The following is a 244,356-nucleotide window of genomic DNA, read 5'->3' as shown; positions in this document are numbered from 1 at the left end:
ATTGCTGAGTTTATCTTTGATTTTGATTTGAGGTGCCTGAGGTTAAGACCTCCATCAGTTCCTAACCTTTATTTCATCACTTTCCCAGAATGCACCAGTCAACCTAGAACAGCGGTTCTCAACCTTTTAGGCCTTTTTACAATCCCCCATTCTGCAGCAACACCCCCCCCCCCCCCGGCACATACATACAGCAACAGAAGAATAGACAATATCAATCCATTTTTTCGATGGTCTTAGGCAACCCCTGGCAAATCGTCAATCAACCCTCCCATGGGGGTCGCGACCCACAGGTTGAGAACCCCTGACCTAGAAGAATTGAAGCTTTTATCTAAATTTACTGAATTACTCAAATCAAAGGTTTCAAACTCAAGAGTTACAATATAATCTAGAAATAAGTCAATTACTATGTTGTCATTAGGTAGTCATATTTAGAGTTGAAAAAAAAAAATCAAGCAGTAGAAATGATTTTTTTTATTTGCAAAGTAGTGATAAAGAATTACTAGAAAAAAGGATAGTGGGGATTAAGGACTAATCTATAAATGTGAACATTCTAGAAAGCTCCAGCATTGCAACAGTGCTGGCCTCAGGCAATGGCAAGCTCAAGTATTATTATTTTTTTTTTTTTTTTTTTTTTAGAAAAGTAATAGTAAAACTTTTCCTCATTGCTATTGCTGGAGTACAATAGGTTTTTAATCAATTGCATATTTTTTCACAGTTTAATTATTTTTCATCTCATTAGGGGCCTCCAATTATTTAAGGCTGGCCCTGCCTGCAACTACTAACTTCACACACACACACACCAGTATTATACAACTTTACACTAACATACACTTATATTACTTCACATAAAAACAAGCTAAGTATATATAGTATATAGCTCCTCCTTTGTGATAGAAGATGAGCATATTTCTCATATCCTACGAACTCGAAGATGACTGTAAAGTTCAATCCTCACTTTAAAAAGCCGCCGCATACGTGGCATGGGTAGGTTTGGTAAGTTGCAGATAGGCCTGCTTCTTCTCGGCTTTTTGTTGGTTTGGCGCTCTTTCATGCTGACCACTCTTCTTGCTTCAAATCTCAAGACTCACAGCTTCTTGCCATGAGGAGCGATCGAGAGCTAGTGCTACCCAGCCGTGAATGTCAAAGTATATAGCGTCACACAAACATAAAGTATAAAAAAACAAAACAACTAGGTTACAAAAAAAAACAACTCAGCTTTTATTGTTTGATAACCAGATTTTTTTAATCGGTATTCTCATTAAAATATACTGTAGATGAATATGTTGATGTTAATAAATTAAAGAATGGTCAGAAGTAAATGCATAGTATCTAACAAAAGAAATAAATACAGATCATAAAAATAGTAATACTGCACCAGTTATTTTAAAAATAGTTGGGTTTTTTTGGGGCATGAAGGAACTACTAACAATTCTGACCAATTGGTCAGAAATCTCCTTCAGTTATAAAATGTCAGTATCACAAGCCATCATGCAGAAAAAAAATTTAAAGTATTTATAACGCCTTATTTATGATCATGTACAATGTTGTACTAAAATAACCATTAATTTACATCTTATTGTAAAGGTTAGATTTTGATGAAATGCAGGAATAAATATAACTATTATTTAGATTGGAATAGAGTCAACAGTAAATTACCTAAAAAACTATCACAGTCATATAAATTTCCCAAACTCTGACAGTTTCTGGGCATAAACATCAGGCTGTTTCTTTGGGTCAGCATTGCTTCCTTTCCCATTGGCTGTGATTAGGTCATCCTCAGTGGACATGCCAGAAAGCACAAGCATAGAACGGACTCCACAGTTCTTAGCAAACACAATATCTGTACTTATGCTATGGAAGAGAAGTTGTTTTTTAATGTCGTTTTTTTTTTTGGTAGAAGTTAAGGAGGAAACTCTGATAGTTCTGCATTAAAAGTTATAATATGAAACATTTTATCATTTTATTATATTTAATAAATTAAGCATTAAATTCTTTAGTTTTTAAACATGCCTACATCATTCCCCTCTATAGCTAACCAATCACATCACTTTGGCATCGTCAGAATAGGCCACGAAGGTTATGATCGCTTATTATCTACAGTGACAGCTAGGCCTATGCCTTAGAATTAGGCGATGATGGTCAATGGTGTAGTTTCACACACTTTTTTTTTAAATCAATAGACGACAACTGTCTAGATCTAGACTCTAAACTTAATCTCAAACCCCCTCCCCCAAAGTAAATAGGCTGAACTTAGACAATCTTGTCAGATATACACATGTAGGCCAAGCTTAGTCTAGTATGCAATCAACACTTCTGATGCCATATAGAGACCCAGTGAAATCTGACTGTTTTGGATGTGCAGAAGAATTACGTCAGAAAAACATCAATTACTAAGTTATTATTGAAAATAAAATAAAAAAAATAATATTCATTATCTGTAACTTAAAACGCTTATTGTATCAAAAATGATCAAAACCATCAGAGTTTCTCTCTGAGACTTAAGAATTACTAGAGTATAGAAAAACGTTACAATATCAAAGTCAATCAAGGACATTGACCTACCTGTCCCCAGTCATTAAACATCTCGAGGGGTCAATGTTCCGAACTTTCTTCAGCAGATCAAACATGTTCGTTTCAGGTTTGCCCATTAATATCGGCCGTCTGTTGGCGGCTAATGCAACTGGTAGGACCATACAACCAGTCCCTGAGTCGAGAGAAGGGGAAATAATTACAGTCTTCTCAAACATGATTCTCAATGTTAATAAAAAATGTTTTGTGTGTCGTCCTGTCTGAAGAGGGGACAAAGCCTCTCCAGTTACATGTATTAGTTTACAAATTAAAATCTCTATGAGTAGGACTAGATAAACAAACACCAAGAGAGAAGGGGAAATAATTACAGCCTTCTCAAACATGATTCTCAATGTTAATAAAAAATGTTTTGTGTGTCGTCCTGTCTGAAGAGGGGACAAAGCCTCTCCAGTTACAGGTATTAGTTTACAAATTAAAATCTCTATGAGTAGGCCTAGATAAACAAACACCAAGAGAAAAGGGGAAACAATTACAGCCTTCTCAAACATGGTCTGAAAAAAGCCTTAAGTAAAGATACTTTATTTTACTGTGGCTGTACGACCACGCAATTAGACTTTAGACACTACCAACTTACCTGGTATGACTATATCTTTGTCTTTGGCAGGGAGTGACCTGTCTTCATTGGTGCCAATAAATATACAGTCTGGATTTCTCAAGTAACTGGCTGCTTTCATTATTTTCATGTAACTAATGTGTGGGTCAAACCCAACTACCACACATTTCACCTAGAAATGTAAAGTACAGTTTCGCTGTCATCATATGAAAATAAGTTTTCCACTTAAAAAGTAAAGAAAAGTTCCCCTTTGAGACCTTACGATGATGTAAAGGTCACCTGCTTTTGTGGCCCATGATTATCATAAGTGTCATGTGGCCAGCACAACAAACAACTGCCTTTACGTTTTTTCCCAACTAATGTCAGTTGCCCATTAGAGCTGGGTCATCTATTTTTGTGGCCCACGATTAACAAAGGTGTCATGTGGCCAGCACAAAAACCGACCGCCTTTACTTTTTTCCCAACTATTGTCAGGTACCCATTAGAGCTTTAGAGCTGGGTTATGTGTTTTTGTGGCCCACGATTAACAAAGGTGTCATGTGGTCAGTACAAAGACCGACCGCCTTTACTTTTTTCCCCACTACTGTCAGGTAGCCATTAGAGTTAGGTGGAAAGAGAAGCACCCTAAGGGTCACGAAATTAAAAATTCCACTCTTCCCCACAATTCAAACCCGGCACCACTCAGTTCAGAAGCCAAGCAAGCACTTGACCACTCAGCCACCACACCACTGTTAAGTTTTCCACTTCTAGATGTTCAAATATGGTTATAAATACATTTCAGCCTAAAGGTAAAGGATAAACAAATTGAAAATGAATGATCCAGATGTTTCTCTGCTCTTTCAAAAAAAATGATTTTAAAAAACTTTTAGTTTGCAAGCAATCAGTCAGTTTAAACAGTGACACCATGCTTTCTTCTATTAAAATTGAACACAACTTCTAGAATATTATTCATTACTGCAACATCATTTTTTTGTAAAGTTTGTTTTTTTAAGAGTGTTTATGATGAACAATTGTGTAGTCTTGGGTAATTTATTAGACATTTCTAGAACTCTTGAAGTGTCACAAACTTAAAGTTTGTCAGATTCAAATATTTACCATTAAATATATTTGAAGATAAAATGAAAAGAAATGTTACCTCTGAATCTAAAACAGTATTTTTAAACCACTCCTCATAGCTAGCTCCATTCAAGAGATCTGGCTATGTGGTAAACAAAATAACAAGAGAAAAACAAGAAATAAAACAAAGCGAACAATTAATGTATCTAAATAGAAACAAATCAAAGTAGATTCAAATATAAAAAGTAAGGCCAACAACAAATAAAAGAATCAAAAATGTTTGGCCAAATGTAAATAATAACAAATTAACTTATAAAATGGAGTGTTAGGATTAAAATTGCAATGTATTATGAAAACAAACTGTGATTTCTTTTTTGAAATTTGCTTCAGTTTCATCCTAAAAATATATTTTGTCTTATGACAGGATTCAGTTTACAAATATTAAATTGGTAACATCCATTTACGATTAAAATCATTAATCCATTCCAATTCAAAATAACTTCCCCCACAAATCTCAACTGATACCTCAGGATCCAACCTCATAGCAAACCATTCTTTGAGATTTCCTTCCAAAGGGTCAGGCTTGAAGATAGAATACAAGTTTAGTAGAATTATCAACAAAATGATTGTACAGTAACAAATTGTTTACTTGTCTCCTTACTGTGCATGTAGTATGGACCCCATTCACTGATGCCTGCATAGCATGGAATTTAATAGCAAAGAGGAATTCAAACTGGACTTCAGTATGTGTTGACACTGATATATATGTTTGTGAAAGCCAGTATGTAGAAATGGTGGAGAGCTTTATGTGGATCATGTAAGCACGTGACCCTGGTTGTGACTGGATCCAGAAAACTCTGACAGGGTCATTTTCAAATAAAGCTGCAGGGGCGTCATCCCGTTGCTAGTTGCTGCTAGTGTAACAGAATGGATGACCACTGCATCCCTAAATGACTCCTGTACGGCCAATTAAGGGGACGAAAGCGCTCAAAAGGTGGACAAAGAAAACGCTCTAGGGACACAGTCAAAGCTTCAGCATTGACCCAGCCACATGGGAGACAGAAGCACACGATAGATCACCATGGCGTCACGCTGTGAAAATTGGCGCACAAATTGCTGAGGAAAAGAGAACAACGCTGGCAGAAGAAAAGCATCAGAGAAAAAAAGCAAGGCAAAGGACACTAACTCCAGCTGGAATAACCTGCCCAGTGTGCAGCTAAACATTTCGGGACCACACAGGTCTCACCAGCCACATGAAGAGGCACAAAACCCCAGTGCAAAGCCCGCAGCACCCTGGATGACAGAAGTGGTCAACATCTAATCATGATGGAAGAACTATATATATAACTCATGTGTGTTCTTAACCTCAGGACTCCCTCCATTTTCCCACCACTCTTAATACATTCTGACTTCGACAGTTTGTTACAGCTCACAATACCCTTACATATTCGAGCATTACTTGAAACTTGCAATAGTATATTGTTTTTTTGTAGTAAGGGTAGATAACTCAAGGTAGTAAGGGTAGATAACTCAAGTTCAAGAAATCCATAGAGAAGTTATGTCATGTTTCATGACTACTTCACGCATACTGCTCCAGATTCCATTTATGGTAAAAGAGCATCTGAGAGCGGTTTTACAAAGAATTCCAAAATTGGGAAGAAAGATTTTGTTAACAGACCAGAAGAGTTTTAGTGTGTTTTGAAGTATCATTATGTTTACAGTAGCCTTCAGACCTGCGTTATGGTAGATGTAATAGACCAAAACTAAAAGGTCTAGGAACAGAAATTTCATTTTTAGATTTTACTCTAATGACTACTTGAAACCGAGTCTGAAACCCTCTACGAACTGAAGACAACAAAAAGTTTACCAAATTACAAATTGTTTCCAAAAATGTTTATTGTCTGTGACAACATGTCATAACTAGATTGACATAGAAATGCATAGGATGTAATTATGTGTCTTTAATATATCATCATAATCATCATCATCACTCAAGTTTCTTATGGAACATAGGGCCTCGACAAAAAGATGCCACTCTCCACGGTCTCTTGCTAGTTTTTTTATGGTTTCCCAGCTCTTGCCGGTCTTCTCTGCTTCTTCAAGTACACTGCGTCACCATGTTCTTTTTGGTCTTCCTCTGCGTCTCATTCCCTGGGGGTTCCACTCTAAGGCCTGCCTAGCTCTGTTGCTGGTATCTTTTCTAAGGGTGTGACCAATCCATCTCCACTTCCTCTCTAAGTTCTGCACTTCTATATTTTTCTGTCCACTCATCTCCCACAGTTTAGTGTTTTCTACTTTGTCATACCAGTGTATTTTTAGGATATTTCTCAGTCATCTGTTGATGAAGGTCAGTATTTTTTTTGTTGTGGCTTCAGTTGTTCTCCATGTTTCAGAACCATACAGTAGGACAGCCTTGACATTAGAGTTAAACATTCTTAGATTCCTAGTCTTAATATATATAAGATAAGATAAAAAGAATTTTTTGTTTAATGACCAAATATTTCAGTGGTCCAGTGAATGGTGTTCCACCACATAATTACACAGAAAACAATAACAACAGAAGAACTTACCCCAGGACCAAAATATTGAATGCCTGCATCCTTCAATTCAGTGCCCATGGACTCATCCTTTCCCACGAGATAAACTTTGTTTTTGAAGCCAATGTTTTTCAAGTACTGAGCTGCAGCATAAGCAGTGCACACAATATCATCCTATTCACAAAGACATTTCTTTAAAACTTAATGAATAATAATATAATATTAAAGAATACACATTTTAAAAAATCAATTTGTTTTACATATTTCTGACATTCTTTCAGATTCAAAGATTATTTCATCCTATCCCAAATGTTTCTCAGGATGGTGGCAAGCAGGGTTTAAACCAGGGTTCATAACACATGACCAGGCAGCTTTCCACAGCTACCACACATCTCACCATTCTTGTCATATTTGTAGGAATGATGCTCTGGGTTCCCAGTCATTTCATCCCCTGGTCATTTCTATAATCCAGTGTTTCCTAAAGTGGGGTATGCGTACCCCAGGGGTACGGGAATACTAATGTGGGGGTATGCGTTTCACCTCATAAACTTAATAAATACCCATTTATAATGTTCTGTTAATAAATTAAAATAATTTAAAATTAGTTTTAATTCGAATTCTTTAATATTATTTTATTTCATATTTATACAAACTCATATCACAAAGATCTGGTAATGAATAGGGACACTTTGTAAGGTCAAAAAGATTACATTTTATTATACTATTCCTTGCAAAATCTAGAAATGTAATAATTGATCCCACCTATTGAATACTTAATTGCAAAAGATTTATAGTTTTTGATGTACCAAATGGCATTAGAGAATTACTTTAAATTCTGTTATGTGAAGACTTTTGTTACACGTAGAAATATGTTTTATTTGTGAGGTTTAAAAAGGTTTAAGATCATCATATGTTTAAACTCTCTGGTATCTGAAATACATCTTGTCTTTTCCAACTTCATATTTATGAGAAGTTGCTTTTTCAACATTTGTTAACATTAAGTCGAAAAGAAAAGAAAAGGAACAGACTATAAGACATGAAACAGCATCTCAGATTAAAATTAACAACCAGGGAACCAAATTATATGATCTGTCATCTCAGCACATAGATGTAATTACATAGAAAAAGGGGGGGGGGGGAGCAGTACGCATTGTTACAAAAATTATAAAAGGGGTACACATAGGTCAAAAGTTTAGGAAACACAGTTCTGACCCGACAAATTAATAATTGCAAAAAGTACGAAAGCATAGTGTGCTATACAAAATTTTAACTTAAATGTTAAAACAGGGATTCACACAAAGCTTAGATAGGCTATTATAAGTGATATGAATCAGCTTCAGAGGATGGCTGAAGTAAGCGTTTATTGGAATAATAAAACATTAACTCAAGATTAAAAAAAAAGGCATTGACAAATATAAAGATAAAGATGGCAGTCAGAAGATAAGTTATCAACAGCATGATCATAAGTGTTCTAATCGCTTTTTATCTCTCAAAAGATTTTCCCTACTTCCACCACACCTTGGCCTTTGATCATTACATCATGCGGCAAGGGTAGTATAATATTGACATCCCTACATCAAATAGAAGCAAATATAAGTAAGCACACATCCAGATTTACTATAGATCTACTTATTTACATTCAATTTCTCAACAAGAATGAAGAGGTGGGGGGGGGGGGGGGGCCCACTATAAAAACATGTGAATATTATCAAATAGTGGTTAACATATTTATACATTAGATGGTCAAAGCCTTAACAGCACAATTACATAATGACTAAGAAAAATATTTAATTGGGGGTGAAATGACTGGGGATGAAGTGACCAAAGATGAAATTAGTCACTGATGCTCAAAATTGGAGCCAGTGAAATCTGCCCATGTGGAGTATCACCAGAGAATGCCGACCACGTCCTCCAAAACTGCGCTTTACCAAGAGGCCCTTATAAGACATTGGCCCCAAATCACCCCAATAGAAAGAAAACTATATGGAGAGCTCCTTGATTTGGAAACCACTGCGCAGTTCATCTCATGTATTGGTCAAGTCATCTGAACACTCCAACATAACAATGAGAACAAAGAAGAAGAAGAAAGAACTGATGTTCTGTGATGCTAGTCAACATTACATTCACAGAGAAGGTATATATTAAAGGTTTTACTACAGCTCATTGCGATTACATTATAATAGTGGGGGAGGAATATTGTAAGACCCTTGTAAAGAGTTTGTATGCAGTCTGGGCTGTCATTGTGATGGTCCCAGGACTCAACCCTACCATCCCCTACAGGAGGCTCAGGTTAGAAGATTGTTGTAACTCCAGTAATAGACTGGTAGGGTTAATGTGTATGTGTGACCTACTGACACACGTGACTCAGACGAATCACACAGGACAACAGCTGTTGAACAAGGGACAGTATTGCTAGTGCACGCAAATATGACCTGTGTTATGGTTATGTGTTCAAAAGCCTTGACGGACGAGAAAGTGTGTAAGAAAAGACAGTTGTGTCCAGGACAGAAGGGCAGTAAGGACGGTGTGGGGTACAAAGTGAGTCCTTGAAAATGTAGCGGTACAAGTACAGAAGTGGACAGAGAGACTAGTAGGCAGTTCTGTTAAGTACAAGGAAGCATTTGAAGTTAGTGTGGCCAAGTGTGTTATATTGCTTGTTGATGTATTTATCATTAAACTGCTTCCTTGTTATTTGAAACTCTTGCTGTCAAGTTCTTGTGTTGTGTTAAGCAGTGTTAACAGAAGACCTGATTGAGAAGACCATAACAATATAATAATCTTTAACCATCTAAACCTGAAGGTCACAAAAACTAGAGAACTTATAATAGATTTCAGAAAGAACAAACAAATGATACACAAACTGCAGATAAGCGCTATATGGATACAGCAAGTGAAGTCATATAAATATCTAGGCATCATTTTTGATAACATGAAAAGGATCAAGATGTCTGTCTGTCTCAATGAACTCTTTACATTGTAAGGTTCTATTTATGTGAATGTTTCTGTTGTGTTGTTTTTATTTGATTAAAAAGTCCTTGCAGTCACAACAAATTTCCATAAGCAATAAAGCAGTCTTAATCTTAGATTCTAAATTCTCATGGGGTCGCGCTGTGAAAACTGGTGTACAAATTTCGGCGAACAAAAAAACAGCACTGGCAGAAGAAAAGGGTCAGAGAAAAAAGCAAGGTCAATAACACTAGCTCTAGCTGGAATAACCTGCCCAGTGTGCAGCCAAACATTCCAGGCTCACATAGATCTCACCAGCCACGAGAAGAAGACATCTAATTTTTTAAATTTAAGGTAATAAGAAGTATTCAATAAACCCATTGGTTCAAAGATAATAATAAAATAATTATCTGATCTTATATATAAAAAAAAGAGACTGAATATAATGACACGCTTTAATATAATAGTAATATGGCTGTCAGAAATAATAATATAATAGTAATATGAATGTCAGAAATACTAATATAATAGTAATATGTATGATTTGAGAAATATCAACATAATTAACGATCTATTGTCCTTCGAAAAAGCTGAGAATTCACTCTATCTCTTACCAATTCAGCAGGAAAACCACATTCTTTACACTTCTCTAGATAGTCCTGACGAGACTTGGAGCTGTTGTTAGTTACATAGTAAACCTTTTTACCCTAAAAAAAATTAAAATCAGGATATAAATAAGGGATTTATAAAAAGTAAAGTTCCCCTTTCAGACCTTGCAGTTGGTCTACAGGGCAGATGATGTAAGGGTCATCTGTTTCTTTAGTCTATGGTTAACAAGGGTGACATATGGCCAGCACAACGACCCACTGCCTTTACTTTTCCCCAACTAATGTCATATACCCATTAGAACTGGGTGGAGGGGCCCAAAGATCCCAACATTAAAATCCCAGTCTTCACCAGGAATCGAACCCAGGACCCGTGGTCCAAAAGCCCAGCGATTTACCACTCGGCCACTGCACCTCCATAAGGGATACATAATAATGTAAATAAAAAAATTAAAAAATTACTATCCAAGGAATTTAGGACAAAATGAATTTAAAATGCTGGAAATAAAGTAAAGTGTTGACCTTTATTTTTAATCGAAAACTGGCTTCTAGTTTTTTAAATATACATCTGAAGTAATCTGTCCTGACACTAAGACAACAGAAATGGCAATTACAACAAGGTGTGTTAAAAAAAAATATCATTGTAAATATCATCAAGGCTACATACCAAACTTTTCAACTTTTTAATTGTTTCTACACTTCCTTCTATGACTCCATTGCCATCCCACAATACACCTATAAAACAGATGTGTAAAAAACAGAATGAAAAGCTTATATTCTGTTTCTTGCCAGATTCATCAAAAATCTTTATGGTGTTAATTACTTAATCAAAGACATTCTACTAATAAGATAAAAGTGATATAAAATTTTAATTCTACTGTGCAATAAAAAAAAAAAAAAAAAAAAAAACTCAGGCTTAAATAATTTTTTTTTGTTACAGAAAAACTATTGAGGAATTAAAAATAATAATTTGAATGTTTATTTCTATGGAACAAAGTGTTATAAGTTGAACAAATAGCCTTTAAGATATGAATCAGATACTGCATCCACTATATATATCTCTAAGTAGGCAACATTTAAGTTTGTGAAGTGGTGAAGCACAGTGAGAATGATTTCATGAATGTATACAGGCAAAATCAGCAGAAGTAATATCACAAATACAAAAACAAGAGCGAATTATTTATAGACTTATTCTACTTTTTTTTTTAATTAACCATTGATATACTTTTCAATTCCTACTATTAGCTTGGAGGCACAGTGACTGAGAAGGGGGTTTCAGGTTCAAATCCTGGTGAAGACGGGGATTTATAATTTCAGGATCTTTGAGTGCCTCTGACATTAGTTGGGGAAAAGAAAAGGCAGTTGGTCATTGTGCTGGCCAAAATGAAACCCTCATTAACTGTAGGCCACAGAAATAGATGGCCTTTGCATCATCTGCCCTATAGATTACAAGGTCTGAAAGGGGAACTCTGGTTTAACTTACAAGCTCTTCATGGGTAGGTGAGAGGTGGATGGAAGAAATAAGTTGGACAAAAGTCTGAACATTTCTGAAACTGGCACTAAAGGTTAAGAGAGCATCAATCTAATAAACCAAATGTTGTGCATTCTATCCATATACTGGCTTAAATTTCCTTTTCAATGACGATCCTATCCAAATGAATTCCATCCAATTGTAATTGAACATGACATGAAACAATAGTTTCTAATACAAGTTGTTCATAAAATGATGCAATAGTTTCTAATACAAGTTGTTCATAAAATGATGCAATAGTTTCTAATACAAGTTGTTCATAAAATGATGCAATAGTTTCTAATACAAGTTGTTCATAAAAGGATGCAATAGTTTCTAATTGAAGTTGTTCATAAAATGATGCAATAGTTTCTAATACAAGTTGTTCATGAAATGATTCAATAGTTTCTAATACAAATTTGTTCATGAAATGATTCAATAGTGGTAGAAATAATGAAAGAATTTAAAAGGAAATCTCAAGAGACAAATCAAACAAGGATACTAACACTTTACTATACTGTGATTACTATTTGGATAATTGTGAAGTCCATTGACTTGTAAATAAAATTAATCAAATAAATAGATCTAGATCTAGTGACACTCTAGTTTAATCATATTTAAAGAATCTAGATAGTAGATAGATCTAGATGATTTAGATCTAGATCTCTAATTTAATAATTATCTGTTAAATTAAAGTAAGTCTTTATAACTAATTATTAGCTAATAGAGATATAACTAATATAGATCTAAGTATTCTAAGTGGTTATAGAATCTAGTATCTAAATCTAGACTAGTTCTAGATAATTTATTCTTTCAATCTTGAATCTTTAACTTCAAACAATTCAATGAGGCTACCTACTTTATAAATAAAGTAAATTATAAAGTATAAAAATTAAAATGTATTCGATCTAGAATCTAGATCTATAACTATATATAATTAATATAGTTAATATAGATATATCTAGTCTTAAACTTATAAGAATATGTCATAGATCTAATTCTAGATCTACTCTAGATCTAATACCGGTAAATTGGCTACGGCGCCTACGGGTAAGACCGTACGCATACGACTAGATCGCTAATAAATCATGCCGGTGATCTATCGGCATCGGGTTAGAAAATGTAACTTACCATCACAATCAAAAAGAAAATAATCAACAGTTTCTAAAATTTCCTTGACTCTTGCTTCAGTAACAAGTTGTGATACTGACATTTTATATGATTAAGTGTTACTACTTTATAAGCCTACGTTCAGTTATGTTATGCTATCTGTTTTATATCCTAGACAAATTCCTAGATCTGGATCTAAGAGGTTATGGGAGTGCTACAAAACGGAAAATAAACAATTCTTCTTGACATCGGAAGTAATTTATGAAGATGATTAAAATCTAGATTTCGCACTTTAACTTTGGTATCCAATTTATTATTACTATTAATTATAATTACATCTTATCTTCTTATCTATAATGATAAAGCTATTTAAATTCGGTTTCAACAAATTCAGCATTATCAGATAAAATAAACCTATTTTAATGATACAACTTTTGACATTAAAACTGAAAAAATGAAACTACAACAGCTACAATTAAACTTCGTCGGTTCCATGGTGTAATGGTTAGCACTCTGGACTTTGAATCCAGCGATCCGAGTTCAAATCTCGGTGGAACCTATTCGACTTTTTTGTATAAAGGTCTTTTCGACATGGGAATCAGCTTCAGACATTGGGAAATGGCAGAGTCGGCTTTAGGTGGTGGAGAGTGGGACACCCGCCCCGCAATAAAGAATCTTTTGTCACCTTCAGCAGTACTGGATTCGCCTATGTTCCTATTGCTAAGGGCCATCCAAATTTGTCCGAATGATCATTTGTCACATACATCTAATATATTACCAATATTTTGTAACGTAAATATCGGTAATTTAAACATGATTTCATTATTCCCCAAGAACTTCCACTTCGTCACTAACTACATTCAACCTTTTTTTTAATTCAGTATATTTTTTACACAACGCAAAGGACAAAAAAAAAAACACTAAAGACTTCTGAGGGCGCAGTCGTAATAATTGAATGTTCCACAATATCTGCTTCACTGGAGCCAAAAGTTTTGATTTATATTGTAGGCCCTAAAGCGAATAATGTGATGTCCAACTGTCTTTTTTCCAGAAAAAAAAAATGGTTACATTAACATTGATATGCTCAAACAGAGGACTAATTTTTTTTTTTTTTTTTTTTTTTTTTTTTTTTTTCTTCAGCCACAGTTTGAGAGACTTTTTTTTAAAAACTCTTACATTTAGTATTTACAGTATGATTACTTGGTGATTAGATTGTTGAATTATTTCGGATAATTGTTTTATAATCATTATTGAAGCAGTTGCATTACATATTCAGGTATGGGCAATTTATACAAGTATGTAGGGCTAGCTACCCTCCCCTGTAGACAGTACAACATATGCGGCCGCAGTGTGCCCCGCACTTTTTAAGGCCCCGCGCTAATTCTATGTGTACATATTAAACCATTACAACTGAATCTCCTGAAATTGCAAAGTATTAAAAAAAGGCCTGGAAGAAATCTCATATTAAAATGTCATGAAAACTCACACTTTTCGTTTTGGGGTGTCATTCAATGCGGAAAACGCCAAATATACACGCGATTAAAAAAAAACGGCCTTGTCATCTTTCATGCTACGAACTCGGTTAATTAGGCTAAGCTGAAGTGATTAATGATGCTTTGTTACAGCAAAAGAATTGACTAAAAACATGGAAGTTGTTGCAATCTTTCCAGCCGAACATCAAAGAAAAAGTCAGTACGACAAATCTGTGGAAAACATTACACCTGGAAATGCTGAAGATGACTACAGGATAAATTGCTTCAACACCAATTGTGGACACTGCAATTCAGTCCTTGCATCCGAGATTTGAACAGCTGAAATCAAATCTTTACCTTGATGACATACGAAAGTTTAAAGCGAGCTTAGAGCAAGCATTGACGTCATCAGCCGACCAGTCAGCAGCTATGTGTGGTCGAGAAGATATAGTGGCTTGTTTGCCTGGTACTGCGTTGAAATATATAGGTCTGTACCTAAGGGGCAACAGCTGCTCCGGCCTTACATCTGATTACAGTGTATTGCCTCCCTTTCGCCCTAGTTGCACGCTTCATGCTGGCGAATTTCAAAAAAATAAATTTCCTCAACTAGAGTTGTCGGGCTTACTGTTTTACTTCCTGTACGAGTGTATAATGATTGGATAAACCCAGATTTGATTCCAGAGTCATCCTTAGCTGTGTGAATTTAGGATATTTAATTATGGATATTAGGACTTTTTGTTTATAATGAGACTTTGACAAAGAAAATTAAAAGACGAAAATGGTTGTCTAGTTTTTATTTTACCGATATAAAAAATGTGTGCAGTAGATAAAATGAAAGAAATTTAAATCCAAATTTCTTACCTTCTTATAAATTACAGAGGTTACTTCAAAAGAGAAAATAATTTCGTCCTATGCGTATTCGTGTAAAAATATAAAACTTTAATTTAAAAAAAAACAAAGCTTTTATGTTAGGACAAATTTGTACAAATGCTCCTTCTTCTCTAGTGTTATTAGAGGATGGAATGGGTTTCCTGGGTCAGCTAAGGAAACCAATGATTAGTCAGAATTTGTCATAGGTTAACATGCATGACTAGATTGACACAGGGACGCGCGTAGGATGGAATCATCTTTTTTTTTTTTTGAAGTAGCGTCTCTATTTTATAAGATAAGATGTGTCGATCTAATGATCCAATAAATTAGAAACTTAAATTCTGTTCAGTCGTTGTTGTTTTTTTTTTTTTTTTTTTTTTTTTTTTTTTTTTTTTTTTGTTGTTGTTGTTTTGTACTTACTGATGCAGGCAACCCATTCATTGCTCTAGTGCTAGTGGCAATAGGAAAGAAGGAGCATTTTTTTGAACTCTATACAAATGCCAGCATCTTGAATAAGAAATGTATCTTTATCTGTGTGTCTTTCTGAGTATTTTATATTTGTAAATTATGGTTCAGTGTTGAATGAATTATTAACGCTATTTTACTTTTTTTGCCTTCTATCCTGATGTGTTTTAAAGTTTAGTGATTTCACTCCAGTCAAATATGAATGGGTCCCAGACAGAGGATGCATAATCTATAATTGGCCTAACCAAGATTAAATACCATTTTAGTTATATGTTCTTGTTTCATTTGTAAATATGTCTTTCAATAAACACAAATTCTTTATTTGATTTTTACAAAGCTTATATCAACTCTGTCTGTCTGTCTGTCTGGGTGGAATCGTGTACACGTTTAGTCTCCCACGTCCCATTCTCGGATTAAGTTGATATTTCGCACACTTATTCATTGTTTATGAAAAGGGGAGATAAAGCATGCAATACTGAGAGATTATTCGCTCCTTTTTATCTATCAGATAACTTCAGTGGAATCCCTCATTCTGTGAAGATATATGTTTTAGCACAACTTGCCTACACACTCTGCTTCAAACATTAACTCATTCTCTCCTAACTGACGATACCAGCGTTGATTCCACCAGAAGGTGGTAAATAATTACGGAGAGGAAGAGTTAAAAATAGCCTTTTCGGCCCCAATCAATTAATCTGTTTTGGGGGATTCTATACAAACGAATATTCACATTTGACTAGAGTAACACCTTTAGAAAAATCACTAAATTTAGAAAGCCTTCAGGATAGAAGACTTAAAAGTAAAGTAGCAATTATACATAAAACACTGAACCATAATCTTCAAATACAAAAACAAAATTTAATAAAATACTCAGAAAGACACAAAGATAAAAGCACATTCCTCATCCCATATGCTAGGACTAATTTGTACAAATGCTCCTTCTTCCCTAGTGCTATTAGAGCATGGAATGGGTTGCCTGAGCTAGCCAGGAAAACCAGTGACTTGGCAGAATTTAAGTCATTGGTTAATATGCATAACTGAATGCATGACGCGTAGGACGTAATAATCTTCTTTTTTGAAGTATCGTCTGTATTATATAAGATAAGATATACATCTCCCTCACATGATTTTCAATTCTGCATTTCGAATGTGATCGCCAGTGATACAAGTCTAGTCTAGTCTAATAAGCCATTCCCGTCCAGCATTTCGGGCTATTAAAAACATAAACTTCGGGTCCATTTAAAAAAACAATTTCGTTCAATACAAGTTAGGCGTGTGCTATGTTCTAATCATCTTATCTCTTACTGTGTTCAAGCACAAATAAAACGCTGACATGGTCAAGAAGGATCATACATTGGGCTACATTGGGCTACATGATAAGAGATTTAACTATTGAAATTAAGAAGTTTTGTTTCTGTATTCATTCAGAGATATCCAATACATTCATCTAAGAATATTCACATTTGACTAGAGTAACACCTTTAGTTTTAAATTAGCTTTTAGTTTTAAAATTTAGCTCTAAATTTAGAAAGCCTTCAGGAGAGAAGACTCAAAAGTAAAGTAGCAACTATACATGTAACATAAAAGTATTATATGTACATTTGCACACTAGCGCGTCAGTGCAACACCGCTGGTGTTTACGTAATAAATGAGTTCCTAATATGTCTTCCCCATAGACATATATATTTATTTATGTCTATGGTCTTCCCTCTTAAACACTAGTTTGTTATTTGTGCAACACAAATATTCTACATGGTGTCAGAAGTACATAAAACACTGAATTATAATCTTCAAATACAAAAACAAAATTTAATAAAATACTCTGAAAGACACAAAGATAAAGGCACTTTCCTCGTCCCATATGCTAGGACAAATTTGTACAAATACTCCTTCTTCCCTAGTGCTATTAGAGCATGGAATGGGTTGCCAGAGCTAGCCAGGAAAACCAGTGACTTGGCATAATTTAAGTCATTGGTTAATATGCATGACTAAATGCATGACGCGTAGGACGTAATCATCTTCTTTTTTGAAGTAACGTCTGTATTATATAAGATAAGATAAGAGTCTTTAACATTTGCCTAGGAAGTCGTTACTTCTGAATTGCGATTTTGTTTTCAAAGTCATGTTTGGAAATAGAAGTATCCCTTTTAGATCATGTGATCTATGCAGGCAGAGATGATGTGAAGCCCATCTGTTTCTATAGCCTATAGTTAACGAGGGTTCCATGTGGCCAGCACAACGACCAACCGCGTTTACTTTCCTCAACTTAAGTCAAGTACCCATTAGAGTTGGGTGGACTCAAGGGCTACCTAAAAATCCAGGAGTTTAAAACCGAGATTCGTCCTCGGTTCCAAAACCAAAAAATTATAATTCCAGCGATATAAAAAAATATTTTTAAAAAGTATTTTGTCAACGTATGGAGCGAAATGTACATTTGGTGGAAGCGTTATCAACGATGCCACTCATAGAGCACTCAGGTCTCAGAGCCATACAAAAGTGTTGTGAGAACCACTGCTTTCTAGATTGTTTGTGGGTAAGCCTGCTCCGCCATGCTCTCAATGGAAGCCGACTAAAAGCGCTGCTGGCCTTTGCTTCGCCTGAGGGTTAAGATAGTCTATTTTTACGCCGTGACATCTTATCTTATCTTATGTAATACAGAATTACTTTCAAAAAAAAAATTATTACGTCCTACGCGTCATGCATCTAGTCTTGCATGTTAACCAATGACTTAAATTCTGCCAAGTCACTGGTTTTCCTGGCTAGCTCAGGCAACCCATTCCATGCTCTAATAGCACTAGGGAAGAAGGAGCATTTGTACAAATTTGTCCTAGCATATGGAACATGAACTACGATTAGCGATGAAGTCTCCACATGTTTGACTTTTATCTTTTAAATATCTTTTTAAATAGACGCTCTTACGTCACATGGCAAGACAAGAGAAACTACAACGAACGTTGGCCTTGCCCGCTTTCATGGCCCAAAGTACGTTTAACCAGGCTTCGACAATGATCCGAGAGTGGGTACAGGAGAAGTGGTCGAAATCCTTGAATGGATCCGAAAAGGCATGAAGTGTCTGGCAGCACTTGTGTCACCCGAACGGTGTCGATCCAAAGTGGAGGCTTAAATGATAGGAACAAACACAATATAGGTCAGTGCTGAATGGGAAACTGCCTCACAGGGGCTTACTTTGCCCGGTTCCTACATCTTTTGATGCCCGTTGCCAACACTGTGGAGAGTCAGTGGAGACGGTAACGCTCTCTTGCAAGACGGTAAGGTATCTGCAGAGTCACTAGACCTGCGTGGGAGCTAAGAGGCAAGCTTCAGGTGGGAGCTAAACATGTATGTGAGTCACTAGACCTGCATGGGAGCTAAGAGGCAAGCTTCTGGTGGGAGCTAAGCATGTATGGGAGTCACTGGACATGCATGGGAGCTAAGAGGCAAGCTTCTGGTGGGAGCTAAACATGTATGGGAGTCACTAGACCTGCATGGGAGCTAAGAGGCAAGCTTCTGGTAGGAGCTAAACATGTTATGTATGGGAGTCACTAAACCTGTGTGAGAGCTAAGAGGCACGCTTCTGGTTGGAGCTAAGCATGTATGGGAGTCACTAGACCTGTATGGGAGCTAAGAGGCAAGCTTCCGGTGGGAGCTAAACATGTATGGGAGTCACTAGACCTGCATGGGAGTTAAGAGGCAAGCTTCTAGTAGGAGCTAAGCATGTTATGTATGGGAGTCACTAAACCTGTGTAGGCAAGCTTCTAGTAGGAGCTAAGCATGTTATGTATGGGAGTCACTAAACCTGTGTAGGCAAGCTTCTAGTAGGAGCTAAGCATGTTATGTATGGGAGTCACTAAACCTGTGTGGGAGCTAAGAGGCAAGCTTCTAGTAGGAGCTAAGCATTTATGGGAGTCACTAAACCTGTGTGGGAGCTATGAGGCACGAATCTTCTTCGTAATTGTCATAAGACTTGAGTCTAAGACTCTTGGACCTCTAGACCTATGAAAACTTGCTTCCATCTGCCTGTCTGGACAAACTTCTGCCTGGGAAAGATCCAAGCAGGTGTAAATTATTACATCACTGTTACCGATGGCTCATATCCCACGACGCTGGGATTAGAAGCGAGGCCAATAGTCGAGCACACCGAGTTTTTGCATAATATATAGAACAATAAAAACAACACAAGACACAGATATTTTACAAAGAGAATTAGATGAATTACAGAAATGGGAATCAAACTGGAGCATGTCTTTCCACCCAGAAAAATGTCAGTTGTTAAGAGTAACAAAAAAAACTAAAACAAATTAATTCCACTTATCTTATTCATGGCAAACCAGTAACACAGACTAAAAACGCAAAATACCTAGGTGTTATAATAAATGAAAAACTGTCATGGAATCCACATATTGATGAAACTACAAAAAAAATCAAACAAAGCATTAGGATTTATTAAAAGAAATTTCTATAAATCAAATAAGAACATAAAACTAAAATGTTATTTAACCTTGGTTAGGCCAATAATAGAATATGCATCCTCTGTTTGGGACCCCTCAACTCAAGAAAACATTAAGAAACTAGAACAGACACAAAATAGAGCAGTGCGATTCATAACAAACGAATATTCACATTTGACTAGAGTAACACCTTTAGTAAAATCACTAAATTTAGAAAGCCTTCAGGACAGAAGGCTCAAAAGTAAAGTAGCAATCATACATAAAACACTGAACCATAATCTTCAAATACAAAAACAAAATTTAATAAAATACTCTGAAAGACACAAAGATAAAGGCACATTCCTCGTCCCATATGCTAGGACAAATTTGTACAAATACTCCTTCTTCCCTAGTGCTATTAGAGCATGGAATGGGTTGCCTGAGCTAGCCAGGAAAACCAGTGACTTGGCAGAATTTAAGTCATTGGTTAATATGCATGACTAAATGCATGACGCGTAGGACGTAATCATCTTCTTTTTTGAAGTAACGTCTGTATTATATAAGATAAGATAACTCCACCATATTCCTTCTCTCTACCACATCAGCTGTGCAGGTGTCCGCCATAAAAACGATTCTTTGAGGAACGGTGTGTGGATAGTGACAAATTTGTCGGGGCTTTCTTACGTATATGCAGAGTCACTAGACCACGATGAGGCACTACGACCGAAAGGTGGGGGGTTCTCAACCCTCACCAGTAGCCATACAGGGGGAATAGTCCTTCCTGTCTCCAATCGGAGTTTATCTCTGATTCGATGATTATCACGAGATTTCTGAAACCGCTGAACGGATTTGCATGAGATCTTGTTTTATATAATTTTGTTGATTTTTTTTTTTCACTTCGGTGCTTACTTGCCTCACAAAGAAAAGTTTTTTTTTGGTTTTTTTTTTTTTTTTGGTTTTTCTTTTTTGGATAGATTTGCAATCTAAGCGCGGATATTGTATTTAATTTTTGGTATTTCCACAACATGGACGCAAAATTGTTTAAACCTATTAATAAAGCAAAATAACAAGCGTTTAACGGCATATTTATAAAATATACTTCCGACCTGTTTAAAGCAATAAATAACTGTTTGGTGCGTAACTCGCCATTGTATACACTTATAGGCTAACAATTTTTTAAAAATCTTTTTTTTTCTCGAGAACACGGAATATTTGTTTTATGCTGTTCAACTATTTCTCTCCGTAATTATTTACCACATTCAGGTGGAATCAACGTTGGTATCGTCAGTTAGAAGAGAAAGAGTTAATCAGTGCTTCACGTGCACACCCGAAGACACGCGCACTGCATGCCTATATTTATTAACATACATACATAGCCATAACTTACAAATTCAAAAACACAACCTAATAAAATATTCAGACACACAAATATAAAGGCACATTTCTCATTGCATATGCTAGGTCTCTGCTAGGATAACACATAAAAGCCATTAAAGCAAAATATACAACGGATTTTGTTGAATCAGACAGAAAAACCAATTATTTAGAAGAGTTTAAGTCTCTAACTAATATGCATTGTAGATCTACACCGATATCCATAGAAGCAGTAGCATATAAATAACAATGTTACAAAATACAAAAGACAGTTTGTGTGGAAACACAAACTCAAAATCGGCCCCCGAAGTGGTCCACCCAGGCAGGCATCAATATTTTCAGAAAGAACATCCGAATGAAATTATATCAAAGACAAATGAGAGATAAGAATGGAGAAAGAAAGTTAACAGATCTTGTGTAGTGCCCCAACGGGGCCCGCAGATCAAAGGATAGGTGAAAGTGAATGTAAAGTTAGATGTGAACCTGGCCTAACTAGTTCCCCTTTCAGACCTTGTGGTCTATAGCGCAGATGATGTAAAGTTCATCTGTTTTGTGGCCTACGGTTAACGAGGGTGTCATGTAGCCAGCACAACGACCAACCGTCGTTACTCTTCCCCAACTAATGTCAGGTACTCACTAGAGCTGAGTGTACTCGGAGGCGCCCAAAGATTCCGAAGTTGAAAATCCCAGTCTTCACCAGGATTCGAACCCGGGACCCCCGGTTCGGAAGCCAAGCGCTTTACCGCTCAGCCACCGCGCCTCTCCTGGCCTAACTGGTGTCTTATAATTGATCTAATTGTTTTGAAAAGGCTCAATCTCTTATTCGAATCCTCAAAAAAAAAAAAAAAAAAAAAAATTCCGCAATAAAAAAAGTTCACAAAAATAAAGTTTACAAGATTACTATTCTTTTTAAATTAGGTCTAACTTGTAATGCATAGCCTACTAATTAGCTTTTTCTCTTAAAAAACTGCTTGCATAACTGATTTTAAAAATTAGATTTTTCGCTTTCAGAAAAAAAAAGTAGCCGTTGCATCAGAACTTTGAATGGTCTAAAATATTGAATATGATGTCCGATTTTCAATATCTTTTTCTAGTTTACGAGATCTAAACGGGACGGACGGACAGACATTTCGCACAAAACTAATAGCGTCTTTTCCCCTTTCGGGGGCCGCTAATAAAGATATCCACATCATACTGTGTAGAAAAAAAAAAAGTGAAGGGATTTAGGAATATAGGTGTATAAATCAATACGATCTAGGTTAGAAAAGACTAAATGTAATTATTAGTTAAAAGAAATTAGAATTCGAGAAATAGGCCAACTTCAACTCTTAATCTTTCGAATCGTAAATTTACATAATAACTAGACTTATAACTAGACCCAGACCTAGATCTAGATTCAAGACCCATGGATCTGGATTTGTGGACTAACCTTTCTTGCTGATTGGTGACCTTGTTGAGGTCAAAAGTAATTTTAACCAAGTTCAAAGGCCACGGCTGTAACCCAAGGCACGTCTGCATTTTTGGATACAAAACCGTCTGTGTGACTACTGACTGTTCTGTTGGAATTTATAATTTAATATGGCAAAAAAATATATTGAGACAGAACGCATACGATTAAGCAGTGGAAGACAAATTCCAGTTCTCGGTTTAGGAACTTGCGCTCCTCTGCAGGTGGGTTTATCTAGATCTAGACTTTTAAGAGTTACATTACATTTTACAAAAACTGAGAAAAACTATGCCATTTTGACTTGCCCTACTTTTCCTCACCGCATTACGGTGTCAGCATAATATAACAGCTGATCGAGCACGTCCAGTGAATGTGTAACAAGCGTGACACATCAGACACATGTAAAGGGCTTTACATAACCTAGCAGTAGCAGTTGTATTAAACTGTTACAATAGATCTAGATTTGATTAACAGAGTGTTACAGAGCTCTACTACCCAGTGCCCAAGATTTATCTAGACTAGTAGACTGTAGAGTCTAGAATTAGTAGAATCTAATTATATAATAGTAAATAGGTTAAAATAATAGGCCTATAATCGTAGCATAGAAAATAACTATACATCTAGATCTATAATAATATAGATCTACTAGATCTAGAGTCTAGAGTAGAGCAGATTTTTGTAGATCTACTTTAGTCACTTTAAGTTTAGTAATTGTCTAGTCACCACTAGTCTAGATATCTAGGTCTAGACTTGAGTTAAGATCTATTCAAATATTGATCTATCTATTCTATATTTTGTAAATCTTATAATTTAACGAGTCTAGATTGACTCTATAGAGTCTAGATCTATAATTATAAAGTATAATCATAATAATGATAATCTAAAATACTTTGCTTGTAAATTATCATAATTGTAACACACATGCATCTTAGACTCTACTTTAGGGTCTTTAGATCTATATTTTTTTATAGACTAGTAATTGTAGTAAGTTAAGTAACTTAGATCAAGATCTATATAGATCTAGATTTTTTCTTTAGACAAGTTATAGATATAGATTTATAGATCATATACTGAGAATATACTCAAACTCATATAAAAATAGTCAATATAGTAGACTATAGATGTCTAGGTCTAAATTCTAGATTAGAGTCTCAGATTAGTAGAAATAAGAAAGATAAGAATCTAAAATCTAAATCTAAATAGTAGAAATTTACCTTACTAGTATAGACTATACTATAGTCATATAGACAGATGAATAAAGAAACTAGATATCTAGAACTTCAGCAGTTCATGGAAAGCTACCTGATCTGGAAACTATTGAAAATATTAATATTGAGAACTATAAAGAAGAAGAAGAAGAAAAAAAGCCTACTATTTTTGTCTTAAATTTCTAGCTTCTCAGGTGGTAATTTTTCATCAAAAGTTAAAATGTTTATTAGTGTACATGATATACAAAAAATGTCTGGTTCAAATTGGGTATCAAACCCGTCACCTGCTTGAACAAACGATGTTACCCATTAGGCCAGCGGGCAATGCAAACTTGTGCTATTATTAATTGGTACTTTCATTATATGGACAACTCCTTTAATTCTCATGTTAGGCTTTTAAGAGAGAGAGAAATGGTGACCAAGAAAGCTATGGACAGCGAGAAAACATGTGCCTCAGCTCTTGAAGAAAAGCATGCCACACAGAAAACAGCCAGCTCCTCTACCACCAAATTGAAAGCCACCTTGACCTGCAATAAATGTGGCCATATGAAAAAGTGTTAGAGATGAAGCATAGTCATTCTACGATTGAAGGAGGCCAATTAAATCTAGAGTTAGAAGACAATGTGAAAAATTTTCATGAACATTAATTTATTAAAATCTTGAATCAATTATGCCTTACTTTTGGAAACTAGAAAGTGATAGTCCTTTGAAGAATGTGATAGTCTTTTCAAAACTGATGTTGGGTCTAGTTCTCAAGCCAAATTTACATTTATTTATTATTTACTTTGAAAAAATATAATAATCAAACTAGAGTTTTCCCCATGTGGCCAATGAGCTAGTAATTCTTTTCTCAACATTATACATCAAATGTTAGTTTTCTAGAAAAATCGCTAGAGCCATTTTTAAGATCAGCATTCAGGTTTTGCCCACCCACGTTTCATGAAGTTCTGACTTGAATAGATGTATTGTAAAAATAGTTAAGTACAAACTCTCAATCTCTGATAGGAAAACACTTTCCTAGTCTAACAATTCTCGACTAACTTTCTCAAACTCTAGTCTCTGACTCTCTCTCAGAGCCCAGTCATTAACTTTCACTTCCAATCATATACCCCTACACGCATTCATGTGGACCTGTTGACCAAGATCTCAACTGCTTGTGATAACCATGGTCAACTTTTCTACACCCAAAGTAGAGGAAAATTCCAAATTTAGCCTTACCATGAATATTAACAAATATGGTTTGTAATAGGCACACACACAAACATGTCCTGCGGTTTATAAATTAGGTTTCTGTGTCAAAAAAAACAAACAATTCCGATTGAGAAATTCTGAAAGTATTATAGAAATTTAAGGAGCACAGTGGCTGAGTGGTTAAGCACTTGACTTCCGAACCTGGGGTCCTGGGTTTGAATCTCGGTCAAGACTAAGATTTGAAATTTCAGGATTTTTAAGGTGACCTTGAGTCCAACCAACTCTATTGGGTACCTGACTTTAGTTGAGAAAAGTAAAGACGGTTGGTCATTGTGCTGGCCACGACACCCTGCTCATTAACTGTTGGCCATAAAAACATGATCTTAACATCTTCTGCCCCTAGATAACAAGGTCTGTAATGGAAACTTTACTTTTTTTTTTACTTTACTTATAGAAATGTCTGTTTCAACCTTTTTCATTGATTTCTTTGGTCTTGGCATCCATGTAATTGTTTTTCTTGTCGCAGAGTGAAGAGGAGATTATTGAAGCTGTGAAATCTGCATTACGCTCTGGATATCGTCATATTGACTGTGCTGCCATTTACAGAAATGAAAGAGCTGTTGGTCATGCACTTAAAGAAGCTTTTGTCATGGGAATAGTGAAAAGAGAAGATCTCTTTATCACCAGCAAAGTAAGTGAGTGGGCTTTAGGGAGCTTGAGCCATTTGTTTTCAATGTTTTCTTGGTTATAATGAGCCATTTGCTTTATTTTCAATGTTTTTTTGGTTATAATGTTCTGGACATTTCCTAGAACTTGGGTCCAGTTCCTTTCATACATTGAAAGTCTTAGAATTTTTCATGATGTGTCTGGAGTAATATGAAAACATGTCAACATCATGAACCATGACAGAGCCTGACCTGTATTAAAATTAACTGCAGGAACATAGAAACTCCAAAAGTAGCATCCATTTAAAAACACTAGAAGAAGAAAAAGGTTCTCTGACATGCTGTGATTATGTTTTGATCCATGACAAAGACAGGAGACATTGAGAGTGTTATGATGCACTGCTCATTTCAGTTCAACAAGCAAACTAAAATAGTTTGGAAATTTCCTTATACAAGTAAAGCGGCAGAGAAATGTCTTTTGTTTTGAGTTTATTAAAAGAAGCGCAAAAGTTGCATTGCAAAGCTATGTAAATGAAGACAAGATCAATTTGATGAGTCAGTTGCTAAAAGGATTATTCTTATTTCTTCAACTAATTTCATTATATTGTATTAAATCATGCATTGTTATTGCTTAGTTACTTGGGTCTCATTGTATAATTTGATTATGAACTTGCTTTGTATTTAACTGGGAATAGATCTAAAACACTGTGACATTCTTACTGAGGCACCACATGATCTTTTCATAACTAAATCTAACCTGCCAGAGATACAGCCTGACTCTTGCTAATTCTTTATTGCAAATTGGACTTAGCAGCCATGTTTATGTATGCAATAAATCTTGCTTCTATTTTCCCTCACAGAAATTGCTTATGTTGTGAATTCATTTTAAAGAGTTAGTTTATAAATTATTATTCAAAATTCATTTTGTTTACTAATGTTAGTTTTAGTCAACAACACTTTTTCATGCCATCATCTAACTCACTTACCTATTAATTAGTTCCTTATCTTTTTTGCTGTAAATGATTTTTAGGGGGGAAAAAATTCTCTCCATATTTTCTGTTTAATATAAATCTACTTTCAGCTATGGAATACTTGTCACAAACCTGAACTAGTTCTTCCAAGTCTCAAAAAGACATTAGATGACCTAGGACTAGAGTATTTAGACCTTTATCTCATGCACTGGCCAATGGCTTATAAAGTTTGTATACTTGTTTTCATTAAGTTTTAACAATGGTTCCTGTGCTTTTAATTAGCTTGATCTTAAGTGTACTGAATACACAAAAAAAGTGTAATGGAGAAAGATTGTTGATACACATGAAATACTTTTATCTTTCCTCAGGAAGGTGGAGAAATGAATCCACTAGATGAAAATGGTAAAGCCATAAGCTCTGATGTTGATTACATAGATACCTGGCAAGTAAGTGATCAGCATACTACAGACTGTTATCTGGAATATGTCAAAGTTCTATTTAGTTGATCCTTCCAATTACAACTCTAAACAGATTTGATAGAATTTTATTTATCTACTAAAATAATTTGTTAAAAATCAGATGTAAGATTGTTAATTTTTTAATATGTTGTTGTTTTTTTTGCTTTTGTATATTGCACCTTTCATACTTATAACAGGCTCTGTGTGCTTTGGTCCAATCTTTTTTTTTGTGTATGTGCATGGGTAGTTATATAATCTCTCATATAATCTGGGATAAAGTTTTCCTACTGCCTTTAGGTGCTCAGCAAACACTATTCAGCTAGAATCAGGTTTTGAACTCGAGTCCCCTTGATAGGTAGCCTAGCAGTTTATGTCACTCAGCCACACATCCAACATTTAACTTGTTTTTTAAATTTAAATTTCTTGCATGCATATATAGTTAGTTATATATGTATACATGTATGATTAGTTATATATGTATACATGCATGATTAGTTATATATGTATAGTTAGTTATACACGCACATTTTTGGTTGGGAGTAACGCTCCAAAAGCTATTCATGATATTGTAATATTCTTTGTATTTTGTGCATGTTCTTTTTTGAGAGCCAATGAGTTGTTTTTAATAAGTTTACTTAAAAAACTGTTCACTTTCTAGTTGATACACATTTTATGTAAACCCAGTTTCACTGTTTTTAAGACTATTTGAAATAGATGGAGACACATTTGTTTCATTGCACTGCTAGAAATGCTTATTGGTCTAACTGCTGACACCAAATGTTTGCTCATTATTTCTCAAAATAATTTGAGTGCATCATATATATGCAGTGAGGTAAATGTGTTCATTGCATTATAGCCCAAAGCATAATGTTTATTCTACATTTGAGCCCATTTTAACGTAAACAGGTACTATGTATGTTAGTATAGAAGATCAAATCTCTTGTGTTTTTACTCTAACCTGTTGACCATGAACTTACCAACTTGTTAAAAATAATTTTTTTTAAGATAATAAAGGAATCATATTTTTTGTTCATTTCAGGCCATGGAAGATTGTCGAGACATGGGGAAAACACGAGACATAGGTTTGAGTAGTTTTAATAGCCAACAAATTCAAAGATTATTAGATTCAGCTAGAATACCACCAGTAGCCATACAGGTAGAGTTGTCTAAAGCTTATCAATTCACATCTCTAGGTTTTTTTTTTCTAGAATTTCATAAAATGCCTCCTTATGTAGTGGAGCACTCTCCCGATATAGTTTCTACAACCTGTGAAATAATATGTCCAGAGTGGACTAAAAATAAACACCTGCAAACTAGGGGCCCACAAAGACTTTTGGATGTTCACAAGACTAGCAATCCAATCATCTAAAAAAAAAGTTTTTTTACAAAAACTTCGGGCTCAGCAATTCCAATGGACAGATCAAAATGGAAAATGCCTTGCAATTGAAAAAATAAGATGTCTCAATGATGTATAAACAGATCTACCACAAGTTCAGGCATAGAGCTAGAGTTACTTGGTCAGAACCTATTTTGCCAGATTAATGGAAAACTTTGTTTCGTGCTGTCGACAATGCCACCTTGAGGAGGAAAACTTTGACTACTTTGCTCTGCACTACACAACAATAGGGAACATGTGAGTGAAATGATTGGTCAGCATGGAGAGTTTGGCTTTGTACGGAGACAGGGGAAACTCTGAGAAGGATGGCCAACTACTTTGATTGTGTTGCTTGAGAAGTAATGTTCTCAATTCAGCACCCTTGTGAAATGAGACATATACAGCTTGAAGCCACCAGAGAGATCTAAGTAGATAATTGTGTTAAATCAGGCCAGTGCCTATATATAGCAAGCTCTGAATAATTGACCTTCTAAAAAGAATTCTGTTTCAAATATTGACTTTGGCAACAAATTTAGAAGTGTTTAACATTGCTGAAAACATTTCAAATTGAATTAGTAATTATAAAAAGTAACTAGATTACAACTGGTTATATCATGGCCAATGTTCTTAGAAAGGCATATTGTAAAATACTACTCAAAGTCCAGTATTATTGAAATATCTGCATAAGTCCATAAACAGGTCTTAAACTTGCATTTCCTAATCTCATAGATATTATGTCAGATACTAATTATAGACTACAAACACAAAAATGATCTAGAAATTCTTTTTAATGGCATTATGCTCCTGGTTAACAGACCTTCATCTTCCTTCCACTGACTGTTGTTACATTTCATTTTGAAGGAAATGGTTTAAAACTACAACAAACAATCTAAACTGAATTCAACATTAAGAGTTTTTGTTTCAACTTTTTTTTTTGTTTATTTTACTAAATAATAATGATAACCATGAACTGTTCAATTAATAATTTAATTTCAATGTTTGAATTGCAGCTTGAAGTCAATTGCTACAATACCAATAAGAAGCTGGTGGAATTTGCCAAGTCTAAGGGTTTAGTTGTCGTAGCATTTTCCCCCTTAGGAACACCCAGTAAAGGGTAAGCTGTACTTTTCTATTTGCTCAACTCAGTGTGTATGCTATAGTGCTATAGGCAATAGTTTGAAGCTAAGTCACAGTATGGGTTAAAATAGGATTGGAACATAGTAAAATACCTTACTAGACTTAAATGTGTAGGCTGCAAGTGAATCAGAGCTTGTTACAAGAATAAAATAGACTTAAATGTGTACGCTGCAAGTGAATCAAAGCTTATTACTAGAATAATATAGACTTAAATGTGTACACCGCAAGTGAATCAAAGCTTATTCCAAGAATAAAATAGACTTAAATGTGTACGCTGCAAGTGAATCAAAGCTTATTCCAAGAATAATATAGACTTAAATGTGTACGCTGCAAGTGAATCAAAGCTTATTACAAGAATAAAAAAGACTTAAATGTGTACACTGCAAGTGAATCAGAGCTTATTACTAGAATAATATAGACTTAAATGTGTACGCTGCAAGTGAATCAAAGCTTATTACAAGAATAAAATAGACTTAAATGTGTACGCTGCAAGTGAATCAAAGCTTATTCCAAGAATAATATAGAGGTTATGTAACTAGCTAATTCTGTTACTTGAACATTGGAAGTCTTGCTTGAACTATCCACTAAGTGAAGTCAACATTGCTCATTACTTTGTGTTATTATCATTTCCTTGTCAAATGTAGATCTCAATGAATCTATTCTAAATGATTTCAACAGTGCAGAGTTCCAGCTTTTACAAGAACCTGTGATACAAGAGATAGCTGATAGCCACAAAAAGACACCAGCTCAGGTAGGTCAAAGGTTATAGCCCATTGTTGTGACACCACAGAAGAGATACTTAGTTTGAACTATTAAGTATGCAATAACATTCAAACCTTTTCAACCACGTCTACTCTTGACACTTAAACTCTTCACAGGTTTTTAAAATATGTTCAGCTGGGCTATACTAGTGCTAGTGGGAAGCGTGGTCGAGAGGCCAAGTGCGCTTGAACTAGGCTTGGCTTGGCTACCTAGAAAGGGGCCCGAGGTTCGACGCCCGACTCGGGCAGAGTTGTGTTTACTGAGCGCCTAAAGGCAGCACGGAAAACCAACTCCTAGATACCCCCCTCCCCCCCCCACTGGTCCACAAATGAGATTGGACCAAAAGCGCTCTGAGCATGCTATAAGCATGAAAGTAGCGCTATATAAAAGCTATAATAATAATAATATTCAAGAAATTTATTAAGTCTATTTTGTGATATTGAAATTTGAATAAATAAAATTCTCTTGTTCAGTTTTGATCAGCATCCTACAGCTTTAATCTCAAGTAAATCTTCAACTTGACATTTATCTGGAATTTTGTGATTTGGTGGTTTTTTTTTTTATTGGCATAAAATATCCTCCAGTATTAATTTTTCTACAGGTTGCTATAAGATATTTGATCCAACAAGGTTTGGCTACAGTACCCAAGAGTGTAACCGCCAGACGCATAGCAGAAAATACAGAGGTGAGTGTCTTGATGTCCAAATAATTCATTTGATTATTACAGTGGCAATATCTGGTCTTTTTTTTTCTGGAGTGGGTGAGCTGGCTAATATATTTCTAACAATGTTGATATTCTGTTGTCCAGGTGTTTGACTTTAAACTAACAGATGAGGAAATCTCTAAACTTGAAACACTGAATAGAAACTACAAAGTGTATAGTGAGAAAATGTGAGTACTTTAACTGTATTTCAATTGAGGAGAGCAGAATAGCTTGAATGAGTTTGTGATCATTATATATCCGTAAATGTGCTAACAATAGTATTCTCATCCATTATTGGTAAACTTGATTTACTTGATTTAATCCTGTGCACTCCCAGGGGAGCATAGGGCCGCAACCACACCTCTCCACCTAACTTCGTTCTGAGCAGCTTTCTTCATCTGCTCCCATGTTATTCCAGTACCCTCAGCTTCACTGATGACCGACCTCTTCCAGGTTTGCTTGGGTCTGCCCACTTTCCTCTTTCCTTGTGGGTTACAATCAAGTGCCTGCCTTGCAACATTGGTTGCTGGTTTTCGCAGGATTGGTAAACTTAGTAGAGACATTTCATTCTTGGAAAACCTAATGCAGAAGATTGTACATCTAATTACATTTCCAAATATCATTCTTGGAATGCCTAATGCAGAAGATTGGAAATCTTAATACATTTCCTGAATAATCCTGCACGCAAGGCTTTGAACTCCTCTAAATGGTAGAATGACTTCACAATTTTTACTTGAAACTTGTCAGTGTTACTTGATGGATGAATATCTACAATGCAATCTATTAAAAATAGATGTTACATTTAATTCTGAATATTTCCTAGCATATTGAATGCTGCCTCTAAAAACATCAACTAGTTCCATGGAATCTATGAGCTTCTGCAATGATAATTAAAAACAGTTTAGGTTACAAACACAAAGTATGAAATGGAATATCAAAGCTTGTCCTTTCAATGTTGGACTGGAAGAGCTTTAAAGGATGGATTAAATTAACAACTTGACAAACTCAAGATTCAGCTGTTTGGAAATGATCTCCAAAGCAGGCAATACTTTGGCTAAGTTATGAACCAGCTGCAACTTGACATAAGAGAGCTTCACTTTTAAGACAGTAATAAGCCTTAAATGTACCATACTACTTATTTAGCTTTTGATGGGATTCTTTGAACTTTTTGCTACGACTATCACTGGAAGGGAAATTCATATAACGGTTACTAGCTTGGCGTTGTGTAAGAAAAACATTGTCTCCGTTTAGTTGGGCTTCCAAAGTGAGTTTCATCTCTTGGGACTTTCTAAATAGTTTAAACTGCAACCTAAAGATATGTTTGTTTGTGTTTCAGAGCTGTCAACCACAAATATTACCCTTTTAATGCAGACTTCTGATAGATTGCCCACCACAAGTTGTTTTAGATGCCTGTTACCTGCCACAGTTGCCATTGTGATTCTACAAGCTTTTTTTTTTAACATGCACATGTTTTTAGTGTGAGGATGTTTGAATCAGTGTGTTCTATATAGGTTAGGGTTGCTTTGAAAGTATTTCAATTAGCTCTTTCAATATGATTTTATGTTTTGAATAGCTTTGATTGACATTGTGAACTGTTAACTATGAATGGTATGCCAAAGATTATCATTTTTGATTTATTGTAAATACTTTTTGATTCTGTACATATTCTTGCAAGTATTACTTATCAAATCATTTTTTTAAATGTATTTTCCTTGTATTTTATTAATGATACATTTTGATTTGGGTTTCTCTGTCACATGTAAGGAATGTTTTTTTTTTATTGTTTAAACCATTCTTAATATGTTGATAAAATAGGTCTAGACCACTCTCAAATGTTGATCTTTTCAGATAGAAACTCCATTCATTTCTTACAATTTTTTTTTTTTTGTTTAAACTCCAAAAGGTGATGCCATAAATGATTTGTTCACTGTTGATATTGAAATTGAGGGCTACAACAGCTGTGCCTTACCTGGTTTTGTTCATCATCTGTTTTAGAATGTTGGTTGTTTTTAGGTTTATAGAGAGTCCAACCTTTTTTTTTATTTTGATGGGGGATAGGTAGCTTAGAACTAGTTGCCAAGCCAAAGGTCTGTGGTTAAACTCCCAATATGAATATTGTAATGGAACTATAGGTTGTTCTGTCAGACATTGATGTTTGTCCTCTCACAAATAATGTAGGTCACTTGTAGGAACCAGTTTCTGCTCAATAAGCACCTCTCTTAAAGGTGACTGTTTTATTTTTCAACTTAAGCAGAATTTCTTTGTATAATAGCACATCATAGCACATGTCTTGTGCTTGTATTGTTGTTGCTACTTAATATGCTTTGATTTCATTGTGAAAAAAACAAATAACTGAAAGTCTTGGGTGAATGTTAACATAAGACATTTAGACATTGAATTGAAAGTCTAAGGTGAATGATTAGGTCATTTACTTTAAACAGACATTGAAATTAAAATTTAAAAAATTTCTTACTAGTGACATAGACTGTTACTATGTAAGTTTATTGTGAAATGTATCTTATATTATTTCCAATGTTAATGAGATTGATAAAAAGACTTGTTATAAAATGGTTCTTTAAACAGAGTGAAACATTTGCTTTTAAATGTTAGAATGATTTTAAAATTGAAAAAAAAATAAAAAAATTGTAGGACTTTTTTTTTTCATTATGTTCAAATTTCTACACATAGAATTCACTAATCATCCTTTTTTTTTAAATGTTAATATTTTTGTAAAGCCCTAACCAGAGTTGAATGTCCATCATTAAACTGTATTTTGAGTGAACTAGAGCTGGTCTGGTGTTAAAGACCTTTCTAATAAATTGTCTGTCAAAGTGAAGCTAAACAACTAGTTAAAGAAAGATTTTAAAAAAATGGGTTTGTCTAATTTGAAAACTCCACAACTTAAGTGATTTGTGCACACATTTGAAGCTAAATCCGTCAGTTTCAGTTTAAGACCAATACATTGACTGTTTTTAGGAACTAATGGGCCAATCGTTTAACACTTGGCGGCCTAGTCAAGGCCACAAAAAAAAATTTGATTGATACATTTGTTAGTTGTAAATTAGTTGAAGGTTGTAAAGCATCAAGTAAACTTGACCACTTTACACCTTGACTGGATACAATGCAAGTATTAGTTCAGCTCAAAATAAAAACCTAAATGCTTCATTTGGTCCTGACTTCTAGAAAACTACTAAAACTCAAATGGTACCCAGAAAATATAAAAATATCATTCTGAGTCGAACATATTTTCTAAAGAAATCTTTAATTTTTAAAATATATTTGGAATCCAGTATTGGATTGAATTTGGTTAGTTCTGTCACATTGAGAGTTCGAGTCTCAAGATTTTAAAAAAATGTTGTTTTTTTTTTCACATAAGGTGGAAGTCTACTGGTAACTTTCTTTTTTACTGAATTGATGTCAACACAAATTGTTAGTTTGTACTGGTGAAAGCTGAAACTAAAGCTCATTTATATGAGAGTAAACAAGGGTTGCAATGTGTCTTATACAACAAATGCTACATTTGTGTGATGTTTACATATAATTTTTAAATCAGAACTTTAGTTCATAATGGACAGTTTTATTCTAATTTTTTACCAATACTCTTGTAAAGAAACATTTTTTTTAATCATTGTCATCACTCTGTGTTATTTAGCGATCAGATCATGCCATCAGCATTAATTTATATGTATGTCTCCATAGTTTGAGAACCATCATCCTTTTCTATCCACTGTTGACATTGTCTTGTTCTTCACAGTTGTTTTGGTCTATATTGGTCAGTGACAGATAATGGCTAACAATATAGGGAGGAGAAGATTCACTCTATATTGGTCAGTGACGGATAATGGCTTACATTGTAATATAAATACCTATATGCACATCATGTCTAAATGTACTGTATCCTCTGGCTCTTGAGATCATGCTTCAATACATATATGCACTTTGCCAGTGGGTCACAATGTCCACTCCTTCATCTTACCCCCAAAAGGAAGGAAGCTTCATCAATTGTGACTGACTGGTTTATAGCAGCTTCAACATATACATTCTATTTGGACTATTAGACTTGTTGTAATGTGATTGCTTTTTATAATTAACCCAGAGCTATTGACTTGTTAATGCAAACAATAAGTGTTTATTTTATTATATATATATAACTATATCAGTATATAAACTGCCCAGCGTCATTTGCATTGAATCTTCTGAGACAAAAATAAACAGATGTGTTCCAGATGAAACCAAACTTCCATTTCTTTTGCTGGTTAGAGAAAACCAATGATTCATAAACAACAGCTAATGTACTAGAGAAAATGTGTTTGTCTTTGCCTGTTTCTCTGTTAAAGCCTTCTATCTTATAGGATTGCCTTGTACCCTAGAACTAAAACTTTTTTTGATTGGGATAGCTGAAGTATTGTTTTTAATTAATGATTTTTTCCCCCAATGTTATATTTAGCTTTACTGTTGGCCAGATTTCTTGGATAAAGTCTTACAGTTGTAAATATACGTTTGATTTCTACATGCATTTATTTCTTCTGATTAAAAATGTCATCTCTTAGAATCTGTTTGTGTCATGTGTCCAACAAAGTTTTAAGTTTGTTCCAATGTGGCAACTTGTTTAAAAGCATTCTCCCCAGGGGCATGTTTATCAGCATTCTTCTCGGAGGCATGTTTGGCCAAGTTTCAGCTTTTGGAACATTTGAAACATTAAATATTGGTTTGAAATGGATGAAAGAATATACCGCTCCTTAAACTTTCATTCAAAAACTTATTTGAATACAGGCCAACGCCATCAAATCCAACACCATTACAAATGTATGGGCATTCTCTGGCCAAAGGAATACCATCTACTAGTCTGTGATCAATGTTTTGATCTGAGAAGCTCTTCACATAACAGCCTAAAGGGAACTAACAAGAATGAAAGTAACAAAACCTGCGGCTACTCGTAGCTATAACAGTTCTATGTTTGTATGTTCGCGGGTATGCTATTCTGCCTCAAAGTGGCGCCCGTGTGGAAACGGTTACTTGAGGGGGTAACTAGGCTAAATGAATAGCAAAACAAAACTCCCATGGGGGTGACCAGGGGTAGGCGAGAGTTTACCCATTGCACGGAGCAGAGTTGAAAGAGCCCTCACGACCCTGTCGATAATACATGCGCCGTTCCTCAAGGGACCGTTTACACTAATGGCGAGTCCTTCACGGTTAGCTTGGTACAACATAGGGAAATGGCGGAGGTTCCCGGTGCACTCGGCCTTCGGCCATGTCTAGCCCGGGGGCCAGATGTATCGGAAATAGCAATGCTTTACATAGGCATTGACTTGAGTCTCTTCCAGACAGAACTGTGGTTCACATAGTTTTTTTGTTTTTTTTTACTGTTTGACGCTCGAACAGTTTTTTTTTCAAACTTAGAGCTCGAAGATCCTTCGCCTCAGCTCTTAGACGATCAAACGGTTTGTATGTTCGGATACAATTCTTCATATGTCTTAGATTGCATAAACCAATCGAAATTCAACGAGTTCAACTGAAACCCAACCAGTTCTGGTCATCATAAGTTCTAAAGAGCTCTTGGTGAAACTACTTGCCACTAATACAAATCAGGAGGCGAGGTGGCTGAGCGGTAAAGCGTTTGGCTTCTGTACCGAGGTCCCGGGTTCGAATCCTGGTGAAGGCTGGGATTTTTAATTCCGGGATCCTTGGGCGCCTCTGAGCCCACCCAGCTCTAATGGGTACCTGACATTAGTTGGGGAAAAGTTAAGGCGGTTGGTCGTTGTGTTGGCCACATGACACCCTTGTAAACCTGAAACAGATGAACTTTTCATCATCTGCCCTATACATTGCAAGGTCTGAAAGGGGAACTTTACTAATACAAATCAAGTCTGTGCAACAGGGATTACTAAATTTCTTGAGGTAAATGAAACGCAGGGTGAAGGTTAAATTAGCTATCACATGACATCGACCATCACAACCTTCACATCCACTGACACACTGTCTACGTAGGCCTACTATGCTCCCTACTATGCTCATTTGAATAGCATGCTCAGCAGCTCAAATTCTTATGGACAAAAAAAAAAAAAGGAGAGCTGGAATAAAATATTTCCGCCTGAGTAGAATCTGTCAAGTGATTAGCTGGTTGAAACATAAAGATAACTCTGTCTTGATTGAAATCTTGTCAACGTGAGAAGATCACTTAGTTAAGTGTCTCTCCTCTTTTTTTTTTTTTTTATTAATCTTACATCTTTTCCTCTCTTCTTTTTTCTCCATTAATCTCTCATCTTTAATCTCTCATCTTTTTCTCTCACCTCTTTTCTCTACCATATTTCTCTCTCTCTTCTTTTCTTCATTAATCTCTGATCTTTTTTCTCTATCTGCTCTTTTCTAATTAATCTCTCATCTTTTTTTTCTCTCTCTCTTCTTTTCTCCAATAATCTCTCATCTCTCTCTCTCTCCTCTTTTCTCCATTAATCTCTCTTCTTTTTCTCTCTCATTTTCCATTAATTTCTCCCTTTTTTTCTCTCTTTTCTATGCCCTCCATTAATCTCTTTATCTTTTCTTCTCTGCCTCTTTCTCTCCCTCCTCTTTTCTCCGTTAATGTCTTATCTTTTCTCCTCTCATTCTCTTTCTTCATTACGATGAGATTAGTTTGCTTACCGTCAAAGATCAAAATTGGACGAGAGTTGCAAGTACCTCTATAACACATGTACATTCTATAATGTGTCGGCTTCATCAAGTGCCAACTTCACAAGTCTTGAACGTCTGCTAATCAAGTCTCTTGGCGAAAGCAACGCAGACGCTGATAAGGTTAAGAGTAGGCCTACTTCTTTCCCAGAACATTTAATGCCAATAATTGATTTTTAGGGGGTGGGGGGAGACAGAGAGGAATGGAGAAAGACGGTCGACGAATCTTGCATGGTGCCCTAACGGTCCAACAGACTAAGGGATAGGTAAGGGGGGGGGTAATACAATGTTGTTGTTTTTTTAGCGGCCCCCGTAAGGGGAAAAAGCCGCTATTAGGTTTGTGCAAAATGTCCGTCTGTCCGTCTGTCCGTCTGTCCGTCTGTCACACTCAGATCTCGAAAACTAGAAGAGATATGAAAAATATTATTTCATCATTAAATCCGGCTTGAAAAGTTTAGGTGCAACGGCTACTTTTGGTTTTCTAAAAGCAAACCGTTTAATTTATAAAATTAATTATGCAAGCGATTTTTTCATAAAAATACACCAATTCTAAAACAATTACGTAAATGTAAGGGAGGCAATGTTACAATATGCTAACAAAGATGGACAATTTTTGTGTATTTTCAGTATCACTAAGTCAAATATATTTTTAAAATGTACAGAAAATGTTTACAACAAATACAAATAATAGTTAAAGACGTTTTTTCTGGTCAACTAGCTGCTAAAATTAAAAGAAAACATTTCTGTTTGTTTATAAAGGCTAATAATGCACTTTGTATGTAAATATCACGCACATTTTTTTAAATGGACTTTTTATGCAGCGATTTTCGTGCAGTAGCGTAACGTCGCAACATGATCAGGTGCTAAACCAATTCCTTAAACTTTTTTTAAAAATCAGATTTTATTTATTTTTTGTTTAGTGCCCCCATCCGAATAAAAGAAGCTTATTTTTGTGCGTTTTGTCTGTTGGTCGGTCTGTCCGTCACGATTAGATTTAAAAAACTAGAACTCTAAAAGCTATTGAAAATCTGATTTACCCTTTAATGTTCCTCCCATAACATCTCAATAGTTTTAAGTATCTAAAATTGATTGTTCCGGATTTTTTTGTGCAAAACTAATCAACGCCAACAAATGTTTGTTTGCTCTTCTAACTTATATTACATTCAATTTCCATGCTTAAACGTTGCAAAAACACATTATCAATAATATGTTGTTCCGTTTTTTATGTAAATAGCATATTAATGCTAAATCATAATCTCTATACTGACTTATATTTCATTAAGTGTAAAAATGTTCCGGATATTGTTTTATAAAACATGAATTATGCCTAATGATTGTTTGAAATCGCATACTGAAAATTACTTTTTAGACATTTAATTTTCTTGTAAAACATAACATAGAATTTTTGTAATCGATAAAGAAAGTTCCGGATTTTGTTTCTTACAAATCGTCGTCAGAAATTTCCGAATTTATTTAAAAATCTACTAACGCGAAATAATTGTTTGAACTCCCTCTTCTAATTAATAAACAAATAATCTTCTCATTTACGAAATAATGTTTTTACGGATTTTTATGAAAAATATTTTAACTCACTACTCTCTTACAGTACATTTAACTTTCTACCTAAAACATTAAAAAATCTAATTATCGTTAATATTATGTTCCGATTTTTAAGGAAAACAGAATCCAAACACCAAAGTAAGGTATGAAAATCTCTCCACGTGGCTGTAGTACATCTAATTTTTATACGAGACCATCCAAAAAATTTAATTAACGGTATTACATTTATCTGAAATTCTCTTTTTCTTTTACTATTTATACAAACATCCGGAACAATCTATTATATAAACTTTTCAATTGTGTTCATACCTAAAAATTATTGCGATGTTTTGAAACGTAAAATAAAGGTTAATCAATTTTTAATAACTTTTAGTTGTTTTTTTTATATCAAGATAACGGACAGACCGACTGACAGACAAAACGCAAAAACAATGTGGCTTTGATCCTTTTTAAATAATATCTATTAGAACTCAGTGCACCAATGTCTATGAACCGTCGTTAAATATCTCGTGTAAATAAAGACATTTTTTTTTATGGTACCGGTACTAGCCTATTGTGAGGTAATGGAATTTTTTTTCTTTGACGTCATATGAATGGACTCTTTAAATGTAATGTTAAAAGAACGCACTCGGTGCACCAATGTCTATTAACCCTCGAAAAAATTGCTTGTATTAATGAAAACATATTTTAGTCTAACTAAGCCGTGTGACGTAGTGTTTTTTTTTTCCTTTGACGTCACATGGAATGAATTCTTTAAATGAAATGCTAAAAGAACGCACTCGGTGCACCAATGTCTATGAACACTCGAGAAATGGCTCGTGTTGATAAAGGTGATTTTTAGTCTAGCTAGGCCTTGTGACGTAGTGTTTTTTTTTCCTTTGACGTCATATGGAATGAATTCTTTAAATGAAATACTAAAAGAACGCACTCGGTGCACCAATGTCTATGAACACTCGATAAAAGGCTCTTATAGATGAAGGCGATTTTTAGTCTAGCTAGGCCGTGTGACGTAGTGTTTTTTTTTTTCCCTCTGACGTTATATGGAATTAATTCTTCAAATGAAATGAAAAAAGAACTCGGTATAGTAATGTTTATTAAGCCTCGTTATGTGACTCGCGTTTAAAAAAGGAATGATATCTTGATTTAGATCTAATCTAGATTTTTTAAACTAGATCTAGATTTTTATTACAGTATATCTAGATCTGGATTTATATTCTAATTAAAATTATTTTAGAGTCTAGATCTAGAATTTCTAGATCTAGTTTAGACTAAAATAGACTAGATTAAGATGTAGAATTTCAATTTCTAAACTTAAAGTGTAAAAAAAAAGTGTAGATTTTCATTTCCAAACGTTTTGATCAATATTGTAATGTTTTAATATACTAAAACTAATCTACTATTTTTTTTATTAAATTTAAATTTACGGCAAATGAATCTTTGAAACATTATTACTTTTGACCATCTGATGGCTGCCTGGTCGTGCCGTTTGCGCGCTGGACTGTCGTTCAGATTTATGGACGGCCCAGGGTTCAAACCCTGCCCGCTCCCATCCCCCGTCGTCCTGCGGGAGGTTTGGACTAGGAAGTAATTATCTTCAACTCTGAAGGAACATCCGAAACGTGTAAAACATTTTACATCAAAATTAAATCACCTCTTGAATATTATTTGCGAATATGCAGATCCGACAGGGATCCGACTTCGACGGGGGCCGCCTCTGAGTTTGTGTAACACAAACTCTCTTTGTAATCTTGTTCTTTTTAACTCGTTCTTCTAAATAAATTATAAACTTTTAGTCCGAAAAAAAAAATGATGAAAAGTCTCGACTTCCTTCGGCGCTTCGATCTCATTATCTAAATTTTTAAGACGAACGTCATAAATTTTACTCGCGTTTATATATTTCATCTCATCGCCATTAGAAACGAGGACTTCATTTCGTCGCCTGGTATCAGTCGCTTTGGTCTCAGCTCAGTATTTGTGCCGACACCAAGTTTTGCTTGTGTGATTTCAACAAAGTACCTCAGGTACCTGATATAAAATTGTTACATTCGTGCGAGATTCGTGATTCAATAGTTTCTTTCAGACTTGGACAAAAATTGATCGAAACCTGCAGGTTTTAAAATTTTTTATGAGTACCTGGTAATAGAAACTTGGAAAGAGACTTGGAAACTTCACTTTTGCCGCGTCACTTTAAAATATGATTCCGCCATTGTTGGGCTGTGTAACTCTTATGGCACGATTAGGAATTCGTAATATAAATATTTGTTTCGTAGAAAGGGAAAATGACGTGACTAGTACAAACAAGACTAGGATTTTAGAAAGAATAGCGAAATGTCAACAGAATAGGCCTACTACCTGTGAAGGCTTTAGAGAGAGGCAGGTTTTATGGACGTAGAGATTTAGCTTGACGACATTCGACAGTTCCCTTCGTTATTATCAAACGTCTTATTCGACATTCACTACCAGCGTCGACTAACTTATTTCGCCTGTGTGATTTGATTTCGTTATTTGAGTGTTACCTCCGTTTGACTGGTGACCGGTCATTTCATCCCCGGTCACTTCATCCCCGATCACTTCATCCCCGGTCATTTCATCCCCTGGTCACTTCATCCCCCGGTTACTTCATCCCCGGTTCTTTCATCCCCAATTAAATATTTTATATATAAATATGATTATGTAGAATGCTTTTTGACATTTTATGACTTTTTACTAATGCGTTTACAGAGTTTCCTCTTCCACTTTGTTTTCTTAATGAGAAATCTTATATTATATTGTAAATCTGGGTGTGTACTTAGCTATAGGCTTCTATTGGATGTGGGGGTTGTAATATCATAATATTATCCGGATCGAAGGCCAAGGTTTGGTGGAAGTAGTAAAAAATCATTTGAGAGATAGAAGTGCGATTACAATAATTATGACCGTGCCGCTGATAACTTATCATCAAAGGCCAAGGTTTGGTGGATGTAGTAAAAAATCATTTGAGAGATAGAAGTGCGATTACAATAATTATGACCGTGCCGCTGATAACTTAAGGCCAAGGTGTGGTGCAAGTAAAGGAAATCTTTTGAGAGATAGAAGTGCTATTACAATAATTATGATCATGCCGCTAATAACTTATCATCAAAGGCCAAGGTGTGGTGCAAGTAGTGGAAATCTTTTGAGAGATAGAAGTGCGATTACAATAATTATGACCGTGCCGCTGATAACTTATCATCAAAGGCCAAGGTGTGGTGAAAGTACGACCATGTTTCACTTTATTTTTCAATCGCTCTTTCTTGAAAATGGGCGCGTCATTTTTAGCCTTGAAATAAGGTTGTTGGTTTTTTCTAATAAAGGCTGAGTTCACCCATCCTCTTGATAGCATGTCGCCTGTATAAGTTTTGCTTTAATTCCTTTAAACATTAACGTGTTACAATTTTGTCATTTAAATAAAAAATGAATACATTAAATATTGCTAATTTCATGATTTTTAAAATTACAATTTGTTAGATAAAAATGATCAGATGATGAAAATATCAGGGGATGAAATAACCGGGGATGAAGTGACCAGGGGATGAAATGACCGGGGATGAAGTGACCAGGGGATGAAATGACCGGGGATGAAGTGACCGGGGATGAAATGACCGGGAACCGTTTGACTTATCTGTAGTGTATAAGACACAGCGCGGAAGAGCCTAACAGTAACAAATCTTCAGAACCCCAGCTCGTAACTAATTTCTTTACTCCTCCCTCCTCCCCCTAAAATCCGAATGTTCCCATCCAGAAAGAGGAGAGCTGACGCAATCGTGCAATTGTTTTGTTTTTGTCGTAAACCTGTGAGTCTCGGTTGTTGACGCATGGTGATGTAATGAGACAAAAAAAGGGATAAAAAGTGTTTAGTAAATGCTTTCACCAGTGCTAAGCTCTCTCGTGCCTGTTCACTTTTACATATTGTGTGCGTTTGATAAGAAAGTTTAGAATCCAAGATTGTATGTTTTTGCTAACGTTCAATTCAGAAAGTTTTTGTATCATGTGATGTGGTTGGATGGTGTTGAATGCGGATGAAAAATCTACGAATAATACTCTGGCGTAGTGTCTCTGGGTATCAAGATGTTGGTAGAGACAATTCAGCATGAACAGTATTGCATCTTCTGTACTTCTTGACGGTTTGTAAGCAAACTGGTGCGGGTCGAGGCGTGTTTCGACTTCTTTCAGTAGATGTTTTAAAATCATTTTCTCCAGGCACTTCATTGGAATTGATGTCAGTGCGACAGGACGTAGGTCGTTGTTGGAAGCAATGATCTTCTTTTTTGGGTACTGGAATTATTTCAGAATTCTTCCAAATGGAAGGTATTTTGTGCGTTTGCCAGGACTTGTTGAAGATAGCACAAAAGATATAAGCCAGTTGTTCCGCACATAGCTTTACAAGTTTGCCACTTAATTTGTCGGGTCCCGAGGCTTTGGCGGTGTTTACTTGTTTAAATATTTTAGTCACTTCTTGTTTAGGCCTATTTATTAAATTTGGCCTTTACTTATTACTATCGGAGAATGTTTATAATTTTATTTCTTTTTTTTTTGCATGAGAGTGCTGAAGAAGATTTTGGCTGCTTATTCTAAAAAGAAGATAATTACGTCCTACGCAATTCATTTGTCAATCTAGTCATGCATGCAAATTAATGACAGGCAACCTATTCTATTTTCAAATGGCACTAGGGAAGAAGGCGCACTTGTACGAATTGTTCTAGCGTAGGGCCTATGGAATAAAAAATTTGAAACGATATATATCAGATTGTTTCTATTTAATGATTTGATTGCCAGGGGAACAAAAAAGTGTTTTGTGTCTGTTTGTCTTTGCTAACTTGTCTTGTATCTATTTTGGGATGGTAAAATCACAAAATCCTGACCCAAAGGGTGATTTTTTATTTCTAGAATCGTTTTAGCTTTTCTAATGATGCTATTTTTAAGATCAACCATTGGAATAATAAGACGTAGGTTTACAGAATGTATTTAGGCAAATGTAGAGAGAAACACACATTTATTTCATCGTCAAGCTTTCATCAAATTGTTCATTTAGTTATTCATCAAATTGTTCATCAAATTGTTCATTTAGTTGTTCATTTAGTTGTTCATCAAATTGTTGATTTGTTTTTAAGAGAGGAGTATAAGTTTAAAAAAAAAAAGAGTCAGGAAGGGAGTGTTCAATGTCAAAGTTGTACTAGTTTGAACACGACCTTATTCTTCAGCGATCAGAACAGTTTTCAATGTCCATCACACAGAAGTTATTCTACGCCTGTTTTTTTTTTCTTCAAAGTATACAATTTAGCCAGCGCTACTTCATTCATTAAACATTCATTAAAGAAAATAAGGACTTCGTTTTTTTTTTTAGGGGGGGGGGGGCAGCGCAGTAAAGGGGGAGGGGGGTATTAGTTATCAGAGAGGAAACTCTCCTGTGTAGGTGGTAATCATTGAACCTAATCCCTGACATATATAAGTGGTCACTTCCAGGATAGAGTACTTCACTTGACTCTATAAACACTAGCGGAAAAGTATGGACTACTGGCGGAATATTTAGAGAAGTGAGTGAGGTGGGAATGGTGGTGATGTAAGTTTAACGAAGGTCTACTAAGCATAAGTTTCTGCTGTGTTAAGTATATTTGGTTAACACCTTTATCCATAACGTTATTAGTTTGACTTTCTTTTGTTATGTCTCCTTTAATTTCTTGTTAAAATGCAAGCTACAAAGGTAACGGGGGCTCTAAATGAAAAAATAGGATGATAACGTTTGTAGCAAATCTGAAGGAGTTTTTAAAAAGTTTGACAATATTTTATTCACTAGATCTAGAAACGAATGAAAAAAAAACTGGTCTAGCTTTAGAAGTAATGATAATCATTTAATTTATAAAGCGCTGTTAACAAACATAATGTAGGCTCAATGTGCTATAATATCATATCAGACATAAACAAAAGATTTAAAATGATAAACTAATCTAAGAATGTTTTTTAATGTTCTATTTGAATGAAAATATCAGAAGTACCATCTCAGAAAACTAACAACGCGATACATTGCTTATAGTCAATCACTAGGAGTTAATTAAAGTAAGAAACAGTTATCAACGATCTTAATTATTTCTACTGTTGTTTTAAATTCCATAGTTTTTAAGAACACGGTGACTTAGTTTCCTTCTCTAGCTACAAGACCAGTGTCGAAAATATCTCTTTACGTAACTTGCAGAAACTTGAATATAGTTCAGTACAGCCCAAAACTCAAGAGATGACGAATTGAGAGATTAACAAATGTAAAAATTCAAGATAAGATAATTTTATAGGTCCTAATAAATGGAAATTCAGTTGGACTACAATTGACCACCTCAGCGTTACTACTGTAACAATAACAATATAGATGCAAACACGAACAACAGTCACACACACACAACCAGCAAATACACCAATGTACATTATATGAGAGTCACCAGAAACAAGCAGCAAGAATTGGACCTAAAAACAATATTTTACGGTCTGTTGCAGTAACAATTATGAAGCAAACCGTAGGAGTATAATATTTGGAGAGAAACTCTTGTACGAAGTAAAGAGCATGCATGACTAGATGCACGACGCGTAGGACGTTATCATCTTCGTTTTTGAAGTGACGTCTGTATTTTATAAGATAAGAAAGGTCTTGGTCATAATCAATTATGGTGAAAACTAAAAGGTAGTGCCGCGGACGTCATACTGCTTATAATAAATAGACTGATATTATTTTCATAAATGGTGTCTCGTTAGCTTTGAACAGATCTAACCACATCTTATAGTCACAATGCTATTTGTGTGTGTGTGTGTTTAACTTTAAACCAATCATCCAAATAATGTCAGGGCGTCCGGCGATTACAGAGATGGAGATATAGAGCTCGTGTGGCAAGCGCTCTGGGATGTCATCTCGATGGTCAAGGGTTCAAACCCTGCCTCCGTCATTCCCCACCGTCGTGCGGGAGGTTTGGGCTCGGATGTAAATATCTTCAATTCTGACGGAAAATCTAAATCATGGAAAACTATCAAATATCACGTGACTGACTGAAGACTCTGTCAGGGTTGTGTTTTAAGCATTAGCTCGTTTGCCCGGGCCCCTGACATTCAACATGCACCTTCGTGCTTACAATAAATAATTAACTAGATGTTAACAATATAATGTTTAATTAGATTAATTTACAATTGAAAAGCTGATAAAGTAATATATCATTGAATTTAACATTAAAATACAGATGTTATGTTATTCAAATAGTCATTCTGCACCTTGCTGTCCCATAATACCAACAAAACACATTAGTAAGTATTTGGCCTCAACACAACAACCGTACAACACTGGCCCACTGCTGACTCTAGACTAGTGCAGAGTTAACCTACAAGCCAATCATTAACTCCCTGTAGAGAAGTAAGAACGACAACTTTAAAGATCTAATCATAGACATATATGGATCTAATCTAATACACTATGGCAGCGAAACAACTGCGAAATGCCTTAGATACTCACCCTAAACAGGGGCACACAGACAAACCTCAAAGAAACGTTACATCAGCATAGTAGCAGAAAAACACCATCAGCTTAAAAGCAATGCAACAAAGAAGGTGCGTTCAAAAATTGTGCACCTAACAAGAATTGGTGCTTGAATAATATAACCTAAGCACCGACAGACGCCTAGATCATTCGAAGCATTGTTTTTATTTTTGAATGCGTGTGTGTGTTGTAAAATGAGTGCGTGATCTCACGTGAAAGGTGATTTCATCTGAAATGCGACAAAAATGGAACTGATACAGGATTAAACAAAGGCGTATTATATAAATGTCTCTCCGTCTCAAAGCCTAGTCTCTGATCAAAGCTCCGCCCTTGAAATTGTGTGCTTCTGTCGCTTGTGGACATTGCAGTGGAATCTAAAAGTGACCACTGTGACGTAGTGCTGTGCCACTTAGAATGGCTTCTTTCGTGCATGCTCTCCTATCCCCCTCCACCCCAACCCCCCCTGCCCCTTTTTCCTACGACTGCACTATCCCCTTTGAATCGCCAGACGGCCTAATTACTCTAATTAACTTTCTATTAGATATTAGTTGTGAAACAAGTACACACACACACACACTGGTATTCCAGCATATTAAAGTAAACCAAACGATGGCCAGACTTTCACACGAGGACTGCCATCTTCCCCATTATGACGTTTGCTCCAAGTCAGCTCGTTAGCGACAGACTACAAATCAGTACACTGTATCAAAACTTTTCCCCCCTAAAATATCGGGTAAGTTTGATACTATTTTATATACTTGTGGATTTTTTGTTTTGTTTTGTTTAACAAGTTTAAAAGAAAAAATAAAGTTTAAAAGTAACTTTATAGTTAAGTGAATATTTGTGCTTTGAATTTCACCAATAACAGTGCAGCCTATTGGATATGTAATGTCTAGTATAAATATTTACATCTGCAGTTTATTCTCATAGTCATTACAATTACCAGGATGGCTGCCTGGTCGTGTGGTTAGCGCGCTGGACTGTCGTTCGGATTTATCGACGGTCGAGGATTCAAACCCTGCCCGCTGCGATCCCCCGTCGTCCTGCGGGAGGTTTGGACTAGGAAGTAAACTATCTTCAACTCTGAAGGAACATCCGAAACATGTAAAGCATTTTACTAAACAAAACAAAACAACTAATGATGAATAGAATTTCGGGGGAAGGGGGAGCATATCAGAAGTATATAGTCATAACACAAGTGGATCTTTCCCTCTTACCGAAAAGAACTTACATGAAAACATGTCATGAATAAACTTCACATGTTTATTATATGTAGCATGTCGTATGTATTCATAATGTGTTTCACCACAAAAACATTCAAACTCCATTTATGAAATCGTGTAGTTGTAATGACCATTATAGATGATACACACAATAGTCAAATGAATAGATCTGGTGATCTGACAGTTATTTTATAGAGTCACATTGATATTGATAAGTTTGTGTAATTTAGGCCTATAACAAAGAGAGTTGAAGAAACATTAATTTAGCTAAAATTGTGTTAACCCTAGTGGGAAAAAAAAATTCAAATCAGAAATGTGTTATTAATGTAGGCCTACTTCTCAAGTGTTTTTTTTTAAAAGTGAGGCATAAACAAGTCTTATATTCAAAGTACTTTAAGTTTTTGAGATGCAGTATTGGAGATGTAGCGATTAATTTTAGTTCTCTTGTTTTAATGTTTACTGTGTCGATTACTATTGTTGCGAACTTATGACAAATAGATATTAGAGTCAACGAAGGGGATCTTATCTGATAATAGTTTACAGAAGGAAAAAAAGAAGATAATTGCAGCCTAGACGTGTCCATCTGTTAATCTAGTTGGCCATGATAACAAGAGACTTTAACTCTACAAATTCAATGCTTTTCCTGGCTGTTTCAGGCGCTAAAGGCCCTACGAAAGAAGGACCACTTGTACGAAATTTTCCTAGCATATGGGATAAGAAATGTGCCTTAATCTGTGTGTCTCATCAGTATTTTATTAGGTTGTATTTTCAAAGTTATGGTTGAACGTTTTATGCACTAATGCTACTTTACATCTTAGTCTGCTGAAGTGCCTATAGGTTCAGTGATTGTTAGGTTTTTACTCTAGTTCAGTGTGTTAAAATATCACGGCTCTATACCCTGTTGTCTGTTCTAGTTTTTTTTCCATTTGTGTTTTCTTGAGTTGAGGGGTCCTTAACAGAGGATATATTCTAACCAAGAATAAATAGCATTCAAATTGTATTCCTGAACAGAGGATATATTCTAACCAAGGATAAATAGCATTCAAATTGTATTCCTTAACAGAGGATATATTCTAACCAAGGATAAATATCATTTAAATTATATTCCTTAACAGAGGATATATTCTAACCAAGGATAAATAGCTTTTAAATTGTATTCCTTAACAGAGGATATATTCTAACCAAGGATAAATAGCATTTAAATTATATTCCTTAACAGAGGATATATTCTAACCAAGGATAAATAGCTTTTAAATTGTATTCCTTAACAGAGGATATATTCTAACCAAGGATAAATAGCATTTAAATTATATTCCTTAACAGAGGATATATTCTAACCAAGGATAAATAGCTTTTAAATTGTATTCCTTAACAGAGGATATATTCTAACCAAGGATAAATAGCATTTAAATTGTATTCCTTAACAGAGGATATATTCTAACCAAGGATAAATAGCTTTTAAATTGTATTCCTTAACAGAGGATATATTCTAACCAAGGATAAATAGCATTTAAATTATATTCCTTAACAGAGGATATATTCTAACCAAGGATAAATAGCTTTTAAATTGTATTCCTTAACAGAGGATATATTCTAATCAAGGATAAATAGCATTTAAATTATATTCCTTAACAGAGGATATATTCTAACCAAGGATAAATAGCTTTTAAATTGTATTCCTTAACAGAGGATATATTCTAACCAAGGATAAATAGCATTTAAATTGTATTCCTTAACAGAGGATATATTCTAACCAAGGATAAATAGCTTTTAAATTGTATTCCTTAACAGAGGATATATTCTAACCAAGGATAAATAGCATTTAAATTGTATTCCTTAACAGAGGATATATTCTAACCAAGGATAAATAGCACTTAAATTATATTCCTTAACAGAGGATATATTCTAACCAAGGATAAATAGCACTTAAATTATATTCCTTAACAGAGGATATATTCTAACCCAGGATAAATAGCTTTTAAATTGTATTCCTTAACAGGATATATTCTAATATTCTATATTCTAATAGCTTTTAAATTGTATGTTTTTGTTTGATTTGTAAAAAATTTTTTTAGTAAACCCTAATGCTGTGTTGGATTTCTTAATAACGTCGTCAATATGCGGATTCCATGATAAATTTTCATTTATTATAACACATTATTCAATATTTGTAATACCAATGCCGAGTTGATTTATTTATGCAGCAGTCGTATGTTCTTGGGTTCAGCTAATCTGTGGTACGCTCAAAAATAAACGATTAGGAATATTTGTTTTGTTTGTCAAAAGTTTTTAATGTTTCGGATGTTCATTCAGAGTTGAAGATAATCTACATCCTAGCCCGAACCTCCCGCAGGACGACGTGGGGTGGCAGCGGACAGGGTATGAACCCGGAATCATCGAGACAGTCCAGCACGACCAGGATTTTTTTAGAAATAATCTTATCTTATCTTGCAGATATTCCTTCAAAGAATATAAGACTGGTAACGTCGAATTTGAAAGATTTCAATAGATCTTTTTCAGTGCAATTAAAAAAAAAAAAAGAAAAAAGATATTTTCAACATGCCTTTAAATATGGATTGTGATTCTTCAATCTAATAATAATATCAGTTATTTCTAGATTTGATTTTTTACAAGAGCTTGTTGTTGAAACCTAGTTTTTACCCCATGCTCAAATTATGTCTGCAGTATTTGCATCTTTATATATTTGTAATAAGCTTTTTTCCCTTCAGTTTTGAAACTTAGAAAAAGATGCGTCAAAAATAGATAGATCTTACTTCAGTCTTTAGAATAACTACGTGCCTGTTTGAACGAAATCATGACAATCTTTTGGCACTGGCAGCATCATACAACACATTAGTTTAATTTCGTTAAAGATAACACTGTCTTTATCATTATTTTTCAATGGATTTGTCTATTTTTAACAGACTATTTCATTTTGAATTTTTAGGTCTTGGCGATGAACTAAAGAAATAAAAACAAACATTTCACATTTACGCTTTCCTTGTCAACAATGTCCAAAGTGGCCGAAGAGAGAAGCCGAGAAAGAAAATCAAAAGCTAAATTAGATCGTCTGCTAGATATAAAAAAGGCCATAATGGAATCATTGCACATTTTGTCACGACATGACCGATCGTCCGATCAATCGAAGAAATCCAGCACCCGGCAACCCAATGTTACTTCTGCTTACAGACTTTGTCGAGCTTCGGAGTGGTGTCCCCTGAATCGTGTAGACGTCATTCGTCAACCAGACAACGGTTCTCACGTTGTCCCTGTTCTCATGGACCCCAACTCCCAACTTCAAAATTCTTGCCAGACATGGCCACAAGACATGTATTTTGGAAAAGCTATCTCCGATTTTCAACCATCACTAACACATTCTCGTGTAGAGCTAAATTCGACTCATAAAGACTCCACTTATTCACAGGAAGCAGATTGCAAACAGCGGTCAAAGATTACAACAAAGTCTTCAAAGCAGAACAATGTTAAACAAAGTCAATACAATACAGCAGACGATCTAGCCAAAATGAAGCATCCATCTTGCAATACTGATGTTAAATTGCAAACTGCGAAAGGAAATGTTTCCAAAGCGTCACCCAATACTATCCAAAGACATCAAGAGGTTCAAACAGAACCGGAAGAAGCCTACCCTCGAGATGTTGATGACATCAACTCAGACATTATAGACTATCTCAACCAGATCAACGACAAGACATCCACACTTTACCAATCCGACCCCCCTCGCCGTTCGACGTGCTTCTCCCCACGCTACGACACTTACGACGAGGGGTTCTGCTACCGTTACCACAGCCCCCAATACCTGCCCCCAGAACGATTCTACAGGTCTCAAGAGTACAGTACACTTCCCACCGCTGTAGACTTTCGGTATGATGGCGGCCATCACTTTTTAAGCTACACTACCCCAACACGTCAGCGTGGTTATTGCTCGCCGTATGCCTATGATAAAGATCATCTAGTACCACAGTCAGATATTAGACCTCCCTCGGAAGACAGCGGGTCTGTCTTTAGTTCAGAAACAGACTCGGACTTCATCTTCTATCCCTGCACCTCGTTAGTGGATTCTTTCAAATGCATGGCTTTGGTTGATTCCAGAAACACAAGCTTCTTGTCCCCTCCAGGAGATCTGCCTGAGAACATTAACAGCGCATTCAGTTGGAGGTCAGAATTGTTTGGAAGCAGCTTGGACGACATAACCCAGCAGTTCTTCTATGACGAGGATGCCCTGAGCGACGACGTGTTTGTAGATGATTTCAGAGCGTACCCCACATTTCAGACAGAGCCCTCGGGTGATGGCCAAGCTCACCAACACGAAGAGCACATCTCACACAGTTTTGAGAATCCTTTGTACGAATCTCCAAAAAGTCTACAGGCCACAATATGGACCCGTACAGATGTGTCCGGCGAACCCAGTGAATATGACTACACTTACCGCTATGCTGATATCGATGAAGTTCTGCAGAACTTTGACCACACGGGGAACCAAAGAGCTGACGAGACAGGCAAACTCAGTAGTATGAACCTTATTTCCGACACGCATCACTCAGCCTCAAGTGACTCCAGCGGTTCCCAATCAGTAGAAGATCACTGTCTCAATGTGGACCACGAACTTGCAAACGTATTCGACAGCCTGAGACGCAATAGCACCCAATCCAAAGCTAGGAAGATGTGGAGACAGCGCAGGGCTAGAGCCAAGAAAAATCTGAAATGTAGCAAAGAGGAGTCGGTCACTTCTCCGCCATCTTTGATCTTCAAGTTTATTGCACCGCCGACTCCAGGGATCGATGACGTCAAGCCATTAAGAGGGATACTTAAACGTAAAGACAGCGTCGATCGCGATAACGCCGAGGTCAAGTCGACTTCTGATGACAAACTTGTACACTTATCAAAGACCAACTTGGACGATCAGAAAAACGACAGCAGATATGACCCAGACACACTCTTAAATAAACAAAATCTAGACCAAAACTTTAATGTCAATCACTTTGAACATTTGGTCCAAACCAAACAAGCTGACGCGGTCGTTAATGGCATTGATGTGTCAGCCAAGGACAACAATAGTGAGAAGAAGACTTTTCATTATGTTCCGTTCCAATCTGACAACGGCGCAGTGGATCTAGTCCGTATCCGGAACAATAGTCTTGATGTCTATAGATGGAGTCAATCTCTTCACAAACGGAACAGAAGACAGGCCAAAAAGGCGCGAAAGTTGACTGCAGCTACACTTTGAACACATTTTATATTCCGTTTTGTTTCTCTGACCGAAAAGTAACAAGGGTGTTGTGTGAACTGCACAATGACATCGATATTTCAAACTACACAAGGACTGGTACAAAAGGATTCCCATTTTTTCATCTTACCAAAAACACATCTATGTTAAGGACACCTTCCCCTCTTTACGACTTAGAGCTCCTTGATACAGAGAACACAGAAGGTCTACTTTTACAAGCACGATATTTGTGTTAATAGACTGTTTTAGAGAATGAAATGACGACTTAAAGACACTGATATATAGGCCTACGTACCGGTATAATTTGATAAAGAAAGTAAGAGCTGACTTGAAATAATTATTTAAAATATGGAAACCAATTTAATAATACACATGTATGGGGTTAAAAAAAAAAAAAAAGTGAGAAATAGCAGCAAGAGATAAACCGGAAATGATCATAATAATTTGATTGACTAATTGACACAAACTTCTTTGTCCCTTGAATAAAATTCAACTATCTGATATAAACTTTTCACATGTAAATTAAGAATGAATCTGGTGTGAAAATATATTTTTGGTTTTCTATAGTTTTTTGCTTGGTGTAATGCACAAATTACAGATTAGTATTATTATCATCATATTTACCAATTTGAAAATATAATCTTTAAGTCATTTTTAAAATGAATATTCAAGTGTTCTGAATATGTTCTTCAGCCTTTGTTGGTGTGTACATTAAATGATTTGCAATAACATGAGCAAGTTGGGTGTTTGTTTTATTTGTTTCATATGATCCTTCAAAATGGGAGATTATTATATACTTCCTAGCCTAAACCTCTAGCAGGACGGAGGAGGGCAGCCCAGGACCACTGAGAGGACAGTCCAGGATGCATACCGCATGACCAGGCAAAGTTGTTGATTCCACAATCTATCAGCGAGCATATCTTGATAAATTTAATGTTGACCATTCCACTGCTTACTAGATTAGTAGTTTGGAACTGAAAGCCGAACAAGATCTAATGCCGTCTCATCATTCCCATGAAGTAGTCCTTTTCTTCAATTAACTTCACTTATCATTACATGTTCATAGCCCTAGAACAAAATTAAATGTAAACCAAATGAACCTGCTTGGGCCAGGACAACTTGTCAGGTTATTCAACTCTGCTTGATAAAGAAATCTCAACAAATACCAATAATCAGAAATAATAATTTTTTTTTTATTACCCACATTTTAATGTTTTCTCTAAAACATGTTACTGTTTATGTACAGTTCAAGTTCATTTTGAGTACAAATAAAGATATTTAAAAAAAAAAATGAGGGCCTCTAGCTGTTTACCATCTTACTGAAACAAAACAGACTGCTTTATAGTTGTCATTGGATGTGAAGATGCTGAATTAATGCCTGATAAGTAATCCATCATTACAGGAGATTTGAACTCGGTAAAATAATGGAACAAAAAAAACTTTGTTCTGTTTGTCTTCTTACATTTATTTCCCGCAGGCAGAACAAGGCACTAATACATCATCTCTCCAAGACTGGAACACGTCATAACAATACATCTTTTTCTCCAAGACTGAAACACGTGACAAAGTCATAACAATACATCATCTCTCCAAGACTGAAACACGTGACAAAGTCATAACAATAAATCATCTCTCCAAGACTAGAACACAACAATTTCAGTCATACGCAAACATCTTAGACAATAGACTAGCCCACATCAAGACTGTGTTGGTAGCATTTGTAGTTTCAAGAGAGGCATTAGTCACTTTTGTTTACTGGCTGGAATTCTGTCTTCTATATACCACCAGTTCAGGTCTGAGCAGTTAGTATATATTAGTAATTTATATCATACTAGAGTAGAGTATGTTATCATTGACTAAAGACACACTTTAATTTAAATGAAAAAAAAAATGTAAGCATGAAGCATGTCAAGTCCATCAAAGAAAGAAAATATTACAATTATTAGACATGGTGTTTTTTTTTTTTTTTTTCCTGTAGTAAGTTAAAAGGGTCAAGGACTGTTGCTTAGAGATGAGATGTACAGTGACAAGAATGAAGAAATAGATATATAACTAGCCTGTGACAAAACAGACACACACATGTCAGCAATACACATAACTAGCCTATGACAAAACAGACACACACGTCAGCAATACATATAACTAGCCTATGACAAAACAGACACACACATGGCAGCAATACATATAACTAGCCTGTGACAAAACAGACACACACATGTCAGCAATACACATAACTAGCCTATGACAAAACAGACACACACGTCAGCAATACATATAACTAGCCTATGACAAAACAGACACACACATGTCAGCAATACATATAACTAGCCTGTGACAAAACAGACACACACATGTCAGCAATACATATAACTAGCCTGAGAAAACTGACACACACATGTCAGCAATACATATAACTAGCCTGTGACAAAACAGACACACACATGTCAGCAATACATATAACTAGCCTGAGAAAACTGACACACACATGTCAGCAATACACATAACTAGCCTGTGACAAAACAGACACACACATGGCAGCAATACATATAACTAGCCTGTGACAAAACAGACACACACATGTATAAATATCTAGATATATATTTATGCACATAACTAAATATAATGACAAGACAAAACAAAGATGGGGAGTTGTATAACCACACAAAGGCAGATGTGACACTTTTAACACACACCACAAACTAGAGAAACATCTTTTATTTTGAAGAAATACTTTGTGTTTTCTATTGGCCAACTGAGCCCAACTTGAACAATGTCTACCTTCATTCAACTTCACAATACAAAACCTTTTCTAAACATTTCTAATGGCTCCCAATCAAATTGTACAAGTGCGGACGAAAAATCTAGCATTGTTCATTGTTTTCAGACATTCACCCCAGCCCTTTTTAAAAAAAATAAAACCCAGTAATGAAAAAAAAAAACAAAAAAACCTCAACAAAAACATGTCAATGATATTACCATACTTGAATAGAGAGTCAATTCAAGCAAAGAATAATAAAAGATACAATGCACTATGTCTACTGATCACATGACTATGTTATAAATAGTTAAAGTAACAAATTCATCCAACTAAACCCCATCTGCTGCCTACCTAAAAGGTAACTACGGAAACTAACTTTAACAAGTATTTCCTGATAAAAAAAAAAAAATCTTTGAAGTAACTTGTTGACAGTAACATGTTACTGCTGATTGTCAATTAGAGAAAGCAAAGTGGTGACAACACATCAAATATGTAAACTGCCTCTATGTTTTTAGAATACTTAATAGAAATTAGGACATTGTTGTTGTTTTTTTGGTTGTATATTAATAAATATTCAAATGCTCATAAATAGTAATTTACCCTAAACAAAAACACTAATATCACAAAATAGTAAATTCACTCTACTGTATCATGTTATAAACAAAATATGGATGCAAAATAGTGGCATGACAACAAGGAGCTATACTGATCCACATTCATGTGTAAACTAAACAACCAATCAGCCATTTCAACACTGACGTTCACACTCTTGATTGTAACCAAGGAAACTGACCAACATTCAAATATTGTTTTATATTTAGCGGCAACTATTCCACACACATATCACTGCTGATTGCAACTGGAGTTTTTAAAAAAATATTTCTACTTGATTTCCTAACTGACTAAAGCCACGAAGTAGAATAGTTCATTCTGTCATGTAGACTAACTTATAAAGTTATTGCCCTTTAATGAGCAAACATTGCTTATTGCCCTTTAATATAAAAAAAACTTATAAAGGGAAATCATCCAATATAAAAGATAGAGGCTTTGAATGTCACAAGACTAGTTTCCACTCCCCCCAGTATTATGACATAAGCCTATCGCTCTCATGGCAAAGTATTAGGCTTATGATATTAGTTCTTTCTGAACTATAAAGGAGCACGCTCCCGGTGCCAACGAAGCTTAAAACAATATTCTTTGAAATGGTTTGTATTTGTATTTTATTTTTGGTTTCATTACAAGTCATATAGTAAATGCAATGGTTTTTTTTTTAATATTTATGTTATTTCCATTATTAGGAGTGTCTGAATAAATAAAAAATAGTATATATATATAGTATATATATATTTAGACATGATACTTTTAAAACAAAATAAAACAGATCATGTAATATAGTATTTTACATCACACAAATCTTTATGCCAATATAAAATTAATTGACACTATTTTGGGGCTATTAACATATACAAGAGCCATTAGTTTAGTTTAACACTTCTCAACAAAAATGCTCAACCCTGGCGCTCTCTCGTTTTATTATACATATTAACTAAGTCCAACTATAATACTGAAACATCAGACTTGTCATGCATGCCATGTATACAATATAAAGATATAGCCTGCATTACAGCATTTAAAAACAATTTTTAAAATGTCCTCTGAAGGAATAACTCTGGTGTAAAAAAGGATAGAACCATAAAACACACACTCAGTGCCTCTTTCAAGCTACTTTAGCCATTACAATGGCTGTCCTACTTGGAATATAAACCTGAAATGTAGGAAAGAGAAAATTCAGTGTAAACCTTTCTTTTAAAGAGCAACAGAGCTGAGATATGATTGTATGGTAGGAAAGGGGCTTGCAATATCTGCCTGAAGAACAAATGCATCAATGTGAACAGTTGAAAAAAAATTCTTATCAAGTTCGCCAAAGTAATAGCTAAAAAGAAAAGCATAAACATCATTTAGCAAGGATTCTCAAGGCTTGTAATGTTTACATAAAATGATTTAAGAGGTTTCTGTGTCTGACCAGCTCAAATTGGTAACTAAATAATTTGAGATCTATTAGATCCACTGTCATTATCCCAGCCACTCAATGGTATAATGTGGGCGTAGTTCTTCACTTCTACTGTAAATAGAGATCTTTCTTAAGGAGATTAATTTCAGTTCTAACAATTAAAAAATGAATAACCTCTTTTCTGTTGGAAGCTAGATCATGCTAAACTACAATCAAGAGGACATTAAGACCTATCTCTTTAAAACTTCTTTAGATTAGTTTGTCATTTTAGCTATCATGTTTATGTTTGTAATGTTATCAGCGCCTTAAGCCTACATTTTGTTTGTTAACAGCCCTCTATGAATTAAATTATTATTTTGACTTGTCAGGAATTATTCTTAACTAACTGATTTGTGATTTGAGGCACATCGGCAAAATTTAGGCCATGTCGTGCCTGCTTAACTAACTAAGACCTTTACTTGACCAAAGACAAATAGTTGTGTTAAATGACTGTCTAGGAATGCTGGATATTAATGTATGGATTACTCCATATTTCATCATTTCTTCAGTGTCTTTTCCCCTGAAAACTTGAATCTAGGGTCTTTTCAGAAACATCCTCCAAGAAGAAGAATGACTTAACTGTTCAAACTTTTTGCTTCATTACTTTGACATATAGCTAATTTCTTTCCCCCCAAAGTACCTTGAGCCTACATTATGTTTAACAGGATTATATAAATTTAATTAGGACGTAATCATCTTCTTTTTTGAAGTAACGTCTGTATTATATAAGAAGATAATTATTATTAAACTAATTTTTTTTAAACAGAAAGGAGTTTTTTGTGGCCAGGCATTTAATTTTCTAAAGCTAAAATGAATATGGTAAAAAAAACAAAAAAACTTTATCAATATATACTTACAAATATATGATTGGCCCTGTTGCACCATGGTTCTGGGAAAGTGTGGTACTTGACATTATGGTCTAGTCTTTTGTGGCCACAGAATTCTTCAGCATCAGAGTCTAAAACTATCTCGTAGCTTAAACCATATTAAGGAAAGCTTTTGCAATGTAACCACACATTATGTACTAGACTATTAGATTTGCTGGCATTCAACAGTCACTGGAACTCATGTAAAATCACTAAAAGTTCTTTAGACAGAATATGATGCACACAATTTGACTGTTATGTTGTCAAACCAAAAATGTCCCCAATACAGTTTGTACAATAATTTATTTGGATCACTTTGGACCCTAATGGCATGATGGTGCTAGCTTGTGAAATGTCAAATACTTTATGTCAACTCTAAGGATCTATATTAATTTATTGTGTCTTTGAGTATCTGAGTTCTAACATGTCTGAAATAATGTTCAATGTTTCAATGATATCTCTTAGGTATTTTTTAAACAATTATTCTGTAGACTTAAATTGACTGGACTCATAACTTGCATGGTAGCTCTGATCATGCACAAAATTGAAGATATACATGCGAGGTAGAGGTGCTGTGTCATATAGCTGAGGTGCTAAATTTGGTTTAACCAGTGTGCTCTGATCATGCAAATAATTGAAGATATACTTGTGTGTTTGAGGTACTGTGTCATATAGCTGAGATGCTTCATTGCCCTAACCAGAGTGCTCTGATCATGCACAAAATTGAGACTTCCCCACTCCTCCCTTTCAAAAGCCTGACACAGTGTATGTCACATTCGTAAAACAAATAATAATTATTTTTAATGTAATAGATATTAACTATTTTTTTTTAAATTCTCACACTTCTTCAGCCTCCCATTTAACCACAGACTGTTACATCTCACCATGACGCCTCCTGATCAAAGTTAATGGATAAAGCACAGTAAAATCTTCCTATGCTTGTAAGGACATTGAAACAGTCAACATTTTATTTGTAAATATTCAAAGGATACGTTCCAGGGACCTGCACTCCAACTTTGTAATCAGTGTAGCTCTTGTGTGGGTGGAAGTTGAAAATGAAGACTAGGGTATCAGCTCTTTCAAAGACAATCACCTTGTCATCTTGATGTTTAAGACTCACATAGTTCTACACAAAATATTACGCAAACTAGATTAGATATACTTTACAAAAACATGTAACATTCAGAAACAAGATAATTATTCCAAAGACTGTTGACTATAGGAAGCTACCACAATAACATTCAATAAAAAATAAAGTAGAGTAAAAATGTTTGTAAAATGTTTTACATGTTTCGGATGTTCCTTCAGAGTTGAAGATAATTACTTCCTAGTTCAAACCTCCCGCAGGACGACGGGGGATGGGAGCGGGCAGGGTTTGAACCCGGGACCATCGATAAATCTGAACGACAGTCCAGCGTGCAAACCGCACGACCAGGCAGCCATCCATGAGTAACCCATTCAGACCTTGTGATCAATAAGGATGATGTAAAAATGTCTTTGTGTTGGCTGACCGTTAACAAGGGTGACATGGCACAATAACAAACCGCCTTAACTTTTTCCCCAACTAATGTCAGGCACCCATTAGAGTTGGATGGACTCAGGGGGGCCCTAAAAATCCTAAAGTTTAAAATCACAGTCTTCACTGAGATTTGAACCCTCGACCATTTGTTCAGGGGCCAAGCACTTAACTACTCAGCTACCATGTCCCCCGAAATTACATTTAATACAGCCAGTTAACTTTTAACTTAAATACTGTATTTTTAGAAAAACAAAAAAAAGCATACCAAAGAAGAAAGTTGGAATAACACATTCTGTTGCGTGTGGGAAAAGAAAGAGATCACAGCCAGGTCTCTATAGCCTACTGGTAGGGGAAATGTCGCCTACTACTGGTAGGGTTAATGTCGGGGCAGAAATTAATGTGACAAGTGACAAACTTACTTGGGGATGAGACAACCATTTGTACTTAGTCTCCAGGTGAATCATTGCCCTGTCAAAGTTGTTCAGGTACTGATACTTCAGAACTTTATCATCTGCTAGATTGAACTGACGCCGGCAATAGTGGAAACTTTCATTGTTGCCTATTCTGGGAAAGTCCAACCACTCTGGATGTCCAAATTCATTCCCTTGAAACCAGAAGTAAAACTGTATAATGTTTCTATGTAGACAAAGTTGCATGGCTATGCGCTAATCTAATTCTAAAAACTAAACTAGGAACTTAACATCTTGTCACATTAAGACTAAATGTTCTAGCTTTTCAAACATCTTATGTATCATTAGAACCAAGACTGAATGATATATATAATAAATAAGACTTATTGATGCTTATATGAAATTTGCTTTTATTACAAGGACTCTTTATAATTTAAAAAGAGCTTAGTGGACTTCTCAACAACTTGATGTTTTTATGAAGGAGCAGCTGTCTTCTAACATTTTTCTGACTTTGCTGAGAGATCTTTGTTGAAAACTTTCAGTCATATATGGTAGAATTGTGTTTTTTTATACTCTTTAAACCAGATATATGATAGGATTGTGTTTTTTTATACTCTTTAAACCAGATATATGATAGGATTGTGTTTTTTTATACTCTTTAAACCAGATATATGATAGGATTGTGTTTTTTTATACTCTTTAAACCAGATATATGATAGGATTGTGTTTTTTTATACTCTTTAAACCAGATATATGATAGGATTGTGTTTTTTTATACTCTTTAAACTAGATATATGATAGGATTGTGTTTTTTTATACTCTGTAAACCAGATATATGGTAGGATTGTGTTTTTTTAATACTCTTTAAACCAGATATATGGTAGGATTGTGTTTTTTTAATACTCTTTAAACCAGATATATGATAGGATTGTGTTTTTTTAATACTCTTTAAACCAGATATATGGTAGGATTGTGTATTTTTATACTCTTTAAACCAGATTTATGGTAGGATTGTGTTTTTTTATACTCTTTAAACCAGTCTCCAAGCTGCTCAACAGTTTGGATAACATATTGCTTTGCCAAAAAATTGCTGCATGTGTTATTAGATTTTGCATCATTGTAAAGTACAAATTAGCCAAGATATTCTTTTCTAATTTATGGCTGTTCAGTTTGTATCAGAAAAAACTAATTAATTCTACAAATTCATTTTAACAAGCCTCCTTAAAAAAAGACTTCAAATTTGTAAACTATTACATATTGAATGAATGCAAACAACATAAAGATGTATTCAGTTGCTCTTTCTATGTACATATAAACAAGTCAATAGCAAAGAAAAAGAATATAGGTCACATCTGTGTTTCAAAGTAACATAAAAGCTTGAAAGCTTGTTATCTTCCTGAGACATAGGCCTTATATTTACACTTACATATGTGAGTTTCAAACTTACCAATAAAGTTGAGATAAGCTTCCCCACCCAGTCCAATAGTAATAAGTCGAATCATTTTGTGCAGAGCGATGCCCCTGTCGATGATGATATTTGGTCCACTGTAAACAGACATGTGGGTGTACATTTCCTTGTCCATCAACCAGAAAGCTATAGTCTTATCTCCTACCAGAGCCTGGTCGTGACTTTCGGCATAAGCAATGCATTTCTCTGCATAGCGCCGGTTGGTCAAAGTGTGAATAATGTTGTCCAGGTTCCAGTCTTCATCTGATGTATGCTTCAGCACCTGGTCACAAGAAGACAAAAAAAAAAAAAACAACAACACTGAAACATACACAAAATTTGTGCAGGCTAATAGCCAAGGTTGTTCCACTAAACATTGCATAAATTGGCATCAAACTTTTGTCTAGTTATAAGTAAAAGTAAACAAAGTTAAGTTCCCCTTTCAGACCTTGTGATGTCAAGGTCATTTGTTTCTGTGGCCTACAGTTAACAAGGATGTCATGTGGCAAGCACAACGACCTACCGCCTTAACACTTTACTTTTCCCCTACGAATGTCAGTAACCCATTGGAGCTGGGTGGACTCAGAGGCGCTGAAAGATCCTGAAATAAAAAATCCCAGTCTTCAAACCCGGGACCCCGGTACGGAAGCCAAGCGCTGTACCACTCAGCCACAGCACCTCATATGTATAGTACAGACAATCAAATCAAGAGTATGATCAAGTGTATCAGTAGCTACTTCATTATTAATTTGTAAACTATATATAAAAGTATCAAAATTAATTACATGCTTGAAATGCCAGTTGTAATTTATAGCACACTAGCATTATTCAGAGCATGTCGTGACCATTATGTTTATATTCTACTCTACTCTAAAATAGTCATTTCTAAAACAACAAATACACAAATTTATAATTGGTTATTAAAAATATAATTCATAAAAAATGTGTGTAGAATATATTTTTGAAACTTAATATAATTATGCATTAGATCATTACAAGTAATCCTATCTAACAAAACCTTAAGACCAGTGGCATTACAATTTGTGATCCTAGTAAATGATATTTTTTTTTATGACTTCAAACCATAATTTTAATTTCCATTTATCCTAACAAACTACTTGTGTAGCTTTTAAAGGTGACTGAAATTGCTTTTAAAAAAATGTTTCATCTCAACCTGTCACTTGGCTTGAACATCAGTGTTGTAAACCTGTTAACACCCCCATCCCCTCCACCCCATTACTAATTTTTTTCCTATTGGCTATGTGCTGACCAGTGCTGATAGTGTTTTGTTTTTGAGTGAATAATAATAATAATAATAATATGGCTTGTCTTGGAGACAAAAGATTGGTGAGGAATGCATTATTTCCCATGGCTGTGCAGCCCCAGCTGAGACCTACATAATTTGCCACATCCAGGTCAAGCATAACTATCGTCCGCAGGTGGTCGATTTAGATTTTCTTTTCGCCGTCTGCGTCTGTCCTCGGCAGTGAATTTACTTTTGGTCTCAAATGTGTTTCCCACGACCTTTGTGAGTGACCTCCAGCTGTGTTGTTCTGAGGTTGTGAATAACTCATGCGGATACACATACAGTGTGAGGAGAGAGATTTCATTTTCCATTTTGTAGAGAGAAGTATATTTGAGATATTTTATTTAAAAGCTTATTACCAACTCACTCTGTCTGTCTGGTAAAATGTTTGTACACCCCTAACAAATTGCAGGACATTCATATTTAAATTTTTTTTCGTCCAAATATAATTTTATACAAAAAAAAAAAAAGTCTTACTTTAATCCAAACATCAGGTATAGCCATGGCTAGTCTGTAATCAAAGCCAGCTCCTCCTTCTTCTAGAGGCCTACACAACAATGGCATGCCTGATACTTCCTGGAATTAATCACATCTTTAGGAATTAGAGGCTTATATATATTCTCAATAAATAAAAATAAATAAAACTATACAACTTTTTTTTAATAACAGATTTACATTGGAAACAAAGGATTAAATTCGTTAAGAAAAGTGGTTGGGGAGAAAAAGAAAATCTATTTTAAAAACGTTTACATGATTTTTTTTTTTTAATGTTTAAATAGTTTTGATAATATGAATATTTCAAACACTAAATGATAACATTTTTTCCCATTTTTTTAAATACTTTTTAACAAAACTTAAAGGCTAAACAGCCACTGTAAGTCCAAACCCAAACTGCTTACCTCAGCAACTGTAATCATAAACTCTGGGTACAGTGAGTGAAGAAAATGGTTAGAGAGCATCAGATAAACCAGGGACTCTGTGTCAGTGTTCAGACCAAAATACTCATCATAATGACCACTGAACCCATGTCCTGTGGAGTACAAATAGCAACCAGAAATTTACTTGCGTTTTTATTCAACACTTTACTCTGAATGCTTTGATTTCCCCTCTAAAGTATTACCCATGTCAAAAGAAAACAAAACCAAGCCTAGACAACTCTTCACACTTACCCATGCCATGGGAATGATACAGCATTGAAGTGACACCATCAAATCTAAACCCATCAAATCTGTATTCTTCAATCCACCATCGTAGGTTAGACAAGAGGAATCGAAGTACTTCCCATCTAGGAGAGAAATAGTTGAGAAATTGTTGGATCATGTATCATTCAGATTAAGCTTAACTTGAATTTCAGAGAGTCTTCAACCAACAGAAAAGATTTTAAAAAATAAAAAATAAAAAAAAGTTGAGAAATCTTTGGATCAAGTATCATTCAGATTAAGCTTAATTGGAATTTCAGAGAGTCTTCAACCAACAGAAAAGATTTAAAAAAATAAAAAATGATAGAAATAGTTGAGAAATCTTTGGATCACGTATCATTCAGATTAAGCTTAATTTAAATTTCTGAGAGTCTTCAACCAACAGAAAAGATTTTTTAAAAATAATATCGTCTATCAATTTATGTGAAAAAAATTCTCCAAGGAAAAATACTTCCATGTTTATTTCTTCTATACATTATGTAAAACAATAAAAAGTTTGTTTATTTTCTTACAGTTTCATTCTGTTGATGCACTATTGATGCCTAAGTTAAGCAAGCAATGTGTCTTTGCTGTGAGTGATTTGAACAAGACAAACTGAAGTGGAAATGAGATAGGATCTAAAACCATGAAACATATAATAGCAGCGCTACAGTACAACTGTTATGGGGAAGAGGTTGGAGAAAATGAGGCTTATGTAAGTAGGCTTCTACCAGCACATAAAACTACGGTCCTCCAACTAGTCAACACCTAGACACAACATATATTGCTAGTTAACATCTAATATGACCTATTCAGGGCCCCAAAAAGTACCTTTCAAATCAGGAGAGCTAACTGAATCAGAACCCTGTGATCACAAACTATACTATACTCAATTCTTATTAAGAGTGTGGTGAATGATTGCAAACAAAAACTTTCAGACTGCTAGTTGTGAGTACATTTTACATTCTAACATTTCTGCTGAAGATTTCCTTGAGTTTAAGTTTCTATTCTGAGATTACAAATTTAGAAATTTAATATTAGCATGATTCAACTAAACTGCAGCTTGCTAACCATAAACATGACCTACATACTCAGTATAATTGAAAAGTCTTGAGTCCCATAGGTCATGGAAACCTCTAGGTCCATCATGAAAATAACAGGAATTGGTTCCATCAAACTGGTTCAAACCGTCCACTGTGTTCTTCGAGGCGTGACTGTGGACGATATCAAGAAGAACAACAATGCCATGGTCATGGGCAGTGTCCACCAGTTCTTTCAGCTCCTCAGGTGAGCCATAGCGGCTGGAGGCAGCAAAGAAACTGGTTACTTGATAGCCAAAGCTTGCATAGTAAGCATGTTCCATTATGGCCATCAACTGTATGGCATTGTAACCTGAGGGGAAAAAAATTTCATAAGTTTTGTTTCAACTAAAAAGTGTTTGTCAAGGAAGGGAGGCTAGAAAAACTTTCAAATATACAGGAAAGTCAAAGATTTTCAAGTAAAATCAGATCAGAACAACATGTGCATGTATATTTTAGTTTGAGTCAAGGTTTAAGCAAATAATAATGAATTTAAAATTAGTTTTGACCTGATTATACATTTAAAGAGAAAAATCCATTAAATTTTTGGAATATTACTACTGGTCTCTTCAACAAACACCAAACACCAACTAATCTAGTTTTAGAGTTAGCCTGATAGTTTAGGTTTAAGCTTGTAACCTTGGCTGCCTGAAGTCTACAGCACAGCCCCCAAAAAGTTCTAAATCTGATTTGATTTTAATAATGAAGTAACAATTAGACTCTATGATAGTCAACTGAGTTAGAGATTGGATTGAATTATAATATTAGGAGAAAAGAGTGGCTTTGTCTAGGTTTTTAAAGTAAAGACAAGTCAATATTTAAGGCATTGTTGATTTCATCTTTTATTTTGTTAAAGTTCAATTCAAAAGCTTAGAGACATGCAGTTAGTTGGACAAGATCTGACCGGCATATAAATTTGTACAATTTGCTTTGGAGGGCATGCTGGATAAAGCACTATGAGCACTCAGCACTTAATATATTAGCCAAGAGCTCATTTTATATTTTATATACAAAATCTGTAGGTACTAAGACAAACCAGTCTCACAAACCTTACCTAAATCAACAATTCTGGGAATAACATTCTGTGTAAACTGTTTGTATGTGGCAACTTTTCCTTCCCATGATGCAATCCCTACATGACATTCATAGATCTTTAAGCCCTTTTGAGGACGTGGATGAACATTTCTGAATTTGTAAGTCTGAAAAAAAAAAGTGTCAAAGATATTTTAACATACTGAATAAAATAGCCAGATTTACTTTAAACAAAATAATAATAATAATAATACAGACTAACTCAGACAATAACTGAAAGTACAGCTGAATCTGGCTAACTGGATCACATCTAGACATGATCATTTTGGTCCAAATAATCCGCTGGTCTGATTAACTAGATTTGACTGTATAACAGGATTTGTTTTGGTACATGTGAATTTAGTCTGAATAAGCGACTGATCCGATTAACCGCTGGTCAAATTAATCAGAATCAACTGTATATTAATCTTTTTTTAGAATAAAAAGATTTGATTAAATCTAATGCAAGAACTTGAATCAAATCACAAAAATATACTTTTAGTAAAAATGTGTTTAGGGCAAGTGAAAACACTAAAACTCCTCATTTCAGTGGTCACTGACATACACAGACTGACAAATCTGGAAGCACTAATACAAGCCAATTAATAATGACAAATGTATAATAGAGTCACTTACTTCATGGTCTGGTGGGTCCCAATAGATCTGCTCAAATATAGGCACTGTGGCTGGTCGAGCAACCATTTTTGCCCAGGGACAGATTCTGTCTACAATCTCTCCATTGTGAAGCCTGATACCAAGCTAGAAAATGAAGACAGTGAAGACTTAGAAAAGACGTGTAACAGCAAAATATGTGCAGCAGTAAGAAATGTACAGGAATAATGATTGAGTGGTAATGTGCTTAGCTTCCAAACAGAGGAAGGTTTTTAGTTTGAACCCTAGTGAAGACTGGTATTTCCAGGATCCCGAGTCCGTCCATCTCTAATGTTTACACACTTGACATTAGTTAGGACAAGTAAAGCAGTTGGTCTTGTGCTTGCCACATGACAACCTCATTAACAGGTGGCCATAGAAAGAGTTAACTTTTACATCATCAGCCCTACAGATTGAAAGGTCAGAAAGGGGTGCACTTTAATTTAATAAATGTATTGAACGATTAAACCTGCTTATTATAATAGTTTGACCTGCAAATTAGTCTTATTTTATCTTATCAAATACATCCAGATGATGTGAAAGGTGACCTCTGGCTTACATCAATAAAAAAACAACTAATCAAGGTTGGAAACAGTTTTGGGAAGCAGACATTTTCAGCACAGTTCTGGATAAACCAACAGGTTGATTTAATGAATGTATTGATGTCCAAGAAATACATCTAAATGTTATTGTTCCAACTACAACGCTATTGTACCTTCAGTTTAGTTTGATGTTTAATGGGACAACTTCCATCTTCATTGGCAGGAATTGTTAAGTGCCACCGGCCAAAATCTCCTTTCTTGAAAGCAAACTTCTCCTCAAACTGCCAGTTATCTAAATGATTTCAAGTGGAATGGTAAGATAAAAAAAAATAATTGAGTATTTCCCTTATTACTTTTGAAGAGAATCGTCACTAAAACCAAGAACAAAATTAATTAGTTGAAATATTCCTTACTGAAATCTCCTCGCAAGTACATCCCAGCGGCACCCGGTGCCCACTCAACTGCATTAATTGAATTGTCGCGCTGGCGGTGGATTCCAAAAACCTGATAACCTCTGGTGAACTTTTCCACGCTACCTTCATTTTCTTCAATTTTATTTAGCAGTTCGTAAAAACACTTATACCTGATTTGTGAACAAATATCAAGAAACTTAGCAACAACACAATTATTTAATGGGCATGAGTGCGTTAATGTTATATAAAAAAGTGATCATAAAGTGAAATCATGAGCTTGAAATCTATGCTTTATCCCATGCCATAAATGAAGCATACTACTAGTAACTTGCTTTAACGATTAGGATGTTATCTCCTTCTTTGAAGGAACAACTTTCATTTTTGTTTATAAGACATAATTGTCTGCATTTTATTATTTAAGTACTTTCCACCAATAGATCAGTAAATACCATGAGTAGGTCAATCATTGTGATAAAAAGTAAAAGTAAAGAAAATTAGCAAATACATGTGTACATTTATTTACACGAATGCCAAGACATCCATTGAGTTTCAATTGGGCCATAAGTTTTAGCTATCAATTTACATTTCACTCTTCTGTCTTGCAATGTTTTAAGTTGGGTGATTTTAACAATGGTATTACTCTCAGTTTAGTGTTTGTGCTTTTGTTCTGGTTTCTATAACACTATTTTTTTTCCATGGACAGGTTGTTAGCCTATCGCACAACCCCTGTGTCCCGGGGTGGGGGATGCACCTTTTGTCTGGCCTCTTTCCTAACAGACCTGTCCGGCTTGGTAGTACCTGCCAGGAGTGATGAGCTCCCGCCGGTATAGCTCTGAGGGTCATTGAGGCACTCAAGCTGTCACACCACGGCAAGGTATGTGCATCAGGTGGCAGTAGAAAACACCAAACTGTGGGAGATGAGTGGACAGAAAAATATAGAAATGCAGATCTTAGAGAGGAAGTGGAGATGGATTGGTCACACCCTTAGAAAAGATACCAGCAACAGAGCTAGGCAGGCCTTAGAGTGGAACCCCCAGGGAACAAGACGCAGAGGAAGACCAAAAAGAACATGGCGACACAGTGTACTTGAAGAAGCAGAGAAGACCGGGAAGAGCTGGGATACCATCAAAAAGCTAGCAAGAGACCATGGAGAGTGGCGTGTTTTTGTTGAGGCCCTATGTTCCATGAGGAACTCAAAGGAGTGATGATGATGATGATTACTCTCAGTATTTCCGCGAGTTTCAAGTTCTACTGAAATAATTAACTAGTAGGCCAACAATTGAATTATTCTCTCTCAAAAAAAAATAAAAAATTAAAGTGTTCTGCTAAATACTCAGAATGTGCAAAGTGTTCCGTTAAGGAAAAAGAAAACGTTTGGGAAACACTTAAAAAGTATTCCTTTGTGATAAAACTTCACAGCTTTTTTTTTGGGACCTGTTCTACTCATGTTTTCTTGAGATGAAGGATCCCAAACAGAGGAGGTATTTTCTAGTATTGATGTGACAGATTATTATTTAGTACTTTAGTTTTATGTTCTTATTTTCAATCATAATAACACTTAAGTATTTTGTGTATTTATTTAGTCATAGTAACTAGTTTACTATGAATAAGATACAGATTTTTTAAATTAGTTTTTTTGTTACCATTAATCATTGGCATTTTTCTGAGTGAAAAATATGCAACAATGTGATTCAGATTTTCTGTTTTTAAAATTAATTTTATTTTCTTTGCAATAAATATTTCAGCATCTTGTGTTATTTTATTGTTCTATGTACTCTATGCAATTATCAACAAATAATCTTGGCTTTAGTTCCAGCACTAATGCAATCAAGAATGTGATTTATTAGATTATAGTTTTGTAAATAAGAAATAGGAACAGCAATTGATGTTTGTTACGTTTTGTTATATGATGACACTCTTTAAACAATGTACCAACACAAAACGACAATGTCATTGTTTATATTATTATTATAGCTTTTATATAGCGCTACTTTCATGCTTATAGCATGCTCAGAGCGCTTTTGGTCCAATCTCATTTGTGAAACAGTGGGTGGGAAGGGGTATCTAGGAGTTGGTTTTCCATGCTGCCTTTAGGCGCTCAGTAAACACAACTCTGCCCGAGTCGAGTGTCGAACCTCGAGCCCCCTTCTAGGTAGCCAAGTCAAGCTCAAGTGCACTTGGCCACTCGACCACGCTTCCCATGCTTAATCTTTATTAACACTGTAAATATTATTTAGTTTCTATTCCTTCATTTTAGATCTCTTCCCTTTTAACATGCCTTTGCACCATTCCACATTTACATTACGATGCGCACATAAAAATGTTGATTAGGGGCTAATTATGATTACCGTTTTCTCGCTACCTATTTTATTATGAAATCCTGGATTGATTGGTGTAACTTAATAGAAATGACAAAGCTTTTGAATAAGCTAATGCAGTGAACTTGGTCAAATGCCTTGAGATTTCAAATATTTCAAATGTTCATTATCTAAAAACCATCAATAAACCTATTAGATGAGTTTCACATGTTTTTAACATTCTGTAAATTATATTTATCTAGGTGATGTTGCTATGTTCTAACACTTTCCCTTCTAATCAGAGAAGACTCTGCTGTGACTAAACATGTCGAATCTGGAACAGTAAACTTTGACACATTTCATGTGTAAGAATGAATCTGTCCAAGGGCTATTGGAGATGGCAGCTTTTTGTTCCCCGCACTTCCTTCTGTCTAAGTCCTTCCAGTTACAGTCTGATCTTGGGGATTATCCTTCCTTCAATCATAAATTTTGATAGCCGTAGTCCTTAGGCCCTGCTTGAAGACATCTCTATAATGTTACTAGCATGTTCTTTGGGTCAGGTTATGAAAGGTCACAAGCTTTTTATTAAACCTTTGTATTTAATTTTCTGCATTTCATTCTATCCTCTGGATACATTGTGTTGACCAGCTCTGAGTATAAAGGCATAATACCTGTACTCATAACACAGGCATTGTAGACTAGCCCTTTTTTCCCCAAACTTTGTTTGAGAGTTTTGCTATGGCTGTAGAGAGCTTCTTAATTCTTTTTGTCACCTCCCAGTCTTAGATTGCTGGCAATAGTTAATCCTTGATAAGTAAATTCCTGCATTACCATAAAGCTTTGATTTCCAATACAAATTTAAAGTATATCTGTGATATCCTGTTTTGGTGAGACTGATTGTAAACCTCTTGACATGCAACTGCCAGAGCACTTACAAACCTTTTGCAGCCCTACTTGCAAATAGTTGAAATAGGGGGCAGGGGAAAGGGAATGGCAAATGCAGTGTTTTAATCAGGATAAATGCATTCCATTTTGTTTTGGCTTTTAATTTTAAAATTATTATTTTTTTTTTTACATGTTTCGGATGTTTCTACCAGGCAGCTTTTAAATTTAAGCAGAGCCAAGTTAAAAAGCTTTCTTAGCTTTCCATCTGATCTTTGTGGATGTATACTCCAATTTACAGCAATTTAAATTCACTAACAAGGACAACAGAAAAGAAAATGCAGAATACTGTCACTGTTGGGAGTCAAAATTCATCCTTGTTAGGCTTGTTTTATCCTGCTTTTAGAGTTAATTAAAGGCCTAGAAAGTAGAGTAATAAAATAAATAATATTGTACAGTGCCTTGCTTAATTTCTGAAAAGTTGACACTGACAAGTTTCAGTAGCCTTGACTCGAGTAGCTTAGTAATTTTAGTTGGACAGTATAATTAGTATAGATTATATAGTAGCTTCTTATATTAGGCACAGCTCATCAAATTCTCCTTTTAGAAACACGTCGCTTTTTTTGTTTATAATTAATTTGTTTTTATGTTTGGAGCTAAAAACGATGTTTCCGGACAGTGCATGTCCAATTTAAGATAAGTTCCTGTATTTTTGTTCCGCTTTTCCAAAGCAGATGGCAGTTTTTTAGATTCTCGGTAACCAAGTATGTAAAGCTATTGTTTAAACCTCCCCCGGCAATTCATACCCATATAAGGGATGAAGGCTATATTATGAGCCTGTTTGATCGTAGGCTGGTGGATCTATCAAAATAAGCTTCCAAACATCTTTAGAAAGACATTCCAATCACATTCATACTGTTAGCTGTTAAATAAAATTTAAAAAGGAGGTGTTTCAATGAATAATAATGAATTAAACACATTCTCCTATAGTGCACAAGGCAAAATCGTAATAAGAAATATTATTGGGAATTAATAAATCTATGATTTTTTTCAATAAATAAATGTGACCTAGATCGAGATATCTAGAATATATAATTTATGAATGAAAGAAAAAGTGCGGGCTGCTAATTTGAAGCCAGAGACCATGCCCACTGCAGGTGATCACACCAGGCGAGCGCTGGTGGTGAGGAGAGGTATACACTAAGCGTGTAGTGTCACAACCTATCATACAGGCAGTGGAAGGAAGGGGGAGAGAGTCATGAAAAGAATTATAAGCATCTATGGGAGGGAGGGGATGTAACAAAACGAACATCCAAATTATGAAAAGAAGAGGGTCCTTGGATGGGAATTAAAAGAAAGAGACAGAGAATACATGTAGCCTAGTTGAAAATATCATGTTTGTTAAATTATAATAATTAATTTATAGATCTATAATTATATAGATTTATTTCTGTTTCTACACATAGATTATATAGGTAGGCATATATATATATATATATATATATATATATAGAGAGAGAGAGAGAGAGAGAGGCAATATACTATAAATACATATTGCAGAAGTGAATCTACTTCTTTTAATACAATCTAAATAATTTTTAATTAACACAGATATAATTTATTAGCAATAACATAGTGGTGTTTCTTAACGGTGCTCGATGTGTGCTGAAGGAGAAAGCACAAAAACTGCGTTTATTATAGGAGCATGAAGTGACCTGATTTATTTTAAAATAAAATCTTGACTATGAGTGGTAATTCAAAGAAACACAGCTATTTTTATAGTCCTTTAGTTGCAGAATAAGAATCTGCTTTCAGTTTTTTTGTAAGTTAAACCGTCACCAAATAAAAAAATAAAATAAAAATTTGACCTAGTTCCCGAATACGGTGTGCCTAATATAAGAATCTACTATAGATCTAGTGTGTGGATCCATTTCTACATCTACTCTATTATCTATATAATTAAAGATCTAGACTAGATCTATATAAGTATATAGGCTAGATTCTAGATTTATCTATTCTAGATTAAATAAATAAGTTTTTCTATTCAATCGGCATAACAGAAAAAGTGTAAACAATCGTTACAATCGGAAGCTAAGTTTCGTAAATTTTATACTGCTCAAAGTCAAAGCTTTTTAAAACATACTAGACTACATAGATCTAGACAAATTCCAGATCGAAAGGCTTACCGTCTTCGTATCTCGTGCTCATATGTACGAAGATACCCGTCTAGTTGAAAAGTTTTATCCAAATTCGGTTCAGGAGGGGGAAGATTGCTTTCTCCTTGCGCCATGTTAGCAGAACTTGATGCGTTTATTTCGTGTCGGTACATTATCCTTGAACTCGAAAGACACCAAGGTCAGGTCAAGTCAAGGCCTAAATAGGAGTCTTAAAAACTAACATCGTCTGAACACCCCGCCGACACGTACGAACAATATGCTAGATCTAGATGTAGACTAGAATGTAGATCTAGAATCTAGATCTAGCGACTCGACCATTTTTTCCCCAAGTGGCCCAAGTATCAGTGGCATTGCTTTTACCCTTCTCAGTTATTAGATCTAGTTTTTTTTTTAGGTCTATAAATTCATATCGGTTTAGGATTTTTGTTCCATGTATTAAATTATTATCCAGCACATAGACTAGATCTAGATCTAGATCTGCCTCCCTCCGCATTTCTTCATTCCGACTAATTCACTTTATTCATCAGAAACTTCTAAGCGTTTAGGAATATGAATGATACCGGGGTCTATGTCACATACTTACAATACACATGAATCAATAAAAATTTAACCAATTATCTTATTAATTGTTTTGTTTGGTATCGAAAAGGCAAATAAATGCTACTAATTGAGTCACTCTCCCCTTATTTTTTCTCGCACTTACGATTCTCTTTATCAAATTGGAATTTTGCATGAATCACATAGAAAAAAAAAGGAGCTTATTCTAACAGTATTGATAAGCTTTTTTTTAAAAAATGATTTTAAAAATATTTTTCTTATTTTATATATACATCATCTTTGAGTATTAGTTCCTGGAAACTTCTTCCCTCAGAGCATGAGGCCTCCTAGGCTCAGTTCCATAGGATTCAGAAATATGAACAAATATTTTGCCCTGTGACACGCGAGGCCTCTAGAAAATAATAAGATCCACTTTGCTGACCTAAGCTAATTGTTCTAATAACTTAAAAAAAAAAAGAGTAAGTGTCCGCCTAATAAATTAGAAGACGTCCCAAGCAGCATTAATATTAACATAAGATCTAGTTAATATAGATAGCTACTGTCTGTGTTGAGACTCCGCCAAAATTTTTCTAAGGTTCATACCGGCCAAGGCATATAGTAATGATGAAAAAAGAAAAAAAACTTTTATTCCGTTTAATTGATCAGAGCTGTAAAATCCTTAAACTTTGTTCAGGTTGGGGAACATTCAATTAATAACGATGAATTATTACTGGATAATTAACAGGCCACTTTTCATTATCGCTAGCGCTCTGACTACTATTTTTTTTTAAATTTTCTTAATGATTTTTTTTTAAAACCTGTTTCCCATGCTAGGAGGTGAAAAATAGGGTGGGGTGGTGTGGTGGTGATACCGGTTATAAAGAAACCTATGCAACAGCGTTACATATTGAAAAGGATGGGAAGAGAGGGGGGGGGGGTTAACAAGTTCAAGGTGTTTTTTTTTTTCGTTTTTAAAACTGATTACCACTAGATAGCCACATAATTTTTACTGGCAATCCAGAGAATTCTTTCAGCTTTGCCTCCTGCATTCACGACCATTTAAAAGCAGGCCAAGGAGCTGAAAGGAATAGATACATTTTAGTTTTTCTACGGAATAGATACATTTTAGTTTTTCTACAGCTGACTTAGCGTAGCTTAATCAAATACATTCTTAATCTTCGGACTTGTGCCTTGCATATAAAGTACGTTTTGGTTGTACTTTGCTAATTGCAACACTATGGTGTATATGGTCACGGATTCACAAGCTTCAAGCATTCCAGCAAGGCTTGGTGTCCACTAACTAGTTCTTATCTTAATAACAACAATGTGTCTGCCATTTTGTTTGCAACTTCTTAATCTACTCAGTGACCAGTCTCAAGATTAAGGACTTCAACATCTGTTTTGTATCATGGTTTTCTAGGCGAAGGCATGCACAGCCACACCACCATTCATGGTTTCTTAGGTGTGGTAGTCGCTTTTATGGCTGTCTTGGACTGTATATATATATATATATATTTTAAGGTTATCCATTTTGAGAACTAACATTCCTTTATGGTATATGCAATTCACACATTACTTAGCATTAGCAGCTGCACACTATTTGAAAAAAAAACAACAACAAACAAATAGCTTTATAATGATACAAGTATATTGAATCATGGATATGCTGATATGATATGGGTGAGATTGGCATAGAAAAAAAAAATGTCTACAAAACAAGCCAATGCATTATTTACATAGATTCTATGTATATGTATAAAACAAGAGGTATAGTACAACACCAAGAGTCTATGTACAATGTGAAACAAATACTGATCATTGTAATCACTTGAAGATTTGAATGGTTTAGGAGCATCTAAAATGAGGATGAATCACACCAAAAACTTGTGTAGAGCCCTGCTCTACAAAATGCATAGCACTGTTCACACTGGGGATGAATTTGTTCATGGAAATGAAATAATTTAAGTTAGAATGCAAGTAACTCTAGACCAAGTCAAAATACAAGAACATTGGTTACAAATAAATACAAGTTCTTTCACCTACAGCGGTGCCTCAATGGATGTTTTATTTGTCCTATTAGAAATCTAAGTTGATTTTTGAAACCAAATTTGGGTTATCTGCCACAAGTCAATCTCTAAATGTGATTCAAATGAGGTTAATAGCTCTCTAGCTTATGAATGAATTGAATTGTCAATAGTTTGAGAGTTTTGAGAAAACAGCAGACTTTAAATAACTTCTCATGTTGGAACAGTAAGTGATACACTGACAAATTCTGTCAAAACCATTCTGCATGACTGACAAATGGCTTATACATGATCTAGTCATTATTATTTCTAAGATACCGTACATCTAAATTGTATAAAGGGAACAGAAATGTCAGGAAAGGAAACAAAATGAATTTCGAAAAGAAAATGAAACTTGCACTTTCTTCATCTGAAATGGAATTATATTGAGGTTCCATTGTATACTGGTTGACTTACTAATACAACAAGGTAGACGTTATCACAAAATATGCTTTCTTGATGAGGAAAAAAAATTAAAACAACCAAAAAACTACTTAATAACTATTTCAAAAACATTCCTGGTAGAACTAGAGTCTTTGATTTCACTTTCTAAAATGAACAAACACTAATTATTGAAGAGCTAGGGGTACAGTCACATTTGTCAAGACAGTTGTTAAGTCAAATATTCACTCTGCTATTTCAATTGTTTCATTTGAGCTTGAACTGAGCAGGGTGCAGAATTATGAATAGATGTCATGGATCAATCACTGTAAGTGAACACCCAGGTCTTGATCTACATGGCGATTATGTTCAGTCTTCAAGCTCTCAGCAAAGTTTAAATTAAGCACAGTGTCAACTGATAACTAGCACAATGCATACAGAGACCACATGTCATTCAAGCACTAGATTTAAACTATGAGATTTACAAATGCAATAATTACTCTTTGGGAAAATAAAAATATACAAATTATGCTCATTATTAATACTGTTGAGACACTATCTACTCAAGAGGACACTTTGTTTCTACTGACATTTCAATGTTTCTAGAATCAAGCAATGCAATAACCAATGAATAATGTGTGTGTGTATGTCCTGAGTTGTTTTCATGTACATGAATGTACAAATGAATAAATTAAATTAGCACCATACCACATCCATTATGGCATGTTCTGACAATCTGAGCCACTAGAGCAGACACATTCAAACAGTTTGGCCAGACAGGCTGAAAACCCATGCAAAAAGTTTTTTTTGTTTTCTCCACTATTTTGTTTTCAGTTGTTAAGTGTTGTTAAGCCATTTACAGATTCAACAAAAATCTGTCAAAATAAAAATGTTTAAAAAAAACAACAACAAAGAAACAATAACTGAAGAACAGATCTGTTTCCATATGACTAAGTTCTTACAAGTTTGTACTAGATCTGATTGTAAAGGGGAGGGGGGGGGGGCAACACATCAGGGCTATCACAATACATTTGATTACAACCATAGCCACAGCTATGTTAAAGCCATTTAGAATCAAAGGTGGAATCCTTTGATATGTAGTCAATTAAATCTTTATTACAAATATGGCCAGACTATAAATAGACAAACTAAACTCCAATATAATTGTACACAATTTACCCTAATTAGAATATTTGTTTTGCACTACTAGCTTAACAGCCATCATGAGACAATCAAAGATATTTATACCAACATGATCATTTTTAAAGCATGACAGGCTTTTTTTTTGATCAATGGTTAGGGAACTTTGCTGCCTCTTAAAGAGATACTTTGACAAACACACACAGACACAATTATCGTTACATTCTCTCTCAGTATCTGAATTAACATAGCAGTGATCAAAAACCTATTGGCTTTATTTAAAAAAATAAAACTACAATAAATATAAGCTAACTTCCATTGTAATACTTAAAAGTTCTAGTGAAGAAGCTCTGCTCTATTATAATAATCTTGAAAGGCTTTGCTACAGACAAAATGTTATGAAACCAGATATATTTTCAGTCTAGTAGTAAAACATGATTTAAGTAGTTTGCTAGTGGCAAGCCACCTCAACTGAAAGACATTCCATTGTTACATTACAAATGCATGCAATTCAACTGACTATTGCACTACATAGAGAGTGGTCAGAAAAAGAGTAAATGTGAAGGCCTTGATGGAGATGTTTGAGTACAATAGAACATGTCTCATTTCTTCTTTCCAAAGAATGACATCTAGGTTCTGAACACACATGTTGTTTATGGTGCTAACATTGAGCTTATTTTGCTTCTTTTGTGAGCTGAACTTAACTCTTTCTCTCCTAACTAATGATACCAACGTTGATTCCACCAGAATGTGGTAAATAATTACAGAGAGAAAGAGTTAACCATACATTGAAATACCCCTAGATAGTACACTATGAGCAAGTTTCTTAACAAAACTATGCCTAAGTAACATTCAGAAAGGAAACAATTCTTTCAGAATAGGTAGATTATTAAGTTAGGATGGAAGGAACTAATGCACATCAATATTTCATTGAAGTGTCATGGCCAGGAAACCTTCAAACCTGCATGTCCTTTGTAGTTAACCAAGCATTAAAAAAAAATCAACACACATAACTTACTACTATCAATGCGAACTAAACATATAAAAAGATTAAAAAAAACAAGAACATAACTGATATCTACTGGACCAATAGTAGAAGTTTAAATATTTCTATCAAATTATTTCATTTCTTTTGCTCACAAATTATTCTCTCAAAGGCTAAGCTTTTGTAATCCTACATTTGAGACTGTATCTCATTAAGTAACTGTGCCTGAATATTCAACTAAAGTTTTAGTTAAAAATAAGCTCTGTTAGGCAACTATCTTTCACCTTCCTAATTGTCCTAGAAGCTTGATCCTACTTTTGGCCTCACAGAATCCAAATTAACTCTAGATGTACTTCTAGATGCTAAGACTTTTTAAACAAGAGAACGAAGAAGAAGTTAATCTCTTAGCGTTCCTAAGATAACTCTAAAATGACTATTGCAAGATTATAAATATTTTCCAGAGGCCTGAATACAACAGATGCACCAAATACAACATTCTGACATCCGACTTAAAAATAGAAAAAGTAGCAGCTGACTCACATCTGATATGATTAATGCACACAAGTTCTGTTGGCTTTGTATAGTACACAATTACTTAAAAGATTTGATTAAAGATTTACTTAAACAATTGATTAAGATTATTGTGTAGAAATGAATAATAATACTTGATAGAGCTATGACACAGTCTTTCAATAAATAGGAGTGATGTACACAATGAGTACATGTTACACATAAAAGCTTTCATCACAATCTACACATGGGAAAAACAAAAACTACACAACATTTTAATATACAAATATTACATTTCCTTTCATTTAGAATTGCGAGTTCTAATCATTCATTATGCTTTGAACAGCTGCATCCAAGTCTGCATCACGGCTCTGAGTGGCAGCTGGTGATGCTGAGTGAAACAAGCTGTGACGAGCCGACGAAGATGTTCGACGAGCAGAGGATGACCAGCTAGACTGGGAATCATCATTGTCCTCCTGGTTAAGCACGCTATTGATAGCTGATCTAACAGAGTCATTAATCATGCTGTTTTGAGGATCTTTATTGTCAATCTCAAAGGAAGAAATTCTTTGCGAGCTATTAGCATTATCATCCTCATCGTCTGAAGAGTTGAACATGGCAGATGTCTGCAACAAGCTTTTATTAGGCGTGGTAAAAATCGGCTCTCCCTTGTGGGTGGTAGAGCAGCTGCTATTTAACATACCCTCCTTTTGTCGAAGAGGGGAAACTTGTAATGCTGATTGTCGGAATGTACCAGGAGTGTCATTTGCACTATATGAGAACTGGTTAGAGTGAGGTCTCTTCTCACTGTAGATATTGCCACTGCCTACACTACAGTTGGAATTAGGATATGTCAAATTAGATTTTAAACCACTCAGCGATGAGCTGTGGGAATTTTTTTTCAAGTTTGAATTTGTTTCCCCAAAAGTTTCAAAGATATTTGACTTAGGTTGACTTGACCCACTATGTTTGTGTGGGCCACCACTTTCAAAAGGTTCCATGAATGCATCATCACTATTTATCTCTTCAACGCTATCCCCAAAAGAAACACGATGCCTGCCCTTGGAATGCGTTCTTTCCTCCTGAGAACCTTGATCTTCCTCTTCCTCCTCTTGAATATCTGCATCATCTTCACTAGGTTCATCTGTGTTTTTATCTTCATCTTCTTCATCATCCTCATCTTGACTGGATTCAACTTCTTCATATGAGAAGTGTCTTTCTACTTTGGAACTGTTAGAATTAGATGAGCTACCTTCACTACTACCAGCTTCATAGGAAGTTTGCCTAGAAACAGAGGATGTCCTTCTTCTAACTATCACTGGTTGGTTATTTGTCACCGCAGAATGTGAGTCATACTCATATTCACTATCACTTTTTTCTAAATTAACAACCGGTTTTAAATCCTCAGGCAATGTTTCTTGATTTACAAAAGAATTCTTGACTATAAATTTATCCTTATCTGTTGTCCGCCTTTTAAAGACAAATTTTAATGTCCCACTACTTTTTTCAGTTAGCTTTCTTTTGTGCCCAGATGGTGACTCATAGGGAGACTCTGATTTCTCAGATTTGATATCTAACTCTGGACGGTCTAGTTTCACATCAAACTTTTTCAAATCTCTTTTATCAACATTAAATTTCAAATCCACACTGGGCACAGGGTCCAACTCTGATAATTTGTCAGAGTCAGGTGGTTCAGTTTTGAAAGACTGTGAACAGAGACCAGGCTGCAGAGGTTCAAAACTCTCTGAAAAGTTGAAAAAAAAAAAAAAATTGATATTACACTATCATTGTGTTATTACAAAAAAACAAAACCATACAAGCACCCTTATATACCCCGCATGTGCAAAGCGTGACTCGCTGTAAACCACAGGTACATAAAATACTATCATCGGTACTATTTGTTTTCCTGAGGTTTAGAATGAGATATTCATATAACTTTCCAATGAACATTTCACAACCACACATCTAACTAGAGGAGGTATAAAGACCCATAGTTTCAGTTATATGCAGACCTGCCTACCAAAAAAAGTCCAAATGCGTAACACTTACTGTCAAAATGCGTATATATATAATATGACAAAATAGTGGATTGCATAAGTGTTACGCATTCTGGTGCTAAAATACGCATTTTGACAGTAAGTGTTACGCATTTGGACTTTTTTTGGTAGGCAGGTCTGCATATAACTGAAAAAATATATATATATAATATTAGATGTCATGATTAGATCTACAATCTAAATCTAGATCATTAGAGATGATATCTAGACTAGATCTGGAACTATGTCTATATAATGAATATAATCTACTCTAGATCTAGGCTCAAGAGTGTTACCGATGCCGTGGATCCGCTACAAACGTAGACAGTAGGTCTATTCCATACTAAGACTAAGAATCTAGCCTAAATCTAGACTAGATGGTAGTTATCGATCTAGATCTAGCCAATCTAAATTCTAAATCATACTAAAACTAATTTCTACTATTAAACTTACAAAAAAAAAAAAAAAAAGTCACGTTGGTGTATCAGCTAACTGACGGTACCAACCTGGTACCAACCCGCCACTCCCTCACTCTCGCGTTCTTCATTTCTAGACATCTAATTGCTATTTAGAACCAATCAACGTATAGATCTGGGCACATTGTGTTCACCCCACCTTTTCTGTTTCCCCCCTCTCCCCACAGGTGGGCTTAGCGTGACCTCCATGACCGCTTGTAAGCTAGTCTAGAGAGGAGAAAAAAAAAAAAGGATACGAAATGCGTAATGCGACGGGTTAAAAGCGTATTTGCGTACTGCGGTTATTTTTGGGAGATTTTGCGTAACGGTAGGCAGGTCTGTACATGCTATGTTTGAGTAAAATTTTGTAAACCCGCACAACTACCATTCGCTTGTTAAAACTTGTATAACCCCCAGGTTATATGCACAAAAATATGTTTAACACACCAGTAATATAATTTTTTTTATATTCACATGGAAGTCAAGTCATTTTAAGCTTTTCCCCCTTTAAGGCTATTTAGCAATTTTCATTGCCTAGATTGGAGCTGTTCTTTATTGATATGGATGAACAATAAATGAAAATTATCCTTAGATCAACATTATATGGCAAGAACATTGTATCAATGTGTAAAAGCAAGTCTAGTTACCAGGAGAGTTTTTAGCCTGTTCCTTTTCACTATTGATAACATCTTGCAGCTGTTCATTAAAACACAACAAGTTTTGAATGTATTCTGGACTCTTTTCTGGACACTGAAAAGTATGAATTTCAAAGCTGTAGTTTAAGCCAAATGTTGTCAGTGTTACTACTTTGAGCACATACAAATCAAATCATCTACTCACCATATCATGAAACAATTTCATTTTGTGAAATCTTTTCATGTAGCGCCTTTTTTTCTTGATCAGATAGTCACACACATTGAAGTATTTAGTATCCCCTTCATTTGAATACAAACAAATAACAATTGTTTATAAATAATGCAAGAGTGTATTGGTGACAATTAAAATTAATAACTATACACAAAATAACATTAAGATAAATGTATACTGTAAAGCAAATATATTGCATTGAATGATAAAATACCTTATGAGCAGGTCAACATGATTGGAGCATATTATTACTAGTATAAGGATACTTGCCACTAAACCACATTATTAGTGACTAATCTTTCTTAAAGTGAGTAAACAAAGCTAGGGTCAGTTTGAGTTTTGTATACACCAAATACAAGTATAGTCTTTCAGTCACTATTGTCAAGTGAATTACAAAACAAGTGGGGGATTGAAGCCTAAAACAACATTAAAAGATGGGTATACTGCTGTTGTTATGGAGAGACTATGGGTTCACACCTCTGGAGCTGACTATCAAACCTTAAGACATTGTGCTCATAGTAGTATTGTAGTCCTTAAGACATTGTGCTCATAGTAGTACTATCATGCTTTCAAATGTGTACACAAAATTTTAGATGTCTGTCAGAACAAATTTTGTTGCTTACTGTCTATTACTGTCTCCTCAACATCAATCCACAAACACACTAATGTAAAGGCAAATTCAAAGGAGTAAAATAGAACCTAGTAATAAAATAGAATATTTACTATTTCAATTCAATACTTACATTTTCTCATCTGTTTAGAGCCTTCCTCAGGTTTATGATCTTGAAGAGTGTGGTAGCGTACCAACCTTCTCATAGCATCAGAAAGACTTTTAAAAGGAGAATTGACATCAGGGCCCAGGGCTAATGTCCTGTCACGCAACAACTGCTGTTCAGCTCTGAAAACAAAATACAAAGTTTTTTTTTGTATGTACTTGAGCTACTTATCACCATACTTTCCGTTCAAACTTAGCAGTATTTCATTTCACATGATATCAGCTTATCTGCCGAAGTGCCCAAAAGTTTCTTTTTCATTAACCTTAACATTTATTAATTTTTCACACACCTACATCATTGTTTTCTCTTATTCCAACATCAAACATTTTTAGTGTGCAGTTTTATCAATTAAAATTAATTACATATCAATCTCGTGATTAGAAAAACAAAGTGAAATCAAAGTTCAATGCTACATTTTCATAAAAAAAACAACAACCCCACAACCAATAATGAAATTTTTAGAAAAATTTTAATAAAACACTTAAAAGTACTTTTAATTTATATATTAAAAAAATATGCTGTAAGTGTTTTTTTTTAAACAAGTCAATTACAAACCAATAAGAATCTCTCAACTATATACAAACAGAACAGTGAAGACTTACAAACATCGCCCCATCGAAGGATATACATATGTCTGCTGTAGAGAGGTTTGCATCTGTGGAGCCGGCTGAGGAGGTGCTTGTGGCACTGGAATAGGGTGTCGTACTTGTTGTGTCTGTTCTTGGAAACTCAACTGATTGTCTTCTGGCTTATCCATAAGTTCCTGTAAACAACAATTTTAATTTTTTTTTTAAATGTTCAACAATAAAAAAAAATTTAAAAAATTAAAATAAATGTTTGTTTAGAACATAATAATTCAGACCTGTACTGTAGCTGGTAATGATGTTAATGATGTTACTCCAGTAGCACACGTAGACAGAGTATTGTCTACAGTATTAGAATGATTAGAATACTGTCTCATGTTCTCCTGAAGAGGAGTTTGACCTGAAACAGACTGGGACTGCTGAAGAGATTGTGATGCTGACATTTGTGTCTGCATTTGCTGCCTTTGTTGATGGCCTTGATTTAGTTGAAATTGCTGAGGGCCTTGATTTTGTTGAAATCCTTGAGAAGCTTGATTTTGTTGAAACTGTTGTGGAGCTTGATTTTGTTGAAACTGTTGTGGAGCTTGATTTTGTTGAAACTGTTGTGGAACTTGATTTTGCTGGAACTGTTGTGGAACTTGATTCTGTTGGAACTGTTGAGGAACTTGATTCTGTTGAAACTGTTGAGGAACTTGATTCTGTATAAACTGTTGCTGATTTTGACTCTGGGGAAGCTGTTGCTGAATTTGGTTCTGTTGCAGTTGTTGGGGAATTTGATTTTGCTGTTGAAGTTTTTGTTGTTGCTGGTATTTCTGTTGCTGTTCCAATTGTTTTTGCTGAACTTGCTGAGAGCGACGGATGATATTTTGCTGATGTGTCAAGAAGTCATTCTGTTCTTTAAGGCTCATGTTGGACAAATGATCTTCCAATCTCTTCTTCTGGATTGGTGTTAAGCTCAACATCAATGTGGAGTTAGCTATCTGAAAGTAATAATAGTGTACTATTAAAATTAATGATAATAAAACAAGTCGCTACTGTAAATTTATTGTTTAAACAACAGCAATGGCATTACCTATGTGTACACGTCAAAGCTCAATTGTATCAATTTAGAATAACTAACTACACTATACTTCCCTAAATGTTCAAAACTATTTTTAAAATGGGTTCATGTTCAAAGCTTAATATTTTGTTCATTTTAATGTATGAAATTTCTCTCAGTTGAAAAATGAGGATTAATAAAAAAAAATTATTTCAAATTAAAACAGCTTTTATTTTTTAAACTATCAGATGCACACATTTCAAAAACAAACATCTTTGAAGGCAGGCTGCCTAGAAGGAAAATATTGCACGAAAGTTCTTACTTCTCTTTATCAAACATGATTGGGCTTAGGGGAGTTCAGTAACAAAATAGAACAAGAATTTGCATTACTAGCTCATAGGAGGCCCCAGGAGAACAGTCAAACTCACACATAAAGTTGCAAAAAATGCTTGTTGAAACTTTGATTACAATACAGTAGTAAAAGATTTGTTGAAAAAATTGTGTATGTTTAGGAAGAAACTGCTCAAATAGTTCCATTTTGGGATACCAATAGGAACTATTGCACCTATTTTAACTCTTTCACTCCTAACTGATGATACCAACATTGATTTGACCCCATTAACTCTTTCAGTGCGGCGTTACTCTCAGCAAGTAACTTTGCTAGCACTGGTGAGTGTGGCGTTACTCTTAGTGAGTATCTTGGTATATAATATTTATTTCACTATCTTTTTTACGTTAACTTTTTATTTCTCTCTTTTTTTTTTAACTTCCTGGATGTGGGAGTGATTGTTCTTTGTTTTGATAGTAATTTCGATGCAGTACCAACACTATTTAAAAAAAAAAAAAGACAACATTATGTTAATGGTTCCTCTTTTTTACTTTATTTCCCGGGACTCGAAAAATGTAAATAATGCAATTTCTTAGTGCATTTGTTCATCTTTTATGAAATTGAATGTGATTAAATGTGTTAAGTATTGTGATTTTTTAAATATTTTCTTTTTCCGTATTCAGTTTAAAATTCATGAAAAACATTTTTGTTTGAATAATTTATCTGATTTACTATACTTTTGTAGCCCATTTATTTTCCTTGAAAATAAAAACAAATATGTTAGATTATTGAATAAAATATAAAAGTTGTAGTTGTTTTAGTAACTCAAAGCCCCTTGAAAATTTGTGTTCGTTCTGGCAAAACCCCATTTTTTTTCTATCAAAAAAATTTGAACTGAAAGAGTTAAATTACATTAATTTTTGGTTTTATAAACTTTAATTTGTGTTATATAAAAAGAGCAGGCATTCTCTTATAATTATATACCTAATATAACATTTCCTGATCACAAAAAAAAAATTTATTAAAGTTTAATCATAACAGGGTAGTGAAATACAAAATGAATAATTCCATTGGAACTTTAAATTGGCTAGTGAATGCACAATTTTGACGACATTAATTCAAAGCGAGACTGTAGCTTATATATAAATGAAAAAAAAGAGTTGAGGCTAGACTATAAAAGGAGTAACATCGTCAACGTGACTGAGACTAGACCATTCCCATTCTGAATTAAACATGCATATTTGATCTATGGCTGTTGACTTGTTCTATCTTATGTGTTAATGTCTTTTTCTGTAAGTCTGTTAATAAGAACTCAGCTGTGGAAATACAGAAATGCTCAAGCAATCTTCTGAATCAACAAACCATACAGACCAAGATTAGACATATTACAATATACAGTTGAGTATCTGAGTGTTTCTCCAGTACTGGTTACAACTAGGTATTGGTTCACTAAAAAGTCCGTATTTCATAAGATTGTTATTCAAATGTGACAATTTGCATTACATTGCATTAAGAAATGGTTAATCTATAAATTTTGATATTTTGAGCTCATAAGGTGCTAGGGAAATATTGAAATTGTAAAAAATGTGTGAAATTACTACCCAAAATGGCAGCTTTTGATGTAACACGGAACACCATGGTATGATTGAATTAATATCGTACTAAAACCAAGGGGCATAAAACTTCCATCTTTGTTGGAATATGTTAACAAGATCCTCATATTTCAATGTCATTATTTAGTTTTTCTCAAGGTTATTAAAATATTGATTAAACACGGTCACAAAAAGGCGTTTGAGGCGCATCGCGATGTGTCCCACTTTATACGGAATTACAATCCTCTATGAATTGTAAACAAGAAATAAATAATATGCTCAACATTGCATTTCTGTTACAACAAGCATTAAAGATTTCTTTTAAAGTATTTTTTTTGTTAAAAGCTTTCTAAACATGCATAACGAGCTTAAAATAGGTCGAGGTGTCCCAGATGAAGCGCCTGTGCTGCGTGTGTTAAGAATGGGATTATTTTTCCCACAACACTACTTTTTATGAATGAGAGTTCTTTTGAGCATCACAGGTATTGTGTAGAACAAAAGAAGTGCCGTTTCCGCTGGAAATACTGGCGTAGTAATTAACAGGAGTACGTAAACAATAGCGTGTCCCACAATAAACCATTGATGCGCCTCAAGCGTCGACACGATCAATCGCCGGCAATCTTGCACAAAAACCTCATTTAATCTGTTTTTTGTGAATCAACAACCCATCAGGTACGTAGATATTTCATTATTCTACTGAAATTTAAGCTTATTACAAATAAGTTTGATTGCAATATCCAAATCGAAGTGCTTTTTTTATTACGAGGTTACTAAATTTAACCATTCAATCATGACGTCACGTGAAGCGTCTTGAACACAATTTAGTCTTAAATCGTAAAGTTAATCAATTTTAAAGCCTGTTACTAAACAAAAAGTTTATATTTCTAAAACAATTATGTTGATGTAATAGTAGACGTGTGTAGCGATTTAAAATAATTAATTTGTTTTTATTTTGAGAAGTAAATTGGATTAGGCGTTGAGGCGCTCCTTGGGACCCCGTGCTGGTGTTTTCCATGCATAAATTATGGCGTCACATGTAGCGTCTAATGCGAGTTCAGGATTTGTTACGTTTTCTGTATTCATGGAAGTTTTAATTAAGATTAAATGATTTTAATATATGTAATAAACTATTTTCATAATTAATCATTTTAAATGAACATTTATTGACATCTTTTATTTTATATTTTTTGTAATTTTACTTTACATCGTTTGGGGCGTTTCAGTGGACACTACTCCGTTTGTTTACAAATGGTGTCCTAGTTTGCGTCTGTTAAGTCCAAATAGATTTTAGTGATAGTTTGTTAAAGATTTTACAGTGTCAGATAATATTAGCTACATCTAAAAGAAATAAAGCGGTACTGTTTAAGAAATATTAAATAATTAAAATTTACTTATTACTGTAAATAAGATTTAGAACTATTAGATCTTTCGTTTGAGGCGCATCTCGGACACTTGTCTTTAAAACTTTAAAGAGCTTAACTCTAGATCTAGAAATCTAGACTGATTAGACCTCTAGACCTAAATCTAGATTTACTCTAGATCTAGATCTAATTATGTAATTCATTATCTAGATTTACTCTAGATCTAGATCTAATTATGTAATTCATTATATTATAGCTAGATTTACTCTTGAGTCTTGATCTAGACCTAGAGTAGAGTAGAATAGTCTAGTCAGTCTAGATCTAATTCACTATCTAGATTTAGATCTAAACTAGATTATTAGATTAGAAATCATTAGATCTTTTATGAATCTAGACTAGTGACTCTAGACTAGATCATTTATGACTAGATTTAGAATCTATTTTTAGATTTAATAATATATTTTTCTTTAAATTGACCAGTATCTAGAAAAATATCTAGAGACTAGATCTATATTATAGACCTATTCTATATTAAAATGTAGATAGTATCTAAAACAAAGTTTGGTTTAACCTGCACTTAATTTCCATTGTATTGTTTATACAGTATATTCAATTATATTATATTCAGTTCTTTCAGTCTACCACTGAATGATTATAACTTAAGTTAATATAATTAACAGTACTAGTCCTATACTATTGATTGAGTCTATCCCTATCAAGCAATTATGGGCATTACTAGACTAGATTTAAATAATGCACCAATATATAATATATTATATGTTTATGAAATTTATTAGTAGGCCTATATTATATATAATAGATCTATTTATTTAGATACTTATACATTTTTTATAAATTACAGATTTCAGTAATGGAGTATCTGTTAGAGTTTCAAGGCGTCTACAAGCCAAGAAAGACTCTAAATTTACAAGCATCAAAGCCTGAGTCTCTAACACGTGTTGCTGTTTTAGAGCAGAGAGAAAAGGAAAGGTTGAGAAAAGCTGCATACAGGGCCTAGTTAAGCCCACATGAAAAAGCTTGGATAAACAGAAAACGCAAAGAAAGAAAACAGCAAGCTAATAGTCCACTTAATGTCATCTCAGCAGAGGTTGGTGAATCACTAGGTACTGGATTCCAGACTCCAGTGGCAAAAAGAATGGCTGTTTCAAGGGCTTTGATGAAATTGCCTAGGTCACCCAAGAAATATGCTGCAGTTTTTGATGGTCTCACACAAATATGCTCCCCAAGAAAAAGTAAAAGCTGTCCATGACATACGCTTTCTGCGCCTACCTGAGAGAAGAAAGCTCATCCTTCTAAACAACATTAAAGAAAGTATCAAAACCTAACTACACTCCACCAGCAAAAAAAAAAGTCAGATGTCTAGTGCTCATAGACAAGTACTCTGCAGTATCCTTAGTAAGTACAACAAACTCAGAGGTTGTGCTACTCATTTCTAACATTTGGTCAAGAAGTTTTATGTCCAAGTGCAAATCAGAACAAATTGCAAGAAAAAAAATGACGTGATTGCATTGCACAAAATGCCTTGGAAACAATATTCATTTTTTACAGTAGAGGGAACTGATCCCTCTCAATCATCTGTTAGTGCTCAAACAGGAAAACGTTTCATGCAAAAGCTACTTTACATAAGATGCAGTCTTGCTTATGTGAGTTGTGTTTGAAGATTTTTCTTTATATAGAGGGCATTAATAAATTTCTGATCAAAAAAGGACACAGAGAGCTGACATTAATAAATCCAGCTTCATCACTTGACTTAACTCTATGCCCAAGAACTAATGCCAATTGTTTTCATAAGCTGCAGTGCATTGAAAAATCATGTAGCAACTGTGGTGTGGATTTAATTAACAAGTATTGAGCCTTTAAAAAATTGCACAGATGAATTAGCAGAGTGGAGTATAGTATGTGGTCAAAGATGACGGATGAGTATGTTCAGAGTGATGGTACACTGCAAAAGGTATCAAAGTGGCGACCAGTAAATAAAGAAGGATCTTTTAATGACCTAGTGAGAGGTATTACACCTAACACTATTGCTTACAGAAATAGAAGCTGTTTCTGCTATCCATACAGAAATTCATATGGCAGTCAGTGCCTGCATGATGAAATATGTGGCTCTTGGAAGGTGTTCAAACTTCAGAAACAAAATGGTAAGTACTTGTATTTATTTATTTTTAAATAGCACTTTACAATTATCTGAGAAAAAAACATTATTCATTTTAAAATTACGTAATTGATTTCTAAATGAAATTGTTTCTTTTTCTTCAGTAGTGCAATCTCAGTCAAATCTTGAAGACTCTTTGGATGTCAGTCCCATATGCTCAAATTCAAAGGTAAAGAGCTTTTACATATAAACATTTTAAACATTTTCATTGAATCTTATGTTACCTGTATTGTATAAGTTGTTTTTTAATAATATACCTTGCTAAATAATTTTAGACTCATTTTAGAAATTAAGTATTTCAGCCCCATGTTGTTGTTTTTTCAGGCCCAAACAATTTTCTTCACTCATCAAAAGTACATTGTAAATAGCTGTGTGATTGTCAAGTATGGGGAAATATTCTATCCAGGTATAATTTTTTGCACTGTGTACCTTTTAATTTCAATAAACAAGTTCAAAGTATGTTTTAGATTGAAGTATTAACTTTTCAACATTGCTGGTAATTTTTTCTAACAGGAGTTGTGATAGAAGTCCTGGATGATCAGCGCAGAAATAATTTTTTTAAAAGGCACAGAAATTAAAGAAATATAGGACATACAGTTAGTGTATGCAGACAGGATTGTTACTGAAGTGATGTTGATACCAAGGCAATAGTTTGAGAGTGGAATGTTTTGATTTCTGAATTTGTCAAATAAAATTTGTGTACAGTTTTATGTGTTTTCTTTTCTTTCTTTTTTTTTTCAAACCTTTTTCTGTGTGTTAAAACTAACAAAAGATATAAAATATATATTTGTCAATAATTAAAAATAATAATGATCATTCACTTGTGCACAGATAAGACAAAAATATAAACTTATAAACATTATTTTAAAAAATGGTGTCCCATGAAGCACCCGCGACATTTTGTGAAATTAAAGCAGCATTTTTACAAATGGGTACTATATGACTAGAATAGTGAACTTAATAACAAGTCTAATGGATCACTTTAGTGCAAAAATAAAATAATTTCAATATTCTCACAGAATATCTTTTAAAAAAACTTTAACTTGTAGTGTCACAGGTGCTACGGTGTCCCAAATTTTGAATTGAGCTCAAATCCACTTTTTCTATGCAAAAGCATAAATTTCAGTATCTAAAGACTAATATCAATAAAGACAGTTATATTATGCTAAAATACAATGAATTTATCAATTGGTCGTTGTTAAATTATCAAGTGGTGTCCCGGTGATGCACCTGTGACGCAAAAGGGGGTACCCCTTGAATAGACACTGCTGTCAAAATCTACATCTTGCAATTCATTTTCTATTGATAAATTCTTAAAGTGAACTGGTTGAAGAAGTGAATACAGTTGAAATGAAACCAAAAACTTCAACTTTAATTTTTAGCATAATGTGACACTTTTTGGCACCAGTACTGGAGAAACACTCATCTATAAATATGGTGAGGGTAGTGAAATGAAGCTACTCTTCAATCAGGTAACACACACACACAAATAAAATTGAGGTTTCCTACGTTCAAAAGTTCACCAAAGTGGTAGAAGTTCTGTTCATATTTGCATTTGCTGGAATTGTATATTTCTAAGAAAGATTTGTGTAATTAGATAAGACCTTACCTTTATAGGAGTCATCACTTTGACACTGCTTGGATCTTTCTCTTTCAGAGCCTTTAAAACAATATAAAAAAGGAGATCATTGAACAATATATTAAGCTTAATTAGTTTAATACTTCTACTGCTAAAATGCTTTCCTGCTAAACCACATTAGAGAATGATCACAAAGTAAAATTTATTGTATAGCAGAAAAAGAAACTTATATCCAATTTGATTGAAGTTTGATATGGTGTGAAAACAAACCAATTATTATTATTAATAGGAGGTGAAAATGAGTTGATTACATTTTTGTTTAATGTTTGCTTTCCATGTTTCAAATGTTCCTACAGAATTATTGTTGTATCATAGCCCAACCCTCCTGCAGTACAACAGAACTATGGGAATCAGAGCCCAAACCACACAAGAAGGCAGTCGTCCTTAAATCTATCTAATGAGAATGGCTATTTTTAATATGGTCATTAGATAAATACATATATTCAAGTATATAGATAAGTACATTTAAATAAATATATATATTGATATGAATTCTATTTCTTAATACATAATAATATGTAAACTAAAGATACAGAATGTTAAAAATGGAGAAACTTGAGTTATTCGCTATGATGAGTATGATTGTTAAGAACCTTAAATGCCACCCATATTTATCTAATCCCTATTATACAATTTAAAGGGGACTTTGTTGTTAGTCTGGTTAGAACTGTGAGTAAAGAGAGAGTGGAGGAGACTCCAAATGGGTCATGTAACAATGGAGTAGCAAATGAGGTCCAATTAAAACTACTAATGGCAAAGATTCTTTCGGATAAGCTGGTCCCTTTTGGAGCTGTGTTTTAGGGTCAAAAGATCCAAGGCTTGTGTCTTGGTTGTCATTCATTTATAAAGTAATTTCACTTCTTACTAGATGAACAAGGTCTTGACCCAGTGATGAAATGATCAAGAGGGAAGCAGAATGTGCGAACTGAATAAATAATAAGCTGGGATCAACAGGCATTGCAGTTAAGATTTTCTTTCCTGAATGTGCAGTTTATACTAAATGAGGGACTAGCAGTCATCTTGTCAGTTGATAGTTAAACAATTCAGAAACAAATGATTTACACCATATTGTCAGCACAAAGTAAACTATGTCCATTTTCTCACAAAGTAAATTGTTTTAATGTTTAAAACAAAATCCTTTTTTTTTAAACTGACAATTTATAAGGAGCAGCTAAAAATCAACACTAATTGTGGATTACTAGCTCACATTTCATAGTTATAATATAATAATATATTTAGCTTATTTTTATATCTAGGTAAAAACACACAAAAATTGTGGATTACTAACTCACTTTTCAAAATATATTTAAAATACTTTTACATCTGGGAATCTCAATTTCTATGTCCAAATTAAAATATATGCTCTTCAGGGCACCAATCAGTGGCTTTTTATTAAAATTAACAACTTAGCCTGTATGGAGTTAACAAAACTGAATTCTAGATTAAAAGTAGCATGTAACTTACTGAAGCTGGTTTGCTGCATGTAGAAATGGATGAAAATGTTGGACTAGACAGTGCCTGTGTGAACACAGCTGTGGTAAAAACAGTAGAAGTTTCACAGGACACTGATGAAGGATGAACACTGGACGTTTGCTGTGAGTTGAAAGATGAGGTCATGATAGTTGCCTGGTGAGACTGTGTTGTCGATGTGGAGTTGGCAGTTAGTGATGAGACTGAAGAGGTGATGACTGGCAATGATGCAGTCATAACATTTGAGGTAGTCACAGCTACATGATTGTATGAAGAAACTTGTTGGCTAAAAGTTGGAGACTCCGAAATAGAAACCTGTATCTCTGATACAGGTTCCTGCTTCACATTTGCAATACTAAATTCCTGCTTCACAGTTTGTACTAATGGCTCTTGTTTTAAAAATGTACCTGCCAAGGTTGTGATCTTTTGATTTTTAACCTGTGCCTGGTTCAATCCCAAAGGTGAAATATTGGCGTTGGAGTAAGTCTGTGTAGAGGGCCTGCTATATACATGTGGTGATGATGAGACTGGTAAAATGGGACTACTTGAAGTAGCAATGTTTCCTACACTGCCACTGGTGAACACTTTATCATCCTCTTCTTTTGCCAAGGGAACAGGAATATTTTGATTTTGTTTGAACTGCCTACTCAAGTCTGTACTCTGATTGGATTGACGATTGACTATGTGAGGTCTCTGGCTAATAGAAGAAATACTATTAGACACATCTGCACTAGATACCTGGCCTTTAACTTGTTGCTGAAGAATAAGTTGCTGACCATTAGCTGATACAACATAAACCTGACCGTTGCTAATAATTTGTTGGTCAGAGCTAAGAGTAACTTTTTGCCCATGTGAAGTTTGAAATGGTGCTTTTGTGTTCTGAAATGAAATGGTACTGTTAGGAACTGAAACCACTGGCTGAGTAGTCTTTGATTTAGATTTAGTACTTTTTGATTTGGTTAGGGTAGACTGTGGTTTGGTTTTGACAGGTGGTGTAGGGATTTCGGGCTGCACCGAAGTAGTTGAAGAATTGTCAAGGAGTTTGAAATAATCCTCATCCTCAAAAGATTGTAAGTCAATATCAGACAACTGGAGAGCTTGTTCTAGAATATTGTTCATCTTACTGCCTTGGCCTCCATAATCTGACAGATCAGGCGTAGGAGTTGGGGTCGGTGTGGACGGAGTAGGCGTGGCTACTGGAGTTGAAGAGGCAGAGTTAGCATTGGGTGTGGGCGCCCTGGCAGCTTTGCCACCCTGAATGCTGGAGTTCAGCCTCTGTGCTGTGGAGGTTACAAGAGATGGAGAGGCATTGTTTGGCTGGAGCATGATCTGCTGTTGACCATTAGACTGAATAACCAAATGTTGAGTTGTGGGTTGAAACTGGGCTGACCGGTTCACATTTGTGTTTAGATTGGCTAATGTGACACCCCCTTGAGAATTGGGTTGCACTTGCAGCTGAGACATTGTCAGGCCCCCTATCTGACCAATGTTTAACATTTGTCCATTCACAAAAATATTCTGTCCAGGTACAAGACCAGCAATTTGACTACCACCACTCTGGTTATTGATAAAATTCATTATTGTACTTTGGCTGAGCTGAAACAAAATATAAATTATAGACATTATATATATGGAGGAATCCTAATATTCATCAAAAACAATAGACGACAAAATAATAATAAATTATAGCTTTCATATAGCGCTACTTTCTAGCTTATAGCATGCTCAGAGCGCTATGGTCCAATCTCATTTGTGGACCAGTGGGGGGAGGGTGAATCTGGGAGAAGGTTTTTCCGTGCTGCCTTAAGGCGCTCAGTTAACACAAGTCTGCCCGAGTCGGGTGTTGAACCTCGAGCCCCCTTCATAGGTAGCCAACAAGCGTACATAGCCTCTCAACCACGCTTCCCAAAATGTATTGATGTACTAAATTACAATTTAAGGCTAACTATTTTTCAAATATACATACTACAGCATAGAGATGACAAAATGGAAATGTGTATTCCCAGACCTGGAAATGTGTACTTTGAGGGGCTAATGTGTATTTTCCTAAATATTAAGAACTATACCCAGGAAAGACTAAAATCACTCAAGCGTGAAATGCAGCAATCCCGAAAATTGACACAAGGTTAAGTTACGTATGACATTCTGTGTATTTTTCAAAATATTTAGACATTTAGTCTTTGTCATAGAATTTTCTAGAATATGTGAGAATGTTGTCCTTCTTGTCACTGGCAATGATTTTAAGATCAGAACGCCTCTAGAGTTTTATTGCTGATTCCATAATTGCACCAACAGAAAATTCATTCAAAAGAATGGGATTTTATTCTAGAAGTGAATTTAGATTTATACCCCATGCAATGATTTGCTTGGCTCTATTGGTGACATCTATTTTTGTCAATGGGTATTTTTTTTTTACAAGGTAAGCAGACACTGGAAATATTTTATCACATTTTGAAAGAATTCAGATTTTCTTCTTTTAGACCATTCTTTGATGAGTCAGCAATGAAAACTTTGGAAGAGAAGATGATGATGCGATGAAAAACCTTCATGCCCATTAGGGTGCAACATACGCAAGATGTGCACTTGTAGGCATCTCTGACAGTATACATCAATTACATGAATTTATGCTGGCGCTGCATCAGATCATAAAATGTCAAGACTATAAAGAGTGAACTAATAATTTCAAGCAATGCACTTAAGCAAAAGTAAGTAATCAAACATTCATTACCTGCTGCCCCATTCCACATTGATTCATTGAAGGTTGAGCAATTAACTGGACCTGATTGCCCTGATTTCCTCCTGTATTGACCACCTGTAACCCTGTTCCAGAAGTGATAAGTGTAGGGTGGGACTGAAGTAACTGGCCACTTTGACCACTTTGATACTGAACCCAAGTCAATGAAAAAAAAAAGATAATCTTATTACACAGAAATGTAGTTTAAACTTAAGCTTATTAAAATAAAAAGAACATTTTTTTTTACAATTTAAATGAAACAATAATATGCTCTATAACAACAGACTATCAATTCTTGTCACAAGGAACTCACAATAACAGGAGAGATCCCAGGATTAAGCACAACATTTTTGGTCAGCCCAGTCGGTTGTGCACTAGCTTGTCTAGGCATATTATGCAGCAGTATCTGGCGAGTACCGGTGGTCCCTGGAGCCATGCTTGCTCTGATAACATTCCCTGCTCCAGGGTTGATCAAATGGGTGCCCACAGGAAGCTGAGACAGACTGATGGACTGTGGAGAAAAATACTGCAAGCACTGTTTAATGAGTACACAAGAAAGCAAACAAACATAAAACATAAGCATTAACACTTTGATACCACAAGAGATTGACCTTTTATGTCCCTTACTCATAGATGCAAGCATTGGAGCCCCAGCCCCAATGGAAAGCAGAGAGTGCTTAAAAGGGGAAAATAAAAGGGGGAGGACCAGTGCAAGAAAGATGAAAAAAAAAAAAAAAAAGTGGCTTAAATGTAGGCCAAAGTTTTCAATTTGTTATTAAACTACATTGAATTGGGTAGTCACCATGTAACTATGTCTAGATAACTCTTTTTATATATCTCTAGATTGTAAATTGTAAAGTAAATTAATTAATTTTGTTTGTAGTTCAAATTTTATTTTTAATTCAACCATATTTTTACATACGTTGTACTGGCAGAATTCTATGTTTACATTTTTGACTAAGTAATTGAAAGGTGACAATGCCAATAATTATTCGTATTATATTTTTACAACTAAATCAAGCCAGATTTTGGTTTAACTGTTAAATGTTAGTGAACTCAATAATTGGGACTGGTGCCAGCTGTCAAATGAATTCCCACACTGATATAACTGGCATTCTTGCATCATTCTTACCATATCTGGTTATTTCCTAACTACTTAGTTTCAAAATGTTAATGCCCTGATTAAGTCCTATATAAAAAAAACATGCATTAAAAATATGATTGATTCTTGCCAGAAATTCTGACAGTATATGTTGTTTTTGATTTACATGGTAAACAGGTGACTTAAGTCCTAAATAAGTTTTATTTCTCACAAACTATAGCATTCTTATGTTTCCAAGTTTAAAACTTAATAGAGGTAAATGTTGTAACCTTTTAATATTATGCCAAACCTTCGCAGAAGCATTTGTGTTCATAACGTTAAATAGCAGCCTTATAATAAGACAAGACTTACCTGAGGCATGTGCTGCAATTGAGAATTAGTGATAAGAACTCTTTTGCCTTCTGCAGTCTAAAATAAGAAAAAATAACAGCAACTCATTTTTTAAATAATAAACTAAAGTGATTAAAAACTGTGTACTTAAGATATGCTAAAAAAATGAAAAAAAACTTCAAAAACAATATATGTATTATATATATATATTAAAAGACATAAATGAACCACCTGTATTATAGCCTGCTGTCCACTACTATCAGAGCCAATCAAATGGGGACCAAAGTTGACATTGACCACTTTAGGATTTTCAATATGGACTGAGCCTTGTCCTGAAAACAGACCAGCTGTACCTTGACCTCCATAAATAGTTTGACCAGTCAAAGTTTGAGTAGGTTGGAGTAGAGTCATTGGGACACTATTTAACTGTTGGACCTGAACATCATAAAGGAAAACTTTCTAAACATAAATTCTGAATCAATTTTAGTTTAAAATTAAGATAATAACCTTATAGCATCAAAGGAAATAAAAAAGCATGCTGAATGCATTAAACTTTTAAGTACATAAGTAGCACTCATCAAAAACTGAAGATGGATTTTGAAAAAAAAAAAAAAAAAAAAAAAAAAGGTTTGTTCATTTTTTAAAATTCTTAGCAAAAAAGGTAAATGCAAATGAATGGTGTATTTATATGCTATTAAAAGTGTACAATATTTTATTTTATTATACTAACTTGGGTCATCGGAAAAGAGGGTGCAATCTGTACTAGTTTTGCGTTGTTTTGTGCCTGACCAATGGATGCTGTGACTTGTGCTGCAGCAGGCAACACATTCTGAAGTCTACTTGCAGTGCTAACATGTGCTGTACCAGAGGGAGTCAGATAAGTAACTGTGCCACTGTTAACATGCTGTACCGTGTTGTTGCCCAATGAGCCTTGTAAGTGAGTCGGAATACTGAAATATGTTTATAATAGCTATGTATGAACATACAAATTCAAATATTTTCTAGATTAACGGTTACTTGGTTACTTAAGCATTTTCAACTCTTGATACCATTACTTAATTTTTATTTACCAAGATATTCATATATCAATTTCAGACAAGTCTACCATGTAAAGCAATATATATAAAATAATGCAATACATTCAGAAATGTATAATGTAAGATTTGACTAGTGTTAATACTCTGTCATTGGCTTGTAGCCCCAAACTAATATTTCAACTAAACTGATGTAGGCATATTAAATTCTTAATGTAGAACTAGAAATAAACACAAGCTCCTCTCAAGTCACTTACTAGCCTGCCCTTTCTTCAACTTTAACACCAGTATTTATCAGCTTAAACTATCAAAGACCACCTTGTAGTTACATAAGAAACTCTTCAGCCTACACAACCAAAACATCTGCCCAATTTTTCTCAAGGTTACACCAGGAGTATGTGCACACACTCCATAAAAACTAAAATCCAGCTGTGTAAGCTGAGCATATTAAAGGCAGACCGAAAACATTCCATAAAATACCCTCTACTCCAAAAGGCCTAAGAAAAAAATGAATGGCACACTTTGCGCCACCATTTTACATGTTAAGCTATAAAAACTATTGTTCAACATTATTTTGAATATAGTGCTAAAAAAAAGTGTTCACATAATAATAAGAAAAAAAAAAAAAAAAAAAAAAGAAGTTTCAAGCATATTTCAGAAGTAAGGAAAATATATGCCAGATATAAGATACAATGAAATGCCCCAGAAAGAAAACAAAAAGCCACTTACTGAACTTGCACTTGACCACCAATAACATTAGGTTGCTGTTGAACCATATGTGCTGTTCCGTGGATAGCTGTGCCAATATTTGTTCCCTCTGAAACAATAACTCCAGCGTCGGATGAGTTGGGATCATCTGAATGTATACCATCCAAAAACATATCACCCCATGACTAGAAAAATATAAAAAAAAAAAAAGTTAATGAGAAGTCAGAGAAATTTGGAAAAAAAAAATCACAAATATTAGATATTTTACTTACTATGTCTGTAGATTCAGCCCCCCTGTAAATAAAAAAAAAGTCAAACTTAAGTATTATTTGAAACTTAAAATACAAGCTCTAATTTACATAAAACAACATTAAAATTTTTTTTTTTTTCTATTGAATTAAAAACTTACTTGTTGAATTCTCCTGAAGCAAATGGAAAACCTGTTCCATCCCCACCATCCATGATATTCAAGTAATAAATCTGAAATAATTTCAAAAACAAATCTCAATTCAAAGTTTATAATTAGAAAATGAGAAATGATTTGGGTTGTTTTAAAACTTTCTTCTCAGACTTAGCTAAGTCTTCATCAATTGCAAGACTGTTTACAAATACAATCAAAAGAATGAGCTCAGCCTTCTCTAGGCTAACGTTTCAGATGGCACCACTTCATAAAATTAAAATGACATATCATATGATTCTTAAAATATAAGCTTGTAATTAAGGCTAAAGAAAGGGCTAAGTAACATTAGAATAAGCCTGATTCATATGTGGGTAGCGTGATGGAGAGGCTAAGTACGCTTGAACTGGCTACATATGAAGGGGGCTCGAGGTTCAACACCAGACTCGAGCTGAGTTTGTTTACTGAGCGCCTAAAGGCAGCACGGAAAACCTCCCAGATACCCCCCAAACCCAATGGTCCGCAAATGAGATTGGACCATAACCCTAACCCAAAGCCAGTGGATTTATGCAATTATAACACATATTCTGATGACGTGCACAAGGAATTTTTTTTTTTTTAAAACCATGAAAGTAGCGCTATATAAAAGCTGCAATTATTATTATTATATGTGTAAGGTACTCAGTTATAGGGATCTGTCGAGCTGTCGTCCTCCCTACATTGCTCTATGCCTCAGAAACGTGGACAGTGTATAGAAAACAAGCAAAGAAACTGAACCACTTCCACATGACATGTCTAAAAAAAATACTGAATGTCAAATGGCAAGATAAAATACCAGATACTGAAGTCCTTCGAAGAGCGGGTCTGCAAAGCATCCACACAATCCTGATGTAGTCCCAGCTGCGGTGGGCAGGACACGTCTGCAGAATGGAAGACCACCATATCCCTAAACGACTCTTGTATGGCCAACTAGGCGAAGTTTGAAGGCGGTCAAAGAAAACACTTCAGGGACACCCTCAAAGCTTCTCTGAAAGCATTCAGCATAGACACAGCCACCTGAGAGACAGAGGCACATGACAGAGCATCATGGTGCCGCGCTGTGAAAACTGGCACACAGGTTGCTAATGAAAAGAGAACAACGCTGGCAGAAGAAAAACGCCAGAGAAGAAAAGCAAGGCCAATGACACTAGCTCCTGCTGGAATAACCTGCCCAGTGTGCAGCCGAATATTTCGGGCTCACAAAGGTCTCACCAGCCACATGAGGAGGTGCAAAACCCCAGCGTAAAGGCCTCAGCCACCTGGATGATCAAGTGGTCATCATCGAACAACGATGGACGAACTATAAACTCAGCTATACTGAAAAAGTTATTTTGTATTATGTTACCGAAAATGTCTTTTTTTTTTTTCGCCATGAGAATTTATGAGGTATGTAATCACAATCATAAAAAAAAAAGTGTATAGAAATCAACATAACTGTAAACATGTACAACTAAAATACTCACTAAAAACAGCTAACAGGCATTCAATAGTTTAAACTTTGTTGACCATCTTTTGGTCGTTTCTTCCTCATTGCAGTACATCCTAAGGAATAACATTTATTATAAATAAAACATTTTTGGGCAAGTATTTAAAACATGCTCTTGACATGGGGGTGGGGTTTTCCCCCATGAGAACATTTCATAGGTGATCAACAAACAATTGAAGCGATTAACTTGTACACATGAATAAATTCCTAAATAAATGCAGAAAAAAAAAGTATTATTTATTTAAGAACTTTTTGGTACCACAGAAAAATAATTCTTTAACTATAAACTTTGAACTTAGGAAGTTTGCTTTCCATTTGCAAATATAAGCTGTGCGACCTAAAATACATTCAAAATTGAGCAAATGAATTGCTTAAACATTGTGGTTTGTACAATCACCAAAACAAAAGTTTACTGACAGTAACATGTTCGTAATGTTTAATTATTATAGTTATAGTCAGACCTGCCTACTGTTACGCAAAATCTCCCAAAAATGACCGTCAGTACGCAAATACGCATTTAACCCGTCGCGTTACGCATTTCGTATCCTTTTTTTCCCCTCTCTTGACTAGCTTACGAGCGGTCACGGAGGTCATGCTAAGGCTAAGCCGTCCTGTTGGCGGGGGGGGGGGGGGGGGGGAACGGACAGAAAAGGTGGGGGAACACATTGTGTCCAGATCTATACGTTGATTGGTTCTTAAAAGCAATTAGATTTAGTCTAGAAATGAAGAACGTGAGTGTGAGGGAGTGGCGGGTTGCTACCAGGTTGGTACCGTCAGTTAGCTGATATACCAACGTGACTTTTTTTTTTTTTTGTAAGTTCATTAGTAGAAATTAATTATGTTGAATCCCTGATTCCCGTATTCATTTGTATAGAAAAAATATCGAAGTGCTATCGATTCAAAACACATTGAGTGACATTGTAGATATCTAGTCTAGATCTGGATTCTAGATCTAGAATCTAGATAACTTGTTATTAATGTTATACATAAATAGATCTAGCAATTTTATCTAGTCTAGATGTAGAATGTAGACCCTGGCTAGAGTCTAGCTAGTCATTACGTTATGTCATGATTCTCTAACATTACTCTACAATCTAGATCCAATTTAGTTGTAGTATGATTTAGATTGACTAGATCTAGATCGATAACATCTACTACCATCTAGTCTAGATCTAGACTAGATTCTTAGTCTTAGTATAGAATAGATCAAGGATGAAGAGTAGACCTAGATCTACGTTTGTAGCGGATCCACGGCATCAGTAACACTCTTAAGCCCAGATCTAGAGTCTAGAGTAGATTACATTCTATATATATATATATATGACAAAATAATGGATCGCGTTACGCATTCTGGTGCCAAAATACGCATTTTGACCATCAGCGTTACGCAATTGGACTTTTTTTGGTAGGCAGGTCTGGTTATAGTGTAGCATTTGCAATATTACCAAAGCTGCAATAGTAGACTAACAAAAATATTTTTTTATGTCATAAGTAATATTTTACAAAATGAAGTAAATTAAACTATAATCTATCTGAGCATTTCTAAAATTGTTAGGTATTGACATGCTGTACTGACCAGAGCTGTGTGTGTGTGTGTGGGGGGGGGGGGGGTATGCACCAACAAGCATTTAATTCATTTTTAAAGGGACAAAACTTTTCAATTTTCATTAATTTTCACCCACGTTACATTTGAATTTTAACCAACTGAAGATGACATTATTAACAATATTTCAAAAATTAAAATAAGTGACATTGCTTCCTCTTTTAAGTAGGACATTTCACAATTCGTGTGTACACTGTTTCTGTGAGAGGTGTCTCCAATAAAATCAACTAAATCTTTTTTAGAAGATTTCAATATATCTCCACTAACATGATTCTACCAGAATTTCTTATATAAATACACTTTTTTCTGTATCATTTATACACAATTTTTATAACTAGTGTTGGACTGGAAACATGGACAGAGAATCTGGTCCATCAACATGAAGTCATTTAAACATGTCTTGAACTCCTATTAACTGATCTATTAGTCTAGATATTCTATGATCAATCTAGATCTTTTACTACTAGATCTAGCTCAAAGATTAGCATGATTAGAAAAGAATATAGTTTATAAATAAGCAACTAGACAAGCATAGATCTAGAATACATACATATATATATATATATAATCTCTATCTCGACTCTAGACACAGAGATCTACAACGAGACGGGTGTGGAATGGGAGTATCTCTTCAAATTAGGACGCATGAAGTGTTTTGAGTTTAGGCACATCGGTTTTCTTCTATGAGATGAACCATAAGCATAGTCGTCCTGCGACTTGAGGAGACCAACCAATCTACATCTACTCTACCTCTAGATTAAATACTATACAAGTAATTGTTATTAATAGTGGTATAGCTTTAACTACTAAACTAGATCTAGATGATATATTAAATATATATATATATATATATATATATATATATATATATATATATATATATATATATATATATATATATATATATATATATAATATTTAAATTAATTTAAATCTCATTGCAAACTGAGTTTTAACCTCCAACATTTTAGACCAAGACTAAACTAGAGTCTAGAATTTTAAAATAATATCAAAATCTAGATTCTAGACTATAAATACAAAACTAGATATCTACATATTTGACAATCTAGACCTAGGAGTACCAATTATCATTAATGATGATTAATGAATAGACATTTGATTGATTGTGACTCATTGTCTAAATTATTATATTAGAGTTTAGATTATAATAGATCAAGACTAGATTCTAGTACTAGATCTACTAGCCATACTCATACTATGAGTATAGTCAGTATAGTCTATAGAGATCTAGATAATTTAGAATCGAGATCTTGTGTATGTATATAATATATGTAGGTCTATATGGCATAATTTGGCATTAACTATAGAGTATAGTAAGTATGGCTGTGCCTGTGCATATAGACTAGACTTTACTTTAGATGTAGTAGTATTTTACTATTTAAATTTACTAGAGAAGAGAATTTACTATTTATCTAGTTAATTTAGACTGACATCTGGAGTCTAGGCCTAGACTAATTACTAATTAGATCTACTACTCTATAGTATTGCTAATATCTAGACCTGGTATTCCAATTAACAATTCTAATTACCAGATCAAGTGCAATGAGGTTGTTTGATCCCAAAATATAATTATTCCCAATCCTGGCAATGGTGACTAAAATTTAGTTAACTTAAGCCCTCGCCTCTCTCTCGCCTTTCAGCCTTTCTTTTATTTTTCCATGAATTGACGAGCCCCGTAATGTAATCTTATGCGCAGTAGCGTCGGGCGTTTTTTTAAGCTGTATATTCTGAATTAGCCTTAACATTATACAATTATGAAGACAATAAGGGAATAAAAATAGTATAGACAGGGCTAACATTGTTTTGACTACGAGCCTTCTTGAGGCTAGAAAATTTATCAGTGAAATAATTTTTACAAAACACTCACCGTCATGTAACGTTCCAAGGTACTGTGGGGTTTTCATAATGCATATCACGGCCAATGTCAAAAATATGACCTTTGACCTACTTAGCATTTTCTCAAAATAAAAAGGAACTGCCGATCGAATTCGGAAACCTTTTTGCAGAAAGATTGTTATTATTATTACTTACAATATAACAACTACCTTATTTTAATGAGTTAATTATTTATTAAGTTTGAATGAGCTCGAGAAATGGTGTTGAGTACCCCAAAAGCTATGACGTCACGACGCGTGACGGCGTAGCGGTTGCCAATGACGGGCTGTTTCTAAAAATAACTCAAGTTGTCGCGGGTAGGCCTATAGTCCCTCCCTCCCTCTAGATCTCAATCTACATTGATTGCATCTAGATAGATGTGGTTGGTCACTATCCCTTTTTGGTTAAGAGAAATAAATAAATATTAAGTTAGTCAAAATAAGTCAGACATTTTGTTATTTCACAACAGATATAGTCGTCTAATTCGAGGCCAAAGCCAGTGGATTTATGCAATTATAACACATATTCTGATGACGTAGTGCACACGGAAGTTTTTTTTTTTTTTTTTTTTTTAAACCATTAGTTAGTATATCTTCTGCTGATCAGTTGTTAAAAGTTGTTTTGATCCCACACTGAAAGATGTATACCCACAGGCCACAACGCAATCATCAGGACTTTTAAAAGATTTCCAACAGAAATAATCTTTTTTTGAAGTAACGTCTGTATTAGACTCTATATAAGATAAGATAATAATATATTTGGGAAAATGTAATAAACAAGTCAAGTAATGCACACTGGAGCGAATCACACTCGACAGTCAACAGTCTCAGTGAGTCTGAGTACTGAGTATTACAGCGGCTAGGCAACTGGTTCACAAAACATATGTGATTTGTGATGTTTTAACTGTCCAATAGACTAGAAGATTTGTATTTAACTTCAAACACTCATCTATCCTGGAGTCTATTGGACTCTTAGGGCACCAAGAAGTCTGGAGACATGGTTTGAAACCACCAACTCATGAAAACATAAAAATGATTAAGAAGTTCCCGGTTGGAAGACTCAAAATAAAGCAGTGAGATTCAATCATTCATAACTAACGAATATCCACATTTGACTAGAGTAACACCCTTAGTAAAATCACTAATTTTAGAAAGTCTTCAGGAGAGAAGACTCAAAAGTAAAGTAGCAAATATATAGAGTAGTTTATGCTATTCGGACACCTATAGGCCCAAACTTGAAAGTTTGGCTTTGACAGCGCATTATTTTACAATGGTTCGACATAGAAAAGAAAATGAAGTATCAAAATCTTCTTTACTTTAAGGAGAATAAGGATGACTACTTATATTTGTACCCCTAACATATATTTGTTATTATATTTAAGGTCAAAGAGGCTGTGTGTTTTCATTTAATTCGGACAAATTTGACCCACATTATATGATTCCGGACACCATTATTTATTTCGGACAGTCTCTATATTTAGGCTTCAATAAACTCAGATTTTAATTCTTTACTAACATTAACTAAATTTTAAGATCCCCAGGCATAAACCAACACATTAAATCATTAAGATGATAGCACTAGGGAAGAAGAAGCATTTGTACAAATTTGTCCAGTTTCTTAATGTTTTCTTGAGTTCAGGGGTCCCAAACAGAGGATGCATATTCTATTATGGCCTAACCAAGGTTAAATAACATTTTAGTTAGACAACATAGAAGACATAGTAGTACAAGAAAATGGAATCCAAAAACTATTAGCCAACACCAAACCAAATAAAGCGTCTGGACCTGATGGTATTCCAGCTAGATTACTCAAAGAACCAAGCAATTAGCTAGCCCCAGTGTTCAAAATACTCTTTCAGGCATTGCTTAACCAGGGCAGAGTACCAAAGGACTGGAAAGAAGCTAATGTCACCCCCCTATCTAAAAAAGGAGAAAAATCTGACCCAGGAATCTACAGACCAGCATCACATGTAAAATCCTAGAACACATAATATGTAGCAACATCATAAACCACTTAGACAAACATAATGTCCTCACCCCATACCAACATGGCTTTAGGAAATATAGATCATGTGAAACACAACTAATAGGACTAATTGATGACTTTTCAAAAGGTTTAGATAATAGTGAACAAATAGATGCTATTTTACTAGATTTTTCTAAGGCTTTTGACAAAGTTCACCACCATAGTTTGCTTAAAAAATTAAAAGGTTTCGGCATTAATGGTCCATTGCATCAGTGGATTAAAGATTTTCTGATAGGGAGAGAACAAACTGTAATAATAAATGGCTCTAAATCAACACCCATAACAGTAAACTCAGGTGTACCTCAAGGAACTGTCTTAGGTCCACTACTTTTCTTAATTTACATAAATGATTTACCAAATTGCAGTACCTCAGGAACAAAAGTCAGATTATTTGCAGACAATTGCATAATATATAGAACAATAAAAACAACACACGACACAGATATTTTACAAAGAGAATTAGATGAATTACAGAAATGGGAATCAAATTGGAGCATGTCTTTCCACCCAGAAAAATGTCAGTTGTTAAGAGTAACAAAAAAACTAAAACAAATTAATTCCACTTATCTTATTCATGGCAAACCAGTAACACAGACTAAAAATGCAAAATACCTAGGTGTTATAATAAAAGAAAAACTGTCATGGAATCCACATATTGATGAAACTATAAAAAAATCAAACAAAGCATTAGGGTTTATTAAAAGAAATTTCTATAAATCAAATAAGAACATAAAAGTAAAATGTTATTTAACCTTGGTTAGGCCAATAATAGAATATGCATCCTCCGTTTGGGAACCCTCAACTCAACATTAAGAAACTGGAACAGACACAAAATAGAGCAGTGAGATTCACAACAAACATTCACACTTAACTAGAGTAACACCTTTAGTAAAATCACTAAATTTAGAAAGCCTTCAGGACAGAAGACTCAAAAGTAAAGTAGCAATTATACATAAAACACTGAACCATAATCTTCAAATACAAAAACAAAATTTAATAAAATACTCTGAAAGACACAAAGATAAAGGCACATTTCTTGTCCCATATGCTAGGACAAATTTGTACAAATACTCCTTCTTCCTTAGTGCTATAAGAGCATGGAATGGGTTGCCTGAGCTAGCCAGGCAGAATTTAGGTCATTGGTTAATATGCATGACTAAATGCATGATGCGTAGGACATAATCATCTTCTTTTTTGAAGTAACGTCTGTATTATATAAGATAAAGATAAGTTCCTGATGCTTCCTTTTTCCAGTTAAAAAATACAACTGAAAATAACTATTTAATAATTAATAAACATTAATTGTTGACATATTTTTTACATCATCTAACTTATGTGTATAGCATAGTGTTTTATACAACTTTTACATAATCATTTACATGTCTAAAAATGAAAAAGTTATTGTGAGAAGTATTTTTAGGATTCCATCTAATTTAAAGCTTTAAAAAAAAAACAACTAAACTTATGTTGCTAATGTTAAATGTTTTTGGTGGTCAAAGTTGTTTGGACTTGTTTGTATATAACTTATTGCTTCATTATGTGGTTCTTGGTTAAAAATGATTGGCTCAATATAATAATTAACTGTTTTCAGACTCTGAGGGGGGTCAAAGTTCTACATTAGTTATTCAATACATTTCATATCAATCTCGTGAACACTGGCCTACATAGATAACAAAACATTTATTAAGGTTAATGTCAGTACTTTATTTTCATTAAAATAATTTGATCTAGAAACCAACAAACATCAACAAAAAGACCTACCATTACAGTTACATACAGTTATAAATATACTCTATACATTATTTTTTCAACATTTCTTTTTTTTTTTTTTTTTTCTTAACAGGGATAGCTCATAATGGCATCAGAAGAAATTATTCAGCTTATGGGATGTGTGATCAGATGGACATGCCCTGGTGTGAAAGATGAACAATCCGGCAGTGGTGTTGTGTTGATCCCACAGGAAGGGCTCATTCTTGGTCAAGGCTCTTTACTGGCTAGCTTGTGTTTCTCAAATAAAGCTCTGGCTTCCAGAATTTATAAAGGAGAATTTATTGGTAAAGAGTTTTTGGACAGCGTTAAATTTGAAATCATGCTTGACAGCAGGTGGAACAAAGCCTCATCTAACAAAAGACGCGCAAAGGAGAAAGTGTTTGAGCCTGAGCCTTTTCTATCATCAGATAGTGTGTCTAGCTCATTTCCTAGAATATATTCTTGCCAGTGTTTAGCAGCTTATAGGAATGCTGCATTTCACTCTGTTATGTGTAAGGTGATGCCAGCAGAGTCTTGGACTTTTGAGTCTGATATTGCAGGAGAAACAGAAGGAGCCACTGTTGAAAATAAAAAAGTAGCTAAAGAGAATATAGAAGAAAATAAAATTACATACCATTTACTGAGCTACTTTTTAATATTTAAAATGGAGCCTATCACATTGGTGGATACACATTTACTAACTTGCTTTAAAGATCTGGAAGAAAAAAAAGTTAATCAGCCATTGTGTTCTATAGGAGATGCTGCAGAGATAGTCGCCACACCATTTGGTAGCCAGAATCCTTCTGTGTTTTTTAATAGTTACAGTCGAGGCATCATCAGTAATGTCCAAGGTTGTTGGATTGTCACTGATGCTCGATGCATCCCAGGTTCTGAAGGTGGGCCTCTGTTCATAATGAAACAAGATGGATCAAGGTTGGTATATTTGTCTCGTGGCAGCTTAGGTCTGTAAATTAAGGGCTCTCATTAAATAAAAGTTGTAAAAGTTTAAGCATAGTGGTTAACTATGTCATAGCCTAACCTTTTGGAAGGCTTGGCTACTCAGCCTCTAAACTCATGGGTTTGAGTTCCAATGGAATGGGCCAAGCTGAGTCCATCCAGATGCAATGGTAATTTCATTTTACATCTGTTTAGGAATGAAGATAAACTGAGTTGTTGTACTAGTTATCAAATCTTTTTAAACTGTTGAGTAGAGAAATGTGAAGTCTACTAGGCATGCTCAGGGAGTTTAATGATTGTTTGTAAAAAAAAAAAGATTCAAAGAATGAATGGAACATATTTTGATATTTTGTTTTCATATTTTTTGGGAATGTAATTATATAGTGTTAAAATATGTGAGAATAATACAATTCTAATATTTAGTTGAGATATTAGAAAGAAAATATTTCTAGCATTTTGGTGAAATATTTAACAGGACTATAAATCAAATTTTGTAAATATTTAAAACAGGAATATAATTCTTTATATTTTTGTAAAAATATTTAACAGTAATATAATTTTTAATATCTATAGATATAACAGGAGTATATTTCTAATATTTTAGATATTTAACAGGAATATAATTCTAATATTTTTTTTAGATATTTAACAGGTATGGTGGTAGCATCTTTATGTTGGAAGAACAAAGAGTGGGTTGGTTTTTCATTAGCTTGTAGCTTAAAGAGCATCCTCTCGCACTTAGTAATGCAGACATCCAAAATGAACACGAAGTTGCAGAAGTTAGTTAATGTCAAGGCCTTAGATGAGAAAATTAGTTCAAGTACACTCCTGAAATACTCAGGTAAATTGATAGTCTTTAAAATGATTGTATCTGAAATGATGGCCTTGAAATTATTGTGTCATTTTATAACATTTGTCTAAATAATATTTTTTGCTTATGTAAAGTGTTAGAAAATAAATTATAATTTTTGTTTTTCAATGAATGAAAAAATTGGTCAAGTCAATTGAAGTCAAGCGTTGTCCAAAATTAGGAAGATAAAATAATAGGAGAGGGTTAGAGCACACTAGGTAGGCAACAATAGAACACTAGGCTAAGGGGCTTCTAATGTACCTTTTTTTTTATTCTGTCTCAATAGGTAATGCAAACACCAATATCAATATAAAACATAAATCCAAATGATCAAATAAATAGTGAAAAATCACAGATATAAACAAATTATTAATTCAATACATTGATACGGTAGCTCGACTGTCAGTATCAACTAATCTGATCTGCGACAATGAACCTCAATATCTCCCTTTGTCTTTCCTTTATAGTTTTTTTTTTAAAGACTTTTGCAGAAAAAAATGTAATGCTTTCATCTGAATATTCTTTTCTGCCTTATTTCTGTCTTATTTACATAACAACTGGTCATGATCCTGACTTGAAGCTTCGCAGGACTTCTAAAACATAATTTTTGTCTTGCCTGACAGACTTTGTTTACTAGAATGAAAGTGCAGTAGAGCATGACTCTAACTTGAATCTGAATTGGGAGTAACCTGTAATGTAATCAATTAATTATTACTTTTTTTTTTAGTTACTTCATAGAGCAATAAATAAAATGGATTTTATCCTACTGATACAATCTACTAATATATTTGCTAGCAACATAATGTATTTTATTCTCTTTTATCAATTAAAACAATTCATTTTTACAAGCTTAAAGTAGTATGTTTATAGTGTGGGATAGATGACTTAATCTAAGTGTTCCATATTGCAAACAATGGGCCTAACTCGTGTATATAATGTGTGATAGATAACTTTTAAGTGTACTATATTGCAAGAAATAGGCCTAACACTTTCATCACTGACCCACTACTGGTGGATTCTAGTAAAAATGTGACATAATGTGTGTTTGTTGAGGTTACATAACCAAGTAGTAGTTACTTTGTAACATGAAAAACTATGTCTTCAATAACACATGGAGGTAAATGACCTTATTTTAAATATGTTTTGGAAACATTCATCATTTTTCCTTTGCGTTCCTTGTGGAACCTAGGGCCTCAGTAAAAACACACCTCTCTCCACGGTCTCGTGCTAGTTTTTTAATGGCTTCCCAGCTCTTTCCCGTTCTCTCAGCTTCTATCTAGTATACTGTGTCGCCACGTTCTTTATAGTCTTCCCTTGAGGGTTCCACTCTAAGGCCTGAAAACATTGCTAATTAATAATTGTGATTTTAATTAAAAAAAAAAGTTCCTTATTGAAATAAAGTTCTTGCAATTATTTTGCTTGCGTGCTATTATCCTATCTTCCTGAACTATCTTAGTAAATCTCTATCTTGTAGATAGTCTACTGCCTGTTGCAGCCTGTACAGTTTTAGTCAGAGTTGGCGCTACATGGGGATCTGGTGTCGTTGTGAACAAAGCTCTTGGAATCATTCTGACCTGCTCCCATGTGATCAAAGACTCACAACATCACATAGGTAGTACAGCTTATACTTTGCTATTCATAGAAACACTGGCAGCACATCGATTCAATATGAGGCATACGTTTGCCCTTGTGCCAGATAGTTTAGCGCCTTATGTGAGATACTGGAGTGGCAATGTTGAAATGAAGTTAATAGAATAATATTAATGTAAGAAAAGATCTAAAAATAAAAAACTACAACATCAGCTTCCAGTTGAGAGAAATTAAATATTCTTCTTAAATCTGTCAGTTTGTTATCAATTAATTTTGAATATTTTTTTTTCTTTTATTATTCAAAAATTGATAGACATTATGTATAATATTTTTCTTTATATAAAAATGAAGCACCAATAGTAATTGTAGAAAAAGTGTAGAAATAAATTTTAAGAACAAAAAAAAAAGTTTAGCAATCATTGGTAGATATAAAATAATGATTAATGCAAACCATTGTTTGTATATTTGCACTGAACTATGTAACTGAACACAGTGACTACTACATTTAAATTGGATATTAACTGACTCACATAATTTAAATAAAAAATATTTTACTTTTGTCTTTTAATATTCAATTCAATTCAATATTTTATTTGATTTTTAAATTTCAGTTTCTGTAAAAACTATTCAAGACTCAACAGAATATAAAGCCCAAGTTCTTTATAGTCATAAAGACCATCCTCACGGGCCTTTTGATATTGCAGTTCTTTTGTGCCCTGAGGCAACATCAAGCATTGTTGATGTTGGAGTTCCACCTATACGACCGCCAAAATTAGGTCAGTCTGACATAATTACTATCACCAATAGAAACAAAGATTTACTGCTGCAGGTGTAAACGACTGTATAGAAAATACGAAAACCATGCATATATGTAACCCTGCCGGACCAAGCTAAACAAAGGACATTTGGGCCACGAGGCCTTCATCAGCTACAAAACAAAAAAAAGACAAACAATTAACACAAAATAGGCTCAAGTTAACTTATCTGTCCGATGTTGTTCTCTATCGAGGCAGAAAAAAAATGAGCTACGCTGGTGTAAAAACACAGGAAATCAGAAGGGGGAGGAGATGTCAGGCAAAGGTGAATGGGAAAAGGGGGTAGTGTTAGTGCCCATCGAATATTAAATAAAAGTGTGCTGGTTGTTGATGTTGTTGAAATTGTTCTTTTTTATGAACTGTAGTTTGATGACTTCAGTGATATGAAAAGATTCTGTCTTGTGTATCTTTTATCAGGGGAGAGAGTAGTTGTGTCTGGACATGCTTTGTTTAGTTCTGACCTTCAGCTACTGCCTTCAGTGACTTCAGGAGTCATATCCAAACTTATAGATATCCATGGGCACTTATGCATGGTTCAGGTGAATAAGTAAATTTTATAGTTGTAGAAAATATATATATATAGGATAAATAGATTTGCAGAGTATTAACCTTTATGTTCAGTGGATGACAGTTTTTTTAAAATTTAGTTTCACTTACTCTTGAACTTCAACCTACAACCTAATTGTTTGATTCTTCTGTTCTCTAGACTACATGTGCTGTGCATGCTGGGACCAGTGGTGGCCCTTTGTTAAGTCAAAATGGAGCTCTCCTAGGCATTGTGGTATGTAACACTGTGTAAGTTGGACTCTTTTGATTTAGAACTTGGGGATAATTTGCTTTCCATTAGCTTTTAGTTATAACCTAGTGAACCATTTTCTATGCCTGGAGTGGTGAACATAACACAATTATGGATGGTTTTCTTGGTCCAGCAGTATGTGCGCTGGACTGTCGTTCAGAATTCTTGATGGTCCTGGCTCATACCCTGCCTGCTGCCATCTTGTCGTCCTGCGGGAGGTTTGGCATATGAAGTAGATTATCTTCAACTCTGATGGAACATCTGAAACATGTAAAACGTTTTTTTTACAAACATTTGGTTGTTTAAGTCAAACTATAAAAAGGTCTAAATACACCAGGGAACAAAAATCTCTTCCCCCTTCCTTTTTTTTTAGACTTTTAAGTCACACACATGAAGGCATTTTTTTTTTTGTTTTTTTTGCTGAATAATAATAATAATAATAATAAAGTTATTTTGAAAGTGTGTCTTTAACCACTGCATGATGCTCTGTCTACAGTTACAAATATACTCTAGGCATATATTTTAATTCATTCGTGCTAGTTGGATATTGTTCAACCCTACTGCAGTGCTAAGCTTTACCAATCTCTCTGGCTAAGAGCAGTTTGAAAGTTTATTTATTTGACTAGTGTCAGTGAATTACATTGCTCATGACTGTCTGTAAAATTTAGGAGTGTTAATACAATAAACAATAAAAACTGGAATAAGAGGAAAATAAGAACATGTAAAACAGGTTTATCCAAATCAAGATAGATACAGATAGGTATAAAAAAAAATAATATCTAGTTGAGTACAATATATTCTCTCCTATTAGTTTTAATTGGTAAGTCTATTGTTACAGCTTTCTATTCTATTTCTATTTCAATAGCTCTGTAGAAACTATCATAGATTCTCTCCAAGTCTAGGTGTTCCTGGGTTCAGCTGTAATTACAACAAACACTGAACAACTTGAAACACAGAAACTTTATTATACTTTGTGGCACATATCACACGCTAGTCTCTTCTTGTCTAAAAATGAACACACTTCCTGTCATTTGCGCATATGTTCTAATTGACATATATCTGTAAAAATAGATTATACATATATACAGATTATACATATTTACAGACATTCATCTGTGACATCTATGTTTTTTTTGTAATACACTTTCATCTTACCTCTTTGTTGTTTCAGTGACAAGGGAAGTAATTCTAGTTATCCTCATCTCAACATGAGCATACCTGCTTACAGCTTGTTGCCTGCCCTTAATAGCTACATTGGAACACAAGGTGAGTATTTAACACAGGCATGTTCCACTGTCATCTTACTGACCTCCTAGATCATACAGCTCAACACTTTGTCATAAGAGGCTGTTTTTTTTTTTGTGTTAATACAAACTGTATCTACAGTCACTGTTTATAAGTCACAATCTTTTTTTTTTCCTCTAGATCCTTCAGTGTTCTCATCTTTTCTGATCAAAGATAAAGTGGTGAGAAAACTTTGGGCTTTGGAGAATACCACATTAGGTGAGACTTGTATCAGATAGTACATTTGTATTTGTTACCTGGCTTATTGTTTTAACTCTTTTTCTCCTAATTGACGATAACACTGGTGATTTGACTTCGTTAAATTTAATTAATATTTCATTTTATAAACTTTACTTTGTATATATTAAAAAAAGCATGCATTTCCCTTTAATTCTTTACCAAATTAAACATTTTCTGATAACAAACGAAAGCCTTATTGAAGTTTAATCATAACAGGGTAGTGAAATACAAATGAGCAAAATTAATAGTTCCGTCAGAACGTGGAAAATAATTACGGAGAAAAAAGAGTTAAATCAATAACAACAGACTATTGGGGGATGTGTTGAAACAATTGTTGTTGCAGCTACACAAGTACAAACTCTGTTATTCAAAATCTGCAATGGATTAAAAATATTCATGTGCAAATCCTCTAAATTTTTTATCAGAATTTCAACCGCCTAGTGTACAAACTTTGAAATCAACCTTCTTAGAAGTTTGTTTTTATTGGTGAGACCAAATTGCTCTCCCTTAATTCAGTGATGATTTCTTGATTTGTAGTCATTGCATTAAATGAGATTTCTCCTACAACTTAATTGATGATTAGTTTTAAAGAAGCCATGAATAGGTTGCTATCCAAATAAGAACTGAACTCTTCTAATTATGTGATGGCAAAGAGACTTTGGATGTGAGGATAGATGAATCAGCCATTTAAATAAATGTAAAATATTTTAGGACCAATTAAACTGCATGGTTGTTAAGTGGTAAATTTCTTGACTTTCGAATCGAGGGAGTCTCGGGCTTGAATCTTTTGAATTTTGGGACAGGGATAGTAAAGGCAGTTGGTAGTTGTGCTACCCACAACACCCTTGTTAACTGTCTGATATAGAAACATTGCATTAAATGAATGATATTTCTCTTACAACTTAATTGATGTTTAGTTTTAAAGTAGCCATGAATAGGTTGCACTCCAAACAAGAACTGAACTGTTTTCATTATGGGATTACAAAGGGACTTTTGATGTGAGGATAGATGAATCAGATGAATTAAACTGCATGGTTGTTAAGTGGTAAATTTCTTGACTTTCGAATCGAGGGAGTCTTGGGCTTGAATCTTTTGATTTTTGGGACAGGGATAGTAAAGGCAGTTGGTAGTTGTTCTAGCCACAACACCCTTGTTAACTGTCTGCCATAGAAACAGATGACCTATAATCATCTGCCCTGTAGATCACAAGGTCTGAAAGTTGCACTTTACTTATTAACTCTTTCTCTCCATAATTATTCACCACATTCTGGTGGAATCAATGCTGGTATCGTCAGTTAGGAGAGAAAGAGTTAAACTAATAATAATCTATATTATGATAATAATTAGAAGAGGTAGTAATTAAAATTTATTATTATTTTATCTTCTTAATACAATGTAATAAGGGCATTCTTTGCTCTTTAGTTGTTGTTTTTATATAAATGTGCTTAATTTTTTTAAATTTTCTTTTCAGAAAATTTCAGCCAATGTAGTAAAAGCAAATTGTGAAACCTACAAAATGTGACAGAAAAAAGAATAGAGCTAATTCTATCTCTGTTAAATGGTGTGAACTTTTAACAGGAACGGACCAGGTTTGGTTTTCATCAATGAAGTCCACTTGATAATAAAGTTGGAAAGTGAAAGGCCTCTACATTGATCACTTACTGCAATGAAGGCTACGGCACTGGACAAATAAAATGTCTTCTTCAGTTGCTCACATTGATCAGACTATAACCTTAGTTGACTTGATAAAACATATCTCTTTAATCTCTTCAGAATTATGTTAATGTCTCTTTGACATGAATGATCAGAATTGAGTTAACAAAACTCTTTGACTTGAATGATACTTCAGAACTGAAGCTGACAAATCTCTTCAACATGAATGATACTTCAGAACTGAAGCTGACAAATTGCTGACATGAATGATACTTCAGAACTGAAGCTGACAAATCTCTTCAACATGAATGATACTTCAGAACTGAAGCTGACAAATTGCTGACATGAATGATACTTCATAACTGAAGACATGAATGATACTTTAGAACTGAAGCTGATTAATCTCTTCAACATGAATGATTTTTCAGAACTGAAGCTAACAAATCTTCTCAACATGAATGATACAGGTACTTCAGAACTGAAGCTGACAAACTGACAAATCTCTTCAACATGAATGATACTTCAGAATTGAAGCTGACAAATCTCCTCAACATGAATGATACCAGTACTTCAGAACTGAAGCTGACAAATCTCCTCAACATGAATGATACCAGTACTTCAGAACTGAAGCTGACAAATCTCCTCAACATGAATGATACCAGTACTTCAGAACTGAAGCTGACAAATCTCCTCAACATGAATGATACTTCAGAACTGAAGCTGACAAATCTCCTCAACATGAATGATACTTCAGAACTGAAGCTGACAAATCTCCTCAACATGAATGATACCAGTACTTCAGAACTGAAGCTGACAAATCTCTTCAACATGAATGATACTTCATAGCTGAAGGAGGGTGTAATGTAACTGTGACAAGGCAAGTGATTGTAAGGGATTTTACATAACACACACAGCTAGTGTGTACAAATCATACTGTGTCACATCTCTCTTCTTTAAAAAGAAAAATTAAATTTATCAGTGCGAACAATGAAACATTTCAATCAAGTCAAATACATTTAGTCAATCATAAATCCAGTCATGTCAGCTGTGGCTTTATGTCTAACATAGTTGGTGATCATGTGATTATTTGGACTTTGTTGTCTGGTAGTTCCTAGGAGTCTAGAAAGTTGTAAGTGTTGTCATATCTATTGGCTTTCTCAGTAAACATTCTGATGTGTTTATTCTGCAGACCTGATTTCCATTCGTTATAATATCTTGGCTAAGAATGTTTGGAAACTACAATCCTTGGTTTTCACTTACTATCAAGTTGCATTCTGATTGCTGCTCTGTTTAGTGAATGATGATTCTTAAATCCTTTCCTCTTGTAATACTGGCCCTCTGAATCAAAGTGTTTCTTCACAACCATAGGTTTAGTTTTGTCCTCACTTCACTGTAATTGATTTCTGCATAGACTTTCCAATGAGTAGTTGTGCTGGTGTGACCTAATAGTGGGTCTTAAGATCTGTTACTTTATGGTCTCTAATTATATTTCCAATGCCACAAATCCTAGCCCCTAGGTATATGATTTAATTATGAAGACAAATGATGGACATCACCGAGTCCCATGTAAACAAAACTACAAAGGATTTTAATTACAAAAAAAAAAAAAAGAAAATTAAAAAAAAAAAAGAATCCATCTACATACACCAATATGAAAGATTAAATGATCATAAAGTAAACCCACAAGGTGATCCAAATCAATTTTACTCAAAACCACTTATAAAAATACCAGGACTAAATACTTAACTCATCACCAACTTATAAGACTAACATTAACAACTAAATCTACTTAGCTTTGTATAGAAACCTATATCTCCAGTACTTTGGTACACTCCAGAGTTTATTCTGAGCCCATCCCCCCACCCCGAAAACAAGAAAAAAAAAGTCAACTTAGTTCACACTATAAAGTAACATCTAATGATCTGCTCAAAACTCAAGAGAAAGTGGCACTGGACCATGCTAAGCGGCGGTTCTCAACCTATTTAGCTCGATGACCCTCATTTTTTAATTTTTTTTACAATTCTCCACATTGCGGCACCCCCAACTGTAAATTATTTTCGCTCATAAGCTAAAGTAGCTGTTAATGATTTAATTTAATAATCATAATGTTGACCTTCTTCAGTCATAACGACAATGGTTCATCTCCTAGAACACTTTTTCAAGTGACAGTGAAGCTCTATTTTAGAGAGACATCCGTCCAGGTTAAAGGTGGCTTTCTCTTTGGTGGTCATCATCATCATCAAACTCCATTTGAGTGAGGGCTTGAGAGGCTTAAATCCTCTCTTGTAAAAGCTCTGGACAGAAACCCTGATGTCTTGTGTAGTGTATAAATGTTGCCATACTGGTCGAGAATTTTTGGTTTCCCAGACCTGTCGAGACGGAGATCAGCAAGTCTGGGGCAGTCAAACAGAATATGAGGCACGGTTTCCTCTTCTTCTCCGCAACGGGGGCACCGTGAATCAAAATTTGGTCATAGCCGCGAGAAATATGAGCCAACAGGACAATGGCCTGTCCTGCACTGTGCTATAATAGCTTGCTCAGGCCTGGACAGCCTCTACCACGGGGAAGTGCGGTCAGGGCGCCTCATGCGCTCCCAAACTCCACAGGCTTTTTGGGACTTGTCGCAGCACTCAAACCACTTTTCCATTTCTGTTTTTTGAATTATAGCCAGGGCTTGATGAAAGCTTACAGCCTGTTCAGTGGGTCTAATTTGCCCTCCCTGGTAGGCCAAAGAGTCTGCAATTGTGTTGCCAGTCACACCTATGTGACTCGGTACCCACTGCATTATAACAGGGGTGCCATAATGTTCTTTAATGTTATGTGAAGCCATGATGACAGTGTTGATATTGGGGGGCCATGGTCTGGGGCTTTGCAAAGCCTGTAGTCAGTGACCACAACAATCTGTGTTGCCCTCAAATGTCCCTCGCTGAGTTGAGAGTCAATGACTTTTAAGGCTTCACAGACTGCCATGGTCTCCGCCTCAAAACTGCAAACACTACCACATGGTCCAAAGATTTTGACTGAGTAAGAGCCAGGAAAGTCGATGTAGGCTCCATAGCCTGCTCTTCCAGAATCTATTGATGCCGACCCATCAGTGTATGCAAAAATAGCACTGGGCTTGAAGGTATTAACTCTTTCTCTCCTAACTGACGATACCAACGTTGATTCCACCAGAATATGGTAAATAATTATGGAGAGAAAGAGTTAATGGTCTCCAGAGCTAGGATTTGAAGGTCGTTAGATGAACGACTTTGCTTAGTGGCATTAGGGTCTACTAGTTTCAAGTGTATGTCTGGGGTCGTTGGGCGACACCAAGAGGGAAGGGGATGATAGCGTTGAATGTTTTGTCGGTTGCTGGAGAGGCCAGCTTCATCAGATAGTCTAGTGGCATGATGCATAAAAGACTGCATCTGGATACGTCTTCTGCATCTCCAACCATCCACTAGTTTTCTAGCTGGGAGGTATTCATCCAGCCTTATATACCGCTCATAGCAGGTCAGTACTGACCTTTCCCTCCTAAGGTTTAGTGGACCTATATTAGCCATTATTTCAGCCGCATTTACTGGACTACATAGTAGGACATTCTAGTTTCCTATTCGACTTCACCATAGTAGTCCACTGAAAATGTTTTCTTCAAATCTTGTGTTCACATTTTGGATTTTACTTTTTAAAGGCAGAACCACATGCATCTTAAATCTTAATCACGTGATCTGTACACACACAACTTGATGTGTGGATGAGTGGCAAAGTCCACTTGGCTGCCTATCATTGGGGCTTGAGTTCTAATCCGGACTCGAGAAGAGTTATGTTTTCTGAGTGCCTTAAGGCAGCACTGAAACCTTCTCCCAGATACTCCTCCTCCCACTGCTCCAAGAGATTCAACCATAGTGCACAATAATTGTGTATCCTCCCAATGGTCCAAGAAAGAGATTCGACCATAGCGCACAATAAATGTGTATCTCCTTCTTCGTGAATATTGAGTCTTATAAACCTCCCGGCCTTGTTGGCATAGCCACATTCCCAGCCAACCTATCTTTTGTTTGTTATCTGCAACAGCTAATTGTTCTTGTAACAAAAGCTCACCTGCTGTTGGAATCTTGGTTGATCAAAGTAAAAAGAAGCCATTGCTAGATCTGGAAATCTTGTACTTGTATTCTAACACATGTCATAGGACAGTCTATTACAAGTGACAACAAATCAAGTTTTTGTCAGGGAAGGCATATTTGGAAATCTACATAGTATGGAATATGTATGTTGTTTCACTGTTAATAATATACACAATACTAGTGTTACACTGGGTGTTAAGCATTGTTAGCATGTAGATGTCTTACGATTGATCACTAGCAGTGTGTTGCCTGATTGTTTTTTTTTCTACAAAATTTAACCATTCAAGACTTCTTCCTCACCTAGTATTAGTTCATGGCATCATGTAGAACCGCAAACAGATAAAAGTAATTGCTATTTTAAAAGGAGAGCAAATGTATGAGACTATCTCATTGGATGGATTGTCCAGCACTATGCTAACAAAATAAATGTTAGGATTCATTTTCTCCCCCCACAATGACTAAATTTACAAAAGTCAATAAACTGCATTTTTTCTGAATCAATTTAATATATCACTACCTTTTCAATTGATGCAAATGTATTCTACTTTCTTATGATCATTTTTGGAATCAACCAGTCCTGCAATTGTGATGAACTGTTCAGTACTTTCCAGATAAGGTTTCTCCTTGAAAGGGTTCTGCTGGCGCCATGTCTTGACTGGGACTCTTGGTAAAGACTGCAGCTTTAATTAAAGGACATGATCAACATTCTCTTTTGCCTCTTTTCAGGGAGATGTTTCACTGGTTCTAAACTCTTCTTTCCTCCTATTTATTCCATCAGTAAGTTAACTGCTTCTTGGTATTTATTTGTATTTACTGAGTTCTATTTATGTGCTTTCATTAGAGCCCTAGAGGCTTATCTGGTTTATAGTTTCTTTTTTCACAAGTTATGAACATAAGCAAAAAAATGTAGATCAGATCTATAGCTTTAGCATGCTATTGTAGTATCTGTAAGAATTGTTATACCAAGTCAACCATTCAGTCAAAGAAGTAGTAAAGCATCAAGGAAGGTGTGAACTTTTAGAGTAGCTGTGACAAGGATAAAGGATGACTTTGACATGGAGCCTAATGGTGAAAGTAATTAGGGCAAGTGATGGTCTGAGGATAGTCTAAGATCAACAATCACAAAGGATGCTAACAAATATACCAACAATTTATAAAGCAGATTCCAATGATAAAAAAAAATAATTTTAAAAAGCTGAACACTTGTTTTTTAAATGTTCAATTGTGTTTACTTTTATCTTCATACACAACTTGTCAGACCCTGCCCATGCTAAGTAATGTTAAAATCCTTATTTATTTTTTGGTGACCAGTATTTTATATCAACCAGAGACTACACATTATAACAGTGAAAAAAACAAAGTTTGTTTTACATTAGACCAAGAGTAATGTAATGCTTCTGACCATGACTTCAATGATGATGATCCTATGGAACAAAATAAAAAAAATCACTTACCTGTTCAAAAGTGATTTGACTGCATTATCAAGTTTTTATATTCTTATTAGCCAGATTTTGTCATAGATTATTGTTAAATTTGATTTTTAGATTGTATTAATGTTGAATGATTAATTTGTTTTCCTAATGTAATGAATACAAACAAATAAACTCAACAGAAAAAAAACTGAAAATAATTTTTAATAAGATGTTCTTTTTTTTTTTTCCATGTGTGGCTACTTTTAAAATATTTGCACTAAGAAATTAAGAATAAATTAAGTGTCATTTCAAACATTGAGACAGATAAACAATGCAAAATGAAAATATCCCTGTAAAAGGAAGATACAATTCATCATACAAATATGCTAAAAGGAATTTAAAAAATATTTTTTGTAATGGGGAGAACAAAGACTGTAATGTATCAAATTCAAAACACATTTAATCCTGACTCAAACAAAGTGCAGTCTAGTCTTAGTTCCATGATCAGGGTTATAGGTTTTGTTATAGAATACTTTAGTTGAATTGTTAGTCTTGTTTTGAAGTTCAGTGGAGCGTCAGGTTTGATGGTCCTAAGATTCTCTAGCCTCGTTCTTACAACTCATTCAAGTAATGAATGTCAACCAAGTTAACAACTCATTTCAAAGTATCAGTTAGACCTACACAATTTCCACATTTTTTAACATTTTGAGAAATGAGGGGACCATTTGACAGGTTGGAAAAAAACAATTTTCCTGACCTCCTTGAGAGTATTTAACTGTTTTCAGTCACTTGTATCAAGTTTAACTTTGAAATATTGGCATCCAACATAGAGTCAATAGTTAAGTTCCAATCTAGCACAGCCATTTAACAATTCAAGCATCCAACATATTTAATGACTATATATATAAAACATTCACTGAGCTATATACAGAGAGAGAGGCAATCCAGATATTCACATAATTCTTTGAATTGAGCTAATGACCTGTGTATACTTAGTAAGAACTATGCTTACAATGATTATATTATTCTTATTAAGTGCAGTTCATTTAAACTATCTTTAAGTTCTAGAGAAGTAATACTTAAACTAATTTTGTTACAGAACAATTAAATCCATTCAATTAAATCTATATATAAAGACAAAATTGTCCTGGGTTTTGTAAGTGAAAGCTGATAAAAATCTCCCCCAATTCTTACAGTCCATAAGGGGTGTCGTGTGAGTTACACAACCAATATATGTCAAACACTTTTTACAGTTTCCTGGGAAGACTCATGGCTGTTGAGATCATTTTCTCCTTAGAAGTCCAATGAAAAACCTATGATCTCTGCCTCTCCACATATAGAGCTCAGTGACTACAATAAAAACAAGTTTGAAAAAAAATTTACAATGTTTAAATTTTACAAAAATGTCATCACAAATATTAAGATCAGAAGTAAAATACAATGTTTAAAATGTTGAACTCAGTTGATTTCAGGGGGAAACAAATGTTTTGATTTACCAGCAGCATTAGTTTGATGTCAACAGCTGCCATGTACAAATGCAGACACAATAGTGTTTTCATTGACTACATTTCAAGTGGCACTTCCTGCAACACACCAGTGCATGTAGAAACAAAGTATTTAAATATTGTAAAATAATTAAGATATTCTTGTTCATTCTACATTGAAAGGTAAATGTTGATTATAGTTTGATATGGTACACTATACAGTCATGGATAGTTTGATATGGAACACTATACAGTTATTCAACTGGAGATGTCAGTCTGTACTGTAAAGGTGAAAGACCAATAGAACAAGAGTGTTTCCCTTAGGGGATAGAATATTGTAGTTGTAAGACCAACAGCAGATGTGTCTCTGGGGTGATTTACTAACAACAGATGTGTCAATGAAGGGATAGACCAACAACATATGTGTCACTACCATATGGTTATATACTATGGACTGATGTGTCAATGATTGGAGGCGTGGTGGCTGAGTGGTAAAGCGCTTAGTTTCCAAACAGAGGTCCAGGGTTCGAATCCTGGTGAAGACCGTGATTTTTTTTGCAGTATCTTAAGGCGCCTCTGAGCCCATCCAACTCTAATGGGTACCTGACATTAGTTGGAGAAAAGTAAAGGCAGTTGGTCATTGTGCTGGCCCCTTTACACCCTCGTTAATCATAGGCCACAGAAACAAATGACCTTTAAATTATCTGCCCTTTAGATCACAAGGTCTTAAAGAGGAACTTAACTGATGTGTCAATGAAGAGATAGACCAACAACAGATGTGTCACTACCATATGGTTATACTATGGACTGATGTGCCACTTAGCTGATTTACTAACAACAAATGTGTCAATGAAGGGACAGATGTGTCACAAACAGCAGCCATTGAACTTCCAGATCCACTGTAAAAGTGTCATTGGGATGATTAACTGTAGATGTGCTTGACATAGATGTGATACACCATCAGAAAACATGTATAACTGAAATGTAACAGACCAATATGTGTGGGTATGTCATTGATATGATAGTCAAAGTGTATGTCCTAGAGGTTATACACTGTAGATGTGTGTGTTATTGGGACGATGTGGGGTAAAAAAAAAAAAGGTCAATAGTAAATGTAAATCTATCAATATAATGTCTATTTAACTCGGATGTGATAGTTTAACAACATTGTTAATACTTCTTATAACAGAGATGTCAGATTAAAAATCACTAGATTAAAAATCACAATAATTAGTTCATACAAATTTACCATGAGAATGGGAGGAGAATCATAACACTAACAAGACCAAAAAAGGGGAGGGGGGGGATTGCAAAAAAATATATTTAAAGACAAAGATTCTATTACAACACACCTACAGGGATTAAATATTTTGTCTGAGCTGGTAGCTGTACAAACTGGCGATAACCAGTTGAAACAAAGTGTGTTTATATCATTAGATAGAACTGAATCTATCCTTAATACTTATGTGGTCAATTAGTACAACAGAATGGCTACAATTGTTTACCAGTATTTCTTTATTGCAAAAGTAATTTCAAACATAACATCCAGCATACTGCAATAGTAAAATAAAATAGGAATCACTACAGCAATAGTAAAAAGATAAAATATATATATACTGCGTTTGCAAGAAAAATAATCAATTAATCAATAAAATACAGAGCAATGTTAGGTGATTGAACAAGAATGTGGTTGGGAACATTTTTTGTTTTCTAAAGAATGTGGTTGGGAACATTTTTTGTTTTCTAAAGAATGTGGTTGGGAAAATTTTTTGCTTTCTAAAGAATGTGGTTGGGAACATTTTTTGCTTTCTAAAGAATGTGGTTAGGAACATTTTTTTGCTTTCTAAAGAATATGGTTAGGAACATTTTTTGCTTTCTAAAGAATGTGGTTGGGAACATTTTTTGTTTTCTAAAGAATGTGGTTGGGAAAATTTTTTGTTTTCTAAAGAATGTGGTTGGGAACATTTTTTGCTTTCTAAAGAATGTGGTTAGGAACATTTTTTTTGCTTTCTAAAGAATATGGTTAGGAACATTTTTTGCTTTCTAAAGAATGTGGTTGGGAACATTTTTTGATTTCTAAAGAATGTGGTTGGGAACATTTTTTGTTTTCTAAAGAATGTGGTTGGGAACATTTTTTAAATTAATTTTCTAAAGAGACTTGCAGTAAAACCAGTGAGAGGTGTATTTAAAAACAATAGTACAACACTAAAAATATCACTACAAATATATAGAAAAAATTTGTCACAGACTTGTTCATCAATAAAATATATAAATACTTGAATATATTTCATGTTTATGTAATAAAAAAAAAGAGTCGTTTGAATACTAAATAAAACTGAGCTCACGATGTGAACTCCTTCTGTATACATTATAAATCACAATATTGAGAGTCATTTTACCACAGCATTATATGAATACTTTTTCTTTGTCAAGGCTTACAACACAAGAGTTTAGCAGATCATCATGGAGAGTTGGTATCGGTAGAGGTCTAACAACATGAGAATTTAGCAGATTCCTCATCACAATGTAATAAGTTTAAACAATGTAGAGCTTTAATAACATGAGAGTCTAGCAGAGGCTCTAAATTTAAACAATGTAGAGCTTTGATAACATGAGAGTCTACAGAGGTTCTAAATTTATCTAATGCAGAGGTTTGATAACATGAGAGTCTTACATAATTTATCTAATGCAGAGGTTTGATAACATGAGTCTTACATAAGTCCAAATTTATCTAATGCAGAGGTATGATAACATGAGTCTTACATTAGTCCAAATTTATCTAATGGAGAGGTTTGATAACAAAAGTCTAGCAGAAGCTTCATAAAATATTGCTAAATTTTAAACAATGGAGAGTCTAGCAGAAGTCCAAATTCATCCAATGGACTTGACAAAATGATTAATTCACTAGAAAGAATGGCTTAAGGAGTAGTTCATTTTGAATGATATAAAAACTAGCTTGAAATGATATTTAAGTACTAGGTGAGGAAATGACTTTTAGAAATGAATTTAATTTTATTTCTTTTTCTAGAAGGTGTTTTTTTTTTGTAGAGCCAAAAAGAAGATATACACATCAAAACAAAATGTAACGACATATCGTAAACTGCGAACTGTATAAGTTTGATTTAGGCTTGCATGATTGTAATGATGGCCATTGCTAGCGTATGATATGATGCCATGAGTTTAATCAAGAAACTCTTCAAAGACCTTCATTTTGATAACTAGCCAGTTTGGAATCACGTTACACTGTAAAGAATTTTAGTAGTTTGTCTCCTTGAAGACATGACCATGGGATCAAACTTTTAAAGGCTGAAAAATAGTTGTTGTTTTTTTTATATAATACAGCTGATATTTATCTCTCTATATAAAAGTAAAAATGATTTTTAAATAGTGATATATCACATTCAATGTATGAGTAGTTCATGAATATTTTACATGGCACAATTTGACTTCAAAATGTAAAATTATCGCACGGACACAATAGCTCAACAGTTCAATAATGTCAACAAATGGCACATCTGTTAATTACATAAATTAGATAGTCATTAAAAAAAAACATAATTACACAATCTTAACCCAAAAAATGTGAAATAATTAGAACTAAATGCATACAAAAGTTTTTAAATCTAAAAAAAAAAAAAATTAACACAGAACAAAAGGTTTTGGCAGCAGCAAAAGTTTATCTCGAATCATCAGATGTTGAGTCATCGTCAATTTCATCATGATAATCATCGTCATCATCATCAGAACTACTTGATATACTGGCATTGTATGAAAGGATGCGTGCATCGTAAGCTGGTTTTGGAGACGGCCGATGCTGGTAGGTTAATTTAGCCGGGGGTTTTGATGAGCGCACTCGGTCAATAACAGAACGAAAACCTCCAACTTTTTTGGCATGGGCTTTTTCAGGTATGGCTTGGTTAACAGAATGGGATCTAGGCTTGGTTGGATGGGATCCTGGAGGGGGCTTCCTGTCAATATTTAAAGTTGCTTCCAGCTGCTTTTTTCTCACCGGGGCACGGAGGGGTGTTGTGTCGCACTGGCTACTGTCTGGTTTCCTCGACAGTACAGGAGTTGGTGGCTGACCGTTTTCTTTTCTCCGAGAAAGAAGAGTGGAAAAGTTTCTACTTTGACCTGAATTATTGTTAGCGGAATTATTTCTATTTTTCCCTGTAGGAGGCTTAGCTCCTACAACTGGGGGCTTTTTGGCAGAGGTGGCTCCACCCTTGTCCAGCGAGTTCTCACTTCTGATTTGCTGAATGGGCCCATTCTTGGCTTTCTGTGAAATGTCAGCAAGCTTTTCTGAACTGGATGATGAATCAGAGTCTGAATCTAAGGAGTTTGAGGACTCACTGGAGTCTGAGTCTGAATACAAATCAGCTCTTGCATTTTGACGCCACATGGCGGCTAGTACTGAGTTTGTTTGTGTGGAGCCTGCTGCCTTGCTTACAGCGAGAGGGGTCTCGACAGGAGGAGGAGGAGCAGCCTGAAAAACAAAAACAAAAATAAGCATTTATTTTACAGCACTATCACTGAATTCAAACAAATAAAAGATGACCCTTTCAGACTTAACGATCCGTGGGGCAGATGCTGTAAAGATATGTTTTTGAGGATGAAAGTTAACGAGGGTGTCATGTGACAAGAACAGCAATCTGCTTTTACTTTTCCCAACTAATGGCAGGTACCCATTAAAGTTAGGTGGACTTAGGGACACCCTAAAAATCTTGATATCTCAGTCTGTGGATGATTTAAACCTAAGATCCCCTTAGTTTGGAAGTGACCATGACCCTTCTATCAATGAATAATTTGAGCCTCTCAAGCTCTCACTGAAAGGGGGTTTGATGATGATGATCAATGAATGATGTCTTTTAAAGTTTACAAAGAAAAAAACTGTTAAAAAATGTGAACCGAATTGGTTGCTTTGCAAATTGTTTTGCATGTCCATCATAAGACTTACACTAAAGAAAACGCATCAAGTTACATTAGGGCTAATGAAAGAAATTATTTCTCAGTTAAAAGAAAGTAAGAGATGTCTAGCAACTTACTAATCTAAATGTTCCCTCTGACTGGGTGATCAAGTCCACCATATCTTCTTTCATACCAGCCATAGTGACGAAACTTTGTAGACTTTCCAACAAATCACCTGCAGCACAAAGATATGCAGAGTTGTCATAGCAACACACACTACTTTAATACATTAGCAGTTATGTTGATGTCATAGACTCCTATGGTGGGTGATAAATGCTGGATAGTGTGTGACTCTCGTAGATGGTAATGAGATATGTTGGTGTACTTGAAGTTGGTAGTTTATGTTTAGGTACACTTGGTTTTCAATGTTTGCATATCAGTATATATTGTAGAATTACAAAATGGAGAGATGAAAGTTTACCTAACCTGTTTCTACCTCTCCCCCATTCAAACTATTTTCTAAAAATGAACATAAAAATATTATATGAAATTCAATGACCTACTGGGAGGGGAGATGCTTTGAATCAGAAAAAAATGTTTTAGAACATCAATGACCTGCTACTGTTAAAGTGTGACTTATCTAACTTTGTGAAGATTGGCTGTTAAAATGTGACTTATCTAGCTTTGAGATAATTGGCTGTTATAATGTGACTTACCTAGCTTTGAGATAATTGGCTGTTAAAATGTGACTTACCTAGCTTTGAGATAATTGGCTGTTAAAATGTGAGTTATCTAACTTTGAGACTATTGGCTGTTAAAATGTTACTTATCTAACTTTGTGAAGATTGGCTGGTGTTGGGTAAATGTTTTCAAATACTAAGTGATATTTTTTTTCTTTATCTTCAAATATTGTTTTGAATGTATATTTGTCTTACTTTGTAGTGATGATCAGGCTCTGACACCAATGTAACAATGCTGCCCTACTACATCACTATTAATAAAGTCATCTAAATTAAAATGTGAATCTACCTTCAGCTACGAAATCTTTGGCTCTCTTGCCATGCTTAAACGGTCCAACAGCATTCCTGTTAAATAAGACTCTGGGTACTGTCCACCTCACTGTGTCAATGATACCAGCAAAAGGCTGAACCTGGGAATGCAAACAATATAAGAGTTAAGAGTTTAAAAGGATTTTAGGCTCTTTTTTTTGGAGCAAAGTTCTTGTAGATGTCATTGATACTCAGTTGTGTCAAGGGAATGGACAAGAATACAATTACAGTTTAAATGAAAGTTATCTCCTCTAAATACTAGAAAATAACAATTTAAGAGTAAATAATGCAATGATCTCAATTTTAAAAATGAAATAAGCAAAAATAATAATAATTATAGCTTTTATATAGCGCTACTTTCATGCTTACTGCATGCTCAGATTTGTTGACCAGTTGGGGGAGGGAATATCTGGGAGGTTTTCCGTGCTGCCTTTGGGCGCTCAGTAAACACAACTCTGCTCGAATTGGGTGTCAATCCTCGAGCCCCCTTCATAGGTAGCCAAGCCAAGTTCAAGGGTACTTAGCCTCTCGACCACGCTTCCCAAAAAAAAAAATGATTGAGAAATCATTACATTCAATTTTGAGCCAATTAATTTCATTTCCATTTGAGCCAATTAATTTCATTTCTATATAGCCAATTAATTTCATTACCATTGAGCCAAATAATGTCATTTCTACTGAGCCAATTAATTTCATTTCCATTGAGCCAATTAGTTTCATTTCCATGAGATGTATGTGATGTAAAAACTTAAAAGGTTCTGAGTATTTGCATGTCTCAGCTTTGGACAAATATAAATATGCAGCTTAATAAAGAATTATGATGTGCATGAATTCAAAATAAGACTTTTGTGTTTTTGTATAGAGTGGAAGGGAAAAGCGGGGGGGGGGGGGGGGGGGGGGCAGATTGGGCATATTTTATCTTTATGGTTACAACTGATGGGACAAAGAATTTGGAGAGGGCAAAAAGAAGTGGTTATGTGCTAGAGCCTAAATCTAGAACTGATGAAGAAATGTCATGGTCAGTGTGTGTGTGTGAGTTGGGGGTGGGGGTGGAGCTTTTGTAGAAGAACTCTTCTTTCTAGAATATTCCATGGAAAGAGAGTAACTGAAACCCAAGAGCCAAAGAATGGACAGAGTTTGTATGTTGACCAAATGTGTATGAGGAAGGGCTCTGTATTTTTTGTATAAAGTTGGTGAAGGCAAAACAATGGTGCTTTTTCTTTATGAGCTAAAAAAAAAAGACAAGGCAAAAAAGTTTGAGTGTAAGCAATAAATTAGGATGGATCTCAAGTCCACATCTACAACTGACAAAACAAAGAAATACCCATTATGCGTTAGAAGGCTTTTGGTGGAAGGGAGGTTTCCTCTCGGTCTGCTCAATTAGATAAAGCAAAGAAAAGAATAGAATAACTGAAGAATGAATGTGTGTGGTCCTAATTGTTTGAAAGGGGTTTTCTTTCAGTCAGTCTGTTCCATTAGAGTAGACAAAGTGATTATACATGAAGGCTTAGGCTGGGGAATAAATTATAGAAAGTGGTGTCCCCTTCTAAACTGTTTTAAGGGAGGAGCAAACCAAAGAAGGGCTACTAGAATTCAAAGGACAAAAAGTGTGTGATGATGGTGGTCTGTTTTAGTATACAATGTAGGTCATTCCTTTGGAAGATGAAAAAAAAAATGAGCCCATATACAAATAAATTAATTAACTTTATGGAAATCTTTTTCCTGCAAACTTTTGCTCAAATTCCAATGCAAACTTAAGAGTGTAAAGAATCGACCAACAACAATGGTGTTTTTTTTTTGTTTTTTTACCTCTAAAGATGTGCCAAGAATGAGCACCATGTCTGTCTGTAACATGTCCTTCAAGTAAAAGTAGAATCTTTTCGGTAGCTCTTCACCAAAGAAAACAATATCTGGTTTGATGATTCCCTAAAGGAAACAGAATACTTATGCTTAGAAATAGCCAAAGTCTGACAGATTGTAATTAAGATAGTTAAGTTTCCACATTACTCCAGGACAAGAGTAATTTCAGAAACTACACAACCAAAATTAAACTAAATTACCGAAAGCCAAAAAAAGTCAATTCTGAAAAATAAATCACTCACGTAACAACCTCTCTTTTTGCACTTCGGAAGTTTGTCATCAAAGATGGAATCCTAAAGGGAAGAAATAAACATGAAAGTAGTTCAAATTGTTGTTAAACAGTTTTCAATCGAGAATTGACTAAATGATTTGTTTTATTTAAAAACTCTATGTGAGAGTCAAGGTGAGTTGTATCTGTTGACAAGTTTTATGATAATGGGTAGACTTACTTTTATTCCAAAATTAAAAAAAAAAAACTAAAAAAAAAAAACTCCCATCAGGACTCAGCAACTAAAATATTTTCAGGAGTCTTGTTGAAATGATAAAAACTAAATGCTTGTAACAAATAGGTAACATGTAAGAAAAAAAGAGTGTTACTTTAATTTCAGATCCTCTGTATTTCTCATGGCACACCACACACGTTGCAGCAGAGAATGTTCCATGAGCCTCCACTAGTTTATCTGGAGGAACTCCAGCCACTAGGGAAACAAAGTACAAGTTTAGTGATATTATAAACATACAGAGACAAGCAAGCCAAGTCAGTCAATATGATATGATGATAAAATACAGTGTAAGTTGGTTGATGTAATGATGATACAGTACAAGTTGATATGGTTGGATAATGATGCATTGCAAGTTAGTTGATTTAGTACGTTATGTGCTTCCACGACGTGTATTATGCAAACAAGTCCAATAGAGTTAACATTAAAAAATGAATCAAATAACACAGGCAAAAGGCCAACAATATAAGATAGTCGACGCTGATAGCGCATGTCAAACAAGAAGTTTAATAATAACAAAGGGAACAGTTGAATGGTGTCAAGCTAAATCTCTACATCCATTACAATTTCTTTCTCTACAGCCGTCAAAAGTAGTCTGTTTACATTTAGCCATTCTTCCTAAAATCCTCGTCTTGTTTTCACTAATCACGTCATTGTCTCTAAGTCAAAACATTTCCTTTCGATGAAACAAATAACTGATTCCTAATCATGCCATACAAGTAGGATGTGGAAAATAATGTGACATATTTTATCAAACTTGATTTCAATGCATTGCCAGTTAGTCAACATAACTTGATGTACATATTTGCAAGTTAGCTGATAGTACATGATGTGGATTATAATGCAAGGTACTCAATATGGCATCATATTGATAGATTGATTGTAAGCTAGTCAATAAGTCACAACATACAAATCTAGTTATTCACAATTGTGATGCTGTCCAATAAAAAGATTCAAATCTTTCAAATAATTTAACATTTTCTTCAAAGAGCAGGTAATGAATTGTATCCTACTTGGAGGGCATCTTAATATTCCATTGAAGTCTGTCACGCAATTCTGTAAAATTATAATCCTATAATGCTGCTGTTTTATGTCTCAGGACTTCACTTTAAACATTTATTAAATATATCTTTACAACTGGTTTGGTGGCTCGATGGCTAAGTGGTAAAGCACCTGGCTTCTGTACCAAAGGTCCTGGGTTCGAATCCTGATGAAGACTGGGATTTTTAATTTTGGGATTTGGGCACCTCTGAGTCCTCCCAGCTGTAATGGGTACCTGACATTAGTTAGGGAAAAGTAAAGGCAATTGGTCGTTGTGCTGGCCATATGACACCCTCATTAACCAGGGGCCACAGAAACAGATGACCTTAACATTATCTGCCCTATAGATCACAAGCACTGAAAGGGGAACTTTTTTTTTGTTTACTCTAGAACTGGTTTACACACTGATATAAAAAAAAGAATGAAAATACTTACATCTTTCTAACCCGTCAATGTTTTGTGTGTACATTCTCAGCAGCATACCCCTGTCATTCAGCAGTCTGGCAAAGTAATGGATGTAGTTTGGTCGATACTTCCCTGATGGATACAGCTCTTTGGCCAAGGCAAAAAATGGATGAGGATTATGATGAAAGAAATCAATGTCAAAGATGGCTTCTGGATATGGTACGTTATAGCGCTGTAGGTTGTCGTATAGCCCCGTACCAGGAGTTCTGTCAAAAGATGTGTGATGTAGTACTTAATTATAGAAATGAGGAGAAATTGTGTAACTTATGTCAAGAACACGAGTTCTAAGAAGTTTATTGAATGCACATAATTTTGTGGTGGATTATTACAGAGGGAACTGTCCTGGCTTCTAATGTATTGTGATAGTCACATGACTAAGTTTTTTTTGTTTTTGATCTTATTTTTTTATTTAGCTTTAGAGAATAAAGAAAACAAGAAAAACATAAAAAAAAACTTAAAAAAAAAAAAAAAAAAAAAAACAAAGCTTATATTAAGTGTAATTGTATCAATTAGTTTGGATCAGTCATGTCATTAAATTTGTAATAGATCTAGACTTACACTAATAAATCTGTGTGATTAGAAATATTTTTATCCATTGTTTTTGTTTAGAGCAATTTTATGCTTTTAGCTTTCTCAATGTACTATGATATTATCACTCGTCGGGACCAGTTGAGAAAAGGGAGGGGTGGGGGAGAAGAAAGGGGTATCTGAGTGAAAGTTACAGTGATCATTTTGTATATGCATAAAAAAAACTAACTCAAGCCTCCTCAAGGGGACTAATTCAACTTATATCACTACATCTGTCTTTCCCTTGTTCGATACCAAACAAAATAATTAATTAAAAATAGTTAATTAACTAACTGGTTAATTTTTTTTTAATTGATTCTTGTTTTGTCAGGTAATATAAATAACTGCAAAATTTCAACTTGGTCTAAGATTGGGTGTGGAAGAAATAATGTGTATTAACTTTTTACCAGGCAGACAGACAGAGTTAATACAAGCTTTGTAAAAACTAAAAGTTAAAAAAAAAAGGTGAGAATTTTTAACAAATTTACTTTTGATTTAGGTCATAAACCATATAGTGGGGGACTTTGCATTTCAATTCTAAAATCTTCTAGACTTAAACTCAGCCCATAGAGATATGGCAGTGAGAGAACATATACCACACACCTGAAGTCAGGAATGCCGCTAGGAGTTGAAATTCCAGCTCCCGCCACAATGACAACATTTTTCGCTTGTTCCTCTTTCAACATATTAGCCACGTCACGTAAATTTCTCAGTATCATGCAGTTGCCATTTGAGCCAAATGTTCTCCTTTGTTGTTAATAACATTTAAAAAAAATTAATTTCATCAATTAGATAAATAAATATAGAAAAAGACAAAATTTTAAAGAAAAAAAAATTAATTCATTTGCTTAGGTTTATAAATATGTGTCAAAAATATGTATATAATTCATTTTAAAAAGAAAACGCATGCTTTCAGAAGACAATATGTAACGTGTTGCACTTTAAAATATATTTTAAACATGATGTAAATGACAACGATGTTATGAATTTACTTATAATAATAAGGCTTGTCTTTTGAGTCCAAAGATTAATGAGAAATGCAGTGTATTTCCTGTCGATAGGCAACCCCAGCTGTTACCTTCATATTTTGCCATGGGATTAACCATGTTACAATATATATACTCGATGACATTGTATGTAATCCAAACAGCCTTAAAGAATTTTTAAGGTGTGTGTATATATATATATATATATATATATATATATATATATATGTCGTAATAGCTTTAAGGGAGATAACTCAATGAAGATAGGTCAGAACATAACACAGAGCATGTCTTTGGCATAATTCCTTCTAAAGCTGCTCAATCTAAGCAGAACTCTATTGTTTCCTGTCTTATGTCAACTTTCATCTCTAGTCTAGTTCCTAACAGTGCATAACTTCTGCGGAAACTAGATGACAGTGCACATCACAGAGTAACAATATATATATATATCCATCAAAGCAGAAATTATATAAAATCTCCACTACAATCTCCCCCCTCCTTCCCAATTTAGAATCACCATCTTACAGAATAACATAAACCAAAAAAAAAATAAAAATAAGGTGCAATATTTTAAAAAAACATTTCAATATAAACTATTACCGAGTTTCAAATTGCTTTGGCGGTGTTCTGGATCGTTGTCCTAGGTTTAAGTCATGCATGGCAGCAGTTATTCCAGAATCAGAGTCTGACTGATTCCCACTTCGACCATTGGTCCCATAGCGCCTGGCTCTAGGTGGGCTAGGACTTAATGATGGTGATTTGTCCAAACCCTCTGTCCTAATTTGGCCTGTTGAAAATATAATTAAGTAAATGATATAATATTATACTGTTGTAACCCAATTGGCTACACGATAGGGTTAATTGTATGATCAGCTCACTTATGTGACACAGTCCAGTTTGGTGTGCTATATCGATGGACAACGGACAGTACTTGTGTGAACTTTGCACGTGAATATGACCTGTGTTATGGTCATGTGATCAGAAGCCTTTGTGGACCAGAGACAGAGTGTAAGGCAGAGCAGTTCACCATAGGACAGTGAGGAGACCGGGACTGTTAGTCTGACATGAAGTTGATCCTGGTGCAGTCCTCGAGTGAAATGTCCGAGTCCAGGAAGAGACAGTAGTGTTTAGTACGGTGATGTACAGTGAAACATATGTAGTAGTTTATTGTGTTGCCAATTGTGTCATATTGGCTGTTTTATTTGCTCATTATTAAAGTACCAGATTATTTGGAATTTTTGTTGTCAAGTTCTTGTGTTGATGTATTGTGTGTTGAGCAGTTGTTTACAGAATGCCTGATTAGGAAAGAGAGAATCGTAACATAATGAAATGTCAGGAAAATAAAAATAAATGGGTTTGTACTTTCACAAGTCAACACTCTGGCTGGAACTCTTCAATACTGCGATGAGCAGAAAGCTCAGCTGGTTCAGTCATACTGTAAGACATGCCTCACTGTCAAATAGCATCCTACGAAAGAAAAGGTTATCCAAAAATGAGGGTTGGACAGCATGAAAGAATGGACCAGCCTCTCTCTTGATATTCTGCTAAGGGCAGCTGCTGACCAGAAAGATCTGAAAAATTTAGTTTAACAAACCATCACACCACCCATCACATCTTATCAATTACAGACATTCCTTCAAAAAAGAAAATAATAATGAACTACACAAATGTATGTGTTAATCTAAACCTGCATGTTGAATAGAGAATTAATGGTCTAAAGACTTTGGTGAAGAAGGTGCACTTGTAGAAGTTGGTCTTAGCATATATGGAATATGAAATACATATATATGTTGTTTTTTTATCTTAGTGCATTTCTGAGCATTTTATTAGGTTGTGTTTTTGTATTTTATTTGTAACTTATGGTTTAGTATTTCATGTACTATTGCTGCTTTACTTTTTAGTCTTCTGTCCTGAAGTGATTTTACCAAAGGTGTTACTCTAGTCAAATGTGAATATTTGTTATAAATCTAACAACTCCATTTAATTTTGTACTTGTGTGGTTTGTTTGTGTATGAGTAGGAGCAGCCATTCTGTTGGAGGATATAAGCGCAAACAAGTGTGTTGTTTGGGGAGAGGCGTTTCATTTTAAAATAGTGTGTGGTGTAGAAGGGGCGTTATAATACAGGCAGACGAGAAGGCTACAGTACAACTGATGGTCCTAAGAAGTGTTTTTTCTATACTCTATATCAGTGATGCCCAAAATACGGCCCGCGGGCCAGATCCGGCCCAAGAAGTGGTTACATCCGGCCCACCGATACGTCGGCACAAAGTATAGAAAATCCCCCATTTTTTTTTCCAAAAAAAAAAAGGTTAAAAATGTATCTTTACCTACATTAGGCCCTTCATTTGTTCTCGAATGGATTGTTCCCATGACCTTTAACATTTCTGAATGGAGAATCTACTAGGAAAAGTGAACGGATCATTACTTGTAGAACATAATGAACCAACATGTTTGTTTATAAAGAAAGTGGAGTTGTTTTAAAAAAAAAACAACAACGTATAAACGGCATTATGAAACAGATATGGCAGCATTCTTGATTTGAGCCATGAATAAAAGATTGTTTACCTACGGGTACTAATTTCACGGCTTCTAATCAAATAGTTTCAGGTTAATTTCATTTCGTGTTTGTATCTTTTCGTTTATGTGGCCCGCGACACGAGTGTTGGAAATTAAAATGGCCCGCAGGACGAGTAAGGTTGGGCATCACTGCTCTATATTAAGGAATTAGGGGTCATTCAATTGAAAGATGAAAGACAATAAAGGAGTCATACATTTGAGAACCAGAAAATTGTGTGGGGGTCATGGTGTGTGTTGTAATGCAGGCTATTTAAGGATAAAAAGCGTTCCATGCAAAATAAACATACCAACTATTTCAACCATAGCACAGCATAAGTATCAACTAGTATATAATATAGAGATCTAGATAGCTCCAATCTATATATTAATTATAGACTCACTAGAGTTTTAGAGTAGAGTCTAGTGAATCGTACCTTTCAGTTTATAGCTAGCAGATGCCGCAGCTGCCATGACTCTTCTCATGATTGTAGCAGTAGCATGCCGAAAATTATGTTGACTAGACTAGCCTCTAGATCTAGATATCTGTTATGAATTCATGATGAGAAAAAAACATATTCAGATCTAGAATCTAGATCTAGTTTTATAATTTAAGCCAAACAAACTGTCACAGTTAACAAAAATTTATTCAGCCATAGTTACAACAACCAAGGGGACATAATCAGATCGATAATAGTACCTGTTGCCATTTATAGACAAACATACGGTGAAAAACAAGTTTATTGCCATTGTAAAAATGTTTGTTTTGTTTAACATGTTTCGGATGTTCCTTAAAATTCAGAGTTGAAGATAGTTTACTTCATCTAGTCCAAATCTCCCACAGGACGACGGGGGATGGGAGCGGGCAGGGTTTGAACCCGGGACCATCGATGAATCCAAACAACAGTCCAGCGCGCAAACCGCACGGCCAGGCAACCATTTATTGCTAAGTAGTTGAGTATATTTTACTTGTGGAACGAGACAGTAGTCAACGGGTTACAAAATGCCGCAGCATGATTCTTATCTTACAGACGTTACTTCAAAAAAAAAAAAAAAGATGATTACGTCCTACGCGTCATGCATGTTAACCAATGACCTAAATTCTGGTCAAGATACTGGTTTTCCTGTCTATTATAGCTCGCAGGCAACCTATTCAATGCTCTAATAGCACTAGGGAAGAAGGAGCATTTGTACAAATTTGTCCTAGCATATGGAACGAGGAGTGTGCCTTAATTATTAATAATTAATGCATCGATGTGCGCGTGCAAGGCATTGGGGATTTTCATGATAAATTGTCGATTCTAAACCATGTCAAGTATCTTTGTTTCTAACTAAATATAAATAATAAATAAATAACTCGTTCTACAAGTGAATAGAAACATGATTTCACATTGCAAAAAAAAAAGTGCACAAAATTTATCCTAATTAAACCTTTTAAATTACATAGCTATAATTACCTTCACATATCTCGATTTACTCTGCTGAACCGTTGGGCATCATACATAATCTATTGATCGTCTTATTCCTCCATTCCTCTCTTTATATGTCTTTCGCCCTAATTAAGATCTCTTCCTGTAGTAGACCTGCCCACTCTTTGAGGCATTCCCATCGCTTTCATTGTCTGCCCCTTTTTCTTGGTACTGGCCTGAAGGAAGGTCTTTGCGATATAATCAACTTCTTTTATTAAAAGTGCAAAGTGTGTACGGCTAAAATATTATGTGAGCATTACGATTTGCAGGATGCAATAATACAATAGTGCCCAGGCCAAAAAATATCATACAGCCTATCAAATATAAATATTTCAAGTAAGAATTTAACTGAAAAGCAGACAAATAGTGATTCGAGTGTAAGTAATTTTTACTTAAGCTAAGAGAGTGGAGAGTAGTGATACTCGCAGGGCCGGCCCTAACAATTGCGGGGCCATATAATGCGAAACGGATCGCGCAGGGCCCAGTCTGGGTAGAGATAAGAATAATAAGTGAAAATTAAGGTTTAATTGTATTAGACAATAAATTCGTTTTTACATTTTATTCATTCTGTACTAAGTACAAAGTTACAAGAAAATTTACTTTACGAGTCTTGCGAATGGTAAAAGTTTGTACAGTAGACCTATAGGTATATATCAACAAAATTCAGTTTCCTACACAGCTATATCATGCTCAATCTATCTTCGTAAAGTAGCCTAATTCGTAATTAGTTTGAGGTGCGAGAATATTATTGCTTCTTTCACCAGATGCCGCAGTTACTGGTAGGCCTATTGTTAAAACATGGAACTATTAAAAATATGAATGCAACAATGTAGCTTAATGGGAAAGCAGTGTAACTTTTATAAGCAATAATTTCTAACAGGGATTTTGCGAATTTGGTATTTTATATATGCCTTGAATTAATATACACCTTGAATTAGTGCGGGACCTATATAAAAGTGCGGGGCCCACTGCGGCTGCATAGGTTGCAGTTGCCTAAGGCCGTTTCACATTTAAAGACCGCATCACATACCAAGAAATTAGAGACAGGGTTATTGCAGCGATTGGACCCCAAGATGACATGCTAACTATTGTAAAAAAAAAAAACAAAAAAAAACGCATTTAAACATTTATGGCCATATAAACAAGGTCTTCGGGGCTCGCAAAGACCTGCTTTCTATTGGGAACAGTATCATAAAAAAGAAGAAGAGAAAGAGAAAACGATGGCAAGACAACATAAAAGAATGGACGGGCCTGACATTGAAAGAGGTTCTAACTAAGGCAAACGACAGAGAGGAATGGAGAAAGACGGTGGACAAATCTTGCTCGATGCCCCAACGATTCAACAGACTATATAGTAGGTAAAGGTAAAAAGGCCGTTCCAATTCAACGTATTAGAGTAATTAGACACAGGAATTTAATAGCAACAGGAAGGTATGGGGGAACTTTAACTAGAGGGCCTTATTTTTTTAGTTATTATTATTTTTGTAATATTTTTAAAGATAAGTGTGTATCCAGCCTACATCAGAAGAAAAGGATCTCCCATCTTTTGTAGATCTGAGCTTTTCTAACGAGACACCGTAGAGTAGTCTAAAAAGTAGGATGGAAAATAAGGTCGTATGTTTACACTTTATAAAAATCTGAAACAAGGTAACAAGGTAAGATCTGTCATTCTGTGTAATCTTCTTAATTTAGATCTATTTCTAGATCTAGACCTAGAGAATCTAGATCTAATCTAAAATCCATACTCCTATATTGTATAGATCTGGTTATTGTAGTATAAATATATTAAAAAAGGAGAAAAATCTGACCCACGTCAAGTCGTCACCCGATGACCCAGACCCAGTAAGCCCAGTTCAAACAGATTAATTAAAATAAAAATTTAAATTAATCATAATCATAATGCGATTACAGAATAACACAGTTACTCATACTCATAGTCATAGCTTATAGTAAGTTTGATGTGCGAAAAGTTTCTAAAGATAAGTTCTTTCACCCGATGCCACAGTTACGGGTATTGTTGAAATTATCTGAGTGCAACACAGTTACAAAGTAGTTTATTGTTTTTTTTTTTTTAATTGGTATTAAAAAAAAATTATTGGGAAAGCAGTGTTTTATCAGCAAAGATTTCTAACGGATTTGAACAGACCAGTATGATATAATAATGATATATCTAGAGTACTTTATTATGCTATTTGGACACCTATAGGCCAAAATTTCAAAGTTTGACTTTGACAGCGCATTATTTGACAATGGTTCGACATAGAAAAGAAAATGAAGATCAAAATCTTCTTTAGTTTTAAGGAGAATAAGGATGACTACTTATAAGTTATATTTGTACCCCTAACCTATATTTGTTATTATATTTAAGGTCAAAGAGGCCATGTGTTTTCATTTAATTCGGACTAATTTGACCCACATTATTTGATTCCGGACACCATTATAATTTATTTCAGACAGTGTCTATATTTAGGCATCAATAAACTCAGATTTTAATTCTATATTAACTAAATTTTAAGATCCCCAGGCATATCCCCTCACATGAAATCATTAAGATGTTTTCAAATTATGCATAAATACTAACACAACAAATAAAAATATGAACACACTATTTTACCAAAATTAGGTCACTGGGATAGTGACTTCTACAGACTTTTAGACTTATTTTATGTTTGCATGATTAAATGTGTGTTGAATGTTTTTGTTTTTTGTTTATTAATTTAATAAATTTCTATACAGATGATCATTTGTACTATAGTACAGGTTAGGATAGTATATATATATAGCTATTCTTGTCTAAATAACTGAATCCTTTATTTAATATTATCTCTATATAAATCAGGATATATCTAGTAGATCTAGATCTAGACATTTAACTTCATTCGATGTACCAAGCTCACCCCAAACATTTGCCCATTTATTCTCTATAAAAAAACAACAACAAAAAAACAAATATAATATAAGATAATTAACATTGATGTCCAAAACTGGCTGTTTGAAATAAATTTTGGTAAGAAAATCGTAATTTAATTCAAACACCCTATTAATTTTTTTTTTATGGAATCAAACAACTTGGCTTATGAATCAAATAAATCAGCTCAAAAACAGATAAATATTGGCGGGCTCATTAAAATAGACTTAGCCAATCAAAAAATATAGTCTTAACCCTAGGAAGAGGTAAAGTCATCCTTGTAACAAAGGAAAAAACAACAACCTGACTTACAAATTTGAAATTCTTTTTTCTTACATAATAAGATAGCTAAATGGATAGGAAATTGGGTTAAAATTATTGGAAAATGGACAAGCACATTATACAGCACACTAGTTTCATATTAAATATCAAAATAAAGATGTAATGACCACAAAAACAGCGAGTGTTTGAATTCATGTAATGTTCGGATTAAATAAACTACTCTAGTATATACTCATAGATTTAGATAATGAATAAATGATAATGATATGAATCAATATGATCAAATGATCTTAGGCCTAGAGACTCGACTAGAGTTGATAATCATAATATAGATTAGATCATGATAAGAATAAAAAGGATTTCTAGAATAGATCTATCACTAACCAGCACCACATCACAGAAGATCACATGTAAATAAACCCTAGATATAGAACACATAATATGATAATATGTAGCAACATCATTAACCACTTAGACAAACATAATGTCCTTACAACATTCCAACATGGCTTTAGGAAATATAGATCATGTGAAGCACAAAACTAATAGGTCAGTAGGACTAATTGATGATTTGTTAAAAGGTTTCAAGATAATAGTGAGCAAATAGATGCTGTCTTATTAGATTTTTCTAAGGCTTTTGGCAAAATTCACCCCCATAGTTTGCTTAAAAATTTAAATATTTTGGCATTGATTGTCCATTGGCATTAAATCAGTGGATTCAGGATTTTCTGATAGGGGGAGAACAAACAGTAATAATAAATGTCTATAGTCTAAATCAACACCAATAACAGTAAACTCAGGTGTACCTCAAGGGACAGTCTTAGATCCTCTACTATTTTTAATTTACATTAATGAGTTACCAAATTGCATTAGTTCAGGAACAAAAGTCAGATTATTTGCAGACAATTACATAATATATAAAACAATAAAAACAGCACAAGATACAGAAATTTTACAAAAAGAATTGGAAGAATTACAGAAATTGGAATCAAATTGTAGTGTCTTTCCACCCAGAAAAATGTCAGCGATTAAGAGTAACAAAATACTTAAACAAATAAAAACTACTTACATTATTCTTGGTAAACATAAACTATAAACTCAAAATATCAAGGTGTATTAATAAATGAAAAGTTATCATGGAATCACCATATTGATAAAATTATTTTAAAAAAATCAAGCTGGGACAAATCTTGAAAAGCCAGCAGTCTGAGAACACATTGAGCATCCCGGTTGCACCTCTCCTTGATGGAGCATTGGATGCTGCCCAGGCCTGAACAAGCTATTAGTATTATTATTATAACATAAATCTAGTGCATGCCTGGCCACTGTGGCACTGTACTGTTAGTTCAAATTTTGGAAAGTTCTCTCCAAACTTCGACTCACTGTTCTTTGCTGCAGGGAGGAATAGGAAACTGTGTCTCTGAAATTTCTTGCGACTGCCCCTGACTTGCTGACTTCAGTCTCGACAGAACCGTGAAGCCAGTTTCTTGACCTGTAAGGCTACTTATGTGCATTACAACACCAGGGTTTCTATACAGGGCTCTATACAAGAGAGATTTGAGCATCTCAGGCCCTCTATCAAATGGAGTTTGATGATGATAAATATTAAGCTGTTCAGCTCTGATACAGTTCTTGAAGAACCTATTAATTGCCCCTCTAAAAATTTTGTAAAAAGTCTGCTAGATTTATGTTGAGCATAATTTTAATTAGGAATTGTTTAATGTCATGAGCTTTTTTTAAAAGCTAATTTGTAATGAAGAGTACTCAAAATATGTGCCCAAAGTAATCCATTTAATTGATTAATTGTAATGATTAATACAAAATATAATAAAAATTTTGAGGGTCCAAAACAGAGTGATTTCCAGGCATTTAACTTGATCCAAATATATGAGATTACCACCTCATGTGTTTTTCTTACAGAGAATTGAAAAATTTGGGAATAGTAAAAATAATACTTCAAATTTAAACCGTATGATGTAGATTATTTATAAAATGATTATATTTAGTAAATATGTTAAAAAATTAAGCTAGTCCATCTTCGTCTCACTTATATTCAGCTAATGTAATCTGAGGACAGTGTGATTGAACATGTCTGAGTTTCTCATAGCTACATTTTAATGCCCATCTCAGCACAACTGTCAACATCTGTGACATGACCTTTGACTTTCAAACATCAACCTTCAGTTGCCCCCTTCCTATTTTTCTCCTTTATTTTTTCTATTGGCTTTCACAAATTTTGGACTTTTAAAACAACCAATTTTTGTTTGCTAGCTAGGATTAGCGTGGAGATTGATAACAGGAATAACTTATACTTTTGCTGTTTAATTAAAATTGGGATAAAAATTAATCAAAGAGATCTAATTTTTACTTTTATTTATTTTTTTTTTTTTCTAACTCTCCCAGTGTCACCAGGACTTAGAATGTGTGTTAAACTGACAACCTGCTAGCCCAATTCAACAAGGTTTGGATCTAATTATTTTTCAGATGAATCTATATTTTATATATGTTTATTAAATAAAGTTTCAAAAAAAAAAATAAAAAAAAAATAGCTCATTCTTTCTAGCTTCTCTTGTATAATAATGTTAACCTTATGTTTCATTTGCTCATGTAAATTACATTACAATTTATATTACCATTACATTATAACTACCTTTAATACTACATAGAATAACTTGATTTGTGTCATATAAGCTAGACATGGGTGTGGTGGAAAAGCGGCAGAACTGGGGGTTATTGAGTTCGAATCCTGGTGAAGACTGAGATTTTTTAACTTTAAGTTGCCCCAGAGTCCACCCAATTCTTTTTGGCACCTGACTCACGTTGGTGTAGTAAATGAGATTGATTGTTGTGCTGGCTATGTGATGCCCTTGTTCTGCTGTAGAAACAAAAGAACTTAAATACTCTGCCCCCATAGAGCCCAAGATCTAAAAAGATACCTGTACCCTTTCCTACACAAGTTAACCTTTACCCTTTTCTACACAAGTTAACCTTTACCCTTTTCTACACAAGTTAGCCTTTACCCTTTTCTACACAAGTTAGCCTTTACCCTTTTCTACACAAGTTAGCCTTTACCCTTTTCTACACAAGTTACCCTTTACCCTTTTCTACACAAGTTAACCTTTATCCTTTTCTACACAAGTTAACCTTTACCCTTTTCTACACAAGTTAACCTTTACCCTTTTCTACACAAGTTAGCCTTTACCCTTTTCTACACAAGTTAACCTTTACCCTTTCCTACACAAGTTAACCTTTACCCTTTTCTACACAAGTTAGCCCTATATTATATTCTAACTTCCTGTATTATATTGATTTGAAATAACTCTAATTAGCGTGTCATGCAAGTTAGTCTGATTTTTATTCATTTTATTCATTTGTAATTTTTTTTTAAAATATGATTTAAAATATGATTTAAAATATGATTTCCAATTCAGGTATTATTTCCTTGTATTGCCGGTACTGGCAGACGCAGCAATGGAAAGTGCAGCTGATTCTTGTGTGGCTTCCCTTGATTCTCCAAAGGAGAGCTCTGAAGGTGCCACTGAAGCTCTAAATGACGACTTATCAAATCGAGACAGCTCTGTTGCATTGCTTTTAAAAACTGCAAATCAAGATCAACGTGAAACACAAATATTTCATATTGATGACGTTTTATCTGGCATAAAATTGGGTCAGTTTCATTGGAGAATGTTGGCCCTTGTAGGTGGTGGATATTTTGCAGTGTGCTCAGAGATGATGCTTTTTATTTTCCTGACGACGGCTGTGAAAAAAGAATGGCAACTTGGTGATATGGATTTTCCTTGGCTCCCATTCTGGTAATTATTGAATGAAATGTTTGATAAAAACACAAAGCAATTTTCATGTTTTAATAATATTCTGATCGTCAACGAATAGTATGTATGTGTATACATTTTTTTTTTAGATCTTCATCTGGGGCTACATTTTAAAACAATTACACATTTGAAATGTATAGGTCTAGTTATTTGCTTAGAGTTTGGAGCTGCCAGACTCGTCTGGCTAGTTCATAGACCATAAAGAGCATGGTAGTCACAAAATATGGATGGATGTCTGGTCATGCAGAATGCTTGCTGGACTGTCGTTTGGTTGTCTCAATGGTCTCGGGTTCAAGCCCTGCCTGCCGCCATCCCCTGTTGCCCTGCGGGAGGTTTGGATTAGAAGGTAGATTATTTTCAACTCTAAAGGAACATCGAAAACATGTAAAACACTTTACATTTTACAAGCATTTGTTGCCTAACCAAGGGTTTCAAGGTCAAATATTTAAAGAGCTTGTGGTTTTTAGTTCAGGATTTCAGAATGAGGATTGTGGACCTAATCTTTGTTTTGTGAACGTCAAGAAAGTTGGTTAGTGTGTTACAAAGTTTGGTGACCTGTACACCTTTAGGTCTTCATTTTTTTTCAATCTTGTTTGTGTTGCTATCACTGTTGAAATAATGTTTAATTGTCACTTGCTAATGAATGCTCTAAATTTAGGTTATAATATGTCTGTACACAATATTCTAACACTCTGGACACTGCATTACACCAGAGTGAAACAAATGTGATTCTAATTAAATAATATAAAGCATTAAGTTAAAAGAGACCCCCCCCCCCCCACACACACACACAAATCCATGAACTATACTGCAGATAAAGAACAATTTTTTCTGCTAAGGTGTACATCAGAATATAATTACAATGATTACAAGTCTATATTGGAATCTGTTACAAAATAATTTCTTCATTTGATTGATTAACTTCATTCTATTTCAGCACTGGATTAACTGGCATCATTGGTGGTTACATAGCAGGAGTTATAAGTGACGCACATGGCCGACGATTGCCCTTTCTCTTTGGTATTATCTTCATTGCTCTGTTTGGAGTGGTCTCAGCTTTTGCTCCTTCATTTCTCTTATTTATAGCATCACGATGCATGGTTGCTATCGGTACAGGAGCTTTCGAATCTGTGGGATTTGTTTTGTTGTTAGGTATTTACTTTTTTTATTTTTTAAGACACTTTTGTTGATAAGGTTTTGAAGTGATTGGCTAGTCTCTTGTTAACATTGAACACAATAGAGTGAGAAATCAAGTTGTTGACCTAGCCAAGAGACTTGGGTTTGAGTTCAGACAAGGGAAATTTGCCTTACGATTTGAAGACATTTCTCAGTCACCCAGCTCTGACTGACGTTTGACTGGGGAAGTATAGACCAGTGATCATTTTGCTGGCCTTATGACACACAAATAAGTCATCGGTATACTTTAAGATTTCAGGTTGTCTTCCCTTGGCAAGGAAGTTAATATTGTCATGTTACTGTGTGGACTACTGGGAAGACATAGCCTTAGACCGCACTATGTGGAGAGAAATTTTGACCAAGAGAACTATGGAAAGAAAAAACTGAAGCCTCAGTTATGGAAGAAAAGCGAGCCAAATGAAAAATGGCTGGCTCCTCTACCTCCAAAGTGAAAGTCACCCTAACCTGCGATATATGTAGACGGGAGTGTCTCTCCAAAATAGTGCTACACAGTGACTTGAAAAAGTGTTTAAAATTAACCATAGGCCTTCTACAACTGAAGGAGGCCAACAACAAACAGTGTTAGTGAACAGAGCTCATTACTCTGGCTTATAGTGTTGGTATTATTTTAAAAAATTCAAGTTTTAATAAAGAAACTATAAAATCAATTTCAATGTTTAAGTAATATTAGTTCTTGTATTAATTACACACTATACACTCATTCAATGCTGCTAAGAATCTTTTATTTTTTTTAATGAAGGTGAACATTTAGAAATTAGACTCAGTGACATAGAAATTTATTTTACACACACTCAAGCCATTTTGAATTCATTTCTTTTCAAGACACAAGATCCATATGCAGGGACCAATGACTTGTACTTTCTTAATGAAATGTTTTAGGGGTTTGGTTCAGCGGCTGTGTTTTAATACTCTACCACCACGCTTCCTTTAACTAGTCTCTAGCTTTAATATAGTCAATAGCTTAGCTTCCAACACAAAAGAGTTTTGGCTACAAGTGCTCCTGTCTGTGTTTTGACAATGTTTATTAAGCGGGGGATGTCAAAACACAGTGCCTACTCTATATAGGTCACATGATCTTGATGGGAAACTACTCTTTGTAAATTTTTTAGCTGCTTTAATAAAAGTACCCATGGGCTTGAAAGAAGCTAATGTCACTCCCTCTATTTAAACAAAGGAGATAAATCTGATCTAGGAAACTACAGACCAGTATCACTCAGGATGATCAGAGGTAAAATACTGGAACACATACTTGATAGGAACATTATAAACCAGTTAGATAAACATAATGTCCTTACCCGGGGCTGGCCTTAGATAATTGAAGGCCCTAGGCGAAGTAAATTTGGTGGCCCCAAAAAAAACAACCAAAAACAGCAAACAAATAAAATAACATAATTTATTTAAAAATGTCAGGCTAGTAAACTTCAACAAGTTTCGCTATATTTCTTTTCTCAAAAAATAGTTTTGAGTTCTGTGCAAGGCCCCCACCATTCAGAGGGCTTAGGTGGCTGTCTATTTTGCCTATGCCTTAGGCAGGCGCTATTTTACCCCATACAAACAAAATTGTAAGAAAATTAACAAAGTTTGATGATTTTACAAAGAGCTAAGATAATAATGAGTCAGAATAAAATAATTTTACAATAATGTACATTTTTGTCTTAGTCAACTGATGGACTAATTGGTTTCAACTGGTGCGTTGGAGCCATTCATGGTTGTGTGTTTGGTGCGTTGGAGCCATTCATAGTTGTGTGTTAATAGTTGCAGTTAATACATTTTTAGAATGTTGAATAAATTAACATAATCTATTCAAATTAAATAATAATTAATTAATCACTATCAAGATTCAATAATCTAATTTTGCATGGTTTCATGGATGAGATCATCATGGGCCAGCATCACTTCTTGATGTTTGTAACTGTTTCAGCAGTTGACCTTGAGTTAAAAGTTTGGAAAAAATGCTATCAGTTTACAATAGAAATATCTTGTTTCAGAATGCCTTCCTAAACATCGTCGTGGAGCCATACTGGTGATAGTGACATTGTGTGGTGCTCTGGGAGCTGTTACAGCGAGTGGATTGAATTGGTTGATTCAGCCTCGGTTTGGTTGGCGATGGTTTGTCTGTGCATGTGCTGCCCCAGCGATTTTACTTCTTATGTTCCAACCATTTGCATTTTTTGAAAGTCCACGATTTCTACTGGCAGTTGGCAAGAGAAGGGAAGCAGAAAAAGTTTTGCTTGCAATTGCAAGAATTAACAAATGTTTTTTGCCAGATCTGGGTAAATATTTAAGTTTTTCTTGAAAAAAAAAAGTTTTTCTTTAGCTAAATTAAATATGATGATATAATAGTATGACCTTGACATTAAAGTAATTAAACTTTCAAATCAGTTTATCTTTATAAAAAAAATTAATACAAACTTTGGGATATGCTGGAATAGAACTTCATCGTAATGCATTCAAATAATGTATAATATAATTATAACACACAAAATTATTACAATTTGTAAAAATAATATTTGATTGGTTTAACTATTGACACTGTCAGCCTGGAAAATTTCAAGGTCAGAAACCATCATTTGAAAAATTTCACAACAGGCCTATGACTTTTTATATTAGTTTAAATCACATGTTCAGGAGGTGGGCACAAAATATTTTTTAATTATTCAGATAGAAGGCATTGCTGTATAGTGTAGCGTCTAAAAAGATAATAGCTTTACACATGAGGTTTATTTGATGGCTGCCTGGTCATGAGGTATGCGTGTCGGACTGTCATCATGAAGGTCCTGATTTTGAACCCTCCCAGCTGCCGTCCTGCAGGATGTTTGGAATAGGACATACTAATCTTCATTTCAGAAGAGCTGCTTGAAATACCATTTTGAAACAAACAAGCAGTAATGTGATTAGTATTTAAAAGTATATTATTCATAATCTTTTCTTAGGAATTATATTTCTGAAGTATGATTTTCAATTATTTAAAACTGGCTTTTATTATTGTTTTTCTTTTACAACTTGAAAAGAATAAAAACAAGCAAACTGGGCGTAACATAACTTTAATAGTTGCCATGCACCATAAACTTAGCCATGTCTGATAATAGAAGTAAACAGTCATAATATGTTTCTGTAGATCCCATGTATCATAAACTTAGCCATGTCTGATATTAGAAATAAACAGTCATAATATGTATCCATAGTTCCCATGTATCATAAGCTTAGCCATGTCTGATAATAGAAGTAAACAGTCATAATATGTATCCATAGTTCCCATGTATCATAAACTTAGCCATGTCTGATAATAGAAGTAAACAGTCATAATATGTTTCCATAGTTCCCATGTATCATAAACTTAGCCATGTCTGATAATAGAAGTAAACAGTCATAATATGTTTTCATAGATCCCATGTATCATAAGCTTAGCCATGTCTGATAATAGAAGTAAACAGTCATAATATGTTTTCATAGATCCCATGTATCATAAGCTTAGCCATGTCTGATAATAGAAGTAAACAGTCATAATATGTTTCCATAGATCCCATGTATCATAAGCTTAGCCATGTCTGATAATAGAAGTAAACAGTCATAATATGTATCCATAGTTCCCATGTATCATAAGCTTAGCCATGTCTGATAATAGAAGTAAACAGTCATAATATGTATCCATAGTTCCCATGTATCATAAACTTAGCCATGTCTGATAATAGAAGTAAACAGTCATAATATGTTTTCATAGTTCCCATGTATCATAAACTTAGCCATGTCTGATAATAGAAGGAAACAGTCATAATATGTTTCCATAGATCCCATGTATCATAAACTTAGCCATGTCTGATAATAGAAGTAAACAGTCATAATATGTTTTCATAGTTCCCATGTATCATAAGCTTAGCCATGTCTGATAATAGAAGTAAACAGTCATAATATGTTTTCATAGTTCCCATGTATCATAAGCTTAGTCATGCCTGATACTTGCTCCTTGAACATAGATTTACGAAGACTTAACAAAAAAATTGAAAATGGTAATTTCCAGGGTTTCCTTCGAAAAATCAGAATTTAAAATGACATCTTCTTGACACAAACACACACACTTTGATTAGCTCGATGTAAAAATGAACACATTGTAATTTTGTCATGCAATATTGTTTTGAATTTCTAAGATGTGATTTGCTTTACATAGACTATGAATACAATCTACATATTATAATTTTATGTCATGTACATTGACTATTTGTTTTGCAGATAAAATAATAAGTCCTCCCTCCGTGAAGCCAAGATTTGTTCTCTTCCATTTGTTCACCGAGAAACTCAGGCGGCACACTTTAGCATTTTCTCTGATTTGGTTTCTTCAGGCCGCGGGTTACTGGGGTGTGACTGTCTACCTGCCAGAGTACATGGACAAGCTCGGCGTTGACCCATATCTGAACATGTTCTCCGTATTCATCGGGGAAATCCCAGGTCTGTTTCTAGCCATGATACTCATCGAAAGTCACATGCTGGGTAGGATACGGACACTGAGATTTTTTTCTTCCCTGACTGCAGGCTCCCTACTTGTATTCAGCATCATTCCTCATCATGCATTTAAGGCTGTCCTCATTATAGCATGCTACTTTAGTATGGTTCCAATCTATTCCATACTGAATGCCTTTACCCCTGAACTCTACCCTACAGACATTCGTAGTACTGCCATGGCTTGGATGAATGTTCTTATTGAGATACCAGGTTTGATAACTCCGTTTGCCAGCGCTTCCCTGGTATCCAGTGATCTACCCTGGCTCTATCCAGTGACTTGGGGGAGCGTGTTCTTAATTCAGTGCTTATTGACACTAGCTATCAAGACAGAAACTGCAGGGAAGGAGTTACGGGACTGTGTCAGTGAAGATCAGAGTTGATTATGCTTTGGATTTTATTTATTGTCTAGAGACTGGCATATGTAATGCAGTATTTCTCAATGCAGGTAAACATGTTGACAAAATAGTTCTGTATTATAGATAGAATTAATCAGTATGTTAAGGATGTTCTCATGTTTACCACCATGACAAACACACTGCACTGTGAGTCAGTAGAAATACCATCTACAATGAAACATGTTTGCTTTTAAAATGTACACAGGTGCAAATATTTTTTATGAAAAATATCTATAGAGATTTTATTTACAGTTTTGAAATACTCACTGTTACCAGGAATAACATGCACACACACATACATTTCTTTGAATTATTTTGATGCTTTGTGAAACAGAATTTATCATCAGGGACAATGTTATCTCCCCTTACTGCCAACTCAAATGATTTTTATATTTATTTACAATTTTAGTTGACATTTATTTAATTAAAATATTTTAATATGTTGTGACACTTTTATCTTGAGAAATTATTTCCCCTTGCAAATATTCTATGACATTTCATCTTGAGAAACAAATCTTTTCTCCATGCAACGTCTGATGTGGCTAAATAGACCAATGCTATAGTCACAAGGACAGTCACAGCTTATAGATCTTAGAAGCATCAGAGGATGCAATATTTTCAGCTTATGGTGTTTTAGAATCTAGGACTGCTCTTTTATAGCCCTCCAAGTCTGACTACTTGTGCCTTTTTTTTTCTCTCCCAACTGGTGATCTCAATCAGTGATCTCAGTTGGTGATCTCAATCAGTGATCTCAGTTGATGATCTCAATCAGTGATCTCAGTCGGTGATCTCAATCAGTGATCTCAGTTGGTGATCTCAATCAGTGATCTCAGTCGGTGATCTCAATCAGTGATCTCAGTCGGTGATCTCAATCAGTGATCTCAATCAATGATCTCAATCAGTGATCTCAGTTGGTGATCTCAATCAGTGATTGATCTCAGTTGGTGATCTCAATCAGTGATCTCAGTCGGTGATCTCAATCAGTGATCTCAATCAGTGATCTCAATCAGTGATTGATCTCAGTTGGTGATCTCAATCAGTGATCTCAGTTGGTGATCTCAATCAGTGATTGATCTCAGTTGGTGATCTCAATCAGTGATCTCAGTTGGTGATCTCAATCAGTGATCTCAGTTGGTGATCTCAATCAGTGATCTCAATCAGTGATTGATCTCAGTTGGTGATCTCAATCAGTGATCTCAGTTGGTGATCTCAATCAGTGATCTCAGTTGGTGATCTCAATCAGTGATTGATCTCGGTGATCTCAACCAGTGATTGATCTCAGTGATCTCAGTTGGTGATCTCAATCAGTGATCTCAATCAGTGATCTCAATCAGTGATTGATCTCAGTTGGTGATCTCAATCAGTGATTGATCTCAGTTGGTGATCTCAATCAGTGATCTCAGTTGGTGATCTCAATCAGTGATCTCAGTTGGTGATCTCAATCAGTGATTGATCTCAGTGATCTCAGTTGGTGATCTCAATCAGTGATCTCAATCAGTGATCTCAATCAGTGATTGATCTCAGTTGGTGATCTCAATCAGTGATTGATCTCAGTTGGTGATCTCAATCAGTGATCTCAGTTGGTGATCTCAATCAGTGATCTCAGTTGGTGATCTCAATCAGTGATTGATCTCAGTGATCTCAGTTGGTGATCTCAATCAGTGATCTCAGTTGGTGATCCCAATCAGTGATTGATCTCAGTGATCTCAGTTGGTGATCTCAATCAGTGATCTCAGTTGCAAAGCCTTTCTTGTAACCCTTGCATACATCAGTAGATCTTCCTTGGCACAGCCAGTATACCTACAGTAGATCTTCATACATAGTAATTAAGTAAAATTCCCATTCACACCATGCTGTCTATAGAGCTGATGATGTAAAGGTCATCTGTCTCTGTGGCCCATGGTTAACTAGGGTGCCATGTGGCCAGCATAGCAACCAACCGCCTTTACTTTTCCCCAATGTCAGGTAAATATCAGAGATGAGTGGACTCAGAGGTGCCCTAAAGATCTCCATACATAATTTTTAATATACTTTAAATAATTTTTTTGTTTGTTAGTATAAATTATTTTATATATGAATCCATTTCTTGTTGTCAATGGTTGTTTTTTTAGAAATCCATTTTTTGTTGTTGGTCAGTATAGTCACAAGAGAGCAACCATTTTTGTTGCTGGTCAGTATAGTCACAACAGCAACCATTTTTGTTGCCGCAGAAAAAAATTCTCATATCATCACAATATTAGAGATTCTGTTGTTTTATTAAAACTTGTTGCTACCTCGAGCATGCTCATGTCTCAGGACTAGAGTAAATCACCGATTGCGCTCAAGTTGGCACATTTTTTCAGTTTTTAATTTTTAACTTCCTAATGGTTAGACCTTGGAAACAAAATGAAAGTACTCATTAGTCAATAAAAATAGATTACTTGCTTTGATTGCAACACCTTTTTTTAATTAGAATTCAACTCAACCTGTCAGTTAAGCTTTGTGCATGCAGAAATTGTGCTGTTAACGATTCATAAGAACATTTTGTGCATAAAGCATGAAAAATATTGGCTCTATGTAGAGAAAACTATATTAGACCTAGTATCTTTTTTCGAATAGCAATAATTGAAGCTACACCTATTTTAACTGTCCCTATAAAATCCTATATCTTCAGACATTAGATGATTAGTAAATAACAATATATATTATTACTGTAAAGACCACAACAAGAAGAAAGAATCAAAAAGGATTTATAACATTCTGACAAGTCTTTAATTGGTCTACATATGTCAGTGCATTTATATACCAAAAAATTCCTAACACTAAAACAGAAAATAACTACTGAAACAAGACGATTATAAATTATTATTTTAAAATTGTTATGGCAGATAAAGATATGTTTAACTTGAATTGTAATTTACAAATTAGTGTAGAAAATTCAGACATTGCCAGTGACAGATTTTTATGGAGACAGCTTGCCGCCCAATGCGCCGGACGGCGCAGGAGGACCTAAGTCTAAGTCTAAGTAAGTGTAGAAAATTAAACAATGCAGTTGTAAATTAGATTATTATTTACAATTAGGCATACGCTAGGCTACAACAGACATTTACAGTTATGGCAGCTTTGTTTTATTAACATTTATACAAAATGATGATTCCATTTCTTTGATATCATTCATTCATCATTGGCCTCCTTCAGTCGTAGAACGACTATGGTTCATCTCAGAGCACGCTTCCTCGTGTGGCTGTGGAGCCCTATTTTGGAGAGACACTCCCGTCCACAGCGCAGGTTAAGGTGGCTTTTGCTTTGGTGGTAGAGGAGCTGGCCGTTTTTCGGATTGTGCGTTTTTCTTCCTGAGCTGAGACCCATGTACTTTCACTGTCCATAGCTTTCTTGGTCAGAGATGATATATAGCTCTAATATTACAACAATATTAAGAACCTCTAACAATTCAGTGCAACGTTTTAGAGAGTGGGGCAGCAGGAGCTGCAGACAAAATCTACTTTTTGCAATTTCTTCATCCTCTAAGCCTATCAAGGCATGCCCACACCTCCTAGGCCACCAGCTATCACAAATGCTGCATTGGACTTATAAAGAATCCCCATCTTTCTGGTTACACCCTGAGCATCTATCGTTCTTTTCGTCCATGTTAAAGTTACAGTTAGCCAGTTCCTCTTCCACATCTGCGGCTTATAATTCTGCTTCCATCTCTGCCCCCTTCAATGAAGTCCAGTAGGGGAAGGCGCAGAAGGCGCCATGAATCCTGTTGGTCGTTGGAAAGGCTTTTATCTAACAACCAGGCCTGGACATTGGGATTCTTCATCCCGTGTCCTGTCTGAGGGCTCCCAGCGTTAGACGGCCATATCGATTGACTGGGCCAGACCTGGCCGTGCCGCGTACACAGCGCTCCGTCCCCGATCCTGGGTCCACTCGCTACAAGTGGTCGAGAACAGTGCTAACTATACTGTCTCTGCCCCCAGACTTCCTCATCATTGTCACTGTCTTGTGGACTGCAACTTTTTTCATTTGTTGACAAAGTATTTTTGTTCAATGCTAGCTCATCTTGTTTGTCCTTTCTTTCTGCTTGCTGCTTTTTAGTACTCTTCTCTGTTCTTTCACTTCTTCTGCCTTTCTCTTTTTCTCTTCTTTGTCCATTTCTTTGACTAGTTTATTCTTGTCTTCTTGATTCTTTTCCTCAATTTTTCTTTTTAGTACGTTCCAAAACTCCTCGCCGCTTATCATGCTTAGAATTGTTGGCGTTGTCCTGGAATTAAATTTCTTTCCCTTTCCGGAATTTTTAATATCCTGGGTGACAAAGGCCCTTGACTGTTGCCATTGTTTCTGTTGGTCTAATTGAAAGGCTTGAATCAGGGTGAGGGTTAGATCAATAGATTTTTTAAAAATTTGATGTCATCATCTAGTGATATTTGGGTTTCGGGGATTGGTGGTTCTGGAAAAAAAACATTGTAAGATCATTTTTTTGGTTTCATCATAAATGAAATACACATGTTCTTTTATCTGTTGGATATTTCAATTGAAAAGGGGTGAAATTTCCGATGCAACCTTGGATGTTGAGCCCAATGTAGATGGTTGGATTGAGTATGATGAATTGGACTGGGGTGGTGCTGTGCATGTGGATGACTCTGGTAGAGCTACTGATGCGGATGATTCAAGTTTTTCCTGTGGATGACACAAAGTCGAGCTACTGATGTGGATAATTCAAATGGTTCTGTGGATGTGGATGACTGGGGTAGAGTCACTGGTGTGGTTGATTCCAGTGGTACTGTGGACATAAATGTCTCTGGTAAGTCCACTGATATGAATGATTTGAGGTGACTCGGTTGATAAAATACAGAACCTAAGTTTGAAGTGTTAATTTCCTCAAGTGGATGAAATGTGATTTCTTGGTGAGTACTAGGTTTTTTTTGGGTAACATCATGTGTAAATTGAGTTGTTTCAGCTGCTGGAGATGACTGATACTCCCTGCTTGGGAACAAGTTTGCTTGATTTAATTATCTTTTCTGCATTCAGCTGATAAATTCCCATGGCCCTGGAGCTGCTGGCGGCTATCTCATGTGTGGCTACTTTTTTCCAAACTGGCTTCAGGACATCAGCAAACTATTCTAATTTGATTCCTTCTCCACTGATGTCCCTGTATTCTTTAATAGCATCGGCCCAGGCTGATTTCATAGCTGTGAAAAAAGCCTGGTTCAAAGGTTGGATTAAGTGGCATGAGGCAAGAGGCAGTACAGTATGCTTGTTTCTAATAGGGATGTGCCTAGTGTGACTGTCTACAAGCAAAAGAATGGGTTTGGGCAAATTTTGGGTAATTGGAATAAAAATATCTTTCAGCCTGGTAAAAAAAATAGCTGCTGTGATCCAGCCATTCCTTGAGACTTGTAAGATGGCATCAGGGAAGTCCTGGAGTAGGTTCATTCTAGGGATTCATTTGTAGGGTAGATTAAAAGAGGGGAAGTGTACTGCCCTGCTGCATTAAAGCAGCATTAGTACATGCTAGTACAGTGACTTGTGTTTTATTGTTGGCAGTGACATTATAGACATGCTTAGCGCCATTACACGCAACCACCTTCCTGGCTTTTGCATCAAAAGCGAACCCAGACTCGTCAGATTTTATATATTCTTTGTGGGTCATTGAATATGGTGGGATCGATTTTCTCAATGCTCTCCTTCAAATTCCGAAACCAAACTTGAATATCTACTAAGAGACATTGGGAATCTTGTTGTCAGTTCTGGATGCCTCTTGAAAAAAACTAGTATAGCCACTGCCTAGTTGTTCGAGGAACATCGTCTGATAAACTAGGGTGCCTAGAAGCTTTCATAGCTCTTGCAATTTCACAAACCTCCTCCTTCGTTTTTTCCAAACCCATTTTCTGCCACAGTTACCAACCATTGGGCAAGTTGTTCCTCCTCAATTTTGGTTGATAATATTTAGAGGCCTTCTCCCAGAAAGTTTGTCGTAGAGTGTAGTGGTAGGAACTCCCAATTGAGCAGATGCCTGCCTTGTCATCCTCTTTGCTTTAATTTCCTCTTAAGCTGCATTGATTACTTCTGGGTCGTGCTCTCTTCGTACACTTTTTACTTTTGATGCCATTCTTAATGCAATAGTTAAGAATAATTGGATAATAGTAGATAGTATGACTTTATAAATAAGCTGTACTATGACTTTATAAATAAGCTGTACTATGACTTTATAAATAAGCTGTACTATGACTTTATAAATAAGCTGTACTATGATCTTTCTGAAACACATGCAAATCCAAAATGTAAAAAAAAAAATATGCATACATTTAGATTCGTCTATAATTCTTATTCTTGTTTAGCTCTTTGACTCCAGAATTATTTTCCACGTTTGGACGGAATTAACGTTTCCGCCATTTGGGAGTGCGCTTCTTCGCTTCGATGTAACTTGTATAACTTTTTTATTTATTATTGGAAAATAATAAATTTGATATAGAATTAAAGAGAAATGGATGCTCTTTCTAGTTGTTAAGCTTTCTAGTTTGCAAATCTTGTTGTTGTTGTAAAGTTGCTTCCCTGTACAATTTGACTAAAAAAAAAAGAATCGTCAGGAAATCACAAATTAAAAGGAAAACAAGCATGATGGTAGTGTACAATTATAGAGCTTGCGCAGTTATGACTAAATAGTCTCGCAATAAATAAAAAAAATCATTAGTTATGGATAATATTGCGGTGACTTGTACGCAGTGCTTACAGCGTCCAATCGGTGATTTACTCTAGATTGAATCCAAGAATGATATTAAGTCATCATCATAAGAAATATACTCTTAAGAAGAAAGATTTCTCATAACTCAATCATTTCAGTTGTCATAAGTATGTTATAGAAAGCAATGTTTGGGATTAACTCTAAATACGGGAGAATGCTTCAGAAAGTGATTTTTAAAACTTTCCTATTAAAAGAACTTTTCTGGTGCCGTACTGAACATTAAAATACAGGTTGACTCTTCGATGGTCTGATGGTTACAAACAGGGGTGAGGGGTGTCAGATTGCCGAAAATTTGGGATTACCCAAAGGTGTGAGAGTTTGGCCATACATATCAAGAGAGTTTTTTTAATGAAGTGATTTGGCATTTTCTTGTACTTTAATGAGTATAAAATATACAGTGGTTGAAAAACAAAAATGAATGGATCTTAAAAAAAACCCACATGATTTCAGCTTTCACATGTAAATTGTACTAAATTACAATTTAAGCCTGACCTACATTTTTAAAAATGTACATAGCACAGTATACATTAATTACTTGAGTTGACATACAAGTATAAACAATAATCTGCAATAGTCTTTATCAAACAATCTGACATGGCTTTTATCTCTTTCTATGCAAACAATCTGACATGGCTTTTATCTCTTTCTATGCAAACAATCTGTCATGGCTTTTATCTCTTTCTATGCAAACAATCTGTCATGGCTTTTATCTCTTTCTATGCAAACAATCTGTCATGGCTTTTATCTCTTTCTATGCAAACAATCTCACATGGCTTTTATCTCTTTCTAGGCAAATAATCTCACATGGCTTTTATCTCTTTCTATGTAAACAATCTGTCATGGCTTTTTCGTGAAGGTCTTTCGACATTAGAACATTGCTTGTGCAGCTGCGACAGAAATCATCACTGGGCCAAATTACTGAATGTTTCTGATTGCTAACTTGTCAGATTACTGAATGTGTGGGATTGCTGAAACTGAATGGGTCAGGTTACTGAGTGGGTCGTATTATGAAGTGTCAGACTATCAAGGGTCAACTGTACAAAGAAAATTATTTGAAAAAAAAAAAGACATGTTAATAATGCCGATTTTCCAATAGCTATTAAACATGCCAAAAGCTCATAATAGAAGTTAGCCCTAGAAATGACTGTAGATGAGATCTTGCTGTGCCTTAATATTAGTTTTAAAAGTTTAAGATGTGTTTATTCTTTTTGATAATTAATTTTTGTAAAGAGTAATATCCCTTTGATTTTAGATTTCTAGGAGGGATTTAAAAAACCTGGTGGAGGAGCTCATCTGTGGAGTTGTCAATATGTGCAGTTTTTACTAAAACACATTTTTAACATCATCAACATTTTTTTGAACATGTGCAAAAAAAAAAAAATTGAACATTTAATTAAATATAAAGTGTTTTAGCTCTCAGTTGATTATAATGCTAATGTTATTTTACTGACCAATTTTGTTATTTTATATACAAAGCTTCTTCAGAGTGTTGAATAATTTTTTCATTTTGTTTGACATGAAAAACGGGCATTCCTCTTACTTGAATACGAAGGATTTTTTGAAGATGTATTGTTGTTGTTTAAATGTAATATATTTCTCCTGTGATGGCAAAAAAAAATAGTAAATTAAAATCAGATCAGCTTTGTGTCTCTTAACTTTTTATTTTTACATTATTAATATCAATATGCTTTTATGGAGTACCATATATTTAACTCTTTCTCTCCATAATTATTTACCACATTCTGGTGGAATCAACGTTAGTATCATTTGTTAGGAGAGAAAGGGTTAAAAACTCAGCTTTACGACGTTTGCTTCTAAGAATCATTACAGGATTGTTTAAACAGATGTTATTTATTTTTCATATTATTCTTATAATGTTCATTAATGTAGAGCATTAATTTGTAGTTTTGATATAAAGATCATGTTTTATTATTTCATATATGTAATGAAAGATTTTTATAAAACTGTTCCACTTTTGAATGAAAATATTTTTATTTTTTTTATGAGTAAATAAATTTGTTAAAAATAATTTGTATACTTTTAAATGTTTTCTTGACAGAATTAAGGAAAGAGATGTTTTAAAAATCTTTCTTTAATCTTTGTTAAAATACTTTAAAAAAAAAAAAATGAATGCTATAAATTTCTAAACTGGAAAAAAAAAAATGAATGCTATAAATTTCTAAACTGGAAAAAAAAAATGAATGCTATAAATTTCTAAACTGGAAAGAGAAAGAATTCTAATGAAAAAAAGCCTGTCTCCTAGAATGTGTTGAATTCATTGCAATAAGAAAAGTGGAGAGATGAATTAATAGCAATACAGAAATTATTATCTCCCCACATTTATTCCCACTAGTCATGTGACCGTCTCCTCACTGGACTGTACAAATTAAAAGTTTCATGTTTAGTCATTTCAAAGTTCAGTGGGATTTTAACTTTTGTTTAAACATTAGTACAAAGTTGTACGTCCTCATCACCTGTCCCATGACTTTTCATTGTAGGGGGCGCCGCTGTGACAGTTCCCCTAACCAAATCCTTCCACTTTTCCCAGTCAGCAGCTGTTCTTAGCAGGATATCGAGAGGTCGGTCCAATTTATTTACTTTGTTTAGCCAACTTTATAAGACAACTCTTTGACGCTTTCTTCATGTACCCTCCAAAGTTGTATAGAATGTCACAAAAAGGTCAGGGACATAATGCAGCTTGGAACACAGGCAGTTTCTCTTGAAGTCTTAATTTACAAACATTGACAGCATGAAATAAAAACTTTTTTTTTCCTACAAGGAAGTCAATGTAGTTCCACACTAGGTAGTCAATGTAGAACTCATGATGGCATTAAATAAGGCTTGTCTTCGAGTCCTAAGATTAATGAGGAATTCCATATTTCCCGTGGCTACACAGCCCCAGCTGATGACATTAAGTCACCAGCGAAACAAACAACAAATTCAAGACTGGGTTTAACATGTTTTTTTTTTTATTCTTGACTGAAATATAGAAAGAATACATTAACAAAGAACAGACAACTTAGTTCAATAATTCCTCTAAATGAACAAGAGTCATTTGGTCAGTTAAAACTAATGCTCCAAGAATGAAACAAAGATAGATATATATATGTGTAGAAATAGTCAACAATTCTAGTATGATACACAACTAACCAATTGTAATTAAATCAATTCTTGCATGGAATCTCTCCTGTTAAAAAAAAAGAAAAGTTATGCATGCCATTATTAGGCCGATGATGAAGAAGCCAGCAATGGTTCTGTCACTGTGACAGAGCCATGACCTATGAATAATTTAGTTTGAACATCACAACACACAAGAGTGAAATAACAGCAGCCCCCATCCAGAAATATTTGTACACAAATTACAATCTTATTTATAAGATACCATAGGACAACTTACGAACTCCTTTAAAAAAAACAACATTCCCATTGGTTGAAGTTGCTGAGATATATTTTGACGAGTTTTTGATAGACTTAACTATAATAATTGAATGCTGTGGCATTTTAACCTGTTAAGATAATCAAACTGAAGACATGTTTGAAGCTAAAAATATAATCCACAGCACTCATTAAATAATTTCCCATGATTAACTTTAATGATTCATATTTTGTACATTTAAAAAAAATCAGATTTAATGTAAGCCTTCTAAAGACAAGACACCCCAAAAAAAACAACATTAATTAAATTTTCCATGTTTGTACTTCAAACAATTAGCTATTCTGAGTATAAAAGTAATGGTTTCAAGTTAAAAAAAAACAAAAGACACAATTTTAACAGTTTAAACAAAACAAATTCATAATTTTAATTACAGAGACATTAGTAGAAAGAAGGGCATCCTTATAAAAAGAATTAAATATAAATTTGTTTTGTATCTTAAAAAATATGCATTTAAAAAAAAAAAGACAGACACCAGAAAAAAAAAAGTCACTATTTACAAACTAGAATAAAAAATTCAATCAATTTCTCCAAATGTCTCAACATAAAATGAGCACAATGTTCATGAAAATGTTCTAGGTTCATGTCTGCTCAGTCACAAAATTCTTGTAAAAGTCAATTCAGTTCTAGGTTCACGTCTGCTCAGACAGTCATAGAATTCTTGTAAAAGTCAATTCAGTTCTAGATTCACGTCTGCTCAGACAGTCATAGAATTCTTGTAAAAGTCAATCCAGTTCAAGGTTCACGTCTGCTCAGACAGTCATAGAATTCTTGTAAAAGTCAATCCAGTTCTAGGTTCCTGTCTGCTCACAGTCACAGAAAAATTAGGAAACAAAACATAGAACATCCCTAGGTAATATTTTATACAGAGACATTAACACAAGCATCGATCTAGTTCTTACACATCAATGAAAAAACAAAAGCCATCAAATTTGAACATTTCATCTTCTCCAGGTATCAAGAAACTTTTGCCAACAAATCAAGTTTGAAAACTAAACTAAACATAGTTGCTGATCACATTCTTATTGCATTGAACAAGTTAAATGTGTAGACCAATCTAATATTTTTCTACTGAAAAGATCCCCAGTAAAACCAAATCTAAATGAGAATGTTTTGCTTTCTGAGAGCAGAATGAGTTTTCATCTCATGCCTTCAATAGTTAAGCAATAGTTTTATTCAACTGATTATTATCATTCTTGGAAATAGGCAACGACTGACATGAGCTGTATGACTCACAAACACTGAAAGAGAAACTTGAGTCAAATCTTTGCTGTATCAAAATGCAACTTCAGCTCTGACTGAGCTATATAGGCTAGGGGTTGTTTTCACACACTTAAGTAACATTGTTTAGTAAGTACATGTTTGCTTTGACAAATGCAGCTTGGCTGATACAAAAGTTCAATGAAAGATTTACACATTAAATTACAGCTACAGCAATTCTTCTTATATTTGTTTCAATCTCATTGGAGTTTGACACAATTTGAAATTAATCTAAGAAAATATTTGATTCACTGGGATCTGAATCATATTTTTTTTTCTCTCTTGATTACAACATAATGTGAAGATGAATTCACAAGCTGATGCTAAGCACATTGGACAAAGGTCAGCAGTGCCACACATAAAAAAAGGCACAGGATCAGAAGTAGAGAGAAACTTGCTCAAGTCAGCAGTTGAAAGAGGGGATGAAGTCCAACCATGAGTCAACTTGAGACAGCACCATTCATTAACAACACACAGGTCAAGGACATGTTAGTTTCATTTCCATTTTAAAAATATTAAAATAACAACTAAAGGGCAGGGTAGAGAGTGGTTTAGGCAAGTCACATACAAATCTAATAACATGTAAAAAATGTGATTGTTAATTAAAACCTTAGGAAAATATCCTTAATGAAAAGTCAAGATATTTTTTATGTTTACTTTATACTTTTATTTTGCCTTTTCAAAAGTTTCAACTTAGTTCAACCTAAACGCAAGAACTGAAAAGTTTATTGAAACAATCAAATGAAATAAAAGAAGTTTGTAGTTATTGTTAGTGTGTAAACATGATACAAAAAACTATTTGAAAGAATAGTGAGTTGCACAGAACTTCAAAGATTTCAAAGATTTTGACCATTACATTTGTTCTAAGCTTTTCTGTATCTTCTAACACAAGAGAGTAGAAAGTACATTCGAAAGTCGAAAAAAAAAAAGATACATGCACACAAACCTACAAAGTTAAAACAGAAGAGATATATACACATTTGAATTCTCGAGTCTAAATATATATATTTATATCCATTTGATTTTTAAAAAACAACAACAACATCTTATTGTACACCAACATACACTAATAGATAATTTATAAAGAAATATAAAAGACCAAAGTAGTCAATACACTTGCATACCCTTAGAATGGTGTTACAATTCCCACCAAGATTTTTCAAAACACTGACACATGAAGTCTCTGTCACAGTGTAACACTTAGTGAGGCACGACTGTACTCTGGAACAACAACAGAGCAAACAATGACCAGCTCACAAACAATTAGGTTCATTTCTCTTTGCAAACTTCTTCCAGCCAGTTTGTTTAATTATTATTTACAATCCACTCCACCACAAAAAAAAAAAAACAAAATGTATACCATCAGGACAGGGCATTTGTTTTTAAGTCAATTCGAACCACAGCATAGGCAAAAATGGGAGACAAAAGCAAAAAACCAGGTGGTCCACGCCTAGCATTGTGTCGCACCTTTTTAGAAAAGCTAAAATCCACTGGCACCAACTGGAGGCTGTGGAAGTAGCCTGCGACCCGTACTCTGTGGAGAGAGCTTGCCTCCCCATGCGCCGAATGGTGCAGAAGGACCTAAGCCAGTAAGTAAGTGGAACCACAGAGTCATATTTCCAAACAATTCATAGCAGTGGTATACAATTTTGATGGTAAAATATATAGGTTAGTGAACATCAAAAAAAGTGGTACACATTTTTCATGTCTGTTTCACTTCCCCACTTAAAAACAAAACAAGAAATGTATTTATAGAATCAAAACATCAACAACACATACACACTCTCCACACAATGAACTTGCAACACAAAAGGTAAAAAAAAAAAAAAAAAAAAAAAGATCAGAAAAAAATATTAGAGCCTCATTTGCACATCACTGCGCAACCGAATAACCCAAGCTTAATGTAAACACACTTCCACAAGTCAAGAGTAACATGAATAACTTTCTTCAACATGAAATTAACAAAAAGAGAACATAACTAGACCCCAAGCAATCCATGGCTTTGTATGCTACGGAGGTAGCAAAATGTGTAGGTCACGTTTGGATTATGTAAAAATTCTGCTCTCTCTTAATCTTTGCACTCAAAGACTATGTCATTTTATTACTATTGCATTATTAGTGGCATATGTGGTTAAGTGGTATGAATCACTTGCCTAACTATCAAGGGAGCTTGTGTTCGAATCCCAACATAAGCTGAAATGTGCTTGCTTAGCGCCTAAAGGCAGCAAGGAAACCCTCTCAAAGGTACCCCCCCCCCACCCACACACACACACACAGGTCCACTAAAGAGATTTGGCCCTAGAGCACTGAGCATGAAAGCTGTGTTATACAAAATATATTTTAAAAATTCAAACTGCTGTTTAACAGATGACCATAACAAATTCTGAAAGAGTCTCAAACTGTAATGGCATTTCTTCAACACTAATTCTGAAAGAGTCTCAAACTATAATGGCATATCTTCCACACTAATTCTGAAAGAGCCTCAAACTGTAATGGCATATCTTCCACACTAATTCTGAAAGAGTCTCAAACTATAATGGCATATCTTCCACACTAATTCTGAAAGAGCCTCAAACTGTAATGGCATATCTTCCACACTAATTCTGAAAGAGTCTCAAACTGTAATGGCATATCTTCAACACTAATTCTGAAAGAGTCTCAAACTGTAATGGCATTTCTTCAACACTAATTCTGAAAGAGTCTCAAACTGTAATGGCATTTCTTCAACACTAATTCTGAAAGTCTCAAACTGTAATGGCATTTCTTCAACACTAATTCTGAAAGAGTCTCAAACTATAATGGCATTTCTTTAACACTAATTCTGAAAGAGTCTCAAACTGTAACAGCATTTCTTCAACACTAATTCTGAAAGAGTCTCAAACTGTAAAGGCATATCTTCAACACTAATTCTGAAAGAGTCTCAAACTGTAATGGCATATCTTCAACACTAATTCTGAAAGAGTCTCAAACTGTAATGGCATATCTTCAACACTAATTCTGAAAGAGTCTCAAACTGTAATGGCATTTCTTCAACACTAATTCTGAAAGAGTCTCAAACTGTAATGGCATTTCTTCAACACTAATTCTGAAAGTCTCAAACTGTAATGGCATTTCTTCAACACTAATTCTGAAAGAGTCTCAAACTGTAATGGCATTTCTTTAACACTAATTCTGAAAGAGTCTCAAACTATAACAGCATTTCTTCAACACTAATTCTGAAAGAGTCTCAAACTGTAAAGGCATATCTTCAACACTAATTCTGAAAGAGTCTCAAACTGTAATGGCATATCTTCAACACTAATTCTGAAAGTGTCTCAAACTGTAAAGGCATTTCTTCAACACTAATTCTGAAAGAGTCTCAAACTGTAATGGCATATCTTCAACACTAATTCTGAAAGAGTCTCAAACTGTAATGGCACATCTTCCACACTGATTCTGACACCAAGGTAGGAGATGAAACAAACTCACACATTTTACATAAATGTCATCATTATTAAATACAAGTAAGCCAAAAACACATTATAGGCAGAAAAACAGACTGTTGGTACGTGAACAAGCAATAGGCCATTGATTGGGCTCTCCCAAGTGACAGTGCAATCACATCATTTTAACTAAATAACAACTTCCATTCAGGACATACTTAGAATGGTTTATAAGATTTATTGTGCAATATTATACATCTACGTATTGCTAGCCAGCTGGTGGTCTTTGCACACACAAAAGAAAACAAGCCTTCAATGTCAAGTACATTATCAACTAATTACTTCTCTTGTTGGTTCTCTCCAGACCCTGATACGCAAGTTATAACAACAACATTCTAATTACACAAATATGTTTCTTTTCCAGAAAGAACAGAACATTTATTACCTTAAAAGAAAGAGAACATTCTATTGCCAGATTTTTAAAGTTAGTTTCAGTTGATAAAGTTTTAAAAAAAAAAAAAAATGAAATTTTTCATGTCATGTCCATTCTATCAAATGAATTCCTGCTTTCAAAATACATGAGGAAAGAAAACTTGAAAGATGACTTTCCTTTCAAATGACTTCAACATAAAACTTAAAAGCTTTTCAATTATAAACCTATGCTGCATGAAATAAATCATTCTGATAGATCTCCATTGGTTTTCACTGTACAAAATTATGTAAGATTACTCTTAAACTTATCCTTCAAAGTAATAATAATTACTTTATGAGTGCTATGGCTGCGTGAGTGTTGCTTTAGTCTACTGCTGGCAGTTTAAAGTCGGTCAGTGATTAATATCAAACATTTGATGCTGTCACTTCCATCAAATATGTATCACTAAGGTACACACATACAGAGCTTTGTACACAAATCATATTACTTGGGTTAACTGAGTACTTCTAGGTTTTTTAAAAATGAAAGACTGTGTTTTACTAGGAAATGTCTCATAAAGAATTCAAATCATTACCAAAGAAACAGGTTCAATGTAGTGGCAGGTAAAAATGGAATTGGTTTCTATTAGATTCCTATTCATTAAAGTACTTGCATACACAATAATCTAAGGCACTATAGCATTTAAAAAGAGCCCTAGACAATTTAGGAGCAAAACCAATTTGACTAGTGCCATTGTTCTTTGAATTTCTACAGTTACATTCACTACATTAGTTTCCTTATCAAGAGTTCTTCTCCTGTCGGAAGCACCAGGACATGGCGGTTTATCAAGAAGGGGGAAAACAGAAGTTGAAATGAAACTTATCTCATGTATAGCTTTTTTTCTTTTGGTTTCTTAAAAATGTAAAAAAAAAAAAGACAAACTTTGACATTTTAAGATTTATTTCTGTCCAAATAATACTGAAGATTTTTTTGTTATTACTCTCAGTAATACAGATAATATATTCTCTTCGCAAATATTCAAGATAATTTATCTTGCTACCATAAGATTATAACAAAGAAATATATACATTTGCATACAGAAATAATCTATTTATTTACAATAATCACTAGAAACTTAAAAAGACCTTTTGTTTTTTGTAAAACAGTAGAAGCAGTAAAAAAAAAAAAATGGTTTCTATATTTATAACTATAACATGAATCAAACAGTTAAATTATCACACAGATATGAACTTGTAGGGATCCAAAGAGGAAATGAACTCTCCACAAAACAGAGAACACAAAATTTACAACAAGACAGAAGAGAAAGTTTCTACATCCCCCTACATAACATACACAGTGCCAGTCCACACTGGCTCCACAACAGAAACAACTAGTTAACACCCATCTCAAGCCGCAGCCTGGCGCCCATTTATGTGTTTAGATTTCTGAGTTCCTCTGGGGTGAGAAACCTGACGTGGGTGAATGGGAAAATCCCTTCCTTGCCGTTGATGGTGCCCTCCCACTGTCCATTTAAGTTCATCTTGGACACGGTGACAATATCTCCTATCTGAAATAAAAAGATGGGTTTCATTAATTTTTTTGACATTTAAAACAAAACCTCCGATCTTATTCATTGACAAACATACCTTTTTTTTTTCTTCTACATTGCAAGTAATTTTTCTATCCAAACCAAGTTTTATTTTATAAGAACGAAAAACTCATTGTTGAAAAAATATATTAAAAAAAAATTAAATATGGATCAAGGTGCTGACCCTAAACATGTAAGACGGCAGGGCTATAAATAAATGAAAATAAAAAAGGTCATGTGGACACTAATAAAACTCCTAAACTTCCACAAGTATTTACCAATATTATCATATCATGAAGTTGTTGTCCCTTTCTAATGTAATAACTCCTTATCAAATGGTGTAAACAGGTGTCACATCAACGGGGGAGTACAAAATGGGGGGAATGCACAATGAGGAGAGTACACAGTGGGGGACTTGTTTGGTGTAGTCATGAAGAAGATTCAAGAATCCCAAAACGAAACTTTTGACTTGAATTTTTAAAACCCACAATTCAAACAGTTAAAATCTCTTCCAGCCTGGGATATGTGGTGTTTCCATATTGTGATCATTTTACACAATTATTCATGTTTTAGAAAAACTTTCAGAAATTTGCATCACAAGAGATTAGATTTTGCTTTGCATACAACAAAATCAAAGATGAAACTATTTGAAACACTACAAGTGTTTACAGGGGAAAGAGAGAAAATGAAAAAACTTTGATGATGTCTAAATGTGAGTCAAGATTTTGTCACTGCTGCTACATACAAAACTTTGTTGAACAGGGGATACAAATTGTAGATAATGAGAGCCCCGATTTCAATGGATTCCATGCTACTAGGATATTGAGGATATTACAAATTAACAATTTAATTTCTTAACCCATTCCAGGTACCCAAAAAGCACAAAACCATGATTAATCAAATATATAAGTATTTTCATGGCCAGCCCAGTTTTTATCAGATCAGGTGCTCAATGATTTACATTAGTTGTTTTTTTAGATCATATCAGCCAGGATACTGACTTCAAGGCTAGCAGGTACTCTCTTGCGCATCACATAAAAATGTAAACTGACTACCGGAGATCAGCTCTTCATTTAGGACCACAAGAAAGAAATGTAACCATTTTCTCACCAACTCCAATAATCTATGAAGTCTTAGCTTACAATTTGATAAGAATAGAGGGCCGACATCTTAATGCAAAACACTTGATCATGTTGGCATTTTGACTGTCACATTTTAAAACTATCATTTTGACTGTCACATTTTAAAACTATCATTTTGACTGTCACATTTTAAAACTATCATTTCGACTGTCACATTTTAAAACTATCATTTTGACTGTCACACTTTAAAACTATCATTTTGACTGTCACATTTTAAACTATCATTTTGACTGTCACATTTTAAAACTATCATTTTGACTGTCACACTTTAAAACTATCATTTTGACTGTCACATTTTAAAACTATCATTTTGACTGTCACATTTTAAAACTATCATTTTGACTGTCACATTTTAAAACTATCATTTTGACTGTCACATTTTAAAACTATCATTTTGACTGTCACATTTTAAAACTATCATTTTGACTGTCACATTTTAAAACTATTTCTAGACACCATCAATTTAAAAAAAAAAAAATGCTGGTGCGCTTATCATTTCCTGTTAAATTTGGCTTGACAAGCTTCAATAATTTATTTATTTAAAAAAATGGACATTTACAGGTTTGTTTGTTTTTTTTGTGTGAAAAAGTTTTGTTTAAAATTAAATTTTTGTGTCCCTTTAGTTTTCTAGACAACCGGACTAACCATGACCGTGTTCCCCAGAAACCATTTTGTTTAGATAGTAAGTTCTAGTCTACCTTCAACTGCAACTGTCGCCTGTCATAAGCACTTGGGATCCTCTGTAGTACAACAATGGCTTTAGCTGGAAGCTGAACCTGTTGAGAACAAGAAATGAGATGGTGAACGAAAATGTTTTTTTTTCTTCTGTTTACAAAACGTTACACCTTATTGGAAGTGCACTGGCAAACTGTTTAATTATTTGATCTAATAAGCAAACAGAATCTTTTAATACTGTTGTGGTTGTTTAGTAATAGATCTACTCTAGGTCTAGATGAAGTCTTCTTAATAAATAATGGAGTTCGTTTTCAACCAAAACAACATATAGTAACTTGTATAAAAGACTTGATAAAACGATATATACTTTGACAAATAATATTTAATCCAAAACGAAGGGGCACAGTCCAAATGTCTACAGTTCTACCAAAGTTAATGTCTCGCCAAGGAGGTTCCTCTTGTCTCTCTGTCCAACCGTCAAGTTCCCATCATTCCGTATTCAGTTACTATCCCATTATTCCCTAGTTCCGTCTAAAATAGTCTATTTATAGTCTCGTCTAATTCCCAATTAAACTAAACCTATAACAATACATACAAGTAGAAACTATGTGAATATTCAAGTAGTCATTTAGGTAATTGTATATATATATATATATATATATATATATATATATATATATATATATATATATATATATATATATATATATATATATATATATAATTTTAAAAATAAGGATGGCTAAAGATGCTAGAAAATTAAACAGATGTATTCCACTGAAGTATTCTTCAAGCTAAGGCAATATAGTCAACAGCAGCAGAGTACACTGTAACACTGGCTATACACCACCAAAAATTATTTAATGTCTATATCTAATTGCAATCACTATAATCATACTGCTAACCAGGTGGCATTCAAAAGTGTAGTAATATAAGAGAAAGTTAATCCTGGATTTTGCTGACAAATGGAACCCAAAAGGGTGTTAATGCTAGAGATAGTGAATCCCCAGTATTGCAAAAAAGTGCCAAAATTGGAGAAAATTATACCCTGATAATGCTATTATCTAGGACATTAATTCTATCATGGCTAATAATGCCAGGCCACAGCTCAAGAGTTCAATATTTTTCTGATGTGTGAGATATTTACAGGTTACCAAAGACTGTTACTTTCCTCTGCTGCCGTGTGACTTTATATTCAGATAATTATATTGAGACAGACAAAATCAAACAATTATAAAATATAATGTGTGAGAATAAAGAAAACATGTTATATAAGGATTATCACATAGGGTTACCATATAGGATTATCACAACATAAAGTTATTTATATATTAATGGTTCATATTTCTGTTAATCTGTGCTCACAAAAATGTAATCATACATCAACCTCCAAATGGTATAGAACTTTGGGGAGTGCTTTTTTTTTCATGAATTTAATTGTCTGTGAAGATTATTATTTAAGCATTAGAAGTTTGTAAATAGATATGTTTCTGTATATAAAATTGTCTCCAAGCTAGCCAATACATGCAGTTGATAAATTCATCTAGCTAGCCACTTTTTAAGTTTGATCTATGTTTATTTAAAGACAAATTATATGTTTAAAAATAAAACAGCTGAAAAACCTAGCAGATGATAAAAAGGGAAGTAAAAAAAAGGTATAATTTTTACAATGTGCTACAAAGAAAGAGAGCATATAAAAAGAACAATAATCCAAATAAACAGTTATCTAAATAAAATTAAATTAAAAAAACAGTATGTTTTAATTTGAACTTTGTAAGTACATATTCTAAGCAACTCGACCCCCAGCAATATTTAAACCTTTCCTTAAAACCAAGCTATAGTCAAGACCAGCTTTATACTAAAATGTGCCGTGGCAACAGAAGGCAGGAATAAATCGGACAAAAAAAATACAGCTAGGGTACTAGCTGCAATGCAAATAAAATGCAGAGAAAAACAAAACATTAAAAAAAATATATGTAAAATAAATTAGTATATTATTTGATTTTCTCTCATTCTTTATATTTAAACAAAAAAGTTTACATTCAGTTTAAGAAAATCACCCTTAAATCAATTAGTTTGAACCTTAAATCAATTAGTTTTTACCTTGAATCCTTAAGTTAATTAGTTTTTACCTTAAATCCTTAAATCAATTAGTTTTTAACCTTAAGTCCTTTAATCAATTAGTTGTAACCTAAGTAGGCAATGGTTAACATCAAATAAAAACCAGAATTAGAACTTGAAGGGAAAAGTTTTAATGAGCATAAAAAAAGAAAGTTTCGTCATTCAAAGCTCAACTGTTTCTTCATTCCATGTCTGACAAGAGTTAAACTGTTTCTATATGGCATATCTGCCAAGGATTAAAATGTTTCTTTCATGTGCCAAAAAGTTAAAAATACAAAACAAGGAAGGTTTGAAACAATAAATAAATAAATTAGGTGAACTGGGTGAAACAATGAGTTAGCAATACTTGAACGTAGACAAACACTATGAGACCAGATACCTGGATGGGGACAGTAGTTGTTGTTGTAGGTTGTTGTAACTGGAGACCTGTTCTATACTTTAGAAAGAAACAGTGCAAATAGGATTAAAGATACAGGTGCACATAAAAGGCATATATAATACATACATACATAGCAAAGGAGTGGACATGTCATAGCCTTCGGAATATAAATATGTCACTGATTTGTTTCATTGAGATTGTTTAGTATTAAATGTGGACAAGGACCAAAACTCAACAAAGTTTATCAAAAGTAAATAGTGCTATAGTTACATACATGAAGAAAGAAATTCTTTAAATTGTATATGGCCAGCAGCAGATTTGCTTCCAATTAACACTTTTTAATGTAGGAAGATTAGAAATTATTATTTTTTTTAATGTTGCTTTCACACAGAATGTTTTTCTCTCTTTTCCTTTAGGACTTTGTTGGGACACCTTTTTTATTTATTAATTGGTATTTTTGTTTTCGTGTGTTGGCAACTGCTTTATTCAACCAGATTTGTGTGTGTTGGCTACTGCTTTATTCAACCAGATTTGTGTGTGTTGGCTACTGTTTTATTCAACCAGATTTGTGTGTGTTGGCTACTGCTTTATTCAACCAGATTTGTGTGTGTTGGCTACTGCTTTATTCAACCAGATTTGTGTGTGTTGGCTACTGCTTTATTCAACCAGATTTGTGTGTGTTACTACTGCTTTTTCAACCAGATTTGTGTGTGTGTTGGCTTCTGCTTTATTCAACCAGATTTGTGTGTGTTGGCTACTGCTTTATTCAACCAGATTTGTGTGTGTTGGCTACTGCTTTATTCAACCAGATTTGTGTGTGTTGGCTACTGCTTTATTCAACCAGATTTGTGTGTGTTGGCTACTGCTTTATTCAACCAGATTTGTTTGAGTTGGCTACTGCTTTATTCAACCAGATTTGTGTGTGTTGGCTACTGCTTTATTCACAGACACATTTTTTTCCATTGTGTTTCTGACATTTCGAGTCAGTCTTAGTTCTTCACAGAAATAATAGCAATTCGTGATGACTAATAAATCCAGTTAGACAAGAATATTTCCAAGCATTGAATGAGTTAATTAGAAATTTATTATTTTATGTTAATAATTTTAGTTTTCACAAACTGTCAGTACTAAACAGTCCTATGAAAAGGCATTTTAAAAAAAAATTCAAAAAGGCCTATCAACATCTTTAATAGCTGGGCTCCCTAAAAAAGGAAATAATAATGCCCCCCCCCATGTTAAACCATTACTTTAGATATTACGTGTGGATATGCAATCTTTTTAATCTATGGCTTCTTTTGTGTTAAGTTCTTTTTTATTTGTAAAGAAACTGTAGGTGGGACTTACTTACCTTAATTTTTTTTTTAATACATGTTACATGCAACATGTAGATATAGATAAATATGTACAAACACATGCGTGATAATAAAATGAACACCTCGCCACCATGTAATATAGTTGTCCCTTTCACCATAAGATACTACATCCTCGCCATCGTTAGTTTTGAATCAAGTATTTATCAGAAAGACAAAAGTTTCTGATTGTAAAGCGCAGCCAGTTGTGTCGAGAGCAAACTACAAGTTGGATTACTTCTACGAGTCTAGAGAGTGTTATAAGCATACCAACAACATTCTATCCATGAATAGTAAGCCTTTTTACTGACAATTTGTTTAAGTTCGCATAATTAACAGTTCACATTTGCTAAACAAAAGATAATTAATAATTTCTAGTTCTGCCAAGATGTAAACTGTGAGTGAGTGTAAAACTAAAGTAGTCTCACTCCACTAACATATCTGTACCAACGATTGACACACAGTCAAGCCCACAGAGTAGAAATAGTCTTCACAAACCTGATGATTTGTGTCACACTCGACTGCCCAATTAGGACAAAAGGGCTACGTTTCTCCTTTTAAAAGCTGACTTTTTATAACTACAATGAAGTAAAAAGAAAGCTGGGTCTACACATGAAATTAATTTGAATCCAACAAAAATAATTACCTCATTAATTGGAGCGGGTCTCCCTTGTTGTGGTTGTGGAATATCATCTTGAGGTCTTGGGTTATTTATAGCTGGTATTTGGTTTGGCTCTAACTGTCAAGAGAAAACAAAGTCACTGACTCAAAAGATGTCAATGCCATGTCAATGACATTTAAAAAAAAAAATTTTTGATTGTATGTTCTTCCATAATCTTTGGTCTCAAACACAAATTGAACATTTCCAAACAGTTGAATACAACATTTCCAAACAGAAAACAAAGTCACTGACTCAAAAGATGTCAATGCCATGTCAATGACATTTAAAAAAAAAAAATTTGATTGTATGTTCTTCCATAATCTTTGGTCTCAAACACAAATTGAACATTTCCAAACAGTTGAATACAACATTTCCAAACAGTCAAATACATTTCCAAACACAATCAAACAGAACATTTTAAAACACAACCAAATAGAACATTTCAAAACACAGTCAAATAGAACATTTCAAAACACAATCAAATAAATAAAACAATTTCAAACACAATCAAACAGAACATTTCTAAACAGTCTAATTTTCAAACACAATCAAATGGAGTCAATCCAAACACAAATAGAGCATTGTCAAACACAATCAAATAGAACATTTCCAAACACAAATAGTACATTGAATCAAGGCCCATACCAATTAGGCCATTATTACCTACAAGTAAATTGTTTCTATATATAAAACAACACCAACACCACCAAGCCTAATCTAAACGCATTCTTTTGTTCCTTTTCATTTTGTTCTCTACTCAACTTACTGGCTGTGTATATCGGACAGGAATCTGTCCCATCTGACCATTTACGTTCCTAGCTGTCCACCATTCCTCTTCATCTTCTGATATCACTTCTAGAATGTCACCTCGTCTAAATGGGAGATCTTCCGGGTCCTGAAAGCATACAATTTTTTTTTTTGTTTCAAATACATTAAATCGTTAGATTAAAAATAAAGGAAAATAGTTAACAAGTAAAACATTCACTAATTAACTGCAAAGATGTTGCTTTAAAAAAAAATGATTTAGTTTCACACATAACTCTATTTTTATCATACTACAATGTACAGTCAGACTGTTCAAGGTTTGATCTACAGTCAGAATGTATAATATATTTGGCCTCTCAGGTTCTTAAAGGAAACATGTCCCATATATAGTTATTTGATGTCTCTGTTCAAGTTTTTGTAATTGTGAGTTACCATTCAGTGTTTATTATCACTAGTTTGACTTTTCTGAACCATCATCTTCAAATATAAAAACAAAATTTAATAAAATACTCTGAAAAGACACAAAGATAAAGGCACATTCATCGTCCCATATGCTAGGACAAATTTGTACAAATGCTCCTTCTTCCATTGTGCTATTAGGGCATGGAATGGGTTGCCTGAGCTAGCCAGGAAAACCAGTGACTTGGCAGAATTTAAGTCATTCGTTAATATGCATGACGCATGACGCGTAGGACGTTATCATCTTCTTTTTTGAAGTAACGTCTGTATTATATAAGATAAGATAAGAATCTGTTGTGAAGTGATTCTAAATTTAGTGAATTACCTAATGATATTGCTAACTTTAAATAGACACTTGTAAATCTTTTTTACTACTCCCTAGTGTTTAGTCATTTTATCTTTTCACTAGGAGATATTTCGGTCTTGATGTCAAATAGCATTTTAACTTGTAATGTTTCCATTTTAGTATCAGTAAAAGTAAGTCAAGTTTGTCCTTCAGACCTTGCGGTCTCTAGGGCAGATGGTGTAAAGGTTATCTGTTTCTGTGGCCGACGGTTAACAAAGGTGTCATGTGATCAGCACAACGACCAACTGCCTTTACTTTTCCCCCAACAAATGCCAGGTACCCATTAGAACTGGGTGGACTCAGAGGCGCCCAAAGATACTGAAATAAAAAATCCCTGTTTCAACCAGGATTCAAACCCGGGGACCCCTGGTTCAGAAGCCAAGCGCATCACCACTCAGCCACCGTGCCTCATTATCAGGTAAAATAAAAAAAAACTCAAAGGAATTAGAACATATTCTGAATCGCTGGAGGGTATTTATGTAGTTTTTTGGCTTGGGATAAAATGCACCCAGAAGATTCAAAAATTGGATTCTCAATCAGTGGAAAGTAAATCTAATGCTATTTAAGCTTTTTTGCCTTTGAGATACGAAATCGCAAAATAACACACACACATAATGTTAAGTATAAAAGTTTCCCTGCAATCTATTTGGGCAGATGATGTAAAGGTCATCTGTTACTGTGGCCAAGGATTAACAAGGTTGGTCCAGGACGACAACCAACCGCTTTATTTTTCCCCACCTGATGTCAGGTACCCATTAGAGCTGGGTGGACTCAGAGGTGCCCTAAATGTCCCGAAATTAAAAAATGAAAAACCCTGGACCCACCATTCAGCCACTGTGTCTCCTGTTAAGTATATAACCCTACATAAAAATGTAATCAGTGGACATATTATGAATGTTCCTCTAGAATGACTGTGCCTAATGAACATATTATGAATGTTCCTCTAGAATGACTGTGCCTAATGAGCTTATTATGAATGTTCCTCTAGAATGACTGTGCCTAATGAGCTTATTATAAATGTTCCTCTAGAATGACTGTGCCTAATGAACATATTATGAATGTTCCTCTAGAATGACTATGCCTAATGAACATATTATGAATGTTCCTCTAGAATGACTGTGCCTAATGAGCTTATTATAAATGTTCCTCTAGAATGACTGCCTAATGAACATATTATGAATGTTCCTCTAGAATGACTGTGCCTAATGAACATATGAATATTACTCTAGAATGACTGTGCCTAACATTCTCACCTGTCCTTGGAAATCATATTTACATTGTAACTTTGCTCGTGGTGCCTGAAACACAATCAAAACCAGACGTTAGCTTTTTTTTTCACTGCAATGATGCTGTCAAGACTAATAACCAAAACACAACATAATTTATGTTGAATAAGTATCTAATAAGTATCTATACTTTGTTGAGTGAATGAATTTAAGACACAAGGCAGAAGCCAAAAACTTACAGGTCTTATTAAGGTCGTCGTGTCCAGATAATGAGTTTTATAAAAGTTTAATAAACTGGGTATATCTGCAAACTCCTTGTCCCCGATCTTGAAGCGTGTCACGCCCCCAGGCTGTATTCTGTTGATGATGTAATGGCTTACTCTCAACTCCTCTCTGTCAAAACAAAAAAGGGAAACAAATTTGATCACATGACATCACAGGGTTCACTCAAAGTTCAAATAAAAATCTTTGCAATAAAAAGGCCTCAATAAAATGCATGGAGAATTTTTTTTTTTTTAAATTGATTTTATATAGTGCATTCTTTCATGCGTACCGCAAGCTCAGTGCGCTATGGTTCAATCTTTTTTGTGAACCAGTGAGGGAGGGGGTATCTATGAGAGGGCTTCTGTGCTGCCTATGGGCCCTTAGCAAACACAACTCTGCTTGAGTCGGAATTCAAACTCCAGCGCCCTTGTTAGGTAGCCCAGCCAGGTCCCTCAACCACACATCTGATCCCCTGATCGTTGATTTGCTCTTAACTGTTGACAGAAACACTGCAATACCACAATTACAGTTACATCAAAACGCTACTGATTTCCACATTCTACATAAGCAGTGTTCTAATTCATTTGTAATTCATAGCGCTTAAATCTATTGACCCTGATTTTGGAACACTGGTAACATTGAAAGGGCATGCACCATGATGTGCAATAAAACTATGTTAGATCTGAAACAACGATCTGAGCTAATTTTATGAATGTGCCGAGGGAAGCATTAGGGACCTACTTAACATTTAGAGTTCTACAGTTTAAATGTTAATTTTGAACACACAGTCACACACAAGTATATTGTAGCAATAAAAATATTTCCTTAACAGCTACTGACTAGACCTTTTCCTATTGTTTCATGTGTCAAGTTTGTTATTTAAGTGCTTCCCTTTCTTGACTATCAACTAAAAAAAATAAACATGAAAAATATATAAAAAATACTTTTTAAAAAACAAAGCTTATATTAAGTGTAATGTTACAGTGATCATGATCATTTTTTTAATGCATTGTATAAATATATATATATAAAAAAAGGTTGTACGACTTGAATTCAAACTCAAGGGATCAAGCATCCCCATGCCGATACACTAGCCACTGTGCCAGCGAATCGCTTACAAAAATATAATGTTTTATAGTTATCTATTGTAAGTTTCAAACTTAAAGCTACAACCTTATTCAATAAAATGAACAAACTCAACTTATACCACCACATCTGTCAAGTACTTTCCCTTATTCAATTAAAAAATTTAATTAATTAATTACCAATTGTTAATAAAGTAATTGGTTTCTTTTTTTTTTTTTTTTTATTGATTCTTGTTTTGTCAGATAGAAGAAATAATTGTGTCAAAAATTGAAACTTGGTCCGAGATTGGATGTGGGAGAAATAATGGGTACATCCAGACAAAAAGTGAGTTGATAAAGCCTTTTTAAAAAAAACTAGTAAAAGAATAACTTTAAAATTATTGCCTGAAAAGCTAATCAAAGCTGCAAATTAAATTAACACTGCTACGTCCTTTTCAACTAATTTGAAAGCCACATACTGAAGTAGTAATTTATTTATTCCTATTTATGGGCAGAGAGAGTCTAATGCAAACTTTTTCTTTTTGTTATGTCAAAAAAAAATTGTTGAGAAATAGATACAATTATGGCAATAGGATTTTTTAAATTAAAAAAAAAAAAAAAAAAATTAATAAAGGGACACAAATCTTTTACATTACATTTTTCAGCTTACACAGTTCAAAATTAGGAAGACATAAAGCAAACAATTGAAAAACACACACACAAAATTTTCTATATTTTGTGAAACAATTAAAAAAAAAAACAACTTTAGCTATAGATCTACTAGCATTACTTGCTAAAAACAAAAGACATGTTTAAGTTGTTAAGGAACCATAACGATAAAAATACAAAAAAACAATAAAATTGGTATCTACAATTGTCTCCCTTGATCTTCAAGATTTTTTTTTTTTATATGGGTGGGGGGAGGAAACTCTATGTTGTGACTTACTTAACACATAACACAAAATCTCCAACTTGTGTTCTGCTTTCCCTTACTAGAAACACACCACTCTGTTCTGGTTCTAAAATTTGATTGGTTCTCTCCCTTGATAACATACCAAAGAACCAACTGTGGGGAAAAAAAAATATGATTCGATTAGGATAAATGACTATCACAGCAATAATACCAATTCAAATACATATGATGCATAACAACCAGTGGTCATTTCACTACAGAGATTACAATACTTCGTCATATGAATAAACAAGAATAACATTAAAAAAATACTTAAAAAAACAACAAAGCTTATACAGTAAGCATAGTTGTATCAAATAGCTTGCATTAGTCATATATTTAAATTTGTAACAGATCTAGACTAACACAACAATAAGTCTGCCAGATTGATAACCTTTTTACAAATTGTTTTCCTTAGGCACAGTTTCATTAACGGCATTTTAGCTTTCTCAACACGCTACGATCCTATCATGTGTCTGGTCCAGTTGGAAAGGGGTAGAAGGGGGTATCTAGGTGATCGCTTTTTAAATGCATTAATAAAAAACAAAACTTAAAAAAATGGGGTGAACGACTCCTCCTCAAGCCATTACACTAACCACTCTGTCAGATAATCGCTTATGAAAATATTAGGTTTTCTCTTGTAAATTTCACACTTTTAAGCGGTGACCTACAAAGTATAAAGGAGGTTAATCCAACGTATACCACCAAATCAGTCAAGTACAATTTCTTTCCCTTGTTTGTGATATCCCCAAAAAAAAAAAAAAAAAAAAATCACAAATATGACCTTTGTGCACCTAATAATTTCATCAACACACACACACACACAAAACTCTTCATAAACCTGGAAAAAAACCTTTGAACCTGGAAAGGATGTTATGTAAAATGAACAAATTCTGACATCTTGATGTGAAGTGACTTAAAATAGACTTTGAAAAATTTTTCATTAAAAAAAATTTTCAGAGTATATATTCACCAAGTAAAGCTGTAGTTAATAGTTACTTTTTTTCTTCTTTAAAATAAATATTATGCATGTAGACAGGTGTTAGCTCTAGTCCGGACATGGGCAAGGTCAGGGTCTCAGACGATAGTTTGATGCTCTAGATTTGATTAAGACTTGTACAAGTTTAGAATCACTTCTGCCACAAGCAATTATTCTCACAAGCTCCACTCCCCAGGGCATTTAGGACAGAAAGAGAGAGAGAGAGAGAGAGAGAGAGAAAAGGTGAATGAAATCTTTTAGTCATGTGATCAGATCTGAGTCATGTGATATCTCTCGTCAGGTGCCGGGCACATTGGGTGCTCACTATAAGGGGAAACAAATCTGTCATCCAACAGAGTGGTGGGGAAACAGCAGACGTGAGAAGGAAACTGATAGGAAGCTAAGAGCTATTTATAGACTCTCAGATCCCCGAATAATTCGTGGAATAATCAACTGTCTGCTTTCAATGGATGAGCAAACTATGGTGTAGTCTCAAGATCTAGATTCTACAGGAAATATCTAAATCCATAAAATGCAACTAAAAGTAAACTATATTTTGTAAACTGTTTTACATATATCTAATGTTTCTTAGGAGTTACAGACAATTAACATTAAAAAGTCCAAACCACCCGCAGGACGACGCGTGATGGTATCGGGCAGGGTATGAACCCGAGACCATCGAGAAGACCGAACGATAGTCCGGCGCCGACCAGGCAGCCATACTAGATATTTATATTCTAGATCTAAACAGTAAAACAATTCATGGCTTCACAGATTTAGCCCACAATGAAGCTTAAGTAAGACAAAATATGTAGATCTAGATCTAGCTTAAAGCTTATCTGTAAATCTAGAAATGCTGTACAGATCAGAGCATGCGCGCAACATCGTGAGATGCGCATTTAAAATCATTTCCCGCTAAATTAATACGGTAGTATTAAAAAAATGAATCTACAAATTTAAGTCAACAAATTAAAAATTTTAATGGTTAAGTCTTCTCCAAACACCTGGTGTAGAGATCTGTTTTTATTAAAAAGTAAATTAATTTTGCACTTAGATCTAAATGGTTCAGTTGGGACAAGAAAACGTACAATTTAGAATACCCGAGTTCGCGAGGTGATAACTGAATGAAATCAAGAGGGGAGCTAACCTTTCCTACTGTGCAAGCAGACACAAGTCTTCCCCCATCCCACACGGTTAGTCCCGCCTCCCTTGGCTGGCTGACGCTACTACTAGATCTAGTGCGCCACTAGTACTCACTTTGAAAATGTCATCCGTGGGGCGGTTCACACAGAGTTAATTGAAGCTGATAGAATATAACGCGCGGGGGGTATCGGAATAAACAAGTACAGTAGCCTCGGTCCACACTGGGCCAGCAGAAGTCAGTTTTAAACGGAGCGTTACAGCCAGCAGTGGCACAGAACAAGACAATAAATATTATACTGCGCACTTTGAAGTTATGTTTCCAATAGCAGAGCCTGTACATTTTTAATAGACCCAGAGTTCTTAACTGACAATACTAAATTTATGCGATTGGAAATATATATATTTTTTTTTGTGGTAAGCGCAACTTTCATTGCCTGCTCAGTGTGCTATGGTCCCATTCACTTTTGTGGACCAGTATGGGGGGTGGGGTGGTATCTGGTATTTGTATTTTGGGTTTTTGGCACATCGGCACAATTTAGGTCATGGGGGTATCTGGAGAAGGTTTCCTTGCTGCTTTTTCAAAAGCTATTTGCAAAAGAAAGATGGAAGGCCGATGCGTTAGCCGCTGAGCTATTCAAGTGCGTATAAAAATAGAACGTTTTATAACAGCGGTTCTCAACCTTTTAGGCTCGGCGACCCCTTTTTACAACCCCCCCCACTCTGCCACGACCCCCCCTCCCCCGCACATACATACAGCAACAGAAGAATAGACAATAACAATCCATTTTTTTCGATGGTCTTCCGCGACCCCTGGCAAATCGTCAATCGACCCCCAAGGGGGTCGCGACCCACAGGTTGAGAACCCCTGTTTTATAATCTAAAAAAAACTTGTTAGTGAACGACCTAGTTCTCTAAACAATGATGATCTCCCCTTAGCTCCGTACGTTTATATATGAAACACAATTAATTATTTACTTCTAATTGATTGGTTAATTATCGATTCATGTGTTCGTCATTGACAATGAATAATTGCACGAAGCTTCAACAGGAAGTGGCAAACATATATGTGTGGGGAAAAAAAAATTCCCTCAGACGGAGTAAATTAATATAAGCTCTGTTTAAAGAAAAAAATGAGAACATAGCCTTACCGAGAGGGAGGGGGTAGGTGGGGACAAAGTAAACTGTACACTAGGCTTACAGTGTGCGAGTTGAAACAATTGTAAAATCTCAATTTTTTAAGTCTCGTATATCTCAGAAGAAAGGATTTTCCCAAGTAGAGCAAGTAATTTTGTTCACTCAATTTATTTCATTTCTTACTTTAAAAAATTATAACGGTCAAACCAGAGTTTTCCCCTTATGGCCAACGAGCTATTAGCGATATACAATAACTGTGGTTCCTCCACGAAGTCGTGACTTGAATATTGTAAAAAAAAATTTTTTTTCTTTTTAGAAACAAAGCTTTCTATTGAGTGAAAGTGCATCAATGATTTGGAATCAATCAGGCCATTTATTTTTAGTAGATCTAGACTAGCAACAACACGTGTGTGATTGATAAAATTATTTTTTTTTATGAATCGCTTTTGTTTAAGGAATCTTTTATGCTAATCGCATGCTCAGCGCGCCATGGTACAGTCACTGTTGAGAGCCAGTGGGGTGGGTTTGAGGAGGCGGGGGGGAAGTAACTGAGAAAAGGTTTCCGTGCTACCGTTTCAAGCTACTCGCTGAATTCAAACCGGAGCCTACACGATGGAAGGCCGACTTGGTAGCCGCTGAGCTTTCCAAGTACTTATAAAAGTAGAAGGTTTTATGGTCTGTTTATAGTTTTAAAATTTTAGCGAACGACCTAATTCTCTACACAAGGCTACCGGAGCCTACACGATGGAAGGCCGACTTGGTAGCCACTGAGCTTTCCAAGTACTTATAAAAGTAGAAGGTTTTATGGTCTGTTTATAGTTTTAACATTTTAGCGAACGACCCAATTCTCTACACAAGGCTTATGTCCCCTTGGCTATATAGTGACTCTACCTCTATAAACAACAAAAATCAACTACGACATTTCTTTAATTGATCCATTTGTGGTCATCGACAGGAGGAATAATTGTGCAAAGTTTCAACTTGATCCGAGAATAGAAAGTAGGGGAAACAACGTGTACAAGATTCCACCCGACAGACAGAGTTGATGTCAACTTTGTAATACATTACGAACCTATTATGAAACGATTTATATAAGATATTTAGCCGTTTACTGTATCGGTCATCGAAAGACGGAGTCGGTAAATGTCAGAACAGTCTAGGATGGCCGAGGCATGTCGATTAGAAGTTGAACAAATAAGACCCTCTCCAATATTATGTCAAGAGTGCTAATGACAGAGACGCCTACATACCAAAATGTAAATGTGTATTGCCAGACCTGGAAATGTGTATCTTAAGGGGCAAATGTGTATCTTAAGGGACAAATGTGTATCTTAAGGGACAAATGTGTATCTTAAGGGGCAAATGTGTATCTTAAGGGACAAATGTGTATCTTAAGGGACAAATGTGTATCTTAAGGGACAAATGTGTATCTTAAGGGGCAAATGTGTATCTTAATGGGCAAATGTGTATCTTAAGGGACAAATGTGTATCTTAAGGGACAAATGTGTATTTTAAGGGGCAAATGTGTATCTTAAGGGGCAAATGTGTATCTTAAGGGGCAAATGGCAAATGTGTATCTTAAGGGACAAATGTGTATCTTAAGGGACAAATGTGTATCTTAAGGGGCAAATGTGTATCTTAAGGGGCAAATGTGTATCTTAAGGGACAAATGTGTATCTTAAGGGACAAATGTGTATCTTAAGGGACAAATGTGTACCTTAAGGGGCAAATGTGTACCTTAAGGGACAAATGTGTATCTTAAGGGACAAATGTGTATTTGCCTGAATATAAAATAATCCATTTCTATACTCACGGCTGACTAAAATCCATTAAAATCATTCAAACACGTAACACACACGAAATGCAGAAATCCAGAGAGAAAAAAAAAGAGTCAGCCAGAGGTAGATATAGCGCATACTCTAAGGTAAAATCAGGAGTGTGTTCATTTAAAATGACACAGGTCACCCATCCACGTCACGGTACCAGCATCAATAAAACACATCAAGGTAGACAGACACTTGTATAGCATTGAAAAGGTAGACCTGACGTTTGTATAGCATTGAAAAGGTAGGCCGACGTTTGTATAGCATGTAAACACATCAAGGCAGCAGACGTACGGATGTATAGCACTTCTAGGCAGTAAGGCCGATGTACGGAAATATAGCATTATGTCATTGCGTACAACATTAGGAGGCGTGTTGACGCAGCAGCACAGAGCTGAAGTCGTACACACCGTGAAGGCTTGGACAAATCATTTCACGTGTCATTGTGTTCACCGTGGGTACGATTCGAGTCAAGCTCTGGACTCATACAGCTGGACACAGGACTCACACTGTCGTACACAGGACTCACAATATTGTCTACTGGACACAAGACTCACACTGTTGTACATAGGACACTGGACTCACAATATTGTATACTGGACACAGGACTCACACTGTCGTACATAGGACACTGGACTCACAATATTGTATACTGGACACAGGACTCACACTGTCGTGTACAGGACACTGGACTCACAATATTGTATACTGGACACAGGACTCACACTGTCGTACATAGGACACTGGACTCACAATATTGTATACTGGACACAGGACTCACACTGTCGTGTACAGGACACTGGACTCACAATATTGTATACTGGACACAAGACTCACACTGTCGTACATAGGACACTGGACTCACAATATTGTATACTGGACACAGGACTCACACTGTCGTGTACAGGACACTGGACTCACAATATTGTATACTGGACACAGGACTCACACTGTCGTGTACAGGACACTGGACTCACAATATTGTATACTGGACACAGGACTCACACTGTCGTACACAGGACACTGGACTCACAATATTGTATACTGGACACAGGACTCACACTGTCGTGTACAGGACACTGGACTCACAATATTGTATACTGGACACAGGACTCACACTGTCGTGTACAGGACACTGGACTCACAATATTGTATACTGGACACAGGACTCACACTGTCGTACATAGGACACTGGACTCACAATATTGTATACTGGACACAGGACTCACACTGTCGTGTACAGGACACTGGACTCACAATATTGTATACTGGACACAGGACTCACTGTCGTACACAGGACTCACACTGTCGTACATAGGACACTGGACTCACATTATTGTATACTGGACACAGGACTCACACTGTTGTAGACAAGACACTGGACTCACATTATTGTATACTGGACACAGGACTCACACTGTTGTAGACAAGACACTGGACTCACAATATTGTCTACTGGACACAGGACTCACACTGTTGTAGACAAGACACTGGACTCACATTATTGTATACTGGACACAGGACTCACACTGTTGTAGACAAGACACTGGACTCACAATATTGTATACTGGACACAGGATTCAATCTGTTGTACATAGGCCACTGGACTCACAATATTGTATACTGGACACAGGATTCAATCTGTTGTACATAGGCCACTGGACTCACAATATTGTATACTGGACACAGGATTCAAACTGCTGCACATAGGCCACTGGACTCACATTATTGTATACTGGACACAGGACTCACACTGTTGTAGACAAGACACTGGACTCACATTATTGTATACTGGACACAGGACTCACACTGTTGTAGACAAGACACTGGACTCACAATATTGTATACTGGACACAGGATTCAATCTGTTGTACATAGGCCACTGGACTCACAATATTGTATACTGGACACAGGATTCAATCTGTTGTACATAGGCCACTGGACTCACAATATTGTATACTGGACACAGGATTCAAACTGCTGCACATAGGCCACTGGACTCACATTATTGTATACTGGACACAGGACTCACACTGTTGTAGACAAGACACTGGACTCACATTATTGTATACTGGACACAGGACTCACACTGTTGTAGACAAGACACTGGACTCACAATATTGTATACTGGACACAGGATTCAATCTGTTGTACATAGGCCACTGGACTCACAATATTGTATACTGGACACAGGATTCAATCTGTTGTACATAGGCCACTGGACTCACAATATTGTATACTGGACACAGGATTCAAACTGCTGCACATAGGCCACTGGACTCACATTATTGTATACTGGACACAGGACTCACACTGTTGTAGACAAGACACTGGACTCACATTATTGTCTACTGGACACAGGACTCACACTGTTGTAGACAAGACACTGGACTCACATTATTGTATACTGGACACAGGACTCACACTGTTGTAGACAAGACACTGGACTCACAATATTGTATACTGGACACAGGATTCAATCTGTTGTACATAGGCCACTGGACTCACAATATTGTATACTGGACACAGGATTCAATCTGTTGTACATAGGCCACTGGACTCACAATATTGTATACTGGACACAGGATTCAAACTGCTGCACATAGGCCACTGGACTCACATTATTGTATACTGGACACAGGACTCACACTGTTGTAGACAAGACACTGGACTCACATTATTGTATACTGGACACAGGACTCACACTGTTGTAGACAAGACACTGGACTCACATTATTGTATACTGGACACAGGACTCACACTGTTGTAGACAAGACACTGGACTCACAATATTGTATACTGGACACAGGATTCAATCTGTTGTACATAGGCCACTGGACTCACAATATTGTATACTGGACACAGGATTCAATCTGTTGTACATAGGCCACTGGACTCACAATATTGTATACTGGACACAGGATTCAAACTGCTGCACATAGGCCACTGGACTCACATTATTGTATACTGGACACAGGACTCACACTGTTGTAGACAAGACACTGGACTCACATTATTGTATACTGGACACAGGACTCACACTGTTGTACATAGGCCACTGGACTCACAATATTGTATACTGGACACAGGATTCAATCTGTTGTACATAGGCCACTGGACTCACAATATTGTATACTGGACACAGGATTCAAACTGCTGCACATAGGCCACTGGACTCACATTATTGTATACTGGACACAGGACTCACACTGTTGTAGACAAGACACTGGACTCACATTATTGTATACTGGACACAGGACTCACACTGTTGTAGACAAGACACTGGACTCACAATATTGTATACTGGACACAGGATTCAATCTGTTGTACATAGGCCACTGGACTCACAATATTGTATACTGGACACAGGATTCAATCTGTTGTACATAGGCCACTGGACTCACAATATTGTATACTGGACACAGGATTCAAACTGCTGCACATAGGCCACTGGACTCACATTATTGTATACTGGACACAGGACTCACACTGTTGTAGACAAGACACTGGACTCACATTATTGTATACTGGACACAGGACTCACACTGTTGTAGACAAGACACTGGACTCACAATATTGTATACTGGACACAGGACTCACACTGTTGTAGACAAGACACTGGACTCACAATATTGTATACTGGACACAGGACTCACACTGTCGTAGAAAGGACACTCGACTCAGCACTATATAAGGGACATCGGATTCACAGTATTGTATAGTGGACACTGGACTCCCACTGCTGTACAACAGGATACAAGACTAACAATACTGAATAGTGGACACTGGACTCACCTAAATTTTAAAAAAAAATCATCTTTACACCCCATACTGTCTCCGCGTGGAACTAATGGAGAGAGAAGAAAGTTGATAGAAGAGTTTGCTGAGCTAGTATCTCTTAGCAGTGACTCGAGTAGGACATGACAACATGGCCACATGAAAACAACAGTATCCCTTACTAGTGACTGGAAGGGGACGTGACCGCATGTCAACAACAATCATTTAGCCACCACAAGAGGAAGTAGATTTAAAAATACACGCGCTCTATATTTAGACAGCTCAATGGCGTGAAAAAGGAGATTCCTAGAAGTATCAAATCAGCACCAATCATTGTTTTCCAGTCAAGAGCTCGAGGTGTGCGACATCTGTAGGGGATCTTCCAATTATGAAGTATGTCAAACTGTAGACAGTCGTTTCGACGACAGCCATTGGTTACTTTGAATGGGATATCGTGTATTCGTGGTTTAACATCAGAACTGGTTTTACGGCTTCACGTATACATGCATTAGCTAACAAGGATGCTGCACTTCAGTCAATAGTGTAACTGACCTGTGCGACAGTTAATGGCAGGGCATCTCTGGGGGCATTCTAAGGTCAAAACGATGGCGCTATACGCGGCGTGACTGACCAAAACATGAATATGACTTGATACGATGAAACACAGGCAAACATTAAAGCCGAACAGGTCTTGAACTCAAAGCAATGACAACGAGTGGCAGTCGCCAAGACTACAAGCACGAGCAGAAGTGAAGCCTCGCCTACTAAACACTTTTATTAGAATCGGGTGAATCTACGCACCTTTTTTTTTTTGGGGGGGGGGGGGGGAAGGTTTGAATCACGTGACGTGGGTTGGGCGAGACCATTCGTTATACAAGGCCCAAACACTGACCTACAACGTCACAACCTGTGGGCAGTTTAGACCAATTGCTCGTTGCCATGTCACAGGTCTGTACGACGTGGCGACGAGCTATTGGTCTAAACTGCCCACAGGTTGTGACGTTGCAGGTCAGTGTTTGGGCCTTGTATAACGAATGGTTTCGGGTGGGGAGATAGCGAGCGAGAGAGAGAGAGAGAGAGAGAAGCGAGAGAGAGAGAGAGAGAAGCGAGAGAGAGAGAGAAGCGAGAGAGAGAGAGAGAGAGAGAGAGAAGCGAGAGAGAGAGAGAGAGAGAGAGAGAGAAGAGAGAGAGAGAGAAGCGAGAGAGAGAGAGAGAAGCGAGAGAGAGAGAGAGAAGCGAGAGAGAGAGAGAGAGAAGCGAGAGAGAGAGAGAGAGAAGCGAGCGAGAAAGAGAGAGAGAGAAGCGAGCGAGAGAGAGAGAGAGAGAGAAGCGAGCGAGAGAAAGAGAGAGAAAAGGTGCGTGAGTTAGAAAGAATATGTCCGACCAACTATTACTTCTATTCCAACAATAGTGCCTACAAAAAAAAAAACACCACCAGAGAATATCATTTACTCTGGCCTTAGTAAAAACAAAAAAGGCACGCTAGAACGATGTCAGCAACAATCTAAGACGCTAGCTCCAGACTTTGATCTCAGGCTGCCTATACGAACGAAGGCCCCAGCACTTTCTTAGAAGACCTATGATCCGTAAGGACTGGCTGAAGAAGTCGCCTGCGACCGATCTCAAGACAGTTTTCCGCTCCAAAACTGCGCAAGAGGATCTAAGTTAACAAGCAAGTTCTAATTAATACAACTGACTGTCCTTGCACTTGCTTCTTGAGTCTGTATTTTTATAAACTACTTAGAAACGTTCTAGATCTAGATACATTCACGGTGCTCCTGAGTGCTCTAGACAAGAATGTGAAACACACTTCCGTTCTAAGTCCTTTGAACTAAAAAAAACAACAAAAAATACGTTCAAAGAAACTCTTGACGGAAAGCTGCCATCACAAAAAGGTTAATCAGTTCTAGCCATCTACGGCGAGATGCGTCCAACGATGTGGCAATGGAACAATCGTTTCAAGTGGCGACCAACGGTCAGCCCCCTCCCAATTCAGCTTTTCCCTGTTCACGGCGCAAACCTCTTCTAAAACTCCGATAGAGAGTTTACCAGCCCGGAAGCTCGGAAGTAAGGCGCGGAGTCGTTGAAATTTGATAATCAGCATGCGGTGACAAAGTGAAAAAAAAAAAGAAAACAAAACGGGGAGGGGTGAGGTGGAACCGTCTGTTGATGATATTAGGTCGAACTAATAAGGAGATGATCTCAAATGGTTGCCTGGTTGTGCGGTTTGCGCGCTGGGCTGTCGTTTGGGATTTATCGATGGTCCCAGGTTCAAACCCTGCCCGCTCCCATCCCCCGTCGTCCTGCGGGAGGTTTGGACTAGGAAGTAAACTATCTTCGACTCTGAAGGAACATCCGAAACATGTAAAACAAACAAATATCCGAAAACAGAATACATATTTTTTACATTTTATGCAACTCGTATGTAGCACATGAACAAAGGTCCGGCAGCTAAGTCAACGGAAACCCAAAAGTTCTAGAATAGCTCGGATGTTGACGGACCTGTCTTTTCGATGAACAAGGAAGATTAACGCGCTCCTAGTTTCAATATTAATCCAAGTTTAGGATGTCAACTTGAACTCGCTACATTTACATAACACCGTGCCAAACAGTGGCCAGAGTGCGCACTCATCTAGTGGAGGCCAGTGAGGAGAGGAAGAATAATAAACTCGACGTCATATTTCAACCAAACATCCTTTCAATCTAAAAGGTTGACATCCTTTTGAATGGGTCCAAGGGATTACATTATATTTTAAATTATTTAACAACACACGCATGCGCGGCTTGGTGTTTCGTATTTTATGTAAAAACGTAAAACCGAAATATAAATGCGAAGCTTAAACATATTTCAAATAGAGCAGTTAGCCGCTGTTTGCGTGTACAGCCCGTGAATAACACCATAGAAAATCTGGATCTAATGAATTTGTGTATGGACAGGTGAACATACAATTATTTATCAACAAACACACACACACACACAAAAGGTAGCCAAAAGTTGTCCTAAAGTTGACTGACATCAGCCAGAAGCAGGAGTGAACAACTCAACAAAGTTATCAACAAAACCTCAGCTAATTGTTGAGGTTGATGAATTGGCGACACTCGCTTCAACAAAGCAGTCGGAGAGAGAGAGAGGGCGAGAACCATGTTACAGCAGGGAAACACAAGTCAGAATGCAGACTATAAGAATGAACTGAGAAAGGTGGCAGAAAAGAAAATTGACTGCGGTATTGAACAATACGCAGAATGAACGTTTTAAGCCCCCCCCCCCCACCACCACACACACACACAGACACAAGTTAAACCTGGAAATCCTCTCCCTCCCTTACAGGCAGATCAAGACAAAACAATGAAACACAAGTTACAACTGTTTGCTCAATTAGTACCAGAAATATATTTTTTTCTTCTGTTGAGTTTTGATCTTAGTGAACAGTCATGAAGTCGTCACCAATGGACCTCATTGACCAATCGTAAACAAACCACATTTAGCCACGTGATAATATTGATAAAACAATGGAAATTACGTATCACGCCTTAATGGATTGCGCAATTTGTATAGAAGAGATAGAGAACCACGTGTCAAAATGTTTGTTTACGATTGGTGAATGAGGTCCATTGTAATTTAGAATTCCTCATGACATCTAAATAAAAAATTCTCTAATTGGTTAAGAACGGTCACAATTGAACACAGACAGTGATGATTCCAAAACAGCTGCAAGATATGTCAGTTAAAAACAATACCTAAATGATACATTTGTCACACATGAACAGAAGTCGCATACATATCAAGAATGAAAAGACACAAATCACTTCAGCACTAGGTTAACCCTTAAAATGCATGTGGCTGCTTAGCCTGTAAACATCATAATTGTAATTCCCTTTTGTATGCACTAATTGTAAAACTGCTCAGCACTTTATGGGTTAAATACTTTCTCAAATATAACTTGACCTGAAGTACTGGAATGGACAACATGGCACTATCGGCTTGACTAATATCAACTTAATGGCATCAACCGGATCCAGTGCCAAAAGAAAAAAGAAACCAATAAAAACTATAGAAGAAACAAGATGGCATCGAAACCCTAAGTGTTGAGATGAATAAGCTGAGGTGCCATTTCTATCATTTGGCGAGACGCGATGTCCATTCTAGTGAACAAGAAGAGAGGGATGAAAAGATAGCAATGAATAAAAAGGGCAGATTTCCACTAAATTACCTTTCTCTAGAGAAAGAAGAAACACAAAAAAGAGAAAGACAATTAAAAGTCAATATCAAATAACAGTCTCAGGCCAGTCGCCAGGGAGGAATAAACAGAACTATAATTTGGGGCTTGGACAGATAGATGGGCCATTCACACTTTTTTTGCATCTTGTATACGCATCTCAACATGTCTTGTCTTGCATGTGGAGGGGGAGGGAGGCCAAGGGTCGACACATAAGTTGAATGGGGACCAAATGTTTCAACAGTCTCACAAGATAACTTCTATAGTCAATTCATTCGAAGAATACGCTAAACAGACATAAGTAGCTGGTTGTTGTCTTAGAGACCTAGCGATCAACGAGGCAAATGTTAAGTTCTTTTGTTGGTGTGGCTAATGGTTAACAATGGACCAACTGCATTACCTCAACCTAAATTATGACAGGTACCCATGAGAATGGGACAAACTCTGGTAGATTTCAAAATGCTGAAGTGGATTAGTTAATGTTTATATAACTAGTTTGCCTTGTAAATGCAACATGACTGACCAAAGGCACATTCCTTGTTCCATATGCTAGGACAAATTTGTACAAATGCTCCTTCTTCCCTAGTGCTATTAGAGCATGGAATGGGTTGCCTGAGATAGCCAGGAAAACCAGAGACTTGTCAGAATTTAGGTCATTGGTTAATATGCATGACTAAATGCATGACGCATAGGACGTAACCATCTTCTTTTTTGAAGTAGCGTCTGTATTATATAAGATAAGATATTAATCAATAGTAAACTTTATAAAAACATAGAATGTTTCATTGTAACATAACTGACCAAATCAATAGTAAACTTTATAAAAACATAGAATGTTTCATTGTAACATGACTGACCAAATCAATAGTAAACTTGATAAAAACATAGAATGTTTCATAACTAGCTCAACATACACAGCATTTCACTCCACAATACTGCGTAAGCCCAGTTTACGAGGGGTAGAGGGGATGCCACAGTAGTGTTCTCCCTTTTCTTGCTAGAGGTCGTTGTATTGAAAAAAATATAATTTCTTGGTCTTTTATTGCTTTGGGGTTTGTTCTACCTATTACTAGAGGAAGCTAGCTGGGGCTAGCGTTTTTACCATTGGCCCCTGTACCTTCAGCAATCTGACGAATGTGGTGGGCCAGTGTTGTGGGTGACAGTAGATATTGGAATTGATCATGTCTGCACTATGATTGGCTTGTGAAACAGCAAGGTGCAAATTGGTTGTTTACAATCTATGTTTACATTAACAGCATTTGGTTTAGTGTATGACATCACCAGGATGTCTAATGATGATTCTTATCACCTAATGTTCGCAACAATTGATTATCACCATCATGACCACCCTTTCAGTACAGTGCTCTAGACTGTTGTCTCAATGGTCCCGATGGTGAGAAGGTTTGGGCCTCGGTAGGTTGTAATTATCTAAGTCTTCAATTCTGAATGAATAGCCGAAACTAACATTAGCAAGTCAAAGTGGTAGATGATCTATGGTAGACCTTTAAAAGGGATAATAGATCTATTTACAATTTATAGTCTTGTACTATACTTATACTATCAACAGGATTAGGGTGATCTTTTATATACCATAGATTCTAGAGTGTATAGAATACTACAGACTAGTATAAAAAAAAATAGAATACTAGGCTAGTCTTTTTAGTATTTACAATGATAACACATAATATCATCATATTTAAAGCTAATCAGTGATACTTCATGACCATACTGGGCAGACCAAAAACATATATATACATAAATAATCACTAAATCAGAAATAATTGACAATTATTATCATTAAATGATAGTAGATTAGTTATTCTGATAATCATAATAATCATATAGCATAATAGATTTATAGTATCTAATGATCTAATGTGATACTAACTAGACTTGATTCTAGATTAGATATATCTGATTATATCTATAATTCTATATCTAAGGCCGCGGGATACATCTATGAGTCTGAGTAAGACATGACAAGAGTCAAGAGCATGAACTGAAAGAGTATTCTTAGTTACACTCACTTGACTTACAGTACAACAACATTTACATTATTACCAGTATCATGAGTAAGAACATGAATTTATGAATGCTTATAATTAATACATTTCAATTTATTGTTATTATTATATATTATTATTATATATATATATATATCTAGATGATACTAGATCTAGATTTTCTAGATCTATAATAATAATGATATATATATATCATTCTATATAGTATATATATTATATATAAAACTCATATATATATATATAATAAGATAATAGACTACTACATAGATAAAAAGATTATCATTACTAATATTATTATTTATTATTATATAGATAGTGAAAGAGTCTATAGAGTTTAGCTAGAGTCTAGATCTAGATTAATATTTATAATAATCAGATGTCTCAGATTATAATAGATTATATGATTATAATCATTATGTTCCTTATCATATAATATGATAATATTATGATATAATCATACTCTGAGTCTTAGTTAATGGGTGACTTTTTTAGTCTTCAATTACTGTCTTGTCTTACTTAACCTGGCTTTACTGTTTACATTAGGCTGATTAGGCTAACTTTATTTAAATTATTATGTTAGGGCCTAGCTAGGGTAGCTAGGCTACTCCGACTACTCGTCTTTAGGCTACTTTATTAGCTCTAAAATAAGTAATATTAAAATTCACATTCATAAAATCATTATGTCATTAACATTATTAATCATTATAGATCTAGATCTATAAGAAGAAGATGAGACAAGACCAAGACTCAAGACAAGAGATTCAATTTCAAGATCTGGACTGAAGAATGATTATCATCATTTCATTATTTTATGATTTATGACTAACCTGTATTTGTCTTCTGGGTCAAAATCTGCTTCCATTATTTAAATTTTCCCTTAAAATGATACAAGTACAACATATAAAAAAAACATAAGAGTCTAATAATCTTTTAAATATTTTACTTCCACATTTGTGGAAAACTTGGACTTAGAAGGTAAATAGACTTGATCTAGACAAGAACTAATAAATGAAAAATGAATACAGCTAACACTTTTTTTCCCCTGACTGACTACTTTTTACATATATTTGTTCAAAAAATTCAGAAACGAAACTATGTATATTTATTCCAACTAGTTGCAGTTGGTCATAACAAAAAAAACAACAACAACAAAAAACTTTAACAACTAAGGCTAGAAAAATAATTGTGAATTGCACTAAATAATGTTACTCTCTAATAATTTCGAAATAGAATACATAATAATTTAACTAAAGATGAAGCAATCAAGTTTTACTAAACAAAGGGGTGGGAATACTAGATATAATATACCGGTACATAGATCTAGTAATGAGGAGGATTCAAAATCTGAACTTTGTACCCTTCGAATCAGAATTAGAGATATAGATCCAGAAGTATGATGTTTAGAATATAGTATATGTTTTAAAATAATATAAAAAATATTTATGGTTGCTGTATAGATATTAAGGCTGATCCCTTATTTTAAAATTTCAGAAATTCAATAATATAAAAAAAAAAAAAGATCGGTGATAGTACCCCTAAAATTGATATATTAATAGTACGTTGTACTCGATGCTCTAGATTTCTACATAATATACACAATTTCCGTTTGTTAAACACTAGGTCTACATAATAAAAAAGATAAATAACTGCAACTGCATGCGTTGTGACTTACGAAATACAAACAATTGAACTGTACTAAATACATAGAGTCTACATCTAATTATCATGTAATAAATTATAGACATCCCTTTATTACTTTATTGCATTTGTCGTTATTATCCACGATAAGTCATAACTTAAAGGAAATTTCATTTAATTTGTCTTACAATTTGAATTTGTGCATTACTCAAATTACTGTGTAGACAGAGTAGACTCAAAGTCAAAGACTGTCTGTAGTCAGTGTAGTGTAGAGTCTAGACAGTGTAGTGTAGTGTTAGTAAGTGTTACACCAACTTCAATTTGTCACCAAGTCCAAGTCGTCCAAACTAAACTTAAAGCTGTACTGTAACTTAACTTTACTAAACAAATTCAAAACATTGTGATTAGTCACATTTTAGTGATAGAAGTCTGATTAGGTCTAGATTTTTACATCTTATATTATAATACTTATAATTTATATTACTTATTAAAGTTATTATCTTATAACTATAACTAGTTATAACTAGTAAAGAAAACCAAAATGTACATTAACATTCACACCAGACTCACTCATAATTTACATGTGAAAAGTTTATATCACAGATAGATCTAGTTTCTATTTAAAAATGAATTGATTGCCAGGGTAACAAAAGAGTTTTGTGATTTTTTGTGTGTCTTTTGCTATTGATGTCTTTTATTAGTTTTATCTCTTTTGTGATGGTAAAAAAAAACACAAAATCCTGACAGATAGTAGCTAAAGTTAGAGCTAGACTCTTTATAAGTGTAGGCTACACTCTAGTAGACTCTAGACCACTCTTAGGGACAGTTTGAGTAGGGACATTTACAGTACTAGTACTAGAATGACTAGTCAAGATGGTACAGTCAGGTAGGGTAGATGTGCATGTTTTGTGTTACTACTGGTCTACCGTTACTGTTAGAGACAAACTGAAATTCTGCTATTTTTTTATTTAAAACTAAGGCTAAGTCAGCTTCTAAAATTTAAGTTATATAATGGTTTTCCTGACTCTAATGGCACTAGGCTTAGGGAAGAAGGGGAGCACTTAGAATCGATCTATATTGATCTAGAGTAAATGACGTTACTTGAACCCCCTTGTGTTAAGATACTTATCGAGCACCCCTCTGTATTTTGCAAAGTTGACCGTTATTTCGATGGTCATGGCGAAACTAGTCAATTCCTATTGTGCGTCATCCATTTCTTTATAGTTAAGACACACTTAGTTTTATAACCAACTGAAAACAATTTTTTTTTACTTGGATTCAAAGTGCACTGGTATAATAACGTCACTTTTGTTTACCTCTTAGGAAGAAATAAGTAGGTTACGGGTTAAGGGTATTTTTTTTTTTACCAAGGATGCATTAGTCAAACAAAACCTATATATTTTGCCTCTAACTAGGCAGGGAAACACATGCATTATTAGGCTGGATGGGGCAAAATATGTAGGCCACAGGTGGGGCTGCGTAGCCACTGGAAATACTGCATTCCTCATTAATCTTGGGACTCCAAGACTAACTTTTATATTATTAGGCAGGGAAACACATGCAATAAATTGTTTAATCTGTCCATTACTATTCAAACATGAAAATTGAGGTTAAATAACCTAGAGTATTTGAACAGCTTCTGAAAGAATTGAACACTATTTGAATGTTGAAAATAAACATCAAAGGGATATAACTCAAAGAAGAAATAAAAGGATTATTTCTTTCATTGTTATTTTTCAAAATAATGTAATGCAAAATATAGAAGTAAATTATGTATGTGTTACTATATGAATTAGCTATTCATGAAATTTAAAACCTAGTTTTGTCACTGAAATTTGAACCCCAGGTCACTCAACCACCACTCTACCCCAAGGACTACAATAGACATATATATATATATATATATATTAGTCTAAGAATTGGTTTTTACAAAGTTTTTTAATATCAACTTGCTCTGACTGGTAAAAAATTTGTACACATAATTGCTCCAACACCCAATCTCTGATCTAGCTGAAATTCTGCACATTTATTTCTTTTACCTGAGAACACAAGAATCAACTTTAAAAATAAATTAAGTAATTATTTAATTAACTTTTTGGTAATAAATTATTGTGTTTGATATCTTGAACAAAGGAAAGAAATAGTACTTGACTGAAGTGTTGGTATAAGCAAAAAATATTTAACAATCTTCTCTAGTCACAAGTACCTCACTAGTAGAGTGGTTAGCATGTTGTCCCAAAGAGACATGAGCCACAAGTCTTACTCATCTTTTTTTTTGTTTGTAAATGCTTTTAAAAATCAATTACCATAAAATTCACCCAGATATCCCTTTCTTTCCCCCTTCCCCCCCCCCCCCCCCCCTTACAAATTTAATTACACGTCCAAACTAATTGATACAATTACACTTCATATGCGCTTTTTGTTTTTAATTCTTTTTTTTTAAATTTGCTTGTTAATATTTTATTCTTGTCTTTCAGAATGGAGGCAAGACTTCCCCAGAAAAAATTCTACCGGCAGAGGGCTCACTGTAATCCAAATTCAGATCACAATTTGGATTAGTAAGTCCTACACAATTTCCACTTAGAAACATACAATTGTTTTAACATTCTTTATTTCTAGGCAAATGTTTGGTATCTGTTTAGGTAATGAAATTGTTGTAGGCCTACTTTTTTTACTAACAAAATATTTCCTTGCCCACAACATTACACTGTTTGTTAAATTGTATATAGTTGTTAAAAATTTTTTGGTTTAAATGGACATGGTGGTGGCTAAATGCTGGGCTGCAGACCCAGTGGACTTGGTTTGTGGACTTGTTGAGCATCAGAATTTTTGTCCAGAAATGGTCTTCTGAATTCTTGCCTGCTATCCCTTAGCACCATTGGGGGGGTGCCAACATTGACTTTTTCACAACTCACTAGAAGATTGTGTTTAAAAAAATCTATTAAGGATATACTACTTCATGTCCTCCAGCCATTTTTTCTGTAATGGAACCTGCATGGACGCTAATCTCAAACAGCTCTAAGTTAAAATGATTTTCCAAGAAATTGAACAGTTGATGTTTATTGCTGGTCACGTGGGGAAAACTCTAGTTTGAACGTTATACTTTTTCAAAGTAAAAAATAAATAAATGTAAATCTGGCTTGAGTACTAGACTTAGATCTAGAGCCAACATTGGTTTTGAAAGGACTATCACATTCTGGAATTTCCAAATGTAAGGCATTATTGATTTAAGAGTTTAAGAAATTAATGTTCAGGAAAATTGTGCGCATCATCTTCTAAGTTAAGATTTAAAGGCCTATCATTGGAAGCCGTAGTGTTCCAATATTATGCGATAACTAACTAAATTTAAAGTTGTTTCACAGACATTTGTTAAGCAAGACACTTTGTGGCTTATTATGTGCATAGCCATTATTTTAACAAAAGATTTGTATATACCCAGTAATTATATAAATATATATATATATTTTTGCTATAGTCCAGTGCGACCTGAATTGATGGATTGGTCTCGTCTGTATCCTGAACATTTCCCACAGTTGGAGGATAAAATAGTAAATGGGGATGCAGTAGATCACTTACCTAAACAAGTTGAGTTTGCTGATGTAGGCTGCGGCTATGGAGGATTATTAGGTAAATGATGATATATGTATAAGCTCATAGATTTCATTCAAGACCTCTTTCTCTAGTTCAGTGATTCTTTACTTATATTGGAGTCTTTAAATATATCATGAGCGTAGAAAATTGTCATGAAAGAACACATTTAGAGTTGCATATTATTATTTATGTACATATTTGGTCTGTCTAGCTGCTGGATGTTTTAAAGTAAATCCTCTCCGGTAGAGCACATGCCAGAATGAATATATATTGATTTTAATTCTTCCCTGGCAAAAGCTTGGATAAAAGGTCTATCTTTTGGCAACACTTAATTCTGTCCATTGCTTCCGTTTCCTTATGGGCAGATTCCTTTCTCTCTAGTTAAAGTTCTTAACATATTCCTATTAATGAATGACCTTTGTTTCTGTATCTGCTTTAATCTAACTCAATATCTTTTTTTTTTTTTTTTTTTTTTTTTTTGTATTTTTTGTTCGGTTTTTTATTTTTGATTGACCAATTATTGTGGACAAGCCCCTTCCCTAATTTCTTAATTTTCATCAAAAGTAGTTTTAAGTACTTCAGATTCTCTCTTCTTCTATCCAGTTTTGATATTGGCTCTTTCCATGTCTGTGGCAGCTTAAAAAAAAAGGTTTGGTTTTGGGAAGGAGGGGTATTTTGTTTTTATTGTAATTTAAGTTGAGTAATTATTGTATGTGCATTCAGTTCTATACTATCTATACGCATAATATTGGAACACTACAGCTGACTATGCCATGTTTTTTAAAATTATTATTAAATAATTCAAATAATAGGCCTTTAAATCTTAACATTCCTTCCCTCTAGTTGCCTTATCTCCCTTGTTCCCCCAAACCCTTATGCTGGGGATGGAAATAAGGGTCAAGGTCTGTGAATATGTCCAGAAGAGGATAGAAGCATTACGCCTTCAACACCCTGGCCAGTATGACAACATAGCCTGCCTGAGATCCAACGCCATGAAATATTTGCCAAATTATTTCAAAAAAGGACAGGTTGGTGAATATTAATTTTTTTTCTTTGTCCAATTGTTTCTTACTTAAGTAAGTATATTATAGGCTTTCCTTCAAGACTATTAGGTCCTTGAGGCAGGTGATGTCAAATAATATGCTTTTTGATGGTATTACATGACCAGTAACTGGCTTTTATCTTGTGCTGATGGTTAGAATTTCACTGCTGGTGGCTGGTTCAGACTGAACAGAAGAACAAATATCAATATCAGTTGCATTTGGTGGATTACAACAGCTGCTCCCATTTGACTAAAGTGTTGTCAGCTTTCAACAGTTAGGCTGCTGCATTAAGGAGTCATGATGCTTTTCTCTGATTACAGGCCTTGGAAGCATTTGATTTTGCATGAGACATCTATCTTTTTCATTGTATACATCAACAGCCTTGAACTGCTGTCCTACCACATCATGTAATATTTGTGTTTTCACCAGACTGTTAGAAAACATTATTGTGTCATAGATCCTTTCCAAAGCTCCACCTCTGTGACAGAAGAAAAGCTGAGTGACATCCTCTGTGACAGAAGATAAGCTGAATCACATATTCTCTGTGACAGAAGAAAAGCTGAGCCACATCCTCTGTGACAGAAGATAAGCTGAATCACATTCTCTGTGACAGAAGAAAAGCTGAGCCACATCCTCTGTGACAGAAGATAAGCTGAGCCACATCCTCTGTGACAGAAGAAAAGCTGAGCCACATCCTCTGTGACAGAAGAAAAGCTGAGCCACATCCTCTGTGACAGAAGATAAGCTGAGCCACATCCTCTGTGACAGAAGAAAAGCTGAGCCACATCCTCTGTGACAGAAGATATGCTGAATCACATTCTCTGTGACAGAAGAAAAGCTGAGCCACATCCTCTGTGACAGAAGATAAGCTGAATCACATTCTCTGTGACAGAAGAAAAGCTGAGCCACATCCTCTGTGACAGAAGATAAGCTGAATCACATTCTCTGTGACAGAAGAAAAGCTGAGCCACATCCTCTGTGACAAGATAAGCTGAATCACATTCTCTGTGACAGAAGAAAAGCTGAGCCACATCCTCTGTGACAGAAGATAAGCTGAATCATATTCTCTGTGTACTGTACAAGTAGATGGCTTTGAGTTCAATAATTTTTTTCATTTTTTTTATGTCTATGCTAGGGCACCTTTGTCACAAGTCTGTCTAAAGTCATTGATACATTTTTTGGTTTCTTTAATAGAGAAACAGAGCAATAAACTGAGGGAGAAAAAAAATTACTATAATGCAGTTTTCTAATAGACGGAATTATTCAGATTATTATCTTGTAATATGGAACTAAAAGGACAGTTTTATTATTAATAATTTAAGGTTTTAGGTTAGTTTTGCTGTTGCACTAATTGTCAGAATTATAATAGAAATGAACTATGACATTTAATCAACAAAAATGTTTTTCATTAAACAATCAAATGACAAAATTCTTCCCAGTTTGATTGATAAATCACTCTAGTGTCAACATAGTGTGACTGATACATCACTCCAGTGTGATAGTCAACAGAAATGAACTATGACATTTAATCAACAAAAATGTTTTTCATTAAACGATCATATGACAAAATTCTTCCCAGTTTGATTGATAAATCACTCTAGTGTCAACATAGTGTGACTGATACATCACTCCAGTGTGATAGTCAACATAGTGTGACTAATACATCACTCCAGTGTGATAGTCAACATAGTGTGACTGATAAGTCTCTCCAGTGTCACTGATAAGTCCCTCAAGTGTGACTTTGTTATTTGCCTATTTTCAGTTGACCAAGATGTTCTTCCTCTTTCCTGATCCACACTTCAAAAAAGCCAAACACAAGTGGAGGATTGTCAATCAAACTTTACTGGCTGAATATGCTTATGTTCTCAGAGATGGGGTAAACTTTACTTTTTTTTTGTTTTTTAATTAATCATCAAAATGTTTTTAGTGACTTTGGAACAGCTACACTTAGAAAATAGCAGTATTGACTTGGTTCAACCACACTGGAAAACTTAAAATGCAATCATACATTTTAAAATGTAATTAAAGATTCTTTTTCTTTCTTTCTATATTTGTATTCATTAACTGAACAGTTTCATTACAAGACAGTTGGTTTGTTTTTTGTTTCATTCCCCTTTACTTTGTCTATACTTTAAATTTGTTTTTAGTGGGTCCTGAAAACATGGCGGGTCACACAAAGTTTGCAATACTTTAAGATGTAATGTTTGTGGAGGTGCAAATGACACTTTCGTTATACTGAATATCAGTTTCTGAGTAGGGGATTACAAGGTAATCAAGCACTTATGTTCTTGGTTCTAGCAAGTGTTAATCAAAGCTGTAGCAAATTTAAAGAGAAAGGGGTTGTAAGTTGGCCCTAGAATGTAAGGTTTAGTGTATATTCCAATAAATAAATAACTAGAATTCAACATAGGCCAGTGAGACATACTCGGGACAGAGACAAGTTTAATTTCTGTTCAGCTTTTCAGTTAGCATGTATTCAATTTAGTGAACTAATTACATAAGGGTGTTTCAGTATAAATGGCAGTTATTAACTGGCAACATTTTTTTTGGGTCAAATTAACAATTAGGTGCTATAGTGACCTAACCTAGACATTTGCTATTTAAAAAACAAAAACTGCAACTATTACTTTGCAGTGTTAGAAAAGGTAAACAAAAGTAGCTTGTAACATCACAGCAAATGACAATAGAAAGGTCTTGTGTAGATAGAAACATTTTGGGATGTCATAATGTGCTTTAAGGTGTATATAGACAAAAGACATTATTAGTTCTTGTGGAAAGTGTGAATAGAAAGGTCTTGTATAGATAAAAACATTTTGAGATGTCTTTATGTGCTTTAATATGTATATAGACATTTCCAGTTCTCAAGGTTCATTTACTTAGGCTAAACATGATTTCAATATATGTGATTCTTACTAATGTGATTTTTTTTTTTGTTGGATTTGTGAATTTAAGTATTTATAATCTATATTCTTGGATATTTTTCTGCGCATTTGTGAGTTTCATGTTTATGGGAAAATAAAGAATCTTCCTAAATCTTTTGTGGCAACTAAATTCCATTCAATCAAGAAACAAATTGACATTTTAAGCCATCATTCTGTTATAGTTTTAGATGTACATTTGTTTTACTCAATGTAGTGTCATTAATATGATGGCCTGTATTACTTTCATAAATATAAGAAATGGGGTGGATGCTTTATGTACAAGTAATTTTGGAATGTATTCGATGGTCTTTAGCTCCAGACAAGTACATTTAAAAAATTAATTATGCGGCTTATTTCAACTCTATAATACCAGCAGTGATGTGAATATTGTTACTGTTGGTCCACAGGGTTTAGTCTATACCATCACTGATGTGAAAGATCTACATGACTGGATGGTTGACCACTTTACAAATTTTCCTTTATTCAGTCGAGTGGAAGAGAATGAGTTGGTAAGTACATGAATTGAAGACTCCTGCTTCCTGTTAAAGAAATCGTATTATTTCATTAGAGAGGCCATGGAACATAGGTCAACTGTACCAGAGTAAGATGAAAGAGTATAGGAGGAGGCCATAATCTTTTATTGGCTCTTTTGTCCTCAGAGTGATGACACAGTAGTCGATAAAATCTACAACAGTACAGAAGAAGGTCAAAAGGTCACAAGGAATAAAGGACAGAAATGGCTGGCTGTGTTTAGAAAGATTCCTTACATACCACAGTCTTGATGGTAGCCTTATATAATCTTGTTTGTAAGTCTGGGTAGTGACTGTGTTGGCTGGCTGTGTTTAAAAATGTTCCTTATGTACCACAGTCTTATTGTGTATGTCTGGGTATGTGTGTGCTGACATGTTAAGTGTAACATCACATTTTAAGATTGTAAATATGAATCAAATCAATACAAAACATATGATACTGAAAGTTTATTTTGTTTCTATGAGAAAGAGAGAGAGAGAGAGCATACATGTGGAATGACAGTCACATTCATTGTTATACCCAAACAAACAAACAAAAGTGTGCCATTGCATAACAGAAACTATTGCAGCTTTCATTGGAGTTGATCAGCACACACAGATATATACATATACATTGGTTGAAACAGACCAGAAAGTCCAAATACTTCCAACTGTAAAAGCAAACTAGTCTAGCATCGCCAAGTTTCAGTGTTGAATTCAAATGTTGAACAAATCCAAAGTACACAGTTCAAAATGTTTATTTTAAAACAAGGAATACAAAATTTAAAGTCAATACAATAGTCAAATTATATACTGGTAAATATATCATATATGTGTGGCCTAAAGCAAAACTAGATCTGTGTTGACTATGCCTATCAATAATACAAGGCTAATTGTAACACATAAAATGAAAAGGTAAAAAAAATAAATTAAAAAAAAACAAGCTGCAGAAAACAATGTTGAGCCAATATAATTTTCTAGGTACAGCAGGAATTGAATACAGCCTTAGTTTGAATTGACCACAGCTAAATAACACAAAACTAGAATTGAATAAAGCTTTAGTTTGAATTGACCACAGCTAAATAACACAAAACGAATACAGCTTTAGTTTGAATTGACCACAGCTAAATAACACAAAACGAATACAGCTTTAGTTTGAATTGACCACAGCTAAATAACATAAAACACATCATCTCACCCAACTGGACATATGTAGCTGTGGTATTGCGAGACAAAAACTAGTCACATGGAAATGTTCAATTAAGACTTGCTAGTCTCAGTCCCTTTTATTTCATTAACATTTTTTTTTTCAAGCTTTGATTCAAAGGGAAGAAAAACAAAGGGCCAGAATTGAAAATGCTTAGAAATAAGACACAAAAACTCTCCAAAATCATTGGGCAGGTGTTGTCAAGCTGTGTCACTTTTTACTTTGGTGGATCTTGAGCTTGAAGCACATGCCAATCTTGTGCTTGAAGCACATGCCAATCTTGTGCTTGAAGCACATGCCAATCTTGAGCTTGAAGCACATGCCAATCTTGTGCTTGAAGCACATGCCAATCTTGTGCTTGAAGCACATGCCAATCTTGTGCTTGAAGCACATGCCAAATGTGTCCCAACACCAAACAGCCATGTGCTCAAACACAAATACATTGGTCATTAAAAAAAGGGGGGGAGGGGGAGGATGTGTGGAAATGTGCCACTGGCAAACTGAATGCACAGGGTTCAAATCTTAATACCTTAACTCAGTGTGAGCATTTCAGTGTTCCACCAGTTTTCCTGGAAACATTTTGTTTTGAATTTGAAATACCAGTCCACACACACACACACACTAGGACCACACTTTTTGTAACAAAAGGAGATATAACTTTTTGGCTGATAATGATAAAACAATGGTAGCAGCTAAGTGCTAATAAAAAAAAAAAACACAATGACAAGAAAATGCAGCTACTCAATCAGAAGGCGGCATCATTGCATTATGGGATATCCTATGTCCATGCTCTACCTCCTTCAGGAAAAAAAAAAAGTGGTTCTTGAAACAGAAAGGTATATATATATATTTATATATATATATATATGATCAACATTAGATGAACAGGACAAGAGATCCCATCTGGCACTTCTAATGGATTGGATGACAACAAATGATTGAACTTACAGCTTTGTAAAAGTAAAAACACATTCACAATTTGGAAATTATTTTTTTGAAAACCAAAAAATCTTTTGTTAGATTTCTATTACAACATCTGTATTTGGTACACTTCCTCGGGAGAGAAACAATTATATAAAAGGTGTATCTTTTTTCTCTTTCAATTTTTAAAATACAAAATAAAGATGTAAGATGATTTGAAGGGACAAACACTAAAAACTTTATTTCATTACAATTTCAAAGGTTGCTGCTTGTTGAATTCCTCTTGAAAAATACATAATGATATTCTACAAAAGAAAAAAACAGCCTTGGCTTACAAAGAGAAAGCTGTATAGAAAATGTCAAGGTCACTTACTAAAACTTCACTTCCAAAGAATAGATAAATATTTAATAGCTCATACAACACCAAGTAAGTGAAAACTTCAAACTATTTATAAAAACAAACAAACTCTGCCGAACTATCAAATAGTTTTGACTTGTAGCAACAAATAAATAAAACTCCTACCAATGCCTCAGCTTTAGATTAACACATGACAAGTATGTTCCTAATCAGAGCAACCTTTTAACAGTTCTAATATTTCCCAATGAGCTGATGATGACGATGACCTACAGCTGTGGATAACTTTACGCTGATGACTAATCACGCCGAGCTCAAGACTTCTGCATGGTGCTGGTGATTCTAAAGTATTGGACAAACTTAAACACCAGACCTACGATGAAGAACCACAAGTTGCGAGCAAACTGCGACTTAGCGATGAGCACACGCCAAAGGATGACGGCCACAGTGGAGTTGAATACATAGCGTATGATCCTCAGCCTGATAGGTTGAAATATTTGAAAAACTTGACATTAATGTGATTAAATTCAATCAAAAAAAATTTTTTTATTTAAAATTCTAAACTAATTTTTTAAATTTATATTTATTTCAATGTATATGAAACATAATCTATAACAATTTAAAAAAAACAACAAAATATACACTGAAATTAAAACAAAGCAAACTAAGGTACCATATATTCATTTAAGAGTTACAAATAAGCAATTTTTTAATTGCATATTATTATTATTAGTGAGGCCCAATGTTTTTTTGGCCAGAGGGGACCTATATTTCCCAAATCATTGAAAAACCAAGCTCTTGCGGCCTTATTAAGTATCATGGGCATAAGTTTGAGGGCCGATGTGGCCTATGGGCCATAGCTTAGGCATCATTGAATATTATCATTCAAACGTCAGATTTTCTTTTTAGAAACGTTGGTGCATGTAACCAAGATGAATGCTGAAGAAACTTGATAAAAAGACTTACTTTCTGATATGAGCTCGTGCAGCCGGTAGACCCGAGATGTCCTCATTTAACACATACTTCTTAGCACCGAGGCAGTAATTCTCTATGTACGTAGGCCAGTGAAGAGGTAGTGGATCAAAGTAGAATGTCTACGATTGAACAGAGGAATGAATTAGCTCTACTGGGTGGGGTTGTTCCGAATCTCTGACCAACTTTAAAATAAGTCATGTGGTTAGTGTCTTGTACATGACAACTATGGCAATGTCTTTCTATGAAAAGATGTAGATTTACTAGATCTAGTAAATCTACCAATTAATCCTATCAATTAGTGAATTTTTGTAGCATACTTTTATTACTTAAGATGTCTAGATCTAGAGTATTTCAAATTACAATGAAATCAATGCAGCCATTCATGTAAACAACACTAGCACGTGACATGAAACAATCCTATTAGAAAACATTTGTTGGAGAAATAGTGTGTGGTCATCCAATGCAGCCCTAGCCGCAGGCAACAGTAACTGACATAGCTCTTGGTTTTAAAACGAATTTGTCATTTGTTATAAATGCTTTACCAAAGATGACTAACTCACTTTCAAGTCTGCAGGACACAACTGATGTTTTAACATATCATGGTTAGAATTGGCCCACTGCCACTCGTTGCTGGTGAAGAATTTTAAACTTTCAATGGAACGATGCAGACGGTTGTACAGCTTCACCATCCTGGAAAAATAAATGAGAATATTCTTGTGATATTTTATGGCAAGGATTTAGAATGAAGGTTGTTTCGTAACATTTGGAAGCTTTTGTCAACTAGTCTATGTCTTTAAACTAATACATTTAAGAACAATAGGAGCATCAAAGCCAGCAGTTTATTTCTATGGAATGATCAACTAGAGCTGAATATTGCAAGGACCTTTTTTGAACAACAAACAAATTATTATTCTACAAGTTTTTTGTTAAAATGTATCAAACAAGTTTGTGAACAATAAATAATTTGTATGGTTAAAATATGAATATTTGCATGGTTCATGACAAGAAAAAAAAGCTTTTAAACAAATTATTCCTGATGTGATTGTCATCAACAACTTTTGTGTCTGTAGAGTTCAGCCTTCAGCCTGGCTTTTTGAACCAAGGGATCTTGGGTTTGAATCCTGATGAAGACTGGGATTTTGAATTTCAGAATTTTTAGGACACCCCCCGAGTCCACCAACTCTAATGGATACCAGGCATTAGTTGGTTATTATGCTAGCCACATGACACTCTTGTAAACCGTCGGCCATTGAAACAAAGGAGCTTTACATCACCTACCCTTTAAATCGCAAGTTCTTAAAAGGGGGTACTGTACTTGTTTTTATTCACAGAAGATAATCAACTCCTACCACTTTCTGCCGTTTAGTAGTTGGTTTCATGTTTTGTATTTCATTCAGATAACAAAGTCACTCAACAAGAACCAGCGTCACAACCTACCTTGGCTTCTTGCCCATCAACCGGAAAGCAATGTCACAGATGTATGCTGGGAACAGGTGACTTACACAGGTCCAGTAGTCATGCAGAAAACTGTTGTAGCAGGAAACATTAAGATTATAAGTGATGCAAAAAAAAACAACAACAACAAAAAATAAACAACTCTTAACAATAAATATTTCATATCCCAAGACAGACTCCATATAATACATTGCAGAAGTGAGGTGCAGTACAGATAATTCAAATAATTTGCTAAAACTTCCTGCAATCAAAACATTGCTAAGATATAAAAAGAAGGACATGGGAAAGGCTTAGAAACTAAGGTCTGGTAGGATGAATTGTTAGTTTATAAAATAGAATCAATGCATTCATAATTAAGAACATGACACTATCATGCTTGTTTTTGCATTAGAGATCTAATAAAAGTTCCAAGTCTTTATTTTCACTACCTTTCTGTGCCTTTAATAACAGACCAGCATCCCATTAGAGAATAACTAAACAAATACTAATTGGAACAAATACAACTTCACATCCAACTGCCACATAGAAATCTTTAGCCCTGCATTTCTAGACCATTTCTATCTTTCACAAAAATCATAACAAAAAGAATGTTAAATAATGTAGAATCAGACAAGCTTCTAACTTAATCATCAACTTAGTCACCAACTATTTGTCATCAACTTAGTCACCAACTTAGGTAAGACAAGAGATTCTAATAATTATTGCATTTCTATGGTTCCACATATAAAATCCTATTAGTTCAACAATTGATTGTTAATATATAAATAAAAATAAATAAATTTTAGCTTTTATATAGCGCTACTTTCATGCTTTATAGCATGCTCAGAGCGCAATGGTCCAATCTCATTTGTGGACCTGGAAAAGGGGGGGGGGGGGTATTTGGAAGAAGATTTTCCTGTGCTGCCTTTAGTCGCTTAGTAAACACAACTCTGCTGAGTCGGGTGTCGAACCTCAAGCCCCCTTCATAGATAGCAAAACCTAGTTAAGTTCAAGCGTACTTAGCCTCTCGACCACGTTTCCAAGAAAGTTGATTCTTTGGATTGTTGGAAACAAAACAAGAAAAACAAACCTGTTGCTAACTATTTGTACATTTGGGCGCCGGAAGCATCCTTCCAATGGTGTGTCTTTAAATGACTTGTTGACAATCCCACCTAAAACAGAAACACAAAGTCTAATGAACTTTTCTCAAAAGCTGGTCCACACTACATGTAGACCTAATTCAAAGGGTTAAATCAAGGACCAACAGATTATGTATACCTAAAGAAATTAAAATTACCTTATGACTATACGGTAACCTAAAGAAATTAAAACTATCTTATGACTGACAGTACATATAAACCTAATGCAGTATGTTAACTTAATGACTGAAGTGTACACCCCAATGCAGTATGTTATCCAAACGTGTAACAGTATTAATATATTTGAATCTAATGGTATATGTTGTAAGGAGACAAGAAGAAATAAGAAATAGACTTACTCATGTCTCCCCAAGTGAATGGATTCGAACCACCAGTGGTAGCATGATAGACAAGAACAGTCTTAGGTCTGGCCACAGCTGTATACCAGGCCACAGTGATCATGATATTGACAGGAATGTCAACTGGTACAATATCAGCTATGGCGCTGGATTCACCCTTCATGGAGCGTAGAATTCCACGTCCTGCCTACCAGTCAGATATGATTTCATATTATAGTATTCATATAAACATTGTATAGAACATCTAGATAGAATTTTAAACATATATATTATATATATTTCCATTAAATGAAATCAAAGACTAAAAGCATCACTTACTGCAATATAGATGCCACTTGGACCATTGTAATTGTCTATCCAACCCTGTAATATTCATTTACAACATTGAGAATAATCCATTGAGTAATAAGCCTTCAAAACTTAAATGCACCAATGTTTCAGTCTATTGTGTAATAAATGTATTGCGATGCAGGGAAATAACTGGGTCATTGGTATGGTCAGTGTCGCAGGTGAAATTACTTTTGTTCACTTCATTCTTTTTCGGACATTATTTAAAAAAAAAAGATTATAACATCCCAGCTCAGACCTTATGCAGAAAGGCAGAAGGCAGGGTTAGAACGTGGGATCATTGTGACAGTCCTACACGTATCTCACGATCAGGGAGCTATGCAATAATTGTGAGCAACTGAATTGTACTTAGAGCCCAAGCATAAGGATCATGCGACTATAACAAAGGAATACATGACTTGCAGCAATAAAGAAAGGTTGGGTTCTAAGTTTGATTTATTGAGTTGTCTGAAAAGTGTGGACATAAGAAGCATTTATTTCTAAGTCCTGGATAATAAGTCCTATAAACTGCATGTCTCAGCTGCATGCTCACTAAGTTTAATAACCCTTCAAATAGTAACCAGGTATATTGTATTCTGAATTATTCTGGACCTGTGTTTAGCTTCCGGAGAATAGTGGGACACCTTAAAGTCTATCAGATGGGGAGAGTAAAGTTGGTTTTAAAAATAAAGGCTGCATATCGCTTGCTAATTGAAAATAAAAAAATTAAAGTGAATGTTACTAAACTAATTATTTATCTTAATTATTAGATGCCGTGACAAGTGTAATATATCTGGGCTGGCGAATGATCACGCCTGAAAAAGTGGTTTAGAAATGCCTGCTCCTGACATAATGAATGCCTGAAACTCACAGGGAATGGTTCCTTCCAGGCTGCCCCAACAATGGAGGGCCGGATGATGGCAAGAGGTAGTCCAGCTCCTTCTGTAATGAGGACATGTTCAGCCAACTGTTTGGTGTAGGTGTATGTGTTTGGCTTGTCTCCCATCAGTTTGGGGGTAAACAGCTCAAGCATGTCATCATCCATCCATCTGGAAACAAAACATTTCATACAGGTTTTAGTGCCTGGTCCAGTGGTATGCGCTTTCAGATGCCATCACACTAGTTCTTATTCAGTAATAATCATAATTTCTGAAGGAAGGCAGAAACTTGTAAAACAAAAAACAAATTATTCTATTGCATCCAATTGTTAAATAGCATTTTTTAAAATTACATGTGGAGTTCAGAGTTTTGTTTGAATCTAAGTCAAGGTGAAATATTTTGAGTCTAAAAAAAATTCATTTGAGAAGAAACATAAAAGTCTAATCAAAATAATCACAACAAAGCTGTTGGAATGTGGTGCTGATTGGTATAAACATTCTTCAAGTGTTATGGCACGATTAGGAATTACTTATGTTTCATAAATAAGGGAAGTTTTCATAAATAAGGTCCAGCTTTTCATGAAAATATGCAGGGCACTGTACAGTTTGACAGTTCCGCCTCTAGGCCATTCTCCATCAAGAGCGGAGTAAAACAAGGATGTGTTCTGGCTCCAACACTATTCGGAATCTTCTTTTCAGTGGTACTCACCAGCGCTTTTAAATCCCTGGAAGATGGGAGTATATAACCCACAGTAGGTCTGATAGAAAGCTATTTAACCTGGCAAGCCTTAAAGCCAAAATGAAGAGACTGTGTATCTTGATTAGGGAACTGCTGTTCACTGATGATGCTGCACTCATATCTCATTCACAAGAAGGATCAAAGAGACTTGTGAATGCTCTGGCAGCTGCTTGTCTAGAGTTAAGCCATACAATAAGCCTCTCCAAGACTGAAACCCTGGCAGAAACGTCGCAGAAATACCAGCGATACATATTGGATATCCCACACTTACAGTGGTGCAGGAATTCACATACTTAGAAACAACAAAAGTCAGCAACCTAGATTTAGACACTGACAAAAAGAAAAGGAAAGGCTTCTGCAGCAATGGCAATTTGAGGGAAAATGTCAAATTGACTACAGGAACCAAAATCCTAGTCTACAATTCCTGCGTTCTGAGCACACTTCTTTAAGGCAGTGAGAACTGGGCAACCTACATGTGTGAAGAACACAAATCAAATTAAATAGCTACCACTTAAGCTGCCTGAGACGCATAATGTGCATCTCTTGGAGGGATCATGTCTCCAATCAGGACGTTCTGAAATGGGCCAATATGCACAGCATCTATGCTATCCTTACACTGAGAAGACTACGCTGGCTCGGCTCGGTCATGCCACTCGCATGCCTGACATGAGAACCACAGGCATCAAATAAAGTGTGTGGAAGGAGATAGCCAAGACTGGACAGCATGGAGACAGGTTATGAGTGCTGGTATGAACTTTGCCAAGTGCAAAAGAAACAAAGCTGCATCAGTCAAAAGAAAGAAAAAGAGAGCTGCCCTGTCAACTAGCCCTAGGACAGATGCATATACCTGCACAAACTGTGGCAAACTCTGCCGCTCCAGAATTGGCTTGATCAGTCACTCCAGATTCTGCCCCATCTCAGTCACTCCAGATTCTGCCCCATCTCAAGACGAAACCAAAGCCAGTGACTCACCTGGCTGCATCCATTGTCTTCCGAGACAGAAGGAGCCATATAAGGGAAGTTCTGACTGAGACAATGACGCAACTAGTCAAAACAAGGTTTTGAGAAAGAATAGCAAAATATAAACAGATGTCAACAGACTACCTTTGACGGCTTTACTGAGGGGCAGCTTTTATGAACATAGAGATTTAGTCTGACGACATTCGACAGTTCTCTTTGCTGTCATTCCTATTTCAATATAGTTCAATGCACCCAAAAGCTTCACAGACTACAGCAACCATAAATCGACTTACTCAAGGACATCAATAATTTTCTGAGGTTCTACTGGAGGTGGGTACACCTGCTCCTCGATGTAGGGTCTATCACAGTTAGCATAGGCAGTAGACACATGCACAAAGGCCTGAAATATTAAAAAAAAAATAATTTTAGAAACAGTTCAACTTCATTGTTTGGTCATTCCAAAAATGACCCAAGCCACTGCTATCTCTATTTACATGGCAAGGGAGGTCATTTGATCACTTGATGATGAGTTACTAGTAATAATTTGTTTGGTCTTCTTCAAATAGAAAAAAAACAACATCTTGCATTTCATTCGATTATACCTAATACTACTTTCAAGGGAGGATTCAACTATATCATTGTATTAATCTAGCATTCATTTTTACAACCACAAGGTTATCAAGCAATAAAAGTCCACAAGAAAAGGTCATGTTAAAGTCAAGGACTGATCATTTTTGACAGTACTGGGTTGCTATTAAAGAAGTAATATGATTTTATACTGAAACTAACAAAGACTAATGATTATGCTGTGTGATATTGACTTCAAGATGATGAATGTCTTTATGCAGATACAGAAAAATCTAAATGAAATACTTTTTTTTTCTAATATAATTACATCAAATAATTATCAAATGACTTTTTTTCTTCTAACATAATTACATCAAATAATTATCAAATGCTCAATCAAACTTGTCAAATACATGGTTCAGTCTCACCATCAAACACTCAATAAAATGTGTGAATAAATAATTGCTAAACACTAAAGCAAGATCAAATGCACAATTAAACTTGCAAATAAAAGTGCTATAGCACCTGTGAATATTCAAACCTGCTTATCAATAACAAAGTGCTATCTCACCATCAAACACTCAATAAAATGTGTGAATAAATAATTGCTCAATACTAAAGCACAATTAAACTTGCAAATAAAAGTGCTCTAGCACCTGTGCTTATCAATGACAAAGTGCTATAGCACCCATGCTTATCTAATAACAAAGTGCTATCTCACCATTAGATGTTCAAACTTTTTACAGAGCTTCACCATTTTCTGCACGGCGATGACATTCATTTCCACTGCCACACGCAAGGGCTCGTCGAACCTGACAGTGGCAGCACTGTGGAAAACAACATGGACACTCTGCTCTAGCATCTGACGCTCTGACTCGGAGATGCCAAGTTCTGGGAGGACCATGTCACCTCCAATGGGTTTCAATTTGCTGGCAAAGTTGGGCTGCTCTTTACGTAGTCTATCAAACAGCTGAAGAAGACAAAAAGACTCAAAGGCTAATTTGAGCAGTTAATCAATCAGATCATTATAGCATCTATTTAAAATATGTGAAACAAGATTCATGCTACATTCCCCAGTCATTCATTCATTCATTGTTTCATCTATTTGAATTTTTTTTTAAAAAAGGATTCATGTTACATCCCCCAGTCAATCATTATCAAGATTTGATGAAAATTCATCAACATTATATCTAAGCAACACACAGAGAATCAACTTGAAGAGAATCTTATTCTTGAGCAGATGTGTAGTTATCTTACTCTGTGAGTTTTTTTTTGTTTTATTTCCAACCAAAGCTTTGAAATGTGATAGAGTAAAATTCACCTTCAGACCTTTCGATCTATAGGGAAGATGATATTAGTGTCATCTGTATCTTTGGCCTATATGGTTAACAAGCAGGGTATCATGTGCCAAGCAAGCAACCGCTTTTACCTTCCCCAACTAAAGTTAGGAACCCATTTAGAGTTGGGTGGACTCAGGGGTGCCCTAAAAATCCAGAAATTGAAAATCCCAGTCCTCGCCAAGATTTAAATAAAACACCCGTTTGGAAGCCAAGCACTTAACCAGTCATCCCCTGCGCCCCCAAAAGTGCCTCGACCACGTCCATTAATTATCAGCATTTTTCGTTTGCTACAAAAAGTATCATTTTTATTCAACATACAATTTTTGTCCATGACAAACTTTGAACTACACTCTGGAAGGTGGGAGGGCGGGGGGACAATAGAACAGTGTCGGTAGAATCTAAACTTGAAGTGGAGGTGTCTTTTGGTGTTTAAAACTATCAGCATTGTATGAGCCATTCTAGTGTTGCTGTCACATGCTCACTTGAATCACTGAAGTGTATCATGAAGTCAAAACAAATGAGTTCAGTCTAAAAGGCTATCATTTTAGCACTAATAGCTAGCAAAATTTAATGCTAACACCCAAATGTACAAGTATTTTAGTCATTGTTCAAACCTATATAAATTGTAAAAATCACAAATTAACAGACATATTTTTTTAAAATCTCAGTAATACATTACAGTTTTAATACGGCAGACAGATTTGTTAAAAAGAGCAGAATTAAAACATAGTACAATTATCACAAGACATGGACAGTGTCCCCTCCAGGTTGAATAATCACAGAGTTGAATAGTATTTTAATAATTAGGAAATAATATTATAATAATAATCTTTGTTTATAGACTGTCATTCGGGTCGTCTCGATGGTCCCATGTTCATGCCCTGCCCACTGACATCCCCTGTAATCCAGTGGGACAGTTTCGACAAAACAAAACATTTTACAAACAAACAGATCATCTGCCCCATAGATTGAAAGGTGTAAATATTAAAAACTATAGATAGTTAGCTAAGGAACTGATTACCAACAACACATTTGGCTATACAAAGAAAGTAAGTTGCTTTCTATCATGGCTACACAAATCATTAACTTGGTAAACTGCTTCAGTGTTTTAATTCAATTTTTTTCTTAATCTCATTATGTAGCTTTACACACCCCCCCCCCAGTCCCCTCCACACAGACATTTTACATCATCATAACAGTGACACAAATTGCACAAGTTGAGAGCCAATGAAGTAGATAAACATGTTATTTATAAATTATTGAACCTGTGAAGATATCAATGTCTTGAGAGATTGTGGCTACAGAAAGACCTCAAGCAATAGATTCTTTTATTTCTTCTAAAGTTACTATGGGTTTCTATTCGACTTGAATTGTTTTCTGAATAATATTCATGAGTAAGTTGAACTATTTGTAATGAACTGAACTGAACTGGTAAAAAGTGAAGAAAAGAAACTCTGCAAAATAAAAATCAATAAAATGAATCAATGTATGGCAAGCTGTGCACATGGACAATTTTAGACATATGCAAATAACAATGTATTCTAACAAGACATTGTGCAACTGAAATTCTTAAGATACAATTATAGAGCTCTAAACGTAGAACCAGGACATAAAAACATACACCAACTAGAGCTGCTAAAGACCTAATCCACTGTCCCTTGTATTTATATGACACAACTTCTTCAATCTGATCAAAGATGTGAAAGAGTGGAGTAGAGACATGAGAAGGGAGAGGGGCGGAAATAAACTAAAACCAAGAGGGGGGGGGGGTGAACAATGTGACTCTTTTGCATTCTGGCTTAAGAGTAACAAAAATTTCACATGGTATTGACTTTTTTTTTCCAAGGGACACAACCTGGGAACACTTCTGCTTCCAATCCTGCACAGTGGGTCTGACATCACCAAGTCAAAATTAAACCCATGCGGGTCAGGTCAACTTGACACAACCGTATAGACGTAGACTACAGGTGTTGTTGATGTTGATACCTGGATTACCTGTAGCAATCAGAGGTGGAACCGTTGATATTTATCAACATGATCCTAACATCCCCCCCCCCCCCAAAGGAAGTGTCGTGTTCATTAGATATACATCATTCATAGTCAAGTTTTATTTTGTAACCTCGTGACCTTTGGCCCATTTCAAATATTTACACCTCACTCTGGTGATAGAGGAATAAGTTGAGAAATATAATCTATGGATCAACACTTCTGTTAATATAACAGAATGTATATAAGTAATATAACCAAGTCACGCAGATTGTCTTGGATTGATCAGATGTATAGAACCAAGTCGCGGAGATTGTCTTGGATTGATCAGATGTATAGAACCAAGTCGCGGAGATTGTCTTGGATTGATCAGATGTATAGAACCAAGTCACGGAGATTGTCTTGGATTCATCAGATGTATAGAACCAAGTCACGGAGATTGTCTTGGATTGATCAGATGTATAGAACCAAGTCACGGAGATTGTCTTGGATTGATCAGATGTATAGAACCAAGTCACGGAGATTGTCTTGGATTGATTCCTCGTGATGACAGGAATGTTGACGCACAATGACGCTGCAGAGGTTCAGTTACCTTGGACTCTGGGCCCGTGACATAATTGGACCAAAAGTGAAGAGTACAGACTCATCACGAACTGCCAGGTTCCCTTTGTCCATATAGTTCATAATCTTGGGAGTTTTCTGTGACCCAACAAAGGTCAGCTCTGCAAAGGTCACTATCTATCAGTAGCTGCGCAGATAGGCCAGAGTCGACTATAATTGACAACGGAGTCAACAGAAAAACCAGTCTGGCTGTTGCATTAACAATATCTCGCCTTAGCTACTGCAATGCCCATCTGGGGGGGGGGGGGGGGTATACCTGATCTTAGCTGCAGTGAATCAGAGCATCGACAAGACTGGATTCTGCTACTGCTCTTCTGCGTTCATTCCATTGGCTTCCTGTAAGTGCAAAAATCGGTAGCAGAGTTTCTTACCAGGGCATTACGGGAGACCTAAGGTCTCTCCTAGCCACCAATCGGAGTTCATCTCAGGTGCAAGAATCAATAGCAGAGTTTCTTACCGGGGCATTACGGGAGACCTAAGGTCTCTCCTAGCCACCCATCGGAGTTTATCTCAGGTGCAAGAATCGCCAAGGTGTCCACACTTTGCCACCAGTACATCTTTTACAATAAAATGACCTCTTAGTGAATTGATCACTGTATAGTGCCCTTGGACTCTTTCTACGCTCCGTAGACTCAAAGCTTCTTAAAAATTATGATTTGTGTTTTTTGTTTGTTTGTTTGTTTGTTTTTGTTATTCAATACATGGACCTCATTGATCTCATCATCCCTACATGCAAGAAGAACAAAAAGACCAATCTGTTATGAACTAATTTAGAATTTAGTTCATTAAAATGTTTAAGTCTGGTAGGTTCTCATAGCCTACATTATGTTAGTTTACAGCGCTGCATACACTGAACTATTATTATTATAGAAATGAACTCATTCTCATTCTCTGGCACTGCCAGGGTCGAGCTTCGTTAGAGAGAAACAAAATTCATTGTAGTCTCTTTAACCGGCACCTTCGGGGGTCACGCTCTAACAGCGTCCACTGAGGAATTGTCCGGTTCTTTGGCAGGTCTGCAGCAGTAGGCTACTGCCCGCTGACAAGTAACGAGAATCTCGGTAAGGATGTTTACGCTTCGAACGTGCCTGCAAGACCCCCCCCCCCTCGGCTGATATCAAAATTGAGTATATTGTTATTTTAGGTAACTTCCATAGTCGGATAATCTCAAAGCGTTTTTGTTTTTTTCTTTTTTTTTCCCCTTATGTTGTAAGATAATAGTATTGACAATTGCGTTGTAATGAATATGTTGTAAGATAGTAGTATTGAAAATTGCGTAGTAATGAATATGTTGTAAGATAGTAGTATTGAAAATTGCGTAGTAATGAATATGTTGTAAGATAGTAGTCTTGACAATTGCGTTGTAATAAATATGATGTAAGATAGTAGAACTGACAATTGCGAAGAAATGAATATGTTGTAAGATAGTAGTATTGACAATTGCGTAGTAATGAATATGCTGTAAGATAGTAGTATTGACAATTGCGTAGTAATGAATATGCTGTAAGATAGTAGTATTGACAATCGCGTAGTAATGAATATGCTGTAAGATAGTAGTATTGACAATTGCGTAGTAATGAATATGTTGTAAGATAGTAGTATTGACAATTGCGTAGTAATGAATATGTTGTAAGATAGTAGTATTGACAATTGCGTAGTAATGAATATGCTGTAAGATAGTAGTATTGACAATCGCGTAGTAATGAATATGTTGTAAGATAGTAGTATTGACAATCGCGTAGTAATGAATATGTTGTAAGATAGTAGTATTGACAATCGCGTAGTAATGAATATGTTGTAAGATAGTAGTATTGACAATCGCGTAGTAATGAATATGCTGTAAGATAGTAGTATTGACAATTGCGTAGTAATGAATATGTTGTAAGATAGTAGTCTTGACAATTGCGTAGTAATGAATATGCTGTAAGATAGTAGTATTGACAATCGCGTAGTAATGAATATGTTGTAAGATAGTAGTATTGACAATCGCGTAGTAATGAATATGCTGTAAGATAGTAGTATTGACAATTGCGTAGTAATGAATATGTTGTAAGATAGTAGTCTTGACAATTGCGTAGTAATGAATATGCTGTAAGATAGTAGTATTGACAATTGCGTAGTAATGAATATGTTGTAAGATAGTAGTATTGACAATCGCGTAGTAATGAATATGCTGTAAGATAGTAGTCTTGACAATTGCGTAGTAATGAATATGTTGTAAGATAGTAGTATTGACAATTGCGTAGTAATGAATATGCTGTAAGATAGTAGTATTGACAATTGCGTAGTAATGAATATGCTGTAAGATAGTAGTATTGACAATCGCGTAGTAATGAATATGCTGTAAGATAGTAGTATTGACAATTGCGTAGTAATGAATATGTTGTAAGATAGTAGTATTGACAATTGCGTAGTAATGAATATGTTGTAAGATAGCAGTATTGACAATTGTGTAGTAATGAATATGTTGTAAGATAGCAGTATTGACAATTGCGTAGTAATGAATATGTTGTAAGATAGTAGTATTGACAATCGCGTAGTAATGAATATGCTGTAAGATAGTAGTATTGACAATTGCGTAGTAATGAATATGTTGTAAGATAGTAGTATTGACAATTGCGTAGTAATGAATATGTTGTAAGATAGCAGTATTGACAATTGCGTAGTAATGAATATGTTGTAAGATAGCAGTATTGACAATTGTGTAGTAATGAATATGTTGTAAGATAGCAGTATTGACAATTGCGTAGTAATGAATATGTTGTAAGATAGTAGTATTGACAATTGCGTAGTAATGAATATGCTGTAAGATAGTAGTATTGACAATTGCGTAGTAATGAATATGCTGTAAGATAGTAGTATTGACAATCGCGTAGTAATGAATATGCTGTAAGATAGTAGTATTGACAATCGCGTAGTAATGAATATGTTGTAAGATAGTAGTATTGACAATCGCGTAGTAATGAATATGTTGTAAGATAGTAGTATTGACAATCGCGTAGTAATGAATATGCTGTAAGATAGTAGTATTGACAATTGCGTAGTAATGAATATGTTGTAAGATAGTAGTATTGACAATCGCGTAGTAATGAATATGTTGTAAGATAGCAGTATTGACAATTGCGTAGTAATGAATATGTTGTAAGATAGTAGTATTGACAATTGCGTAGTAATGAATATGCTGTAAGATAGTAGTATTGACAATTGCGTAGTAATGAATATGCTGTAAGATAGTAGTATTGACAATCGCGTAGTAATGAATATGCTGTAAGATAGTAGTATTGACAATTGCGTAGTAATGAATATGTTGTAAGATAGTAGTATTGACAATTGCGTAGTAATGAATATGTTGTAAGATAGCAGTATTGACAATTGTGTAGTAATGAATATGTTGTAAGATAGTAGTATTGAAAATTGCGTAGTAATGAATATGTTGTAAGATAGTAGTATTGACAATTGCGTAGTAATGAATATGCTGTAAGATAGTAGTATTGACAATTGCGTAGTAATGAATATGTTGTAAGATAGTAGTATTGAAAATTGCGTAGTAATGAATATGCTGTAAGATAGTAGTATTGACAATTGCGTAGTAATGAATATGTTGTAAGATAGTAGTATTGACAATTGCGTAGTAATGAATATGTTGTAAGATAGTAGTCTTGACAATCGCGTAGTAATGAATATGTTGTAAGATAGTAGTCTTGACAATCGCGTAGTAATGAATATGTTGTAAGATAGTAGTCTTGACAATTGCGTAGTAATGAATATGTTGTAAGATAGTAGTACTGACAATTGCGTAGTAATGAATATGTTGTAAGATAGTAGTCTTGACAATTGCGTAGTAATGAATATGTTGTAAGATAGTAGTATTGACAATTGCGTAGTAATGAATATGCTGTAAGATAGTAGTATTGACAATTGCGTAGTAATGAATATGTTGTAAGATAGTAGTATTGACAATTGCGTAGTAATGAATATGTTGTAAGATAGTAGTATTGACAATTGCGTAGTAATGAAAATTATGGATTTCGCTTTTTTTGCCAATAAAGAATTCTGTCAGTCAAAACAGGTCTATGATTCTATCCGACTTTAGTAGCTAATGGACCTCATTCACCAATCGTAAATAAACACATTTAGCCACGTCATAATATTGATAAAACAATGAAAAATACGTATCACGTGACAACCACTAAGGATTACATAATGGACCTCATTCACCAATCGTAAACAAACAACATTTAGCCACGTGGTGCTCTATATCTTCTATATAATTTACGATCTCATGTTTAATTCATGATGGTTGTCACGTGACAGTTTTTTTTTCGTTGTTTTTTTTTTCAATAAGATCACGTGACTAAATGTTGTTTGTTTACGATTGGTGAATGAGGTCCATTTGTATAGAAGATATTTAGAATCACGTGGCTAAATGTTGTTTGTTTACGATTGGTGAATGAGGTCCATTGATTGACTCGAGGACCTCCTGTGGTGAGTATTTCTAGTAAGGAAGCGTATTATTATTATGATGATGATGATGATTACTATATGACCACAGGCTGTACAAAGTTAGACATCAATACTAACACCAACTAAAAATAACTAAGACCGAGTTCCCAACCGATTAGAATTCAAGGTGTCACCACTAACAACTATAATGTCAATAACCGTCAAGCAAAGCGCCGTGTGTCAATGTGACCAACTGCCAATTACGTCATCCATTCTTGTGCTCCTTGGTGTGGTAGTGATCAATGAAGCAAGAAACGCGAAGGAAGAAAAAAAAAAAAGGTGGGGAGGGAGATCACTCGAGCAACCAGAGCACAGCAAGTTTACCTGGTTGGACTTAGACGTTACGTCACTTCCACAATTATCGTCGAATAGCAGACGACTGCAGTCAGCCCAAACTTCCGTTGCGAGTGTTTCTTTAAAAACCTTTTATTTTTTAGACGGTACCTGTTATCAACATTGCACGGCATTCTTATTTATATTCATTCCTGCTGAGTGAACTGGCTAGTGGCTACCCACAAGATGGCGTCACGTTAACCAATGCATGTATAAATTGCATTTCGAACTCCAGTCCGAGACAACTTCCGCTAAGAAAGTAACGTTAAAGGTCAAGGCCAAGGTAAACTGGTCGCTTTGGAACAAGACATTATTCTCTGATTGTGGATTTCCTAAGTCCACAAACTAAATCTATATTTTTTATCGCGCCCTAAAAATAGATCAAGCTCTATGTCTGCACAGTTCTGTAATATCAGTCTCCTGAGTTATGTTTCCATTGTTAAAAATGTGTTTTGCGATTTTCATAATTTAGAAAATTTCGAGAACATTTTTTTAAGGACTTTTATTTTTTGTTGTAGTTCTCAAACAGGTCCTAGGTTGACGAAGAGCGCAAAGTCTGTAGGGGCGGTTCCGAGAAACACTAGGACAGAAGCAGCGACTCCTCTACGTATGATCATGTAACGCTACATGGTATGGTGAGATACAAGTGTCCTGCATCAGCTGATCTCTAGTGACCGGTCACTTCAAAGGTTAGACAGATAACAAAATATTAGATAACTGTCAGGTTGGCAGTGTACTGGGTCGCCCGTATCTCACTTTGTGGGGCTATGGCCTGAGCCCTGCTTCCCCGTTAAGTCATTGTTTCCACATCAAACACACACACGCACGCACGCACGCAAGCACGAAGATAAACTTTAGGAAATGTGTGACGGTGTTAAGTTATCTGGCGTGTAGGTGGCAAAGACCCGCTATCCCAACCATTAATAGCGCCTAGGTCAAAGAATGTAATTTGTAATGCATACAGAACCTAGTGACAAAATAAGTGGGGGCTCTCCCTCCCCATCTCCTGGTGTGACACATCCCCTTATTTCCCCCAATCAATGTTATCAATCAATTTTTTCTATGATATATAATGAAACTGACGAATGTTCTCAATCAATTTTTTTATGATATATAATGAAACTGACGAATGTTCTCAATCAATTTTTTTATGATATATAATGAAACTAACGAATGTTCTCAATCAATTTTTTCTATGATATATAATGAAACTGAAGAATGTTCTCAATCAATTTTTTTATGATATATAATGAAACTAACGAATGTTCTCAATCAATTTGTTAATGATATATAAAGCTATAGGTGGTGGCATATCCGTCTGTAGATGTATGGTCTTTGTCGTGCTACCACTGATGACGACATGTCGGTTGTTGATCTCTGACAGTAGCTCTGACAGTAGCTCAGTTCTCAACACTCCATGGAAATAACTAAAGCGTTATAAACGTATAACGGAGGCACAGTGGCTGAGGGGTAAAGCGCTTGGTTTACGAACCTGGGTTCCCGGGTTCGAATCTCGAAGACTGTGATTTTGAATTTCGGGATCTTGAGGGCACCTCTGAGTCCACCCAGCTCTAATGGGTACCTGACAGTTGGAGAAAAGTAAAAGCGGTTGGTAGTTATGCTGGCCACGTGGCACCCTCGTTAACCGTAGGCCACAATCACTGCTAAATAGCATTTCTTCCACGAGAGTCTCTTCTATTTATGCCAGGGACTGTTTCAATTTACGAGCTTGCCATTTCAAGTTTAGTTCCGTTCTTTGAACCAGGTCAGGACAAAGTCATACCAATGAATCACACATTACAAACTCTGAAAAGTCTACTATCCCTACCTTTTTGTTTTCCTTGGTCTGATTTACAACAGGGAGGATTTTTTTTTTTTAAAGAGAACTTTGTCTTCTAGACTCAACAAGTTTACGAGTACAGGAATGTATAGAACAGACGAATGGACAGAACGTCAAGGATACATCAACATTGCAATGGTGACATTGTGAGCTGCCCTTATTCTAGCAATGTGAAACCTGGTGCTGTAAGAGATAACGGGTGTTCCTGTTTTGTTTTGTTAACCCGCACTGCATTGTAAATATAAGTCTTGAAGAAAGAGTTTTCAGTCGCTCTCCGCCAGCAAGCTCTCGCTTTTACCATTTGTAGAGCCACTCCTATATAATCATCATCATGAAGCATGAATTATTTTCTACGGTCAACAAATCAAGTTTAAAAACAAAACATCTGTGTATGAGCCCATGCCCCTGTGGCCTCTACCCACTAACACCTTGTATTTCAATACAGCGCGGGTAGGGAGTGCGGAGTTTTCCCATTACCACCCGGACATGATGCAAATTAAACAGAAATCAGGTCTAGATCTAGTAGTTGCACTGGATTACCACTTTTTAAATATCCAAAGAAGAAGAAGAAATTATAAGCCCAAGATTAACAACGCCAAAGAGAAGAGAAAAGAAATCAAATGCTTACAATGGACCTCATTCTCCAAAACGAACGGTTACGTGATACTATTAATAAAACAACGGGGGGAAAAAACTGTCACGTGATAACCATTGTTGACTAAAATTAGATCGTAATTTGCATAGAAGAGAAAGGGAAACACGTGGCTCAATGTTGTTTGTTTACGATTGGTGAATGGGGTTCATTTTCTGTCTTTAAATGAATAAACATTCCGTCACTTTTTTCCGTTTGATTACTTAGAGCTCTAGTTGAGTTGAAGGACGTGTGTGTAATGAATGATCCAAGTGAGCCAATAGGAGCAGGCGGGGTATTCTAAAGTAGAAAGGTGAGATGAAACTAAGCTGAGGTTGCTGAAACTTGTTCCAAACTTAGATCTGATACACAGGACACCAGTTCCTCCTGACGTGTACGAAAAGGGCAAGAATGAGCCCAATCTAAATCCTGTCCATAAAAGACCTCGCGATCCATTCAAGCAAGTTTTGTTCCGGGCGAGCCGCAGTGACAATAGTTACTAGAGACAACAAACCCGTAGACAGTAAGCGCGCGCAATGGCCCGTGAACAATGTCGCTGCCAAGGTTAAGGTCACACACACATCGTTTACGGTCTATGGGATCAAATATATTTGACCTTTCATTCATGCATTTGATCGAGCATGACAAGGAATACCGGGCGAGTTCCTGGCACCAAAATCGAAGCTTTAGCCAATCTTTGTTGGATTGACTTGAAGTCTGCAGAGAACTAATTCGTTTGTTTACCTTTGGACAAAACCAAAAGTTCTTTGCTCCTTTCTATAGAAGTTAATATGAAAAAAAAACACATTGGGTCAATTCAAAAATATATTTAAGCTTAGACTAGTTCAAATCTAGTATCAAGTTAATGGTTCTTGGGCTATAAGTGGTGAATGGATGACTGGAACTAAGTGGTGAATGGATGACTGGAACTAAGTGGTGAATGGATGACAGGAACTAAGTTGTGAATGGATGACAGGAACTAAGTTAAAGAATGGATGACAGGAACTATGTTGTGAATGGATGACAGGAACTAAGTGGTGAATGGATGACAGGAACTAAGTTGTGAATGGATGACACGAACTAAGTTGTGAATGGATGACAGGAACTATGTGGTGAATGGATGACAGGAACTAAGTGGTGAATGGATGACAGGAATTAAGTTGTGAATGGATGACAGGAACTAAGTTGTGGATGGATGACAGGAACTAAGTTGTGAATGGATGACAGGAACTAAGTTGTGAATGGATGACACGAACTAACTTCAAACCAGTTTAATCCCTGATGGCAGCTAGTGAGAAGCCAGGGGACCTTAACCCGCTATTTTTCAACCTAACAGTCCCATAAACTACTTGAGAAGTCCTCTGTTTGGGATTGATCGTGCAAACCAAGAGTAGGCTTGTCTCTTGAACTCTTTCTAAGACACCCATTGGGTGTGACGTCATCTATAGGACCAGAGATCAATAGCACGCCTAGAAGTAGAGAATGACAACAGAACATCGAAACGGCCCACGCTGAGATTCGCCAGTAAAACCACGCTGCTAGTTAGTTGACGAGTGCCGAACAGTCAGGGGGTACGTTCACCATTGGAAAACGGATGCGGACAACTGCAGCCCACTTTGTAAGGAGCGCTTCGTTGACCGCTGTTGTTTCTCGTACTCCTTGTCTCGCTAGCAGCTCTATGTAGGTCACCAGGTCAGACCACCGATCGACTAAAAATAGTTAGGTGTCAAGTCATAGAATGTGCTATCACAGCTCGAGCTCTACCAGTCCATAGGCCCTATGCTGTCGAACATGTTGTCACAGTTGGCCCTACACACACACACACACACGCGTGTGACAGTAGAAACGAGATAAACTTGAGTTATGTGTGCAGTGTTGAACAAGTACAGGGGTACAAAAGCACAGTACTCATTGAGACTTAGAAATACATAAACCAACGAGTCAATGGAATGATTTGAATATTGGTGTCACGTGGAAAGTCACATCTGTCCTAGCAATTTTTAATGCACCACTTCTATAATTCTAATCCACTATTTCCATTGATTCTAATTCACTATTTCCATTGATTCTAATCCACAATTTCCATTGGTTCTAATCCACTATTTCCATTGATTCTAATCCACTATTTCCATTGGTTCTAATCCACTATTTCCATTGATTCTAATCCACTATTTCCATTGGTTCTAATCCACTATTTCCATTGATTCTAATCCACTATTTCCATTGGCTCTAATCCACTATTTCCATTTATTCTAATCCACAATTTCCATTGGTTCTAATCCACTATTTCCAATGATTCTAATCCACTATTTCCATTGATTCTAATCCACTATTTCCATTGATTCTAATCCACTATTCCCATTGGTTCTAATCCACTATTTCCATTTATTCTAATCCACAATTTCCATTGGTTCTAATCCACTATTTCCATTTATTCTAATCCACTATTTCCATTGATTCTAATCCACTATTTCCATTGGTTCTAATCCACTATTTCCATTGATTCTAATCCACTATTTCCATTGATTCTAATCCACTATTTCCAATGATTCTAATCCACTATTTCCATTTATTCTAATCCACAATTTCCATTGGTTCTAATCCACTATTTCCAATGATTCTAATCCACTATTTCCATTGATTCTAATCCACTATTTCCAATGATTCTAATCCACTATTTCCATTGATTCTAATCCACTATTTCCATTGATTCTAATCCAATATTTCCATTGGTTCTAATCCACTATTTCCATTGATTCTAATCCACTATTTCCATTGGTTCTAATCAACTATTTCCATTGATTCTAATCCACTATTTCCATTGGTTCTAATCCACTATTTCAATTGGTTCTAATCCACTATTTTCATTGGTTCTAATCCACTATTTCCATTGATTCTAATCCACTATTTCCATTGGTTCTAATCCACTATTTCCATTGGTTCTAATCCACTATTTCCATTGATTCTAATCCACTATATCCATTGATTCTAATCCACTATATCCATTGATTCTAATCCACTATTTCAATTGGTTCTAATCCTCCACTATTTCCATTGATTCTAATCCACTATATCCATTGATTCTAATCCACTATTTCAATTGGTTCTAATCCACTATTTCCATTGATTCTAATCCACTATTTCAATTGATTCTAATCCACTATTTCCATTGATTCTAATCCACTATTTCCATTGGCTCTAATCCACTATTTCCATTTATTCTAATCCACAATTTCCATTGGTTCTAATCCACTATTTCCAATGATTCTAATCCACTATTTCCATTGATTCTAATCCACTATTTCCATTGATTCTAATCCACTATTCCCATTGGTTCTAATCCACTATTTCCATTTATTCTAATCCACAATTTCCATTGGTTCTAATCCACTATTTCCATTTATTCTAATCCACTATTTCCATTGATTCTAATCCACTATTTCCATTGGTTCTAATCCACTATTTCCATTGATTCTAATCCACTATTTCCATTGATTCTAATCCACTATTTCCAATGATTCTAATCCACTATTTCCATTTATTCTAATCCACAATTTCCATTGGTTCTAATCCACTATTTCCAATGATTCTAATCCACTATTTCCATTGATTCTAATCCACTATTTCCAATGATTCTAATCCACTATTTCCATTGATTCTAATCCACTATTTCCATTGATTCTAATCCAATATTTCCATTGGTTCTAATCCACTATTTCCATTGATTCTAATCCACTATTTCCATTGATTCTAATCCACTATTTCCATTGGTTCTAATCAACTATTTCCATTGATTCTAATCCACTATTTCCATTGGTTCTAATCCACTATTTCAATTGGTTCTAATCCACTATTTTCATTGGTTCTAATCCACTATTTCCATTGATTCTAATCCACTATTTCCATTGGTTCTAATCCACTATTTCCATTGGTTCTAATCCACTATTTCCATTGATTCTAATCCACTATATCCATTGATTCTAATCCACTATATCCATTGATTCTAATCCACTATTTCAATTGGTTCTAATCCTCCACTATTTCCATTGATTCTAATCCACTATATCCATTGATTCTAATCCACTATTTCAATTGGTTCTAATCCACTATTTCCATTGATTCTAATCCACTATTTCAATTGATTCTAATCCACTATTTCCATTGATTCTAATCCACTATTTCCATTGATTCTAATCCACTATTTCCATTGATTCTAATACACTATTTCCATTGATTCTAATCCACTATTTCCATTGATTCTAATCCACTGACGTACGTTGTTCGTTCATTTCCAGACATATCTTACTACTGGCTCTTAACTACTTCGTTTCATCTCGAGAGAAGTGATTCCTTACAGATCATAGTGGTAGAAGTAGTAGTAGTATAGTTCGTATGAATGCCTGGTTGTGTGCTACTGCGCACTAGACTGTCGATCGAACCCTGCTCGCTGCAATCCTCGCCGTCCTGTGGGAGGTTCGACTATCAAATTTGAAGGAGCAAAACATGAAGCAGTTGCAGAATGTCATAGGGAGACTGTGTTCCTCAAGAAGACAGAGCAGTGGTCTTTCACATACACCTAACATACAAATCTAGCAGTGGTCTAAGTCTTTCACATACACCTAACATACAAATCTAGCAGTGGTCTAAGTCTTTCACATACACCTAACATACAAATCTAGCAGTGGTCTAAGTCTTTCACATACACCTAACATACAAATCTAGCAGTGGTATAAGTCTTTCACATACACCTAACATACAAATCTAGCAATGGTCTAAGTCTTTCACATACACCTAACAAACAAATCTAGCAGTGGTATAAGTCTTTCACATACACCTAACATACAAATCTAGCAGTGGTCTAAGTCTTTCACATACACCTAACATACAAATCTAGCAATGGTCTAAGTCTTTCACATACACCTAACATACAAATCTAGCAATGGTCTAAGTCTTTCACATACACCTAACATACAAATCTAGCAGTGGTCTAAGTCTTTCACATACACCTAACATACAAATCTAGCAATGGTCTAAGTCTTTCACATACACCTAACATACAAATCTAGCAGTGGTCTAAGTCTTTCACATACACCTAACATACAAATCTAGCAATGGTCTAAGTCTTTCACATACACCTAACGTTCAAATCTAGCAATGGTCTAAGTCTTTCACATACACCTAACATACAAATGTAGCCATGGTCTAAGTCTTTCACATACACCTAACATACAAATCTAGCAGCGGTCTAAGTCTTTCACATACACCTAACATACAAATCTAGCAGTGGTCTAAGTCTTTCACATACACCTAACATACAAATCTAGCAATGGTCTAAGTCTTTCACATACACCTAACAAACAAATCTAGCAGTGGTCTAAGTCTTTCACATACACCTAACATACAAATCTAGCAGTGGTCTAAGTCTTTCACATACACCTAACATACAAATCTAGCAGTGGTCTAAGTCTTTCACATACACCTAACATACAAATCTAGCAATGGTCTAAGTCTTTCACATACACCTAACATACAAATGTAGCCATGGTCTAAGTCTTTCACATACACCTAACATACAAATCTAGCAATGGTCTAAGTCTTTCACATACACCTAACATACAAATCTAGCAGTGGTCTAAGTCTTTCACATACACCTAACATACAAATCTAGCAGCGGTCTAAGTCTTTCACATACACCTAACATACAAATCTAGCAGTGGTCTAAGTCTTTCACATACACCTAACATACAAATCTAGCAATGGTCTAAGTCTTTCACATACACCTAACAAACAAATCTAGCAGCGGTCTAAGTCTTTCACATACACCTAACATACAAATCTAGCAGTGGTCTAAGTCTTTCACATACACCTAACATACAAATCTAGCAGTGGTCTAAGTCTTTCACATACACCTAACATACAAATGTAGCAGTGGTCTAAGTCTTTCACATACACCTAACATACAAATCTAGCAGTGGTCTAAGTCTTTCACATACACCTAACATACAAATCTAGCAGTGGTCTAAGTCTTTCACATACACCTAACATACAAATGTAGCAGTGGTCTAAGTCTTTCACATACACCTAACATACAAATCTAGCAGTGGTCTAAGTCTATATACACATAGGATAAAGACATGTTCGTGTGAACATAGCACAAGCCTTTTCGCTGGAATGTACCAACAAATCAATCAGTTATCACACAACATAACAACAGAGTTATTCTCCAGGATATGGTAAGAAACACTTGAATAACTGTCGAGTCTACGGTAGACTCGCCTGTATGGATGGGGAAATCAATAACCATCTTTGCACTGAATGTTAGAACTGCTAACGTTAAATCCCCGCACAAGTCTGAAGTGCTCACTATACAGACCCAAAGTATTAGAAATGTCCTCTAATATATATTCTTAAACGCGAACCTTATACAGAATAGGGGCTAGTTGAATGATACGTCAATCTACTTATAACAGTGTCCAAAAAAAGTTCGGTCAAATGTTTTAAGTCGCAGGTACTAATGTTCAGGACATGCAAACTACGAGTCACTTAATGACAGACATTATAACACTATGGCGCTTACACATGGACTCTAATGACCATAACACAATGAGACAGAGTTCATGTGTTAACAATGCAAATCATTTGAAAGTCTTTTAAAAAGTCACTGAAAACACAGAGAGCACCAAGAGCTATATGACTATTTAGAAAGACAACGATTTTAAAATCACATTGACTAGAGATGGAGACTTTAAGTGCGATAACCGAAGAAGTGCTGCAGAAAATTGTAGATATTTCCCAAAACTGTGTTCCATGTAATCCAAGACATTTATCAACACCATGGTCCAGACAATCCCAGACATTTATCAACACTGTGGTCCAGACAATCCCAGACATTTATCAACACTGTGGTTCAGACAATCCCAGACATTTAGCAACTCTGTGGTCCAGATAATCCCAGACGTTTCCCAACACTGTGGTCCAGACAATCCCAGACATTTATCAACACTGTGGTCCAGACAATCCCAGACATTTATCAGCACTGTGGTTCAGACAATCCCAGACATTTATCAGCACTGTGGTCCAGACAATCCCAGACATCTATCAGCACTGTGGCCCAGACAATCCCAGACATTTATCAGCACTGTGGCCCAGACAATCCCAGACATTTAGCAACACTGTGGTCCAGATAATCCCAGACGTTTCCCAACACTGTGGTCCAGACAATCCCAGACGTTTTCCAACACTGTTGTCCAGACAATCCCAGACGTTTCCCAACACTGTGGTCCAGACAATCCCAGACGTTTGCCAACACTGTGGTCCAGATAATCCCAGACATTTATCAGCACTGTGGCCCAGACAATCCCAGACATTTATCAGCACTGTGGCCCAGACAATCCCAGACATTTAGCAACTCTGTGGTCCAGATAATCCCAGACGTTTCCCAACACTGTGGTCCAGACAATCGCAGACATTTATCAACACTGTGGTCCAGACAATCCCAGACATTTATCAGCACTGTGGTTCAGACAATCCCAGACATTTATCAGCACTGTGGTCCAGACAATCCCAGACATTTATCAGCACTGTGGCCCAGACAATCCCAGACATTTATCAGCACTGTGGCCCAGACAATCCCAGACATTTAGCAACACTGTGGTCCAGATAATCCCAGACGTTTCCCAACACTGTGGTCCAGATAATCCCAGACGTTTCCCAACACTGTGGTCCAGATAATCCCAGACGTTTCCCAACACTGTGGTCCAGACAATCCCAGACGTTTCCCAACACTGTGGTCCAGATAATCCCAGACGTTTCCCAACACTGTGGTCCAGACAATCCCAGACATTTATCAGCACTGTGGTCCAGACAATCCCAGACGTTTCCCAACACTGTGGTCCAGATAATCCCAGACGTTTCCCAACACTGTGGTCCAGATAATCCCAGACATCTCTTCTTCTTCTTGCCAGCTCATCGTTCAAATGAAGGCCACTGGTGGGAAACACTACTGAATGTCACGCATGATTCAAAGTTCTTGTATCCAATCAAAGTTCTTGTATCCAATCAAAGTTCTTGTATCCAATCAAAGTTCTTGTATCCAATCAAATTTCTTGTATCCAATCAAAGTTCTATTGTTAGCTCCCAAGTTTTCTTTTCCACGTCTGACATGTACACACAATATATAACCAGACGTCAACATGTGACCAATGCGAGGCTAAGACTTAGGAAACCGAGAACAAAGTTGGACACTACAAGCTCCCGGCTGCCCGCCCCACCAGTCTTTGTGACGTGGGTATAAACAATTATTTTTCTTGTAGACTGACGTAATAGCATGAGATGTATTTTCAGAACGAAGCCATTTCCTCACAGATAATAAACATTATAGTATTATTAGTCCGTGCAGCGCTTAGATCTGACAGAGAGAAAAAAAAAAGGGGGGGGGGGAGGGAATGCATCTAAAAGAAGAATGTCTGCAGCAAGTATTGAAGCGAGTTGAACGTAGAATTGAACATCTTCAACTTCAACTTGTGATTAGAATAGCAATAGTCTACACTGATATGAAAAACCCTATAAGGAGTCAGTAAGGCGGCTTGCAACACTCAGTGCTACATTCGAACAGATCTGCAACGCAGCTGATGCCAAGCTGTATCGGTTTATTTTGTCGTTTCGGACTCCCACTGCCGCGTGGAGAGGGAGAGAGGGGGGGGGGGGTGGGGGGGGCAATGCCCCGACCATAGCTAATGCTCAGGCTTTCATCTCTAGATCTAGCCATTCAATGACTGAAGACGACCTTCATAATTATTTGTAAATACAAGTGTGTGACAACGCTCCTACCATAGCTAATGCTCAACCTGTCGGCGGCCAGCATACATATTTGTTTTGTTAAGTTGTTGTTTTTTTTAAGGGGATTTTGAGCCTTCAATTCAAATCTGCGTGTAATTTGATTTATGCATACGCCTATATTTGAGATAGGATTAGCTATATCACAACCATAACAAGAGTACACAAAATCCTTAATTGTTTCTTCTTTTGACTACTCCAGCATTCCACTAAGAACATGCCAGGTTGAGAATCCCCGGACTAGGTCCCAGAACTTGTTCTACAAGCAGTAGCTTCAAATATACGTGTGTGTTGTGTGTAAATGCCGACATTCGTTGGTCATGGAACACCATGAGCTACATTTATTAAGCTGTGTACAGAAATCAGGAACACCACGAGCTACATTTATTAAGCTGTGTACAGAAATCAGGAACACCATGAGCTACATTTATTAAGCTGTGTACAGAAATCAGGAACACCATGAGCTACATTTATTAAGCTGTGTACAGAAATCAGGAACACCATGAGCTACATTTATTAAGCTGTGTACAGAAATCAGGAACACCATGAGCTACATTTATTAAGCTGTGTACAGAAATAAAAGTTCCCATGTCCTGGTCAAGCCGGGTTCAACCTAGCTCTTTTGGACACCAATGTGAGTCAGACTAAACGCATACCCTATTGTTTTTCTTTTTGGAGGGGGGGGGGGGCAGAAAGCACTACCCAGGAGTGAAACTTTCCCATAACCCAACATTTCCACACATATGGCCTCACATTCCAAACACTTTTTTTAAACTAGTCAAATCCAGTGTGTTAGGTTCTCGGTCGACTACAATATTACCAGCATAGCGAGGTTATAGACTAGTGCCGTAGGGGACTTGCAGATATATCAATCGTTCAGGTTTCGGAAATTCGATGTGCTACCTTCAGACGCCTTGACAAGAACGCTACCAACACAGACAAGAGACTCAGGGGATACAGTTATGCCTTGACACCGGACCCATCAACAATTCAACACAAAGTGAATCCCTACAGTAGTGGAAATGATTCTATCTTGCATGCCTTACAGCGTGACAATAGCATGTAACCATTTGAACCGCGTTTCTTCTTGATATATTCACATTCATGTACATAGTGATATTAAGCCCCCCCCCCCCCCACCTTTTTTTTCAGACTTTAGACCTACAGTATAGTTTCATTGGACAACAGTCTAGTCTAATAATGTAATGGGCAACGGTCTAGTCTTACAGTGTAATGGACAACAGTCTAGTCTTACAGTGTAATGGGCAACAGTCTAGTCTTACAATGTAATGGACAACAGTCTAGTCTAATAATGTAATGGGCAACAGTCTAGTCTTACAGTGTAATGGGCAACAGTCTAGTCTTACAGTGTAATGGGCAACAGTCTAGTCTTACAGTGTAATGGGCAACAGTCTAGCCTTACAGTGTAATGGGCTACAGTCTAGTCTTACAATGTAATGGGCAACAGTCTAGTCTTACAGTGTAATGGGCAACAGTCTAGTCTTACAGTGTAATGGGCAACAGTCTAGTCTTACAATGTAATGGGCAACAGTCTAGTCTAATAATGTAATGGGCAAAAGTCTAGTCTTACAGTGTAATGGGCAACAGTCTAGTCTAATAATGTAATGGGCAACAGTCTAGTCTTACAGAGTAATGGGCAACAGTCTAGTCTTACAGTGTAATGGGCAACAGTCTAGTCTTACAATGTAATGGGCAACAGTCTAGTCTTACAGTGTAATGGACAACAAAATTATTTAGGTGCCTTAGAAATAAGTGTGTTTAGTATCAGCCCAATAGTGTGCCAGTGCTGAAATGTCTTTTAGATGTCTATATCAGTAATGAGATGTTAAAATGTTGGCACTCTATGTCGGTACTGAGAGGAGAAAATGTTGACAGCCTAGATGTCATTACTCAGATGAGAAAATGTTGACAGCCTAGATGTCATTACTCAGATGAGAAAATGTCGACAGCCTAGATGTCACTACTCAGATGAGAAAATGTTGACAGCCTAGATGTCATTACTCAGATGAGAAAATGTTGACAGCCTAGATGTCATTACTCAGATGAGAAAATGTCGACAGCCTAGATGTCACTACTCAGATGAGAAAATGTTGAGTGTATGTAAGCACTGTCAGTTTGTAAGCTCAATAAATAAATCCGTTTCTTGTCAGTAGAGATAAGATATATAAGAAAACTTTCCTTTAATCAAACTTAGACTTTAAAACAGTTTGTTCAAGAGTACATCAACATCTAAATACAATCAACTACAATCAAAGCCACTAGTTTTGAAAGCCAAGAAATATACTGGTACATTTATAAAATTAAAACAAATCTAATTTTGGAATCTATAATCAAACTTTTGCTTACTTTACAGTTTTCAAAGCTGTATTTATATATAATATATATATATTGTTTTTGCATTGAAAACATGAATTATTGGATTATTTTTTTTTTACTTAAAATTTTTTTTTTTTGCCTACCGGGTCAAGAAACTACTTGTCCTTAATTTCTAAGGAAACATAAGCACTAGCCACAGTCCATGGTTTCTGTTCAGGCTACCATAGTATAGAAATACTGATGCATAACATCCACACATCTGTCATACATACATTAAAAGTAGCACAATTTGTCCAAGTCTACCCAAATGAAATAATAATTTACTAATTATAATACATCAGGAATTAATAGGCTTTCATTTACACTTGTACATTACAAGCTTTAGAAGCCTTATAATAAAGTACCCCCCCCTTTTTTTTTCAAACCTTTGGGGAAGATGATGTAAAGATCATTTGTTTCAGTGGCCCATTGTTAATGAGGGTGTCATGTGGCCAGAACAACTTTTCTCCTACTAATGTCAGGTACCTACTAGAGGTGGTAGGGGACATGGATGCCCTTGCAATCCTGAAATTTAAATGACTGGGATTAGAACTGGTTCAAAAGCCAAGTGCTTTTCCACTTAGCCACCATGCCCCCAAGCCAGTTAGTGGTAAATATTGCAGTAAGTGATTCTTTTTAAGTTAAAGCTAGAGAGAGAGCAGCAAAGACTTAACTCCTTCAATAAAACATTTGGTTGTTCACCAGATTAAAATAGATTTTATTTTGAAATCCTATTTGGACAAATTAAATTATGACAACACAAGTACACTGACACAATCAAGTTAAATCATGAAACAATTTCATGGGCAGCTTTCTTCAAAAGTCTAGACATTTAACCTTTATCTCCTTATTTATTTTTACAGGCTCTGACAGAATTGTTCATTTTCCACATTTGTACATTCTACCCTGTTGTGATTAGACTAAAATAACATTTTTGTTTGTAACCAGAAAACATTACTTTTGGTATATAGAATTATAGGAGAATGCATGCTCTTTATAAAACAGAAATTAATTTAATTCAAATCGACGATGGTATGGTTAATCAGGAGAGAAAGGAGTTAAAAAGGAAAGACCAAGATTTAGAAAAGTCCACTCTTTAGATCCATGTAAAAAAATCTAAAACATACTAGAGGAAAAGGCAAATACCGACAGCAAAAGAAAAAAGAGTCAAACAAGGAGAGAAAAATACATTTTCTTTCTTACTAATTTATCTTTATCGGATCAAATAATTGCCTAAAACAAATGTTTAGGTAAAGTTCCCCTTTCAGACCCAGCGGTCTACAGGGCAAATGATGTAAAGCATTAACAAGGGTGACACGTGGCCATCCTAATGACCAACCACCTTTATGTTTCCCCAACTAATGTCAGGTACCCTACCCATTAGAGCTGGATGGACTACCCCCTAAGGATCCTGAAGTTCAAAAAATTCCATGTCTTCACCAAGATTCAGCACTCTCCAGTTTGGAAGTTACGTACTTTACCACTCTGCCACCGCGCCCTCAAATGTGTAGGTACAAAAAAACAAAAAAATTAGCTTGCAGTTTGTAAGGAAATTTAAGTTTTAATATTTTTATATATATTTTAATTTTAATATATACAGGCATCTAGACCTACATTTTTTTGTTTCGCCTATGACTCCACTAATTTTTATACAAACCAGCCATCGCCAATTTCAAACTTTCACTTTCTCATGGGAAATAAAAAATGTGATCCTACCTTAGAATTAGTAATTTCATCCAATCTGTCCTGAATTGTTTGTTTGTTTTTAGGTCTGATAAGACAATACACACATTCCAGGTCAGGACAACTTCGCAGTAATTTTTCAATTAAAACTTTCCCTATGAAGCCTGTAGCTCCTGTGATGAAGATGACCTTATGGGAAAAGAACATGGGGACAGTTAGATCCATGGAGAGTGTGTTCACTGAATGGCTCTTTGGTGACTTGCTTTTGAAATGTGTGGCTGGATGTGTCCCATTCCAATGATGAGGGGGTGACAGTATGCTGGTATCTACGCTGGTAAGAGATTTGCTGGGACTTGATGTGTTCATGGTGCAGTTATCCGACTTATTGCTACTCGGGACAGTCAGGTCGATGTCTCCGTCACATTGTGAATTCGTGCCGATAAATGTTTTCACTGAGACTTCACCTTGATGTTGAGAGAATGGAGCCTTCTCAGTTACACTTGGATTATCCAATCGACTGTCACTGTCAATAGCACTGTATGATACTCCGCTGCCAGGCTGGTTTGACATCATTTGATCCTCTAAAGAAAAAGTAGAAACCATTAGCACCATTAGTTCTTAAAATTTCTTTCAATTTCTATCAGTTGCAATAATCATTTCACTATAAATAGAAATATATGTTATATTTAAAAAGAAAAACAAAATTCTTCTTCAGACTTTGTGATCTATAGGGCAGACTGTGTAAAAGTCATCTGTTTCTTTAGCTGACAATTAACAAGGGTGTCATGGCCAGCTCAACGAACAACCACCTTTCTTTCCCAAACCCGTCTTAGGTACCCATATGTATATAGCCCCTCCTTTGTGATCAAAGATGATTACATTTTTCATTTCCTATGGACTCGAGATGACTGTAAAGTCCAATCCTCGCTTTAAAAAGCAAAAGCCATAAGAGATGGGTGGATTCATGGTGTCCTAAAAATCCACATATTCCAATCTTCAATGAAATTCAAACCTGAGACTCCTTGGTTCAGAAGCCAAGTACTTTAACACTCAATGACCACACCTTTGATAAAATAAAGCATAGTAAAATAAATAATAATGTCTCCCAGTACAACCAATGGCTGTACTATTTCGACCTCAAAAAGATGGCAACTATGCCATGATATCAGACCACTCCAACAACAGGTCTAGTTTTATGGGATAGGCCAGAAGTTTCTTTTTCTTTAAAGACATATGTCATATAAACAATATATAGATCTATGAAGATCTAGCTAGTCCTTCATGTATGAAAATGTTATATATATTTAATGATTTGATTGCCAGGGGAACAAAAGAGTTTTGTGTCCTTGCTATCGGTGTCTTATATATCTCTTTTGTGATGGTAAAATTGATGATTTTTCAAAAGGTTTAGATAATAGTGAACAAATAGATGCTATCTTACTAGATTTTTCTAAGCCTTTTGACAAAGTTCACCACCATAGTTTGCTTAAAAAATTAAAATATTTCGGCATTAATGGTCCACTGCATCAGTGGATTAAAGATTTTCTGATAGGGAGAGAACAAACTGTAATAATAAATGGCTCTAAATCAACACCGATAACAGTAAACTCAGGTGTACCTCAAGGAACAGTCTTGGGTCCACTACTATTTTTAATTTACATAAATGATTTACCAAATTGCATTAGTTCAGGAACAAAAGTCAAATCAAACATATCTAAGCATGACTAGAGTGAACTCAGTGAGTGACCAGATTTCACTAGATATCTATGTAGGCCTATATATAATATTTAATATAATAGAATATAGAAGTATTATAATCTAGAATAGATCTATTATATAATAAAACTATAAGTCCCTAATTTCTAAAAAAAAAAAAAAAAAAAATAGTAAAAACTAAAATAGTCTAAAAGACACGACTCTAACTCTAGAATCTAGATTTTAGTCAGTGAGTCACTGCTATAATAAAATATATAGTCACTAGTGACTATATATCTAGATCTAGATATCTATATCTAGATTTAGAATTTAGAACTTAAAGTTAAAGTAGTTAAAGACAATCTTAAAGAATCTTAGTCGACTTAGTCTACTCTGACTCTTAAGTCTAGTCAACTCTAGTCTTACATAACTTACTATTCTAGAATCTTGATCTATTCTAGTCCTAGTCATATTATACTACTTAAATAGTTACTTATAAGTTATACTTATAGTTATAGTCTAGTCTTAGTTAAACTTAAAGTCTAGTCTACATCTGAATTGAATTATTGAAGACTAACTGAACTCTATAGTATAGTGACTATAGACTCTAGTCTCTAGTATAGTAAAAAATAGTTATTATAGTAGACTAAGTTAAGTAAATTTAAGTTGTAACTAGAAGTCTAGTAGACTCGATTCTAGTTCTAGAGTCCTAAGACTAAGTAGTAAGTTGACTAAGAGATTAGTAAGAGTGTCTAGATCTAGATCTACTAACTAGGTCTAGATAATTATAGACTAGAAAGTCACTAGAATCTAGATTGCTAGCAGCTAGATAGTCTAGATCTAGACTAGAATCTAGACTAGATTGTCACTAGATTCTATAAATTTAATTATATTCTAAACCCTAATCTAGATCTAGATCTATTGAGTCTTAGTTATTGAATAGTGACGCCAGTCGGCGAGTGTCATATTTTATTATTATTTTTTATTTTACATTTTAAAATTTAATTCTTTTAATCTTTATATTTAATATTTATGATTATCATTATGAATACGATTAGATCTAGGATCTCTACTCTAGACTAGAAATTTAATTTAGAAATTAAAGTATCTTAAAGTGTTATATAATTATAGATCTAGATCTTTACAGATCTAGAATTATCTATTCTTACCTGTAACAAGTCTAGCCGCATTCAACTGCAATCCGAGGAAGTAACTGTAACTTCCATATTGTTAGAGAAGCACAGTAAATCTAGCAAGATCTAAAAAGCTATACCGGAAAACGGTGGGAAAAAATACATTTAAAATCAAAATTGATGGCCTAGATTTAGACCAGTTCAAGATCGAGGCCTATTTAAAAGCAAATAGATCTAGAGTCTAGATATTTTTTAAAAAGCCAAGATCTTGAAAAAAAAAGTTAAATTTATATCTAGATCTAGACTCTACTTGTCAGGTCTATAAACATAGAAATAGATCTTTGTCTTTTGTCGTTCACTTTTCCAACATTTCGAATCAAAGGATTATATAGCTTCATCTGCAAGTAGGCCTAGGCTAGATTGTCAATAAGCAGTAGGCCTATCGTAAGCTATCTTGAAAATTCTTGATCTTATCTAGATATATGTAATGAACAAATGTATTAAATCAGTGATCCCCAAACTACGGCCCGCGGACCACATCAGGCCTGCGACTCTGTGCTGTCCAACCCTTCGAAACATCTACCCACAGTGAAGTCGCAGAAGAAGATCGTTTCCATGGAAACAGGGCCGGCCTTGGGTAATTGGTGGCCCTATGCCAGGTGAATTTAGTTGCCTCAGATGAAATTAAAAAAGAAAAAGAAACAGCGGGAAAAAAACCTGCCTGTCTATATCTAAATCGACAAATAACTGAAATTCATATCGCAATTTCCGTAGTCGAGACAGAGAATATCAAACATAGAGTCATATGTTTGAAATCTGATCCAAGTTTCGCAATTTGTTCTTTAATTTTTTTAGTCCTTAGCAACTTGTGCGAGGTCCTAGGTGGCTGCCTAATTTGCATATGCCTAAGGCCGGCCCCGATTGGAATCAGCCATTTCGGATGCGGCCCGTGTTACGTGTTGGAAATGTATATGGCTTCATGTACGGACCTATATATACACTTCAAGCCAAGGCAAAACATATCTTGATTAGGGAACTGCTGTTTACCGATGATGATACTCACCTTCAGAGACAGACTAGGCATTCGAGCCGGTACCCAAATTGGTCGGCGGACCGACTTCGAAAGGGTCGCTTGGAATACCAATAAGGCCAGAAACCCACTAAAGATTATAGAATTTCTAAAATAAAATGGGCACACTGTGAGACGTGACTGACTTATACTGTGTAGCATATAATACTATCCTGACACATGTAATAGCCTCAATCCGTATAGCCTACAGTGTTCAGGTGTACTTCAATCCATTATAAATACAAATCGATCAACTAACAACAATAGGGCTATATTTTGTAGAGTTATAAAGAATTCGCGTAAGAAAGCACATAGACCAGGGGTGGGCAAATTACGGTCCACATGCGGCCCGCCGAAGTGTTTATGCGGCCCGCAGACA

General features: G+C 35.2%; 12 protein-coding genes and 1 non-coding gene across 22 annotated transcripts; 7 read left to right on the top strand and 6 right to left on the bottom strand.

The window, feature by feature from the left end:
• Nucleotides 1-1,198: 1,198 nt before the first annotated feature.
• LOC106050778 (glycerol-3-phosphate phosphatase-like) lies at nt 1,199-13,156 on the bottom strand. 2 transcript variants are annotated; one of them, XM_013205819.2, is made up of 8 exons: nt 12,928-13,156; nt 10,954-11,021; nt 10,296-10,388; nt 6,769-6,909; nt 4,724-4,780; nt 3,164-3,314; nt 2,563-2,704; nt 1,199-1,851 (listed from the first exon to the last, which is right to left on the bottom strand). In XM_013205819.2, exons 1-8 carry the CDS (start codon nt 13,007-13,009, stop codon nt 1,674-1,676), a joined length of 912 nt encoding a protein of 303 aa, XP_013061273.2. In that variant the 5' UTR covers nt 13,010-13,156; the 3' UTR covers nt 1,199-1,673. The 2 variants fall into 2 exon arrangements, with proteins under 2 accessions (XP_013061273.2, XP_013061272.2); XM_013205818.2 differs by lacking the exon at nt 4,724-4,780 and adding an exon at nt 4,278-4,340 and having other exon boundaries at nt 12,928-13,154.
• Nucleotides 13,157-13,393: 237 nt separating this feature from the next.
• On the top strand, nt 13,394-13,465 carry Trnaq-uug (transfer RNA glutamine (anticodon UUG)). The gene has a single exon. It is a non-coding gene; the product is annotated as a tRNA-Gln (tRNA).
• Nucleotides 13,466-22,992: 9,527 nt separating this feature from the next.
• Nucleotides 22,993-35,983, top strand: LOC106050775 (aldo-keto reductase family 1 member B1-like). Its single transcript, XM_056044269.1, has 10 exons — nt 22,993-23,185; nt 25,887-26,051; nt 27,107-27,223; nt 27,365-27,442; nt 28,494-28,610; nt 29,840-29,943; nt 30,645-30,717; nt 31,330-31,413; nt 31,537-31,619; nt 32,768-35,983. Exons 1-10 carry the CDS (start codon nt 23,093-23,095, stop codon nt 32,808-32,810), a joined length of 957 nt encoding a protein of 318 aa, XP_055900244.1. The 5' UTR covers nt 22,993-23,092; the 3' UTR covers nt 32,811-35,983.
• An 11,773-nt stretch (nt 35,984-47,756) lies between these two features.
• Nucleotides 47,757-55,063, top strand: LOC106050780 (uncharacterized). Its single transcript, XM_013205821.2, has 2 exons — nt 47,757-47,915; nt 51,353-55,063. The coding sequence occupies exon 2, from the start codon at nt 51,416-51,418 to the stop codon at nt 53,648-53,650; it is 2,235 nt and encodes a 744-aa protein (XP_013061275.2). The 5' UTR covers nt 47,757-47,915; nt 51,353-51,415; the 3' UTR covers nt 53,651-55,063.
• Nucleotides 54,823-74,466, bottom strand: LOC106050774 (1,4-alpha-glucan-branching enzyme-like). The gene is made up of 14 exons (XM_013205812.2): nt 74,306-74,466; nt 68,941-69,110; nt 68,701-68,819; nt 67,971-68,093; nt 67,318-67,462; nt 66,276-66,576; nt 65,176-65,291; nt 64,906-65,036; nt 64,484-64,582; nt 62,701-62,983; nt 61,263-61,447; nt 60,317-60,450; nt 59,316-59,433; nt 54,823-58,173 (listed from the first exon to the last, which is right to left on the bottom strand). Exons 1-14 carry the CDS (start codon nt 74,446-74,448, stop codon nt 58,126-58,128), a joined length of 2,115 nt encoding a protein of 704 aa, XP_013061266.2. The 5' UTR covers nt 74,449-74,466; the 3' UTR covers nt 54,823-58,125.
• Nucleotides 74,467-76,463: 1,997 nt separating this feature from the next.
• LOC106050773 (serine-rich adhesin for platelets-like) lies at nt 76,464-105,718 on the bottom strand. Of its 2 annotated transcripts, none has more exons than XM_013205811.2 (18): nt 105,557-105,718; nt 102,043-102,121; nt 100,553-100,623; nt 100,416-100,437; nt 100,165-100,328; nt 99,132-99,351; nt 98,633-98,836; nt 98,423-98,479; nt 97,283-97,480; nt 96,964-97,119; nt 94,230-95,831; nt 92,736-92,786; nt 84,909-85,610; nt 84,649-84,809; nt 84,014-84,168; nt 83,244-83,338; nt 83,051-83,153; nt 76,464-81,656 (listed from the first exon to the last, which is right to left on the bottom strand). In XM_013205811.2, the coding sequence occupies exons 3-18, from the start codon at nt 100,603-100,605 to the stop codon at nt 80,233-80,235; spliced, it is 5,367 nt and encodes a 1,788-aa protein (XP_013061265.2). In that variant the 5' UTR covers nt 100,606-100,623; nt 102,043-102,121; nt 105,557-105,718; the 3' UTR covers nt 76,464-80,232. The 2 variants fall into 2 exon arrangements, with proteins under 2 accessions (XP_013061265.2, XP_013061264.2); XM_013205810.2 differs by lacking the exon at nt 105,557-105,718 and adding an exon at nt 105,219-105,504.
• Nucleotides 87,413-91,833, top strand: LOC129928780 (uncharacterized). Of its 2 annotated transcripts, none has more exons than XR_008780240.1 (5): nt 87,413-88,708; nt 89,813-91,112; nt 91,231-91,295; nt 91,451-91,532; nt 91,640-91,833. XR_008780240.1 is itself a non-coding variant. In XM_056044628.1 (5 exons), exons 2-5 carry the CDS (start codon nt 90,869-90,871, stop codon nt 91,702-91,704), a joined length of 456 nt encoding a protein of 151 aa, XP_055900603.1. In that variant the 5' UTR covers nt 87,421-88,261; nt 89,813-90,868; the 3' UTR covers nt 91,705-91,833. The 2 variants fall into 2 exon arrangements, 1 of the variants encoding a protein (XP_055900603.1); XM_056044628.1 differs by having other exon boundaries at nt 87,421-88,261.
• Nucleotides 105,719-105,930: 212 nt separating the features above from the next.
• Nucleotides 105,931-119,159, top strand: LOC106050777 (peroxisomal leader peptide-processing protease-like). Of its 4 annotated transcripts, none has more exons than XM_013205817.2 (10): nt 105,931-106,277; nt 109,433-110,271; nt 110,937-111,136; nt 112,620-112,757; nt 113,347-113,511; nt 113,968-114,089; nt 114,257-114,345; nt 115,518-115,612; nt 115,772-115,849; nt 117,342-119,159. In XM_013205817.2, exons 2-10 carry the CDS (start codon nt 109,445-109,447, stop codon nt 117,374-117,376), a joined length of 1,749 nt encoding a protein of 582 aa, XP_013061271.2. In that variant the 5' UTR covers nt 105,931-106,277; nt 109,433-109,444; the 3' UTR covers nt 117,377-119,159. The 4 variants fall into 4 exon arrangements, 3 of the variants coding, with proteins under 3 accessions (XP_013061271.2, XP_055900601.1, XP_055900602.1); XM_056044626.1 differs by having other exon boundaries at nt 105,931-106,636; XM_056044627.1 differs by lacking the exon at nt 105,931-106,277 and adding an exon at nt 107,173-107,677.
• A 7,210-nt stretch (nt 119,160-126,369) lies between these two features.
• On the bottom strand, nt 126,370-139,146 carry LOC106050776 (NAD-dependent protein deacetylase sirtuin-2-like). The gene is made up of 10 exons (XM_056044625.1): nt 138,890-139,146; nt 136,499-136,685; nt 135,516-135,659; nt 134,316-134,551; nt 132,937-133,037; nt 132,582-132,632; nt 132,289-132,405; nt 130,460-130,580; nt 129,568-129,665; nt 126,370-129,008 (listed from the first exon to the last, which is right to left on the bottom strand). The coding sequence occupies exons 1-10, from the start codon at nt 138,936-138,938 to the stop codon at nt 128,202-128,204; spliced, it is 1,911 nt and encodes a 636-aa protein (XP_055900600.1). The 5' UTR covers nt 138,939-139,146; the 3' UTR covers nt 126,370-128,201.
• A 2,383-nt stretch (nt 139,147-141,529) lies between these two features.
• On the top strand, nt 141,530-154,051 carry LOC106050771 (uncharacterized). Its single transcript, XM_056044686.1, has 6 exons — nt 141,530-141,576; nt 145,515-145,572; nt 146,543-146,923; nt 147,879-148,093; nt 150,127-150,411; nt 152,366-154,051. Exons 3-6 carry the CDS (start codon nt 146,583-146,585, stop codon nt 153,013-153,015), a joined length of 1,491 nt encoding a protein of 496 aa, XP_055900661.1. The 5' UTR covers nt 141,530-141,576; nt 145,515-145,572; nt 146,543-146,582; the 3' UTR covers nt 153,016-154,051.
• An 8,654-nt stretch (nt 154,052-162,705) lies between these two features.
• LOC106073261 (adapter molecule Crk-like) lies at nt 162,706-197,384 on the bottom strand. Of its 4 annotated transcripts, none has more exons than XM_056043885.1 (9): nt 197,197-197,384; nt 181,267-181,386; nt 179,232-179,385; nt 179,020-179,064; nt 176,963-177,091; nt 176,182-176,274; nt 174,187-174,243; nt 171,710-171,787; nt 162,706-169,848 (listed from the first exon to the last, which is right to left on the bottom strand). In XM_056043885.1, exons 1-9 carry the CDS (start codon nt 197,229-197,231, stop codon nt 169,711-169,713), a joined length of 849 nt encoding a protein of 282 aa, XP_055899860.1. In that variant the 5' UTR covers nt 197,232-197,384; the 3' UTR covers nt 162,706-169,710. The 4 variants fall into 4 exon arrangements, with proteins under 4 accessions (XP_055899860.1, XP_055899861.1, XP_055899862.1 ...); XM_056043886.1 differs by lacking the exon at nt 197,197-197,384 and adding an exon at nt 186,342-186,588; XM_056043887.1 differs by lacking the exon at nt 197,197-197,384 and adding an exon at nt 186,447-186,587.
• Nucleotides 197,385-197,969: 585 nt separating this feature from the next.
• On the top strand, nt 197,970-208,019 carry LOC106074065 (tRNA (guanine-N(7)-)-methyltransferase-like). Its single transcript, XM_013234789.2, has 7 exons — nt 197,970-198,096; nt 200,485-200,565; nt 201,483-201,634; nt 202,442-202,626; nt 204,404-204,517; nt 205,970-206,071; nt 206,222-208,019. The coding sequence occupies exons 2-7, from the start codon at nt 200,486-200,488 to the stop codon at nt 206,342-206,344; spliced, it is 756 nt and encodes a 251-aa protein (XP_013090243.2). The 5' UTR covers nt 197,970-198,096; nt 200,485; the 3' UTR covers nt 206,345-208,019.
• On the bottom strand, nt 206,525-243,283 carry LOC106074064 (fatty acyl-CoA reductase 1-like). Its single transcript, XM_056043868.1, has 12 exons — nt 242,945-243,283; nt 240,114-240,661; nt 216,654-216,902; nt 215,659-215,765; nt 213,660-213,837; nt 212,780-212,824; nt 212,462-212,648; nt 212,054-212,135; nt 210,967-211,056; nt 210,090-210,219; nt 209,521-209,648; nt 206,525-209,034 (listed from the first exon to the last, which is right to left on the bottom strand). The coding sequence occupies exons 2-12, from the start codon at nt 240,651-240,653 to the stop codon at nt 208,869-208,871; spliced, it is 1,902 nt and encodes a 633-aa protein (XP_055899843.1). The 5' UTR covers nt 240,654-240,661; nt 242,945-243,283; the 3' UTR covers nt 206,525-208,868.
• Nucleotides 243,284-244,356: the final 1,073 nt, after the last annotated feature.

This window comes from Biomphalaria glabrata, chromosome 10 (genome assembly GCF_947242115.1).
Source record: "Biomphalaria glabrata chromosome 10, xgBioGlab47.1, whole genome shotgun sequence".
Lineage (NCBI taxonomy): Eukaryota > Metazoa > Mollusca > Gastropoda > Planorbidae > Biomphalaria > Biomphalaria glabrata.
Note: the sequence above shows the minus strand (reverse complement) of the source record. Positions and strands in the feature narration are given on the sequence as shown.

Excerpts from the sequence above, each read along its gene's own strand:
- LOC106050778 (XM_013205818.2), bottom strand. The coding sequence starts at position 13,009 with ATGTCAGTATCACAACTTGTTACTGAAGCAAGAGTCAAGGAAATTTTA. Across the intron at positions 6,910-10,295 it reads GTGGTTTTCCTGCTGAATTG|GATGATATTGTGTGCACTGC; the intron begins GTAAGAGATAGA and ends CTTTGTGAATAG. Across the intron at positions 3,315-4,277 it reads ATACTGTTTTAGATTCAGAG|GTGAAATGTGTGGTAGTTGG; the intron begins GTAACATTTCTT and ends TTACATTTCTAG.
- LOC106050775 (XM_056044269.1), top strand. The coding sequence starts at position 23,093 with ATGGCAAAAAAATATATTGAGACAGAACGCATACGATTAAGCAGTGGA. Across the intron at positions 30,718-31,329 it reads ACAAAAAGACACCAGCTCAG|GTTGCTATAAGATATTTGAT; the intron begins GTAGGTCAAAGG and ends ATTTTTCTACAG. Across the intron at positions 31,620-32,767 it reads AAAGTGTATAGTGAGAAAAT|AGCTGTCAACCACAAATATT; the intron begins GTGAGTACTTTA and ends TTTGTGTTTCAG.
- LOC106050780 (XM_013205821.2), top strand. The coding sequence starts at position 51,416 with ATGTCCAAAGTGGCCGAAGAGAGAAGCCGAGAAAGAAAATCAAAAGCT.
- LOC106050774 (XM_013205812.2), bottom strand. The coding sequence starts at position 74,448 with ATGTACCGACACGAAATAAACGCATCAAGTTCTGCTAACATGGCGCAA. Across the intron at positions 68,094-68,700 it reads AACATCAAACTAAACTGAAG|CTTGGTATCAGGCTTCACAA; the intron begins GTACAATAGCGT and ends TTCATTTTCTAG. Across the intron at positions 59,434-60,316 it reads GGAGTGCAGGTCCCTGGAAC|CTACGAGATAGTTTTAGACT; the intron begins GTATCCTTTGAA and ends ATATGGTTTAAG.
- LOC129928780 (XM_056044628.1), top strand. The coding sequence starts at position 90,869 with ATGTGGTCAAAGATGACGGATGAGTATGTTCAGAGTGATGGTACACTG. Across the intron at positions 91,113-91,230 it reads CAAACTTCAGAAACAAAATG|TAGTGCAATCTCAGTCAAAT; the intron begins GTAAGTACTTGT and ends CTTTTTCTTCAG. Across the intron at positions 91,533-91,639 it reads TGGGGAAATATTCTATCCAG|GAGTTGTGATAGAAGTCCTG; the intron begins GTATAATTTTTT and ends TTTTTCTAACAG.
- LOC106050773 (XM_013205811.2), bottom strand. The coding sequence starts at position 100,605 with ATGGATGGTGGGGATGGAACAGGTTTTCCATTTGCTTCAGGAGAATTC. Across the intron at positions 83,339-84,013 it reads CTCTAAACAGATGAGAAAAT|GGGATACTAAATACTTCAAT; the intron begins GTAAGTATTGAA and ends ATTCAAATGAAG. Across the intron at positions 83,154-83,243 it reads TGAAATTGTTTCATGATATG|TGTCCAGAAAAGAGTCCAGA; the intron begins GTGAGTAGATGA and ends CATACTTTTCAG.
- LOC106050777 (XM_013205817.2), top strand. The coding sequence starts at position 109,445 with ATGGCATCAGAAGAAATTATTCAGCTTATGGGATGTGTGATCAGATGG. Across the intron at positions 114,090-114,256 it reads GGCACTTATGCATGGTTCAG|ACTACATGTGCTGTGCATGC; the intron begins GTGAATAAGTAA and ends TCTGTTCTCTAG. Across the intron at positions 115,613-115,771 it reads TAGCTACATTGGAACACAAG|ATCCTTCAGTGTTCTCATCT; the intron begins GTGAGTATTTAA and ends TTTTTCCTCTAG.
- LOC106050776 (XM_056044625.1), bottom strand. The coding sequence starts at position 138,938 with ATGAGAAGAGTCATGGCAGCTGCGGCATCTGCTAGCTATAAACTGAAA. Across the intron at positions 136,686-138,889 it reads TGCTAGCTATAAACTGAAAG|GCCAAATTAGGACAGAGGGT; the intron begins GTACGATTCACT and ends TATTTTCAACAG. Across the intron at positions 130,581-132,288 it reads TTCTTGGCACATCTTTAGAG|GTTCAGCCTTTTGCTGGTAT; the intron begins GTAAAAAAACAA and ends TTGCATTCCCAG.
- LOC106050771 (XM_056044686.1), top strand. The coding sequence starts at position 146,583 with ATGGAAAGTGCAGCTGATTCTTGTGTGGCTTCCCTTGATTCTCCAAAG. Across the intron at positions 146,924-147,878 it reads TTTCCTTGGCTCCCATTCTG|CACTGGATTAACTGGCATCA; the intron begins GTAATTATTGAA and ends ATTCTATTTCAG. Across the intron at positions 148,094-150,126 it reads GGGATTTGTTTTGTTGTTAG|AATGCCTTCCTAAACATCGT; the intron begins GTATTTACTTTT and ends ATCTTGTTTCAG.
- LOC106073261 (XM_056043885.1), bottom strand. The coding sequence starts at position 197,231 with ATGGAAGCAGATTTTGACCCAGAAGACAAATACAG. Across the intron at positions 177,092-179,019 it reads AATATGATTTCCAAGGACAG|GACCCGGAAGATCTCCCATT; the intron begins GTGAGAATGTTA and ends GTATGCTTTCAG. Across the intron at positions 171,788-174,186 it reads CAACTACTGTCCCCATCCAG|GTTCAGCTTCCAGCTAAAGC; the intron begins GTATCTGGTCTC and ends TGTTCTCAACAG.
- LOC106074065 (XM_013234789.2), top strand. The coding sequence starts at position 200,486 with ATGGAGGCAAGACTTCCCCAGAAAAAATTCTACCGGCAGAGGGCTCAC. Across the intron at positions 200,566-201,482 it reads TCAGATCACAATTTGGATTA|TCCAGTGCGACCTGAATTGA; the intron begins GTAAGTCCTACA and ends TTTTTGCTATAG. Across the intron at positions 204,518-205,969 it reads CTTATGTTCTCAGAGATGGG|GGTTTAGTCTATACCATCAC; the intron begins GTAAACTTTACT and ends GTTGGTCCACAG.
- LOC106074064 (XM_056043868.1), bottom strand. The coding sequence starts at position 240,653 with ATGATGTCAAACCAGCCTGGCAGCGGAGTATCATACAGTGCTATTGAC. Across the intron at positions 212,136-212,461 it reads ATTCACTTGGGGAGACATGA|GTGGGATTGTCAACAAGTCA; the intron begins GTAAGTCTATTT and ends TTTCTGTTTTAG. Across the intron at positions 211,057-212,053 it reads GTACAAATAGTTAGCAACAG|TTTTCTGCATGACTACTGGA; the intron begins GTTTGTTTTTCT and ends CTGCTACAACAG.